The sequence below is a fragment of the Syngnathoides biaculeatus genome, chromosome 3 (assembly GCF_019802595.1).
Source record: "Syngnathoides biaculeatus isolate LvHL_M chromosome 3, ASM1980259v1, whole genome shotgun sequence".
NCBI classification, from domain to species: Eukaryota; Metazoa; Chordata; class Actinopteri; order Syngnathiformes; family Syngnathidae; genus Syngnathoides; species Syngnathoides biaculeatus.
In genome coordinates, this window is record NC_084642.1 from 14629294 (window position 1) to 14907727 (window position 278434).

A 278434-nucleotide genomic window follows, 5' to 3' on the forward strand; every position below is an offset into this window, starting at 1 on the left:
AATCTTTACAGTGCTGGAGTTAGTTGATATTTCTGACTTTTGCCCGCAGGTTCCCCATGCCCTGTCTTTGCTCAGTGGACCCAAATTAACAAGGAACCTGCAAAGTCAGCGTGACTGACGTGCGCCAATTTTATTGGGCTCTGGGGCACAAGTGAGTGTCGTGATTTTTAAGTGGCTGTGGAAAAGTGTAACATGACCAGGCACAGAAACAGAGTGCCGCATTTCCAAATATCACCTGCGGATTGGTCAGAGGACTCATGAAAGGATGAGGCCTTTATTTGTAGTATAATATGTATATAGATTTGGATTACGTTCAGAACAAAATTATGTAGAAATGAAAGAAAACAGCAAAAACCAATGCAGACTGGGCAGAACAAACAAGTCATGTAGCTCCCCAAAACATAAACATCGATCCACACAACCTTTTGAATGGAGGAGCCACTTGTCGGAATGTTCTGGAATTTACACATTTAAAAAGAAGAAAAAGTACAAGTAATAGAGGTCATACAGTAATTATGAAAATGTTCAGCGTTGCATTAGTTGCTCTGACATCATTCCTTGACCAAATCCAACCTGCCTGCTTTTGCCACCGTTGAGCAATCCCCGTGTGTCCCACTTCACAAAAGGTTTGGACATCAATAAAAAAGGATCAATTCCAGAAGGGATCAGTTGACAAAAAAAAGTGTGATGGGCAAAGAAAAGTCAGTCTAGTTGTTGATCCACAAAGTAAAATGTGGTCATAGCCTCGGGACGCTCGAGAACAGACACACAGAGGACATCTAATCATACGGCAGGCCCAAAAGACAATATCTATTTAATGACAGACCATTGGCCTGGCTGACCAGCAACTAGATTAGAGGCAAAGTCGTCGAGCCGCAGACCAAAGACAAGCGAGGTGGACCGGGTGAGACGGGAAGAGACGAATGACACGGCCCAACCAGTTGTATCCCATGATTAGCCCTTTGTGTCCGAGCCTTCTTGGACCTAATCAAAAGACTGGGACAGGTCTAATGGGTAGAAATGATGGCTCAGTAAAAGGGGGACCAGGGTCAGTGGGTGGGCCAGACAAGTTCTTTGCGCTGCCCTTTCCTCACCCCACTAATTAGCTGACATGGAGGGTGCAGGATGGAGCGGAGGAGAGGGAGGGGTGGCGGGGAGGAAGGCTAGCCTGCGTGGAGGAGGAGAAACGGGAGAACAGAGGTGAAGATTTGAGGCAACAGATGGACAACAACTGTGCAAGGCGAAGTGTGTGTGTGTGTGTGTGGGTGGGGGGGGGGGTGTCACTGCTACTGTTACAACACACTCGACACAAGAAAACCAAGGGAGATGGAAAGTGACACATAGTCTCAGGCAGCTCAACATAACTCAACAAATGGTTAGTTGCGCTGCGGTGAACGCCCTTGGGTTCTAATGTTGCATTCACAATAACCAAAATTATTGAATGGACCTGAAACCATCATTGCTGCATCCACATGATTACGCGCAATGGGTAATTTCAATGAGTTGATGAAGATCATAAAATGTTTTATTCATTAAGTGTATTATTACCATAATTTCCGGCCTACGAGTTGCGACTTTTTTCACATGCTTTCAACCCTGCGTTTACGCAGTAATGCGGCTAATTTGTCCATTTTTTCTAATGGCCACAAGGGTGCACTCGAGCGGAAAAGGTAAGAACCAAACTGGTGGAATATATGTGCCGAGGAAGTGACTTTGACCAGCGGTTAGGGTTAGCGCTGTGCTAGCATGTTGCTGATGTGTTACTGGCATGTCTCAGTGATATTTACCGGTAAGTTTTATTTTAACTGGCCCTGTTAGCGTTAGCTCTGCGCTATTGCCGCGCTATTGCTCAACTTTCTGTGTACCGTCTTTCTTTGCGCACATGCAGCTTTTACACAGCTGTGGCGTATGTATGTACCAAATGGCATTTCCTTTCCAAATGTACTTGGTGAGGCTTGCAACTAGGTGCGCTCTTGTAGGCCGGGAATTATGGAAAATAGAACCTGAAAAATCTTGGAACACGTGCATGATGAAGCATTTTTTCTTCACATCCCTTGTTGAGGCTGTGTCTTCTTTTGGAGTGTCACCAGGAAAACAGACAAATAACAAAAGGCAACGATAACTGAAAACACACAATCCATTGTTATGTTGACTGAATCAGTGAAAGGGGCCTGAACTAAGATATTTTAGTTTAGATGGTTTAGTTTTGGGATCAAAATGTGAATTGTGCAACCTTATCTACGCGATAAATTTAGAGTGGCGTGTCCGTATTTTTCCAATAGATTGGTTTATGTAAGAATAGCACATATGAAGAAAAAAAAAGCACTGAAAATGATCTGCAACTGGATTCAACACGCTGACAGCAGCAGTGAAATATGATTGACAATCAGCACCACAAACTATCAGCATTCACTCTTTCATGTTAATTGGGCGGTTTCAAAATGCACCAAATTCTCTGAAACACAGCCTTGCGCCACTTTCAGAGCGGCCATGCCCAGCAAACGAGCAAATATTTGACTTAATTGGAAACAAATGTCATCACATTTATTTACAGATACAAATCCAGCCCCGTGGCCTCCGCTTCTAATTTACAAATCAGTGCGAAGAAAAAGCTTCCATTTTCATGGAACCCGAACAAATGGTGTTGGATAAAACCTTCTAGTTTAAATGCCTTTCATCAATTGTTTTCAACAAAAAATAGAAGTCATGCAGTGAGAGTGAACTGCCCCAAGGTCAGCAAGGACGAAGAAGGGAGTCAAAATCGCCTTGGAACACCATCCCAGCGGACACCGGGCAGCTCCCAGCATCCAGTAAACACTGTCCATCTTGGCTACCTTTTATTTGAAAGGTGTGACAAACAAAGGCAGACCAGCATTGTAAACACGTGACCTCATGGCAGTCTCCAGTTCCACAGCGACGGTTGAATTTGTCCAGAAAAAAAAAAAAAAAAAAGAGCTGAGGGGAACCAAAATGCACTTTGACACAAAATAAACCATTAGCGGTCACCGGGGGAGCTCCACCGCCAGGTCAGACACTCGGGTCGAACTAGTAGACGCCGTGAGGCTGGGGGAGGCTTGGAGTTTGCTGCGGCAATGAAATTTACCTAGTGAGTTGACATTTAACCTCAGCTACCTCCAACGAGTGGTGTCAGATTGTATTCAAAATCAATAATTTGGATTCTTGGCTTTTGCTTTGACATAAAGCAATAACCCCTGATGGTTTGATGACGATTGGTTTTAAACTTTTACCGGTACAGAGATGTGAAAGGACATTGCAGTTTTAAAATGGTCTTGTCTAAGGTGTGTTGAATAGAATGTTATTCAAAATGAGCAGGGTTCCTGTTTGACACTGAAAATTGTGTGGTTACAATTATTGGTTAAGGAAATGAGCAATGTTGGGGAGCCAAGAGATGGGCGGTGTCCATGTTGGCAAATTTTGAGTAGGAATGTATTAGGAGATCAGATAATCCGGAGAAAACAAACATAATCCAGGGTGGCTCCGGGACTCGGGACGGCGGCGAGCTCGATTTGCTGATTTGACCTCACGTTAACGCAGTCAGGAGTTTGCTTCATTCAGGAGTGAACATTTTAAGTGTGTAAGTACATTTTATGCTATAAAACCAACATTTGAAGCCTTTAAAAGCAAAGATGCTGCATCTTCTTCTGAAGTTGAATCAATAGTAAAAAGGAGACATATCCTCTGGGTTTGCAACAGTGACAGCAGCCAGTTTATTGACTGGAGTGGATATGTGATCTGAGTGCTCGGCAGGGGGAACGCCTCGCCCTTTGACCCCACCCCCCGCCCTGCGGCATGGCCCTTATGCCCATTGGCAGATGTGACTTACTGGAGCAGACGTTCCTGTAGGGTGACAGCTTGTTAGCCACCCCCTCCCCTTTTTTATGGAAGACCTCTCATGCAGCCTTGACTGTGAGGGGGCAAGTAATATTATTATTTTTTTGCTTTATTATCTTTAATAATCCAACAAAAACCTGTAGATTGGTCTAACGGCTATTGTGGCAACAGTTAGTTTACGTTGTAGAAATATTTCTACCTTGTTGGACATTTACATGGAAGTCATGTTACTAGTTTAGGCACACATGCTGTAATCTACTTTCAAACGCAAAAATTGGGAGATTTTAACATTTTTACAATGTGGCCATACATCAATGTTTTATTAAAATACAATATCAGCTACAAATTCTACATGAATTTTGACGCTATACAGTGTGAGCCTGTGAAGGTTTGGTGGTTTTCCTTTTGTTACCAATGTTGTACGTAAAAGAGTTCAATGAACTAGTATGGACTGAATGTGTTGCAACAATTGGACAATTAAATGCAAAAGTTTTAAGGGAAATGGCCTGTCATCACCATATTAAGAAAAAACAAAAACTACAAGCTAGGTCATTTTTGGAATGGTGGATTTAGATGAACAATTTTAACCATGAACAGATAACTCAAACACGCCTTTCTGCTGTTGCTGCTCCGCCCCTTCACTCACGCTCCTCCATTTCAGTCCCTGGGGAGCTTCAATGATGGTCTACCTCCTCTCCGCCCTCCCCAATGATTGGCACCATCAAGGACCGATCCACTCCGCCCAGCACAGCAATGATGGTTCTGTGACGCTCGTTTCTTGTGAGCTCGTCAGCAAACGCCAAAGACTGTAACTTCTGTCTTTACACTTGAGCGTCTTATGCCATTGAAAATGTTTGATATGAGAGCCCAAACAAAGTAAAACGAAAATGTATCAGTCAGAGGTTGGGCTAATACACAGAGTTCTGCCATAAGTGATATTTTTATTTTAGTCCATCCATCTACATTACGTGCAGTTGATATTCACATTGTCTTCCCAACTTCTTGTGACGCCCCCGCTTAGCTACGCCTCTGATCCTACCTCAGAAGACAAGGAAATCTGTAGCTCAAATTCAACCCACTGATTCTGTGTCTGTCTGTGTAACGTTCGCAAATAAATAAAATGTTGGAAAAAGACTAGTTTTATGAGTGGTTAGATTTGTTAGTGCCTGTAAAAATGGCATTTTCCGGCTTTTTTACTATGTGGCTATTCAGTAAAAACTGCACTCCCTTGAAATGTGGGTGGGATATCTGGGGGTGAGGGTGGGGGGTTGATCCAGTCTACAACCAAGAATCCTTGCAGATTAAACCACTGCTGCAAAAAGACATTTTGGACCATTGCGTGCAAGCAACTGTGGGAAGAGATCCCAGTGAATCCTTTTCAGTTCTTACTGTATTCAGGTCCTTAAAGGCACAGTTGGATGAGTTTGTGGGAAAGATCACATCAAGCCGCTTAAGGACATATTCCTACAAAATATCAAAACACTGTATTGGGCCATTTTATTGCGCTCATAAATTTTGAGAATGAAAAACGGCCACAATAGCTCCACACCCCTGCCAACCACGGCATCCAAGTGGAAGGGAAACAGCGAGAGAGGTGTCACTTGTTCTCAGTATTAGCGCTGGAGCAGATAAGAAAACAGATGGGACAGGGCAGGTCAGAGGGCCATGCTACGGCTGACAGCTTTGTTTATTTGGCCTGTCTCTGATATCCTGCTTCCAACCCCCCCATTCGTGCACACTCCTCACGCCCGACCTGGAAGTGACCACGCGGGGTGGATCAAGGCCGCTTTTCACCCGAGAGTCAACACTACCTGGCCCACTCAGCACTCAGGCCAACTCAAAACACATGGGGCAAGTGTGGGCTTATTACTCCGCTTTGACAAGAACAACAATTGGCAAATTTGTTCTGGCTCGGTTGGGGGGCGTTAAAATACTGTAGGGTGGAATGTCAGCCAGAATAAACATAGCTGACCTCGACAAATAGATCAGATAAACGTGATGGCGATATTTGTGCGACGGAGATTGTTCAACTGCAGCTTCGTGACAATGCGTGAGGTCCGAGGTGGAGCAGAAATGATAACCTCGCCTGGACAGCAGCAGATAAAAATGCTCACAGGCATCCCAGTCGCACTAAACTAAAGGGGCTCCTCGGGCGAGTGGAAGATAGTGAACACAACATCAGATCTCAGGCGCTGCAACTCATTTCCTGCAATGACACATGGCAAAAGAGAAAAGAAAATGATGAAGGATTTGACCAGCAAAACAAATGCTTTATATAAACTGTATGGCAAATTAACTTCAGTTTGACAAAATTACGGGTCTCTCTCTGAGCCATGTTTCCAACTATATCTTAATTGATTAAAAGGTAAAAGTGAAACCCAACCTATCAATAAGCAGTTGTTGCTAAAATTTAGTATGGGGGGGGACGTAAATTGTGTATTATGAAGTACTGATGCAGCTCGACACATTGTGGGGAATCAAAACGGGTTGGAAAAAGTGGGGTAAAAAAAAAAATGAAAAGGATTGGGTGACCGGATAGGTGTGTCACACCCACTAGAGGTCAATCTGATGCCCTTATAGTCCCAGCATTTGGAATTCGACATTATTAAAAAAAAAAAAAAAAAAAAAATCCAAAGTCAGGGTTCATTGGTTCAACCACCATTGGACGTGATTAATGGAACTCTCATACTTTGGTTTTCCTTTGCATTTTGGAAAAAAATATTTTGCTGCTGCTACCACATCATGGTTCCCAAGATGATTAAGGCAAAGCTGATGAACACATTGCGACTTCAGAAAGCAGTACGGGAATATTTGTCTGGGCTGCGCATTACAACATATTTTACGTTTCAATTAAATACAAATTAAAAAGAAGTTGAAAAAGCAATACCTACAGTCTTAAGTTTTAGTGGAAAAATAAAATTGCAAGTCAAAGCTGTGTTTGGTCACATCATCAATCACTCCTTGGTCTGCAATTAGAGAAGGTGAAATTCCCACAGACTCTTGTGCAAAGAAATAGCTACATGGTACAGATCTCGCAGACAACTTTTTAAGGTTTTAAAGTAAAATCAACTCAGGATTGCGTGACAATAGTACGATGCAAAGTGGAATGACAGACTATTTCATAACAGGGTAACAACACGAGACTTAATACACTCCTTCAAGCGTCCCGTGGCAGACAATTTGTAATCCCCGCACCTCTAAACACACCAGGGAAACCCAAAAACAAAGCGGCGCCTAAAAACAACCAAAACATTTGCAGGGCACTGGAGCCGCTCCACACACACAAACACACACTCACATGCACACACACATACACACTTTCAAGCCAAGCAGATGGTTTGTCTCCACCATCACCCTCACACACAAGTACACAAGGATCCCTCCGCAGAGCCGCCAAGTTGTCAGGAAAGGGGGTGCTAGCGGAGATCCTGGGTTGAAAAATTTCAAAAAAAAAAAAATAAAATCACACGTGAACATCCGTGGTTTATGTATGCCTGCTGTATGGGGGAGGAGTGTGTGGGTGAGTGCGCATGAGTCTGGACTTCTTCTCTGTCTCAGTGCGAAGCAGACCTGTTGAGACAGCGAGGGCCGACTCCTGTTTAGACTGGGCCGGCGCCAGTCGTCCCCTCGCGTCGCCCTCAGCAGCGACAGGTGAGACGCTTCAGTCGGCCATCATCACACTCTTCGCTGACAACGCCGTGACAAACCACAGTCAATCCATCACTCCTCTCGCAAGCTAAAAACTCCCTATCTACCATTTAGTGTTGAGGAATTTGCTTTGTTTTTCCTTTCATTGATGTAGGAACATCACTTAAATTTTTGTGACTCAAGATGAAGATGGCAGGTATCACATATGGACCACAGCGTACAAAGAAATAAACAAAAAACAATGTGTATCACCGAACTTTGGCTAGTTACCTCCAACAAAGTATTTTTCAAATTTAATCATACTCGAAATGATTTTCTTCATTCCCATAACTATTTAAATTTCTGAAGTCAAACCTGCCTAAACAAATTCACTAAAAACGCACCCCAAAAAATAAAAAAATCACACGATTTCAAACCGCTGCCATGGATGATGTCATGTGCATGACCTAAGCAAGACTTCCAAAGCTCCAATATGGAATGGATACTGAAATGTTCAGAAAAAAATAAGTCAGTCTCAGGAACTAGAGTTCGACATCCAGTCATGCATGATCTTGTAAAAACAACATATTGTGCCAAAACCACAATCAGGTAGTTTTATTATTTCTAAACAGTGATGTACTTATGGGTAATAATGATTTTAGGTGACAGTTTGACATTGAAAACGTGTCTATTATATCCACGTACTCAAAGTCTCAACCCAACGGGCTTATATTAGTATTTCTGGGATGTATTTGACCTACAAAGTTCCACTGAATTTTATTTACTGAAAAATGAAGGACAATATCACAAAACATTTTGATGTAAATCCATCTTAATTTCCCCCCCTTTGTTATTTCTTTTACATTTGCGTTGGCTTTCTATTCAGAATTAGGGGTGAATAAGCTTTGAAGGGGGGGGGGGCTGCACACTACTGACTGCTATTCAAATTTCATACATCAACTAAAGAGGCAAACAGTAATCAAGCAACATAATAATTTGTCATCAAAATGTGAAACTCTTCAGTCACCTATAGAGTTGGAGGTCATACAGGAAGAAGTAGGATGTTGTCTATGTACTGCATAACAACATTAATCAAGCCAACAGAGATCTTTCTCTAAGTAATGATTACACCCAAGAATCGGCACTGAAAATTAAGTTCAAGTTTTCGGGACTACCCACCCTTTTCAACATGGGGAAAATATATATTTTGTGAAAATTAAAACATTCGTCATACCTGGTTACTTTTGATGCGTTTTGTATCATCCGGTGTGAATCAACAGAATTTAAAACAGAGGTTTTTTACGATCCTACGGCTGTTTTGTGAACTCAAATTTGCAGATATGAATTCCCCAGTGCTGTACTATAATTTGCCCCCTCGTGAAGGTGAATATTACACTATTCCCTTACGACAGCTTTACAATCCTCAAGGTTAAATGAGGACCAATTGCTAAGCAATATATTACCGCTAGGTCGTTCCGAGTTAAATGGGCTGACGGTTATAAATATTAGTAATCATTCGGGGGAAAACACAAGGCTTCTGAGCTCAACTAATGATCAATGAATCAAAACTGTCCCTACGTTCACCCCTGTGTGGGATTTGACGCACACAAGCCTTGTCATAAAACGAGATCACTGAGGAATTTGCTATTTATTGCTGCTTACCAAGCACTGACGGGGGACATCTGTTTAAAATGCGGGATGAGGAAATGTGTACTGTGGAAAACATTCCTCACGGTTTGGTGACCCCGGTGTGCAACACCCAACATTTGAATTTTCAGGATTGAAAAAAAAACAAGTACGGCAGATTGAATAAGCCTCCGAACATTCAGCCCTAACAAAGACGGGAGGTGACACACACACACACACACGCACACACAAACACACACACACACACACGTAAAGATCGTATCATGGATGGAAAACCCTAACATCACGTTACTACAAAAAAAATGAAAAGGAAAATCCAGAGATCTGAACAGTTTGATATTAGAGATAGAGATTTAAGACATGACTGCAGTCCATCTGCATTTCTCCCATGTGCACGATTTTACTAGGTAGTTCCAAGGCTACTCTATCTCCATTGTGAGAAAATAAGTTTGCCAAAACCTCCCAAACAAAAATCTTAAAAGAACCACTTCAGAGCAACATCATGAGATTATAGACGACAAGTTGTTTGGTTTACTGCATTATGATAGTATCCGTTAGCAAGGGATGTTAGTTACTTCTAATAATCTACAGTTTTATTGATATGGATTTCTTGATATAGTACATCATTCTTGTGTAATAATAAGTTTGTCAAAAACCCTAATAACAATGACTTATGTTTAGATTTAGCATCAGAAACCTAAATTAAGCTTTTCACTGTCATTGTTATTATTATGTCATATGTGTACATATATCATCTTTTACTTTAATAATCAATTTTGCCAAATGAGATTTACCTTTATGCATAAATTCAACTCAGTTCAGTGAAAATACAGTTGAAACCAGAAGTTAACATCCATTGTGCAAATACACACGTTTCATTTTTTGTTTTACTGAAGTCATATCAGACCAAACCTTTCCTGTTTCAGGTCAGGATCAGCCAAATTATTTAATTTTGTTAAATGCCACAATACTGAGAGAGAGAATTTCTTGGATGATTTTATTATATTTTCTTCAAGGTCAAAAGTTTCAATACATTTCCATAGTATCGAGTAGCATTTCCTTTGAGTTGCATGACTTGGGTCAAATGTTTTATGTAACCTTCCACAAGCTTCTGACAGTACTCTGCTGGAATCCTGGCCTATTTCTCTTGACAGAACTGCTGTAACTGAGTCAGGTTTGTCAGTTGCAGCTAAACACCCCCATAACATGATGCTGCCACCCCCACGCTTCACATTTGGTACGGTGTACTCAGGTCTACAACCTTCCCCCTTTTTCTTCCAAGTGTAATGTTGGTCATTATCATTTTATTATGCCTAAACAAATCCACTTTAGTTTCATCTGGCCACAGGACATGCCTCCAGAAGTTAGCATCCTTGTCTTGATGTCTTTTTGCAAACTGTAATCTGGCCTTTTCATGTTTCTTTAGGAGTAATGGCTTCATTCTTGGCGAGTGGCCTTCCAGTCAATGCCAGGATTCGGTTCACTGTGGATAATGACACTTTCATACCAGTTTCATCCAGCAACTTCACAAGGTTTTTAGCTTTTGTTCTGGGATTGATTCGCACATTTTAGACCAAAACATGTTCATTTCTGGGGCACAGAGCATCTCTACTTTCTGAGCGATGTGATGGCTGGACATTTAAATGGGGTTTATACTTCCGTGTAATTGTTTTAACAAATAAACTTGGAACCTTCAAGCAACTGGAAATTATACCCAAGGATGAATTGGACTTATGAAAAGGCACGATTCTTTCTTTGATTTCCCGTCTGATTCCTATTGATTTTCCCATGATTTCAAACAAGGAAGCAGTTTTTGAGGTGTGACCTTAAAGGTATGCTCTCAATTGACTTACATGTTGTCAGTTAACCTATCAGGAGCTTCCAAAGTCATGACTTCATCATCTGGGCTTCCTTATTTTATATATAGTCTTTAATACATAGTCCTTTTTGTGTATGTAAACTTATTTCCTCATAGAAAATAAAATTCTCTTAAAATTCTGTATCATTTTTGTGGCATTTAACAAAATTACATAATTTTAGTGACACTGACTGACCTGAAACAGGAGAGGTCTGGTTTGACTTCAGACACAGAGACAAAAAATAAAATCAATTTATATAGGAACGAAAATGAACTAATGCCAAGCCGGTAACTCCTAGAGTTACATCAAAATTTGTTATAATTTCTTTTCAAATTGAGAGGAAACTAAGCATGCTAATACCTGCCCAAGACAGCAGATTTTATTATTTTCTGTATCTAATTTCCCGCACTCCATTTGAGTACAAAAAAAAAAAAAAGTATTATCATTTACAGAAGCCACCAGATGCGCGCACACAACAAAATACAATACCGCACGCTGAAATGTCCACTGTGGCCAGCCTCCCTCTCCGCTTGCAGTGCTCATTCATAACCTTTAAAAGCCTCTTCCATTTAACAGTCGGCCCGAGGCTGTGAGTGACAGCCAACAGAATGGACCTTATGTTGTCACGTTCTCAGCCTGGAGGGAGGCCTGGCGCAGCACTCAGGAAGAAGGGAGGAGGTCTGGGCATGTGCCACAGACCAGCAAACTGGACCAGAGTTTCAAATATCCATGGAGAGGAGTTGCCGTCGCCTGCAGGCAGAGTGGCACAGGCGGCTGCCCTTTTGTGTTCAAAGTGAATGAAGATTTGATGAGATTTGATCACCATTTGACCAAAGAGCATCTCCCCCTCATGAGAACATTGTCCAGATGTTGTTTGATCCACTCTTGTGTTTCCAGTCAAGAAAAACATGCTTTACAACATAAAAACTACTTGACCTCCTATTGAACTGGAGAAGACAGAAGTGAATGTGATCCAGTTTACACAATGTACTGACTGACAGCACGGAGCAAAATATACTGTGATGTTTAAGCAGGTTTCTGTCGAGGAGACTGTTCCATCAGAACTTACTGAAAACTCACTTTTATCAGGTACTCCTGCACAAAGTAATGAGGCCCCACACAAGAGCTGCATCAAAATATTTTGCCTCTGTGACCAAAAGTGCATTATTCAGCATTCAATTAGAATAGGCAAGAACAGTGTACAGAAAAACATGGGAAATAAATCATCAGAAATTAAAAATGCAATTTTAAAAATTTATGAAATTTAAATAATTAAACAAATCATACATAAAAAATAGCATGAAGAAATCATAATTGATTATGATGATGAAATATAGCAGGAAAAAAATATAATTTCCATGAAGAAATTAATTTATATTTTATTTTAACATTATTTATTCATTTATTTATTACAATCAAAATTGGAAACAAATGAATCAAGTAAGCATTTTTTTTTAATGGGATGGGAGAATCTCTGATTGTTTTGAAACAGTTTCCACGCCCGAAAGAGTCATTTTAGTAGAAATATGAAGATGGAGCCTTGAGTAGTGCCTCTGTTTCTTGACATGATCACTTAACAGAATTCTTAATGATCAAATAATTGATTGATTGATTGATGATTTCCATCCCAAACTCTTGCTAGGACAGCCTAAGAGGATTCTAACAAAAAATATTCAGCATTAGTATTTTATTTTTGAGTCAATGTGTGCAATCTTCTTTAATTGTTGGTAGAATCCAGGGAACTTAAATGTGTGTGTTAACCTGGGAATATTCAATAGCCATGAACTTGAAAGAACTGGACTTGTGAAAGCAAAGTGTCAACATAGAAACTGTAGTAGTATTAAAATAAATGTTTAACCCTAAAAGGCATTTAGAAAGAGGAATCAAAGAACTAAGATGTGAAATTGATACCTTGTCCATTGTCTGGCCCCCATGTGCCACTACCTTGAACCCATCCAAAAAAAAAAAAAAATTGCCCCACAATCAGAGTCTTTGAATGGGTCTTTGGAGAAGCCAAACGGGGGGCCAAGGCTGGCCTATCACGTTCAGGTATGCAAGCGAGAAAGGCGACGTTGAGCGATGGCGAGGTGTTGACAGTGAGTGGCAGGTGGAACGACTGTTTCACAGTTCACTTGGAGATTCATTAAGCATTTTGGACAGCCTCCTTTGCGATTGCGATGGCGTTGGCTCCGTAACGTGATACCCGGCCCGAGGGATACTGTAATGTTCTTACACGAATCGCCCCAAAGCAAACGATAGGCTGCGTAGCCCCCTGGTGACAAATGACACATCCTTCCCCATTGTCTATCTGCTTTCGATACGGAACAGCTTTTCAACTTTGTTTTGCATGCTCGTGTTGTGACAGGCCTCTAAACTGATTAAGTCGTGCCCCAGGATCTGACACTACAGTGTGTTGCCTTCTATTTGTTGATTACTATTGATTTTCTTTGATACTTCATTTAAAAATCAATGGCAGGAGCAGAAGAAAAATAGCCACCGTTTACACGTACTTTAACATACTATTGTGCGGGGGAGAAGGGCCACACTTTTGGCAGTCGCCATGATGGAGGCAGCCAATTAGGGGGAATGCTCTTAACAGGTGAACGAGAGAGGCCTCGGATCGATGGCGCGCTTTCTTCTCCAATCACAGAAAGTGGCAATAAATTACAGCGCATCTGTTTTGTTTCTGAGACGGCCACGAAGCAGGGTTGCAACTTTTTTTTTATTTGTTATTTCTTGGTATCGCTCACTCTGTCCAGGAGTCCCACTTGTGAGCCATCTTCCATCATTACATGACATACGGAGAGGACAAGTGGCAAATAACAGTGCTGCTACTGCGTGATATATGTCTGGGAAATCTAACCTGTCTCACTAAATGTTGACTTCCAATAAAAGTGTTTGCCTATTTGCTCTAAGTTATGCCTGCTTCCACACACAAGCCACTCAAACGGTATTAGGGACACATGCATGTGAACACATTTTATATACGTTTTGACCTTTCGTCAACACACTAACTGCCTTTTGGATGACATCAGAAGGTGTTGCCTTACCTACTTAGGTGGGTCATTTCACATTTTGTATTTCCATATGGAGATGCATATTGCCTTTTACCATAATTTGTTCTGGCGGTGTCTGTTTGGGTTCAATGGTGTTATGATTACATTACTTCTTGGTGTGGCATGCGCTTATGTATGTTTTAGGGCACAGTTGTTTTCCTCCATGGATTGCCTATTGTAAATATTTTTTTTTTCCACTTTGGGAAGAAACGCTAAGGGATTACGGAGCCATGTCGGTTAGCCCGGCTGCTACAATGTGCTTCTTAGTACATCTGCAAGATATGTCTCTGTGGTGCAAAAGTGGTTCCGGTTCTTCAAGGCAGAAACTTTGAGTCAACCTGCTTTTGGAGTCAACCTATCTGAGTTATTTGCGTTTTTTTTTCCCCTCACGCTGGTGCTATTATTCAACTTACATTATACAGCACATTAAAATGTTATGAAAAGGTCATTGTGCAAGACCCCATTTGGATTGGAAAATAAACCTCTTGCGAGACATCAGGAGACTTTAGTTTACTTTTCAATTGAAGTCTTTTTATTTTTTTTTTACAATTCTGGCAACAAATTGGAGGTCGAGCATCTTACTGGACGGAATTGTGTTTAGCCTCGAAGCCTGCGCTGTACTCCACCTTATCATTCTATCCTCTCATATAACCATCTCCATAGCAACAAGTGGGATGACTTTGACCCTTCACTCTGTAGAGACAACTTGACTCTGTTTTATTAATAATCAAAATCAGTTTATTACCATTGTCAGTGAAAGGTAAGTTCACAACTATGATTTTATTCTAACTTCACTGGTCTAACAAGAAACTTTGATGTTACTAATAAAAATACAAATTCAAATATCAACAGACTAAGCTGATGAAGTGTGCGCATTTGTGGCACTAATCTTTTCCTCTTTCCTTGGCACTTCCCTCTCACCACCCTCTTTAGACCAAAGTCAAGCATGCAGAAAGGAGTAGGCAGGTCGTCTCCAGCAGACCCGAACGCTCTGTTCTCAGAGTACTCACCTTTCACCCGGCGTGAATGTGACGCGGCATCACTCGGGCCCCTCGAGCCCCGTGGAGACCAGAACACAACACTCGCCAAACAAACGAGCGGGGCCTGTGTGAGGAGATCCAGTGGTCTGCTGAAAGACACAAGGTGGCATAAAGAAAAGCAGGCAGCGCAAACAAACCAGCGACATTGTAGAAGAGACACAGAGATGACACTGAGGTTACATGCGGAGAAGTTGAGGCGCCTTCTTACATGTGGAGACAGTCATCTTTGTCTGCAGCCCAAAGCTGATAGTGTGTAGCATCTCTCTGGTGAAACACAATTCACGCATATTTTTATTAATATTAGTCTTCAGAAAAACTAGCTATACAGTCACTTGTACAGTGGAACCCCCAAAGTTGAATTTGGAGTTTGAAAACAATTTTCTGTGAATATGAAACAGCACTTGAACTTTGAGATTTCAGTTCAGTACGCATCAAATATATTAACTCCACAAGTCGTAAGCGTTTTACTGTATATTGTTTTTGTTATGCCAGAACAGAAGTGTATCAGTAATGGTCATGGAAGGAGACACTGAATCACACAGGAAAAGGTATGGAGGCTAAGTACAACACAATAGTACATTATCCCCCAAATACCGTATTTTCCGTACCATAAGGCGCACCTTCAACGAATGACCTATTTTAAAACTTTTTTCATATATAAGGCGCACCGCATTATAAGGTGCATAGAATAGACGCTACAGTTGAGGCTGGGGTTCCGTTATGCATCCATTAGATGGAGCTGCACATTGCCTTTAAATTTAAGGGTACATGGTGGTAATGATGATGAAAAAACAACTTTGAAGTTACAAATACTTGAAAGTCAACTAGTTTCACAGAACGGATTGTTTCACTCTGGATGTTTCCTCACTACGGATTATTATGAAAATTAAAGGTCAATGAATCGTTTATTTTGCTTTTCTTCTGTAGCATATACAGTATTTTATCATACAGAGTAAACCAACTTCAACAAGGTTTTCCTTTGTGAATGGAATGTTTTATGGTTGTCATAAATTCACCTGGTACTATATACAGTATATTGTAATTCCTCAAACTGGTGGCAGTTCCAAACAGATGCTATGTCACAGTTAGTTGCCAGGTGCGTCATCCATTTAGGACAATAAACTCCTAACCTCAAATAGACCGAATCTGAGTGCAAACAAAGGCCTCATTAAAATGTCATCAGTCTAGGTTAAAATTGATCTTAGGTTAAAATAAAATGGATGCCCGCTCCAGCTGCACAAATGTAATTTGGATGAGAACCAAATTAGACATCCCCATAATACCACCACCGTTGTGCAACTTTATAATATTGCTCCCATTCATTTGTAAATGTCATGTGATGTGGGTGCATGACTTCTTGCGGGCCTGCTCGCGTGCACCCCCTCCAGCAAAAGTGACAGATGCCCAGTAATCTGTGTGAAAGGCGATCCGCCACTTAGCGGGATTGTTTCTGTTACACCTTGAAGAAGAGGCGGCCGGCAGGCTCGCGCGACGCAGCCAACCCCTGTAACTGCTGTCCTGGGACCTCAGGTGGACTCAGCGGGTGATGGGCCACCACGTGTGGAATGAGGAAGGGGAGAAAGAGGAGAGTATTCACACCTCACAGTCATAAACCAGTGGCGAGCCCCCTCCCCGCGGAGTGTATTGTCTTTAAACAGATGGCTGACATATTGACAAGGGGTTGTGAGATGATATGGTTGCCAAGAGCTTTAAAAGTGTGAAGACCCTACAACATATGGGAGCCTGATTATTGTCGCTAATGAATAAGTTGTCAGGTGCTGTCAAACAGCTGCCTCAGTGGACAGCATGAAATGAACGCTTCTGGGATCGACTGATGGAACGGTTTTACAACTTACTTGTCTCCTTAAATTTGCACATCAACAGTGGACAGGGGGCGGGAGTTTGTTCCAATCCAAGACTACTGAGCTTTTTATTATTTAGCTCGGGTGATTCCACAATTGGGATGATGGGGTTCGGCCGCAATACTTGCATGTAAGGTCAAATATCTATGACGAACAATGGGCCTAATAATCAGTCACTCAAGTCATTAACAATCCTGTCAGTTGTGTGGAATTGATAGTTGATGACCAAAAACTGGCTACAAACTACATTTTCCCCTCACAGCGTTAACCCCTGCAGTTTACACAGAAATTCTGCTTATTTCTGGGTTCTACCGATCCCAGAAGTCTCACAGTGTCATCTAGTCTTAGCTTCTCTTTCAGTCACGAAAATCATTTTTAATGGTGATGATTTTTTTCAATGATCTCCATATTCAAGTGTTAAGTCTTCATGACCATAAATCCTATCTGCAGATACTGAAGCATTGGGATTGGTACTCACATGTGCTCTGCTCAAGCACCCACCATCTACATGCTTCAAGATGACATAATGCGATACAGCCTTCATGTCGAAGGTGTCCTTCCGTGACAATGAGAGTACGAATGGTTGTTTTTTTTATTTGTGCCCAGCGATTGGTTGGCGGTGACTTTTCCAGGTTGTACCCCACCTCTCACTCAAAGTCGGATGGGATTTGTTCCTCTGACTCGTGCAAAGAGGACAATCCGCATAGAAAATACCGAGATGGATGGTTGGATTAATAAATTTCTGCTGTACACCCCACATCATCATCATCATCATCATCATCGGCACAGTGGTGGAAAATCACTGGATTAAAGCATCCATCCATCTACTTTTTATAAAAATGGAGTGCAATACTCAATAGCAACCAGCAGAGGTGCTGTTGATTCTGTAAAAGCTAGTTTTCCGGTCGCATCTACATGTGGCCCAGTTCAGTGCAACATGAGAAGCGGTTTCCTTCCTCCCTTCTACCAATAGCGTCAGTAAAACCATCTGTGTCATAACGCCCAAACGTGTCAAAATGATATGTTAAACCACGGCTTGCCTATTATGAGGTACAATAGCCACCCGGCATGGGTTTCCTCCCAGTGTGAAATGACAGATTCCCCCGTTTTCTTGGTGAGTGGCCGCTCGGCTCGCTGCTCCTCTTCAAAGGCCGGCGACTGTGTCACCTGTGTGGAACGCAAAGATGTGAAATATAGAGTTTCACCGCGAGCTTTCTTTCATCCGTATGAATTCTTTGTTTCCTGGACAGATTTCCATAAGGGACGGCAAGGTGGGGACCCCAGCTTTATAAATGAGCTGCTGCTTTGTCAACACAGGAGTGCGGCTATCTCAACCAGTAGCTGAAAGATTGATGGGGTGAGATCATAATCAGTATAGTGACATATACTGTAGACACTGTACCTATGGCGGAATGTATTATGTTTCACCGGGCTGTTGTACCATTCACTTACGACTATGGTAATTTCCCACTGTCAGCCTCTCGTGTTTCATAAATGAACCTATTTTTTCTTCAATTCAGCTAGATTTTCGACATTTTGTCATTCTCACACATTGTTTTAAGACATTTTTTGGGGTTAGCTCCAGAGGCTAACTCAAACAGTTGACATGATCATACAAGTAAAATGATAATTAAACCCCTCAATAAAATTCAAGTAAAACTGCTCCTCATTTGAAGATGCCTGACTGTCACGTAACAGACGAGGAACAAGATGCAGCATGTTGGCAAGCACCTTTGGAATTTTTTATGTTACCCTTTTAATTTCAGTAATTTCTTTTTTAATATTTTCTTGGGCCTTCAGGCAAGATTAAGCATCAGTTTGAGCTGTCATCTAATCTTACAAAAGATAATGCATGTAGCCCTTTTTTCGTCCATAAGAATGATTCACGTGTTTTTTTGCGAAAATATGCAGTACAGTGTAATTACAGAACAGGACATGATATTTATCATATATGATATACACATGATGACAAATGTTAGTTAATATTTTAAGATGAGGTGGTGGACAAGCTGAATCCCTAGTTCGGCATCATAAGTGATTAATATTATATTAGTATAATACTTGATTAATATTGTTGGAATGTGATAAGTTATATGGAAAGAAGCATTATGGGTAATGATTACGACTACGCGCATGTGCATTTTGATTTAAATAATTACTCAATGATTCTTTTCAAGAAACGCAAATATTTGTCAAATAAACAGCATACCAGAGCAGTTGGACATAGAGCAAAACATATTTTTAGGATGCTCTTGATTAGTTTTTTTTTTTTTTTTAAATAAAAATTGGTTAGCACACCCACCTCACAGTTTGATTAAAATTCGGGCTGCGGCCTTCTTGTGTGGAGGTGGTTGGTATGTTTTGCATGGGGTCTGTGTGGATTTTGTCCCAAGTACTTTGGTTCACTCCCACTTTCCAAAATAATGCCTGCGAGGTTCACTGGAGGTTAAATTGCACATACATTAATTTCCCCTCATAAAAGTGATGAAGTACAGTGAAACCTCTAAAGTTGAACAAAATATGCTGTTTATATTTTTCCCCTAGAAAACAACATAAATGTGTGTAATAGAGTGAACTAATCAGTTCTAGGGTCAATCTGTCACCCTCATAAAACTTTTATTAACTGTTTTGGGCAGAGACAGAAGAGCGAAGGTATGGTGTGGGGGTGGGGGGGTTGCTGAAAGTCTTTGAAGTGTAAAAATAACTTAAATGTGTATCTTAAATTTTAAAGTCTCCTTAAAAGTTGTAGTTAGGAGATGTTTAATGATGACTATCTATTTGTCAGTGGGGTTGTGTAGGGAATTGGCATCCCCCAAAAAAGTCCAAGACAGAAGCAGATTTTTTTGTTGTTGTTGGTTCCTCAAATTGTACAACTTGAAATCACTATGGTAATGATTTTAACACATCCTTTGACAGCTCATCCCACGACTACATAACGTAGCGTCAATAGGTCATTTCCTATTCTCGTCTACTGTTGGAAAATAAGTACCGTACACTGTATGTGAAGGCATACGCCAACTTTCCCTCCGACAAATGGTGAGACAGATGCGGCGTGTGATGAGTGAAGGCCCAGAGGTCGCAAGGGAGGAGCGCAGGGCCTCAGATCACAGGGTCCCATTCCTTCTCCAGCCTTTTCAATTAAGCCCCGGCTCACAGGCAACAATTTATGAACCTGACCTTCCAACTCTCCAGCTCCTGCTCTCAGCCCTGGAAGACCTCCACCACCCCAAAACTACATCAAACCAACCCCCTAATACCCTCGCTGTGACTCTTTGACCCTCCCATCTTGACAATACAAATCGAGGGTCGTGCGCATGCAAAAAGCATATGCGTATTATGTATGAACTCAGAGAGGCGCAAACAGATGCGGGTCCCCGGTGTTCACATTGAAGGGTCAGTGGTTATTCTTCAACAGAGGCTCAAAGGTGAGTCATAAAAAAATCCAATACAGTAAATGCACAGGGTCAGCAGCATATCAATATATAATACAGAAAGGGGAAAAATGACACGCCATAAGCCGATGGAGAGCGATTGAATTCTCTGTTTCTCGCTATCTGTGGATGCATCAATCTGCGGCTGTTGATAATTGAATTAAGAAGACGACGTGATTAACAAGTTCTTCAAACAAGCCGGAATTGCCTGCAATCTGACGCCCCGAGACCTTGACGGGCAAAACTATTTGTGACGTCTCCACAGTTCAGCCAGCTGTCTTCATTTTAATTAAAAATCTTTCAAGGCTCCAAGAGTTATGGAAGGCGCCACTCGGGCCTCTGGCAGCCGCCGAATGAAATACCACATAACAAATGATGTGTAAGCAACGGCTACAGCCATCGGGTGTGACAGTGGATGCGATTGGCCCTAGTGGGGGCCGTCCAAGTTAGCCACTGTGCAGTAAATGCCTGCAACTTTATTGAAACTATGAAACTTGATGTGAAATTATGGGGCATGCTGTCATTGACCAGAGCTCATTGCATTACCAAAACTTTACAGCTTAGCCATTTGACTTTGGCAAGCTTGACTTTTATTTCACCTGAAAAACATCAACTGGAGCTTCAACTTGAGTTTTACGGTATAAGGTTGGGCAATGTTTTACTGCGTTATACCTTTTAATATTTCTATGAAACCTCTGCATTCAACAGCCTTTCAGTTTAAATAATTGGTTTGTTTGTGCAGTTTTGGCCTTATAGTACTGATTGACTCTTTCCTACTGAAACAAAACATCCATCAAACACATTGCTCCAGCTTTCCAAATTTCAGGATATCTGATTAAATGAGCCAGTCACAGTTTCAAAGACTTGAATGACTCAACATTTGAGACACTCAACTCTTAACTCTGTTTATGGAGCACATTGAAAAACAATCACAGCTGTAACAAAGTATTGTACATGAAGATTGATATAGTATATTGTATATTGATTATAGTGCAGATACAATGAAATGCAAAACAACAGTTGATGGGATGCTTGGCAGAGAGGCCAATGCCTGTCAACAATCAGTAGGTGGAACCTCCCTCATGTCCGACTCTTGTGAATGGACACTGGCGTCGCTGCCAGCAGTCCTGGTGACTGCTAATGTGTGTTCCAAAAGAACAATACCATTCATATTTTATCCTGGGCCTTTAATTTGAGCATAAATAGTTGTTTATTCCATGCCAACTCAGGCTAGTTCATCCTAACTAAACCTTGTTGCATGAACAGATAAAAGCCTGCTCGGATGAGAGGTGAAACGTCTTCTAATCTAACAAAGGCAGAATAGTCCAGTTGCTATTGATTCAATGCCCTGACAACGGTGTAGTAGTGCTAGTCCAACCTCAGCTGCGATAGCTTCCAGCTCTGAGAACAAATGGGTTATGAAGCGTATCGGTCGATTGAATCATATTCATGTTTGTTTTCTTGACAAAGAAATTGGGCTACTTATATGTTTAGTGGGGGGAGGACTTGTAGTAGTAGTAGTAGTAGTAGTAGTAGTAGTAGTAGTAGTAAAGAAGTAGGCAACCACAAAGCACACAAGCAGTGATGAAGTTATCAGAAATGTAAATTTAAATTAACCTGTTTTGACTTTGTTGTTTTTTTTAATGTCAAGTCCATGTTTTCCTTTAAACGTTGCGATGATGGAGATGCTCCAAAATTTGCAGCAATTAACTAACCAAACCAGACTACTTTACCATGGTTTATAAAGTCACAAATGTCCAGTAAATTTATGGTCCGCTCTTTAGCTTTTTTTCCTTCCAATTTTGGAGGTCTAATGTCACAATGACAATGTCTGAATTCCTGATAAAATCCACATCATACTTTTACGATCACAAGTAACAGTCCTTTGGCGGCATAATGACCAAATAACATCATTAATCTCCAAATTAATTAAGAACTGATCTCATTTCTTATTATGTCATGTCTGTGCTTACCGTTAACAAAAAGAAAAGAAAATCCACATATCCACAATATATGGCTGTGCCTATTCCTTATACATGACTTTAATCCAAAACATCATCATGACTATGTATTTGGGGGAGGGCTATATTTGCAAATCACTCTAAGATTTTGAGACAAAACAGGCTGACCTGGCTATAAGTCTGCTAACAATTACACCTTATCTCCCCACAGGTGACATCACCGAGCACAACAAAGAGATTTAAGGTCTCCAATGCATACGTTACACATGGACATAAAAAGAAAAGTGACTGTTACTTTTTATAGTAGCTTTTAACTATGCAAAACATCCGTTCCGATCTTAACCAAACACTTGCACTTTGTCATCTTATTCAAGTTCACTCCCCTCAGACATCCCCCGCACTCCCCGCTTCTACCGAATAGACCGAGGGGCCATCTATGACATCATAACTCACACGTCTTGACTACAGCCCATTGTTATCTTCAGTTTTATCGCCACCATCGACAGAACTCTTCACCATCTATCCTGCAGTGGCGAGTCCAATATGCCGTGATACATAGGCAAAGCTGAACCCCAATAAATGAGTGCAGGAACAATCTTGTTATTTGGAATTGAACCAAAATTTTCAAGAAAAATGTGCCCAAAGAGGTGATCATGAAATTGGGGTGACGTGAAACAACAATTGAGTAAAAATATCAATTACATACATTAATTAATCCCAGCAGATGTTGCCTACAAATACACTTATAACACATTTACCAATTTAATCAGTACCTACAAAAAGCAACTAGGCGACACAATGAACAACATTCTATCCAGCCATCCATTTTCTGAGTCGCTCATCCTCACAAGGGTTGTGGGCGTGCTGGAGCTTATCACAGCTATCTTTGAGCAGTAGGTGGGGTATACGCTGGACTGGTTTCCAGCCAATCACAGGGCACATATAAACAACCATTTGCACGTACATCCGTACTAATGGGGAATTGAGAGTCTTCAAATAACATACCTTGCAAGTTTTTTGGGGGATGTGGGAGGAAACCGAAGTTCCTGTAGAAAACCCACTCACTGTGAAGCAGATGCTCTAATCAGTCTTTAACTGTGTCACCACAAAAAAAAAAAAAGACAATTATAAATTATCTGAAGTGTTGACATCTAAAACAAGCTTGATAAAATGGTATTTGACATTGTTCACTCAAAAGTACACAAAAGATAAATAAAAAAACCACTAAATATACACTTTTCATATTATGGTTCAAATCACTTCTGGGGGCACTACTTTGTCATGCAGAATCTGAGTATGATGTCGCTAGCGTGGTGACCAGCGGAAGACGGCCTCCAATAAAGAGTTGCTTACTTATCGAATTTGTTGTTATTAATATTTAGAGACTCCTTTAAGTACTCTGGTGAATATTTTTTTCAAAAACAAAGTGATGAGCTGCAAATCTCATGACTTTTTTTGGTTTTACTGAAGATGTCTGAAGACTGGGACTCCTTCCAGAACAAGAGATGACACCTCCCCTCCCCCCACGACAGGACTGTAAAATAATACCACATGCCCAAAGCAACCACTGACTAATTTAAACAGTTATGTAAAAATGAATTCACAGACACATTTTCATAAATAGGCAAATAAAAAAATGAGATTGTTTTCACATTTGACTAGTGGGTTGGCACTTGCGAGACTATTTATATACAAGAAATTAAAAATTATATTTCTTCGTACGATGCCTTTTTTAAAATACCATTTCCAAAACAATTATTGAGATGATTGTAAGTGTGGGAAATCATTTCATTTTCAATTTTTTTCCGATGGGGAAAAAAGTGTTCTAAAATGAGACCAAATTGGAAATCAATACGCTTCAAAGAACAGACTGTTTTACTTTTTTTATTGAGATCCATTTTGCATGCTTACCAGCAATGAGTCTTCGTTAGATCAAACCTAGGCCGGGCTCGTAACAGGGTCCAGAGTGGTCACGACCTGGTAGGGAAAGCGACGGAAGGAAGTAATGAATTACAGTGAAGGTCAGAAGACATAAGAGATTAGGCAGTGGAGAGGGCACTACGCCGAGGAGCGCTTGTCAGGCATATACCAGCGAAGATTGTCAGGCAAGCTCAGCATGTTCGTTCAGCGAGACATAAGATTTGCTTACCACACGGATGCATCGAGAAGAAATGAAGCGGGTTTTACTGCAAAGCCAATAGCCTGTCCACTTACAAATGTTGCTTGTCTTCCAAAGATGCAATCAATCACTTCTAAGTCCAAGTGGGCCTGTGCGTTTACTGGCCATAAGATTAGGTACACGGGCGCAATCTCATGGGCTGATCCAAGACAGTGGCTTGAACCAAACTTCTTTCAAAAAACAGTGTGTTGACACTGTCAAGCCACTGTTTCTCCGGATAAAGAGGTGGCTAGGGCATCTGGTAAGGAACCCCCTGGTCGCCTCTCTGGTGAAGTGTTCCAGGGACCTCCCAACAACAGGTGGCCCTGGGGTTGACCCAGGAGGACACACTGGAGAAACTACGTCTCCCGACTGGCCTGGAAACACCTTAGGATCCTTTCTGAAGAGGTCGACAAAGCGGATGGAGAGAGGAAATGCTGCGCTCCCTTGCTTAAGATGCTGCTCCCGTAACCCAATCCCAGATAAACTAAAGTAAATGGATGTATGGATATTTCAGGATAAGATTAATAAAAATCCAGTTCAAGCAATCTTCCAAATTCTTACCTCTATCATGTTTGTAAAGCTGTCCAATACTGGCAACAGCATGACATAATCTTAAGTGATTGGACTGCAGATTTGATCTAGGTTTTAACTCTTACACTGAATGTAGTTTCTACACATGGCCTCGTGCTTGCCCCAAGATAAGTCAGTTCCTATAAATGTTAAAGATGTTGAGCTTCCAGGAATCTTAGCCGCAGACTCTGATCAGAGAGACAAACAGCGTCCTGACTCACATTCCGTCAATAACAAAAGACCTTCACCGACAGTCCACTTTGTTGCACTGACACATCCACAGTCTTAGTCATACCGTGAAACATTAGCCTGCAAAAACCGCACGACAAAGTCATAAATAACACTTGTGGCGTTTGAGTAAACTTTCAAGATCAGGCACACTTGTTGTGATGTAATTTCTTTCGACAATGACCATTGCTGATGACATATTTAAAGTCAATCACTTCATCTCCCCTCTCTGTGGAAGTCTTATTTTTGATATTTCACGAATTACTAAGACAGATATAAGAGGTCTTATTTTCATGAAGATTCACAAGATCATGAAGACATTCACAAAGAGTCCTCACTTTAAGATAGAGTTCAGCTCAGAATTTGTACATAAATCATCCATCCATTTTATCCATCAGGATAAAAACACCGGTAGTAACAGTAATGACTTCAGTTTAACAACATTGTTCTTCTCCAACATGAAATAGTACTGCTGAGGCCATTTGAACTCTGATGCTAACAAAAACAGCAGCACCTGCTGAGGCATGTAAACAGTTTATCAAATTAATTAAATTGCATAGACTGACCAAATAGTATAAACAATTTTCCTGAGCACTATTACAGATGGTGTTATATTCACTGGAAAGGGACATCATAAACGCCGATTAACATTCCACTGTGTGTCAAATGTTCTGTGTGTTCATATTCACGCTCCGAAAGCTACACGGCAAGGATAGATTATGTTCAGCCACGGAGCTTTTGTTGTATTTTTTCAAATACATTTTTCATTTTTGTAGTGTTTTTCTGGCGTCAAGGTGGTAGAGAATTTAGGATGTCTACCTTACAATTCTGAGATTGGGCGTCCAATCTTGGAGTTCATGCATGGAGTTTGAACGTTCTCCCCTGGTACATGTTTATTGAGACTCTAAATTCTATGCCGTGATTGGCTGGCAACCATTCCAGTTTGTACTCCAAATCTCCAGTTTAACCATGCCCCAATGACCATTAGTTCAATCGAAAACGGATTGATGGAAATTAGCTTTCTGCACTGATCAGCTGGGAGACATCCAGTAATGGTAGGATACTGCCTCATTGTGAAGCATGCAGCATTCATTTTTAACATCTACGTAAGTAAAGTCCAGATATTACCCAAAATAAAGATGAAGGCCTAACCGAATCTATGCACATGGCTTGTTTGCCAGCCTTTTGTTCTCCGGTAGCAATTTTTCAAAAATTCAAGTCAAGAAGGTGGACATCCACATCACGAGCAGAGTGACCCCTTTCCAAAGTAGCGGCTAATATCAATTAAACAGAGTGGCTCGGTGCCTGTGACCCTGGGATGATCTCCGGTGTCGGCTGCAGGCCAAGGTCGTGCCACAGTGTTAACAAGATTTGATCCTCCGAGCTTTTTCTATTGCACTCTCCTCGCCTCTCTTGGCTTATCCTATCCAACAATATTTCACTGTCAGGTGTTTTTTTTTTTAAAGCATACAGTCTCTCCTCTGCCTCTCTTTGTCTCCCCATCTCCATCCTCTGTGTCGAGGATGGCTTTAATCAACAAAATGCCCAGTGACATTCATTGTATCGCCCATTCAATTTTACAGGCTCACATGTTTTGATTTGTAGCCCCTTGTCTCTCCGCCATACTTGTAAACGTCAAATCATTTATCATTCTGACCGCTTCACGTTGTCTGAAATGTATTCAAATACTCATTTAAATATGCGTTTGCCAAAATCCAATATATATTTAACTACACATCACATGTGCTCCACAACGGATTATTATGTAACTAAAAATGTTTACATGGAATGCATTTGACTCATTAAATTGGTCCAAACCCATTTCACATGGAATTTACCGTCCAATCACATTATTAACGCTTAATTATGCTACTTTATTAAAAGGATAGTTCTCTTTGCGTATGTTGCACAAAAATGTCACACTACACAGTTAAGCAAATTGCCAACATTGAGTTTTCAACACAGTACAAGATGATAATCATCATCTCTTTGGCATTTTGCTATATAAAAAATATAGTGAACCCCGTGGCGAACAGCGAGTATTTGGGGTTCCACTGTATTGTTATTATTCCGTATTTTCAGTACTTACACACAATCAGGCGACGTCTCTGGTAGTTTTAGGTCAACAAGTGAACTCCTCCGTCGTGGCTGTAAATTAGACTCATAATTAGTCACAATCTAGCTAACTCAAATAACTGACTTTTTTTTTTTTTTTTTAAATGGACAAATTCGGGGGAAAATTCAGCAAATCGTGTATTTGCCTAACCTACTTCCGCATTCGACAAAACGGGTAAACGCACTTCCTCCTCGCTTGGATGGATGGCAAAGAGGACCGAGTCATCGCGTCCCGTGGGAATTCTAAACGTCTATAATGTATTATTGTATTTTAATTTTTTTAAAACACAAGATGTCACTACAGCGCCACTAAAAATGACTAGAGTGGATGATTTAGCCTTCGTTCGTGTTAACATAAATCATATATATATATATACACACACACATATCTATTCAACTTTTGTCCAAAGACACCAGCCATAAAGAAAATGGAAATTTAAGCAAGCCCGGCTTCAAACCATCATATTATCAAAGCCAATTTATGCTGCTAACTTTATTTGGGAAAAATGATATTCATGTGCCAGAACATTGTGTACAAAACCAAAAAGTAATTGTAATGAATGTTCATTATTATTTGGGTGACTTTTGGATTAGTTTTTTTCAAAGTTGTCCTTTTTGTTAAAAAAAAAAAGAGAAATTAGTTGAATGGATGGATAATTTCTTAATGGAAAATGATAATCATGCCATTCGGTTTCAGGCAGGTTTTCAGAAATGTTGACATTTGCCCTCGCCCTCCTCACCCATACAAAATAATTATAATGCTAATTTTTTTCGGAGCTCAAAATGAATACATCCACAACAATTTTCACTGAAATTTTTTTTATTTGATCTTAGTAAATCAAGGACAGTACTACCTGCAGTTACTGATCCACCGTTACAGAATTGATTTTAACCAGATCTACCTCAGTAAGTGACGCTGAGGTCATCACTCAAGCTCAATATAATGATTACTCCGTTCAATAAAGACATTTTTAATACGACGGGAGGGGATGAAAACATCTTTGCGGATAAAGCTGCAACCTGACAAAGACGCCAGCATATTCTGTACATACACGAGGGATCATTTACATTCTGTGATTACGCGCACAGTTTATGCATAATACACAAACCCGCAGAGGGAGCATGAAAACATTGACGCCCGTGAAAAAATACTGTCCATAGTGTACATGATGGCACAATTCGTACTCTGTGGGCCGAAGTACGTATAGTAGTGGCCTTATCAACAACATCAGCATCAGAGGCTGTGCAGGTCTCACTCACATGATGTGATTATCTGCTCCACTGGCCTCGCTCTCCTGACTGGAACGCATTAGCAACCTAGATATTTCTGCCTGGCAGAGCCTCTGTGTGTGCGTATGAATCAATTATTGTGAAAATGTCTACATTTGTTTACTTCAGGCATCTGTCGTGCGGTTATGAGAAGATTTAGAGGCGGGTGGTACGAGCATAAAAATTGGGTTATTAGTAGTAAAGTGCACAGAGGTGTGCCTAATGGGAGTATCCAGTGAATGAGCATCAAAACAAGAAACCTTTCGAGCAGACGTGTGCAACCCGTGGCTCCGGAGCAGCATGTGGCTCTTTTATCATTCTGGTGTGGCCTCGTTGTTGAATATGGAAAATAAATCAGGGTTGTCGAATGGATTTATTTTTTCATTTTGGTTTGTTCATTTTTTGAATGTAATACAATCCATTTTCTTTGCTGCTTATCCTCACAGGGGTCGCAGGGAGTGCTGGAGCTTATCCCAGCTGTCCACTGGCAGGAGGCGGGGTACACCATGAACTGGTTGCCAGCCAAACACAGGGCACATAGAGACAACAGCCACACTCACAATCACACATTTTTATGTGTCCAATTAGAGTGTCCAATTAATGTTGAATGTTTTTGGGATGTGGGAGGAAAGCGGAATGCCCAGAGAAAACTCACGCAGGCACGGGGGAGAACATGAAAACTTCACAAAAGCGGGGCCGGGATCAAACCTGGGTCCTCAGAACTGTGAGGCCAACGCTTTACAAGATGATCCACTGTGTCCCCCGAATGTAATACTAAATTTCAATTTTATGGTGCTTTTGTATTATTAAAATATGATGGCTTTGCTTTTTTGTCTCTCAAAATATGCATCACAACTGGCAATTGCCAATTTGCAACACCAGCTGCCAAGGTTGGTAGGTAAAACATGGATAACGAAAGTACCGTAATTTGCAGCCTATAAGCCGTGACTGCTTTCACACGCTTTCAACCCTGCGGTTTATGCAGTGATGCGGCTAATTTGCGCATTTTTTCTAACAGCCACAAGGGGGCATTCGAGCGTGAAAGGTAAGAGTGAGACCGGTGGACTATATGTGCCGAGAAAGTGACTTTTACCGGTCCAGCCCAGTTAGCGCTGCGCTAGCATGTTACTGCAGTGTCTCAGTGATTTTTACCGGTATGTTTTTTTTTTTTTTTTTTAAACAGCCCTGTTAGTGCGGCGGTAGTGTTAGCATTAGTGCGGCGTAGCGTTAAACTCTCTGTTTACCGTCTTTGTAAATATCTCATGTTTCAATGTGGTTTTCAATGTGGGCACTTGCGGCTTTTACAAAGCTGCGGCGTATGTAAGTACCAAATGGGATTTCCTTTACAAATGTTCTGGGTGAGGCTTATAACCAGGTAGGCCACTCTAGGCCAGGAATTATGGTAAGTAAAGCTGATGAAAGTAGACATTTTACATGCTATGAGCTACACTACGTGAATAGTACTTAAAAAAAAAAAAAAAAAAAACATTGCTTGGTTCTCAGAGATGACACCTCACAATCGTGTGTGAAAATGAAGGTGACGTTAAACCAACGATGCGCCGACACTGTACGCTGAGAATCGGAAGCAAAACACACATGAAATAAGTCAAATAAACGTTTTATTTGGCTGTTATTTTACAAATATACATCATACATTATAAAGTGAAATAGGTCTTTTTATTTTAAGTTGACAGCTGTTTATGTCATTGGACACACCTTCTGTATCTGATTGGCTGTTTTTCCTCAGGCGCGGTGATTTCTTAAAACTCTCATTAGAGTACCGAGCTGGAGACAAAAACAGATTGAAAAACATAAAAGTGATCATTTTACTAAATATACTACTGGTGGTTTTATGTTGTCAATTTTAACAAATGACAACAAAATATTTTGGGGAAAATTGCGAACCTCTCTTTAACATCCTTTATTTCTTTCAGAAGTGTGCCACCTGAAAATTGTATTTGGAGAACTTTGCTCGAGAATTATTATTATTAGTCTCGTAAAAATTCCTGATGTTGGGTCCCTAAGAAAAAGAAAGCCTGCATGGCTCCGAATAGTGGCAACCCGAGGGTCCACAAGAGCCAGCTGACTATTGAATGAAGTCTGTGTGAGCCTCTCCCGCCAATTATCCGCCACTCAGGCTTCTGGATGGCCTCTGCTTCACCGCCGCTCTCCCGCTCCCCACGCCAGTGCGGCCCGTCAGTCAGCCTCTCCGCTGCACCCTGTGCTGCTTGTTCTCTTAAATTTATGAAACCGCTCCTCTGAGAACCTTTGAGCCCTGAGTCTGTCGAGTGATTGCCAACCAGCTCATTGCCGAAGGTGAAAAGTCCATACGGTCATCTTTTTGTCTCTCTTGGTTCTTTACACACTTTGGCATTGGATGATTTGAACCACCTCCTCAACGTTCTGAGGTGGCGGGTTGAATCCGGGCTCTGACGCTCCTGTGTGATCCTTACATTTTCTACATGTGCTTGTGTAGGTTTTGTACAGGTTTCCCAAAACATGCACGTTTGGATCATTAGGTATAGATTTTTATTGGAGTGGGTCGCAACCAAGTCTGAAACCGCTTGGATGAGAATCAGCACCATCAAATCTGAGACCAAGGTACTCAGTTGAAAAAGTGTGAAGTGGCCTCTCCAGGTCAGGGATGAGATCGTGCCCCAAGTGAAGGACTTCAAGTATCTTGGCGTCTTGTTTACCAGTGAGGGAAAAATGGAACGGGAGTTCGACAGGCGGACCGGCACAAAGCCTGCAGTCCTGTGGACTCTAAGTTGAAGAAGGACCTGAGCTAATCTCCGTTCCTACCTTCAGCAAGTGTGAATTGGACCGCGAATGGCCTCCTGGTTGTTGTTCGGACACCCATCCTTTATAGTGTTAAAAAGCACACATACGCTCAAATATAACAACATATCCCAGTGCTTCAATTATGTCTTCATATGATACCACACCAGCCAATACTCTGGAAGCTAGCATATGTTTGAAGGCAGAAGGTATGAATTATTTCCCAGAGTTTTATTCAAGCTTTCTTGACATCTTTTTTTAGGTGAAATATTTATGCCATTGCAGGCCAGACACAGACCAAACAGTGTTCGTGTGTGCGGAAATGGAGCTAGACCACAAATTCAAGGGAGCGGGTCTCTCCTCTAGTTGGGCTCTGACTGCTCCCTCACGGGGCTATCAGCCTTGACGTGTCAGTTATGGTTATGTTACATGTCACAATGCTTTGGATCGGGTCCTGCGTGCACATCGGGGGTAAGAGATAGGCCGCCTCCTCATGCTGCAGGCCTCGTATCATCACTGCTGCTGGGGGAAACCTTAGAGCTACATCAAAGTGGTTTAGGAGTGCGGAAGTGGCTCAGTCACTAGGGGCGACAGTCTTGAGTGAGGACTGGATGGTTGCAGGTTTTAGACGTGCTTCGGACTTCTATGGACCAAAAATGGACATTGGGACTCAAGAACTACCAGCAAACCAATCTGGGATTAAAAAAAATAAAAACAAAACATTGTGTCATTTATTTAATGGGTCAGCATTTAAAAATGGAGGACTCCTGAATGGACGTATTATAGGATAGAATTTATGAGTAGTATATATAAATAATTGAAATTGATATTGCATTTAGTCATTATTCCATGCATAGTGTAAATGAAAAGAGTATGTTAATAATGCTACTACAGTCATGTGTTGGAAATAGAGTAATGAATAATAATTTATTGTAATATTGTTGTAGACTGCGTACCAAGAACTCTTTCCTTTTGGCCACAATACACTTTGACTCTTTCTTCCAGACATTTTCTTTTCTGGTATCATATCATCTTACAAAACCACAAATGTACAATTCCATCATATTAGAATGAAATGCTTCCCTCTCCCCACATTTGAGAAACGAGCTAAACCAACATTTTCCAAGTTGTGATCTGTAATGAAATGGAGGGGAAAAAAAGACTTTTTAAACATATATTAACTTTTCTATGTACTTTTGTGGTTATTAAAAGTTCCAGAGGTGTTTTAGAGTCTTGCTGTCTGAGCAGCGTCAACTTTGGTTTTGAAACGCTTATCCTTGTGTTGACAGAGGAGACTTGCGTTGATGCGGTGAGAAACCCAAATTTTCGACCCCCCTCAGACACCAATATTCCTCTGGTCTGCTGTCTGCCAACACGCTACGACAAGAACTAATGAGAAGAGGCGGGCCTCCTTCGGCGCCATGACTTTTGAGGGCATGAATGTTTGTGTTTAATGACAACATCCAGCCTGTGCAATATTTTAAAATGAATATGATTCTTGCTATGCTACAGAGGCAATAGTTTTTGAAAGCTTGATGAAGATTGATTCCAAATTGTGACCCACTATGGAACCTGGTTGGATTATTTGAAATTTGATCTCTTAATTTACGTATCATGAATCAGATGTCTTTGAAATTCTGTAGGGGTCTTGAGTCCTCATGCTATCGTACCTCAATCTGTTTGGAGTAAACATTTTGTTCCCCCTTTAAGAGTACTATGCTTGGGTGGTACTTATGAAACAGAAAGTACTTGACTGAAGACCAGTGGTGGGCCTGGACACCAGATTGGGTGTCCAAGCCCACACTGATCGCAAAGAGGCACAGCAGGCTCCTTAGATTAGCATCAATCCCTGAAGGCTATTAAAAAGCCATTTGTCTCAATACAAATGACAGCCAGTCATACACAGCCCAAGTGTCTGGTTTTTCTTTTAACCCTCAAGATTCTTCTCCTGAAAACAGAAGGCACAAACAGTTCTGTCAGTGTCTGTGAATCTTACCAACCTGACTACTGACAGTACCTACACATCTGTCTGCCTTTGCATCCCTCTTTCTAGAGGTCCTACATGACTAAAAGTGTCTCTACTAATGATAGCTGTCTTGATTTTTTTTATTCATTCAGTCTAATTCCCTCCTTTTCTGTTTCTCCCACATATTACTTATTGACCTTTTTTTTTTTTGTCAGACTTACCTATCCTTTGGTCTTTTGCCCATCTGTAGATTGGAACAAGCGACCCTCTGGTCTGACTATGTCTCCCTGTACTTGTTTGTCTTATTTAACCAGACGTCTTTCTATTGGGCGTGTGGTTGGGGTCTCTTTTCATCCATTTTTCTCTTCTGCTGAACTGGTTGTGTGTTTGTCTATCTTTTCTTCATACCTACCATTCTGTTGATTGCTGGTATCATCAAGACTCTGACTTGTTTTCAGTTCGATGGGTAAATTCGCATGATCTCCCCTGCCCTCCAAAACTTTTGGGACTTGTCCATGAGTCCTTCCTGCATGCCTACTTTATTCATTTTGTCGTTCTGACCATATGACCAAGTGGCTATTTGTCTTCACACCTGTCCTACATCCCTACCTTCCTTTCATTCCACTGTCGTTGGGTTTTACTTGGATACCTTACTTCATGTCTCTCGGTACCAAATACCCCAGGTGTCTTTGGTCCATCTTTCCGATGGACCACGCTACATCCCTATCTATCTATCTATCTAGAATTCAGGGAGGAGTGTGAGACGGATGGGGAGAGCAGAGGGAGAGAGTGATGGATCAGATCAGTTAGAGGAGAAGAAAAGGAGATAAGGAGAAAGACAAAGGAATGGCGAGAGTATCAGAGAGCGAGCGGGCTGGAGCGTGCTGGACAGGCCCCAGCGGAGTCATCGATCCAGGCTGGTCTTACATCAGAGACAGGAAACCTGAGTCGCATGCTTCATCACCTTCCCAACGGGGTCCGCGTTTCTTTTTTTCTCTCTCACTCTCTCTCTCTCTATTTCTTCATGCCTTCCGGCGACCATCTTTTCGCTGTTGTACCCTGCCCAGGTTTCTCTGCTGCCGTCCAGAACCTGTCAGCTGCTGTCAATTCATCATCTGTGGCGACTCAGGCCGAAGACCGGCTGCACCCCTGTGTTAAGTGCACACTGCCATCCATTCACAACCACTCATTCATTTATGCTGCATGTATGTGCACTTGTGGCTTTCTCTGTACATACATCAGCGTGTCTATTATGCACAAGCTGCCCTCATACAGAGGGTAACGTGTGGGGGGTTAGTATGGAAGCTAGTGCCATGAGACTTAGGGGTAACAAGGTTAGCTTATCAAATTTGTTTAGGCGTCACCGTCTCCTGTGGGAGACAGTACAACCCGTCACCCCTCCTACTCTCACTTGCTCGACCCTCATCTCTCACCCAACTCAGTCTAAAATATCTCTGTGTCAAGAAACCCAGCAGTGGAGCAGGTGGGGGTGTTTGCTTATAAATGTTTCGCTGTAAGACTCCATTTACTATACACATTAAAAGATGCTATCGTTTACAGGTTGTAATTGGCCTCAGCAAAACAGTGGAAGGCTAAAGCAGTGCTTTTCAGTGTATTAAATTTCACCATTGGGTTATTGTTTAAAAACAAATTATGCTGTTTACTTAAAAAAAAAAAAAACAGATTCAACTTGAGCATGTTAGACAGTTTTAATGGTTGTTTAGCAGTGGCTCCTAGTTTTAAGTTAGTTGGCGATAATACATTTGCTTATGAAATGAGGCAAAGCAAACTTATTACATATGTACTGTGTCAATGGTTTTACTCCAAATATTCCAGTGAGTTTGATTTCAAACAGATTTTACAACACTACCAGAAAACACATTTGATAGTTTAAGACCATAGCTTACTAGATGCATATGTGCCCTGCTACATACATAAAATGGGACAAACTTAAAGATAGCACATTAATAAGTTAGCATGGTAGTAAACGTTAAATGTTCCCAGTTAGGTCATAATCTAGACAATGCTTAAATAATAATAATAATAATAATAATGCTTAAAATGTGGAAATTCAAGATTTTCATCTTGAGAGAGAGAATTAAGTAAATTCATTTTTCGCCATGCTAATGTGGGTGTTTAGCAATGCTAGGAGCAATTAGCTTCTTTTTTTTTTTTAAGCATAAAATGAGTTTCGGTGCAAAACGCTTTGCCTTTTCCCGTTCGGTATCTATGAAAACATAAAATCATATCAATAGGAATCTTGGCATTTTTCAAACACATAGAATGTATTAATGACCTCATTCTAGTCACGGTTTGCGATTACAAATTCAGCTATTTGGATTGTTTCCTGTGGAACCTACGCTCAGCTTTTCACTAAAAAACCCATTTAAAGCCAAAGCCCTGGTGAAGCAAAATTAGTAAGTAGTATCAAGGAAGTATTGTGGTAACGGTTGACTGACAGACTAAGATAGTTGTATGTCAGAGGAGCTAAATTTAGCCTGGGATGTAAAGTGGAAGTCCAGTGTATGCATTTTTTTTTCAAACCAAATCATCTGCAAGCTATTTATTTTTATGGGTGTTGGTGTAACATGAGTTTGGAGAGGTATTAAACTGATTTAATATAATAGTCTTTCATATATCTATTGTTTGAACCATTAATGTACTGTACAGTATACAAAATTGAAAATATTTAGGTTCTGCAGCTATAATTGCGGCAGCGGTAAGAGGCCAAACCCTGCCGTGTTGATTTAGTGTATTTGTTGGATTCAATCATACCTCCATTGACCCCAACAACATTTTGATCGTCATTGTGAATATTTTGATATCGTTGTGTACGCAGTAAGTCTGATATCAGTCTAGCCAATTTGGTCTCCAATGGGCTGAAAGTAATTTCTCCTTTTAAATACCCTGGGAAACCCCCATTCTGATCCATTCTTGTCTTCCATGGCGACTCTCAGACCACACACAGACACTCTCAGCTTTCAAGAGGAGACGTGAGCCAAACGAAGAACCCAAACAGGACAAATACCCCGCACCCCCACCAGCCTCCAAACACACACACTTTATTGATTCACAATGTTGATATCATACGCTCACATGGATGCACTTTCTGACTCGCATATCACCGCATCAGGTCTTCAAATCTAAACGTTTTACGGTCTTAACTGAGACAAATCCTCTAGAATTCCCCGCTTTGTTCTTGGTTCCCTGGACATCATGCATGTTTGCTATCCAGATCAATGCTGGATGAAATTCCCTAAACGAGATAGTATGAACTGCATAATGACATCAGCGTTTCAGAGTAGGTTGGTCAGGTCAAGGCTGTACTGGTTTAACGGGAAATATATTTGTCATGTTTGTTTTAACGGCCAGTCACTTAGAAATAATTCATGTTAGAAGACTATGACAACACTCGAGCTGGGTTGACAATTTGAGTTTGTCCGCACTTTACAGGCCAATTCCTAGTTCGTAAAACAACATAAGAAGAGATGCCCTCATAAATTTGGGTGACGTTTGAATGAGGTTTTGTGACGACACCTTCACAGAAACTCCTTGCCGACCTGGCCAGCTTCCAGAAAACTCCAGAAGATGTCGCTGAGACTCGAGTCACCATCATGTCGCCAACCAGTCTCCAGCCCAGTGAGATAGGGGCCTTAGCAGGTGACTCTGGTTTATAGAGGATTATGTAACACAATGGGGCGATGTAATACTATTTGTGACTCCAAGGATGTGAGAATAGGTCCCTTGTGATGGAACCAAGAAAAAGAGAAACGACTAAAATGGGTTTTTAATCTCTCTGTTAGCTGGCTAACTCGGGTTAGACAACAAGAACCTACCATTCTGAGGTAGGGACATATGTCTAATGGGGACACAAACAACTGAGATTACAGATTCCATTCCACAACTTTTTTTTTTTTTTTTTTTTTAAACTAGTAGCCCTGACATTTTTGTGCAAGGTTCCCCAGAACTGGTGAAAACATAAATTCTTAGCCCAAAATGTGTTTCTTTTTGTTTGTCGGCAAGTTACTTCCTGGTTTGTGGCAGATATTAGATGTGTGACATTTTTCATTCTGGAACACCAGAAATGCAATATTTTGAGCTTTGTTTTTTTTTTTTTTTTTTTTAACATGTATGAATTGCAATCGAACTGCCGCATGACACAATCCTAGTGAATCTAACAATCAATGTATTGGCACACCCCAAGTTGGCATAGCTATTTTGCAGTCATTATTTTCAATTGTGGATAATGTATTCAGAAATAAATCTCTGAATTCACTTTACAGTGTCTTTCTGAACAAATATGAGTGAATGTCTACAATGTGTTATATTACCAGACTGGTATATATAATTGTGGCCCCTTTGCTTATCTCAGCATCTTCATAGAAGATCTTGCTTAGCCACCACACGCCACCAGAGAGTGAGTAAATGCTCATCATGGTCAATATCTATTTCCTGTGGTGTCAGGTTTCAGAATAATGTCTATATTGAACCAAGGTTTCAGCAGACTCCCATCACACTTTTTCCTCCTGCCCGATCGTCCAGTGTTTCCGAAGGAGAGAAAATCCCTACAAATGCGATTAAACAAACGGTTTTTGGCCAAGCCATCCATCATCCATCTAACTCTGGCGGCCTAACTGGGAGATCCTAACAGCGCAGGCGGGGCATCTGAGAAGGGAATGTGCGTTTAATCTGGTTTGTGATTCCTGTTTATCCTGCACAGATCAGCAGTGTTAACTTAATAGGTGGAGCTCAACAAAATGCACTCTGACACCAGAGTCATTGATGTGCTTGCTAATTTTGTGATTTTTTTTTACAAAAAGGTCTCTCAAGCACTGCGAGTCCAGAAGGCTTCACAATTAATGTTTCCATAAACGGGGGAAATTCAGATACATCAACCTTGTTGTTTTGAGGGTGACGCTCCATTTCCAAAGAATTCAATCCCATCAAGCGCAAAAGGTAAATCCATTTGCGGGCAGCATAGTTAGCGCCGTGCCGTGTTGTGTGCGTGTGCGCGAGTTCCCGCTTTTTACCCTAAGGGATTCTCAGCATTACTACACAGTAGCTCATGTAAAATACATTTTACATCTGTAAACTGAGTTATTGCTCTTTTGGGAAACAAAAAGGCCATATGTGATGCCAAGCGCTTGTGAGCGGAATCAATGTTTGGTTTGTGCTAAAAGCACCAATTGGGGGAGGGGCTACCTACTTAAAAGCTTGCACTTTTATGACTTAATCAATTTATTGGTGTACTGCTCATTCTGTTTCGGACGATAAACCACAGAATTACTTTGTACTACCATTTGGCATGTTGAGTAGTCCTGTTTATGAAGCAAGTACAAAATAGTCACCGGATTTGGGGTTCTGTGTACGGACTGCACAAGAGATACACTGTCTACTGCCAAATATGTACAGTATGATTTTGAACCCAGTCGGTCAGGCATTCTAAAAACATAAATTACAATTATTTCTAAAGGCTAACGTAATCAGGATCAGTAGGAGTGTTACACAAGGGGCAGGTAGGATAGTGCCACACAAAATTCACCCAATGGTGATATGATTGCAAAAAGTACTTTTAATTTGAATCATATTAAATTCTAATGAATGTGTAGAGCAGGCAGCAGAGTGGACTAATGGTAAACACAGAGTCTTCATACTTGTATGGGGTTTCTCTCAAATTCCCCAGAACATGCATGTTAGGGTCAGTGAAGACTAAACTGTCCTTAGGTGTGATTGGACCAGAACGAAATCCCCCAAATCTGAGAAATTGCGTTTTGGGCCAATCACCACCAAGGCTGACCCTTTGGGCCATAATTCTAGAAGGCAAAGGCAAGGCAAATGTATTTACTGTATGAGTGCTTTTGCTTGGAGGGTTCAACAATCGTTGGCCGGGCCAACCAGTTCTGGCGCGCTGAGCCCATCGTTGTGGGAAATGTCCCCATCGCAATGGAAGAAGCTCCAGACTCAGCAGTCACCACCAGCTGCCTGGCCATGGCTAACGAGGGCCACCTGCATCCTGAGACCAAAATCCTACTGGTGAAGCAACACAACGAACTACTCACCCGGTAGTATCTGCTGCGCTTCCAGATACCCGGGCATCCATGCCATCAGGTGTCAAACGAACCACCTCAACCACGCTTATTTCGCCATGACATCTGCAAATATGGTCAAGACATCGGCGAAGACATTTCCACCGATATGGCGTTCGACGAACAAGCCTACTGAGACGGGCTGCATAGGCTCCATTGAACGGCGGTTGAAGACGCGGTGGCCGGCTGCAAACCGGTAGTCATCCTTGGTGGCTACCCTACTCCCGAGGTGGACAAAACCGAAATCGATCTTCTGCGGGCCACAAGATCCAAACTATCGCAACTCCGCTCCGGACGAAGCCGCATGATCAATGACTATATGGCTCGTATCCACAATACTATCGTCAACCTCTGGCCGAAATGCGGACAGGGCCCTCAGAACACGCAGCACATCTTCAACTGCGCAGTGGTTCCCACTACACTGACCGTAATGGACCCGTGGAAACGCCTGGAGGAACTGGCTGCCTTCCTGGAACTAGAAGTTGACTGAACAATGTGATGGCCTGGCAGGAACAACAACTGTATGAAGCATATTTCATACACATGGTAACGCAATGTGCTTTACATGATTGAAAGCATTTTAAAACAAGGAGCAAGAAAGAAAAGGTATACACAACGCCGCTCATCACCAAAAGAACAGAATACATCAGCTGGTTTTCTTCAGCTAAAACTGGGGCCTTAGTCAAGGTGGATGGAATTCATGAACAGTTCCAAAAACATCATTGTTGGCACAAAATCTTCAGACTTCTGCTAGAAAGCAAAAAATATCATACAAAGCTTGCCGGAACATCTGAAATTGATAGTTATCGGAGACACTTTATGTATACAATGAAGAAAATAAGTATTTGAACCCCCTGCTATATTGCAAGTTCTTCCACTTAGAAATCAGGGAGAGGTTTGACATTTTTATTGTAGGTGCATGTCCACTGTGAGAGAGATAATCTAAAAAGAAAAATCCAGAAATCATAATGTATGATTTTTTAATGATTTATTTGTGTGATACAGCTGCAAATAAGTATTTGAACACCTGAGAAAACCAACGTTAATATTTAGTACAGTTGCCTTTGTTTGCAATTACAGAGGTTAGGGTTTTTAGGTTTTCTGTAGTTGTTCACCAGGTTTGCCCTACCTGCAGGAGGGATTTTGACCCATTCCGTCACACAGATCTTCTCTAGATCAGACAGGTTTCTGGGCTGTCGCTTAGAAACACGGAGTACAGCCCCCTACAAAGATTTGCTTCTGGATTTAGGTCTGGAGACTGGCTAGGCCATGCCAGAACCTTCATATCCTTCTTACGGGGCCACTCCTTGGTTTTCCTGGCTGTGTGCTTGGGGTCATTGTCATGTTGAAAGACCCAGCCACGACCCATCTTCAATGCCCTGACTGAGGGAAAGAGGTTGTTCCCCAAAATCTCACAATACATGGCCGCGGTCATCCTCTCCTTAATACAGTGCAGTCGCCCTGTCCCATGTGCAGAAAAACACCCCCAACGCATGATGCTACCACCCCCATGCTTCACAGTAGGGATGGTGTTCTCGGGATGGAACTCATCATTTGTCTTCCTCCAAACACAATTAGTGGAATTATGACCAAAAACTTCAATTTTGGTCTCATCTGACCGCAAACCTCTCTCATGACTCCTCTGTATCATCCTAATGGTCAGTGGCAAACTTATGACGGGACTTGACATGTGCTGGTTTAAGCAGGGGAACCTTACATGCCATGTATGATTTCAAACCATGACGTCTTAGTGTATGACCAACAGTCACCTTGGAAACGGTGGTCCCAGCTCTTTTCAGGTCATTGACCAAGTCCTGTCGTGTAGTCCTGTGCTGATTCCTCCCCTCTCTAAGGATCACTGAGACCCCTTCAGGTGATATCTTGCATGGGGCTCCACTCCGATTGAGATTGACCATCGGGTTTAGCTTCTTCCATTTTCTAATGATTGCTCCAACAGAGGACCTTATTTCACCAAACAGCTTGGCAATTTCTCCGTAGCCCTTTCCAGCCGTGTGGAGTGGTACAATTTTGTCTCTGGTGTCTTTGGACAGCTCTTTGGCCTTGGCCATGTTACAAGTTTGAGTCTTACTGATTATATGGGTTGGAGAGGTGTCTTTATGCAGCCAACGACCTCACACAGGTACATCTGCATGGAATGGAGGTGGACTTTGAAAGGCGGACTAACAGGTCTTTGAGGGTCAGAATTCTAGCTGATAGACAGGTGTTCAAATACTTATTTGCAGGTGAATCACACAAACAAATCATTAAAAAAATCCTACATTGTGATTTCTGGATTTTTCTTTTTAGATTAGCTCTCTCACAGTGAACATGCACCTACGATGAAAATTTCAGAGCTGGTTAGACCCATGTTGGAAATTTCGTTGATTGCAGATCAGATAGTGGAAGAGCACCGCCACTTTAGGTGTACTTACAGGTGACTTAATTTGCAGCCAATCAACGTGACTCTTGACTTTCCCTTTAATTGTGGCACAATGACAATCTCGCTGGAGACTCTTTGAGGAAGAAGACAATGTGTAATCACAGTGATCCACGTGTGAGAAAAGCATTTACACTACTCTTATCTGCTGTGGCAACAGACAATCTAAGTAGGTATCATTAAATACACAATGAGCTGGTGATAACCGCTGACTGCACATACAATTTCTCCAAGTCTTAGCTTGTACACATTATCTGATGAAGTTATATAGTATTTGCTGAAATCCAGTGTTTTGAAGGCTCATTCTGGGGTGTGCATTTTTAATTTTCCTTAAATGGGTTATTACAACATACATGTCAAGTTAATGTAAATCAAGGGTGTCAAACAAATTTTTGTCACAGGCCACATTGTAGTTACGGTTTCCCTCGGAGGGTTGTTAAACCAAAAAAATATTTAATCTCCTTTTAATTTACATATAAAATGTATGCGCTCGTTATGCAATCAGAAATCGAGGTAATGAGTTTTTAACTATCCATCCATCCAATTTCTTTGCGCTTATCCTCACCAGGGTCACGGGATTGCTGGAGCCTATCCCGGCTGTAAAAGGGCAGGAGGCGGGGTACACCCAGCCAATTGCATGGCACAAAGAGACAAACACTCACAATCACACTTAGGGGCAATTTAGAGTGTCCAATTAATGTTGCATGTTTTTGGGATGTGGGAGAAACCGGAGTGCCCGGAGAAAATCCACGCAGGCACGGGGAGAACATGCAAACTCCACACAGGCGGGGCCATGAGTTTTTCAATTATTCATGCACAAAAATGCTTGTATTATCACAACTTTATCATTCGTGAAAAATGTATATGACAATTGGAAATTTTGATACAGATTTTCGCAAGGATCACGTAAGTTGACACTAGACAATTTGCCTTCACGGGCCACATAAAATCATTGGGCGGGCTGGATGTGGCCCCCGGGCCTTGAGTTTGACATCTGTGATCTAAGTGTTATTAAGGAAGATACTGGGGAAAAAAAACAAAAACACTTGGTCATTTAGGTTCCCACTGTATGTTTTTTGACATGTTGCCCATACAACAATTTCCCCTTCATAAATCACAACCTCTGTGTGTGTTAAACGCCTCCTCTCAAGCGCACACCCACGCACAGACACGCAACGCAAATACCTTCGGTGGGTTTCGTTTTCACCTTTTTACACTCATCCTGATCCTTGTATCTTGAAACATAGGGAGTGTCAGGTGAGGCCTGGTTATTTCAGGCATAATTGAGAGATTGATGCCCTCCAGAAACCTGGCACCTTGACAGGCCTCTCAGCCTTCCGCACACACTTCCTCCCAAACAGGCGCGAGCGAGACATGTTGACGGCTGGCTGAAACAGAGAGAACCACTTGTCGTTTTCAGGAAGACGAGGATGACATCGGGGAGGTCGTAAGGAGGCGAAAGGTTACCTGTTACCTTCCTGAAGCTACCAAAGAAAGAACGCATCCTCGATTGGCCTGGAAGAATGGGGGGCCATCAATACGAGCTAATGGGCCTATTTGTGGAGAATGTCTGGAGGAGAGTGGTGGGAGGCTCACAGCCGTAACCTGAACCTCACTTCCAGACACTTCTTACAACATCAGAAACAAGCGCAAAAGCCAGTCAAGCATGAACGGCTCTGCGCCTTTTGCCATTATGTCATTTTCCCACGCTGAGGTCAAAGGAGGATTCAGTGACACCTTTTCCCTTCACAAATGCAAAAGACTCGACATAAGGTTCTACATAACATCCATTTCGTGTGCATGTCACCCAATACATACAGTATTTTTTTTTTTTTTGCATATAGACAAACTGAACTGCACCACATGATACATACAGTAATTTTTTTTGCATATAGACAAACTGAACTGCTACACATGATTACATTTGAGAGATGATTCAGAATCTATTTAACTCATTTTATTATTTATTATTATTTTGTTTTCAGTGATAGCCTACATAAATTCCCAATTTACTTGAATTTTTTGTAATTCCTTGTAAATGCCTACGTAATTTAAAGATGAAAAATGTAAAAGGAGAAAATAATAAAAATGTAAATAAAAAGTGAAGAAAAAATAAAACAAAAAAAATTTATATTTTTTACTTAAAAAAAAAACTTGAATACTCCACTTTACAATAAGTAAAATTGGCCTGTGACATAACACGAGGATTCAATATAAAAAGAAAGCCTGTTGCGAAGAATTGTCTCCCCTCCCCCCCCCAAAAAAATACAAGTCTGTGTGGGGTCTTGAAACTGTAACAGTTTGAGGAATGGGCATTGAAGGATGGACCAATAAAAACTTTTTTGATTTTCAAGGTCCAGGTATACTGTAGATCGGGTGATGAGACCTACAATTATTTTTAAAACAACCAGGATTTCTCTATATGTTAACTTGAAAGAATTAATGATGTGAAATTCTAATAAATGGAAGGTTGAGGGTCCACACCTTACACCTCGTTTTCTACAAAGGAATGTTCAGGCTACACTAAAAACTTCAACGATTAATTGATACATTTTAATTGAATCATTATTGCAGTATAGTTTCTGTATTTATATTTTCCTATATTTTATCACAGCGTTAATGTTCAGGCCACGTAACGTTACATTGGCTTACAATACAATCAAATGTACTTTTTTTAGAAATAATACCTCTGCGATATTTTTGAAGATCATTTTGTCATCATGATGATACGTTGGAAAAAAAAAATTGATCACCAACTTTGAAGCATTTTTTCTTAAAAATTGGAGAAATTTGTTTATTTTGTGACAAAATTATTGGGGTCTTCGATAATTTAAGAATGTGACTTATTTGTTCAAAAATGTATGACCTGTTGAAAATATTATTTTTCGTGTAAAGAATGTACACCTAGTGGCACGGTGGATAAGGTGGTAAAGCATCGGCGGATTAGGTGGTAAAGCATCGGCCTCACAGTTCTGAGGACCCGGGTTTGATCCTGGCCCCGACTGTGTGGAGTTTCCATGTTCTCCCCGTGCCTACGTGGGTTTTCTCCGGGCACTCTGGTTTCCTCCCACATCCGCAAAACATGTAACATTAATTGGACACTCTAAATTGCCCCGAGGTGTGATTGTGAGTGTGGCTGTTTGTCTCTATGTGCCCCGCGATTGGCTGGCAACCATTTCAGGGTGTACACCGCCTCCTGCCCGTTGACAGCTGGGATAGGCTCCAGCACTTCCCGCGACCCTCGTGAGGATGAGTGGCAAAGAAAATGGATGGATGGATGGAACGTACACCATTATATTCATAAGTTACAGCTATTTCTTTCGAAAAAAAAATCTTCTCCTTTGGGAATTGTTGTATTATACATTTGACATTCACTATCCATATTGCCAAATGTATAACTATTCAGTCAGCTAATTAAACTTTAATCCCATCTACACCCTGCACTGTATTCACCCCTCCATTTTCCAAGCCCGCTCATCCTCACAAGGGGCTTCACCAATTCCTGTTTCAAAAAAATTTTTATATATATATATATATATATATATATATATACACACACACACACACACACACACACACACACACACATTTATATATATGTATATATACTCAGCTTTTAGATGACAACAAAGCACCATGTGACGACTTTTCTCCCACAACCACATCACTCGAGTCCACAGCAAGATATCCATCGGTGACTAGATGGGCAGCTGAAATTACCAATTAGTTTGCCAATTGGCTGCAGCCGATTCGATTGGTTTGTAATTAATTCTAGTTACTGGCCCGTGGAGCAGGACGGATGGCGCCATGTCTTTGTCCTACTGACACACTATCCCGCCGATCTGGGCCTCGAGGGGGAGGCAGTGCACATCAATCCATGGCCCCGCAGTTACTGAGCTCTGTGCACGGAGGCGCACACACACGCACACAAACAAAAGAGAAACAGCCTTCTCCCTGTCACACACACACACACACTCCGATACACAATATCTTAGAACGCTCGGACACACAAACCCTCACAGACTGACTGCTAGCAGCAGAGCTGATTTACTGTAGCCGAAACCTCCATAGTGTGAGATGGTACTGACCGCAAAGAGGAATCCTGCTTGCGCGTGTGCAAAGTATGTACAGGAAGGTTATCACAGTACTGAACTGGTGACTTAAAGGGGAAATCCAGTGCTTTGCATGAATTGTGTATCCAATAGGCCATGTAAGATGTACCCTATTTTGACAATGTGATGTTAAATCTTCTCTCATTTAATAGTGTTTTGAGAAGATTTTTAGCCACAATTACGAATTTTCAGGGGCGCTGCCATTTTCGCAAGTCACATGAGCTACGTGGGCGTGTGTGACGTGTACCGTGCCGTTCCAAACACTGGATTACATGGGACATCGTGATGCCCAGCGCAGATTTCTCGGGTTTATCCTCATCTGATGAAGAAATAGCAGTATCAATTGATCAGGAAGATGGAGGAATACTTCCATAAAGATTTGAACCTGTGACTGTAATTAATGTTGAATATTCAGATGGTTCTTCGGGCGTAATGACGCGGAGTCTGACTACTCGGAGGCCTACGCACGACATAAATGGGAAAACAAAGGCCCCCGGGCGCTCCGGGCCGGCACCCGCGGATGTTTCTTTGGAGGGGAATGACGCGGAGTCTGACCAGCGAGCTGCGTCGGCGGCTGAAGAGCCAAGCTTCCAGGCGGCGGAGGCTGTTAGCCCTGGATGCCGAAGCTAAGCTAAAGGCCCCCGCCACCACCGAAGCTCGGCTAAAGGCCTCCGCTACCACCAAAGCTCGGCTAAAGGCCTCCGCTACCACCAAAGCTCGGCTAAAGGCCTCCGCTACCACCAAAGCTCGGCTAAAGGCCTCCGCTACCACCAAAGCTCGGCTAAAGGCCTCCGCTACCACCAAAGCTCGGCTAGAGGCCTCCGCCCCCTGAAAGTTCGGCTAGAGGCCTCCGCCCCCTGAAAGTTCGGCTAGAGGCCTCCGCCCCCTGAAAGCTCGGCTAGAGGCCTCCGCCCCCTGAAAGCTCGGCTTGAGGCCTCCGCCCCCTGAAAGCTCGGCTTGCGGCCTCCGCCCCCTGAAAGCTCGGCTTGCGGCCCGCCGCCTGAAAGCTCGGCTTGCGGCCCGCCGCCTGAAAGCTCGGCTTGCGGCCCGCCGCCTGAAAGCTCGGCTTGCGGCCCGCCGCCTGAAAGCTCGGCTTGCGGCCCGCCGCCTGAAAGCTCGGCATCCGCGGCTGCCGGCCCTGAGCTCCCGGGGGCCTTTGTTTTCGCACTCATGTCGTGCGTAGACCGAGTAGTCAAGACTCTGCGTCATTCCGTCCAAAGAACCATCTGAATATTCAACATTAATTAGAGCCACAGGTTCAAATCTGTATGGAAGTATTCCTCCGTCTTCCCGATCAACCGATACTGCTATTTCTCCATCAGATGAGGATAAATCCGAGAAATCAGCATTGGGCATCATGGTGTCCCATGTAATCGAACCGCACGGTACACGTCACATACGCCCACGTAGACCATGTGACTCGCAAAAATGGCAACACCCCTGAAAATTCGTAATTGTCGATAAAAATATTCTCTAAACAGTATTAAATGAGAGGATTTAACATCACATTGTCAAAAAAAGGGTACATGTTATATGGCCTATTGGTTACACTTTTCATGCAAAGCACTGGATTTTCTCTTTAAACAAAGTGGAACCACCAAGTATGAGCACCAAATTTTCAGAGCGCTGGCAAATATTGATTTTTTGGGATTTCTAATGAAACTTTTCAGTGTTCATAATAGAAATGAGTAAAAAAAATATTGTCATAGCACATTTATTTAATGATGTAGAATTGTGTGTTGTGTATCCACTTATCTGCTTCAGGCTCACGGGTGAGGTAAATTTGAGAGAGCGTAAGCAAAACAAAGCAAAGTATATTTATTTGTATAGTGCATTTCATACAAGGTAACTTAATGCACTTTACATCATTAAGATCATTCAAATACATAAAACATTTGAGAAAGCACAATTAAAAAAGCTTTTAGTGCAAAAAAAAAAAATCACTGAAAATGGAAGTGAAAGAAAAGAGTTTTTAGTCTGGATTTGAAAGCACTCACAATTGGGGCTGATGTCATCCCGGTTGGCAGTTTATTACACTGGTGTGCAGCAGAACAACTAGATGCTGTTTCACCATGTTTGCTTTGGACTCTGCATACCACGATTTCACCTGAGTCAATGGATCTCAGAGTCCTACTGGGCATTTATTAGCATGTCTTTCATGTATTCAGGGCCTAAATGATTTAGTGATTTATAGACCAGTATCAAAACTTTAAAATCTATTCTAAAGCTGACTGGACACCAGTATAATGACTTTATAATTGGAATGATATGCTGTAACGACTTTGTTCTGTTCACAACCTGAGTTGCACCATTCTGAACAAGCTGCAGCTGTTTAATACTCTTTTGGGGGTCAGAAGACCATTACAACAGTCAAGTCTACTTGAGATAAAACCACGGATGCGCTTCTCCTGATCTGGTTGACACATGCAAGCCTTCACTCTAGATGGTAAAAGGCAGGGGTACACCCTGGACTGGTCGCCAATTGACCCCTCCGTGGATATTGCGCAATCCGCGTCACTGACCAATGAGAGGCCAGAGATCTGCATAAACCAAAGCCCCTTTTTGCTCCTGCCATTTTCTCAGACAACATTGCATGGTCCAGTATAGGTTTTGTTAGCGTTTTATCGCGTATTTGGGTTATTTAACAAAAAATATGGTTAAGAGGTGTAGTCACGGACTTTGTAATAGTGACGACAGGTATCCTGAAAGGCTGGTTGGTGGAGTTCGATTCATACCCTTTCCAAAACCGAAGACCCAGTACGAAAAATGCCTTCGATGGATCAAACTTTGTGGAAGACCGCATCATCAACTAAATCCATCTAATATCAACCGGAACAGATATGCTTGCACAAAGGTACGCCTTATATTTGATTTTCAATATATGTCTCGTATAAATGAATTCAAAGTTCTTCGCTAGCATAACATTGCTATGTGTGAACGATTGACACACTTATTCTTTGTTGAGCGATATTTAGCGATGATCGGACTGCACAAACGTATTGATTTCTTGCTGGCTCGCGGCCAGAAGCTTAACCAGACTGTGTTTGCACGAAGATATGCCCTATATTTGATGTTTAATACACGTCTCGTATAAATGAATGAGACATTCTTCGCTAGCATAACATTGCTACGTGTGAACGATTGACACACTTATTCTTTGTTGAGCGATATTTAGCGATGATCGGACTGCACAAACGTGTCGCTCTCTTGCCGGCTCACAGCTGAAGCTTAACCAGACTGTGTTTGCACGAAGATATGCCCTATATTTGATTTTCAATACACGTCTCGTATAAATGAATGAGACGTTCTTCGCTAGCATAACATTGCTTCGTGTGAATGATTGAATGAAATCAGAAGCATGGCATCTCTCTCAGTTAAGAATGTATTGTATTTAGAATCTATAATATATTGTTGATTTGAATGAAATCAGAAGCATGGAGTCTCAGTTAAGAATGTAATGTATTGTATTTGCCATTTTTACTAATTGTTTGTCTTACGTCAGCGCACGTGGCGTGACGTCACTTCAGGAGGCGTGGTTAAGTGCCCTGTACAGAGGGGTCAATTGGAGGGTACATAAACTGTGCAACTTCATACCTAGAAATTAGAAATATAAATTGGAAATTTTTGAGTATTCATTAAACTTCACAAATTAGAGCTCAGATTTATTAGTTACATATCTTATGGACAGTCATCAAGTTTTGCTACGCTCTATCCACACACAAAGACAAAAGCTATTTTTTTGTTGCAGTGTAATGTCACCCATCTCTCTACTACAGTGGTGCCTTGAATTATGAATTTAATTTGTTCTCCACTCGCAACTAAAACAGTCGTAGTTCAAATCCTCTGCTACCATTATGATGAATGGAAATAACAAATTGCTTCAATCACTTATATTAACAACAGGGCTGCTCCTTCTGGTGCGGGTGTCTTGGCCACAAAGGGGCAGTATAATAAAAACAGAATACATAAAGAAGACTGTCCTAACTGTTCATTTGCAGTAATAAAGAACTAATTGTTTTTCACAGAAAACAAAGAATACATGCCTGTGAGTATTGTTACATTGTCTACAAATGGTCTCCAGGTGATGCTGCACCATTTGTGTTCAAATATTGCTTAGGATTTAGAAGGTGATAAGTACCTGAACATTGAAGCTATGACTTTTTTTTTTTTTTTTAATTGTGTTTTAGGATGGTGGACTTTTGTAGGGTAACGTTAGGTGGTTTGGTTATATACTCTTGTTGTAATAGATTTAACTTTATGTATTGTATGATTGCCGATTAGCAGGTTAAAGTAAGCACTTAGCCTCTTTTTTGAAGAATTGTTCATGATCTGCCAAACTGCTGCCTGAAGAAACATTTGCTGATGCCATCTAGCACAAAATTGTCCAAATGGCAGCTTGTATCTCAAAAACTTGCAAGTTTAAGTCCCACTGTATATGAATTTCAAACATGGTAGCATTTGGATAAAATCTCAGGACCTCATCTTCAAAGGCCCTGGAAATAGTCCAATTGGGCACAAATTATCTTATTCGAACCCAAATGGCAGACCATACCTTCTTTTGACTTCTTTGGGGGGTTTACTTGCGATGTTAAATGTCATGGTCGAATGTGAAAATGGCATTGAGAGCTGAATATTCCCAAGATTATGTGGCGCACCGCTGGAGCTCATGTGTATGATTTTTTATCCATGCAAAATGACCACGTCTGCACAATGTGGTGAATTTTTGAGCTCAAGAAAGACCTCAAAATCGTCAAGAGGAACAAATTATTCATGATAAGTGAAAATAGCGGTTACCTTCACATGCTATATATTCCTCTTCTTACATTCATACTGGAAGGATTGCATAAAAAGGCACAGTTAGCCAAAACAATGCAAGAAGTCAAGACCATGAACATCGTTAGACAACAGATTTTCTGTTATTATACCAGAGTTGTATGTTTAAATACTGCATGGAGGTGTTGTTCTTTGCTATTGTGTATGTATTTGTGTGTGCAAGTGCGTGTATGTCTGAGTGCTACCTCCCACACTGAAGGTCACAGCTTCCACAGCTAGAAAAGCAAGAGGTGGAGGGGATGAAACAGATCGATGTGCCAGATAAAAATACACTGCACCTCAGCCCAGTGTCTTTTAGAAACACACAGGCGCTCAGCAAATGACTCGCCCGCCACTGCGAGCCATCCGCCTTTTAATGAAAACGATATGAAAGGTTAGGCCACAACGGTGGCTGCCGGGTTTTAGGCTATAACGACGGTATAATGGAAGACCATTAAAAGATCATAACATCTTCAAACGAGGGGCTCGCTATTGTTGCTCCGACTTCAACTTCCCGCAATCAAGGCGCCGACTACGCTCGATATAAAAACAGGGCAGGTTTGGAGGTAAAGTTACTCCCCTTTCTGCTGGAGGACCGGCGGGCACCAATTCGTAAATCAAGTGTGACGACAATATTCATGTCAGTGTTCACGGGGGCTAGATTGATGCTGGTGATTTTTTTTTTAAAGTGGGTGAATGATATTCCATGATATTCTAAATTATGAAGTTCACCAGTATATAGTAGAGAAGAATTCCATAATGTTAAAATCTTGCTTCAAATAATACCGCTGCAATTGTAAAAGATTAATGACGTGGGCAATTGGACTCTGAAGGATATTTATTTCCATTTCCATTGTTTCCTACAGGAGAAAGTTGGGAAATTTGAAAAAAAAAAAAAAAAAAAAAAAAAAAAAAAAAAATCAGACCACTGGAAATACTTTTGGCCATTACAGTTTAAACTGAGGTTCCCCTGGCTGTAGCGCATAATATCAGTAAATCCCAAATCTGAAACAAGCTGAGTTGATCTCGATACCATAAACTAGCAAAGCTTAGCATTCTGTGCGTGCTCCATAGCAATAAAAGGCAAAAGAATCAATAGCGTCATGTCCTGACAAGAGACAAGCGCAGCTGAGGTTAAATACATTGCATCAAACACTCCACTTGATGTCGAAAGCGATCTCCTTGTTCCATGGTACAATAAAGCAGTGGAGCTTGCCAAACGCAGTGGGAGAGGGCACAGGCAGGAGGAGGTTCAGGGCGCTCGGGGGCATGCCTGCGGCAAAACCTCCGTCAGATATTGTTTGTCTTTAGTAGCTAGGGTCCATGAAGAATTGATGAAGGCTCTCAGGAAGGCTTCTATCGTCAGGGAAGGGGAGGGAATGAGAGGAATCAGAGCATGGCAAAAGTGCATCTCGGCATCGCAAAAGCGTTTACGAGGAGGCTTCCATTAGCTCCAGACGCTCCTCCATGTGGTGGCTATGCAGGTGGACGCTAACAGAGGCGCAATCAAACAATATAGAGGAAGAAGCGAAGGAATCATACCAACGTCCAAAAAATCTCACTGCACACTTGACAAGTGTTGTCTCTCATGCAGCAAAGCTATTAGCACTCGGGTAAACCTAAGGTGCTTCTAAAAAAAAAAAAATAAATAAGTGTCAAGGGACGGGACACATCAGGACACTTTGGCCATGACATCCCCAGTAGAGGTGGCATCCTTTTTATATTCTGGGGTCATTTGAGAGGGCCAGACTAAATTTCTGAAAAAATACACTGCAATGATTCATAATGGGTAGCACGGTGAAACAGTGGATTCCACTATTTATACAAAATTTCTATCTATGCCACTCAATTTATACTGTAGTTTCCAGAATAGACCACAAGATGGAGGCAAAGAACTACTTTTGTCTAAATGAAGCGCCTCAATTCACTGTAATACCAAGATGCATCCAGATGGTGCTAAATGAATACAGTTATTGATTTGGCCTGACCACTAAAACAGCAAATACTATATAGCCACTTTTCCACTAACCAGCCCTGGAACTTGGGCTTGCGGCTCTCCCAGTTAGCCGGTCCGGCCATTAGCGAGATCAAGCCTCATACACTGGTGCCTTGAAATATGAATTTAATAGGTTCCCTGCTCAAAACTCAAAACACTCATCACTTATTATTGTTTCCCATTGAATTTGATGGAAAGGCCATTAATCTGTTTCAGCCCCCACCCCACCAAAAAATGTTTTTTTGAAATGACAAAAGTAGCACCCGGCAATATTGTCCATCCATCCATTTTTTGTGCCGCCTACCCTCACAAGGGTCGCGGGGGTGTTGGAGCCTATCACAGCTATCTTTGAGCGGGAGGCGGGGTACACCCTGAACTGGTCACCAGCCAATCACGGTTCGTAATAATGACGTGAATAGTTTTAGACACATTTTTTACTTCAGTTCAATGGACATAGTGCTGCTCCTTCCAATGTGCACACCTTGACCGCCAAGAGGCAGTATAATAAAGACAAGTGTCATGTTCTGTCATGCAGTTACATTTTTTTAACCTGGGGGACTCGTCTCTCTCTCCCCCTCCATTCTTTGTTCGCAGCACCAATCATAAATTACCTCATTACCTCCAGTGCATCAGCCTGCCTGTTTCCTGAGATGCTCACCAAAGTATTGCAGACTGTCCCAGCGGTACCACGGCCCACCTTACTCCAGTAAATTTTTCAACTCTTCGTTCCCTCATTAACTCTTGTGTCTCCTTGTTCCTAGTGCTCCCCAGTGTTCCTGACCCATGTGATTACTGTCACCAAGCCAGTCACCTGTTCTGTCCACTGCTTGCCAATACATCCAGAACAACCTCCATTACCTTCTATCAATAAACTGTTCATCATATTACATCTGCCTCCACTTGCTCTTGGTTCCACCATCTCTCATTTTATAAAAATAACCTGTGGAGACAGTCATTGTTACAAAACAAACCACAGTAATATTAATTGTTCTTCACAGAGGATAAAGAATATGTGCCTGGGAGTATTTTTACATTTGTTTTTATTTTTATCCATGTCTGTGGTGTCTCTGAGATGCACCAGCATTTGTGTTCAAATAGCCAATCTTTAAAGACAACAGAGAGAGAGAAAACACCACATGCTATTCGTTAGCGTGTGTGTGGCATTTTGCAATGTTTGATCATCTTGACCAAAATTAACTTTTGTAAGGTAAAGCAATGTGCAATTTTCTTTATTTTATATTTAGTCTGACAGTAAACTTCAACTGGGAGTGGTGATAAACTTTATAAGTTGAATAATTATTTACAAACTGCTGCTAGTTGAGAAGTGTGTTGAACTCGCAACCACTGGACAGACTTTTTAAAAATTTTTCTTGAAAGTCAAATTAAAAAAAAAAAAAAAAAAAAAGCCAAACAACAACGAAAAACTTATATCACCAACAAGACACCACTGCATACACCAATCAGCCCATGGTCAGGCCCAAAGTCATTTGGGGTCGACTTCAGCTCTCCAATGGCCCTTGTGAGGACAAGCATTTTGATGGGCGGTTATCAAGTGGTTAGCTTGTTTTTACACTTGTATGGCTATTAATAATGAGACAAAACCATCCCTGTGCCCAAATAAAGGTTTTATGATAGCAGCAGTCTAATCTTGGAACAGATAAGTTCTATTTCATTTAATTCCTGCAGGGGTTTGCTTTGTATCCTAACAAACTGAAAGGTGTCCTGTAACAGACTGTGCTCAACCTTTAACCTTCCACTGTAATTGATCAGAGAGTTGCCTCCGAGAACAACGAAATGAAGACAATGTGCAGGCAGACAGTCTACACACATGCAGACTCACACAAACACACACACAAATGAACACACATACAGTAGACTCAGCTGCGCTCCATCCACATCCTGGGCTGTGTGGAGTCTAACCACAATACTACCTCCCTGCAGCGTTGACCGCAAAGCAGTCAACAGAGGCACAGTAGGCCTTATCCTGCATGACACGCCGGTCGATAATCATGCACGCCGCCACGCAGCCCAACACCAATGTAACACCGATACCTGGGGGCCGGCAGCGCCTGCATAAACAAACACGCCTGCCTGGAGCCACATGCACACTTATAGTAATTAATTGTCAGGAAATAGAGATTAGGTGGAGTTTTGGAGTATTTACTTCCTTCTGACTATAGGGTTCAAGTGACTCGTTTGGTGGATGTTTAGAGGACCATGGGGGTAGGGGGGGTTGTGTTCTCAGGAAAATAGCATTTGACTTAATCATCCTAACAATAGCTTTTTTCTGTGACATTGACATCACATGGCGTTAGATTTTAAGGTTCACCCTACAAGAAGAAAACAGTTTATGTGACTACCAAACAAACCCAAACATTTTTGTCCTTCTTTTAGTACAGTGAAGAAAATAAGTATTTGAACACCCTGCTATATTGCAAGTTCTCCCACTTAGAAATCATGGAGGGTCTGAAATTTTCATCGTAGGTGCATGTCTACTGTGAGAGAGATAATCGAAGAACAAAAATCCAGAAATCACAGTGTATGATTTTTTTTTAAATGTGACACAGTAAGTGGGCAGCACGGTGGATCAGCTAGCTGGTAAAGCATTGGCCTCACAGTACTGAGGTCCCGGGTTCAATGCCGGACCCGCCTGTGTGGAGTTGGCATGTCCCTGTGCCTGCGTGTGTTTCCTCCAGGCACTCCAGTTTCCTCCCACATCCCAAAAACATGCAACATTAATTGGACACTCTGAATTGCCCCTAGGTGTGATTGTGAGTGCGGCTGTTTGTCTCTATGTGCCCTGCGATTGGCTGGCAACCAGTTCAGGGTGTACCCCACCTCCTGCCCATTGACAGCTGGGATAGGCTCCAGCACTCCCCGCATCCCTTTGGAAGAAGACGAAGAATGATGAGTTCCATCTCAAGAACACCATCCCTAGTTTGAAGCATGAGGGTGGTAGCATCATACTTTGAGGTTGTTTTTCTGCACATGTGACAGGAAGACTGCACTGTATTAAGGAGCTGATGACCACGGCCATGTATTGTGATGTTTTGGGGAACAACCTCTTTCCCTCAGTCAGGGCATTGAAGATGGGTCGTGGCTGGGTCTTTCAACATGACAATGACCCAAAGCACACAGCCAGGAAGACCAAAGATTGGCTCAGTAAGAGGCATATCAAGGTTCTGGCGTGGCCTATCCAGTCTCCAGACTTAAACCCAATAGAAAATCTTTGGAGGGAGCTGAAACTCTGTGTTTCTCAGCGACAGCCCAGAAACCGGTCTGATCTAGTGAAGATCTGTGTGGAGGAGTGGGCCAAAATTCCTCCTGTCGTGTGTGCAAACCTGGTGAACAACTACAGGAAACGCTTGACCTCTGTAATTGCAAACAAAAGCTACTGTACCAAATATTAACATTGGTTTTCTCTGGTGTTCAAATAATTATTTGCAGCTGTATCACACAAAGTCATTAAAAAAAATCATACATTGTGATTTCTGGATTTTTCTTTTTAGATTCTCTCTCTCACAGTGGACATGCACCTACGATGAAAATTTCGGACCCCTTCATGATTTCTAAGAGGGAGAACTTGCAATATAGCAGGGTGTTCAAATACTTTTTTTCTTCACTGTAGTTACACTTAAGTTCCACGTCTATTTCATGAGCTTAATGTTCATTGCTTTTCCTGACTGTCTGTCTTTCAATTACAGTGTGCTTTCAACAATTTAACATTTCAAACAGTAATAACAAATCCAGTTTTCTATTGTGTTTGTCTTCATTCAGGCCATGGACAGGTTGGACTCTAAGAGGTGGGACACACCTTGGACTTGTCACAAGTCAGTAGCAGGACTCACGCAGACAACTATTCACATTCTAAGTGACACCTATACAAAATTTAAAGCAATTAATTAATCAAAACTATGTTTTGGGAATGTGCAAGAAAGCCAGAGTACCCGCAGAAAGAACATTTATATTCATGTCTATTTTATCAAAGAGTGTTTTAGGTTTGACTTTCAGTTTTGGCAATCAGTTCAGGGTGGACCCTGCCTCCTGCCTGAAGATAGCTGGTATAGGCTCTAGCACCCCCACGACCCTTGTAAGGAAAAGCGACTCAGAAAATGGATGGATGTTTAAGTTTGATGAAGCATAGAGAAGTCCATATTTAACATGGCAAAACCTGAGCCGTCCTAAATTTCAATACGGCAGTAAAATGTTAGAGGAATTGCCAAAAAGTAACCACGGCAAAAACAACATCAAAGACACACTGCTACATAAAGCATGCGTCCACACCACTAAATTACATCAGCCCCACAGGTTCAGTCTCAGTTGAAGGCTTTGGTGCAAAAACATTGATAGATGGGCCTTTATTGGTAGACAGGGAGCGAGAGAAAACATATGTACATGCAGGTTCGATGGTCTGAGATAAGGAACGTCAGTAAACCACTAACTTGGACAAAAATCCATCCGTGTTTTTTTCTGTAGTGCTTCTCATCGGGGCGGCGGGGGAGCTGGACTCGATCCCAGCTGACTGAGCAATTCAGAAGCAGCTGGTCACCGGCCAAACAGAGCATGTACACAAACAACCATTCACACTCGTTATCACACAAATGGACAATATTCGAGTTCTCAATTAAGGGTTAGGTTCTAGAAAAAAAGTGATGCAAGCAGGAATCTTCATTTAATTATTTTTAAGCACCTCATTTTGGCTTTGAACGTGCTCTGCAATTGACTGTTGACCAGCCCGGGGTGTGCACTGCCTCTCCCCGAAACACCACTGGGAACGGCTCCAGTTCACCTGTGACCCCGACTGGGAAAAGCTATAGAATACGGTGTGTGCATGGTGATAATTCTGTCACAAGCCCTCATCAAGTTGGAGTGAGACTGAACAGAAAACAACAAGAATGTGCATAGTGAGTAAAAGAGAGGTGGGGAAGGATAAGCCACCGGAGAACACTTTTAGACATTCAACAGCACCACCTGCACTTGGATTAGAGGAGTGCAGCGGTCTGGATGGATGATGCTGCAAGTGGCAAATTCAGACACCTGCCACTTCAAGGTGAGGCGGGTACACCCTGGGTTGGTTATTGCTTGTATGTATGAATGTGATTGTAAATGGCTCTTTGTCAAAAAACACCCCTGCGATCGACTGGTGAACAGTTCTGCCAGTATACTGCCTGGCACTCAAAATCAACTGGGATGGGCTCCAGTTCACCCGTGACCCAAATGAGGACAAGTGCACTCGACAATGGATGGAGATGAAGTATTAATTTTGACATTGATGTCTTAATAATTGTAATGGGTAAACATAGTGCAACCAAATGAAAATATGATGCACTGCTATTTTACACCAATGGAAACTACAAACCGTATGAAAAAAAGAAAATTTCTCTCAATATTTGACTAATTTTTGTGAAAGATGTTCTTTTTGTATTACACATCAAATACAGTAGGTGTATCTATTGTGGTGGCCGGTGAGAATAAATCACAAGTGCATTCTTTGTGATTTAGTTGAAGCTTTAAATCGTCAATAATGTCTTTCAAGGATATTTTTTTGGCATGAGTATGATACAACAGTCATATAAGATGTAACTTTCTATTTGGAGGATGCAGAAATTTCCTTTTTTTAACTACAAAAGAAAAAAATTATATAGTCTTTTTTTTTTTCAAGCTCAAAATAATTTCTTAAATGCTACAGTTGCTTGTTTCAGGTGCAAAGTTGAATCAAGTAAATCAATATGAAGGCTTATCAACTTTAAATCACAGGCCACATTTCAAGTGACACATGCGTGTGCACACAAACAACATCTTAAAGAAATCAATAGGAACACTTTTTGAAGCGAAACAACAAAGCAAATGTGTGTGTGTGTGTGTGTGTGTGTGTGTGTGTGTGTGTGTGTGTGTGTGTGCGCACCACGTCTGGTGACCCTCAACTGGGCCCATTCGGACTCCCCTCGTGGGCCGGATCACAGGTGGGAAGCCAAGCAGAATCTTTCTCCTCTGTCAGATGGATGACTCCATTTAGAAAATTAGCAAGCTTTCCCATGCTGCCCTTGTGACACACTCACAGACACACAAATTGTGCATACAGGCACACTAACAAGCTGCATGAGGCTACGTGAGGTGGTAAAGGCCAGGTCACCAGAGACTTTCACAGCCACAAACACAAAGATGCTGTAAAGCACCAGTTATGCCTGAATCAGACTACAAGACAAAGTTGCTCTTTCACAATTGCAATATGTCAGACAATTGCCATAAAATCTTGCCATCTTGTCTGCATGACGTTTCTTCCAGTTAGACCACTTCTGGTCCGGCAAGTATGTTGACAATGGCGAGAACAGAAGACGATGCGGCGGTGACAAGACACAATCCTATTGGCTGACATCAAGGTGCGCTGTCGGACAGATGTCATTGATATGTTAGACTACACAGAAGATATTAAAAAAGAAAGGGAAAAAAAAAAAAAAAAAAAAAAAAAAAATCAAACATGCTAGACTTTTCATTTTGGCCTTGGAGGGCTTTGTTTTGTTGTTCTCACCAAAATATGGAAGCAATCTGGGAACTCGCCTGTGGTAGCTAATCGGCAAATTTATCACTGCTAAAATTCTGGAGAGTGATCTCGGCATTAGATGAAAAGAGACACCTGGAAGCAAAAGCGATTTGTGAACGCCTCATCATATTTTAGTCGAAGACGATCAAGAGCAAAAATTGACATAACCAACTCGCCAACAAATAGTCACAAGAGTAATTTCTGTACTGAAATGCAAACTACCAGCTATCCGTACACAGCAGCAAATTCTCTTTTAACTTTAGTTATGCACAGGCCATTTCTGCTATGACGGCAGCGTTTTGATGTAAAGACGTCTACTGTGACACACAGTGCCGTGAATTAAAAAAAAAAAAATGTACTCACAGCCATATATTGGGAGAAAAAGAGGAACATCTATTTGAAGTGTGGCATTTATTTTTTCAAGTGGATGGCGCACCCACTGATTAATTGGGCCATGGATTCAATTACAATGCAGGCCACAATGTAGTATAGGAAACATCAGTACTGTGGAATGTATTTATGCAAAAGGTTGACTTATTCTGTGATTAATTGGGGATTGCCTTCTATTAGTGCTGAGGCTGCTTCTAGAGGATATGCTGTAAAAGCCGTACCAGTGTCACAATCCAGGAAACAGAGAGCAGCATTTAATTAAGTGGACAACACACCCACTGATTAAACCTGACCGGGGCATGTTTTTGAGTGGGGACCACTATTTGAGGGATTACGATTTATCCCACACCAATTCCTGAATAAAGGAAATGTCTTCGGGGTGCGGCATTTATTTAAGTGGCAACACACCCAAGAATTTTGAATGTCTCTCTTGGAAACCATTACTTGAGAAAATGGCAACCGATAAAAACCTCTTTGTGTTGGAAATCATGTATTTAAATCAAAAATGCAAAACGAAATTAAGAAACCTTAAACATATGCCACACCAATTGTAACAATACAGAAAACTCCTTTGGGGTGAGGAATTTTGTTTATTCAAGTGGACAATGCTCCCATCGATAAATTGGAGCATGGCCTCTATTATAGCATAGGCTGGGATTTGGGGAAATATGGTATAAATCACAACAAGTACCAATAAATATTAGGTTTTACAGGTGTCAGATTTAAATTGTGCGGCACACTTGGAGATTAGGGACAGTGTCCATTAAGAGTCCACGATATGAGGAAATATTGTATATGCCATGCCATTGTCACAATAAAGGAAGCTTATTTGGATTATGGAATTTATTTATTCAAGTGACTTGTGGAAATAAGGTACAGAATTTACCACACCACTCTGACAAAACAGAAACTTCTTAGAAGTGCAGCATTTATTTATTCAATTAGACATCGTACCTGGTGTTGAATTGAGGCCTGGCTTCTAATGGAGTAGGAGACACTATGTGAGGAAATACTGCATATGCCACATCAATATCACAACAGGGTGCAGACAATCTCCATTAGAGACCACTGTTTGAAGGAAGAGAGTTTTCGCATATTAATGAAATTGATTAACTCTCCTCTCAGTACTAATACTGAGGATTAAGGCTAATAAGTATTTCATTTGCGGCTAGTCCTGGATCAAACGTGAGAAACCCGCCCCCAGCTTGCTCTCTTTTTTTCTGCTTCAGCTGTTGCCTTTTAGCTATATTATGACAGTGAGTACAGATGGCCTCAGGAGCAAGTACACATCATTAAATGGCCATCTTTCAGCTTTCGAGCAGGTTCTCATTAATACGCCCAAGGTCGCTTTTCACTTGCATTCTTATCAGATTTGTAAAGGGTTATTTTGTTCAAATGAACCCTTCCGCTGCCATTATTTAGCCACTCTGTCAACCCCTTCTTAAACTCTCAAAAACAGACGTGTTCCTTTAAAACGTGGTGAGATTTGTGCTGTGCTCTGCAGGGGATTTGCGGCACTTGACAATATAAGAGCTGTGAAAAACACAGAAGCTTACGCACACAACACAAAAACGTACAGAAAATTCCGCATTCAACAGGGTTTGGCACACACGTCTCCTCCATCACGATTAACTAACTAAACTCACAAAGATTCTGTCTACTGAGTGCTGTATGGAAATTATCCATCCATTTTCTTAGCTGCTTATCCTCACAAGGGTTGCGGGATGTATAGAAATAGTTTTTTTTAAAAAAAACAACAACAATAGGACTGCATGAGATGTGCAGGCTAATATGCAAAATAACTCAAATAAGTCAAAGTGGTGGAAGAAATGACAGCAGTTTTGACACCGGGCATGATAAATGGGCAAGTGTGTGTGTGTGTGTGTGTGGGGGGGTAACTCTATCTGGGGAAGGCTTTGGCAGCGGTGGTGTGTATGCGTTTGTGTCGGAGGCGGGGGTTCCATACAGCAGTGTTTGGGAAATGGAAAGGTCATTTAGTCAATTCTCCAGGTGGGGTGTGTGTATGTGTGTGTGTGTGTGTGTGTGTGTGTGTGTGTGTGTGTGTGTGTGTGTGTGTGTGTGCTGCTCTGACACGGCTCGTTTGTCACAGTTCAATAACTGCCACTCCAGGGAGTGTGAGTGGGGATACAACCGCGAAATGTGTGTGCGTCCGTTGCACACTAAGGCCCTGCTTGGGTGCACAGCTGATTCCCAAAGCTTGTCCTTCCATTAGAAGCCTCAAACGGGGTCACGGCGACGGCCAACACATCACACCACAACTTTCCAAAGGGAAGACTGTTAGGCCACAGCACAATACGGTGGACGTGTGCTTTGAATATAATGTTTGTGGACAAAAAGTGCTTTTTCTTTGGCTTATTTGGGATACCACTTACAGAAGGCCAGCACCAGCCCTACCCACTGTGGCGCCCTAGGTGAGATTTTATATGGTGCCCCCCCCCCATCAAGGACCTTCCATAAGCTTTCAAAAATGTTGAATACCAACAGTTTTTAACATTGCCTTTAATTTATATGATAAAACGCCACACAATTTAAAATATAACATTTTCTTCCTTTGATTACTCTATCATTACTGCCAAGCAAATCATGGAAGTAGTGGCTGTTATGACAGGTAATGGGACAAAGCAAAAATTAAACAACTTGAGCTGTCATTCTCCAATTCCCCCCTTTTTTTCTTCTTCTTCCCTGTGATTTGGACAGTTTTGGTCGTTTGTTGACTTCTCTGGGATGACATCAATAAATTTGTCCATACCCCAATGGGGAAGGAGCAGTATATAAATAAATAAATAAATAAATGGATATATCAGCCAAAGGAGGGAATATTCACTATTATTATTATTTAGGATCATCATATTAAATGATAACTGGGCTAGGATCCAGAATGCCCGCGACCCTGATGAGGGTAAGTTGACCAGAAAATGTAGGTTGGGCATTTATTGACATTTGAATCTATGAAGTCCATGTTTTGCGTGTTAAAAGTTAGCTGTCAATTTATTGCAAATAAGTGCCGCTTGTTCACTTGAAAGATGTTGATTCACCGACGGAAAATGTCATTTGGATTTTACTCAACGGCCAAGAAACAATTTCCGTTTATTTCATTTTAATGCTGAATTGAGTAGATCGACAGTTTCTCAAGAAACTTCATTTCTTACTAGTAGTAATTAGTCCTTCAAGGTTAGATTGAAATTTCGCCCAGAGATATTTGTCGATCTCATAAAAGGCTAAGAAGAGGACGTCTTGTCACCCGACATCAGCGTGTAAAGCTAATGCTTACTTTATTGCAAGCAAGCGAAAACGTTCTTTACACAAAACCATGCAGTATTTTTTAAAAATATGTCGACACCGTTACCTTCTTATTTTGACTTCTTTTCTTCCTCCATTTTTCTTCTTTGGCGGAACTGTGCACCCGAGGGCTCAGGTGTTCTTTTCGTGTTGAAAAAACCTGTAAATAAAAAAAAACACCTGTCGAGTTCTGACTGGTCGCTCGTTCGCTGACGTGACATACGCCTCCACGTCATGTGACCTGACTTCCCCAAAACAGTTACTCTAATTTATTTTGTAATTATATTTAATTTCAAGACAGAAGCGTGAAGGGTTGGGCGGAGGACAGTGTCCGTCACAAATTATTTCCTAATTTTATTTCACTAATTTTCCCCGAGTGTGAGGGCGTACTGCGGTGCCCGAGGCGGCCGCCCAGGGCGAGCTCGCCAACGGCTGCCATCCGTGACGGAGCGAGTGTCATCCCTCAGACTTTCACACAAGTCCATCGAGCGGCCGCCGCTGGGAGACTCTCTTCTCCTCCATTTGAAAATCAATAGGACTCTTCAGCGTGCTGTGTGAGGTGTCAACATGTTCTCCCACAGAGACGCCTCAGGCGCATGGCGCTGCTCGTCCCAATTTGGGCGCACTGATTTGGGCTTGAAGCTCCCAAGCGTACATCGCTCACTCACACCACTGAGGTGGTTGACTTGGCAGGTGATCGTGACAGTTCATATTCAAGTCTGTGCCTCCCTCTTGCGGCCATTGCCGAAACTCGTGGCAAGTAGGCCAAGTTCAGCTTTTAGCTTCATCGCTGCTTCCTTGTAACTGTCATGATCCACTGCGAATTGTGGTTTGTTTTTCCCGTCATTAGACTCTTCCTTGTGTTTTCTTTCTTCCCTCCGAGCAGGGAGATGCACACCATGGTAATCAGCTCCAATGCAGTCTTCAATTCTGCAGCCACACCAAGAAGATGCCAGATTGGCCCTTTGTCTTTGCTATTTGCTGTGTTGTATTTTGTCTCACTTTCCTAGGTGAACATTTTTTGTACACTTGCATTTTCCTAGTAATCCTCCTTGTTTTACTTCTTTTTGTTTATTTGTTTAATAGCCCTTAGAGTGAGTATATTGGTGGAAGGGTGCTGAGGATGGAGGTGGCAGGCAAAAGAGCGAGAGGAAGACCAAAGAGAAGGTTTATGGATGTGGTGAGGGAAGACATGAGGGCAGTTGGGGTTACAGAGGAAGATGCAGAAGATAGGCTAAGATGGAAAAAAATGACACGCTGTAGCGACCCCTAACGGGACAAGCCGAAAGGAAAAGAGGAAGTTTAATAGCCCTTCGCACTTTAAACTTTATTTGATTGCAATTGTCATCACTCGTAAGCAGAGTTTATTAGTCTTTTAGATTTGTACTTTATTTTTAGGTACTCCTTAGTCGAAAATGTTGTTTGAAATTTGTTTGAATTCAGACTTTGTTTTGCTCTCATATGTCTGATTTGGGGTTGGACTAGCAGAGCCTCAACACAGTAAAATTTAAGGCTGCACAGCCACAAATCATACAAATGAACACACACGCTAACTCTGCTGCTCTTGATGCTGTGGTGTCATATTCGTGCAGAGATTCTAACCCAGAACCCCAGACTGTGAGGCAGATGGGCTAACTGTGAGTCGACCGAGCTACCCGGATGCTTTCAATGACTGCAAAAATGACTGCATCTTGCAGCTGCTACCAAACTGCCCATTGTTGTGATGTTCACTGGTCAGCACACCCATTTTCAGGGTCAGTACTATCTTAATGTTAATGTTTGCACAAACTGCAAACTCTCCTCCCAGTGGGCACTGAAAGAGGACAAACATGCCCGGCACGTGGTCAGTGACATCATGGGACTGGAGCTCTTCCTCATTCAAAATGACTCACTGTTCGTCGGCGAACTGAGTCGACCGAGAGCCCAGTGACCTTCGCTTATCAAAACTTGTGGCAACATGTTAGATTATTTCATTATTTGGAAGAAAAACTTCATGGGAAAAGCTTTCACACTTCTTTAGGAATCTCAAGATGACACAGTTAATGTTCAGAGATGCTTTCTGGGTAAGTCACTTGGCGTGGTGTCATGCTTGAACCGCTTCACATGGTAAGAAGAAACAATATCCTTTATTGATAATTACATTATTTAGAGCTAAGGTGAGTAAAATGTTGCGCTCAGGGACTCTATAATTCTTCTTTAAATCAGACAAAGATGTAGATGAGGCAATGACGGAAAAAAAGTTAAACATGTGTAAAATAGTTTTTTATAATGAAATAATGTCAATTTTCATTTTAGTCTTCAAAATTAATTTCATGATAAAAAGATGACCAATTATAGTAATTTATTTTTCCCATATTTTTACTTTCTTTAAAATCAATCAATTCAATTATTTAATGAGACCCTATACATCATTAATATAAAAAATCATTTGAATTAGCACAAATTAGGAAATTAACTCACAAATACAACAAAAATCATTCCATATTTTCTTATTCTTTAAATTTACTTCTAATTACTCATAATTGATTACCTAATATTCAATAAAACATGTCACTGAGGATTAGAATGTATTATTTTCCCAATATTGTATTATTATTTACAACAGGTAAAATTATCTCATCATTTTAATATGGAAAAAAAATGGATATTTTTTTTAAACATTTTGAGAATGCAAAACAGATGAATGAATGCAATAAAAATTTCTGAATTTGAAATCTTGATAATGTAAGAGCCAACATTGCCCTTATGGGGCCATTCTAAAATATAGCTCATCAGTGAGGGGACATTGTGATTTTCTAGGTATGTTGTAGAAGGGATTATTTGACAATATAAACACTTGTGGAGCTTTATAGAAATAGTGTTGGACATTAATTTGTATCTGTTTCTTACATTGTTAAATCATTGTTGATAATCCCTGAGAAGGGTTGCGTCAGGAAGGGCATCCGGCGTAAAAATTGTGCCAAACATATATATGCGTTCATCTGAGATGACACGCTGTGGCGACCCCGAAAGGGACAAGCCGAAAGAAACTTGCTATTGTGAGAAAGAACATGATCAGCCTCGTCATAGATCAAGATTATGCATTAACAATAACAACATAAATTGAAGATAATTTGAGGAAATTTGCCATTTTAGAAGTGGTAGCCCTTCCGATAATTCATCAGCACCCCAAAAGTAGCTCTCTATTTCAAAAAAGGTTCAGTCGGTGGACCGCGGGCCATATTTTGCCTACCCCTGCTTTTAAGTAACTTTGATTGTTCAAGAAGTTAAAAACAATTACTGAAGCTGCACTGTCCCCAACAGTTACTCTATAAGGCAAGTTCTGCTTTTCCACCCAATGGAGGGTGTAGAGTTAGAATTACCACAAGGACATGTGGCAATAGCTGCTGAGCAATGCTTGTCATTGCGCTGTTTTTTTCTTTTCTTTTTTTTTAACGCAACTGTACCCGTCATCTGCTCCTCACAGGGGTCCAATTTTACCTGCCATGCTGGCTACGAAGCCCTGATGCAACGCTTGCGAGATGGAAGACAAATGTGCAAAGATGTGGAAGAGCTGTTGAGAATGAAGTAGGAATTGTGTTTGCTGAAAGTGAATTCTGACACACAGTGACTTGTCCAGCTGGGGGCGGAGCTCCACATTTTGGGCCTCCATGGAGGACCTACAAAGATGGATTCTGACTCTTTCAGCAATTTAGAGTCGTTTGAAATGGTCAATAAAACAAGAGTCTGTAATCTTGACCGTTGTAAAAAAGAGATTGTGCAGTTCAAAGAGACTAATAGTGCAATAATCCGGAACAATGTCAATTGTGCAAATGGTGCAGATACTTCTTAGAGCATGAGTGGTAGGTATTGGTCAAGAACAGATAAGCAAGTAGTGCAGAGTGGCAACACTACTATACTGAGTGCACGAATAATATATAATTGGAGATGTGACTACAATCTTGTGACAAATTTGGCATATGTTACAATGGGATTTTAATTTAACTGTTTAAGACGTTAATGGAAAGGAGGAAGAACCTGTTGGAACATCTGCTAGTTCTAGCTTGACAACCTGGCCGGACAACTGCACAAACTTGTATGATATTATTTATATATATATATATATATAAATGTCTGAAGAATGATGTCATATTAATTTCTAGAAGAGAATTATCACATGCATCGTTTTTGGTACAGCTCTTGTTTTGGATCTGAAGGTGTGATTGTACAAATATACCAAAATGAGTACGTGTCATAAGCATTTACTTTTGCACGGTTTCATGTACAGGGCGGCAGCAGAGGATAAGTACGGGAGGGAACTGGTGACAATAGCCCGCAAAGCTGGAGGATACGCTGAAATCAGGTGGACATCTACTTCACTCATTAATCGTCTACCTGAAATTCACGCCAGACCAGGACAATAATGAAATCATCTTTTTATAATACTTCCATGCAGCACTCTGAAAAATTCCTTCGAGCAGCTAAAAACACGTAAGTACATCCAGTGTAGGAATACTGTATATCCACTGCTTATTTGACTCAAAGTATTCATTTCATTTTATTTACTTTGTTTTATAATATGGGATTTATCCTGTGAGTGTTGTCATGTTGCAATGACATGTTGAACTCAAAACTCTTAAAAGTGTTCGAGTCAACTTTGTGTTTTGATTAATATAATACATTGTTATCAAAATTACAAGATGTAATGCCACTCCTGGGTTTTGGTACTCGGTAGTAGCAAGCACTTAATTTGAAGTACTTACACTAGCTCATACTCATGTACAACAGGTTGGATACGAAAGAAGGAGAAAAGAATCTCTACAGGTTGGCCAGACAGAGGGATAGCGATGGGAAAGATGTGCAGCAAGTAAAGGTGATTAAGGATAGCGATGGAAATATGTCAACTGCTGCCAGTAGTGTGCTAGGTAGATGGAAGGAGTACTTTGAAAAGTTAATGAATGCAGAAAATGGGAGAGAAGGTAGAGTAGAAGAAGCAAGCGTGACTAACCAGGAAGTGGCAATGATTAGTAAGGTGGAAGTTAGAAAGGCACTTAACAGAATGAAAAATGGAAAGACAGTTGGTCCTGATGACATACCCGTGGAAGAAATTTGGAGAGGTGGCTGTGGAGTTTTGACCAACTTATTCAATAGAATACTAGCAGGAGAGAAGAATGGAGGGAAAGTGTGCTAGCCCCCATTTTCAAGAACAAAGGCAATGTTCAGAGCTGTGATAGAAATAGACAATAGATATAGAACTACAGAGGAATAAAGATGATGAGCCACACAATGAAGTTATGGGAAAGAGTAGTGGAGGCTAGACCCAGAACAGAAGCAAGTATCTGTGAGCAACAGTATGGTTTTATGCCTAGAAAGAGTACCACAGATGCATTATTTGCCTTGAGGATGCTCGTGGAAAAGTACAGAGAAGGTCAGAAGGAGCTACATTGTGTCTTTGTAGACCTACAGAAAGGCTTTGACAGAGTACCAAGAGAGGAACCGTGGTACTGCATGTGCAAGTCTGGTGTGGCAGAGAAGTATGTTGGAATAGTACAGGACATGTATGAGGACAGCAGAATAGCGGTGAGATGTGCCGTACATGTGTTCGAAGAATTTAAGGTGGAGGTGGAACTGCATCAGGGATCCATACTGAGCCCCTTCCTGTTTGCAGTAGTAATGGCTAGGGTGACAGATGAGGTTAGAAAGCAAGGAGCAGACGGAGGAACAATTAGAAAGATGGAGGCACGCACTGGAAAGGAGAGGAATGAAGGTTAGCTGAAGTAAAACACAATATATGTGCATGAATGAGAGGGGCGGAGGGGGAAAAGTGAAGCTCCATAGAGAAGAGATAGCGAGGGTGGACGACTCCAAATACTTGGGGTCAACAATACAGAGCAATGGAGAGTCTCGTCCAAGTGGGGTGGAACAGTTGGCGGAAGGTGTTCTATGTGACAGAAAGGTCTCCGCTAGGATGAAGGGCAAAGTCTATAAAAGAGTGGTGAGGCCGGCCATGATGTACAGATTAGAGACGGTGGCACTGAAGAAATAACAGGAAGCAGAACTGGAGGTGGCAGAAATGAAGATGTTGAGGTTCTCACTTGGAGTGAACAGGTTTGGATAGGATTATGATCTCATTAGAGGGACAAGCCGAAAGGAAAAGACGAAGAAGACACTAGCTCATACTAGGTCTTAACAGTACTTTAAAATGGAAGGTGGTAAAAATAAAAGACAATGAGACACATGCTGCTTTGCTAAGCCTAAACGTATTCATATCTGTGTAATGAGTTTCAATTTGAACAGAAGCATCTTCACGTAGATGCGTAATCTTTAGGAAGAATTAGTTGTACCTAAAACTGCACTGCACTGTTAACAGGAAACAATACGACAGGGACACACAAACAGAAACCATCTCACGGGAGTCGTTGACATATTTGAGACATAAATCCCTTTCAACCAATGACATATCTAGCTCGGCCACAGGACAATAAAATGTTTGAAGAAATTGTCTAATATAAAGGACCAGAGTGCTTTACTACATATTTTATTCCGCTTGTGGTATTTTTGGTTGCAGAGATGGAGAACATGGGAAACTTTCACATCCAACTGTCAGAAGCACTGAAAGAGGAGGTGAAAAAGGTGGAGGCCTTCAGGGAACGGCAGAAAGAACAGAGGAAGAAGGTACTTGCCCAATTGCTGTGAAGGATTTTTAATCATATCACGTGCAAAGGTGGGAGTGCTCCTCACAATCTTTTCCCGCACAGTTTGAAAGCATCATGGAGAAAGTGCAGAAAAAAAAGGTGTCCCTGTTCAGGAAAACCATGGAGGTAATGACACCATGGGTGGTGCCCACAGCCTGCTTCACATCTGTTAGATATACGGAAATAATTTATTTACATTTTGTCACATTTAAGGAAGTGAACTCAAAATATTGAGAAGAAAGTTGCCATTTTTCAAGTAAAAAGACTTAACACTTGCTAAAAAAAATTTCACGTATCATATCATATAGTATTCTAATACAAAATTTATATTTTAATAATAGAGAATAAAATATAGAACATAATACTGTATATAGACTGTTATTCAGAAACATATTGTGAGTGTTAATTTATGTCTATGTACCTATATATATATATATATCCATCCTTTTTTTTTTTCCGCCGCTTATCCACACAAGGTTCACGGGGAGTGCTGGAGCCTAGGGGCAATTTAGAGTGTCCTATTAATGTTGCATGTTTTGGGGATGTGGGAGGAAACCGGAGCGCCCAGAGAAAACCCACCCAGGCACAGGGAGAACATGCAAGCTCCACACAGGCGGGCCCGGGATTCAAACCCCTGTCCTCAGAACTGTGAACCTAACGTTCTAGCCAGATACTCCACTCTGCTGCTTGTGTGTGCCCGCCATACAATTCTAAATAACAAATGAAACCTCAGAGAAACTCCAAATCATTCAAGCTTCAAACACTCATAACATGTGATTAATAGGATAAAGTGTGAGCTCGTAGTCATGCCCAATTCTTCTCATCCGCCTTCTTGACCCACAGTCAAAGAAGAACTACGAGGTGAGATGCAAGGAGGCGGACGAGGCCGAGCAAACGTCAGAGAAGAATGTCGTTGCACTCAAAAATGGGGATAAGGTATGACACGTCAGTGTACCAATGCGCTGCTACTTGAAGGATTCAAATTTGAACTAAGTGATAAAATGACACAATTTGCATTTATGAACTTGCAGAATTCCCAAGTAGGATGGGCTGGCACAAAAAAATATCAGCAAAATGCACGAGTTCAATTAATACTGTAGATTGACGAACATTTTCATTACAACACTAATTAAGCAACACTAAGTAATATATCCACGTCAAGATTCCTCAATTCGATTCTGAAGCTACACTTACTGTTGCTTTTTCTGTTGACATGGCAACCTCATATCAGCCTTCTTAGTGGTCTATGATTTTGGTGACCCCACCAGGATGCTTGTCATGTTGTGATAGCAACAGGGACGGCTCTTTGGCTACATTTTTTCACTGACTCTCTCGGGAAAGAAAACAATCATGTCATGTCATTACCCAAGCCGCTTATCCTCACAAGCGTTGCGGGAAAGCTGGAGCCTATCCCAGCTAGCTTTGGGCAAAAGGCGGACTACACCCTGAACTGGTCGCCAGTCAGTCGCAGGGCAGATATCGACACCATCACTGGGCGGGAATCGATCCGATCCTGCTGCCCGCACCAAAGGCAGGCTTGTGTACCACTATACCCTCAGTGACCAAGAAAATAAATAATAAATTAGAATACATTTAAATATTGAAATAAGACATTGTTCTGAACTGAATATATATTTTTTAAACAATATTTAAATTTCTTGACATGTACCTGTATATGCACAGTGAAACGTTTCCTCTTTTTTGTCGAACATTTCCGACAGGCACGCCACAGGGCCAAGCAATGCAGACAGGCAGCGGGTGAAGCAGGTACAGTACCGAGGCATCTCCCCTAACTTTGATTTTTTTTTGTTGATGCTTTTTTGGATGACCCGAAAAGTCCACCCAGCATGTGTCCACCTCCCGAGGTAGTATCAGAGCCAAAACAGAGGTGATATCTGTGATAGCAGAGGTGCTACTTACTTCCCCCGTCTTGGGTGTGTAGAAAGTGCAATCGTTACACTGCAATCATGACTTAAAGGGGTGGCTTGCAAATTAAAAACAAAACACTTGATATTATCATTATTATTTGACAGTTGTGGATGACACCCCTGCAGCCTCGCCCTCATCTGTTAGCTTGTTACCCAAGAAAAGCACATTCTTCATAATTGTGTGTAACTATAACAGTAAATCAATTTATTTATTTTTCCATTTTTTTTGCATGGCTGCTGGGGTGAGACGTGTGCCCACAAGCGTGTGACAAATGATTGACACCTTGTAAATCACGCCTTCTGTGGCTGATTGGTTGATTTTCTTTAGGTGTGGTGGTTTCTTGAATATCAAATTAGAGGCACTACATGAGGCTGATGGCTAATTTTTCTGCTTTTTTTTTACAGATCATATTTAACGCGTACTATTGTCAGGCCATATTGACTGCTGTAACAAATCTGACAAAAAGTAATTTGGGGAGAAATTTTCCAACTCCCCCGTTATTTCCAATTTCAGGTCTGGGGCTACTTGCATCCCACAACATAAAAATCACACCTGGCACACATTGAGAGGTTACAGTACCGTTAAAATCTTGAAAACTAGCACACCATTTTTTTCAAAGTGAAAATTGAAATAGCACTGCAACATAATATTAAATATAGAGAAAAACAGGAATGTTCACCTAGATTTGTAAATGCATTAAAACATAAATATAAATGTATTTTACATATTTGAAAATGTGACGGTAACAAGATTTTTCAGTACTTTTTTTTTTTTTTACATATTTAAATGTTGCAAGCTAAGTCATGACACCTGTTACGATAAAATCTCCCCATATGCCCAAGCTATCTAAGTGATTTCCTGACTTCTTGACAGAGAAGTTGTACTTGACCAGTGTGGAGCAGCTAGAAAGCGTCCGCCAAGATTGGGAGGAAACGCACCGAAGCACGTGCGAGGTAACTTGAGCAGTTTGACACACAGCCACAAGGAGGAAGTTCAAACAGGTTCCTGATTCTCAACGCCACTCTGCCTTCGTGTTGTGAAACGCGGGTCGTGTGCAGTGAATCAGCTAAAAGTGGAACACATCCTGATGCTGAAAAATGTGGACGTGGTCTCATAGGTGTTTCAGCAAATGGAGGCCGATCGCATCGGTGTGCTCAGGTGCGCCTTGTGGGACCATTGCAATCACATCTCCATGCAGTGTGTCAAAGATGACGAGGCAAGTGCACACTATTTGGTGACGTTTGTGTGTAAGGTTCACCTTCAGAGCTGGGTCAAGCCTCCGTGGGGTCCCTCAGCAAAATTAGATTTTGGGGTCAGCCTTTTCTACCAATAATCCTACTTATTGATCATTCTTACAGTAGTTACCCTGTTGGAATGTTTCAGGTCTGGTAATGTTGTTTATATGATCCAATTCCAGACATGTGTTTATGGCGTCAAGTCGTTTTCAATAAAACAAGAGATCAAGCTAAATAGAGACGAGAGTAAAAACTGAAGAGGTAAAACTAATAAGGTGGGGCGTAAAATTATTATAGTGGGCACATAAAAAAAAGTGCGAGGGTGCACACAATTAAAATGCTCGTTCACTTTTGCAAAATAATCTCTTGACTTTCTGATTTCTGACTTTTGACACTATCTGAGTTTTACTTTCACTTCTCTTATTTTTTTCACTAAGCTACATTTCTTCCAGTTTGATCAGGGATGACATCACCTATTAAGAGTCGACTAGTACTGATGAAGCTAAATCAAAAGGCGAAGCTCTCAATTTACCAGTCAATCTACGTTCCTACCCTCACCTATGGGCACGAGGTGTGGGTCGTGACCGAAAGAACAAGACCCCGGACACGAGCGGCCGAAATGAGATTCCTCCGCAGGGTGTCCGGGCTCTCCCTTAGAGATAGGGTGAGAAGCTCGGTCATCGGGGAGGGGCTCAGTCTCGAACCGCTGCTCCACCGCATTAAGAGGAGCCAGATGAGATGACTGGGGCATCTGTTTCGGATGCCTCCTGGACGCTTCCCTGGTGAGGTGTTTCTGGCATGTCCCACCAGAAAGAGACCCCGAGGATGACCCAGGACACGGTGAAGAGACGATGTCTCTCGCCTGGCTTGGGAACACCTCGGGATCCCTCCGGAAGAGCTGGAAGAAATGGCTGGGGAAGGTGAAGTCTGGGTATCCTTGCTGAAGCTACTTCCCCCGCGAAACAACCTGGAAAAGCTGTGGATAATAGATGGATGGATGGATGGATGGATAACACTGATGGCTATCTGGACCCTGGCTTCAATTGTGCATCTGGCTTGCAGCAAAAATGGAGGCGACCCTTGTGTCATGTTCATCAAACAAAAGCATCAATATTTGCAAGTTGATGAAAAAAAACATTTTCTCGGGATGCCACGACTACACAAAGCATAAAGATTGGCTGTTGAACCTAACGCCCAGGGAGGTAGTGAGAGGTGAGAGTATTAATAGGTTACGTCATCCCCGACATAACTGGAAGCGAGCGAAGCTCAGTTGGAAGAAAGACGAGAGCAAAGCGAAAGTAAGAGCAAAAATTAGAATTGAGAGCAAAGAGAAGTGAGAATGGAAGTCAGAATGTGAGAGGTCATTTTGCTAAAGTGAGCGAGCATTTTAATTGTGTGTGCCCTCGCTATTTTATGTGCCTTCAATAACAATTTTATACCCCACAATATTATTTTTTCCATTTCTGTTTCAGTTTTTATCCTGGTTTCTACGTAGCTTGAGCTCTCATTTTATTGATAATCACCTGACGCCATGTCTTCAGCATATACTATATGTATTTTAAGAATCATTTAGGTCAAATAAAACTAAAACAAACAAAAAAAACTATTAGGTGCTATCTTGACTTAGAGGTTTAAATTGTTCCATGGTGACACTTGTAACTCAAAGCACTTGGATCTCAAATCATCTTTCCCCAATGAGATGAATGGAAATACCATTAAGCTGTTGCAGCCACCTCATAAAATACCAGCAAATATTTTTATAACAACCTTTTAATAAAAAAAAAAACAGTATTTTTTTTTCATAAAACTGTCATAACATGCATTGTTTATATGTTAAGAATGAATGCAACAGCAATGCTATTTTCATCAGCCCATCTAACAGTGTTTTACCTGGTGTGTTAACATTAAGCTAGCTGCCTTTCATTATTTGATCTGATTAATACCCAACTTTTAATTTTCTGTTAAATGTTGTAACTTGGGAGAGACAATAAACAGCTTGAAGCAAACATTGCTGCTTGTTGTGAAACTCGCTTCCACTATTTGCCGCTCATAACTCAAATTTTACTTGCATCGCAAAAAAAAAATAAAACAATAAAAAAAAAAATAGTACAACAGAAGGTTTGGATCTCCCCAAACTCTTGGGTCAGGTTACAACTTCAAGATGCATTTCTCGTCAAATGTTGGTGGTTGTTTTTAATGCAACCTGCAAAACCAGTTTGTTGTGCATGAAAAAGTCCAACAAATTTTTAGCATAACTTTTTCCTGCCCTCTGCATACAGAATGTTCCAAGGATTTATCATGTCATTTCAGCTGTTCGAGGAGGTAAGGAAGCACCTGGAGCACTGCGACATCACAACAGACAACAACGCTTTCATTGAGATGAAAAGGACAGGGTGGCACCCACCAGGTGATTCTTCCCATCCATAAACAGCACCCAGTATAGACAAAACCGCCATTGACACTCACATTTACGCCACGAAATCTATTATGGATGTTTTGGTTACATGGGAAGAAGCCAAGTACCCAGAGAACATTCATGTAAGGCACGGATAGAACATGCAAATGCCATCAAGATTCAAAACCTTAACCTAAGAAGTGTGAGGCAGATGGGTGAACCACAAAGACCACTCAGTTACATTATATTGAGCTGAATTCTTTTGGTTGTATTAATGACATCCAAGAAATACCTTAAGACAGCAAGGTTCTTTTTTTTTTTTTTTTTTATTAAATATCTCAGTTCTCTCTACTGGATCTGGTGCGTCATTGCCTCATCAAATGTAAGTGGATTTTTAGATAAAAGTAGTGCTTATCCTCCGTCTTGTAAACCTTTTTAGAAGGGCTGACAATTACTCACAGAATTTTTGGCATGCTCCGTCCACATTGCACTGTATCTCCCATTCATACCATATAAATGGTAAACAACCAATTATTGTAACTCCAAGTATTACCCTGATGTGCACAAAAGCAAACTTCTCGTTTTTGTTGTCACAGAGCCCATCGTGTTTGAAAGCTATTACGAGGGGGACACCGCCACCAGGGACGGAAACGGCCTCGCCCACTTCACCAGGGGCAGGGAAGACGTCACGAGGAGGACCTCGGATCCTCTACTGGGAGCTTCTGTGGAAATTGTTGCCGGGAACCCCTCAACAGCGCCCCCTCCTAGTGGGGAAGGTATATCTTCTGTTGTTTATATTTACAGAATTGATGCACTAAAAGACAATTTATCAGGATGTTCACTCGCTACTTCTCTCTGCTTCATGTGAAACCTTCAGACGGGTCACACACGTCTTTGTTGGGCCTCCAGCAGCCGACAGTGGACGAGTACGCCTACATCGCGCTTTACAACTACACTGCACAGGTCTGTAGGAAGCCATTAGAGCACATATAGAATTTCAGATTAATCATTCCATAAAGTCCATGTATGAGTAATATTTTTTCTCTCTATTAGTAAGACAATTATGCGCACAACTTTTTTTTGCCACTTTTGTCTTAGTAGGACAAAAATTAGGACAAGTAGGACACAATTAAACCTTATGAATAATCTACAGTACTAATAGGCCCAGCGAGGAGGCATAGGTCACACATTAGTAGCCTACTGAACCCTACTAGGAGCACCAAAATGCCCTGTAGTAGTTTTGCCTCACTAGCAGCAATATTTAGTTGTCACCAAAGTGCAGAAATGTCATGCAGTAGTGGAAAAAAAACATGGCTTGTATGACACAATTTTACTAGTGAAAACACTGTATGAGTACATGGACTTTAATGGTCAAGTGTCATGTCTATAAACATTCTAAAATAGATATTGTAATGAAAAATACATATAACATTATTCACTTCAATGTCCTTACGAAAAAATAAATATGAGCAGAGAGCGCGTCATCCATGCGCAAACTTGCAGAAGTCTCATTCGACATCCAAGTGGTAGCCATATTGCCTGCATCGTCTGTTCATGATGTCACACCGTGACGTTCGCCATTGAAAACACGCTTTTCTACCTACTATGGGACACAGAAGCGCTTTTCAAAGAAGGGAACATCTCACAATCGAGTGAAGAGACCGGGGCAATATTACCCTATCGTTTCGAACCATATTTAGATGATATGTGGATCACTTCCAGACAGTAAGTATGAGCCAATCTGACTGAAGACGAGGCACAGCTTCGGTGGCGGCTCGTCCAAAGCCATGCTCAGCGCCGACTGATACATCGACATATTTAGTACCCATGACTTACGTGCACGGATCTTTTGTTACATTCTGAGGATTACGTCCGCCCCCAAACTATTATTTTTTTCAATAGCTGTATACACACCTACCTGTCATTTGGAACCCACGACGCTCTCGTCCTTTGCACCCGTGCAATCCATTTTTCACGATGAACCGAGTCTTTTTGAAAAGTATGAAGAATGAATCCATCCTCCCGAGCGTTCGAACAATATCCAGCAATACAACGAGCCGGCATTTTGGCTAACACGAAGGAACAAAGAGCTACCTTTCAGCAGGTAAAACTAGTATAAACAGACGAGAACGCTCGTCACTTGCTGTTTCTTCTCAAAAACAAATCCCTCGAGAGGATTTTCATGGCGGGAGTGACAAAAAGCTATACGTCAAAATCATGTGTGGTGAAAAAACAGAGGGGTCCATTCCGGCTGGCTTTTTTTCATTAATAACATACTAAAAATCATGCATTTAACGACAGTGACACTTTAAGATGGACTTTATGGAAAGACACTTGAGAATTTATCCCAAAGCCTTGATAACCATCTTGAGGTTCTTGCATTAGTTGACTATTTGTCCTCAATAGAAGGACAACTTCAGCATACTAGTAGGACAACATGTTACTTGTAAGGCAAAACTGTCTGCTAGTTGACAACTGTGTGGTACTGGTCCTACTAGTGACAAAATTCTATTAGTAAACGTCTAGCTCTTCACAGGTAGTGCTAGTAGTGGGCAGACATCAGTGCAGAGTTTTGCCTCCTTAGTAACATGTAGTTGTTGTAATAGTTTTCTAATGTTGTCTATCTTGTGCAGAATTTTCATACAGTAGTGGCAAAAAATGTTATCAGTAAAACTGTTGCTGCAGTAGTCAGTAGTTAGCAGAACTGTTTTCATAGTGAAGACAAAGAGCATACTAGTATATGGAGCATTAAGGTGGATATCAAGCATTTCGCATCACTACTCAAACAGCTTTCCTTACAGGTCCTCTCCCGAAAACACGGTCGTATTAAAACTTGTTGGGTTTGTCTTTGTTGTATGATCTAATCAGATGGAAGACGAGCTGACGGTCAAAAGAGGTGACGTGGTTCAGGTCCTGGAGCGCAGCGAGGACGGCTGGTGGACCGTGGAGAGAAACGGCCGGGAGGGACTCGTGCCCGGGAACTATTTGGGCAAACTCTGAATAGACTCGGTCTAGGAAATGGTCAGATGAAACTAAAACATGAGTGTGTGACATTCCTAAACAAGCAAATCAACATACAGTATAAGGGCTCTAATTTCATGGACTGCACAACTCTGTCTGAGAGCAAAAACAGGCCTTTTCGATTGTCAAGCAAGACTCGCGGTCATCAGTTTGCCAGACCGGGATGTGCCAGGCTGAGCATATCGGCGCAGTGAAGGTGGGATTTTCTCTGTAATCTTAAATGTACAGGACAACTCCAAATATTCCTTCAAATTTGACATAGTGTTTTTGAAGTGAGGTAACACGGTCAACAGGACACGGTGGACAAAGAACTTCAATATTTTCTTTTTTAAGATGATACAAGTTCAAAATAGTGACCATATTTCAATCTTGAAAATGAAAGATTCCCCTCCACCCCCGGCTGCTTCGTATGCACATGAAAGTTATCCACTGCTGAAAGCATGACTTGGCACATACTTGACGTCACTCCCCCAAACGAAAGGGTAAAGTTGAAGCATCTCAGAACACTGCACGGCTCAGGTTATAAATATTTCCACTATTACATGTGTTCCATAATGTACCGTTCTTCATCAAGTCTCTTTGAGTTGGGAATAGTTTCATCCACTTCCTTTATTTTATTATTCATTAACTATTCATTTTGATACATAAGTGAATTTTGTCGTGTTTATTGACCTGCCTCATGTTTATGAATGTCAACAAATCCCTTATTTGAATTAAAACCCTTCTTTGGCAATTCTAATGTCCATCCTTCTCATCCTTGTAAGTTTTTTCTTTTATTTAAAATATTTCAATGGATTTTCGCATGTGTTAAAAATAACATTTTTCCACCGTTTCAACTCAGAAGTAAATCAGAATAAATGAGGAGCAGTCACACTGAAATGTATGACTTTATTTGTTTCCTGTTCAATGCTATACACAATTTTGTTCTTTTTTTTTGTTCACAGCTGCAGCAAAATATTTTTTGGGGTCTAATGTAAGTAACAGCTCCAATAAAAGGAAAACATCACAATTCCACATAAAAATAATATAGAAAATAGATCATTCCTACTAGGGGGTGCATGACGAAGTAACTAAACACAAACAAAACAAACAAACCAACAAACACAAGGGTATGCTTATTAATTGCCACACTCCCACTTACAACACTGAGGATTCAACTGGCTCACAGTATGTATATTCACAGTGCTTCAACAGTGAAGCAAATTCTGAATTAAAGTCACAGCATGAAAATAAATCGGTAAAAATAAACTGCTTCGCTGCTAATTTTAAATTTTTGGGAGGTGGCAAGAAAAAAAAAAAAAAAAAGAGCCTTTTTTTTTTTTAAAACCACAAAATGTTTCTAAAGCTCCAATCCTCATACAAAGTAGCACAAAAAAAGATCCCACATACAGACTGCTGTGTTTTCACTCAAATTTAGTAGGATTTTACACAACATGCTGCAATTATTTTGCGGTAACTTCTATGTAACTGTTTGTCTGCCTTAACCACTTGAGCAATTTGGAAGTTGGGATAGGTTTTTTTCCCGCTTCTTGTTCAAATCATATGCCCCTACTATTGCACAAACTGCCATTTGCGACATCAACGAATCTCACAGGAGTTTATCTCCACCAGCTTTAACCTCTTCCATGCCAAAAGAAAGGACAAGCCTCAACAAGAGTTAAAAAGTAGAACAAAGGATTGTTCGAAGCATGAGTGAAGATGTAGAGCTGGAAAATATGATCAAGTTCAGGCAGCGGGGTCAACAGCTAACATTAGCTAAAAGTGCTAGCGGCGGCTGATTGACTGGCTAAGAACTGTACGTTGTACAAAAATATTGTTTTATTTTAAATGTTCCATGTCTTACCAAACAAACCTTTCTGGTATTTGGTTTGTTATATTGGCCCAATAATGCCTCATTAAACATGAATATAGGAATTAAAACGCCCATGCATTACTGAGTTCTAGACATTTTTCTGTTCAGAGTCCAAAAAAAATATCACGTCATTCAATCGTATTCAAACTTGAGCTTATCGACATCGTTACCTTAATGCTCCCGGGCCAGCACTCTCACAAGTGTGTCTTCTACACAGAGGCAACGAAGCAAGGGAAAGGTCTTCGCCAAAGATGGACAAAAGGGATATAAAACTGGGTCGAAATGAAGTAGTAGTAGTCTGGATACTTCGATACTAAGTCCTTGTCAGAGAGTCACTTTATGAAGGTCTTAATACCCAAAATATGGGACCCTCGGCCCTTGCAATCAGCTTTCCTGCTTCGGGCCAGCAACGCACCCAATTGCTGCTCGGCCTGTGACTTTGTACACGTTACCTTCCCTGATATATTGAACAAAACATCCATTCTCACGATAAGCATCCCATTGGCTTTTGGCTCCATATCTGCAGCACTAAAGACATCCGGAACACAAACCGTCTATTCTCTTAATTTTGTAACATCTTCTTGGCTCCAATGCTTCCTTCCAGTACATGTATGTGGATAATACATTCAGCCTCTATGTGCTCCTTTGTCAAGCTAATCTTCACAGGCACTTCACAATCAGTGTTGCTGGCAGATGTAACTTAAACTAAATTATCAATGAGACTGTTCCTTTAGCCAATCAGATTTAAAATTCCTCTTGCAGGTCCAACAAGATATGAGTCAGTATTTCTCCACTCTCTGATTGGTTGGAAAGAGCAAACACACAATGTCCGGTTAATATCATCCATCCATCTATCTATCCATCATCTTCCGCTTTTCAAGGCTTGGGTCGCAGGTGCAGCACCCAGACTTCCTTTTCTCCGGCCACATTGTCCAGCTCTTCTGTGGGATACCGAGGCGTTCACAAGCCAAGTGGGAGACATCAACTCTCCAGCCTGTCCTGGGGTCATTCCCGGACCTGCCTCCTGGTGGGACACTTACCTAGAACACCTCACAAGTGAGGCATCCAGAGGCGTAACCTAACCATCTGGCTCCTCTCGATGCGGAAGAGCAGCTGCTCAACTTTGAGCCTCTCACAGATGACCAAGCATCTCCTCCTTAGTCATTATCATGTTGTCATCTTATATAAATAAGATCCCGAACTCCTTTAGGTGATGTGGCAGAGTTGTGTGCTACGAAATTGCATTTTAAAAAAAAGTACTTATGGTTTCAATAACTGCAGTATGATTGTGGTAGTATTAAAAGGTGAATTAAGTTGGTTAAGTCCCTACTGAAGGCCCAGGTTGCACAGCACCTCAATGATTTTTAATGCTGGGCTTCATGTGCATTTAACCACAATGAAGACATTTTTTGTTCAATTTCCTACTAAATTCTCATGAGTGCACATTTGCCTGACACACATTCAACCATAACATAACACTTTTTTTTTCTTTGCCATTCTGACTGAATGAGCTCGGTTTTATATTTCAAAGACAAAATAATGCCGTTTGCCATTATTTACATGCTGGCTTAGTGTCGGGAAAAGAACATTAATACAAATAAATACGTGGTTCCATGTGTAGGGACAGGGTCGCCAGTGTTTGCTACTTCATTGGATTGTGCAATGTGTGCTTGAGCTTATACAATTGAGTTTAAATATATAACTACTGCTGAAATCTACCGTGACGTGGTGGCGCTCGCCTTCCGATGCCGCCCATGTGAGTCCTTCAAGCGTAACTGTTGGTAGTGACCAGCAGCTCATACGCCGGGTCGTGACTCCGCCTACAGAGCACCACACAAGCGCACAGCATGCCCAGCATCTGGAGACACACAGTGCAGATTTGTACAACTTTGCGGTAAACAGTATTTGTAGAGTAAAACAAAAAGGTAAACAAACCCAAAAACTACTCTTGCAGCCACAAAATAATGATTCAAAGCACAGTAAAACCACAGTATAAGAAATTAATTTTAATTTAATTTACCATAATTCCCAACCTACAGAGCGCACTTGGTTATAAGCCTCACCCAGTACATTTGTAAAGGAAATACCATTTGGTACATACATACGCCGCAGCTGTGTAAAAGCTGCAAGTGCCCACATTGAAACCCACATTCAAACAAGATATTTAGAAAGATGGTACACAGAGATTTGAATGCTAACGCTAACACTAATGCTAGCGCCGCGCTAACAGGACCGGTTAAAAAAAAACATACCGATAAAAATCACTGAGACACAGCAGTAACATGCTAGCGCAGCGCTAACAGGGCCGGACCGGTAAAAGTCCCTTCCTTGGCACATATATTCCACCGGTCTCACTCTTACCTTTTCCGCACGAGTACCCCTTGCAGCCGTTAGAAAAAATGCACAAATTAGCCGCATGACTTCAACTGCAGGGTTGAAAGCATGTGAAAAAAGTTGCGGCTTATAGGCTGGAAATTATGGTAAATTAATTAGTATTTAATTGATAAATTAGTTTAAAAAAAAAAGTCAAATTTTTCCAATTTTAATGTCATAATTTCAAAAGAATCAAGTTGCAATAAAATGAGAAAACCTACTTTATGAGAATATATAATATAGAATATAATTTAAGAAAGGAAAAGTCTTAATTCGTTTCAATGACGATTGCTAGGAATCAAGTTATGCTTTAAGATGCACAATGAAATTGTCAATATTTTTGTCACACGAGCACTCCACCACATAAAGTTCAACATACAATTAGTCATTTACAAAAGACAATATATACATTAAACAGTAGCAGTAAATTGCACTCTATTTTGTTCAAACTAAATTCAGATTTCAACTTGTTTCCCCTTACCTGTATCGATGCAAAAGTTAATGCAGCCCAAATGACATACATCATTATCTCCTTTAACTTCTTCACAACCAGAGCTTCACAACCCTAAAACAACAACAACAACAAAACAGGCAAGTTCAAATAAAATGAAGGGATCTAAACCACAACAAACAGACAGTTGTCGTGCGCGTGTGGACCTCTTGGTAGAGGTCTGCCGGTCTGGCCAGGGTGCCGGTGCAGTTGCTGATGTTGGGCTGGCAGCAGCTGATGGGAACGCTGTTGTTTTTGGACTCTTTGAACCAGTGAGTGTTCCTCCAGTCCGAGTAGTTGTGGATACCGCAGCAGTGCAGCTAAATCAACAGAGGAAATATTTACACAGGTCAGTAATGCAGTTAAGAAGTGCTAAGTATAAGTTCATAGATGATGTTGTGGATAATGAAGTGACCTACGAAACCTTGTGGAAGTACCGTAATTTCTGGCCTATAAGGCGCGACTTTTTTTCCCCCCCCACACGCTTTCAACCCTGCGGTTTATGCGGTGATGCAGCTAATTTGTGCATTTTTTTTTTTTTCAAATGGCCGCAAGGGGGCACTCGAGCGGAAAAGGTAACAGTGAGACCGGTGCAATTATATGTGCCGAGGAAGTGACTTTTCCGGTCCAGCCCTATAAGCGCTGCTCTAGCATGTTACTGCCGTGTCTCAGTGATTCTTACCAGCATGTTCTTTTTTTAACCGGCACTGTTAGCGCTAGCGTTAGCATATGTATGTACCAGATGGTATTTCCTTTACAAATGTACTGGGTAAGGCTTATAACCAGGTGTGCTCTGTAAAATGGGAATTATGGTATGTTGCTAACCAAAACACCACCATCTGAGGTACATCGTAGGCTCTTCAGATAATTTCAATTGCATCATCTTGTAGATTTTGAGATGCTTTCGCTTCACAATAGTGAAAGCGGCCATAATATTATTCCAGGGAAATACGAGCCAGTTTCATCTTCAGTTTTTTTTTTTTTTTTTTTTAAATCATAATTGGCATTTCATATTCTGTTAAAACTTCAGTTACAAATGGCACATTGACAAATTTTGTAAATACTGAGGAGTGGTCCCCTGTCCCCACCCCGCAGTTTGCAATTTCTAAATCCAACTATTGGAAATATTTCTTCTCTTTTTCTGGTAATTCCTCAAAAGTCCCACAGAAATAATCTGACAGCACTGAAACTATTGTACTACCATCTCAATACGTCAGGTTGTTCGTGAAGGAAACAGAGAATGTACATAAGCACTTCTGGTGCTCTTTTTATTTTCTAAATAAAATCATCAAAAAGCTCTTTGTTTTTAAGGATAATGTGAAGTGAGTTTGAAATGATCTTGAAGTATTTTGGTATGTTAGTTTATGGTACATTAATTAAAACTATTATTACAGGCAATTCTAAACAGCTTGGGTTCTGTCCCTATCCACCTGTGAATACTGGGGGTTTATTCTCATCAACATTTGTGTTTATAGAATTGAACGCCTCCCTACAACAGATGCATAGTATTAACTCTTGAGTACAATACATACAGGAGAAAAAGGGAGATTGAAATACCATTTTTCCACTGAGACTGTGACAAGAGAGAATGATGAGTACTTGTAATATTTTCCCCCCTCACCTGCCTCTGCACATAATCGATAGCACGACTAGGAGCATCCGTGTTGGTGCCATTGTACTCATTGTAAACCTTTTGAATGGAGTGGTTCACCTCGTCTTCCACCTGGGGAAAAAAGTAATTATCAATGTGTCAGCCCGTCAGGATCTCATCACGTTTGAGAAACATTATCGTGGAAGGACATTTACGGATTTTCACTTTTTGCAGCAGTTTGGGGAACTTAATCCATCTATAAAGCATCTTACTTTTGCTCTGTAGATATAGCCCAGCACCACCACCACACACTCTGTTACAAAGACCAGGAGCAAGATGGCAGCAAACTGAACGGAGGAAAAAAAGTTCAGCAATAATCACAGCAATTGCCCTCTTAACCGACATGGCGGACGGGAGCGCACTCACGGTGGCCAGGCCGCAGGAGCTCTCACGTATGGTGGCGCAACAGCCGATCAGGCCAATGACGAAGAGGACCGTGCCCACGGCGATGATGACGATGGCCGGGATTAGCGTGTACACGTCCTCGAAGAAGTGGTCGTAGTCATCGTAGGTGATGAACACGTAGGCGCCGATGTAGCACAAAATGCCCGCCGCCGCCTTCACAAAAAATATAGAGTGACGTTTAGTTCAACGTACTCTCACTCATTACAGTAGACTAGATAACCTATATTACACATTCCAGTTGTACCTTGACCTAATGATTGGAGATTCGAGTCATCGCATGATTGCTTTTATGTCTTGAGTTGCAAGCAAACATTTGAGTTATGAGTGCTAGAAATAGCAGCGTGGCACATACTAAGCAGTTGCTTGCCACTCCCAGTTGAAGTTTATTGGAAAAAACAGGGAGACACATTTTGCGTATTTAACAAAAAACACTAACTTTCTTACAAAATCTTAAAGCTCAGTACTAACACACAACTTCAAATACCATAGAGACCAATGAATGTAGCATCAATAAACAGTTATTAAAAACCTTTCAACAGCAATTCTTAATCCATCCATCCATCCATTTTCTTCCCCCCTTATCCTCATGAGGGTCGTGGAGAGTGCTGGAGCCTATCCCAGCTGTCAACAGGCAGGAGGTGGGGTACACACTGAACTGGTTGCCAGCCAATCGCAGGGCACATAAAGACTAACAGTCCCACTCACGCGCACACCTAGGGGCAATTTAGAGTTTCCAATTAATGTTGCATGTTTCTGGAATGTGAGAGGAAACTGGAGTGCCCAGTGGAAACCCACGCAGGCGCGGGGAGAACATGCAAACTCCACACAGACGGGCCCGGGCTTGAACCTGGGACCTCAGAACTATGAGGCCAACGCTTTGCCAGCTGATCCACCATGCCGCCCCAATTCCTTATCTTTTGTGGAAAATGACTAATATTATTACAATTTATTTCTGACTATTTTTCTGTTTCATTATCAAATCTACGTATAGTATCTCAGTATGTCTTATACTGCCTCCCGGTGCTCAAGGCGTATACATCAAAATTAGCATGAAATGACAATTGCAAATTGTTGACTTTATTTGTATTATTAACCCATCCATGGGCAGGGTGGCAATTTTTTGCCTTATTGAGATAAAAGTCTCTTAACAGGCCACAATCAAGGAAATAATGCTTTTTCATTTATGGTTAAGTTATATGATAATTTTACTCATTTATAATCTCATCCCAAAAATGGGACGCTGCCTGTGAGAGGGTACTTGGGTTTTCTTAGTAGATTATCACAAAAAACAGAATTAGAATCACATTAAAACACTTAAATATTTTGATATACTGAAGGATATAATTTGTGAAAATCATGATGTCCCCCGCTGCCCACAAATGCATGTTTTTAAAAAGTGTCACACTGTAAAAATGCAAATTTCGTTGTTAAAAAAAAAAATCCAAAATTTGTTGGTGGTGGTGGTTTTGGGAGCGTTGGGATGTTTTATTGTCATTTCCATTCATTTTAATGCAAAAAGGTGGTTTGACATAAAAGAGTTTTGAGTTACAAGTGTGGTCACCGATTGAAGTCAACTCATAAGTCAAGGATTGGTGATACAGTTGAATGATCAAAACCTATCTGTACAAATACGATCTAGTAGAAATCATTCATTGTCAGAATGTTAGAAATAAATTGATAGAAATGTTATATATATAATAGCAAAGAAATGTTATACATATAGGATATATACAAAACAGTATATTAGCATTAATATATCAGAACAGAAAAAATATACCGAAACCTCATATGTCTAAAATTGGTTAGTATGATATTTTTTCAATCAATACTAATGGGCAATCCCCACCTGGGGATGTTATTTTTACACATAAATGTCCCAACTTAAGTGTTGAAAATGGCTTGTTCTCTTTGGCGATGCAATGTCACTGGTTAAATAAAAAAAAATCTTTCCTGAAAAGTGATGTTCGGGAGATGTGAGGTTCTCCCTATGCCAGTTATGATAAAATAAATAAGCATTCCTCACATCAACAAATCTGACATTTATAGTGTTGATTATATATTATAAGGCATTATTCATATGAATCCTGTTCCATTACATTCAAACGTCAACGACATCTCAAGTTACGAACGCTGCGTAGCCCAAGAATACTTACTATTATCCCTTTAAAACATACGGTTAAATAAACTCTGCGGTCCTTGAGCTGAGTATTGTTCATATTTTAAAGGTAGTCTGGATTTAAATTCCCGTGGATGCCCTTATGGGATGTAGCATCGTGCTAGCTTGAACAGCAAAGCATCCTAAGCAGGTGCTGCGGACGTCACCGCGGTACTGAATGAAGCCAAATTCACTTTGTCGATATTAGGTTTTTTTTTATTACGATACAGTTTATTTCGCTTAATAATAACCCAAAATGCGGCTGGTCCACAAAGGAAATGTGAGAACGCACATCTCTGTCGCATTGCGCTAGCATGCTAATAACATCGGCTGCTACACCGTCAAGCTTGATGCCGCACCGCCAGTCAACAATGCTCATATTTACTTACCCAAAAAATAAGATTAAGAAAAACCAGGACAGTTTTGGATGACGTAATCCCGCATTGGCCCATCGTTCACGCAAGACAAATATTAATATAATATAAATAGATGTCTCCGCGTGCTGAGACGGGGAAAAAAAACGCTGCACCTGCTGCCCTTTTTTTCCTTATGTTATGATAAGAAAATGGCTTCGATGTCCCCGCCCCACAGTGCAGATTCTCAAGGGATGGACCAATGAAAACGTGGCAGGGGTGAGAAACAATGGTCACGTGGTGAGTGATGTCACACCAAAACTCACAAGCCATTGTTAGTGCTGTAGTTAGAATATTCAATGGTACATTGACAAAGATGCTTGAATGATAATATGATTGAATCAATTTTGTGAAAAAAAAAATAGTAATTGTAATGTGAAATTTAATGGATCATTATGGCGAAGTTATTGGGGATCTCCCCAACATTATTTATTTATTAATTTACGACATAAATCCTACAAATCATTGATTAAAAATAGAAAGAATATAAAAATATGCAAAATTTTGTGAAGGTAGTTAGTGTAATCATAATATTTATTTATTCATTTGTTCATTTCTTTCTTTCTTTGAAATTAAAGTGTTATTTGTGTATTTTATTAAGATATCCCAAATATGTTTCTTTAATGTCTCATTGCATTGTCAGACCTGTAAGTATGACACAAATCCTTCATTAAAAATAGAGAAATGTGAAATAAATGTTAATTTATCGGTTCTATTTACCCCCAATGTATATTTTAATTTTCTAAATTAACTTCAATCCATCCATTACTTTTTCTTGCACTTATCCAGGTTCGGAGAAGCCCAGATTTCCCTCCCCCCAGTTATTTTGTTCAGCTCTTCCTGGAGGTTCTTCCACTTGTAGTGACGATCTTGTTTTTCAAAGAATTTACTATCCTTTTATGCCATTTTTTAACTTTTTATAGGTCTCGTGTAACGTGTCACATTATTGTTTTGTTATACATCATTTGCTCGTAAAAAATGTATGTATCAAAAAAAAAATCATAATAATTGAGGAAATGTGAATTGTTGTTGTCTGTCTCCAGGTATCCTGCGTTTGGCTGGCAACCACTTCCGATGACAGCTGAGATCGGCTCCAGCACTCCTGCAACCCTCGTGAGGATAAGCGGTTCAGAAAATGGGTGGATGCATGGATGAGCTTACTGTAACTCGCTTTAAAACCCCACAATCAAATCCAAAAAAAGTGGTGTAATGTGTTTGGTCAGAAGGTGGTAGTATATCACCACAAGCACTAGACTGGTCCTTAAATCATTGAACGTTCAGTTTTTTTATAATATGATAAGAAACCCCCAACATCATCATAGCTAATACATATTTAACAATTATCAGATGTAACCCTTTTTTCAGATGCACAGGCTGACTAAAATGTTCACTCACGCAGTAACTTGGCAGAGGATTTTTTTTTTTTTTTTTTAACTGGGACATTAGCACCCTTTGCTTGCTCCATCATTGATGTGTCACACTATTACCGGCAGCACTTTAACTGAGTTAAAAGTTTCTGGATCGGTGTCATCATTTGGAAATATGTTGATAAAATAACGTTCAAATGTGTAGCCCAGTTAGCATGAGCGCTTCAAATTTGAATGATCTTTCCTAGCGCACTGAGTAGAAAGTGTTGTCTGTCCCCTTGAATAGCAGAACGAAACACAAGCTGACCCAGTTTTGCAAGCTTAGCATCTTAGTATTCGGACGCTTTTTGGAACTAACAACTACCAATTTGTTCTATGGAATTATTGTAAAACCTTGAGACTCCCCACTTCGATGCTTTCAGAACACAGATGTTGATGCTGATTTGAGCCTCACCATGTAGTGATTTGTGTGCATGTCCCAAATAAACAACAAAGAAAGTTGACTCTACGAAGAAAACCAGTTGGAGTGCGTCCGCACTCTTCTGCAGTGGAGAGAAACTGAGCAATTATCCCTCAGGTGCAGGACTCCTGACTACAGCCTAGAATAGAAACAGAGCTTTCCTACAGTATGAAGGCTCAAAAGCGCTTTACAAGAAAGGTATTTTAGAAGCTCAAGTCGTGCCAACTACAATTTAGGCGTTAGGACAATGTGGCTTGAAATTGGAGTCCCTCGGAGTGGATCTTTTTAGTAGTTGCACTACTCTGAAGTGGCTTGATGGATAATCATTATCTTTGTTGGAATTGTGTTGTTTATGTTCAGAAATCCAGTATGTCTATGGATTGGTCAAAATCTTTTCGAATTTAAAAAGAAGATTTTGCAGAGGTGTGAGCAGGTCAGTGATTACAATCGGTCTCAATTATCTTTCTTCAAAGTCCCAAGTCAAGTCATAAACCTAAAACTTTGAACTCAAAGTCAATTTCAAATTATGACTTGACTCAGGCTTGGCTGTCTCTACTTGGGAATTGACTCAGGACTTACCTGACTTGACTTGGGACTTGACCTGGGACGAGAGGGTAAAGACTTGAAACTGAGTTGTGACTTAGAAGGGAATGACTTGGTCCCACCTATGTAATTATGTTAAAAAATGCTATCTATTTCATCCATCCATCCATTTTCTTTTGCCGCCTAACCCAGCTGTCAATGGGCAGGAGATGAACTGTCTGCCAGCCAATCACAGGACACACGGAGGCAAACAACCGCACTCACAATCACACCTAGGGGCAATTTAGAGTGTCCAATTAATGTTGCACGTCTTTGGGATGTGGGAGGAAACCGAAGTGCCTGGAGGAAACCCACGCAGGCGCGGGGAGAACATGCAAATTCCACACAGGGAGGTCTGGGACCTCAGAACTGTGACGTCGACGCTTTACCAGCGTAACCACTGTGTAGGTATCTATTTCTATTTTAAATACATTTTGTGGGTTCTCCACTAGTTTTTGATGTTTATAATTTCTAATGTCAAGAAGTACATACAGTTGCTCATTTTGTGTTCTGTAATCAAAATGAAAATGGAAATGGCAATTTCATTTTTCAAATTTTTTTTGTCTGTTTATATTTCTTCTAGAAATATGATTGTACTGATCATTGCGACCTTTATGGTCATGTTAAGAGTGCTATGACATTTTCAATTTGACTTAGTCATCACAGTCAAAATGAGAGCAGAATGACGAGTTTGCAGGAATATCATATTCCATCGTTTAATTAGAACTTTCACAGCACCCACTGTGCTGTGAATATAAAGAGCTCCTGACGTGTTCTTTTACCACGTTTGATTTGCAGATCCTGAGATTAACATACTGTACAATTTGAGAGGAAGACGGCTCCTTACGGCTAATCAAGTAAATGCAAAGTCACCAGACTGCATTGAAGTAATTTTAACACCCTTTCCCACTCTCCCTCAGGGGTGTGTTGGTTTGTGGTGCACTGGCTAAGGAAGTGCACGTAATGCGAGTTATGATGAGAAGTATTTAACATATATGTAACATGGTGGAAATGACATCTTTGTGTATGTCATTGGAGGACACTGATAATTGTCCATGCAGCCACTTAAATGAATTAATGCAAGTACTTTAACACAACACATTAGGACAACAAGATTACCAAACACCCATCCATCCATGCTTGGCCTCATTAGGTTTACAGGTGAACTATGGACCAATAAAATAATGCATTATTAAGGTAAGGCATTAATTCTACGCTAAATAATTTTAGCAACTCATTGCTTACAGACTAAAAGACACTCATACCAATGAAGCACATTGAAGTATGTAATGTATACAAAATAAGCATATTTCAGAATGATGTGGGCGGCACGGTGGATCAGCTGTTAAAGCGATGGGTTAACAGTTCTGAGGACCAGGTTTCAAATCCCTTCCCCACCTGTGTGGACTTTGCATGTTCTCCCCGTGGCTGCGTGGGTTTTCTCCGGGCACTCCAGTTTTTTCCCACATCCCAAAAACATGCAACATTAATTGGACACTCTAAATAGCCCCTAGGTGTGATTGTCAGGGCGGCTGTTTGTCTCGATGTGGCCTGCGATTGGCTGGCAACCAGTGTACCCTGTCTCCTCCCTGTTGACAGCTGGGATAGGGCTCCAGCACTACTGTGATCCTTGTGAGGATAAGCGGCAAAGAAATGGATGGATGGATAGAATGATGTGTGAGAGGATTTTTAATGGTATACTGATTGAGAGCATTTCGGTAGTTTTGCTGAGAGCCTCTCAGTTGTGAATGTTCAGTGTTTGAGTAGTATTGGTGAAAGTATTTCACTAGTGTGTTTGAGTGTTTCAGTTCTATATGTGCTCCAGTAGTGATTGTTTTTCAATTGGGTGTGTGAGTGTTTAGTAGTGTATTTGACTTTTTCAGTACTGTGCGTGGGCGTTTCAGAAGTGCGTATGAGAGGATTATAGTAGAGTGTGAGAGCATTTCAGCAGTTCGTAATTATTGTTTCAGGAGAAATGTAGGAAAATGGTTCTGTGCTGTGAGAGTGTTTCAGTCGTGTGTGAGCATTTCATAGTCATAGTATGTGAGAGCATTTCCATTATGCATGAGTGACAGCAATTCTCTATATGAATGTATTTCAGAAGCACGTGTGAGAGAATTTATCAGTGAATCTCAGCGGACAAGGAGAGAACCAACTTTTCACATTCACAGCGTTGCATAAGCTACTTTGAGTCTTCAATGAATCCAGTTAGCATCCTTTTGGAATGCGGGAGGAAACTGGAGTAACTTGAGAAAACCTGGCCCATTACAAATGATCCCATCCCATCTTCAACCCTGCTTATCCTGGTTAGGGTCATGGTGCGCTGGCGCTGATCCCAGCTGAGTCTGAGTGAAAGGCAGACTACACCATGGACTGGTTGCCAGTCAGTTGCGGGGCACATTTAGACACCTTGGATGAGTTTGAACTGGACCCACGTTGCCTGCAACCAAAGTCAGTTGAGTCTACCACTACGCCATCAGTGACTACTCCATTACAAAATAAAAGTCTAAAAAAAAATCGATTAAATAGACTGCCTCCTCTCTCCGTACAGGAACTCAAAATCAAGCCATTTGTTCTCAACATGGAGCTGAATTTATATTAGCAGGAATTAAATGAGGCTTGAATTTTCTGAAGCTGCCATGCCCGAGGGGCTCACATGTGGGTGCAGCTGCTTAACCTCCTCTAGTCCTTGCAATGTCTTTTGCCTAGAAGCATGTAGATTTATAGAAAGACTGCAAAAAAAAAAAAAATATATACAATATTTTTTATCCATCTGTGTGCTTTTATTGTCAACATTTGTATTTTATCACAGTGCCATCACATTATATATACAATATATATGAGATGAACATAGATGCAATATGCAGTTGAATGGGAACTAAAGCCCCAAAAATGAACATGCTATTGACAGTGGGTACAAAAATGATTCAGACCCCCTTAAATTTTTATTTTGTAGGCATTTGCTAAAATCATTTAAATTCATTTACTTCCTACATATAGGGTGCTCTGTGTACTGTATATTGTACACAGAGCACCCTATATAGACAGAATTGTTGAGATTTTTGCAGATTTATTAAAAAAAAGCAAAACTGCCTGCGATTGGCTGGCAATAAGTTCAGGGTGTACCCTGCCTCCTGCTGCCTGCCTGCCCATTGAAAGCTGGGTTAGGCTCCAGCACCCCCGCGACCCTTGTGAGGATGAGCGGCTAAGAAAATGGATGGATGGATGGATGGATGGATGGATGGATGGATGGATGGATGGATGGATGGATGGATGGATGGATGGATGGATGGATGGATGACTGGTTGCATTCGAAGAAAAGATTGATGGGGCCAAGTATAGGGATGAGCTGGACAGAAACCTCCATAGCGCTCAGGACCTTCCAACAAGACAATGACCCATAGCGCATAGCTAAAGTAACATAGGCTTGGCTTTAGAACAACTGCTTGACTCCTCTTGACTTAAACTCAATTGAGCATCTCCGGAGGGACCTGAATATGGCTGTCCACCAACATTCACCGTCCAACCTGACAGAACTGAAGAGATCTGCATGGAGGACTGGCAGATGATCCCCAAATCCAGGTGTGAAAAACTTGTTGCATCGTTCCCAAAAATAAATCGTGGCTGTATTAGCTCAAAAAGGTGCTTCTACTAAATACTGAGCAAAGGGTCTCTTTGTATCCTAATGGCTGTGTGTCATTTCAGTTTTTTAAATAAATCTCCAATAATGTCAACAATTCTGTTCAATATAAGGTGGTGCCTTGTACATTTAATGAGGGGAAGGAGATCTTGAATGATTTTAGCAAATGCTGGAATATAACTGAAACTGTTCAGGGGGTCTGTTTACCAAAGTAATTACTAGGTAATAGATGATGTAGCAATCCTTTGAGGTCTTATTTTTCCTGCATATCAGCACAGAATGATAGCAGTGGAACTGATGACCGACTATAAATAAACAAACAAGATCAAATAATGTAGTATTTGGAAAAATAAAGCAAAAAAAGAAATCCAGTATTGCAAATGGCACAAAATGAGAGTAAATGACAATCATTGTGAGCGGTGGACTGTTCATAATGGCCATGTTGGTGCATCACTTTCTCTGTGTGTAGATTTCCAAAATCCTCATCAGCAACTCTGCCTCCTGTCACACAAATGTGGGGGCAAACACATACAAATTAAAATTCAAAAGTATAATCCTAAAAACACTGCAAAATTCAAATGAAAAAAAAAAACAACAAAACTAGTGATGGAATGGATACAGTACACACACACACACAAAAAAAAATATCAGAGGGGAAAAAAGAAAAAAAATGCCGGGGGAAAAGGTACTGAAAGCAAGAGAAGTACCAAAAATACAAGAATAAAACACACAAATATCATGGGAAAATACATGATTAAGTACAAAATACAAAACATATTACATCAATAGACACAAAAATGTTTGAGAAGAAAGTTAAAAGAAAAACATAACCAGAAGCAGAAAAATGAAAACAAATATTAGGAAAAAAGAAGCCAAAAGAAAGTAAATGTATTAAAAATACATTTCAAGAGTGAGAGAGAGCGAGAGAGCAATTATTGGTTAGAAACTGAATGTTTTAGTAAAAATAAAAGAAAATTGGTAATAAATATTTAGAAAAAAAATATCTGAAAAAACTCCAGATTTTAGCAAAATTTAAAAAAATGTGTAATGAATATTTGGAATACTGATTAAAAAAAACGTAATTATGAGGCAAAATACAAAAACTTTCAGATAATAATATCAAAAATTTGGTTAACAACCTTTTACAATTTCACTTAAAACAGCCAAACCTAACCTGAGTTTTTAAGCGGCTCTCTTGTGATTCAATCTGTGCTTGCATGGCCACCCGCAGGAAGTCCTGGAAAATCTCACTGAGGCTATTGGGTCCCTGCGGTTGGGAGACCTCCAAGCCCCCCACACCCTGGTCCTCACTGGAGGAGAGCAGCGGGGTATCCACCACACTCTTCTTGCCCATGAAATGCCCTTGAGAAAATAAGAATAATCAATCAATAGACTATAATAGAGGCCCTGTAGCTCAGTGGTTAGAGCACTGGTTTGATAAACCAGGGGTTGTGGGTTCGTATCCCACTGGGGCCTCCACGCCCTGAGAAGGGTTGTGTCAGGAAGGGCATCCGGCGTAAAAATTGTGCCAAACATATGTGCGTTCATCTGAGATGACACGCTGTGGCGACCCCGAAAGGGACAAGCCGAAAGAAACTTACTTACTTACTTACTTACTTTTTAATCAATAGACTATAATCAAAACAGTCATTTGTTTGGTGTAGTATTGCCCTCATTTGGGTCACAGGTGAGCTGGAGCCTATCCTGAGTTGGACCAAGAGGTGTGCTACACTCTGGACTCATCACCAGTTAATCACAGGGCAGATTTAATTCTGACCTATGCCAAAAGTTCAATTTAGGAACGTGTCAATAACAAAATGCATGCTACTTTTCTCTGTTACAATAACAAAATCATAAGCCATCCATCCATTTTCTGAACCGGCTTGCGGGACTGCTGGAGCCTATCCCAGCTGTCTATGGGCAGGAGGCGGGGTACACCCTGAACTGGTTACCAGCTAATCGCCGGGCACATGAAAACAACCATTCATACTCACATTCACAAGCAATTTAGACTCTCAAATGAATGCGCTTTTTTGGGATCCCTGGAAAAAATCCACCCAGGCACAAGGAAAACATGCAAACTCCACACAGGTGAGGCAGGGATTTGAACCGCGGTCCTCAGAACTGTGAGGCTGATGTTCTAATCCGTGATCACCATTCCACCCACCATAAGGTATTTTTTTTCCATCATTTACAATAGTAATAAGTAGATAGTACAATAGTAATAAATTTAGCATGAGGTATTTTTTTTAGGAATGAATGTTTTATTTTTATTACTATAAGCTTACTATAATAGCTGAACGGAATTTTTTTTTGTCCATCAGTATCCTGACACCTGTTTCTTTAATAATAAATTATCCAATATTTTTTAAAAATCAACTGCAAACTGTGTAATGTTAAAGTAAAATGAATAGTAATGCAAAACACGTTTCATTTATTAAAACAAAAAAGATCTTGACACCAATAGTAAATGTTATAGTCCAGGACATGAGTTTTTTGTAGGGAAAGTATGTTGATTTATCTAAATAATACATCTGGGACCAAATGATATAATAACACCTAAATGATTAATTAAAAAATACACAAAATTCAAATTTCAATGTGAGCGTTTTTCTCAATATTGCCAGTAAACATTACAGTACAGGACATGAGTTTAAAAAAAAGAAAGCAAACTACAAAAGTAATTGACCTAATATTACATTCACATTAATCACCATGAACTTTACATTAACTTGGCTCCTATTAAAAAAAAAAAAAAACAACAAAAAAAAACTTCCTCTTTAATGAAAACCTTACCTGTTGCCCAAAGGTTCCCTCTGGGATTCAGTTTAATTTTGGCCACTTTGTTCCTCAGCTCGGTGAGGTCAAAGCTCACTGCTGTGCTGATCGAAGCCAGAGAGAAGAAGACGAGGCAAGTGAATACGCCACAGCGGCACATGGTCTTCCCCGTCAGAGCCTTCATGGTGCGTGCAGCGACTGTGAGCCTTCAAAGATGGAGCGGCCATCCTACTTTTATAAGCGGATCCTGGCCTGGCCCCACCCCCTCCTCTTATGTTGATGTTTTACTCACCGTGACGTGAATGAATTTTACAAACAATATCATTACCTTACAAGCCACCCTTGTACAACCATCAACAGCACCACAAGAGGCAAGCGAGGACAACCACTGATTTGTGGACAAGTTCATTGAAAAGTGACTTTTTAGTGTTTGTAAACACATAGTTGGGACCCCTGAGTGTATCTGCCAATCAATAAGTAAAAGCAAATGGTTTTTTTTTCCTGCCTCATTTTGACAATTTGCCTCTAGTTAACTGACCGTGCTCCGATGATAGAGCGTGTTCTGATCCTTGTACCACATTTCACATTTGACAAGGCCCTAACTGTCCATTTTGAATCATCACATTACATCTAATAATGGACTATTTGGTTTTCAGTGAACCTGACAAGGCGGAGCGGTGGTTCAGCTGGAAAAGCGTTGGCCTCATAGTTCTGAGGTCCCGGGTTCAATCCCGGACCTACCTGTGTGGAGTTTGCATGTTCTTCCTGTGCCTGCGTGCGTTTTCTCTGGGCACTCCGGTTTCCTCCTACATCCCAAAAACATACAACATTAATTGGACACTCTGAATTGCCCCTAGGTGTGATTGTGAGTGCAGCTGTTTGTCCCTATGTGCCCTGCGATTGGCTGGCAACCAGTTCAGGGTGTATCCCGCCTCCTGCCCGTTGAAAACTGGGATAGGCTCCAGCACTTATGTGACCATCGTGAGGATAAGCGGCTAAGAAAATGGATGGATGAACCTGACATGTTAGTTTTTTTAGATGGCAAAAAAGGAAGCGGGGATGCTGGTGAAAAGCTACAGGAACACAGGGAGAACATGAGAGCCAAGATTTGAACCGAGAATCTTTCTGCTGTCAGGCAGAAATGTACTGTGCTCCTGCTATGAAATAAATTAGACTGCATTTATCCATCCATCCATTTTATTTGCCACTTATCCTCACAAGGGTCATAGGGAGTGCTGGAGCCTATCCCAGCTATCAACGGGCAGGAGGCAGGGTACACCCTGAACTGGTTGCCAGCCAATCGCAGGGCACATAGAGAGAAACAGCCGCACTCACAATCACACCTAAGGGAAATTTAGAGTGTCCTATTAATGTTGCATTTTTTGGAATGTGGGAGGAAATCAGAGTGCCCGGAGGAAACCCACGCAGGCACGGCGAGAACATGCAAACTCCACACAGGGAGGCCTGTGGTCGAACCCGGGTCCTCAGAACTGTGAGGCCAATGCTTTACCAGCTGATCCAGCGTGCCACCACACTACATTTAAAAAATTATATATTTATATGAGATACAAAAAAAAAGCACTGTACATGAAATAAAATCATGCAAACACTGAGACCGCATGCAAACTGCATGTAGATTAAAACCACAAACCTCACAACTTTGAAGGGGAACTGCCAACCACTTACACACACATACAGATAAGGCACCATAGACCTGGGACATGCATATTTAAAACACCACGATATCACTCCAAACTACAATAATAAACATGTTGAAAGTGCCCAGTTATGTCCACTAATGGGTGGCATCCATGGCTAATTTGTGCCCTCCCTTCATGAGCGTTGGAGGCCAGGATCTCTGACTGGTCGTGACAATGAGCCGCATGACATTCGAGTGGTCGCAACACGCCGCTCTCATCGGCGCGCTGGTGTTCTGAGGACACGAGAAGTCGCGGAGACACACACCGAGCGACTCTTTGTGTTGCATTGGCATGCTTCAGCCGTGTGTATCTTGCTCTTTTAATAACCTTTGCTATTTTCACACAAAAACACACACACACACACACACACAGTGATGAATGTCAGCCCATTTAAAAGACTGTGAAAATCCATCTGGTCATCTTTGCCGACAGGTTCACAGTTTCAATGAACAGCTTATCTTCATTTATTTTTGAAAGTGTGATGATGCTGTTGATATATATATATTAAAAAAAAAAAAAAAAAAAAATATATATATATATATATTTTTTTTAAGGGGGCCCACGAGAAAGTATCTCTCGACGAAAGTGTAAAGGTCACTTGAGATGTTGGCCCCTGGGGTTATTTGACATCACACTATTACTCTGGGGAACGTAGATAAAAAGGAAAACACAAACAATAGAAAACAGTGTAGGAGGACATCTGCTAATCAATTTAACCGCAATCACAAGGGCTTCAAATCATTGGGAGTGGATCTCGGCCATTTGAGAAAATGGTCTCATGTCAACACTTGAAGTTGACACGTACAGTATTCTGATTCGCGCCGAAGCAAAAACCAAGTTGAGCCATAATCAACACGTAAGATTTACTTAAAATATGTTCATGATAACTTACGTTAGTGGATCAAAACCTTTTATTATCCCCATAAGACACTCATTTGAAGTACCTCAAGCACAATATTTATAAGCTATTGTTTAAAAAAGTTCAGTTGGCTACGATGTAATACACTATATTTTTTAATGCATTTAGCAAATTTTAAAATCACTTACACCTCATGATGACAAAAATGCTGCAGTTTAAGCAAAATCCATCCATCCATTTTCTTCACCGCGTATCCTCACGACGGTCGCAGGGAGTGCCGGAGCCTATCCCGGCTGTCAATGGGCATGAGGTGGGGTACACCCTGAACTAGTTGCCAGCCAATCGCAAGGCACATAGAGACAAACAGCCGCACTTACAATCACACCTAGGGGCAATTTTGAGTATCCAATTAATATTGTATGTTTTTGGGATGTGGGAAGAAACCGGAGTGCCCAGAGAAAACCCACGCAAGGCACAGGGAGAACATGTAAACTCCACACAGGCGGGGTCGGGATCGAACCCGGTTCCTCAGAACTATGAGGCCAATGCTTTACGATGGCGCACCGTGACGCCTAGTTTAAGCTAAATATTTTTTAAAAAATATTGTTTTAAAAAGTATTTTCAGTAAAAACCAACGCTCTATACCGATTTCCGAAGATTGTTTTGTCGGTAACTATGAGGGACATACGCAAGTTCAAAATTTATTCTCCAGCAACATGAGTTTCACCGTTTAAAAACTCTTCATACCACAAATGATATGATGGAATGAATGTGAGATATTTTGAAACAAAATAAAATAGAGCTACCAGAAATTAAAAAAAATACATTCGATTTTAAACCGTTTCCAATTAGGACAAACGATTTTTTTATTTTTACAAATTACAGGATTCTACTCAAAGCTCCCGAGAAAAGGATTTTTTTTTTTTTTGTCAAGCTCTTCCATAAAATGACATTGACAGTCTTTCATAATGCTTTATCAGGTTCATAACTATTTTTTAGCAACATACACAGAGCAAAAATATAAATGCAACACTTTTGGTTTTTGCTCCCATTCTTTGTGAGCTGGATTTCCTTTACAGGGTTGATCAGGTTGTTGATTGTGGCCTGTGGAACATTGGGCCTCTCCTCTTCAGTGGCTGTGCAAAATTGTTGGATATTGGCAGGACCCTTAACACTGTGTGGGATATGCTGATCCAGAGCATCACAAATACGCTCAATGAGTGACATGTGCGCGGAGTATGTTGGCCATGTAAGAACTGGGATGTGTTCAGCTTCCAGGAATTGCATAGATCCTTGCAACGTGGGGCCGTGCATTATCATGCTCCAATATAAGGTGATGGTCACGGCTCAACGGGCATCAGGATCTCGTGACGGTATCTCTGTCCATTCCGATTGCCATCAATAAAATGCACCTGTTTGTTGCTCATATCATACAGCTGCCCAAAGCATCACACCACCGCCACCATAGGCCACTCGATCCACAATTTTGACATGAGCAAACCACTCACCCATAGTGTGAACAGTGAAAACCGGGTATTCATCTATGAAGAAAACACCTCCACGACGAACCACAGAAACCCCGGACGACGAGCGTTCAGATGAGCTTCCCTGAGAGGGACAGTTTCTGACAGCTTGTGAAGAAATTCTTTGGTTATGCAAACTGATTATTGGAAATGGTCCGGGTGGTTGTCTGAGACGATCTTGGAGGTGAAAATGTTGGATGTGGAGGTCCTGGAAATGGTGTGGTTAGATGTGGTCTGCGTTTGTGAGGCTGGTTGGATGAAGTGCCAAATTGTGGACATTCCTGCAGTTAACATGCCAATTCTGCTGTGTGATAAAACTGCACATTTCAGATGGGCCTTTTATTGTGGCCAGCCTACGGTACACGGTAAACAAAAATTATGCTGTCCAATCAGCATCTTGATATGCCACACTTGTGATCTGGGATGGATTATCTCAACAAAGGAGAAATGCTCTGTAAACCATATTTTAGGGAAATGGCCTTCTGTGTATGTAGAAAAGTTTTAGTTTTTGGAGTCTAGCTCACAAAAAAATGGGAGCAAAGACAAATATTTATATTTTTGTTCAGTGAATTACATTCAGCGCAAGCTTAATTCACAACTATTTCCCAAAAACTTGGAAAAAAAAACTTCATCTTGGGTGGTAACCAGATTCCATATTTAATATTCATATTTATACAGTGCCACCAGAAAGTATTCTCATCCATTCACATTTTTGTATGTTAGACCAATTGTAGCCGATTTTTTTCTTTAAAAAAAAATCTACATAAAATACCCTATGACTGAAATATTTACAGTTGTGCAAATTTATTGAAAATGTAACCATAACAGGTATATGAGTAAACACCCTCAGATTAACATTTCATTGAAGCACCTTTGGCCGAAATCACGGCCTCAAGTCTTCTCGGGTATGCTTCTATGAACTTGTCACACAAGTTTTGGGGCATTTTCTCATATTCCTGCCTGCAGATCTGCTCAAGATCACTCATGTCAGATGGGCAGCGGCGGTGGACATTCATTTTTTGGTCTTTCCAGAAATGCTGGGATTGGATTATATTTAGCAGATCTCATTTTAGTCCATGTGGACATGCACAGTGCCTGCAGCAGATAAACAACTACACAACATGCTGCTGCCACCATCATGCTTCACAGTAGTGCTGGTTACCCAGTGCCCCTTCTCTCGATAGGACTCTTGCCATTCGGGCCAAAAAGTTCTATTTTGGTCTGACAGACAGATCTTGGAAGGTGGTAAACAACTTCAAACACCGTTCTTTTCTAGACCTTCAATGCTGCTGAACTTCTAATTATATTCAAATCACCAGAAAAGGTGTGAAAGCAAAATACGAAAAAGGTGTGGGGTGTGAAGTTTCTGGTGGTGCTGTCGTTGTAAAATACTTAAAAATACTTCACCTGTTTTTTTTTTTTCAGACAATAAGTAGACAAGAAAAACAGTGCTTAAACCACGTTTAAGAATGCGCCACTTGAAAATAATATAATAGCCTTGTTCCCTCACAAAAATATTTTTAAAGCTATTCCCATTTCTACAAAATGCCTTAACAAATGGTACAAAAAGAAAAGTTGGACAGAGTGTAACTTCATTGCTGTGTTGAAGGCGTCATGACTTGAGGTTTGGATTTTTTTGTCCCGGCTTTCCTGTACGCAGATTTCACTCCCGGTGGACCAGCACGAACAAACCCAACATGAAGAGAACGGCATACTGCGCAAGGACACGAGAGACACATTAGAAGGTTGCACTGATACATTAAATTGGCGAATAAATGGTAAAGCCTACTTTGAACTTCGGGTAGTCGTTCATGAGGATGGTGACGATTCCAATATATGGCACAAACCTGGACAAAAGACAACAGACTAGTCAGCTCCACAGTCCAGTACCATAATTCCTGGCCTCCAGAGCGCACCTGGTTATAATTCTCACCGTCATTTGTAAAGGAAATACCATTTGGTACATACATACAGAGTTTAACGCTAACACAGCGCTAGCGCCGCGCTAAATCTAGTGCTAACACTAGCACCGCGCAGCGCTAACAAGCCCGGTAAAAGTCACTTCTTTGGCACATATATTCATTCCACCGGTCTCATTCTTACCTTTACCGCTCGATTGCCCCCCTTGCGGCCGTTAGAAAAAAAAAAATGCACAAATTAGCCGCTTCACCGCATAAACCGGAGGGTTGAAAGTATGTGAAAAACGTTGTAGCTTGTAGTCTGGAAATTAAGGTACATTCATTCATTTGTAATACATTTATGTCGTCTTTTGTCAGGTCAAATTGGGGGAAAAAACTAAGTTTGACTTATTTCACTTGTTAATGAACAATAAGTTACTTGGCATCTTGAAAAAAAAAAAAAACAAAAAAGGTCGTGACTTGTTCTATATCAGTGGTGAAAACTCCACTTGAGATGAAAGCCTTTCAGCCTTTTATGGTGTACTAGGCTTTAGGGAATTCTTAAGAGGCTGAAAAAAATGGGAAAGCAAGGTCAGTCAGGCTCGTGGGGAGGTGAACGCGTGACGTGAAGCAAACCTTCAGTGTCAGCGACTCTTGATTTGCCTCCCGCGTATGAGGGAAAACATGCATGAAGAGGATGAATCTATCCTTAATCCACATCTTGTTTGATGGAAACATCTGAGGATACGGACGCTTAATCCCCAAATCGAGTGAAGGACTCAAATTGACACTTTGTGATGTTGACCTTGCAATGAATTGCTGCTACAGTGGAAGCATCGACACATGATACGGAATATGAACAAAATGCAGAGATTTACTTCCTTTTCACAAAATGAAATGTTATGGTCAGTGATTGCAACAAATGAATATGCCCAGGAAGTTAAATGGCACATATTAGCATTAGTATAACAAGCATCAAGCAGAGGTGCCAGATGTTATGTAACATTGGTATTTTAAGGAAATCCCTGAATGCTGATTTGCTGTGAAGAAATCAATTTTGGGAGCAAACATTAGAATGGAAGACATTCAAGACCACAGATAATGTCTCTCGATCTGTCTCCCCCTACTTAATCCAGGACATGTACACGCCCATCTGAAGTTTGCTATAGAGCATTTTGATGGTCCAGAGGAGGACTGCGAAATGACAAATGGTCAGATGAAAGCAATTTGGTAAAAACCCAACTTGCTTGGAGGAGGAAGAATGCTGACTTGCAGCTCCAAAAAACATCATACAGACTGAAGCACGAGGGTGGAAGCATCATGCTTTAGGACTCCTTTTCTGCAAAGGGAATGGGATGACTGATCCGTTTAGAGGAAAGAATGAATGGGGCCATGTATCATGATATTTGCAAACCTCCATCCATCAGTTAGCGCATTGAAGATGAAACGTAGCTGGGTCTTTCAACAACAATAATCCCAAACATAGGAATGAGTGGTTTCTTAAGAACCATTTCAAGGTCCTGGTGTGGCCCAGCCAGTCTCTCGATCAAAACCCCACAGAAAATCTTTGGAGGGAATTGAAAGCCTGTGTTGCCCAAAGGCAGCCTCAAAACATCACTGCTCTCGAGGAGCTCTGCAAAGGGCAAAATATCAGCAACAGCGAGTGGAAAATCTTGTTAAAGACAGGAAAGGTTTGACCTCTGTAATTGCCAACAAATGGTACATAAAGTATTGAGGTGAACTTTTGTTATTTACAAACTAACTACTTTTTTGCCCCATTGTAGGTCTGTCTGGAACCACATTATCGAGAGTAACCGACTTTGAACAACAAATAAGCCAATTAATACGTATCTGAGCATATCAAAATAATTCATGGCCTTACAAGACGCTCTCTGAACTGGAAATGAACCAATACGTCACTGGAGACGTCATCTGAGAACAGGGCCGGGGTAAAAGTGTTATTAATAGTGCAATAAGTCTGCGGTACATTTTTTTTTATTCATTTTCCATTCTGCTTATCCTCACTACCGTTGCGGGGGTGTTGGAGCCTATCCTAGCAGATTTTGGGTGAGAGGTGGGGAACATCCTGAACTTCTCACCAGCCAATTGCAGGTGGGAGTACAATAGTCATGCACAAATGAGCAAAGAAGAATCAACTACGGTGAGTGACTGTAGTATTGTACGACTTCCCAGTGGAGAAAATATGCAAACCTAAAGGAGTACCAAAATGAATTGAATTGTAGCATTACATCATGATCCACAAACTGATTCTTTACATTGTATTCAATTATGTTGTTGCTCTACGTTTCTAAGATGATCATTTTCCTTGCTAAAAAATTGTGGAACCAGAAGAGTGAAACTTCATTGTGATTCATTTCAATGGGGAAATATGGTTTGAGACAAGTTTAGAGTAACAGCCATGGTCATGCAACAAATTAAACTCTTACCTAAAGGCACCACACAATTTGCATTATTTTAGACAGTAAATACCCTTGTGGTGCCACTGTCCTGTATTTTTACTTTCATATTTATGAGTAGTATTAATCTCATTTTAGTACCACATTTCCTTAAATTTTGGTTAAGAGTAAACAATACTATGTGATTTAATAATTGATTGACTCAAAGTCTATATAATAGACATGTTAAAATCTATGCTTTGTGGTGGAAAACGACTTAAAATACTGTACGTAAAAATGTGAAAAAAACATGTAAAATTTTGTTACCCCCGCGCTCGTCCCACGACGTCCTTCTTTTCGAGCCAATGTTGTCCCTGCTTGTACAGACCTCGGTCATCCACAGCGTTATTGTCCCCTTTGGTCAAAAACTTAATGTCTCCATTTTCCCTAGAAAGACAAATGCTCAGTTTAAGTCCCTTGACTTTAGCAAGAGTCATCAGCAGTCGTCATTTAGTCTTACTTTTCGTGAACCTTTAAAACTCTGTGAACAATTGGGATCTCTCGGCCTTCTATCCTGAAGACAACGATCTCGCCCACTCGGATGGGGTCCTCAACACGGTTGGTGAGAAAGAGGAGGTCTCCTCTGTGGAAAGCTGGCTCCATGCTACCACTGAAATTAGGTGAAAAAATGCCCTTCGTCACCAATTATGTTCATTATCTGCATGGAGAGAATTTCTAAGCACAGTCAAGGTGTTGACGGGATCCGGATTAGTGGCCCCAACACAGCATCACTGCTTTTTACAGATGACGTGGTTAAAAACCATGAAATTCAACTCTCACACAGACACACCTGAGAACAACAACGATGGGACTCTCACTGCCTGTGACCACCATGAGACCCTTCCAGATCATCAGAGCCGAGGAAACTATCATGCCAAAGTTCAGCACCTGGTAATAGAGCTGCAACAGAAATGCACAGTTAGTATTTTTGGGGGTATTATAAACAACTATGAAAAACATTACACATTTTGGTGCATTCAGATTGGTGCACTACATGCCCTATGAGCTCCATGAGCTGTAATGTGTGTGTGTGTGGGGGGGGGTTCCACCACAATGTAATTTCATATTATGTCTCAGAAGATCATACCAAAATATTGGGCCCAGTATGTCAAATTAAACAACCAAAGGGGCTCCCTATCTTAGTGTTGGCAAAGTTCAAAGCGCTGATAGGACTGTTACATGAATGTGACTGCAAACGTGCAGCATTTCTAGGTCTGTTTTCTCATGCAGCTTGGGACCATATACCTTGAGTCTAACGTTTCCATAAATTCACTGGTTTTGCAACATTTTCCTTTCCCGTCATATGAAAGTTAATGCGAAAATGTTTCTCAGTGGGAATTCACTTAGTAGGCGCTATTTTTGTGGTCGCTGAAGCAGTCGCCAAACACAGCGACCAAATCACTAGGTTGTCGCCACTGTGTGTATTTTCATAAAATAACTCACTAAAATAGCATAAATGTGCCGCCCATCAGTATGATTCAGTACACGCTCCCCAGTTTTGTTTACCTTTGTGTGTTTTTCGGTCATCTCTAGACTCAAGTACACAAGAAATGACTAGCTAACCATGAGAGAGTCTTCTCTGTATTTTTTTTTTTGACAACTCTAATCAATTCGCTGAATCTTTTACCCCAGTTACTCATCGGCACTTTCTACGGCCTCAAAGACGGTGGAGAGCCTTGTGAGCCGGTACACAAGTTCAACATCAACTGGTGCTTCCGTCGATTCATCTCGCGAACCTACACTCCCTAGGCAACAAAATGGATGAACTTCAACTTCTTCAGGTCCCCAGTTGATGCACTGCAGTTTGCCTATGCAGATAACAGGTCTGTGGAAGATGCCGTCAACATGGGTCTGCACTTCATCCTTGAACATCTCGACAGTGAGGGAACCTATGCGAGGATCCTGTTCTTGCGTTTAACACCATCATCCCTGAACTCCTCTCCTCCAAGCTTCTCCAGCTCAGCATCTCGCCTGCCATCTGCCAGTGTATCTAACCGTTCCTGACGGGCAGAACACAGCAGGTAAGGTTTGGGGGGCACCTCATCTACGTGCACTATCAGCACCGGGGCACCCCAAGATTTTGTCCTCTCCACGTTATTAAAATCTGAATATTTTTTCCCCTAAATTACTCTTGCATTTTTTTTAAAATACAATGATAAATGTAATTGTGTATGTGTAAATACTCATTTGTTGCGGTGACAACATTTCCTTAATCGCACGAATAAAGCTACCAACTGGAAATCTTAAAGATAAACATGTTAAACATGCATAATTCCCATGGCATTTAGGATTGCGCTTGATACGAATGTTTGATTACGAAGGGTGTTAGAATGGGGGTGGGTTTTCCTGAATAACTCGAAAATAGTTGCCAACCTCATGGTACTCTCCATTTAAACGATTCAATTGTGGTCCGAACAACTTCTGCTCCCAGTAGTGCAGTAAGTGACAAGCTAGCTGGTGCACTAACCGGCTCTGCAACTCCACGTAAGTTTCACGGCAGTATTGTACATTTCACTTGCTATAAAAGCACCGAGATTTGTGTGTAGTTTTGTTTGTTTAACGTGTTGTGCCGCGGCTAGCGACCGTTAGCCCGGACTGTGCTCCCTAACCCTGCACAAAGTATGAAAGTGACGCCGTTCCACCCACCTGCCGCTTGTTCATGCGACGCACGTCGTCAAGGAAATCAAATGATAACATCTTGGGAAATTTTGCGAGCGTAAAAAACACCGAAATTCACATAAAAACGTGTTGAGAAGGCGAGCATATGGATGCAGCGACAGGCGGTCGAAAAGCTCGCATCCTGTCTTCGTCTTCCGGGTGCGGGTTACAACCGGAAGTCCCGCCTACTCGCGCACCCTGCGTTGAGTTGTCACTTCAGGATACGAGGATGCTCGACAGACGCTGTTACCGCCAAACGCGCAACAGTCAAACGTTCACGTGTATTCAAATTTAGCTTTCTTGTCATTATTATTCTAAATATAAGTCAAATCTCGGACCCATTTATTTCATTTGTATGCTTTTTGAATCTTTTACTGCATACAGTTTGTAACTTAACATCTCTTGTCATGAGTATAAATTGCTATTCATTTTCATTTTTTTACCCTTCCCAGGTTGTAAAGCAACCATAAAATGGCTTTTTAATATATTCTCAGGAAAATGATACAGAGGTCCCTGACTATTCTCCTTCATCCAGTTTTCCAGTGTTTGTCTTAGAAGATGTTTCGCCTCTCGTCCGAGCAGGCTTCATCAGTTCATGCAACAAGACGTAGTTCGGATGCACTCGCCGGTGTTCGTGTGGAAGACTCAACTATGACTCAACTGTTGTCTCACAGTATCACAAACACTCACCTTTCGTCTCGTCGGTGGGTAAGTAAAGGAACCAATGTTATTTGGTTCCATTTATGACTCTTTTTCTTGCCATCTATAGATTTACTTGCATTTTCAAAATTCACCCGTGTCTTGTGAAGTTACGTTCCCTAAGAAAATGCTGAGTTCTGGTGACTATCCTTCAAAATAAATGGCTCCAAGATTAAAATTGGAAGCTAAGTTAAAACTTGCACATATAAACCCTTTGACGAGATAAAACTATTTTAATCATGGTATATTTAACTTTTAGCAGAAACATTAGTTAATAAAGATGAAGTCATTTGGGTTACTTTCACACACGTTGACATTGTGATACTGGTTATAAAGTAAAATGTTCATTTTAGTCTATGCTGCAGGCTGCTAAGAAAGTGGATGTTCACAATTTTGGCACCCTTTATTCAAACCATGCAAGATTTTTTGACCCAGGAGTGGCTATGTGCAAGGTAAGCTGAGCTGCACTGAGGTTTGTCGGATGCACAGATCAGCAACAGTTCAGCATTAGCTTTTGATAAGCGGTACTGACTCCAAAGAAGAAAGTTTAATGAAATCTAATAAGTGATATAAAAAATTACAATTTAAGCAAAAATAACAATAATTATTGAGATATATATATATGACAATAAAACATTTTCAATCCGAAGATAGAATCATGAAGACTGTAGTGTGTGGTTATCATGAGCCAGCAGTGTCATAGAGGAAATCTACTGCCCAAGTCAGTTTAATAAAGTGGGTAATGGAATACAGATCATAAATCTTCCTTTATTGAAATATGTCATGACAAAAGGAAAACAAATGTAGTGTCACGTTTATGTTCATTTGTGACACGGTCTAATTTCCTGGGTGGACTCCAGTGAGGTGACTATACTGATATCATTATTTATAATCAAGCTGCTGCTCTGTTTCATTGTTTGTCAAATATGTCATGTGGTGCATTTTCGTTTAATATGACTCGTGCTTCTCCGCCAAAATGGGACTGTTTTTTCCTCTGATGCGCTGATATGAATCAGCATCTTTTTGTTTGCTTTTCTATTGGCACGTGTGCATGTAATGCAGTATCCAATGAAAAGAATATCCGTATTTTTAAAAAGCCTTCAATACCTAATTATTTGCATAATTCATTTGGAAAAATATTAATGAGAAGTCTAAAAGTTCAATGGAAATTTTTCCACTCACATCTTTTCGTTTTTAATTTTTGAAATGGTAGTGCAATAGATGTTCTCCCCATGCTTGTGTGACTTTTCTCTGGGTATTCAGACGTTCCTCCACATTCCAAAAAGACGCATGTTAGGTTTATTGAACACTTCATATTGTCAATAAGAGTGAATGTGTGTGCAAGTGGTTGTTTATTTGTTTTGTGCCTTGCGATCACAGCAACCGGCACAGGCTGTGCCTCGACCTTTCACCTTTGGAAAATGTATGTGTGGATGGAAGGAAGGGCAAACAAGTGAATGGCTATTCTAAATCATTCAGGCGGCGCCATTAAATCAACATTATGTTCCCTGCTCTGTTTACGGCTGTCTTATTAAAGCTGTTTTTGGTAATTATATGTTCTGGAGAGGGTGCGTGACTGCTAATATGACACATTTTCAATTAATATGACTCATATGAGGTTCCTCCTCCTGCTCCCACCACATATAGGGTTACAAGATTACCTTTAATTTGTGATCATAGCTTGTAAAAATGTTTTTAGCATCTGTAGTCTATTGTGCATTTCAAATTCATTATGTTTAAATTGAACTTGATTGCGTTTACTATAAGGTAGGTCTGAAAGTTTATGCATCATTACAGTCTTATTACAACTCAAAGGAGTTTTGTATTTGTCATTCTTTTGTAGCTTTTGTTGTCTTGCTAACCATTAAATGTGGTGCAGAACTGGATACATTTGACCAAGTGATTCAGAATGTTTTTTAAAAAATACTTCTTAATTACACGACTTCAGCTTCATGATTTAATTTTTCATTTTGTGTAAATAAAGCATGAATGATCATTTTAACTTGCTTTTCCACATATGTGTTGGATTTAAGGCCAGCATACTCTGATGAGTGCATTTCTATGGCATGTGCTCAAACATTTTGGAAAAGCAGTTACGGCATTATCAAAATGTTAATACAATGTAGTAACGTAACTTATGCCAAAGAAGTTATGTTTTCATTATTTATTGCTAGTAAGCAGGAATCTGCAAAAACTACTTAAATGATGACTTGGCAGGGGGCCGAGAAACACTAGACCTTTTTTGTTGTGGCTTTTGATAAAATTGCAGATCGATTTCATACATTCTCCATTTTGTGGAATAATATATGAATGAAAAATATTTTATAAGTGGAACGAATGTATTGCCAAAGGTATAGTGTAAAAATTCTTTCACTTCCAAATTAGAACTGTTTAACCTTGTTATGAATACATGTGAATGGCTAAAATCAGACATATCCACAAATGTCCCGGTCGTGCATCTTCGAGCATTAATTGCAGCTAATTTCATGTATGCCTATGACGTAACCCATGTTAAGTCAGGAAATGGGCTGCCGCATGTGAATGTGCGAACATGACAACACAAACGTAATTTCACAGTCGGTTTGGGACAACTTTACACACCATTAAAATTGCCGTCATGTTTCATTAAATCACTTGCGCTCCATGTCTCATCTACAGTATGTTATGTTAGCTGCTCCTCTAGCATCCAACCACAAGCCTCCCTTGAGTGCTTACCAAAGTGTTTTGTCACTGTCTAGCAAAAAAAAAAAAAAAAAAAAAAGCCGAGTTCAGGGTGTACCACGCCTCTTGCCTGAAGATAGTTGGTAGAGGCTCCAGCATGCCTGTAACCCGAGTGAAGATAATAGGTTGGGTAGATCGGCTCAGGACTGTTTTTTAGCTAACCGCTGTGATATGTTGCCAATGACTCTGACATGCATGTTTTTAAATTGTTGGAGGAAGCCATAGGGAGAACTCATAGAAAGAAAAAAAAAAACTCCACCAAAACACAACCAGACTCGGTAACCACCACAGAGGAAGGTCTGAGTCCAAATCTGAAGCTTGAGGCTCAGAATTCTCAGGCAGACATGCAGAAGTACTGAACTGCCATGTCAGTCAATTGCATAATGTTACTATAATATTTTTATTTTGAATATGTGTGTGTGTGTGTGTGTGTGTGTGTGTGTGTGTGTGTGTATGCGTGCGTGTGTGTGTGTTTGAACAGATTGCAAATGTAGTGGTGTAACCAATGTGAAAACCACGCAAATGGAAGCAAGCAATTAGGAAAAGAAGACGTATAAGCAATCATAGTCATAACACAAACATTGGTATTAGCCATGGCTCACTGACCAAATATGTTTGGAAGGGAAGTATAAATCTCAAAAAATAATCCCAAAATGGTTATATTCCTGCGGCACAGTGGCTCAGCTCACAGTGGCAAAGCACGATCCCGGCCCCGCCTGTGTGGAGTTTTCATATTCTCCCTGTGCTTGCGTGGGTTTTCCCCAGGCACTCCGGTTTCCTCCCACATCCCAAAAACATGCAACATTCATTGGACACTCTAAATTGCCCCTAGGTGTGATTGTGAGTGTGGCTGTTTGTCTCTATGTGCCCTGCGATTGGCTGGCAACCACTTCAGGGTGTACCCCGCCTCATGCCCGTTGACAGCTGGGATAGGCTCCAGCACTCCCCCGACCCTCGTGAGGATAAGCAGCAAAAGAAAATGGATGGATGGGTGATACATTTTGATTTGTGATACCCGTGTAATCCATTAGTGTGAGAAGTAGAAGTAAATGACTGTTGCCTAAAGGAGGTTCATCACACACATACACACTTGCGTGTGCACGGAGTGATTATGTGCGCCATTTAATGCAATGATGTGCGATTACGCATCAAGGTTGGCATGTATTCACCATGGACAAAAGCCACGTTTTGCAGATAAAACTTTGCTGAAATGCCAGCTCGTCTGTGGCATTTGGCGCTTGTGATACTTTTCATCCCGTCCGCCTAAACGCTCACGCCTATCGTTGATTGAGGTCAGGCAGATGGCAACAATGTGAGGCCGGGCCGAAGGAGAGGTCTCTCGTTACAGCACGCTGGTCATCTTGTGGACAGAACGTCGGGTTCCTCCTTCCTTTCGGAGAGGCTTCCTGCATCTATTGCTGCTCTTATCTGGTTTAAAAAGAAAAAAAGTGTCCAAATGACATGCAAATAAACTCAGGGTCTTTTCAACACCTCGTAACTTGGTGTGTCGCAAATGATGTGCTCAGAATGGTCAAGTCCACATTAGGCCTTGTTAAACATTGAATTTCTTCAGTTGACGACTGGCAATTCATTCATTTGCTGCTCTTATAATAGACACTTAATGCTCAGATTATCCCGAGTGATGCCTTTATTGCATTCCTCCAGTGCTGCTTGTGCCACTGCAACTTTTTCCCTTTAATTTCCTCCACTTGACTTACAACGTCCTACTTAATGGCGTGTGTGAAAATTATTCCGGATGTCTCATAGTTTGACGACGTTCCACTCGGACTAATGGGACTTGTTTAAACAAGACACTGACAATGTGAATAAATCTTGTGAATGGAGTGAGTAGCAAACACTTGGGGAAAAAGTAAGTAAGAAAACATATAAAATATGTCTGCAGTTTTGATTGCTACTCAGAGAGGTATTGATTTAACGAGCTCTCGTGCATGCAAAATGGATTACGTACTTCCACATCTGTGGCCAATAATCGTCTAATCTAGTGTCGTCCTGCTCTCAAAGATGGAGCGATTGGTCAGGTCATACAAGGCATTATTGATGGATATCAATATCTAATCATACACAATAGGATTTAGTGCCATTGTATAGTTTGTGCTGTATTTTTCTTTTCTCTTCATCCAGTAACCAAAATAGCAGAATTTAATTTAGATATTTATATTATAATTTAAAAAAGAGAGAGAGAAAAAAAAGAGAAGGGATAATAAACATATTGTTGAATGGCTGTCAATCAAATTAACCCATTCGTGGGCAGCGTCCTATTTTTGGGACATGATGATTTTCACACATTACATCCTTCAGTTTATCAAAACATTTAAGTGTTTTAATCTGAAGCCATAATTTGGTATCAGGAAAGGATAACTCGTCGGTCAAAGTTAGCACGGTGTTATTTCCCTTTCCTTCCTGCCTCAAGTTATCATATAACTTAACCATAAACGAAAAAGAAGTTATTTCCTTGATTATGGCCTGTTAGAAGACTTTTAGCTCAATAAGGCAAAACATTGCCATCCTGCCCATGAATGGGTTAGGTATATATATAGCCATCCATCCATTTTCTGAGCCGCTTATCCTCACAAGGAATGCAGGCGTGCTGGAGCCTATCAACAGCTATCTTTGGGCAGGAGGCGGGGTACACCCTCAACTGGTTGGTAGCCAATCGTAGAGCTCATAGACACAAACGAACATTTGCACACACATTCACGCTTATGAGCAATTTAGAGTCTCTAATTAGTACATGTTTTTGGGATGTGGGATGAGGAAACCGGAGTGCCCGGAGAAAATTCACACAGGCACGTGGAGAACATGCAAATTCCGCAGAGGTGGGGCTAGGATTTGAACAACAGTCCAAACGTTTACATAATAAAGATATTTTGCATTAATTTTAAAAATAACAGTTGTTTTTTTGCTGGGCTTTTTTTCCATAAAATTAATTCACTCTAAACTCTTTTTTTTTTCAATTTGTTGGTTGACTGAACAAACAGTAGGTGGCAGGAGTGTTTTACGGCGTCTCAGTCACATTATAATACAGTAGTGTATAGGCTTTGATGCACAGATTCATCTTATAGTAGATAACGACTCAGTTAAAACCTGAGCAACTTTGACGAAAAAAAGACAAAAAGAACAAAAAGTTGTTGTTGTTGTGTTTAAAAGATGTAACACATGTGCGCCTGGACATCATCATAAATGACAACAAGTGAACTTTTTTTTTTTTTGGTGAAGATAGCATTATGTGGTCACTCTGAAGCTCTTACATAAAGGATGACTCACTAATGCCCAACAAATCACTGATAATTATCATGATGAGGTTAGCCTTTTGCATTGTAAACACACTGGAGCCAACACGCCACTATCCAAATTTAGAATGCCGCTGGCACGATATCGCTGCATCTTCATCATCTGGATCCCAGCAAAATATTTCCTTCTGACCTATTCATTACAATAAAATATTTTTTTCAGGGCACTCTGGTTTCTTCCCACATCCCAAAAACATTCAACATTAATTGGACACTCTAAAATGCCCCTAGGTGTTATTGCGAGTGCCGCCGTTTGTGTCTATGTGCCCTACAATTGGCTGGCAACCCGTTCAGGGTGTACCCCGCCTTCTGCTAGTTGACAGCTGAGATAGGCTCCGGTACTCCCGTGACCCTCGTGAGGATAAGCATCCTAAAAATGGATTGATGGATGGATGAATTGACCCTATTATTAACAACAGACACTTATGTTAAAATTCAAAAACTACTGAAAACCAAAAGAACCGGATGTTAGTAGCCCTGCTCCCACAACCTTAGCCAAGTTGTCACTTGCTGTGGTTTGGTACAAAAAGTTTTTGGATCTTGTTGTCAGATTACCTTCCTGTGGTTTTTAAACTAATATAATTAGAAATTTTAATCTCTGCAGCAATTTTTGTAAATATCTGTCATTTAACAATGTAACATCTAATATGATAAATGGTGATGAGTTCAAGCAAAATACAAAGAAACATGTTTTTGATAAATGTTATGGAACGATGTGGAAAGCACTCACTCAGACTTTATAAATCATCTATGACTTGTTGGTTGTGTTCCAAATTAATTTAAAATTATACAGAAGCAAATAAATACAGTATACTGGAATATTATGGAAAACACTTGTAAATAGTATGGTTTTAAGAGCGTGATTTTTTTTAGATCCACCCATATCTACAGTATAGAATTGTATATATATATATATATATATATATATATATATATATATATATATATATATATATAATTTTTAAAAAATGGGGCAGGTTTAACACAACGTTAGGACTGGAGGAGTCCTTTTTCGCACATATTGAACCATCCATCCATTTTCTTAGCCGCTTATCCTCACGAGGGTTGCGGGAGTGCTGGAGCCTATAACAGCTGTCAACGGGCAGGACATGGGGTACACCCTGAACTGGTTGCCAGCCAATCGCAGGGCACATGGAGACAGACAACAGCCACACTCACAATCACACCTCGGGGCAATTTAGAGTGTCCAATTAATGTTGCATGTATTTGGGATGTGGGAGGAAACTGAAGTGCCCGGAGAAAACCAATGCAGACACGGGAAGAACATGCAAAGTCCACACAGGCGGGTCTGGGATCGAACCCGGGACCTCAGAATTGTGAGGCTAACGCTTTCCAGCTGAGCCACCATGCAACCTTATATATACATATATCCACAAAATGACAATGAATGAATCCAAAATATGCTCATTTCTTTACTTAAAATACATGACACTCACTCTCAAAATAACTCTTTATACATGCAGCTTATTTTATTTCACAACCTGTCACATTTACAATGATGTGGTTACAATATGAATATGTATCACTATACATCTCTGTCATGTGACCATATTTACATTTCCACTTGGTTTGCTTCTTGCAGTTAAAAAGTTCACTTTATGTTAATGTTACAAACATGTTCAGCATTTATGAAAATATCCATTTTCTCCCGATTTCCGGGTTGGGTCACAGGGGAAGTAGCTTCAGCAGGTTTACCCAGACTTCCCTTTCCCCAGCTACTTCTTCCAGCTCTTCCTTTTTTTTTTCATCCAAAGAAAATACACCAACGGACTATTACTTTAATGGACCTGGAACTCAAAATGACCTTTTGTTACGGACAAAGTGTGTTAGTTCCAGAATTGACCACTTTTGTTCACTGACACAATCGACAGGGAGAAATTAGTAACTCACCTGTATTTATGGATTGTGTTGCTTTTGCCACAAAAATGAAGACTAGATACACGGCCAGGTTAACGGACATACCTATGTATCTAACATGTGGACAGGGGCCACCTTCCCATCAAAAGCAACGCGTGGACATTAGCTTAATGTCCCATATCTATTTATTCATATGTACAGTATCCATGGCTCAGGCGCTTATTGTGTGCGGATTACTGGAAAATGCTATCCTAATTTTGATACATCATACAGTTGCTTTTTGTCAAGTCTGTCTTAATTCCATGGAGTCGTTACAGGGCTGGGAAAAGAAGCTTATCAAGCTTTTTAAAAATTTTATTTACAATAATTTTATACTGTGTTTGGTGTTTGTAGACAACAAAAAAGTACAAAACAAGAATTTTGTACGGTACTGGGTGTTCTGTCACAAACAAGTGCTCAAAAAAATCACAGATCAAGACTTTTAACTGATGATCATTACCTCCACTTAGTCAATTAATTTGAGGTTCCACTATACAAGCTATTTAAGCCATTGTGTGTTTGTCACGTGGAACGCAACACTAGCCAATCGATAGCAAGAAGAATCAAGAAGCCAGAAGCATATGACAAACAAACAATGGCAACTAGCAACTGCGTTAAGTTGAAAGAGTGATGGACAAGTATTTTTCAAATGTGTCTTACCAAAGCAGAAATGTCCAGAGACATTGCCGCTGCATTTACCAGATAAGCTAGCAGCTAGGTAGCTTCATCTACCCCTACAGCTACCATTACTACTATTAACACTACTACTTGTACAATGAGTAATTGAAGTGATTTTTCTTTGTGACTTCAAGCTGTTTGGATTCCTGCATGAAACTCAAACGTTATATAATAGGATTGGCAATTTAAACAGAATGTTACCCCGCTTAAGCCGACAGGACACTTGTACATAAAGGAAGTGAAAATATGACCTTCTTTCCACAAGATGTTTCAAATCTCTGAGCTAGTATATTATTGTTGGAGGGTTTGAGGTCAGGTTCTTCCACATTAAACTCATCCATCCTTGCTTTGTCCACTGCAGACAGAAAAGGACTTCCCTCAAACAGTTTGCAAAAAGCTACAATCATGTCGCGGTAAGATGAAAATTCATGTTGGATAAAAGGGTCTAGTAAGTTGATTAACTAATTCAATAAGGAAAATCCCTTGAAATGGCGGACATGTGCACTGGAAAAAACAAAAAACAAGGCGTCAATCTATACAAAGACAAGGAATGGTTACTGGTAAATTCATGGAAAGCCTTAAAATGAGACTTCAACAGCCTCCTTCAGGTTCTTTGGGGCATCTTGCTCGGCCTTCCTGGGCGCCCGGGGGCTGTTGGCTGCTCTCCTGCTAGTCTGCGGGCTGCAGGATTCAGGAACCTGACTCTTGCGCTGGATTAGTGGGCTCCTAGATCCTTTTGTCTTGGGCGTTGCCGTTAAAGAATCCAAAAGTTTGAGTGACCTCAGTCCCAAGAGACCGCAGAAGTAGTTACACTGGTGCTGTGAGACAAAAGCCTCCAACACTTCAGGCTTGCCTTCCATTTGGAGACCTTGATGTCTGCATTAATGACAACAAAATATTCTGATGAGTACAAAAGATAAAGTACCTGTAAAATTATTTTTACAGTATCATTTATTGAAACAACTTAATATTCTAATAATATACTAACCCAGTAGATTTGACTGTAATTCCAATGTTGGTGATCTTTGTATCAACCCCTGGAACAAAAACAACAGCGCAAGGTACTTTTATTCCAAAGCGACAGTCTTTCTTTGATATTCTAAATATCAGTGCAATTTATTGTGCAAAACAATATTCAAACTCTAATGAAAATGTTGATAAAAGCTGTTTAATGTCCACTTTTATCTGTCACCGCAGCAATAGTTTCTACATTACTGTTATAAAACTGGGAAACTCAGAAAGCTTTGTTTTGAGTTGATTTCTTGCAAGAAATTGTATAGTGAAGATGCATACCTGGCTAACACAGTAGCTAACAGTACTAATGGATTATACTAAAAATTGATGCTCCTTGTGATTATAACATTTTGTGTATTTGCTTGAAGTTACTTACAACAGAACATTCAAAAATAACCTTGGTTAAGGAGCCACATGTGCCATACCAGGTATAAAAACAGATATCATGTGATCACATGTAGCACCCCGATTTGTGGTGTGAAATCCATTCATGCAAGAGCTGATAGAAGCAGTATGGATGAGGACAGCCACTTTGGAAACTGATTGGATGACGACTGAGCCAATAATGAGGATAATTCACACAGCTCGCTTTTTGGTGCTCAATCTTCTTCATTAACTGTGGTAGACTTCTATATCAATCTCACTGAGCAGTTACGACAGAGATGTACAGTATGGATCACTATTCTGCATCACAATTCTTAATTTGGTGATGTATTGACTACATTTCATTTTTCCTCTTTGCCAGCATTGGTAGATGTGGTGTTATTTGGACACTTGTCTACAGTATTTCTGACTTCGGAACTGGATTCGTATTGGCAAAATTCCAAAATAGTTGAGCTATTCAAAATATATTTGTATTTGTGGATTAAAAAGTCCCAGTTTACCTTCTAACTGAGTGATGAGCAGATTTCCGTTGGTCCACTGAAAGACCCAGTGCTGAAGTGCACAACACTTGAGCTGGACCTCAGAGGCCATTCTCATCTCGATCCTCCCCATATGGTCCATCTCTAGATATTTCTGATAGACTCCTATCAGGTCAGCCTCCACTGTGGCGTAGGGGATGGTGTTTGCTGGCCGGTACATCAAGTAGACCGGGATGACCCTGATTTGTGAAAGATTAGCGTTAAGAGAATGACATTCCAAACCCAAAATAATGAGTGAAGACAAGTAGCATTTCCACCAATGTCGCAATGGAACAGATTTTCTATTGTCGAGGGTGTCCAAATCAATAAATGTTACTGTACTAGTTTGTTGAGGTAACAGACACGTGTCTAAGGTGATGCTGAATATACTGTTTTGCATTGATCACAGTAGCTGACAGAGATGTGCCCCATAGCTCAGTGGTTAGAGCACTGGTTTGGTACCCAGGGGTTGTGGGTTCGTATCCCACTGGGGCCTCCACTCCCTGAGAAGGGTTGCGTCAGGAAGGGCATCCGGCGTAAAAATTGTGCCAAACATATATGTGCGTTCATCTGAGATGACACGCTGTGGCGACCCCGAAAGGGACAAGCCGAAACAAAACAGTAGCTGACAGAGAATGTTACAATAGAATGTACAAGTGCAATCCATCCCGTCCACTTTCCGCTAATCTGCTAATCTCATCGGGTCACGGGGCCAGCATCTGAAAGAGGGAAGCCCAGATCTCAAGATCCCAGGCCACTTCATCCAACAATTCTATGAGGATCCCAAGGTGTTACTTGACCCACTGGGAGACACGGTCTCTGCAGGGCGTTCCCCAGGCCCTCCTTCCGGGGAGACGTGCCCAGAACACATCACCAGAGAGGCATCCAGGAGACACCCTAAAAAGATACCTGAGACACCTAATCTGGCTACTCTCGGTGCAGAAGAGAGCCCGCTGTACACTGAGCCCCTCCCGGATGACCAAGATTCTCACCTTATCTCTAAGAGAGAGCCATGAAACCCTGCGGTGGAAACCCATTTCAACAGTTTAGCTTGCATCTGCAATTTTGTTCTTTGGTAAATTTATTACTCTTTATTCCATTTTCAAATGGTTGGTAATACCATAAAGCTTGCTAAATACAAAAACACAGAATAGATAATAATCATGTTAATAATTTTTTTAATTAATTCTGAATTTAAATTTAGAGGATGTGGAACAAAGTATACACGTACACAAAAAATATTAAGAGTTGAGAATGAACTGCATACACTGTTAAAATTAATTGTAAGGAATCAATATAGCATAGCTATAAGGAATTTATAGTTTATAGAATTCATGAAATTAGTCTTGGAAGTGTTATAAAAATAGATTCCCATATCACAGGAGTTCAAGAACTTCTCTGATACGCTTGGTTGAACTATTTACACTCACATTCGTGGCTATAGATAATTTTGAGTCTTTAATCAATCTAAAATGCATGATTTGGGAATGTGGTAGGAAAGCAGAGTACCATGAGAAGACTCAAGCAGGCACTGGGAGAACTCGCAAATGCAACACAGGAAAGCCTGAGCTGAAATTTGGACCGAGCAAATCTCAAATATGAAGCACTTCTGCCCCACTGCAGAGACAAGACACATTGAGACTGTTCCATGACTAAAGCACCTGTGGAGACTCCATAGTCAAACTCACTCGAGAGGAGGCCCAAAGTTCTCGATAACTCTTGTCTCCGCAGAGAAGATTTTGCAGTATTCACGGGCCAGATTCTGAACCTTACAGTTCTGTGTGCAGAACAGTGTAATAATATCCAGTTAGGATTACTTACGACACCAAACATTCCATTTGTAATTGAACCAAACCTCCTTGACGAAGTCCAAGTTCTTGTCTGTGAGGCAGTGTTCCTCCTTGCCGCCATAAGCGCTGTGACGTTGTGCTTTGATGATACACGTGTGACCAGACTCAAACACGGGCTCCAGGCCATAGATGACTCTAGCCCTCCAGACTTTGTGGACATAGCCTTCGCTGATACAGGATTTGTGCACCATTACACGCCCGAACAGTTTGTTGCCCCAGATGCCGCTCTCAGCCACGCCCTTGCTAAAAACCATGGGCGCCATTTCTATCTCTTCGCCAGCTTGATGACAGGACAAAACAGTTGGAAATGCATTAAAATTGTGGCAGTATTACATATTAACATTTCACCTTACCAGCATGGTCCTCACGGAGAGAAATCCCTGCTAAAACTGTAAAACATTGGTAGGAAAAACGGAATTGTTTCAGGTAAACTGTTCTAATACAATATTGACGTGCTAAGCGAGTACATACTCTCTGGACCAAGCAGAAAGTCAGTTGAGTCGCTTCCATAGTCATTTGTGATGGTGCATTTGTAAACACCAGAGTCTTTGCTTGATGCTTGAATCATGGCCAGATTAACCTGGCTTTCATCTCCCGCGCTAATTGACAAATGAGAAAAACTGAATCGACAGCACGGTTTATTAATTAAAATGTATCCGTGTTTAGAACTTACCTTCTCTTAATCTGGGCGATCTCCAGTTCATTTCTGTACCAAACAATGGTCGAGTCGCTGAGAATATTAAAGAACTGGCACCACAATTTTAGGTGTCCCAAGCCATCCACAAAGCTTTCACAGCGGAGTTTACGGATAACTTGAGGAGCTAAAAGTGGAGGGACGATATAGTAAGAATCGTGTTTGTATCTTCAATATGGGTGGTAATTACAGAGTCATTAATGACACAACCCTACTATCATAATATTTTGCCAGTATTTGTGCAGTAACGTAACCATGTACATTGGAATAATCAATACAGCCATCCATTATCTGAGCCGCTTGTTCTCATATGGGTCACGGGAGTGCTGGAACCTATTCCAACTATCTACGGGCAGGTGTCGGGGTTGGGATTATCTGATTGGGATGAAGGATAACTAAAGATTACATTATGTGTTGATTGTCCTGACACAGCGATCAAATAGAACAGAATTACCTTAGCAATTGTGAGGTTGGTCTGGAGCATAACCCTTGCAGTAAAGACGGATTCTTGGATACAAAACTGAATGAAAATGTAGGACTTGCACCCAGGATATTAGAAGTTATTTTCAAACCATCAGTCAACAATTCTGCTATTGGGTTTCATTTCTGTGACCTGGTAGTGGACAGTACAATGGAGTAGTCGTTACATTATATCTCACGGTCTATAGGTTGTTTACTCAAGGTACTCAGGCCTCCTCCTTTTGTCTGAAAAAACTATGTTAGATTCATTAGAGACTCTAAATTCTCAATCGGCATGACTGGTTGTTTGTCTTTGCGATATGTGCCCTGCTATCGACTGAAGGTCAGTTCAGGGTAAACGCCACGTTTCGCCCCAAGCCAGCTGCCGCTCGCCCATAACCTTAATGAGGGCAAGAGCTATAGAAAATGGATGGAGGGAAAATAGTTTGGATGTTAAATGCATTTTACCTTTGCATGGGTCCAATCTGTCCTTCTCACTTTTCTCACTTTGTTTGTTCTCATCTGGCAGTTGACCTGATGCTTTTGTCACAGCGGTTATTTTTTTTCTTCCCAGTATTGGTGATCGCTTTTCTACATGAGAATTTCTTTCGTCATTGGGCTGAAGAAGAACAGGTGACCGTCGTGAACACTTTGGAGATGATATGATTGACACAGGACTGGTGGAAAGTGTATTGTCTGGTGAAGAAACCTCTTCCTTCTGAGGATGGGGATAAGGTAGTAATTTGCTCTCCTCAGGTTTGTCCTTTGAAGAAAGGATCTTACGACGGGCCCCTGAGGCCAATTCTTGAGGAGTTGCAGACGAAAGAGGAGAATCAAAGTCTCCTTTCTGCATTAATGGAGTTGCTTTGGGATTTAAATTTGGTAATGTAGGTAAATCATTCGCTTGAATGTCTTCAACCATTGATTGCCCTTGGAAACGAGCAGTGTTTTCTTGGGCATCTGCACCAAGGACACTGGGAAATCTCTGGTCCTCCAGTGACGAACTGGGAAGGTTGTGTTCAACTGCAAGTGTTTGGGAAATGTTTCCGGGAGTTCCCTGTTGAGTTTCAGTGTTTAATTTAATATCAGGTGTGATTTTTTCCAGAAGTCCCAAGTCTTTGCCTTGAATACAATCAGTTTTGGTTCTTGATGTATGTATTTGGATTACTTCCTCCGTAGGAATAACAGGAATGGAAGAGTAGTTATTTGGAGAACCTGCAAGGGGAATTATCTTTAGATCTTGATTGCATTCTATGCTAAGGGGATCAACAACAGATGGGGTATGAGGGCGAGAATCTTCTTGAAAAGTCTGACTTTGCTTAATAAGCTGTTTCTCGGGAGAGCTTCGATGAACACAATTCTTAGGAATGCTATTAGGGAATGATTTCCTCCCTTGAGTTACTTTCTCTTCAGGATCCATGGGAACAGAAGTATAGTTATTTGAAGAACCTGGATGAGGAATGTCTGTGACATCTTGACTGCCTCGTGTGCCAAGAGGATCAATGACACGGGAAGGACAAGGACTAGGATCTTCTTGAAAAGTCCTGTTCTCTCTGAGATGACTTTGCTTTCTCAGACGTTCCTTTGGAAAAGTTTGATCAACATAATTCTTAGCTGTGCTATTGGGTACTGACTTCCTACCTTGAGCTGACTCCTCCTTAGGATTCACCGCAACAAAAGTGAAGTTATTTGAAGAACCTGCATTGGTAAGGGCAGTGACATCTTGATGGCATTCTATGCTGAGGGGATCAATAGCTGATGAAAGACAGGGACTAAGTGTCTTTTCAGAAGTCTTATTATTTCTCAGATTTTGCTGTACAAGAGGTTCCTTTGGAGAGGGTCTACCAACACTATTTTTTAGTGTATTATCAGGCGTTGACTTCTCTCCTTGAGCTCTATGTTTACCTTCATCATTGCTAAGGTTTTGGGATTTGTCTGCAGCAGCAGGACATGCTGACAAGTCTACAGGGATTTCTTTTGTGGGACTTGTTACTGCACAGTCAAGAGCCTTTATTTGGGCTCTCATAAGTTCTGCCACAGATATGACCCTGGACTCAGGTTTGGAGGGTTCTTGGAAGTTTGTGTACTGCTGCTCATTTAAACTGGGATTTTTTTTGGAATGCTGGCCAGCAGTTTCTACTTTGATCTGTTTATTAGTCTGGAACTGCGTGTTGGTCTTTACACCACACACTTTCTTATCATTACTAGAAACAACACGGTAATTAGTGACTTTAGGTACTTTACCTCTGGTGTGCTCTAGTTGTTGAACCTTTGGCATAACAGGGGTTTCAGTCACTCTTTTAATAATCTTTTCATTTGGTGCATTTGGCTTACTAAGCTCCCTGTCATCTGCCTTTTTATTACCTTGTACTTCTATCCCTCCAACAGACTTTACCACTAAACCGGCTTGGCTTTGCTCATCCACAGATGAAACGAGTTGTGACTTTTGCGGGGCCATGTGTTTTTCCTTTGATGCCTTGGAATGATGCTGTCTGTATTGCGACGATTCATGTGCTGTGACGAAAAGAGATCGGGCATCTCCTATTGTAGCCGCTTCTTTCAGGGGAGTTTTCCGCTGTGGTTGTGTAACCGCCACTGCCAAACGCTGGTCAGGTGTAGATTTTGGGTTAAGAGGTTCATGATTCCCAGTCATCCATGTTGAGGCTTGTGTAACCTAGGGAGACAACACAAGAAAATGTTTCCAGGCTGTAAATAATAATGATACTTTATCCCTGGCTGTACCATGGCCATGGGTAAATGTATAATGACAACAACAGCAATGGTGTAACCAGCAAAAAATAGAAAGACCTGGAAATACCTTTGACTACAGACACCCGTGTACATTCTTAATAGTGACTAGGGCTGTTTTTTTACTGAACAGTAAACCACAAGACATGTGTGCTCCAGTTCACTAGCAACCCTATTGAGGATAAGCTGAATGGAAAATGGATGGATGGATGCCATTTGAGGAGGTTTTTTTTCTTTTTTCAAACAGTGTTGCATCTAAAGGGCAGTTCAAAAGTTGCCACACGTTATAAAGTTGAAGGGCTTTGGTGGTATAAAAACTTCTTGTTGTACAATTTCCACAAAACCGCATTTATGAAGGCTCCCATTGGGTTTTTATTTTTTAATTTTAAAATGAAATTTGGCTCCCATCAGTCCTGGAAATGCTGTTTCTTCCAATTTATCTATCTTGGTAGCTGAGCTCTGACGTGTGACCCAGTATAATCGGTCTCCCAGGAAATCATCCACTGACAAAGATTTCCCCCCAACTACCCCTAATTCATTTTAAAAGCACTATTTCTCTTTCAGCACTGTTCTCAGGGTTTGACACTATTATACTCTGACTGTCATTCCGCTTTTCATCCTTCACACCCCCTGATGGGTGCTTGTGCGCCCCCAACCCTTTTTTAGACGCCACATATGAACTAGTGTCAGAATCAACTCATGCAAACACTGTGTTGGAAACAGACTCCTTTTGACTAGGCCGAACAGTTGGGTTCTATTGATGCCAAAGTAAAAGGAGAACATGTAGACGGTCCACAAATGTAATTTGTGTATCTAATAGCGTAGCATTGGTATCATGATAAAAGATCATGGGTTTTATATTATAGTATTGAGCAAGGAAATACATAAAACACTCCTCTTTTGACCTATTATCACAAAACATATTGTTTATGCAACATTTTAAACACATTCTGGTCAAGTTACAACAGGGTGGGGAGTTCAGTGTATCAGGTCACTGATTTGTGGCGCAGACAGCGTCAAATCCACTTCACGGCTGAGCATGAGCTGTACCCCCTTTTATAATTAGCAAGAGATGTTCCCTAAGTCATATGACATTCCATAATAGATAAGATATACTGGGGTACATGTGTTTGCTTTGCCCATTTTCTGTTGCAAAAGCTGACCTCAAAAGTTTTTAAAAACACTAATTTTGCATTCATTCATTCCTTCATCTTCATGTTCCGGATCTCCTCAGCAGGGCCGCGGGTTCATTTTGCATGTTCCATTTTATGCTTTCCCTCCTTCAACTGTAATCTGGCCAGACGAAATTCTGCTCACGAGCTGTGCAGCTATTTTGTGTTGAAGTGTGATCACAAAGGAATGTCAGTAATTTTGAGAGGAGGCACTTCAGTCGAGTTGGGTCTTGTCATTGTGATGCCAGGACCCTTGCACACGGTTGCATAAGCCCTTGTCTCTAAAGACCATTCTTGAGCCCACATAAAAAAAAAAAAAAAAAAAAAAAACTTTGGCCAATAATTGCAAGGTAACGTGTTTTCAGAACATCTATTGTATTTATATTTGGAATGTGTGTGACCTAAACCACTTCTTAATATTACAAAATAATATTTTTTAAAAATGGGATAACTGCAGCATTAGAGAAAGAAAGAGGTATTTTGTTCATTTTGGATGAGTACCACTATTACTACAACAAGATATGCAGTTAATCGTTAACCCCCCCCCAAAAAAAAATTATCTAATTTTCCCATGATGTAGTATTGTGTGTTCTGTCAACAGTATCAAAATATGCACAGTTTTGACTGAGGCTGTCATACCCAAATAAGCTAAGAATCATAACAGCTCTTCGAATGATGCAATACACGCTACAATTTTTGGTCCCTGAGTTCTTATTTTCACAGAAAGCACTGAGGCTCATTTATTAACAAAAACTATGATGGGATTTTTCAAACCATTACCAGGCTGTTGCATGTGTAAACACGAGTGCCTCATGCAGCTCCAGTGGCACTGCAGTGGGCTGACGTTGTTAATAATAGCAGGTTACTCATGTTGGCTGGCACGATGCCTCCCCATGAGATCATGGGAGAAGAAAACAAAAGCTCACCTCACTTTGAGCGAACGGATTCCTTTGCCTCACTTGCGTTTCCTGTTGTGGTGACTGATCTGAGGTCTTCTCAGGTAACGCAGCCCTGCTCCGGCGGATCCCATCCGCTGATCCAGAGTCAGCCATCTGCTGGATCACTCGGCTTGAAGCCCTTTGAGTTGCTGGGGCACTCCGCAGTCTGGCGGACACGCGAGGATTCTTCTCAAACACTTTCTCATCACCTTCGCGGTTATTTTCCTTGTCTTTTCTCACTCCCTCTGGAGAACGAAGCGCCTCTGAACTTTTTGTCCTTAACAATTTTCCGCAAGCTTCTCGGTTTTGACGTTCTGCCATGTTTCTGTGGCGTACCACTTCCATGAACTCCTCCGAACTGACCTCTCTCGTCTCCTCAGGTGTCCTTTCACCCCTGGAGCAAATCTTGATCTTTTTCTTGACAAAGGGAGTCTTGGCAATGCCGCCTCCAACTCCACTCTCATTATTGTTTTTTGCAGAAGTCTTGGTCAATGGGGCCGGCCTCTCCTCAACCAGGTCCTCTGCAGGTTCCTCCAACCTCACCTTTGAATCCTCACCAACAAATGGAATTAACTCCTCAGTGGCCTCATCCTCCGTGGAGCTGGGCACACGCAGGAAGGCCTCCACGGTGGAGCGCCGCTTCCTCTGCGAGCGTTCCGGGCTGACGACACGAAACGGCACCTGGTTCTCCTTGCCGTCAGCATCTTTGCCATGGTCCTCTGGTTTTTGCTTGAGCTTGGAAAAGTAGCGCTGGTGGATCTTGAACTCGTTCATTCCGCCCACCTCCAGAACCGCTGAGCACGACACGATGCCTTTGCTGTTACTGGCTGATGCCTGGTAGATGGCTGCGTCCTCCAGCGTGCAACTATGAAAAGAAGATGATTCAACTTTTTGACAAGATTGTAATTGGGAAATGGGCCTCAAATCAGATAAACCCAATAGATGACTTATATCTGTTTTTAATATCTTATTTAGTAGTTCAAGTGTACAGTACACATACTTGTAAATATGCAGGGAATGGTTTTGCCCATTGCGAAATATTTCATATTTAGGAAGTCCACAGAATCTGTCCAACTGTTTATCATCCTTATACCAAGTAATTAGAGGGATAGGATAACCTGAAAGACACAAAAAAATATTAAAAATAAAACAACAACACATTTAGGTGGAACAGTGGGGCAACTGGTTAAAGCGTCAGCCTCACAGTTCTGAGGACCGGGATTCAAATCCTGGCCCTGCCTGTGTAGAGTTTGCATGTTTTGTGCCTGCATGGGTTTCCTCCCACATCCCAAAAACGTGCAACATTAATTGGACACTCTAAATTGCCCGTAGGTGTGATTGTGAATGTGACTGTTGTCTGTCTCTGTGTGTGCTGCGATTGGCTGGAGACCAGTTTAGGGTGTACCCTGCCTCCTAGCTGATGATGGCTGGGATAGGCTACAACACCCACGCCACCCATGTCATGGCTCAGAAAATGGATGGATGGCTGGATGGATGAATGGATGGATGGATGGATGGATGGATGGAGGATGGATGGATGGATGGATGGATAGTTGGATGGATGGATGGATGGACAACAACACATTTATTTGCAGTTTGTAAAATTTAAGGTAGATCACCTTATTATTTGAAAATAATTCCAAAAATCTAGAGACACATTACTGCAACAAGAAGTCAATAAAACAATAGACATTAAGTTCAAGTAAGTTTTATTTTAGTTTGTTATTTTAATGATTAAAAAATGAATTTTCAGCCTTTTATTTCTGCAATTTTTTTTTTTATCCATCGTACTAATGTCTTTGTAAAAATGAAGTGCATTTACTTGTATGTATATTTAGCGGTTTATTTAGAACAATTACCAGTATATGTAGCCTCAGTTGAGTGCAACTGTTCAGGCATTCTAAAATTTGTGCCTTTTTTCTGTGGAATGCAAATATATAACAAGTATTAACTCATTCATAAAGTATATTCAAATCAGTAGATGGACAGAAAATGGATGGAAGGATCACTTTAATACAGTCTATGTTCATTGAAAAATATGTGCACAGCTACAAATAGCACATAAATGGTGTTGGGAGTAAAATATCAAGTAGTCTGGTCTAAAGTAAAACAATAAGGTCATCGAAAACAGTTTGGACATGTAGATAATATCAAAAACCTACCAATTTTTGTCCCAAGATGTAACACCTGACAAATAGACAGAGATGCTCACCAGTCACCACACAGACGAACTTGACGTTGCAGTTCTCTGACACAGCGCTGGACTTGAGAGTGCTCACGAAGGCGGGCTGTGTTTCTTGTGTCAGTTGAGCTATCATGCTGCACAGTGTGCTCCTGTACAGAGAAATGGACTGTAAAATTTGAAATACATTCACGACTGTCCCACTGAGACGTCCAACAATGCTGAGCCACCCTCGACATCCCCAATTAACATGTTTGATGAGAATATATGATGAGAAGACGCCTGCTAATACTCTATTCTGTGAGTGACAGTACAAATCTACACGATGGCATTTTTTCCCCTACTGCAGTATCATCTGCTTCATCTTCTGGGTCACAGTCTCACTTGGTCCAAATGCAAGTGGACCAGGCAAATTCCTCATTCTTTTATGTTTATGCTTGATATCATTTCACTCTAGTTCTGTACAATGTGTAGATGCAAGAAAGATTGTTGTTTGTTTGTACTGCATAATCTTCAGGACCTGCTCCATTTTTTAAAACGTTTTTGTTGTGTATATATATATATGGTGTATACACAGTATACACAGTACTGTCCACATGTGTCACGCTGGTGTTGGTCTCCTCTTCAGAAGTTGGGTCAGTGAACACTTTCACACCCAAACACACCACTCATGAGTGAGCAAATCCAACATGACACAAATTATTTCCAAGAGTACAATTTCACATACCTTTGGCCTCTAGGCACCACTTTATATTGCTGTTTGAATACGCAATGATTACACAGAAACGGCTAATTGGCTTTAATGACCAACGTTTTGAAGCATAAACATCTTTTTTCTTGATGTTTATTTTTAGCACTTGCTGTTGGGGAACTAATAATGTGCATATATTTTCTAATTTTGTCACACATGACTGCCAAAATATCGTGATTTCCAGTGAAAACATTTGATCTCAATTTGTCTTTTCAATCAAGTCCAGTAAAAACTACATGTACCCAAATGCTGTTCTTTTTTTAAATAAAAAGACATTTGATGAAAACCACGTATTCCTTATTCATCAACAAACTCCAATGAAAACCATGTATCTTATTTTTCCGGCTATTTTAATCCAAAATAAAAACTATGCATCTCCATTTATTCCTTAACGATCAACAAAGTCGAATGAAAGCAACTCATGTCCATTTTTTTTGGTACTGCTCATCCTCACTAGGGTCGCAGGACCTGACGCTTATCCTAGCTGACTTTTGGCAAGCGATCGTGCATACAACCGAAACTATAGGCAGCCAACTGCAGCGCACCAATGGACACCATTCATCTCCAAACATTTCTTGCAATTTTTAATCAATAGAAAGTCCAATGAAAACAGGAATCTCCTAATATGTTTCCTTCATCAATAAAAACAAACTCCAATGAAAACCACTTTTCTCCATATGAATCCAATTACACGCCCAAATGAAAATTCTGTGCAGTATCGCCAATTCCACTCACCCCATCCCCGTTAGCTCTCATTAGTTATGTGTGTTTAGCTAAAATTGTGGCCCATCAGTTTATATAATATAAAATATGCTCATTTAAAGGTCATCCATCCATTTTCTTCACCGCTTATCCTCACAAGGGTCGCGGGGAGTACTGGAGCATATCCCAACTTTGAGGCAACGCTTTACCAGCTGAGCCACCGTGCCGCCCATTTAAAGGTCAAGTGTGTGATAATATATGTACTGTATATATATGATATAAAATGCACATACTGTATATGTTAAACCTTTAAAAACATACCACCAAGGCTGTCAGTAATTATTTTTTTTTACTCATTATATACTAGCCTTTGTCACTTTTTAGTTTCCTATTTATTATTATTATCATTGTTTTGAGCAGCACAGCGGCGCCTCTGCAACATCTTGACCTCACAGTTCTGAGGTCCAGGGGTCGATCCCGGCCCCGCCTGTGTGGAGTTTGCATGTTCTCCCCGTGCCTGCGTGGGTTTTCTCCGGGCACTCCGGTTTCCTCCCACATCCCAAAAACATCCAACATTAATAGGACACTCTAAATTGCCCCTAGGTGTGATTGTGAGTGCGGCTGTTTGTCTTGATGTGCCCTGCGCTTGGCTGGGAACCAATTCAGGGTGTACCCCGCCTCCTGCCGGTTGACAGCTGGGATAGGGTCCAGCACCCCCCGTGACCCTCGTGAGGATAAGTAGCTCAGAAAATGGATGGATGGATTATTCTTTTGCATAGTTTCTTGAATGTATATTTTGCAAATTATATTTTCAATATGCTATTTTACCTGCAATCACTTGATTCGGTCCCTATTATGCCAAAATGTGGTGTTGCAATGCTAAATTAAGTTTTCAGAACCTCAACTTGCTCTCTCAGGACATAGCACTGATGTTTGTTGGTGGTAATGTGCAGGACGAGTAAGTGGCCTACGTAAAGTAAAGTGCACAACGTGTACCTGTTCTCCGGCCTGACGTTGGAAATGTAGCTGCAGCCACCAGGCCGGCTATTTCCTTGCCCGAATCTTCCATTGGCCGAATGGGAGCGTGACATCGTCCGCCGTGAACCTATTTGAAAGTTTGCAAAAGTTCTCATAAAAAAAAATAAAAAAAATATTTAAATTCCTTCAAGGTACGCTAGATGGCAGCTGCAAGGGAATAACACACACAAACTGAGGCCATCATAATATGATAAAACATAAAATATGTGCATATGCCCTGAATGCGGTGGTCTCACCGTTGGACGAGGTCTCGTCCGCCTTTGACAGATGCCCCACAGCTCTGACTTGAGGCGCTGTGATTTCCCATCAAACAAGAGCATGCGTACACACAGGCTGATACTGCACTATTTTTAGTGAGCCCTCAAATAGGCACAAGAGAGCCCCCCCCCCCCCAACCCCAAACAAGTCTGCACACCGATTGTGTATAATAGGATGTACTAGGCGGCCAAACAGCACGTCACCACCGAAGTAAGACACGCTGGAGATCTGAAGAGGAAAGATTGATTTTAGGGTGGAAGTCAAGTCAAGGTCAAGGGCACATTTGTCAGCTTCCAAAATAGAAAAATAGCATTTGTAAGCATTCCGTTTTTATTGTATGTCTTGTATGTCTGTATTGTGAGGTATGGAACCATATTTGGTTGCTTAAAACGGATGCTACATATCTCACTATAAGGCCATAAATTCTCTTACACAATACGCAAATATTATGCTAATGTTTCATTAATAGTAAACTCATTGTAGCGGTAGAATATCAGCTTGGATAAGTTTTGGCATACACGCAATCTGGAAGATGGAAGTTGGATAGTTTTTTGTTGTGGATACCAGGTTTTTATTCAAAATATTTTTTTTTCTTTAGAATTTGGAGATGCATTTTCATTCATTGTGGTTTAATATTTTTATTAAAAATTATGAAATTTTGAGAGACAAATTTTTTTCTTATTAAAAAGGAAATTCAACAGAGAAATTGAGAACAATTTAAACTGAGAAATTGATAAATTATCGAGTGCATGAAATTACATTATAAGAGAATGATTTCATCAAAAAGTTATGATGATTTAAAAAACATTATTAATACAGTAACAACAGGATTCAAACATAATGGTCAGTAATGAATTTAAAAAAAATCATTTCTTTTTTTAAAAAGTGCAAATCTAAGATGTATTTGATTCTGGGATTGATTATCATGCATGGGTCCAAAGATTTTAAACAATGTAAGATGGACTTTTATTTAGTTATTGGTTTCCACAAGGGCATTCCGCGCAGTATTGTATACAAATGTGTACTTATCATCATGGGCAAGGCCACTGAGAAGGTTTCATTGTCCACCGGCAATCATTTTGTATCCCAAAGGGGGAAATGTGGAAATAGAACAGCCCTTCATGGGCACAACTCACTAATGACTGCATGCTTCTCATCTTGACACATACACTCTTTTTGGACATGCACACACTACGTGAAGAATCAAAGTCTCTCTCTCTTTCTCTCTCTCTCTCTCCCCCTTGGTCACTCGTGTGTGTGTGCACACGTGTGTGTGTACTCAATGAAGTTGCGTGACATCTATGTAAACTTTGTCACATGACACATGCCAGCGTGAATTCTGTTCACCCATTTTCATTTTTGGGGAGTTAACAATATCGTAGTTAGTGGACAGAAGCTCTCAGAATTTGACACTCACTCGAGTGTGACTATTTTAAAATCCATCCATCCATTTCCTGAGCCGCTTATCCTCACAAGGGAGTGCTGGACCCTATCCCAGCTACCATCGGGCAGGAGGCCGATTACACCCTGAATGGGTTCCTATTTTAAAATAATCAGTAAAATGATGCACTTTGAAGCAATGCCCACAAGATGGCACAGGACATATTTAAATTCATTTTCTGGATCTAAATGACAATATCTCATTACTACAATATAATGAGTGACATTAAAATGACAGTGAGTACACAATGTGACAAACAGCTGCCACTTTATTTTGTCAGCACAGTCACCTCATCATGGTTAGGATATTTCGGACAGGGTGTGTACTGATAGGTCGAAGTCCCCAGAGTGTGGAAACATTACAGATGCAACGTGACACCCCCCGTTTCGCGTACTACGATCCATCCCATGGGATATCATCTGGATTTTTTTGCAACAATACATGGCAATGTCCAGATACCGAGCAGATATGGTTCCTTGAAAGATTTTGGGGAATTTTGAGTTACTGCTGAGGTTGATTTTTTTTTCTCCAATAGTTTAAAAAAATTGTGAGTGAAAAAGATACATGTACTTTTTGTTTATTTTTTTAAAAATGCATACAGAGAAGAACACAGTCAATGTTGCCCAGACAACATGACTGAAATTTGAAATGACAAGAAAAGAGCCCGTTAGAAGGCAATAACGGTCAATCGGGGTGAACATTGCCAAAGACTTGGTGCTCATTTATATATTGCACAAGCCTTGGTTTATCAACATGTTGATTTTTGTTTTTGTTTTTTTTTTTACTTAGGATATGCATTTCCAAGTAACAAATATTTCATGATCTTGCCTCACCTGTACAACTCAAAATGAGGAAAGACTGTAAAAGACCAGGACAGTGCATGATAGCAGATATATGTGTGGCTCATTGTACGTTAAATAGGTGAACATTTTAAATATTGATGGAATAGGGATTGTGTTTCCATATCTCATATTTATATGGCGCTTGTTCTCACCAGGGTTGGGGGTGTGCAGGAGCCGACCCCAGCTGACTTGAGGTGAGAGGTAGTGTGTACCCTCAAGTTACCGCCAGACTACATCAAGGCCGCATATAGACAATTATCCACACTCACAATAACGCCTCAGGGCAATTCTAAGCACAGGTGTCCAACCCAAGGCCTGTGGGCTACATCCAGCCCGCCACATCATTTTATGTGGCCCACAGAGGTTAATAATTTGCGTCAGCTTCCATCACTCTGGCTAAAAGCTGTATTGAAATTTTTCATCCATTTTCTTAGCCCCTTATCCTCACAAAGGTCACGGGGAGTGCTGAAGCATTTCCCAGCTGTCAATGAGCAGGAGTACACCCTGAACTGGTTGCCAGCCAGGGCACAACAAGACAAGCAACCAGACCTACGGGCAATTGAGAGTGTCCGACTAATGTTTCACGTTTTTGGGATGTGGGAGGAAACCAGAGTGCCCGGAGAAAGCCCATGCAGGCATGGGGAGAACATGCAAACTCCACATAGACAGGTCTGGGATTGAACCCGGTACCTCAGAACTCTGAGGCAAACGCTGTACCAGCTGAACCACCATGCCGCCTCAAATTAACCAATGTAATAAATGGGAATGTTGAGGTATTGCAAGATTTTATTACAAATTGTTACAAACCCCCTTTTACAGTACTATGACAAATAGTTGAAGAAATTATTATGCTTTTCTAAATTTCAATACTAGTAATAGATCTTCCGTGCATTGTGATATGATACTATGATGAGGTGATAAAAAATGTACATGGTTTTGCAGTCATAAAGGCCCTACCAACAATGTGGCACAGAAGAAAAATGACTTTGACAAGCCTGATGGACTCTTTAATTTACCTAACATGGATAGGATTTATTTATTTTTTTAAGTGAGAGGAAATCGAACCACAAAAAAAAAAAAAAAATTAAAATGGGTCTTTGCTCAAAGTTTGGGAAACACTGGCTCAGTACTAATCACACTAATCATCATTATAGCGACCCGCCAGATACCCAAGTCGAAGTATATTTTTCCATGTTTTTCTCTCAATGGAGCTCACAATTTCTATATCACATGGTTGTTGCCTCATGATGTACTATGTATAGCCCCCCACCTCCCACCCCAAATCCCACTGTGGCTTAGCGGAACAAATTTAAAGGGGAGATGACAGACGAGCCCACATTTGCAGGGACTGTTGTGTGGGATGTGTGCATCATCTCTACATTTCGGTGGCCACTTTATGAGATACACGTACCTGCACAATATAAATATGACTCTTTTACAACTGACTCTAAGTAAAATCAATTTACATTAAACTGCATAGAGCCACGGCTTATATTAAAGCCCTTGACACGGGTTTTTGAGATGTTATCAATCATATGGTCAGTTAATCATTAGAAAATATTACTTGTAACAATGTCAAGAATCAGTTTGCAACAACGCACACAAAAATCATACCTCGTATTAAAGTCTATGACGAGGGCTTTCCAGATCTTATATTATACTGTTATAAATCATGTAATTATATGATTACACAACTATACAAGAGCAGGTTTTTCTTATTCAAATGTGTCACTTGTTGTTATAAGGTCGAAAATCAGCAACAAAGCACATGTACATTGTGATACTTCATATCAAAGGCCTTGACGGGCACTTTCGAGATCTGTAAAAATGTTACCCATTTAGCAGATGTTCACAACACAATGAAACAAGAAGAACTGTGTACATCAAGTCTCACCCTCCAGCAAACTAAACTCTTTTGACCTTGAAACGTCAGCCAGAACCAACGTCAGCGTGGTTTCAGTTTTCTGGATGATTTAGCGGTCCAGTTTCTCCCTCTATTCAACAACTGACCCACCTCCCACTCCATCTAAATTCAACTTTAACTGAATCAGTGTGATGGACTATCTTGTTTGCAAATCCATTCATTCACTTTCATTCACAATACACTTGAATGAAATTATTGTTTTGTAATAACTCATTAATTACACTTTATTCAATAAGCCCGTGCTTTAAAATAATGGTTGCTAACACGGATTTGGGTTTCTTTCCCCTATGAGCAATGAAGTTGAGAAAGCACAGGGGGCCGCTAATCCCAAATGTCTGCCATACATGAAACAGCAGCTGCCCGCGGACACGCCGTCCCGCTGATCCGGGCTGTTTCGACGTTACTGTCCCAAATGTTTGCAATTGTGAGGTGTCGACGCAGATAAGCAGGGAGGGCAAAAAGGAGGAAGAGGAAAGCGGCCGCTCGCGTGTCCCCACAGTGTTTGGGTGTTTGATGAGTCGCTATGGTAATGGAGCTCAGCTTTGTGCATGCGCCAAGGCTGCTACATCATCTTCTGGAAATTCACACCCGTGTCAGGTCCAAGGAAGCGGCAACGGGAGAACGCTTGACTTGGCAGACCAGCTGACGCAAACACACAAACACACGAACACAAGGGAGGCCGGCAGAGTCCCGATGATTGCCTCACTGTAGTTAAATAAAGCAGTAAGGTCCTAAACACTTTCTAGACCATTGCACCTACTGTAGCTTTCTGACACTGGTACAACTTGTTAGGCTTGTAAATTGTAATCTAATTTTACAGCCAGTGGGTGGGAAAAGCCCTTTACAAATTATCAATAAAGTATAGCTACTGTGTACTGCACGTGGCTGCTCACTCAACCCATAAAGGTCTGAATAGTATGAGGTTTTTTTTCACCCCTGCTATTCATGGAGGGGAGGGACTGGTCCAAACTGGGGGAAAAAATATGATTATGTTTTTGAACTGAGAAAAAAATGGAAATACATTTAAAAAATAAATCCTGAAGAGGTGAATCAGCACATGACAAACTGCAAGTATGCAAGGATTTTTTGGAGCTGTGGGAGGCTCCACCTCCCCTTGACCCAATTGAGGACAAGGCATGAAGGAGTCATTTTTGTTCCGTGCCACATTGCTGGAGGCATGAATGGATATATTTAACATATGGTGGCTGTTTACAGAAAAGCGTGTATCGTTACATTTTTCTCCATTTTTTCTCCTGCTTTTCAGCACTTTTCCCCTGACTAAGGACACTGTTGAAGATTTTGTCGGTTGAATTTTCACCCGATGGCAGGCTGGTTGGGACATTTTCCTCACAGTGGAATTAGCATGCTCCGTGTAAGTTTTCTCTGGGTTGATAAGTGGAGTACCCCACCCAATCCTTGCCTGGGAACAACTAAGGCTTTTCTGGATGCTCCATTTTTACTCAAACATCAATTTTCTGAACCGCTTTTCCTCACAAGGGTCACAGGAGTGCTGGAGCCTATCCCAGCTATTTTCAGGCAAGAGGCAGGGCGCACCCTGAACTGGTCTCCAGCCAATCCCAAAGCACAAATAATCATGACACTCAAATTTCCACTTAAGCTTTTCAAGCCTTCCTCTACTTTTGCAGTATTTTGTTGCCCCAGTACCAGTTTTGTGAACATGTTGCAGGCATCAAGTATTTTACACAACATCCCAACTTCACTGGAATTGGTTTAGATTGATTTACTGGGGAGGAAGATGTCAGGGATGATTAAAAACCGGATTTTCCCCAGGTGCACTTTTAAAGAAAACTTCAACTTTGTAAAGCTAGGTCAGCTTAAATACTTGCTGTCCTCCATTTTTTTTTAACCCACTAAAGGATTTTTGGGCACTTCCAGTGTAGCATGTGTGATCATGACAGTATTAGATGAATATTGATCATGAACTGCTACAACCTTTATTGATTTCTTTTTGGAAGATATAGGTATCTGTTTGTTGCTGAAGTAATCGTAGTATTTATCCTCAAATACATGAAATGTATCTACCGTGTGTCTTCTTTAATAACACACGTAGCTATATAATGTTCTTGTACATTAATGTGCAAGCTGATTGTTTTTTTTTAAGAGGTTGATTCGGTCACTGAAGGCCCAGGTCCAAAATTCACCACCAGCCACTGATTTTCAGTGAATTGAGATTTCAGTTCACCCAGTTGAGTTATGGTGCTCTCTAGTGGTAATTTTGAGTAGCTCTTAAATGCCCGCGACAAGGCATTCAGCTCGTTATTGAACATGTTTAAAAGTATATAAATGTTTTAATACAAATGTGGATACAAAGAGAGTATGAAGAGAATAAAACAAATGATATTCCCAAAGTATGGAAGAAAAAAAAACGTCCTTCTCCTCCTTCCCCCCCTCCAAGCGGTTGAAAATACATTACGAGGCAGTTCACCAAATCACTGCTCGCGCTCCAAACAATCGATAACCCAGGATGGTTAAAGATGGATTATCTTGACTTATTTCTTCCTTTTCTTCGTTAACATGTCGACAACAGAGGGCACCTTTCGCTTCACGCCTGTGAGACAAAACACCAGGGGAAAAAAAGAAGGAACAGAAAATAATTACATACTTCATTTGGTACACTGCCACAATCTCATCACAGCTCCAAACCACCACCCCCCACATTGGAAATTATGAACATAGAAATTATTTTCAATCATTGTATTTTGTTTACCATTATTTATTGTACAATATATATTTTCACGCTGAAATCCCCAATTGTTCTTTGTAAAATTTAAAAAAAAAAAGAAAATCACTTGTTAATTTTAGAGGAGCAATTTTTCTGTATTTATTCATTTTTTAATATAGTAAATCCCCCATTGATTTCCCCTGCTGTAGGTGGTGTACCGATAATGAAGTAGAAGAAAATGACGGCAGAGAAACGACGCATTTTGCCAAGCAATGGGCATGGCGTAGTTGTAAAAAGCTCACTAGAAATATTATTTTGTATTTGTGTAGCACAGTTATAAAATAATTACTGACAACAATCATAGACATTGCTGCAAATGAGGACATCTACCTCTTTTCGAAGAGCTGATGGCAGCCAGCAGTGATGTGAGATGTCATGACCTCGCACTCCTCTCATCCTTACTGATCTCTTTTATTGCTTTTGTTCATCTCGTTTGTTTTAACGTGGGCATACGTTACTTTGTGAGTAATCTAGTAATGTGATTAGTGAGAACTTTGACCCACGTGATATGACTTGACTATGTTTAACACTGCCACCGCTTCAGCAGCTACAATTTCCTGAATCTGCCTTCGAACATCGATCACTGGTAACATACGGCTGAGGTCCGGGGAGACGAGACACAAAAATCATGATCGAGATGGGAAAAATTGAGGAAGAACAGAAAAACAGGCAAAAAACATCTTTCATGTCTGCTAAGCGGTCCCTCCTCCCTGCCCCACATGGAACCACTAGATATGTTGAAGCACATTTGACGCTCCACAAACTGCGAGATACTTAATCATATTTAATGGACCATGAAAAGATACACTAATACTTGGAAAAAGTGGGTTCTTCCAACTGAGAGGGAAAGAATTGTCGGTGTACCTAATGTTTTGCCCTGTTGTTTGTACTATAAATGTGTTTTGAGCACCTTGCTTCTTGCTGGGCGAGTCGCCGGCGACAGCGGACCTCTTAGCGTACGCCAACTTCATCCTCTGTATATTCTTCTTGCTGATCACTTCGTGCTCCACAATGGGACGCGGGTAGTCTTTACCCACAATGCACCCTGCTGCCTTCTGCACACTGCCTGGCGCTTTCCATGGCTCGTAGATGTACTGAGCTGGAAACTTCTTCAGGATGGGAAGGTACTTCCTGTGAAGATGGCAGAGGTAAGAGAAACTAGCAAGTTGTAGCGCCGGTATGCTTCAGTATACCCGCAACCCAAGCGCAACAGAGAATGGAAGGATGGATGATAGTCATACTTGATATAGTCGCCATTTTTGTCAGTTTTCTTGCCAAAGGCCACGGGAGAGTAGACCCTGAAGTACTGGTGGAAGAAGGTGCTGGCAGAGAGCCACTGCCAGTTGCCCGCGTTGAGAGCCCAGTCGCCGTCTAGCAGCAGCTCCTCAAACACCTTTCGTAAGGAACAGAAACACACGAAAACCGCAGTTTTCAGAGTACTGCTAACCTCTTCCAAAGCCGAAATAACACCGAGCCTATAAAATTCCCACCAGAATTTGAATCATATCTGGACCCAACTCAAGTTGATATGTTTACCTTCTGCCCTTCCTCCCAGCTGATCCACAGGTCACCTCTGGTGAGGAAGCAGGCCACAGCGTGTCTGGCCAGGTGATGGATCCATCCTTCTTGCCTCAGCTGGGTCATGATGGCGTCGATGAAGGGGAAACCCGTCCGAGCCTTTTCAAAGTAAAAGCCACAATGGTGACCTACAAGAAAATGATTGTGTGGTGACCGACATTTCACGTTTATCAAACCTCTCTCCATGCGCTCAGGTAGTCGTGGTTTGTGTCCCAGTCCACTTGAGTGCAAACGGGGTTCCCCACCATCTTGTTAAAGTTGGGGACACCAACACTGGCTGTGTAGAAGAACTCTCGCCACAATAGCTGCCCGTGCAGGGACACGGGCGGGTCGGAATGCTTTTTCTGTGGAAAGTGCAGGGTGAGATGGTGTATAATGTTAAAATTCCACATTGGCGCAGCCTGATCGAGGATGAAAGCACAGACAATACAGTGCCCAAAAAGCCAATTCTGTATTTTAAAAATAGGAGACCTCATAACATTAACCTTAAAACTGTTTGGGAGCATCATTCAGCTTTCAACGTACATTGCTAAAGATATTCTGCAAGCAATAATTCAGGTTTACACCAAGAAAAACAGAGATATCATTGTGGGTTAAAGAAAAATGAAACAAAGTTGGATGCGACATTTCAAATTTACAGTTCATAGCTGGCTTGGTTTGGTTAGCAATGTATTTTTTTATTTGTTGACATTTGACACACATCTGATGTTGCTCATGGGGGTCAAAGGGGGCGCTCACGGCCTTAGTGTGTTTGCTCAGACAGGTAAAAAATTAAAGGGAACGTTGTGTCTGACACCAACTTGTCACGGTACTTTAATCCCACTTGATGAGGCCAGGCTTGGCAGGCTGCTCATGTTTAATACTCACCCCCCGGTAGACTTCAGTCAGCCTCCACCAGAAGGTGCGCGCAGACAAACAGCCGAAGGTGACGTACGGGCTGAGGACCGTCGTGCTCGGGCTCAAAGAGTTGGGTGATGTCTGGGGTTTCTCAAAGCCGCACACCCATCCCTGTAGACAAAAAAAAAATAAACAAATAAATAAAAGATGAGACTTTCCATTGTTAACATGCAACGCAACACACAATGTGTGAACACGCAAAACAATCAATTTGAGATTACAGTTTTTTTCATATTTTCCTCCAGTCGCCTCAAAGCTTCTCGTTCTCCTCCTGGGAAAGGCTCATCTCCGAGTTGTGATACATCGTGACCGAGCTCGTCCAACGATGGAATCGCGTAATTATTCTCATCTTCTTCTGAATAAGGGGTCGTCACACCTTTGAGAGTAAATTTTAATGACGTAGTTACGTTTAATGCATGAAACAATATGGTCACTAAAAGTAGTCACGTACCTTCCATGTCCTCCACGGAGGGTGCAGGGATTGGTCTCTTCGGGGGCCCGAGGGTCTTCACTATTGCCTGCATGCGGTTGTATGTGAGGGGAGCTTTCCCGTTATTCTCTTCGATGAGCCTGTAAAACAAAACGGGTAGGAACTATCCGTTATTACGACATAATAGCAGTAATTTTGTAGACACCGAGCCTATGACAAGGCAGAAACATCCAGTACATGTGATTTAACACGGGAAAATTGTTTTCGTAAGGTCAATCCGTTCCTAATTTTTATATTCATCATCATCTTCATTGTTTCTCATGTAATACAATACAGTACAGTACAGTACATTACAGTACAGGACATTGTATTGTTTTTATTTCTCTGGGTGATGAATGTTGGGAATTTGTTAGCTGTAAAAAGATAATGCTTCCTTTCCAGACTAGGGTCTTGGAAAAATGGATTTAAAATCAATATAATTCTCTCTGTTAGATTAAGAGGAGGCGGCATAGTGGATCAGCTGGTAAAGTATTGGCCTCACAGTTCTGAGGACCCAGGTTCGATCTCGGCCACGCCTGTGTGGCGTTTGCATGTTCTCCCCGTGACTGGGTAGGTTTCCTCCGGGCACTCCGGTTTCCTCCCACATCCCAAAAACATGCAACATTAATTGGACACTCTAAATTGCCCCTAGGTGTGATTGTAAGTGGGGCTGTTTGTCTGTCTTTATGTGCCCTGTGATTGGCTGGTAACCAGTTCAGGGTATACCTCACCTCCTGCCCGCTGACAGCTGGGATAAGCTCCAGCACTCCCCGCGACCCTTGTGAAGATAAGCGGCAAAAGAAAATGGATGGATGGATGATTAAGAGGAGGGAAAAAAAAGAAATGTTACCTGTCTATGTCATAAAGCGTGTGGGAGACTTTATAGAGGACTTCCACATCATGCTCTTTGGCTAAAGCTGCCACCTTCTGGTCTCGGGACACGCTGTCAGGCTCTGTGTCAAACTCGTACGACAGCTTGGTTATTTTCCACTTGCGGAACAGTTTAGGGAAAATGTCTTCTGGCTTTCCTCTCACAACAAACAGCCTAAAAGAAAAGCAAAAAAAGCACATTTAGTGACTATATTGGACTTTTGCGTGATCATAATATTTATGCTATGAGTATCAACCTGGAGTTGAATTTTCTGAGGCTACAATCCAAGTCTTTGAGCGACCCCAGGAGGAACCTCCATCGGTTAACGGCTACCCGAGTCTTGTCATGGAGATGTGGATCCAGAATGAACACCGGGTAGAGTTCCTTGCAGTCCGTCAGGGCGGCCATCAGTGCCGGGTTGTCGTGCAGCCGCAGACCCTTACGAAACCAGTGAATGCACCTCTGACCCATGTCTGCTGTCACAGGACGCAAAAGATGCATTAATAATTCTTGAATAATGACAGTCTATTGGAGCGTTGTATTTTCATTTCCATAAAATTAGCTAGGCTACAACTGCACAAGATAATAAGCTCCGAAGCAAACCAATGCTGCATTACAGTTGACCCCAACGTAGAAATTGCGTCATCCGCGTCGCTGACCAATCAAAGGCCAGAGATCTGCATAAATGTTGGCGTCCGCCATTACCTCTGACAAAGTCGCATGGTCCAGTATAGCTTTTGTTAGCGTTTTATCATGTATTTGGGTTCCTTAACAATAGATATGATTAAGAGGTGCTAGTTGGTGGAGTTCAATTCGTACCCTTTCCAAAACCGAAGACCGAGTACGAAAAATGTCTTTGATGGATCAAACTTTGTGGAAGACGGCATGATCAACTGAACCCATCTAAAATCAACCGGAACAGATATGTTTGCATGAAGGTAAGCCCTCTATTTGATTTTCAATACATGTCTCATATAAATGAATTAGCAGTTCTTCGCTTGCATAACATAGCTACGTGTGAATGATTGACACACTTGATCTGTGTTGAGCGATATTTTGCGATGATCTGACTGCACAAACGTGTCTCTGTTCGGCGGCTACCGAGCTACGCTAAACCGTACTAGCGAGTCCTAAAAGCCTTCGACGTGCACCGTGACACCAAGACTGAAGGAAGGATGTCTGAGGACACTAAAGTAGTGATTGTCGTACTCGGTCGGGACTTGCGTAGGTTCGGCACTAATTCAAGAATAATTATTGAGTGGAACGTGCGACGTTACACAAAGAAAACGACAGAAACAACTCGTAAATCAAGCCTCGCCTTCTTTTCCTTCATACGGCGGTTCACAAACGGCTATACAGATACACATACAGATTCTGCACACAAGTTTGATATGTAACACGAAAATAGGAAACTGTCAATGACGAATTCATCTTTGGGTTATAATATATTATATTATGTGGCTTCTCGGTCTTCCTCTGACTCCGGAAAGATCTCGCGCTAATATCGATGGTTTCTCCGTCGATATGCATGTAAATACCATTGAAATACCCCTCGCTGAAATACTTGAAGCCCTGCTGTCTGCTTTTCAATGATATTTCACTGTTAGCTAAGAATGCGAGTGAGAAATCAGCTGGTAATTTGGACCGTTTTTCTCTATTCTTTTCTTGCTGCGCCGCCCTTTTTGCTAATTGTTTGTCTGACGTAAGCGCACGTGGCGGGACGTCACTTCAGGAGGCGTGGTTAAGTGCCCTGTACGGAGGAGTCAATTGACCCTCCGTGGATATTGTGCAATCCGCGTCACTGACCAATCAGAGGCCAGAGATCTGCATAAACCACGCCCCTTTTGCTCCCGCCATTTTCTCAGACAACATTGCATGGTCCAGTATACGTTTTGTTAGCGTTTTATCGCGTATTTGGGTTATTTAACAAAAAATATGGTTATTGTAATAGTGATGACAGGTATTCTGAAAGGCTAGTTGGTGGAGTTCGATTCGTACCCTTTCCGAAAACGGAGACCCAGTACGAAAAATGCCTTCGATGGATCAAACTTTGTGGAAGACCGCATCATCAACTAAATCCATCTAATATCAACTGGAACACATATGTTTGCAGGAAGGTATGCCCTATATTTGATTTTCAATACATGTCTCGTATAAATGAATTCGAAGTTCTTCGCTAGCATAACATTGCTACGTGTGAACGATTGACACATTTATTCTTTGTTGAGCGATATTCAGTGATAATCGGACTGCACAAACGTATTGATTTCTTGCTGGCTCGCGGCCGAAGCTTAACCAGACTGTGTTTGCACGAAGATATGCCATAAATTTGATTTTTAATACACGTCTCGTATAAATGAATGAGACGTTCTCCGCTAGCATAACATTGCTACGTGTGAACGATTGACACACTTATTCTTTGTTGAGCGATATTTAGCGATGATCGGACTGCACAAACGTATTGATTTCTTGCTGGCTCGCGGCCGAAGCTTAACCAGACTGTGTTTGCACGAAGATATGCCCTAAATTTGATTTTTAATCCACGTCTCGTATAAATGAATGAGACGTTCTCCGCTAGCATAACATTGCTACGTGTGAATGATTGAATGAAATCAGAAGCATGGCGTCTCTCTCAGTTAAGAATGTATTGTATTTAGAATCTATAATATATCGTTGATTTGAATGAAATGAGAAGCATGGAGTCTGTCTCAGTTCAGAATGTATTGTATTGTATTTGCCATTTTTACTGTTTGTCTTACGAGAGGCCCTGTAGCTCAGTGGTTAGAGCACTAGTTTGGTAAACCAGGGGTTGTGGGCTCATATCCCACTGGGGCCTCCACTCCCTGAGAAGGGTTGCGTCAGGAAGGGCATCTGGTGTAAAAATTGTGCCAAACATATGTGCGTTCATCTGAGATGACACGCTGTGGCGACCCCGAAAGGGACAAGCCGAAAGAAACACACACTGTTTGTCTTACGTGGGCGCACGTGGCGTGACGTCACTTCAGGAGGCGTGGTTAAGTGCCCTGTACGGAGGGGTCAATTGCATGAATGTCTAGTAATGCTCAGTTTTTATTGACAGGGTCATTGAAATGGTAATGCCACATGTAATATGGTTATTATCGTGGGTGCGGGTAGTTTGAAGTGCTGTAGAACTACTTATTGCTGATTTTTTAGTTACATTATTTAGTTGGATTTAAAACGAGTAAAAATGCAAGAATAAAGATGTTCTTATAGTAACGAAAATGTTTTTTTTTTAAATCAAAAGGAAAACATCCCGATGTTTTTCTTACCTTTTCTATAATCCAGCCCCAAAATATACTATATACTATGCCCACATTCTTACATTGTCGTAGTTTGTGTACGTTTAACAGAGCAGAACGTCAAAATTTAAAATAGAACGAATTGTCGTTTGTTTGGATGGCAATAAACGAAATACAAACTGGAGGAATTTACCTTAACGCCGTCTTTTAAAGCGCTCAAATGAAGCTTGTTAGTTGCTGGATTTGGGTTTGGTAACAAACACGTTAAAAAGAGTTACAAAACAGGAACTGTGCCAGCCAATCGGATTGCGACAAAGGCGGGGCGTCAGAGAAAAACACACAGTGCAGCATTGCTATGTAGTTAATGACCGCTAGGTGTCGCCACAATGTAATAATACACGCGAGGTTAGCCTCGACGTGATTTACATTTACTCACATTAAATTCCACCAGAGGGGGGCAGGGAACACTTGAAAGAAAACGCACCCTACACATTCCTTGTTTAATGTAACTTAAGAAATAATAAGATGAGATAATTTGGGGGATTTTTTGGGGCTAAAATTATTTTTGTGATTTTTGCAGTTGAGCTCGTCAAACGTATATCAGATCATGTATATTGATTATGTTTCTGTCGAAATATATTTCATTCGGAAAGATTGTGGTCATGTGCAGTCTGTTTGCTGTAACTATGTACATCCATCCATCCATCCAAGTTTTTTTCAACGCTTATCCTCGTGAGAGTCACGGGAGTGCTGGAGCCTATCCCAGCTGTCAACGGGCAGGGTACACCCTGGACTGGTTGCCAGCCAATCACTGGGCACATGGAGACAGACGGTAACACTCACAATCACACCTAGGGGCAATTTAGAGTGTCGTACGAGTTTGACACAGAGCCTGACAGCGTGTCCTGAGACCAGAAGGTGGCAGCTCTATCCAAAGAGCATGATGTGGAAGTCCTCTATAAAGTCTCCCACATGCCTTATAACATGAACAGGTAACATTTCTTTTTTTTCCCCTCCTCTTAATCATCCATCCATCCATTTTCTTTTGATGCTTGTCCTCATAAGGGCCGCGGGGAGTGCTGGAGCCTCGCCCAGCTCTCAACGGGCAGGAGGTGGGATACACCCTGAACTGGTTGCCAGCCAATCACAGGGCACATAGAGACAGACAACTGTCGCACTCGCAATCACACCTAGGGGCAATTTAGAGTGTCCAATTAATGTTGCATGTTTTTGGGACGTGGGAGGAAACTGGAGTGCCCGGAGAAAACCGGCGGAGGCACGGGGAGAACACGCAAACTACACACAGGCGGGGCCGGGATCGAACCCGGGTCCTCAGAACTGTGAGGCCAACGCTTTACCAGCTGATCCACCGTGCTACGCAACTAGGTTCATATGTTCTGAAATTAGATTACCAACCATCATTTTCTTGAAAAGTTTGATTTGGCAGAGGTCCACCAAAATTGAGTTTCTCGTTGTTTCGCTCAAGGTTATCCTTTTCTACTGCCAGTGACATTGTTGGGAAATGCTTTTCCCACTTTGTTATTTTATTTTATTTTCAATTCAGATGAGATTTCCTGATGCGCTGACAAAGATGGAAAATGTTTTATGTCCAAAAACACACATTCATTGCATTTTGACACGATGAAATGGCTCATCGATATGGTTTGTCCTGCTTTCTGTGAAGTTTGATGTAGATCTCCTGATTAGCTTATTCTAATCATGGTCCAGAATAACATATTGATCGCACAAATTACACAAATCTTTACGTCAGTCATTAATTAGCACTTTATGAGGTCCATCTGCCTGCAATGTGGTACAATTTTACAAAGGACACACATATAAATGAACAACTACGACTACTATTAGGCATGTTGACAAGAGTGTTTTCAAAATCAATATTTTATGGTTCAAACTTGCACTCGTGGTGCAAGTGAGAATGAAACATATACTTATCAAACAATTTACTGTATGATAGTCAACACATTATTAGTAGGTGTGCACCAGTATCTGTATCGGTGTCAATACTGTACATTTACAAGGTTCTCGGTACTCGTAAAAATGGTCCGATAACACACTGAGAGCATAAGGAGGACCGCACTTTTAGCCAACTCCAAATTGGGAAATAAACTCCACAGAGGTGATAGCAGAGATGGACGCTGACCGGCAGCGGGCCCAGTTGCCCCAGTTGCACCCAGTACCCCCCCCCCCTTTTTTTTATACACTTTATTTTCTACTCAACACACAGAAGTAACACGGTATTCACATTCTATTGGACATTCTTTATCTCTTATCAATTGTATGCACTTCTTTTACATAGCGTACTGTGGTGTTCAGGCTTAAACACCACAAACCATTTCAGCCTTTTGTCACAAGTTGCATTCAAGGGAAATATGTGGCAAGACTTTGGGCGAAAACCAAATGTAATTGGATTTTAAAATATCATTAATGGCAAGTTGTGACTCCGTTAAAGCATTATATTTGAACGAATGTGGGATTTTCAAGAAAAAAATTGAATACAAAATTTAATCCAACACATTTTAATCACTGCAAGATGTAACGGATTAGCAAATATCCGTACTCTGGATCGGTGAGTCCTCAAAGAAAAGTACTTGTACTTGTACTCGGCCTGAAAAGAAAATGGTATGAGGAATCCCTATGCAGCAAACTTGAATTAAGGGCAATGCGTTCAATGTTATTGTTTAATGGCTCACTCAAATAACTAATAACTAAGACGTCACGTGGGCATCTACACGTTTGGGTGTCGGCTAACTCCTGAATGTTGTGTTGTTATTGTTATGACTGCCATGCATGTGGCTTTAGTCACGACTGCTTTCTCCTCGGAATCTCTCCGATTGGCCGCCGCAAAGGCGCCATTCACTCGCATCGCGGTGGGGAGGAGGGGGAAGGTGTGGTACAAAAAAAAGGGGGGGGGGGAGCGGAGGGGGGTGCACTCGAAAGTGGATTCAATCTCCAGTGGTCCTCAGCCAGTCGGAGATGCTCCATCTGCGGCGTTCGCGGTCGCCTCCGCCGACCAGGTGTTGCAGCACGGTGCGGGCGCGTCGTTAACTCGCATGCATGCGCCTCGCGTCCTCCTCCCCGGTCGGGTTCGCAGACCGCTGGGAAGATGCTGAGCAGACTGATGAGTAGCAGCATCCGGAGTCTGGACCGGGAGTGCAACTGCACCGTGCGGCTGCTGGACGACTCCGAGTACACCTGCACCATCCAGGTCAGTGCAGTCATCAGGCAGCAACACGTCCTTGACTTCAACGAGGCAGGGGCAGCACTTGACGCGTTTCATTGCCTTGAATGGGATTTATATATATATATATATATATTATATATATATATATATATATATATATATATATATATATATATATATATATATATTTTTTTTTTTTAAATGGGGCTCAGAGTGTCAGCCAGAGGATGGCTGGGGATGGGTGCTCAATGACATCACCGGTGTGGGGATCCCATCAGCAGTTCTGCAGCAATGTTTTGCAAAGCTGTCAAGCGCATGCAACAAAACCGTTTCAATCTTAATTGGAACGTGTCCGTGCTGCTCAAACGGGATGAGACAAACGGACTTTTTATAAACGGGATTATCATGCAGGATTAAGGGGATTATTTCCTTTTTTTTTAAAAGATGTTTTTGTGTGTGATTGGACTGCAAAACATACGGCCCTCCGCAAAGATGAGTTTCAGTACAGTAAGATCAAATTCGATTGCAATTGATCACCACTAACTGAGGTGTAGTTATATGAATCACGTTTGCTTACTTTTATATGACTTGTAATGGCTGTCACATGACCAGCATGTGGATGCCGTGGTGAGCACATCTGCCTCGCAGTTTGAAGGTTTGGGGTTCAAATCTAAAATGGGTGCTGTTGGCATGTTGTCCCTGCGCCTGCGAGCGCAATCAATTCGCACTCACTCTTAATTTAGTCCTCGATCAACCTAACATGCGTGTTGTGTGAGAAGAATTTGAAGCATCTGGAAAAAAATCCACACAAGCACAAGGGAAAGGTGGGCATGCAACCGGCCTGGGCCCAAAACAAACAAAAAATAAATAACAACAACTGGGGGGTGGGGGGGGTAGATCTGTTAAGCACACATACAGCGTCGTGCTGGGGAAAAATGAAAATCTCACTTTGAAATGAATAAAGTTATGATTATACCATGATTAAATGATATTGCTCAATTCATACATGGGTGCTCTCCCAATGTTGTGATCACTTGTTAAAAAGACCACTTTGTTATCGCATTAAGATAATAACATCTTGCTTGAAAATCTGATTTTCCTTTCTCATATAACAGTACTCATTTTAAGGTAATGACTTTATTTCCATAACATTATTATTACATTGTCATTTGTTTTTTGACATTGTTTTGACTTGACGTTGCTGCCCAATGAACGAATTCACTCACTGAACGTTGGCAGTGTTGACTGGACAACTCTTTTTGGTTCCTAATATAGTATAATTTATTGTTGTGTGCCGTTGACGTAAGACGGTTGTAGGTAAATCGAAAAGGTGGTCAACATGTGCGCCTGGGACCACAAGGTAGCCCCCAAGGAGTACGCAAGTGGCCCGCGGACCTGTTCTGAAATATAGCACATTAGTGATGGTACATTGTATAAGTGATCATTTGAAAAGAGGTTTTTTTTTATAGTATTGGGTATTTTCATTCATGTTTCTTACTTATATGATTAGTTAGTGTTAATAAGATCTACTTAAATGTAATTTGAGCAAAATTGCTCTTTGAGATGTAGTATGTCTCAAACTGGGAGATCTTTGTGTTAATGCATAAATTCCAAAAAGGATGGCGACCCTTGCTGTAGATTATATCGTACTTCGCTGTGACGTGTCGCTTGAGCCAGTTAGTACGGTGGCCTGGAAGCCAGCGTAAATTAGATTGTTGCGTCTGCATTTTCCTCCCCTTTTTTAACATTTCTAAAGCAGCTTCTGCGTTTTGTTAGCAGCGACTAATGGCACAACAGTGACACCAGCGCAAATGCGCTCACTTATTCAGGCCTTGGGTATAAAGCGTTCCTCCTTGCTCCTCGCGCTTGACACATCAGAGGAAATCAATAGCACATCGACGTGAATGAAGACGCGACGCGCGTTTGTAAGTGGTAAAGACGCAAAGCAGCGAGGTGAAGTCCTTAGAGTGTATTATCTGCCGAGCGTTGAAGGTCACGTGACGTTCACGGGGCCTCATCATGGATGCGTTTGGAGCTTCCTCGCTTGTTTAGGGATTCCGCTTCTATGCTGACTTAGAGACAATGACAGCGCACAAGACCACGGCTATAGGCTTATTTGTAACATCTAATGTGACGGCAAAAAAACGCCTTTCAGTCACTGACAACTTCAAGTGCCTGCTACTCCAGGGACTCTTGAAAGGCTGATTTGAAGTCACCTTGAGTTATTTTCCTACTCATCGCTCAATTTATCAACAAGTATGAAGAAAATAATTGTTGTACATCAAATTCCATGCAAAGAAAACAAAAAACATTCACTTTGGAAAATAATGTAAAGATATATGATACATTCCACTCCGGCAGAACGGTTGTGAGCACAACGCTCTGTATCGGAGGTAGTACTCCAATATATTGTGTCTTTACATACTGCGCTTCAGCATTTGTTCATAGTGACAATTTGTTTTGAGAACCAATAGTACAAGACTTGAAAAAAACCCATTCTTCCATTATCCTCACAAGGGTCACAGGGAGGGCTGGAGCGTATCCCAGCTGTCAATGGGCAGGAGGCGGGGTACACCCTGAACTGGTTGCCAGCCAATCGTAGGGCACATGGAGACAAACAGCCGCACTCACAATCATACAAAGGGGAAATTTAGAGTGTCCAATCAATGTTGCAGGTTTTTGGGATGTGGGAGAAAACCGGAGTGCCCGGAGAAACCCCAAGCAGGCACAGGGGGAACATGTAAACTCCACACTAGCGGGTCCGGGATTGAACCCGGGACCTCAAAACTGTGAGGCCAACACTTTCCAGCTGATCCACTGTGCCCCCTTGAAAATAACCATTTAGTAGAAAACTAGGATTTCGAGAAGAGTTACCAACGTGGGCAGGCGGGCACATGGTTGTCAGTGAGGACCACTGGAGGTAGCACAGGTCACAAATTGTTCGTATTATTATTATTTGGGCTTTGAATTTTGAATCTGACTTGCTTAGCTTCATTTAATTTGACAATAATTTTGTATAATATAAAAACATATTTTATGTGTAATGAATTCTTTGGGGCAGCACAGTGGTGCAGCTGTAAAATGTTGGCCTCACAGTTCTGAGGACCCAGGTTCAATCCCAGCCCTCTCTGTGTGGAGTTTGAATGTTCTCCCCATGCCTGCGTGGTCTTTCCTCCCACATCCCCAAAACATGCAACATTAATTGAACACTTTAAATTGCCCATAGGCGTGATTGTGAGTGCGACTGTTTGTCTCCATGTGCCCTGCGATTGGCTGGCAACCAGTTCAGGGTGTACCCTGCCTCCTGCCCGTTGACAGCTGAGATAGGCTCCAGCACTCCCGCGACCCTTGTGAGGATAAGCATCAAAGAAAGAAAGAACTCTTTACCACAAACATACAATCAGTACCCACGAAGTAGCTCTCAGCCTCAAAAAGATCGCTGACCCCTGATTCCAAGGCTGCTTCGCTCAATCAAGATGTTCAGTTTGAACATTAAAAACATAAAACTTGCTGATTCCACACTTTCAACAGGACACAGCGCAGCAGGGAAGACATATTTAATTTCTCTCTGCATATTCAGATATTCCCACCGTGGGAAACAATGGGAATAAAAGTATAATTTTACACAGTGGGCATCATTACCTAATCAAACTTGTTTACTAAGGCTGCAGCATTTCCATAAAAGGCTTCATCTGGTCATTGTGTGATAGTTTAAAACGGTGTTAACATGTTTTCGCTGCTCTGATGAAATATGTGACTTCCGCTGTTCACCTTGGAGATGTGGCCCAGAATAAAATGTGCTAATTGTGGCCCATTTAGTTCAATTAGCGCCCATGTGGCCGACACAGGATTCTCATCATCGGGGAATAATGACGGGTTGAAACCGTGACGAATGGAACCGCATTAAGTGGTGAAGTGCCAAAATGTCACAAGCGTGCATTACATGCAGCAATTGCAGTAATTAGTGACAGATCTCATTTCTCCTCCAACAGGAATATTATGAATAATATATACCATTGGTTCTCTCTAAATGCCACCTTTATGACCATTGCACTGTTTTGAACATGATCATAATTAAATCATTACTTCATAATCCATTGCACATAATTGCATTTTGAAACGGTCACTTGACACGTGTTTAAAAAAATAAATAAATATACATTTTAATGAAGAAACTGTCACTGATGGTGCCCTGCGACTGACTGGCGACCAGTTCAGGGTGTATTCCTCCTTTTGCCAAGAAGGTGATACACTTTTCCGTCTTGTGGAAGCGTCCTGGATGAAGTGTTTATTTTTAAATCCTCTTTCTTTTGCGGTAAGATTTTTTTTTTTTTTTTGGGGGGGGGGGGGGTTGGGTGGGGGGTGTTCCCACAGGCAATAGTCTGCTCACTTTTCCTGAGCCGCCTTCACCTCGGCACTAAATTAATGATAATGCCTAAATTTAGCATAAAGTTGCTTCTAAAATCCTCCAGTCAGGCAAGGATTGGCGTCCAAGCCGAAGCTCAGAGGTCACGCAAGAGCATTCGGAGAGTGACAGTGATGTCGTTTGCGCTTCGTCGGAATCGTTTCTGATGGGTCATTGATGGATGCATCATTTTAAGATCAGCATATGTATGCTTACATGTAACATGCAAACAGATTTCTGAAATGTGACATATCCCATGCACAATGAGGGGAGAAAAATAGCAAGTGTGTGCTTAGTGCTTTTACAGCACTCTTGAGTATGCATTGCATCTCAAGCTTTAAATTTAACTTGAGTGTTTTGTTTTTACAGATTAATATTCATGTTAACTGTTAACTTTAAAATCTTAAAATGCTACTTAAAATTCTACCTACCTCATACTGGGACACATTACGCTGGTTTCCTGAAATATGAGGGCCCCATGAGCCTTCAAAAAGGAGGCTTCAAGCGCTTGAAGTTTATTGCCAGAACTAAAATACACATTACTATAAAACAATGAGAATTACACGCCATGTATTTCAGACAACCACATAGCCTTGCCAAATGTCTGCTTATCTTAACGGCAGCAAACAATGCAAGACGCGATTGCGTTGCTGTTATGGTCTCATCAACCTTTAAAAATCTAATACAGAGGTCTTGCTGAAATTCGACTACGGCGGTGTGTGCTCTCAAGTGTTCGGTGCATTATTTAAATTACGGGCTAAATCTTTAAACGCAGAACGATACCGACGGTTTCGATTTTTGTTATACGTCGACTCAGTCGCTAGTACAACAACAACAAATGACTCATTGTTAAGTGCAAGCCGCACCAGACGTTTAAACGTGTTTGAATGAGATTATTTCGTCAACGAGGTGTACGTAGATTTCTTGAGCCCTCTTCCTGTCTGTGTTTTGGGTGCGAAGTTCCACGTGAACTTCGTCAGGTCTCGCCGAATCCTGTGCTTGTGTTGGATTCATCAACTCAGGTTCGAACCTATACGGTTGAATTACACTTGCATGGGATGTTTTTAGAACATGGGAAGAATTGGAAAATTCCTCTTCTTCAGTTCTTTATCTCTTCCACATAGCATTCCATAAAAATTTCTTCATCACTTCTGTCTATCTCCTCAAGATCCCACTCACAGCGTGTATGATTGTCTGTGTAGGAAGCCATTTTGTTTACTGGGGTTGTCTTGGTGTGACGTCACGCGGAAGGAGCTTCAACAAGGCCTCGGTTTGAAACAGACAACGGAGGCATTCGAATTACAAAGAAAATGTGCACTTTAGCGCTAATTTAGTTCATTTCTGTTGTGTTGAGAATTTTTAAAATATTCTTTATGAAAAATTACCTATGTTTGTGTGATATATAAATAAAATATAGGTCCTCTGGATTAGACCTTTAAACAGCAAATATTTGAACTCTAATTGTGGGCAATATACACATAATGTAGTAATACACACTAACATATATTGTTTATTTGCTGCCAAAAACAAATCATATTACCGCGTCTTGCTGAGGACCTGAAAAGTTTACACCAGGGGTGTCAAACTCAAATTTACAGTGGGCCAAAATTCAAAATTGAACAAAGTCGCGAGCCAAGGTTGAACAAATTAACCTTTTAATATGGAACCACACAAGTGTGTAATACTTGTAATACCGGCAAGCCAGCTCTAATATTAATTTGAAATTGGCTCACGGGCCAAGGTTTATTTGCCCCGCGGGCCAGAGTTTGACACCTCTGGTCTACACGTATAGCTGTATAGCTTTGTTGTGCTGCCCCCAGGTGGCCAAAGTGACTATAAGGAGCAGCACAATCTCCATTGGATTGAAACACAATTTAATTGTGTATTAGATAGTATTTTTCCCTCTTAAAAACTATAAATATGAGGTTTGTTTTGGGAGGGGAGGGCTGAAATGGATTAAAAGCATTTCCATATACAGTATTTCCGCAAGGGAGGAGGATTTTAGATGTCATGCATTACACTCATATCTACAGGATAGCTTCAACTTTCATATTTTGTGTTTGAAAACATTCTTTAATGGTTTATGGCACACTTCTTACCATTGAGACTCGGAGGGTTTCAGTGCGAAACATAACCTGTCATATTTGTGAGGGCATCATGAAATTATGGTTTCATGTGTGAACTAAATCGCCCTGCTGAACGTCCAGCATGGGAGCGCTTACGTTTGTTTGTGTGATGATGGTTTTGTGGGAGCGCTCCGAAATGAGTCCACAAATGGATGCCCCCCAGCCCTCCGCTGATATGTTGCTATTCAAAACACGACCGTTCACCTCTTGAAAATGCACAGCCGCTTTTCACCAGGATGGGGAAATATGTCCGCTTGTCCGCAATCTCTTGACTTGAAAGGTTTGATAAGGCGAGAAGAGCTGCAAGGAGTTTGTGTGTGTGCGTGTGCAACAAAGGCGTCACAAGAGGATCTGAGGTGCTGCTGGCTAGTGGTTCTCTGCCACGTGTGACGTGTATTTGGAAAAGGGCAGTGTTGAACTCGCAGCTCGGGGACGGTCCTCATGTGTTATTCATGATCCCCGCCGGGTTGTGCAACTGATATTTAATCACTAAACTGAAGGTGTTTTCACACAGGTGAGCCGATTCGCTGGCGTGTACTGTGAGGCTCTCCTCTCACCATTGTTGTGTGTTTTATAGACCAAAATGTCACAAATGGATACAGGTTTATTTTTTTCCCCCCGTGGTGTCGATTGGTTGTTATTGCTTTGTTGGGACAGACTTCTTTTTAACAAGTAAGAGGTCTTGTGGTGTGGGGAGCAAAAACGGGGAGGCCATAACGGAAAGCTCGTAATGTGAATCTAGGAATATGCTGAAGCTACTTTTTTATTTTTTTTTTCATTCAAGTCTGTTTACATGGAAACATTTTCGACACCTCCTGTTATGTGGGGACTGGAAATCAAAATGCAAGAGCCATTTTGATGGTATCTGTCACATTTTTATGCAATGGACATGTTTTTTTCATCATTATGTGTGTGTTGTGGTTCGCGTCCCTCGGTAAGGACAAATTCTGTTCACCAAGTCGTGTTTTGGTGATGTCTTATGGCATTTCCCATAATGGAAATCCCACGATAGAAAAACAGAGCAATTATGATGTCAATTTGTGTGTGTGTGTGTGTGTGTGTGTGTGTTTTGCTTTTCATTGCTTTGTGGGTATGAAAGTCTATTTACACAGACACCTCATGGGGGCAAAAAAATGAAGACTACATAAGAAAAACAATATGGGAGCTATCAGAGTCATATTTGTTCACATTAGGCATGGTTTTCCTTCAGAATATGTTGTGATATTTCTTGATTTGTGGAGTCAAAATTCACTTAACAGTGTTCACGTCTTGTTGTGTGGGGACCAAAGAACCGGTCCCCAAATGCAGACCTTCGTGATAATTGGTGGAGATCGATAGTTGGGCAAAGAATTCATCACTATTTTCAAGCTATGTGTATTTTTTTTTTTTTTTTTTGCATTGGAAATGTTTTTCCAGTAGTGTGTGTTCAGGTTTTCATTGCCTTGTGATGACAAAAGTCTGTTTACACAGTAATATAAGTTTTGGGGATCCTGCTTGTTTTTGGGGGAGCAAAAATTAGGCTCCCACAAGGGAATTCCCATGAATGCACGAAGTATTCTGAAGGGATCTAAAGTGTTGTTGTTTTTTGGGATGTTGAGCATCTTTGCGTGTGTGTGTGTGTGTGTGTGTGTGCGCGTGTGTGTCCGTGTGCGTGCATGCAGTGGAAATGAGTAGAAAAGGGAATATTACGCCATAAAAGTGCTAATTAGGTTGCGGCAGTGACAAAATGCAAATGCACTAATGATGTCACCAGAGACCTTCTGGTACATTAGTGCAATGCCACTGTCTATGCAAAAATGCAGTGTGCATGTACGCGTGTGTCTGTGTGTGCATCGAGCATTTTTGCAACTCAGCAGTTATTGTTGGGCTTCATGAAACCAACTCAATTGAGGTTGTTGTTATCGAGGTCAATTGATGCATCATTTCCTGCAAGACGTGAAATGAGAAGATTGTGGAGTGTTTTGAATCTATATAAACAGTTATTCACTGTAATTAGTTGATTTAAAAACAATTATAAAGCCCTACTGGTAAATAATCCACTTTGAAAAGAATATAGTGCTGTCGTCAACAATTTAACCAAAACGTTCACTGCTAATAAGACACCCATGTGATCTTATTTACTGTCTAATTGGAATTAAACGCTTCCCACTGCCATATGCTGTTCATGCAAAGAAGTTCTGGCATGAAATTCAAAGCTGCAATATGACATGAAGGACACATCCACAATCTATTGAGATCCACGAGGTGTAAAATATGAAGACGAGCATTGATGATTGAGTGATGTTGGACAAAAATAGAGCCACGCCTGCTGGCAGACTGACGATTACGGCATTGCTTGCTTCCATATTTCCAAAATCTGCGCAACATAACAACTGCTGTTGAAAAACCTGTCACCAAAGAGAGGAAATCGCCGCGTAATAAAGAAGAGAATCTGGATATTTGAGATGCTGTCGGCAATTATCATTTTTGCGATAGAGATGCTATGCCCTTCACTTTATTGCCACAAGTGCAAAGAAAATTATAAATATGTTTTTTTATTATTATCCATCCATCCATGCATCCATTCATTATTCTCATGAGGGTCGTGGGGAGTGCTGGAGCCTATCACAGCTGTCAACGGGCAGGAGGCAGGATATACCCTGAAATGGTTGCCAGCCAATCGTAGGGCACATGGACACAGACAACAGTCATACTCACAATTACACCTAGGGGCAATTTAGAACGTCCAATTAATGTTGCATGTTTTTGTGATGTGGGAGGAAACCAGAGTGCCCGGAGAAAACCCACCCAGACACGGGGAGAGCATGGAAACTCCACACAGGCGGGGCCGGGATTGAACTCCAACTGTGAGGCCAGCGCTTTACAGCTGCATCAACGTGTGTATATAATCAAATCTACACGGACCATATTGGAAAAAATATTCGTAATACAACATGGCCTTTTTTTCATTGGCTGTTACATTTGCAACATTGCAACAGCGTTCACCTGCAATTCGAGTTTCACTAGTGGCCAATGGTGGCCCACTCGTGGAAACTTGCTGTACCGCCCGGCCACCGTTTAACAGTTCCATCATGCTAGGTTGCGTCGCACCGTGTGTAACCGACCTGTGTCCCGATATTTTTTCAAACCTTGCGTGACGCGTTCTTTTGTGTTCTGCATGATTTGCAGTTTTCTGTCGGGTTTTCTTCTGAAGCTTCTGATTAGTGTTCTTTTCAAATACATGTACAACGTCACGTTTTTAACTAACCAATGTCAAAACCACAAAGCTCATTTTCCAGTCCCGTCTGCCCTCCCAAAACACCGGTCCTATTAGCTCAGTGCACCGCAGTCTATTTTTAAACTCTTCCTATAGTGGAGCAATTGTATGCGCATGGAATATTAAGCGCTCCTCAATAAACCGAGCGTCGTCTTTCCCGTAGCAGCCAACTGGGCTCTTCATCGTTTCATTTGCAGTTCTCATACGTCCACTTTTCTTTATGTGAAGTGTCTGTAAAATAAAAGGGGGGAAAGGAGGTGCCCTGTGGGAGCTCTTTGTTCCTCTTGCCATTTTTTTTTCTTTTTACATCTCAGAAGTGAGACTGCATGCTAATGACTGATATGCTCGCAGGAAATCGACATCAAAAAGCTGTCGGAGGTTCTCTCGTTCTTAACCGGCGTACACGCGGACAACGCGCCGAAGGGAGGGGATTGAGAGATTTCATTTCGATGGATTTCAATTAAATCTGCCAATTGTGTGCTTATCTGCACACATATGGCAGGATCAGAAAAATGTCTTGTTAATACATGAATAAAATTCAGATAGAAGGTTAAACACAGTTATGAAATCACACAAATCATGAAAATCTAAATATGTCCTAAAGTCATCTTAAAACCTTTATCTCCACCTGCAATAGCTAAACTTGCGATATTCAAAATTATAAAGACAAAACAAAAGAAACGAATTTTGGGAGGTCAATTATTTGTTCACTAAAATTAAGTCATATCTCATATCTCATATCTTGCAAGTAGTGCTCAGATTTTGAAAGGATTTTCTCAAGTTTCAAAAGGTTTGTTAAAGACTCGTGAGGTTTTTTGAAGTCTTGAAGTTTGCTGACTTGTCAGATTTCTTGAATTTTGCATGATTTTCTCAAGTTTCAAAAGGTTTGTTGAAATCTCATGAGATTCACTGGAGTCAAAAAACAAAGATTCGCTGAAGTCTTGTGAGATTTGATACAGTTTCAGAAGTTTGGTTGAAGTCACAGGAGGTTTGCACAAGATTTTCAAAAGTTTTGTCGAGGCCTCATGATATTTGTAGAAGTACCTCAAAAAGATCTGTTGAAGACATGAAAGATTTGTTGAGGTTTCACAAGATTTTTCTTTTTTGAGTCTCATGAGATTTTCTGAAGTCTCACGACAAGGTTTATCATAACTTGCTGAAAGAAGCTTCTCAACATTTTTCTGAACTCTTGCTGACTTTTGAGCAACATTTGAGGCAGATTTTTCACAAACATTTTGGTTTTCATGAGGCACAATATTTCGAGAGTTTGGGTTTTGAGGAACCACAATATAGAAAGCTACTGGTACTTGCACCGTGTTGATCGAGTTCATCGGCACTTCCCACAAAGCTTGTATCGTGGCTAGAAAATATTCGACTTTGAGCCTAACATAAGACTCATTTTTGTGCAATCTTGTGGCAGTCATGCTGGTCGCTTTGCTTTGGGCATCCATCCATCCATCCATCCATCCATTTTCTTAGTCACGAGGGTTGCAGAAGTAATGGAGCCTATCCCAGCTGTCAACGGGCAGGAGAGATGGTTACACCCTGAACTGGTTGCCAGCCACTCGCAGGGCACATTGGGACAAACAGCCACACTCACAATCACACCTAGAGGCAATTTACTCTGTCCAATTAATGTTGCATCTTTTTGGGAAAAAAAAACCCACGCAGGCACGGGTCAACCATGCAAACTCCACACAGGCTGGTCCAGGATTGAACCCGGGACATTGCTTTGGGCAATCAATCCATAACCACCAACGCGTAACAAGTAAATATGAACGTAATGAATGTAAGGCATTCAATGCTAATTCCAAGCGTCTGACTAACATGCACAATCTGTTTAGCTTTGTACTTCACAAAGAATTTCCTATATAAAAAATGCATTCGACAGATGTAACAGTGCTGCGGAAAAGCAGCTTGTCAGACATGTTTACGCGAGTTGGCTGCGCCTCATCTCCGCTCTGCGTCCCAGCCAGCCGAGCACGGTGACTTTCCACCGCCCTTGGTTTTTTGGGAACCTCAGGTCTCCATGGTAACAAGATTATTGCATCACTACTCTCCGGCTGCTGTCGTCAGGCCGCTGTTTGGCCGAGTTCTGCAGCAGCCGGGGAGGCGCAACCGCACGCGCGAGCTTCCGTGCATGCTAATAACCTCCCTCTGAACTCTTTCTTATTAGAAGGAGCGACCGTCCCTCGTCGGTTTCTTGTGGCCCACTTTCGTGTTCGCCCCTGGGTTGGTGGCTTCTTAAAGCATTTGGCACTTTTTAAATTGGGGTTAATGGCCCTTTTGGAGAGGGAGAGGTGGCCACCTGAGATGGATGAGCACTCAAAAACACCTCAGTTGTCCTGTGCTTAAATGCGCATGGTGTTTTATGTTTTAACTGTTACTAAAATGGACCCCCTCCTCGCTGTCATTCATCTTCACACAGATAGGGGGGGGGGGTATCTCCTCCTGCAAGGTCTTGTGCACTTGCTGCTTCACATGAGGTCAAGGTGACCTTGTTGCCTGCCTGGCTGTACCTCACTCAGTTTTCTGAGTGCCTTTCCTCAGGCAGTAACAAGCTTTAACTTGTGTGTGTGTGTGTGTGTGTTGTGTGTGTGTGTGTGTGTGTGTGTGGTGTGTGTGTGTGTGTGTGTGTGTGCGTGCGTGCGTGTGCGTGTGTGCGTGTGTCTGTGTGTGTGGTATACTGGATGATGGTTGCACTGAGAGGGGGAAGGAAGGAAGAGACCAAGGGGAGGAGTGTGCCTGTAGCTTGATGGAAAGCTCCATGCAATGCACTTAACTGGAGTTTAACGGCATTAATCTAAGAGGTACGAGTGATTTGAAGAAGTGAAGTGAAGAAGCCATTTTGGCTTTTATAAAGTCCTCTGAGGGCCATAGAAAATTGCCCCCCTCCCCAAAAAAAAAAAAAAAAAATGTAGACAAGCACATCTCAATAAATTGGAATATGTTGGAAACTTGTAATTATACTGTAGTTCCCTTCAAAGCAATGTACTGCTATATTACTGTTACATACTGTAGATTCTCTAAGAGTAAAATATGACGTGGTTTCGAGGGTGGATGACTTCAAATACTTGGGGTCAACAATAATAAGAGCAATGGAGAGTGTGGTGAGGAAGTGAAGAAACGGGTCCAAGCGAGGTCAAACAGTTGGCGGAAGGTGTCTGGTGTTCTATGTGACAAAAGAGTCTCCGCTAGGATGAAGGGGAAAGTTTATAAAACAGTGGTGAGGCCGACCATGATGTACGGATTAGAGACGTTGGCACTGAAGAAACAAGAGGAAGCAGAACTGGATAGCAGAAATGATGATGCTGAGGAGTGAACAGGTTGGATAGGATTAGAAACAAGCTCATTCGAGGGCCAGCCAAAGTTGAATGTTTTGGAGACAAGGTTAGAGAGAGCAGACTTTGATGGTTTGGACATGTTCAAAGGCGAGAGAATGAGTATATTGAGGATGGAGCTGCCTGGCAAAGGAACGAGAGGAAGACCAAAGAAAAGGTTGATGGATGTTGTGAGGGAGCACATGAGGACAGTGGGTGTTAGAGAGGAAGATGCACAAGATAGGCTAAGATGGCAAAAGATGACACGCTGTGGCGACCTCTAACGGGACAAGCCGAAAGGAAAAGAAGAAGATTTTGTTGAGGGCACAGCATGGTAAAGAATGTCACAATTTGCCAAGTATGGCAGTGATGGTGATCATCATGCTGGTCGTCATGGCTAGCACGTCTCCTGATCCATACAAAACCCTCAGACAAAAAGCTGACTCACCCCAAGGGGGAAATCCCGAGAAGCAAACTCAGCAATGTTCCTTATGCACTGCGCTGTATAGTGAGTGCCACACCGAAGAGACTAAGCAACACATGGCACAACATAGGAGAATAGTTTGTTCTGATCCGCAGTCAGCAGAGGACAACAAAATCCAAATTCTTGACACAAAAGACCGCTGGTGTGAAACAGATGAAAGAAGCCTCGTATGTCAAATCGGAAAGGGCTTCTCTCAAAGTTGAAGAGGGTTGCCTTTTGTCTGCTTACAACGATCTCCCGACGTCTCTCGCTCTAAGATTTTGGAATTCAGCAAAAAGAGTGAACGCGGGATATATTTTACCACCAGGGAGTCATTCACCAGTCACGCCTGACAGCAAAATAACCCCCCTAAGGACAATCCAGAACAGTCCAGTTGCCCGCACCCTTTGCAAATTTCATTAGATGGCATAACTAAATAAGTGTGCCATTCAGGTACATTTCAGGTAAAAAGTGGAATATCAAAACATAATCCTATGCATCAGTGAAGCTAAAATTAATGTGAATTGATGTAATCATCAACTATTGTGAAAATGGACGTTTATGTCGCAGTTCAGTCCAATTATGGCTTTGCAATTACCTCCCCAATAAAGAAGCAGGACTAAAAAGGTGTTTCGAGCTGATGGCTTTACAAAAGGTACTTGCTTGCGCATCATTGTGGTGCCCCCCCCCCCCATTCCTCCAGTCCCGTGTACAAATAAGTCAGCTCATTAATTAGTCCCTGGCTTTAGTATCTGATCTGACTTTGCACAAATATTTAAACACACTCCCTTCGTCAGTTGTGTGTATGTACATATTGCGCTGCTGCGTTTTCTAGGTCACGCTTCAAAACGGCGGAAGCCGACAGACAAAAACAGTCTAGTCGCAAAGATTCTCGTTAAACTGTTTGGCGTCATTAAAATCTTTGTGATGCAGTGTTCCTTCGCTCATTCAATCAATGGCTAGCTACCCATTCTGTTCGGTACGCAGAGTGTCAATTCAGTCTGAGCTAGTTTTCTCTTTAAAAAAAAGTACAACGTGACGTCAGCTGTGTGCAATTCAGCTATACTAACGCAGATTTAAATTAATACAGGGCTCAACTTGTTCAGCTCCTGGCCATAAGAAAATGAACAAAGTAAATAAAGACGTAGTAATGCAATTTGGTGCCAAGCTATCGCAATAGGAAGAAAAAAAAAGAATATTCATTCCAAAAATGACACTGGGTCTCACAAAATTTTTCAGACAAGACCCGCCCTTGATGAGAAAAAGTGATCCTAAATTTAAATCATACGACAACATCAATGTCAAAAGTCATATCGTAAAATCTTAATTGATAATCGGGAGCTCGATTCAAAAGTTGAAACTCAGGAATGGTCACCGAATTTTTTATTAAAAATAATGTTGACTGCTTATGTAATATTCATATTTGTGAAGCTAGTGATTTTTGGGTTGTCATTCGTTGTATGTTGTTTAAGAATACGAAATCATTAAATATTTCATTCCGAGAGTAGGGAATCAAAATGATGTATTAGTTATACTTTTTGAATTGAACTACTGAAATAAATTACTAATGAGAGGATGAGAATATTTAAATAATTTTTCTCTGGTATTCAGTAATATATCACCGTAATTTCCGGCCTACACAGCGCACCGGATTATAAGTACATTTCTAAAGCAAATACCATTTGGTACAAACATAAGCCGCACCTGTGGAAAAGCCGCATGTACCCACATTGAAACCCACATTGGAACACGAGATATTTACAAAGAAAGATGGTAAAGAGAAAGAGTTTTCAAAGTTTCATTACCTTATCTTAGCTTAACATAGCAACAACATGGAATCACGCACAGGGCTGGTTAAAAAAAAAAAACATACCAATAAAAATCACTGAGACACAGCAGTAACACAGCTGCAACACGCTAGCACAGTGCTCAGGCTAGCACAGCGCTAACAGGGCTGGTTAAAAAGAAAAGATACCGGTAAAAATCCCCTCCTCAGCACATATATTTCACTGGTCTCACTCTTACTTTTTCCGCTCGAGTGCCCCCTTGCGGCCAGTTGAAAAGAATGTACAAATTAGCCGCATCATCGCATAAGCTGCATGGTTGAAACCGTGTGAATAAAGTCGTGGCTTATAGCCTGGAAATTATGGAAAATTAAAAGCTTTGCACTACATAAAATCATGGGAAAGAATACGACGTGCATGAACATACTATAACATACAATCAAAATGTCTTTTTGAAAGTGTAAGTGTACCTGCTTGGTAATCAAAAATAGTTTGAAGTATGTAAATTGTGACTTTGCTTGTCACTGAAGCACTTTAATTGTACACAATTTAATTTGAACGTTATTTCATTAAGGTGACAGACAACAGCGCTATCATCTTAGCCAGTTTTTCAATAAAAATCGCTGATCTTATGGTGTGTGTGTGTGTGTGTGCGTGTGTGTGTGTGTGCGTGTGTGTGTGTGTGTGTGTGTGTGTGTGGTGTGTGTGTGTGTGTCTACACCAAATGACTAATACACTGCAAATACATAATGATATTTACACACCACGCACCAGCGAACTAGCGTAGTACCTAGAGTGACCTGTGAGAGGCAGCATGTTGCCACAGGGCATCCAGGCTGCCAAAATCCAAGAAGAAGAAAGACAACAATTCCTCACACCACAGGATAATCAACTAAGAATTAAGATTTTGCAGACTTTGATAGCAAAGGAGTATAAAAGCTCCACTGGCCAGCAGTTTTCCACAATTTAGTGTACTCAATGAAGTTTAGAATGTTTGTCTTAGACAGAGGAAAAGCATGTTGACTCGTCTTTTCACCGCTGAGGTTGTGCGTGAGCAGCGTGTTGTGCGACAGGAATGAAAAGGACTGGCGGATTGTGCTCTCGGGGGAGCTCGGTGAACCTCCGCAACTAATTGTCTGCGCCGCTGCGTTGGAATGTTGCGGCAACCTTATTAATGTCACTGGCTTGCTGTTCGCCTGCCGGCGCCACCGGACGAGACGGCCCCACCTCACCTACCAAGATTAAAATTGCATTTCATGTTTTTATAATGACAGCGGACGAGTGTACTTGGAGACTCTGCTGCGGCTAAATAATCAGAGTCACAGAAACTTTTATATTCATATCCAGGCAACGTAGGCTGGGCGTGCGCTGGGCCTCGGAGACATCCGATAATCAGGCCTTCGCTGACTTTAATTACAAGGATGGAATCAGACTCATACTAAGCTCGTTAATGGTATGGCTATTCTCCAGTTTCACTTTTGGAATCAAACTAAAGAATAAAAATGTAATTTCGAAAGAAGCCATCATGCCAAAACCAAGCATTAATACTTTTCTTTTTTGTTGTTGTTAAACTTGATTTTCAAAAACAGGCTCACAGATTTCGTCTTTTTTTTTTTAAATGATGTTTACTGAAAAAAATGAAGAGCTGCTATCCTTCCGTTTTCTTTACCGCTTATCCTCACAAGGGTCGTACATGGAGACAGACAACAGTCACGCCAAGAGACAATTTAGAGTGTTCAATTAATGTTGCATGTTTTTGGGATCTGGGAGGAAACCAGAGTGCCTGGAAGAAACCCACAAAGGCATGGGGAGAACATGCAAACTCCACACAGTGAGGCCAACGCTTTACAGCTGCGCCACTGTGCTGCTGAACAGCTGCCTTTACTGGTAAATGTTATGATGTGCTTTTAAAGACCAAATTGTATCCTGTTCATGTGGCATTTTCCAACAGTACGTGATACTGATATGTACATTAAAAGTTTCCAAGAACTGTTGTCACTATTGTCATTAACACACTAAATGGAAATGGGATTCAACTTGTGTTGTGCCTAAAATATCCCCGAGGTGGCGGATAGATGACAATGGATCCCGATTCTTCCCCCGACGTACGATAGGGTGAGCTAAGCCTTACAGACCAGGCCGCGGATTTTTGGGATAAGATGTTATGACTTTCTTTGATTTTCTTTGAGCGGCGGCTCAAGGATTGTACCACCAACTGTTCATCAAAAATGAGGCAGAAGCTGTATTCCTAAAAATTAGCAACCATGCAAAGTTTGAACATTAGCACAGCAATTACAAACAGGAGCTTGTTTTTTAAAAACTGTACTTAAACTGTACTTTATTTACAATGCATTGTACAGAAAAGTTAAATGAAATCATACCTAAATTCAGTTCGTCAAGATTAAATGCAAATGTACTGAAATTAAAAGCTAAATGTAGCGTAATTATACTACGCACCACTGGTGGTACTCATATCACACTTTGAGAATCACACAGATAAAATTTACTCATGCTCAAAAATAATAAATAAGTCATATTTTTAGCATGGGACAGTGACACAGCTGAAGAGCGTTGGCCTCGCAGTTCTGAGGACCAGGGTTCAAATCCCTGCCCCGCATGTGTGGAGTTTGCATGTTCTCCCCGTGCCTGTTTGGGTTTTCTCTGGGCACTCTGGTTTCATGCAACATTAATTGGACACTCTAAATTGCCCCAAGGTGTGATTGTGAGTGCGACTGTTGTCGGTCTGGATGTGCCCTGCGATTGGCTGGCAACCAGTTCAGGGTGTACCCCGCTTCCTGCCCGTTGACAGCTGGAATAGGCTTCAGCACTCCCATGACCCTCGTGAGGATAAGCGGCTCAGAAAATGGATGGATGGATGTTTTCACCATGTCCGGAAAAGATCGATTAAGGAATGTGATTATTATGTGCTGTCAACTCATTTCTTCGTTCAAATGATTTATAAAGCCATTCTTCCGATCTGATCAGTGTTGAAACAGTTGTTATGTTCTTTCCGTTTTATTAGTTTTCTCTGGACCAGTGAATTCCTTGTCAACGCGCACAGGGGATCAGTATTGAACAAGCAATGTTTCCAAGTGTTTGTTGTGTGTGTTTGTGCAGTATTAAAGGTCCTGAGTGGGTGCTTAATCACTGTTCATGTGAGGTGAATACCAAAGTGCAGAAAAGAAAGGGCACCACGTCATAGCAGAAAACAATATAATAAAAAAAAAAAATACAACAGCTATGATATATTTTTCTTAGTGCACAGTTTTTAATACACATTCCACAGGCAATATTCGAAGTGAGTTAACATTGTCATGAAACTGGTACACTGTGATGACAAGTGACGCACACGGTAGTGAACATTTTACCTGTGAGGTGAGTCTCTTCACCTAAGACAAGTCACGTGTCTTTGGTGTCTCCTTTGTCCATTTCCACGTCACTTACCAGGTCCAGCCCCGCCTATTAAAGCCACGCAGGCTCACGGTCGAGGTCACAGCTACTACAGTGTTGAAAGTGACCGCAGCGACTTGCAAGAGGTTGAAAATAATGGTATTAATCGGTATTGACGTGTAATAATAATAATAACCAATTTTCATCCCATTATTAGACCTTTTTATCTGAAAAAAATATCCAACAGCCCCAGCCATAGTCGACATGTTTGTTGCTAAATTGATTTGCTTTGATTCTGCCAGAAAATCGGGAAAAAAAAAAATATATATATATATATATATATATCTCCATCAATCCATCCATTATCGAAATAACTACAACAATAAATAATATATGTACTGCTTATGACTTCAATTTGTTGTTAAAAATATCCATCCGTTTTCTTAGCCACTTATCCTCACAAGGGTCGCAGGGAGTGCTGGAGCCTTTCCCAGCTGTCAATGGGCAGGAGGCGGGGTACACCCTGAACTGGTTGCCAGCCAATTGCAGGGCACATCGAGACAAACAATCACACCTACGGGCAATTTAGAGTGTCCAATTAATGTTGCGTGTTTTTGGGATGTGGGAGGAAACCGGAGTGCCCGGAGAAAACCCAGGCAGGCATGGGGAGAACATGCAAACTTCACACAGGCGGGTCCAGGATCAAACCCAGGTCCTCAGAACTGTGAGGCCAACCCTTTCCAGCTGAGTCAGCATGCCGCTGTTAAAAATATGTAGAATAAAAATCAAACCTTGGGGCAGTTCTGTATATGTAATAATATGATGACCTGATTCATATCAAAGTGATATCAAATGCAATTTTATTTATGTAGCTCATTTTATGTAAAAAATGCAACACAAAGAGATACAGAGATACTACACAGATAAAAACAGACAATGGTAATCATAAAACGTGCAAAAACCCACCCCTCCCATCCCCACATATAAACATAAAAACACTCACATGAATAAATATAGCCGCATTTACAAACACAGGCACACACACACACACACACACACGGGAAAGCGCTCTGGTTTTCACAGTCACGCCCCCCTGAGGCAAACCATAACTACGACGTCAACGAGTGAACATTTTTGGGGTTCTAATGATGCTCCGGATCTAGTGCCTTGTCCTCTTGTTTCAACGCACGAGGACGACAACCGGAAAGACGTACCGATAATGAAGTATCGTTTTCCCGAGGAGGAAATATCGTGCGAGATTTCATCCGTGGGAGTGTGAATACCAATCGGGACCGGCTGATGAAATCCGATCATGTTAACCCCCGTGGCCAGGATGGGAGAACGAGGACTTTTTGATTTGAAACTTCACATTGCCTTTCGTGAAATACTCATCGTCGTCATGCAAACGCAGGAGACGTTGGGCTCCGTCCGGCATCGCCGGGCTTGATCAGTAGCACGTTTCGCCCGCTTAATACTCGGTCAGGGCGACAGTATCAGCTGTTGGCGCTTTTCACCACGCAAAGTTGTGTTTGTGGTGTCGCAGGTCAATGCTCGAGTCAAGGCCCCTCGATGAAAAGGCCTTCATGTGTCTCATACGTCACGTTTACACAGACACAGTACAATACTTCACTGTACTGTGTTGTCTATACATCAAGTTTCTGTAGAGCTTGCACACATTAGGGAAATGCTTCCCATATTCCAAATACTTGCATCTTTCAAGACTATTAATCAGCAGTGTCAAACTCATTTTTGCCGTGGGCCACATTGTAGTTACCCTCAGAGGGTCGTTATGACTGTGAGATCGTAAAAATCTTTAATGGCCTCACCATATTAACGCACAAAATTCATGAACTACTTTAAGAATCAGAAATCAAAGATAATGGCTTTTTCACCTGGTGTTCATGTTTGGTCACACAAAAATGCTTAGAATATTGCAATGTTATCATTGATGATATATGACAATTAGAAATTTAGCGGTGGCACGGTGGCGCAGCCGTAGAGGATTGGCCACACAGTTCTGAGGACCGTGGTTCAAATCCCACCCCCTCCTGTGTGGAGTTTGCATGTTCTCCCCGTGCCTCCTTAGGTCTTCTCCGGGTTCTCCAGTTTCCTTCCGTATCCCAAAAAATGCATTCATTGGAGACTCGAAATTGCCCCGAGGTGTGATTGTGAGTGCGGCTGTTGTCTGTCTCTATGCGCCCTGTGATTGGCTGGCAACCAGTTCAGGGTGTCCCCTCCCTCCTGCCCAATGACTGTTCGGACAGGCTCCAGCACTCCAGCGACCCTCGTGAGGATAAGCGGCTCAAAAAATGGATGGAGGGATTTTCAAATGATTCTTAGAATTCCAGACACATGATTTGAGAGTCACTGATGGTGTAATGGTACACACGCCTGCCTTTGGTGTGGGGAGCGTGGGATCGATTCCCGCTCAGTGATGGTGTCGATATCTGCCCTGCGACTGACTGGCGACCAGTTCAGGGTGTAGTCTGCCCCGAATAGGCTCCAGCTTTCCCGCCACGCTTGGATAATGACATGACATAACACAGGATTTGCTTTCGCGGGCCACATAAAATCATGTGTTGGCCCGGCTCTGGCCCCCAGACCTTGAGTTTGTAACAATTGCTCTAAATTACCGTAGCTATATGTGAATGCTTGTCTTCACGTGTATTGCAGTGGGCTACGACCAGTCCTGGGTTTACCACACCTCTTACCCACAGTCATCTGAGATAAGATCCTCTTACCAGCAACTCATCAGGAAAGGCAACGTCCAAAATGGATGGATTAGAAGCAATAATGCCGAACAGAACAATTTTTTTGTGTGTGCGTGTCTGTTTCATGGTTGAACCGAGTAGATTAATTCTGTTTAAGATTAAGTCAGATGAGAGCTCTGTGTGAATGTAGCACAACTACCCACGGCGATGTCATGTTGCTCTTCATTCGACAAAAAAAAAAAAAAAAAACAGCTGAGACTGAATCAACAACAACAAATGAATTGTACACAGTCATCTAAATTCCTCACCATCAAGTCAAAATGCATACAATGACATAATTAATAAGTGCGAGTCAGGTAGACAATGACTTTTTCAATTGTGGAAAGTCTCTGAAAACGGGGAGCAGCGGTCCAGATTTTTGGCACTGATTAGTGGACCCAGTTAAGAGAATCCTCATTTCTTAATGAGGCCCGTTTTGGAGAAGTGAACATTTTCACGAGCGTGACTAATTATTTATAGAGCCGCGAATATTCTCGCCTGAAAATGACACACAGGAATAACGAGGACGGTGTAGCTTTGACAGTATGACAGTATAAAGTCGATTAAATGGTTCCAGGCTCCAAAGGTCGCCATCGTAAAACCAATTTATAATAAACCTGAAATGAAATAAAGATATGGACTCGTCTTAAAATGCCGGACGAGGAAATTGTTTGCAGAGCAGTATGAAGACCGGGTGACGTTTCATTCGGGTACGGCTCAATAAATTTGAAGACTGTGAGGTGGAAAAAAATCATTTCAGTACTTTTTACTGATTTGTAGCTGCAAAAATTGACACAGTCATATGAAGAAATTGGAATATCACATGAATATTACCCATTTTGAGTTGAACTACTGTAAGCAAATTTCCTTTGTTTTTTTACAATCTAATTAATTGAGCTGTACATCTAACTACACATTATCTTTAATATATTTGCGCAACATATATTGAATTATTTGTATTACTCATGTTGAGCAGCGAGACCTTTTCCTATGTTACAATGTCCTCTTCACCATTACTGGTCACATTACAAAAAATAAATAAACAAATGAATAAAAATTGAAGAAAATAAATGTAAAAAATGGGTTGAACTTGGAGTGTACTTGCTAGCCCGATCGAGAGATGTAACTTTCTTTGGAGACTGACTGAGAGAGACGCCTAAACCAAGATAAAAATGTGTTAGAATGGTTTGGAGACAGTGCAGCTTCACAGCAATTTTATTTATTTATTTTTTTTAAATGGTTGGCAGGGAGCAATTCAAGAGCTGGCATTTTATTGTCATCCAAGTAAAAAGTGATTCAGGGACATCATGGCACAGGGGAACGGCAATAACGGAAAGAATTGAGAGGAGGGTAAAAAAAAAAAAGCCTGGAGAGTAAATAGCCATCAACTCCTGCAACCCTTGTGAGGATAAGCCGCTTGTAAAATGCTCGGATGGATGGATGGAGTCCAAGCAGCCATAAGTATGAGAAGTCGGAGTACAGAATAGCCAGAAAGGATCATTTGCTTTGTTTTTGCAATTTCCAGCCTGCTGCTTAAAAAAAATGACAGCATCATTTATTGATGTGGTGTTTCCCAAGCTGTTATTGAACCCCTCTCAATAATTAAACTGGCACGAGGGCTCACTGGGAGGAGAGAGTGGTGGTGGGAGTGGGTGTGGGGGGGGGGGGGGAAAAAAAAAAGAAAATACCCAACAACAACAACAAAATAAGCATTTGGCCTGTTTCGAGTTTGTTTTCATCTCATGGTTAATATGACTTTTATTTATGACTGTAATAAAAATGCAGTACCTAATGGGCCCATATTTATTGAAAAGATGTTTCTCTCTGTTCTGTTTTCATATATTTTTAGACTTTGGTGAATAAAACAGTGCAGCTGGTAAAGCATTGGCCTCGCAGTTCTGAGGTCCCGGGTTTGATCCCAGCCCCGCCTGTGTGGAGTTTGCATGTTCTCCCCGTGTCTGCGAGGGTTTTCTCTGGGCACCCCGGTTTGGTCCCACCTCCCAAAAACATGCAACATTAATTGGACGCTCTAAATTGCCCCTAGGTGATTGTGAGTGCGACTGTTTGTCTCCATGTACCCTGCGATTGGCTGGCAACCAGTTAAGGGTGTAACCGCCTCCTGCCCGTTGACAGCTGGGATAGGCTCCAACATTTTCCATGGCCCTCGTGAGGATAAGTGGGAAAGAAAATGGATGGATGGATGGATGGATGGTGAGTAAAACAGCACACAGGAAGTATTCATTTACTTCTTTTTTTTTTTGCCCATTGCCCATAGGTTGGATTCTGCATTTTCTGAGTTATGGAGCCAACATCCACGTGGTAGTCATTTTTTAAAGTTTATTAATTCATCTTCCTGACCCTGTGTCGCTTTTGATGGTTAAAAACCATTTAGAGAGTGACACAGCTGATACGTCCCCAACAGGACAATATCGACAAACAGGTAGTCACATCCATAAATCCGGAGATTTATTTTACTGGAGTCTGCTGAGACCTAAAAGTCTTTTTTATTTTTATATATTTCCTGTGCAAAGAAATGTTTTTTTAAACGATGCTATATCTTCTGGAAATTTGCCTTTTTAATTGCTTGGCTGTATGCAAATAGTTGGGTCTCTGGAGTGCCTGCCCAACTCTCAAGTGTGAAAGTACAAAACTATGTAAATTAATTCTGGATTATTGTGTTGCAAGGTGGCTAATATGCATTTTCATAAATATATTGAAGTGATATGTATGTCTTGTTCAAGAAAAATTGCTTTGTTATATCTGTTGAAAAGAAAGCACCAGCCGCAGTACCACCACAAAGCCCAGTCGCCCGATTTGCTCGCATGAATCGTGTTTTGTACTTTACGGTGTCAAAACACTGGTAATCGTTTGTCTTCAAGAGAGAGAGGTTTTGATCGCCTGCCGCTTGTTCTCGTTAATACTTGATTACACTTCTTTCCATTCGAGGGAGAGACAGCGAGTAGCCTGGACCGGTCGCCTTCGCCATTCCTTTGTGACGGAAGCGCCACAATCCACACTCTGGGTTCTGCTCGTGCAAGCAGAAAAGCTGAAGTCTCATGAGATTTGCCAAATTCTCACGTGACAATTCAAATGAGAACAGTTTAAACTCTTGAGTTTTATTTGACTTATGAGGTATGTTGCCGTCGAACCATTCCCCAAGATGTGACAATTTCTGTCACTGCACAAATCACTTTTTATTTGAATTAAAGGGAGTGGGGAGTAAAGATGCACGCACACACACACACACACACACATCCTTATATACACAGTAATAGTAGCACTCAGAGGAGGCAGCCAGTAGCACTGATGATGAACTGAGAAGGAATGTGTTGGTGTCAAGTGTAAACAGCAGATGGGGAAGGAGATTAATGCAGAAGAAATGTTGCGGATCAGGAGTTTTGTTGAGAGCAGAATATATTACGACTGTGTGAGCGTGTGTGTGTGAGTGTGTGTTTATGCACACTTCTATTTTTGCTGCTGGGCGAGTCAGCAGGTCTGTCCTGGAGAATAAGGATGCCATGACAATGACAAAGGGATCCGCTGACGGAGTCGCCGTCGTCCTTCGTCCTTCGTTTTTGCAATAAAGTGCTGCTTGGCAAGGTTACACCTTGAGAGAAGAGAAGTGGAAAGACTTTTTGGATCGTGCTTGGTGCAAAATCCCAAGGGATTACAGTGGAACCTCCAAAGTCCAATGGCCCTGAGGTCGGACAAATCTGATATGAAATTGTAGGGATGATTTGACTTCGAAAGTAACATGAAAATTCAAGGTTCAAACACCATCATAGGCACCACGGTGGGGCAACTGGTTAGAGCATTTGCCACACAGTTCTGAGGACCAGGGTTCGATCCTGGCCCTGCCTGTGTGGAGTTTGCATGTTCTCCGCGTACCTGTGTGGGTTTTCATCGGGCACTCCGGTTTATTCCCAAATCCACAAAACATCCATTAATTGGACACTCCAAATTGCCCGTAGATGTGATTGTGAGTGCGACTGTTGTCTGTCTGCATGTGCCCCACTTCTCTCTTTCTATCACCTTCCTTGCTTGCGCACCTGTCACCAAAAGCCCTCGTTACCACCTGCATAAAAGTCTACCAGATTGGAGAAACTCTTGCCAGAGTTTTTTGGGTTACTCCGGGGTACAATGGATCTGTAGTGTCCACGTAAGCGATGTTATTTCTTGTTCCCTTTCTGACCTTTGTCTCTCTCCTTGTCCTCGTTGTTCTCTCCGTGTTTGTTGCCAAGCCAGCCTCCGGCCCTCGTCACCGCCTGCCACGCCTTCCTTGTGTCCGCAACCTGCCAGCACACCTCACGGCCCATATACAACTTTAACCATAACCCCAACCCTACATTTCCCTTTTTCGAGAAGCTCTTCATCACAACCTCTTAGCGTCTGGTTGCTTCTGAGTCTAGTCTTTATTAGCTCATGACTTAAAATTTTAATTGCATCGGGAGGGTTAACTGTTTCTTACTTTATGTTTGCCTCAATTGGTTGCATTATTTTTAATTGTCCATAAATTCAATGTTTTATCAGTGCCCGATGCTGCTGTTTGACTTCGGCGTGAGTCGTCGTACCCTCATTTTATGAAACCTTGAATGGTTTTGCTCGGATCAGGGGTTATCTGGATCAATCGTGATGTTCTGTTGCCTACACCCCAAAATACATCTTTTCTTCAGGTTGCCTGCTGACATTGTTGCTTTAGAGTGCCTCGTTGGCAGTTGTGAGTGCACGCATATCATTTTGCGAAAGATAGGAGAGTAAAGAGGGGGAAAATTTATAATGAGACTTGACTGTCAGCCTGTGGACTGGAAGACCGAGGCTTCCGAGAGGTGTGGACATTTTAGAGCTCCTCATTGTCGGCTGTGAGTGCATGCACAGCACGCAAAAGAAAGTGAAAGGTTCAAGGAGTGGGGAATGTTTTTTTTGTTTTTGTTTTAATGTTGGCCTTTTTCATGATCTTTAAATTAAAATGAATGGACTGCTCCAGGCTAGCGGGATTACATTAATTAATTATCTGAGCAGTGTATTTTTCCAGCTCATCATAAATAAATGTGCATTTTTCCACTTCCCAACGCAAAAATCAGTCAAAGAATGTGATTCCAGAGCAGCATTTTCCCGGTGAAAATTCCTCATTTATCTGCACCTTGACTTTGTTTCTTCCTCACTTTGGTGCAGCCGAGCCGTCACAGATGGCTGCTGCTTCAATATGAATATTTGATCGCCTTCATATTCCTCCCTAGAAGGAGGTGAAATATTTAAACAATGTCTGGTGGCCGTTTTTTTTCCCCTTAAAAAAAAAACTATTGAACAGAATGACAATCAAATTTACCTTGTGATTCTGCTCTCTATTTATTGATTGCTTATGTTGATGCTATATTAAATGTGGACTTGCTGAATTGGAGTCAGTGTTGTGGTGGGAGGAGCGAGAGCCGGTAAAGACAAAATCATTTCACTTGTGAAGGCAACAGTTCATACTGTATGTTTTGTGTACGTGGCACATGGACGTGCCTGTATTGCTAAATGGAAAATATTCCCACATCCACCACATCAACAACCTCAAAGAGCGCTTTAGTGCATGCCCCTTATTTTAAGCTAACGCTGTTGGCTAGCGCTAACCTGTGCATCCAACAAAGCCTGACTCTGCTTACCATTTAGCAGTCACATGATAGAAAGGGCATCGTACCAGTAGGAAATATTGGTGTTTGCGCACGAAGATAGTATTTCAGACAGTTGTCACTTCAAAGTGGCTTTGGCTCTTAACCAAGCCTACAATTAGCAAGTTATGAATAGAGAAACTCTCCATTTAGGGTGGCTGTTATGTATATTTTAAATTTTGAGATCTTTTGAAAGTTTCATAATAAATGGCTGGGACTTCAGAGGCAAAACCATTTGTATACAAACCACTAAAAAAAAATATTTTAGCATATATGTTACACTCTCATTGCATAAAAGTGCACGGAAGTAATAATGTCAATGTCTTCCTTTTGTAGCGGGACTCAAAGGGACAGTACCTGTTTGACCTCATCTGCCATCACCTCAACCTACTAGAGAAAGACTACTTCGGCATCAGATATGTGGATCCAGATAAGCAGCGGGTGAATAATAATGATATTGTATTTATTGATTTTCTGCAGTTACTCTTCAAAGTATTTGACTGGCTTCTTAATTTGAATGGAAAATCTACCTCTGAGATTTGGAAGCAATGACAAGCAGAGTGATGACACTGAACGTAGCACACAGCTTCCAAAATGTTACAGATATGATGCTTTTGGGTGGCATTTCATCTTGCCTGGACATTGGCAACCGAGGGCCCCCCTTGGAGCCAGGCCTTGAGTTGGGGCTTGAAGGCCTGCACACTTGGAGCCCGGCCGAGGACAGCCGGAAAGGGTGAAGTAGGTCCCACTTCCCATGGCCTCACCACCTGTGGGAGGTCCCATACGGGTCAGTGTCTGAAGGCAAAGAACTTGGTGGTCCAAACCCTGGATATACAAGATGGTTCTAGGGATGTGGCAGGGGAGGTGGTAAAGAGGTTCTGACTAGATGTAGTCGGGCTTGCCACCACACACAGCTTGGGCTCTGCTATCAGTCATTTTGAGAGTGGTTGGGCTCTCTTCCATGATAGAGTTGTTTGTGCCTGTGCACCACGTAGTTCAGAGGACCTACCCGTTTTGGAAACCTGGGAGGGAGTCCCGCTAGGGACTCAATCGTTCAGCTGGCATCGTCCTGAAATACATTTCGTGTGCATGTAGGCATGTTCATGACAAAATACAGTAGGTGATTCTTCTTCTTCTACACTTTGAGCTGTGAGTTGCCCACCACATGATGGTGTGTTGGCTCGGATCATGGGGAAGATGCCAGCGTGAGCTGGCAGGCCCAAACGTATTGTAAGGTTCTGCTGGGAATGTCTAGAAGAATCCCCCTGTCAGAAAGATTTTCAACCCCACCTTCGACAGAACTATGCTCAAATCCGGGGGCTGCGGGCAACACTGAGTCAAGAACCTCTGTTGCTGAGGTAGCCTACCAAAGGTATGGCCACAAGGTGGTCAGTGCCTGTCGTGGCAGCAACAGCTGAGGCATCGAATGATTCCGGTGTGGAAGCCTCAGTATTGCATCTCTGCATTTTGCAAATGATCTCCAACTCTCACTGGAGAGGTTCAGAGCAGATTGTGAAGGAATTTGTTATGAAAATCAGCACCCCATATCTGAGACCATTGTGTCTGTCGAAAAAGATTGGCGTGCCCTCTCCAGGTCGGGATGAGATCCTGCTGTAAGTGGATGAGTTCAAGTATCTGGGTGTCTTTTTCAGGAGAGAGGGAAGAATGGAACGTGAGATTGGCAAGCGAATCAGTGCACCATCTGGAGATGATGCTGACTTTGTATTGCTCTATTGATGTGAAGAGGGGAAAACCGAAGGGTGAAGCTCTCAATTTACCGGTCGATCTATGTTCCACTGTCACCTATGTTCACGAGCTGTGTGTCATGACCGAAAGAAAAAGATCCCGGATACAAGCGGCCGCCATGTGTTTCCTCTGCAAGGTGTCTGGGCTCTAGGGTAAGAAGCTCAGTCATCTGGGAGGGGCTCAGAGTAGAGCTGTTTCTCCTCCACATTGAGAGGAGCCTGATGAGGTGGCTGGGCCATGTGTTCAGATGCTTCCCAGAAGCCTCCCTAGTGAGATGTTCCAGGGACGTCCCACCGGGAAGAGACCCCGGGGACGACACAGAACACACTCGAGAGACTATGTCTCCTGGTTGGCCTAGGAATGTTTCTGGGTCTCCCTCGAAGAGTTGAATGGAGTGGCTGGGAGAGGCAAGTCTGGGCTTCCCTGCTGAAGCTCCTGCCTCACGACCTGACCTCGGATGAGTGGGGGACAAAATAGATGGATGAATGGTTGGTTGCATGGATGTATATTGTCGGCAGAAGTGAAGGTGAGTGTGAATGGTCGTTTGTCTATGTGTGCCCTGAGATGGCATGATGTCCAGGGTGTACATTACCTCTGTGAGACTAGTGACCCTAGTATGTCAGTTTTTACAAGTCAGTGCCTCACTTGCTTTCATTTTGACACACATTATCTGTTGGCTGTCATCATTTCGCCAACATACTCTCCTCCTGGCGCAGGAACTCTTTTCACTGAGTCCGAGAGTGACTCCAATGTGTTATTCTTTTTATTGATTCTAAGTCAGCGCGTTTACTTGCTGAGCAATCAGACTGCAGAATGAAAGGAGAGCAGTCTAATAGTCTCCATTTGACTTTCCTTTCTACCTTGCAGCACTGGTTGGAGTTTTCAAAGTCCATTGCCAAACAAATGAAATGTGAGTATTTGACGAATGGTGTCGCGCTCATTCATTCAGAAATTATGAAGGAGAATAGTGAGGGCCACAGAAAAGGAAAATAATAAATAGTAATATGCTCCTAAAAATCTTATATAAGACAAAACATATGACAATAAAGACATAAAAAAAAAGTTGGTGACATACATGTGTCATAGTATTGGTTTCATAAATATTGAAATTTGAACCTTTGTGTTCTTACTATACTGTATATTTAATTATTACTTCATCCTATTGTATCAAATATTGTACATCACATGTGTTGTGTCACACTCGTGGAGCTTATAATGCAATGTTTGTGGTCCGGTTACTAATTCCAGCATTAATGGCTGCTAAATGCACTAAAAATAAGACTCTGGCAAAAGTTAAAAGTATGCGTTTATGCTGCTTCCCAGCTCAACCTCCTTTCACTATGTGCTTGCGTGTCAAGTTCTACCCACCTGACCCCGCCGCCCTCCGAGAGGAAATCACCAGGTAGGACATGACGAGATGACACGTCTTCCTCGCATGCCGGCCCGCTTTTTCCTCGCGCGAATGCACATTTGAACCAGAGCGATGTGACATGTTCGCGCCTCGCTGGTTCCATTAGCAGTGGAGCATTGCTCAAATACACTTTAAAAAATAAAAAAAAGTGTCTTTATAATATGATGTTGGTGAGCAATGACTTTTTAATTTACATGTTTTTTTTTTGGGGTGTAGCTAGCGTTAAGATGTTTCTTTTCCATAAAACTGTGACTGCAGCTCACGCTGGGTTGCTTTTTTGTCTGGAGTTTGCATGCTGCCCGTGGGGGTTTTCTTTATTGGGTGTTCCTCCCACTTTTCAAAAGTAAGCTCATTACATTTGTTGAAGAATCTTCTCTATCCATAAATGTGGATAGTTGTTTATTTATAGTGTATGTGACATGTGATTGGCTGGTGAACAGTCTAGGATGTACCTTACTTCTCAGAATCAGCTTTATTGGCTAACTGTAAAAAGAGCTGCCCTAGTAAGACGGACATGTTGAGCACAAAAAACAATGGACCAGCTTATCCACGACATTAATGAGGACAGAAAATGAATTGAGAGGTATGACTTAAGGGAAGAAAACTAGGGCTGAATAACAACTCTGTGTTTTCTTCCATGCTGCAGATATCTGGTCTTCCTGCAGGTGAAGAGGGACCTCTACCATGGCCGCCTGCTGTGCAAGACCTCGGACGCCGCTCTCTTGGCTGCTTATATCTTGCAAGGTATCAAGTATAGGGTTTATAAATTCAAAATTATAAATTCAACCAAAACTTGGAGGGCAAAACTTCAGTGATTGCACAGTGATGAAATGAGTGCACATAACAGTAGAACCTTCACATTTCAATCCATCCTGACGATTAAATTATTTTAATGTCAAAACCACCTTCAGGCATATCTATCTATCTATCTATCTATCTATCTATCTATCTATCTATCTATCTATCTATCTATCTATCTATCTATCTATCTATCTATCTATCTATCTATCTATCTATCTATCTATCTATCTATCTATCTATCTATCTATCTATCTATCTATCTATCTATCTACACACCATTTTTACTGCCAAAGTTTTGTCTAATATTGTTTTGGCACCATCTTGGGGAATCTCGTGACAAGGAACTATGTGTGTTATATAATAATATTTATGGTAATTCTAAACCTTTTTGGGGTGGTGTGAAATTCTTTGAGGGTGTTATTTCCTATGGTGGCACTACTTTCTATTAGACCGTGCTGAGGCCAGACAAAATGAAGCTCCTCCCTTCACTTTAACTTTTAATTATTCTGAATCCGGATGGCACGAGATGTTGCCAAAGCATTACCTTTGTGAAACGGGCTTTGGTATGAGCACAAAAAGAGTAAAATTAATATTTTTCGCCAAACAAAGATAGGGACACACACCCCTCCCAAAAATTCTGATTATCATAAAAACAAAAACCTTGTGTACCTAGTAGAGTGGCAATTGATTATTTATCCTCCATGTTTCCACGTCTCCAATTGCCAGCTGAAATCGGTGACTATGACCCCGGAAAACACCCCGAAGGCTACAGCTCAAAGTTCCAGTTCTTCCCCAAACACTCAGAGAAGCTGGAGAGGCGGATCGCCGACATCCACAAGACAGAGCTGATGTAAGTGGACTTCGCTAATGTTTTGGCAGCCAGCGCGCGGCGTGTGTCGTCCTGCCGTGTTTCCGGAGACGTGGCGTGATATATGGAGAAGGCCAAGGCAGCAGCCGTACGCCCGATGTTAACTTTAACCTTGTCATCACAGCGCGGCTTTGGCTGTCAACCTTTACGGATGACGCATCAGGTTACAGACGACGTGTTTGCTCAACTGGACACACACTGAACCAGCACTTTGTACAGCGCTGGGGTTGAAATCAGTACAGTGTGAATGATTATTTGCAAATGTTAAAAATGTATCCACTGGATGTAACAATGGAAGCTTAAGTTAATCACATGGGTGGAAACTGAGGAAATCACTGTATAAGTTAGTATTACTCATCTCAGTAATGAAAAATATTATAAATATTGAGTACAGTGGAGAGGAGTAGTTCACAGACCAGTAGGGACAAGAATCAATACTTGTTAATCTGAGACCATAGTACTCAGTTGGAAAGGGTGCGCCCTCTCGAGGTCTTGAGTGCAGTGATGCAGACTCTGCATTGATCTGTCGTGATGAAGGACGGGCTTAGCCCAAAGGTTGAGCTACATTCCCGGTTTCAAGCATTGTCACAAGCTTCGGGTCGTGACAGAAAGAACACGATCGGGAATGCAAGCGACCTCTGTAGGGTCTCTGGGCTCTCCCCTCGAGAGGTGTTCTGGCTACGTCGCACAGAACACATCACCAGGATGGCATGGGAACAGCTCAGGATCCCCGCGGAAGAGATGAATGAAGTGGCTGGGGAGAGTGAAGTCTGGGCTTCTTTGTCAAAACTGCTGCCTACCCCAACGTCCGGGCCTTGGATAAGCAGACGTAATGGAGTCAAAGTTAAAAAATGACATTCAAAACTACTTTTACTTTGGTTTTAGATCATCCACTGTCATTCCTTTGAAATTAAGGCCGTGGTCTTTCAAGTGTGGACTGACAGACGCTGCCTTTTATTGTTTTTTCCAGAGGCCAAAGTCCTGAAACATCAGAGCTTAACTTCCTCCAGAAGGCTCAGATGTTGGAAACGTACGGAGTGGACCCGCATCCATGCAAGGTGTGTATCTTTTTCAGTATCGATCGTGGAAGTCAAAAGCAACATGACATTTTATTTCATTAGGACCAAGGAAAAATGGATCTGAATTCCGGTGCGGCTTCCTAACGATCTGTTATCGAAGGTGTTCTGTTGCTTTTCTTCTTTTTGGTGTCAGGACGTGTCAGGAAATCCAGCTTTCCTGGCTTTCACTCCGTTTGGATTCACCGTGCTGCAAGGCAATAGGAGGATTCACATCCTTACGTGGTGAGCGGCACGACTGCACGACAACGGATGATGACTCTCTAGTGCCAAATACAAACTTACAGTTTTGTGTGTTTTCCTGCGTCGCACTCTTGTCAGGGATGAGGTGACCAAGCTGAAGTTCGAGGCCAAGACATTCCACATATATGCAAATCAGACTGAGGTATTGATAGTCGAACAACGTCGAACTATTTAAAGTACCGTAGTACATGTGTGTGTTCTAGGATCAGAAGATCATACTGACTTATTTTGCGCCCACACCTGAGGCCTGTAAGCACCTGTGGAAGTGCGGTGTGGAGAATCAAGCCTTCTACAAGTCAGTCACGGGACTTAAACAAATTGTACACTCCGTGTGTTTACGACATAGTAAGCGATATTGTTTGTTTTTCCTCCATCAGGTTGGAGAAGTCCAGTCAAGTTCGCACAGTGTCCAGTAGCAATCTCTTCTTCAAGGGTAGTCGCTTTAGATACAGGTATCACTTGTATGGGGATACTTCATGGATTTATAGTTGTAAATATGACAATGATGTGAAATCGTGTTTTCTCAGTGGAAAAGTTGCGAAAGAGGTGATGGAACAAAGCGCCAAAATTAAGAGGGACCCGCCTGAAATCCACAGGTCAGAACTGCTAACTGTTTGGAATATGTATGTCACGTTCATAGATATAAAGATAGATACGATATTTTGACATTGTACAAAAGCAGGAGCAACTAAGTTTTCACATGTAAACATTTTTGGGGCTTTTTTCAATGTTATGTATTGACACTTTTTGTGAGTAGTGTGTGTTTTGGTTTGTTAGATTCTACACGTGTAATTCAAGTTGCGGCTAGTAATGTGCGTGTGTGTGCTTACATATTCTGCATGTGTTGTGTTTGTGGAGGGCGGGGATGGTGCCAAGCAGGAGCTGCCCATCCATCACGCACGGCCCTCGTTTGACGAGCGTCCCGAGGACACGACGGAGAGCAGTACACATCTCCATCATGGAGGGTAAAGCACGCATGCACGCACACGCGAAAACGTGCTCGGCGGTGTGGTGACTCAAAAAGGGTTCTAAACGTTTGGGGATCACAAAGCCATTTAAACGGGAAGTCCGGTGGTTTGCATTAACAATGTATCCAGTAGTTCATGTCATATGCACTCTATCTTGACAATGTGATGTTAAATCCTTTCTCGTTTAATAGTGTTTTGAGAAGATTTTTATCGACAATTACGAATTTTCAGGGGTGCTGCCATTTTCACGAGTCACATGAACTACGTGAGCGTATGCGACGTGTCATGTGCCGTTCCAAACGCTCGAGTACATGGGACACCATTATGCCCAACGGTGATTTCTCGAATGTATCCTCATCTGATGAGGAAATAGCAGTATCGGTTGATCGGGAAGACGGAGGAATACTTCCATACAGAGCAGCGGAGCCGTGAGCTCGCTCGGCCGGGGATCTCCCTCCACTGAGCAGCAGAGGCAAGAGCTCACTTCCCGCCAAACCGGAACCGTGAGCTCGTTTCCCGCTGAGCCAGGAGCTCGCTCGGCCGGGTAGCGAGCTCACGGCTCCACCGCTCGGCGGCATTATTTACAGCCACAGGTTCAAATCTGTATGGAAGTTTTCCTCCGTCTTCCCGATCAACCGAGCGGTCGAGCCGCTCAGGGCTGTGCCACTCACGGCTGTGTATGGAAGTATTCTTCCGTCTTCCTGATCAACTGATACTGCTATTTCTTCATCAGATGAGGATAAATCAGAGAAATCAGCGCTGGGCATAAATGGTGTCCCATGTAATCGAGCCCTTGCACAGTACACGTCACATCAGCGTACGTAGGTCATGTGACAAATGGCGTAATTATCGATAAAAATCTTCTCAAAACACTATTAAATGAGCGAGGATTTAACATCATATTGTCAAAATACAGTAAATATTACATGACCTAGACCAGTGGATTTCCCCTTCAAGATGCGAACAATTTCAAAAGGCAATGTGAACTCCAGGCCTCTAGGTGGCAGTAGTGCTCATTACCATCCAATGACAATAACGCAAAACCTTGAACATGAGCACAGTTGAACTCACAGTATTGATTACTTACAAACTTGAGCATTTACTTAACGTGGATGTTTTTTTTTTTTTTTAATGGGCACCAAAAAAAAACTTCATTGTTTAATTTTCCATTTGGTATTTTGGCAAGTACTGCAGAGACCTAACTATGAGTAAAAAAAAAAAAAAAAGTCAAAATCAATTTTCCCTATTACGTCCCGCCTGAATTAAACAGGACCATCTGCTGGCACTGCGTTATCAGGACGAGAAGTCCTGACCTTGAACTGAATCCGATCCTGGCCTCGTGTGTTGTCATGTTGCTCTGTCTGGGCTGGTATTTATTTTCACTGGCAAAAATGAAGGTCCCAAAATAGCTTCCTACCATGAGAGGGCTGATCCCAGCGTGCCATAGTCGACATGAGAATTGGGGGCGGGCAGGGGGTGGACCACATTGCCAGACCATCAGGCCGGCTCTCGACCTGTTAGTGAGAACCCGAGTAGACGGTGGCTCAGCAACATAGTCGTGACACGGGACATTAGAGGCCAAGTCAGCGGGAACCCTCAAGGTCTTAACTGACATCGCTCCCCTTTGAACCATGGTCAAGTGTCTGATCCGCATCGAGACCAAGGTGAACGTTCACTTGCGCATGGTCAACCACTGCTATCGGGACGTGAAGGTGCGGATCTTGTCCCTGGGACCGCGACTGCTGGGGAAGGCTCTGGGGGCCCTTCCGCTCTTCCCTTCCCTCACAGAAGGTCCCGCTTCGGGACAGAGGTCCCGCGGTCCTTCCCGGCTAGCCGGCCCCCCAAATGGCCATCCAGGTAACCCCCAAGGCTCATTTATCAGCCTCTTGTAGATCTTCTCGCGGTCCCGAAATGTGTTTTTTTTTTTTTTTATGTACAGTACTGTAGTGTGAAAAAGGTGTTTGGCCCCTTCCTGATTTCTTAATCTTTTGCATGCTTGTCACATTTAACTAAATGCGTCTTTTCCCATAATTTTTTGAGCCTTTTGGAGTCTGACATTTCATTGACTCTTGGAACTGTTGCTGGCCCGTATGCCCAAGGGTATCCGACCTAAAAATGACCATCAAAAACTAATCGTGCTTCTCCTCCGTCCCGATGGGAATTAAATCAACACGTGCATCGTGACGCGAGGCCTACAAATCCCACCGCTGCGCAGGCACAGTTTACTTTTCATCATTATGTCTATTAGATTATTCAAACGTACAGAGCAGACAAGAACAATCTATCAGGAGGACAAAATGAGCTCCCTAAAGTAACTGCACGGAACAATCGTGTTTTTCTTTTTTGTGCAAGGGCTCCCTCTGTATCATTTCATAATTGTATGGTATTGCATACTGTGGACTACGGTATATATTTAGGGAATGAGCGCGACCAAAAATAATTTAAAAAAAAAAAACATGAATAATTACCGCTCCATGTAATTGCTAGTGAAATATGTAGTCCCCCCCCCTCAAAAAAAAAGGGTGGGGGGGGATCGGTTACACACAAAAATGCAAGTAAGCACATTATGTATGTATGTATGTATGTGTGTGTGTATATATTTTTTTTTTCTGCCAATGGTTGTGTGCAAATGTCAAGGGTCCACTAATATTTCTGTACAGAAAAGTGTGTACAAAAACTTCACACAACTTCAACGGTATTTTTAATTCATGTCAGTGCTCTTCTTAAAACGTTTTCATAGACTTTTTCAAGTTGGTTTTATAGATTAAAAATGGAAATGTATTTTAGTACCAAGAAAAATTTGACATAATTTTTGACATTGAAACATTCTGCTTGAAATGTTTTTATGAAAATGATTTTTTTCAAAATTCTGAAGAATTTTGTCATTTAAAATAAAATGTCCAACATTGAAATTTGCCATTAATGTTGCTATTTTTCAATTTTTTTTATATTTTCATAAATTTCATTGTTTAAGAATTGTATTTTTAAACTAATCAGATTAGTTCTTTTCAAAATATTTTTAAGTTTTTGAATTTGAAATAGAAGTGATTCTAAAACAGATATTAAATCATTATTTGGGTTCATTAATTTTATCATTTCAAATAATTTGTTTTGAAAATGTTAAGCTTCAAATTTAAAGACCGTTTTTTGGGTCTCGATTTCTCATTTATCATCTCATTGTGTCCTGCCCATCTTTTGCATCCTATTTCGCACGTCGTCAGGTCTGGAGTCCCTCCGCGACAGCGCCCACTCCACGCCGGTGCGCTCCGTCTCCCACGGCGACTCCTTCCTGCCCTCCCGAGGCCGCACGGTGGACAGCAGCGAGGCGAGCGCGTCGGCGGTCATCTCCGACGAGGCCTACAGCCCCTCGGACAGCGTCCTGCCTACGCCCGTGGCTGAACGCGGGTTGGAGACCCACCTCAACGGCGCCCCCTGCAGCGTGGACGAGGACGAGCGCGGCGCATCGCTAGAGGCCGAGGACAAAAGATCCGGGAGGAGAGCACAGCGGGCGCTTAAATGCCGAGCGTCACCCCCTAGCGACATGGAGGAGCTGCACAAGTTCATCCTGAGCGTTCTGCGCTTGTTCCTGGTCACCATCGGACTGCTCTTCGCCCTCCTGCTGCTCCTCATCGTGCTGACAGAGTCCGACCTTGACGTTGCCTTCCTGAGAGACATCCGCACGACGCCCGAATTCCAGCAGTTCCACTTTGAGTACTTCTGTCCGCTGCGGCGCTGGTTTGCCTGTAAGCTCAGATGGATGGGAGGGCTGCTCATAAGCAAGTAAACATGGAGGAGAAAAGTTGAAACCAAGATGGCTTCACCCAGTCAGTCAGAAGCCACGGATTGTCCCATGCAAGATCCCTCTTTATTCGTTTTGTCAGTTTGACTGGGGTAGCACTTGTTTTACTTCATAGAGAGTTTGTGAAATATTTTTTTCAAATCCATCCATCTTCCAGATCTTCTAGCCTAATGCTTTTCCAGGTCGGGTTGCGGGAACAGTAACTTTAGCAGTGTTGCCCGGACTTTCCTTTCCCCAGCCACTTCATCCCGAGGTGTCACAGGCGTGTTGGAGCCAATCCCAGCTCTCATCGGGCAGGAGGCGGGGTTACACCCTGAACTGGTTGCCAGCCAATCGCAGGGCACATAGTGACAGACAATAGCCACACCCACAATCACACCTATGGGCAATTTAGAGTGTCCATTTTTGGGGGGATGTGGGAGGAAACCGGAGTGCCCGGAGAAAACCCACGCAGGCACGGGGAGAACATGCAAACTCAACACAGACGGGGGCCGGGATTTGAATCACGGGCCTCAGAACCGTGAGGCCAACGCTCTAACCAGTTGCGCCAACGTGTCACCAAATCCTAATCTAGTGACAAACCAATTCAAGTGCTGTTTGGAAATTTAAGAATAGATTCAAATGCCACTTTTGATGGGCCGCTGAAGAGAAGTAACAATGAAGGCAGGGATTTGTCCAAGTGTGGGGCCTTTTGTTTCCCCTAAAAGTTTTTTGGTTGTTTACTTTTTGTTCCCCCCCAAATGCATTATTCTATAATCAAAATCAAAAGACGACCTGGATCAAAACATCAACAGGAGGATTAGGACCACACTGAAATGATTTTTTTTTTTTCAATCAAATGAATCTACCTGCTTTATTCTGAGAACTATTCCTAATATTTTGATCATCTGCGTAGCTCCAAAATAATAGGAACAGCTCTCAATATGATGCAGTACAGTTCCACACAATCGATTACTACAATTAGCATATTGATAAATGAATCCCTGTGAGAGTGTCAAACAAACCTGCGCATTATCTTTTTTTTTTTTTTTTTTTTTTTAACAGCTTGTACTCAGATTGTGCAGATGTACCTAATGTTGTGGCCAACAAGCATAGTATGTTGACAGATTGTTGAAGTTTATTTACTGAGCTATTACAAGTTGATGCGAAAGCCAAAATAAGTAATGCTGCAGGCAATTAGGAGGGTGAGAGAGAGTGTGACATGAAGGGTGTTTTGGAAATAGCAAGTATAATATGATGCAGTTTATACTATATTGCTGTCTGGAGGGTTTTAGGTGCCACAATAGTATAAACTCAAATTTCAAATAAATCTGACTGAATTAATCAGTAGGAATAATCAACATTTCAAAAGCTATTCCTTACCTCCTACGATGTGAAATTAGTTTGCCCATTTGTTTATTTTATAAGCAGTCTATATACATCCATATATAATGAGTACATAAAATGTCACATTTTGATTCATTAAACTGAATTAATTACAAAGAACTTCACATTTCACGATTGTAACAAAGCTGCATTTGAATCATTACCGTAATTTCCGGCCGACAAGCTGCGACTTTTTTCACATGCTTTCAACCCTGCGGTTTATGCGGTGATGCGGCTAATTGGTGTATTTTTTTTTTTCTTCTAACGGCCGCACTGGGGCACTCAAGCAGAAAAGGTCAGAGTGAGACCGGTGGAATATATGTGCCGAGGAACTGACTTTTACCAGCCCGGCCATGTTAATGCTGCGGTAGCGTGTTACTGCCGTGCCGTGTGATTTTTACCAATGTTTTTTTGACTGGCCCTGTTAGCGCAGCATCGCTAGCGTTGCTGGGCGCTATCATTAGCGTTAGCATTAGCGCGGCGGCCCCACCGTTAAACTCTCTGTGTACCGTCTTTGAAAATATTCAGTGTTTCAATGTGGGCACTTGCAGCTTTTACACAGCTGGAGCCTATGTATGTACCAAATGGAATTTCCTTTACAAATAGTACTGGGTGAGGCTTATAACCAGGTGCGCTCTGTAAGATGGGAGTTACGGTAATTACCATACATTTTATTTTGTAATTTTGGCACTAAAAACCCTCCAAAATGGCAGGACAAGGACGGTCATAAATACATTTAGCACTTCAGTTCAAGCCTGTCAACTTGGCTTATTTGAATGTTAGTGTTTTTTGTGTACTTCTTGCCAACAACGTTTATTATCCAAAGGCTTTGATGAAGGTTGTCGATGAATACGTTTTTCTGTTTTGTTTTGTTTTTTAACTAGCAGCCAAATAATGCTCACAAATGCCACATACAATCACCAACGTGAGCTAAAGCTAGTTGTGCTAGTCAAGTGACTTGTCTGATGTTATCTTATCTTGTCTTTGACTTATCTCAATGTGCAATATAGACTAATTTGACGTTGCAATGTGCACAGGTGAGTAGAAGAGCAGCCTTTTGTTTGTATTATGTGAAGTTTTTTTTTTTTTTTTCTCCTCTTTTCGATGTGTTCGCTACAGTGATTTTGATTGGACTTTGCAACCGAGCCTGACATAAATCCTGTTGACTGTACTGCTACCTTCGTCACCGCACCGACCAAAGAAATTCGAGTTGTGTTGCTTTAGCCTTATAGCCTGCTGTGTCTTGAACTGAAAATACGGTAGTTTGTGACGACTGTCTTTTTTTTTTGCTCCTCAAATTAAGCGACGGTGGCAACATCATTGTAGATTGTGTCTTTTACGCAGCAATAGGAACGGCCCATGATGCACCATGTGGAATATGGAATAAGACACTCCTCTTATGCACCTTTATATCAATACTATGTATGCTTCCAACTTTTCATTTCGCACAGGCATATTCATAAAAGCTTGCAAATGGTAAATGTGTGCGACTGAAACACACACAAACACATGCCACCGTACATGAGTAAGACCTGCCAGACTACGATAGCGACTCCATATTTGGCACTTCCTTTGAACTGGCCAGGTGTCCCACTGCTTTTGTCCATTGGGTACATGCTCAAGATGTCGTGGGTCAAAGTAGAGCAAGCATCGTACAAACTCCCAAATCGCTACCCTCCGTTTTTGGCCTCTTCGAGGTGAACAAGTATGTTTTCATTTCGTCAAGTCAAATAAGTGTCTGAGACAAATGAACACGCTCGAGTGCGACTATAAAATGAAACATTTTCATTTTGATTTGCAAGACTTAATTAGCAGGATACTGCAGCAGGTTCACCAAGGGGAGCAAAAAAGGCTATGGTTATGGTTTTGCATCTCAATGGTTGTATTTCTATGAAAAAACAGAGCAATAATTAAAGCGGGTTATGTCATAAATATGAAGGCTATTCTTCAGATTGGAGGGTAGTTTTTTTTTTTTGTGGTTGCTGTATTATTCTCAGAAGGTCTGAGGATGTGTACCGTAATTTCCGGCTTATAACTGCGCTAGCATGTTACTGCTCTGTCAGAGTGATTTTTACTGGTATGTTTTTTTTTTAACCGGCCCCCTTAGCATGGCGCTAGTGTTCGCGCGGCGGCGCTAGCGTTAAACTTTCTCTGTACCGTCTTTCTTTATAAATGTCTTGGGTTTCAATGTGGGCACTTGTGGCTTTTACACAGCTGCGGCGTATGTATGTACCAAACGGCATTTCCTTTACAAATAGTACTCGGTACTGGGTGATGTTTATAAGCAGGTGACCTTTGTAGGCCGGGAATTACGGTAACTGCAGTGTAGTGTTATATCCTGAAGAAAATGGAACTCATATTTGCTTGTTGACATATCATTGACTTGCTTTGGCTGCAAACTTAGAACTGGACCGAGAGAAAAAAATGGACCTGCTCCTATGAGAACGAGTTGCAAATCAACTCCAGGACATCTTTCTTGAATGCAGTTGTTTCATTGGTGTTGACATCACCGTGGAGACCAGATACTATGATTGATGGGTTGGGGTTAGATGATCTTTTAGTGCGTGCTTCCTCCTATCCATCACGGCGCTGCACAGCGATCACACACTGTCTGCAAACACGTCTTCTGCATTTTTTGCCTCCTGACCAGACCCGTTGACTCAACTGAAGACTGGTGTGCTGTGTTTATGAATAAATATATATTCTTGACATGTGTCAACTACTGTAGCCTCCATCTTAAATCACACACGAGAAGAACGCTGCAATGAAAAACAAGCAGTGAGGAAGAGCTGCTGATTACAAAAGTGGCTTTTTTTTTTTGTGCCAATTTTTTTCGGAGCAGATGGTTTCTCATGTGTTGTGATGTGCAGAATTATTCCCGAGGAAAATAGATGAAAAACAGATCGGAGTGCTAGTTAGATAGACAAAAATACTGTACACAGCAATCACGAAGGAGATAATAGTGTCAAAAAATGAGCCAAACAGAGGATTGACTCAATCCTGTTTGGCTCATCTTCTGCCCGACGTTCTTCAGTCGTAAAAGACAACAACGGCCACATGTGCAATCCTATCTGGCCTGATTAGGAAATTACACCTGAAAATTCATAGATGGATGAAAATACTGGCCAAAGAGGAAGCGATACAGGTGACAAAATGAATTAATAGTTCTAGCCAATCATTGGACCGATTTGTTTTCCAGATAAAACAATTATTAATCATGCGACTGTATGAGTAAATTTTCTCCTGAAATATTGATCCGTAAATGGATCAATAGATGAAAAAAAAAATCAAAGTTTACTAAAAAGACAAGGCTTATCATGTATTAATGCAAAAAAAAAAAGTTTGTTTATGAATGGTGAGCATTATCTTTGAAATGTTTGAAACTGTTTTCATGATGGCGTAGCTGCAATATTATGCGGGTGAGTACGTATTCATACAGCGCCATCTTTAGGCTGTCACTTGCAATGAAGGCCACTGACAACATTTTACTCCCAACATTTATTTGACCACTTTCAAAAGGAAAGACTTAGAAACATGCAAATGCAACGCAGCAAACATAAATATTTCTTGACCCTGTTAAAAATGTAACAAAAAAAGTATTAGGTTTATCTTAATATTCTTAACATCAAATTATTTATCCTTGAACGACTTCCCACCATTGTGATTGCACGCAACGCGAAGAGGTTCAGTCTGAGAAGACGTGCAGGCGTCCGGAAGCGTTACCACCCAGAATGGCGTTTCGGGCGGGGTGGAAGGCCGTGACGGACAGTACGGTGGTGAGGCGCTCGTCGTCTGTGAACGTGTGCAGCCTCCGGCCGCTCTCGTGGAACACTTGCACGTTGCGTGGCCTCGACATGCTGCCTATTGAAATGCAGTCCTCCTTTTTGGGGTCCCACACGGCGGAAAATTTGGACAGCCAGCGGCCGGTCCTCATGTCGTGACTGCAAAAAGATGGGGGGGAAAAAAAAAAAAAAAAAAAGCGTAATTTCCAGCCTATAACCCGCAACTTTTTTCCTCCCACACGCTCTCAACCCTGCGATTTATGCAGTGATGCGGCTAATTGTGCATTTTTTTTCTCCAACAACCACAAGGGGGCACTCGAGTGAGACCGGTGGAATATATGTTCCAAGGAAGTCGTCTTGCTCGAGCTGCTCTAGAAATCGAGAAAATCCTTTTGTGTACTAAATACAGGAAGGCCTCCCCTTTCCATTAATGTTTGTCATATAGTTTTTGTAAACAGTGTCTTCTTACATACTAGCTCTCCAGTCAATGTCAGACAACTCAGTTTTTTGTTTAATTATGTGTCCATATGTCATTTATAGACAGTGCAGTGAGTGAAGTCCTCCCTCGGGGATTCAAAATTATTTGAGAGTATTAACTTGGGTACCAGCCCTTTCTCAACACTCTGGGCTCGACTGTAGCAAAAGCAGGACTCACCATTGGACAAGCATAATATGAAGCAGCATATAGTTGCTTACTTGCTCCTTTCCTAAAGGCAGGCTTATTTCAGCGAGGCAAGAAACCGTAATTGGAAAGTATCTTGGAGTTGTTGATTTGGGGGTTATTTTGACACTTTCATGACACGACAGAACTGCTTTGAAGTTCCACTGTCATGAAATGCATGATTTTTAGTTTGTTATTAGGAGCCCAGTAGAGCAGTCTTGTCTGTTTATACTAGTTTACCTGCTGGTAGCTTGTTGTTTCTTGGTGTTAGCCAAAATGCTGGCTTGTTGTATTGCTGGATATTGCTCGAACACTTTTCCGAAAGATCCGGTTCGGCATGAAAAATGGATTGCACAGGTGCAAAGGACAAGAGCTTCATGGGTTCCAAATGACAGGTAGGTGTGTATAAAGCTACTAAAAAAAAACAACAAAAAAAAACAATAGTTCGGGGGGGCCCTAATCCGTAAGTAGGGATGCTAAATGCATCGATGTGTGCAACAGAAGGTTTTTGTGCAGCAGCCACTGAAGGACGGCCTCCGCAGGCCTTGTGGATCGCCGCCGGCGAGCATGTCGACAAGGCAGCAGCCGGTTCAGCCTTGTCGACATGCTCGCGTTGTTTTTAATCACCGCCGCGCGGAGGTTGATCAGGCTGGGAGGTAGTTTGGCTGTGAACCGCATATCCTCTACATATGGCTCGAAACAATAGGGTAATATTGCTCCGGTCACTTCACTCGGTTGTGAGAAGTTTTCTTCTTCGTAAAGAGCTTCCGTGTCAGAAGGGGCGTGTTCCTCTCCCATAGTAGGGGCCTCAGCGTATTTTCAATAGTGAATGTCCCAGTGTGACGTCACGGACGGAAGAAGCAGCCAATATGGCACCCACTTGGATGTCGAATGACACTTCGGCAACTTTGTGCATGTATGACGTCCTTTCCGCTCATATTTATTTTTTCGTATAGACATTTAAGTGAATAATGTTATATGTATTTTTCATGACAATATCTATTTTAGAATGTTTATAGGGATGACACTTGGGCTTTAAATTGTGATCGTAACGGTTCTGATGTACCTACCTAATGGATGTCAGCAGGGGCGCTTCAGTCCCCACGGTCGACGTGTCAAAGAACCTGAAAATTGCCATGACAAGAGTCATTCGCCATCAGAACAGCAGGATGGATGAATTTGCTGACGAGTGTGCACCTTATATAGTTGTCCATGCACGTAGTGACCACTCTGTTGCCAGTGCACGGGGAGAAGTAACAGCTGGATACAGATAAAGAGTGCCCTTGCAGCCGGGAAACGGGTCGGCTGTTGGACTTCAGACACCGCACGTCGTAAATGCTCACCTCCCTGCCGACCGATTGACTTGATGAGAGAAAGCAAACCCAAAGACGGAACGTACGCAAACGCGCAACATCGAGCGTCCGCACCTGCTCTCGGCCACGGCAAAGTATTGTTGTTGGAGAGGGTGAACGCCGACACAGCGCACAATCTTGGGGTCCAGCGAGTGGAGGGACACGTGTGAAGTTCTGCTCAGCCGAAAACATGTTTCTTTATAAATGACTGGCGCAGTACAATGGGTCGATTCCAGATCACTGCGATACAATACCCTGGAGTCCGCCGGTCTACGATTGCGATGTTTCCATAGCAGTCCCCCACCACTAGTGTCGAACAGTCATGTGACAGGAAGTCAAAGGTTTTCAGGCCCTCTTCAATGTTGTAAACCTAAAACAACAACAACTCTGTTATGCATGCTGTTATTGCCAATCAAGATTCATTCTTTTCATGGACACAGGGTGAGCTGGAGCTTATCTCAACTGACTTGGGTAGGAGGGAAAATAAACCCTGCTGTTACATATTAGAAAAGGAAAATCTTGACACCCACTCGCAATGGACTCGCCCATACAGTGGACCCGCTCTTTGTATTCATATTAGCTGGTGTCGCATCAATTTTGAGTTCGATAGCTACAAACGAATCAGTGACGACTCAGGAGACTGCCTGGAAAACAATTAAGATCCTCTACTACTTTATTCTTAAAAGAGCTGCAGTGTACGCACGCCATTTCACCGCCGCTTTTGTTTACAGCCGGCACCGCCATTTTGACACACATTTAGCCATACGCGCAGCTGTAAAGTGTCGATCCCATGAACCATAGCGCAGCCTCCCGAGACGAGAATCTCAATGGAAGTAGGCGTACGATGGCCGTGGCCCAAGACCTGCACGGATTTTCATGGCAGATAAAGTTGTGCAAGATTTATTCAGCACATCGTGACAGATGATCAACACTTGCTAGCCAGTTGCTGCAAACTAGCTTGCTAGTGCTTTGAAGTAAAGTCGGTGTCCATCAAGCAACACAACGACCATGAATACCAAAATTAATGTTAGCATTGTTAAATGTGAACTTCACGCACTTGTCACTCATTTGGAACATGTAAGCAGGGCTTCTTCGAGTTTTGTTGGATCTACAGATTAGCGGTGGAACCCAAAACGAAACCGGTATCCAACAACTTGAGCAACGTGGAACCCACAAACAACTTAAGTGGAGCGTCACTGCCTAAAATGTGTTGTAGTTCAATTTAAAAGGGACTAAAACACCCCACGTCTCACATCATCAAATGCACCCTTCTCCACATCGATGCAGCGCAGGGATCCGTCGTAGCTGAGACTCAGCAACTGAGCGGGGTCCGTCCTGGAAAAGGCTAAGCAGGGCACCGGGCGAGAGTGGGGCTCAAACATGAGAACGCCATCGTCGCCCCAGTCGTCATCCTGAGAGAAGAACCAATTGACGGGGGGATAAGAATAGACTTTAGTCAAAAACACACCACGGCTGACATTATGAACACAACTGTAAATGTCAATAAAAACAAAACCCACCACACTCCAGAGGCCCACATTCCCATACTTGTCTCCAGCAGCCATGAGGAGGCGAGCGGGGGCCGGGTGGAAGGCTGCGGAGAAAATGCGCCCTTTCACAACTTTGGCCACACGGTCTTCACTTATCGTCATATTCTTCAGCGAAGTGCAGTACCTTTGGAAAAGAAATCACTCCTCAGTATTTGCTTGATCAATGGTGCTATCAGAAGAGTTAAAAAAGAAGGAAAAAAAAGTGCTTACTCCTTCAAATCCAGTTCCACTCGTCTTTCTTTTGAAGACCCCTGAAGAAATAAAAGTACATTGTTGACTTTCCTTTATTTCAAATTCGTTTGAAAAAGGCGGCATTGTACTTTTTTTTTTTTTTTGCCAATGAACAAATAAATAGACAACATACGTACTGGAAATATTCCACCCATTCTAAAACCTTGCTTTGAAGCTTTACCTCCATGCAGAGTTGGAAAAATTGAGGCGGTATCTTGCTTCCTTCGGCCATGTTGACTGGCTCCAAAGGCAGCGGGCCTGCAGGCTTCTTGGGCTGGAAAAGCATACAAAACAAATGTAAGTCTGGGAGAGGGAAAAAAAAAAAATAAACACTGCAGAGGAGAAAGCGTTTTTTGCGGTGCTACCTTTTCTACGACATCCGTTTTATGTGGTTCGGGGGGAAGTATGAGGACCTGTGCTTCTTTGTTTTGGAGACGCAGCGACTTTCGAGATGGGAGGACTTCTTTTACCACTATTGACCTGCCGCCACAGAAGAGCGTGGCAGAGAGCTTAGCAAGGTCAAGCAAATTGATTGCAGTCATACATATCATACGCAAGGTAACTCAATGTGCTTTAAAAATGATTAAAAGAAGATCAAATTTGCTGAAAAGAGCAGAGTCAGCAATCGCACCTTGTCAGACCTCGCTGCGACGGCTGCCGCTTTGCTGAAGACTGCTTTAAGTCTTTTGACGCCTTCAGGGAACAAGAGCAAGGATTCAGATCAGGGGGTGTTCATGACAACGGATGCCAGTTGCTAGCGCCTGCCTCCCCCAACCTTTACAAAATAAGACCTTACTCCACAGTGGAGGCGGATATTCCCGTATAGTGAGCCGTCCCTCCACAAGTGATAATGTCGACGTGTCGTGCACTGATTTACCTGAAGTAGATTGATAGAGGAGAGGAAGGCTTGATTCTTCCTGATGTTCTCCAGCCGTTCCAGCTCGTACGCCGAGAGTCCGTGAACCTGTATTGTGACGACCACGACAAACACTTTGCCAAAGTCTGATTCCCCTCAAGACCATTTGATTTAGTTCCTTACATTTGGATCCTCTGCATCAGAGATTTCAGCATGTGATAAAGACTCCTCTTCTTCATGTTGGATGTTTTCTATGTCGTGCTTCTTGCGCTGTTTGGCAAGAACAAAAAAGTATTTTTGAACAACATGATGAATTATCTTTTTTGTCTAGACCTGCACACTTTCTATAGCACTCACCCTTGTTAGGGTTGTCCATAAGATGGAGACCAACCCACTTGACTTTTGGTGAGAGGTGGAGAACATCAAATCAATCGAACACACTTATTGAGAATGAAGCTGTTGAATCCGGCGAAAACCCACCAAAGTATCGAAAGCACTCAACAGGGGACCAGAGCCAGACACAAACAAACAACTACTGATGTATGGAAATGGAAATTATTGACCAAAACCGAAAAACAGACTTGGAGGAGTAATACCACAAACTGAAAGCCGAAACACCGGAAGAACTTCATCACACTGAATTCGTAAGCACTTTTCATCCCCCCCCCCTCCCGCCCGAAAAAAAATGCAACGTAAAGCACTTCAGATTGACTAAAATATAAAAATAAATTAACTATAAAACTATGCATATCATTAGTAAAACTGCATGCATGGCTATGGCTGCATAGCTGGCAACCTATCAAAATTCACCTCCACAACGATTTGTCTCAACTTCCATCTTTTTAAAATTATGTCAAGAACATTATGATGGCAGAGTTATTGCTGTATGCGAAGAAGTAGGATAAAAATAATAATTGTAATTGTGGCTTCAGTATTTGTCATTTTACTGTACTTATTGCATCAACCTTGTACTGGTAAATGCATCTGCAGGCAAGATTTCCTCTTTCCACTATTAATGCTGAAATGATGCATATTCCCCATTGTCGGACTAAAAAAGGTCATCTCATACATCTTTTAATACTTTCACGGTATTTTTACTTGAAACATGAGTGGCGCAGAAATTTCGGTGCAACTATGAACTTTGAGAGACATGCTAGCCAACGTGCTGCCTTTCTGGAAAGTCAGCCACAGAAATGGACCTAGAATGGCTTTGAATCATAAAAATAAAAAAATAAAAATCTCACAATCTCAAAAGAACTCGGTTTTGCTTTCTCTTTAGCTTTTTTTGCTTTATCTCTTTTGACAGGTCTGAGCACCGATTCATTGGACCCCGACACCTCTAGACTTTGAAGCAGTCTTGCCAACCGCTACCACACAAAGTGGCCCTGCACCATCTATCGGGAGCCAATACAGAATAAGATCTAAGAAACGATCCCTTTTAGGGTCCTTCATCCCCGTTTGTAATCGCTGAAGTCGACTCACCTTCCCCCAGTGTTGTGGTGCAGCGAGAGGAGGGGAGTACTGAAGGCGCTTGGGTACCATTTGAGATATTTTGAGGGCTCCTTCCATCTGGACCGGTGTCATGTCCTGCCAGGTGAACAAAAAGACATTCTGTCAATCAGCTTAGAGATGCTGTTCTGAAGACTGTTTGGCACCCTCTAACATCCTCCATCTCTTAAAAAAATGTATTAGACTAAAACGAGTACAAAACCATCAGTATAAAATATGCATCAATTATACAGTTTTGGCTAGCACAGTGGAGCAACTGGTTAGAGCGTTGGCTACACTGAGAACCGTGGTTTGAGTTCCGGCACTGCCTGTGTGGGGTTTGCATGTTCTCCCTTTGCTTGCGTGGGTTTTATCCGTGCTCTCCAGTTTCCTCCCACTTTCCAAAAACATGCATTCATTGGAGACTACAAATTGCCCTAAGGTCTGATTGTGAGTGCGGCTGTTGTCCGTCTCTATGTGCCCTGCGATTGGCTGGCAACCAGTTCAGGGTGTAGCCCGCCTAACTGCCTGTTGATAGCTGGGATGAGCTCCAGCACTCCCGCGACCCTCGTGAGGATAAGCGGCTGGGAAAATGGATGAATAATATAGTGTTACAAAACAGTAGCAGTGATAATAATAATTAAAAAAAATCTGTACAATGAAAACAGAAAAGCAATTGCAAACGTTCTCAAGACAATGAGGACTTTTTCGTTGCCTTTTAAGATTTTCCCTTTCATGTTTGTGACGCGCGCGCGCGCGCACGCACACACACACACACACACACACACAGTTGAAAGTAAAGCAAATTCATATTGGCTTACATGAAAGCTCTCTGAATTTATACTTTGGGGATAAGAAATTTCTCAAATACACATAAACCTTCTCCAGCATTCTCCGAGTCTTGCTGATAGTTTCCTTGCATTTCTCCTTCGATATGAAAGCTGTCGACTAGCAGACAGAAGACAAACACACGAAGCAGCCATTCAAACTAACCGCCACACATCGGTTACCTTCTCGGCAGCGTGGCGCTTTGAACGTCTCGTCGCCATGGTGGTTTTCGTGTAGGCACTTGACAGAAGAAACTGGACAAATATACGGGCGTGTGTGCTCCAAATTCCTCTGTTCGAAGCTCTCTTTCGGGATAGAAGCCGAACCTGGCGCGTTTTACCTTTCGTAACAAATTCCCGGTGCCCCCTCCCCTTATTACATTTCACACTCGGGTTCCTGCAGCGTGATTGGCTCCTGCGTCGCTGGAAGGGCGGATGGAGCAAGATGACCCTCCCAAACATGTTTCAGATTCATAGGAGAAATCAACAAATATATTTTTTATGGATATATTTATGGTGTAAACAGTTTAGGATGAGTCAGTGGTAAATTTAATCATATTCACGCCGCCACACTTATGTCGCATCTTTTTCTACCCGGAAGCAGTCTCTTCTCCCGCGGATGCAGCAGCCAATCATAGTGCAGCGTCGCATGTCCTGGAGCCAGTAATATTGGAGCAGGGCGTGCTCTTACCAGTAACTTGCGTGGTCGTCCTCATAACTGCCTGGTGCGGTGTTGTGAAACAGGATCCCGGTAGCTCATTGGTCAGTTTTCTGGTGTCGACTTAAAGAAAATCGGCCCTCTTGTTACATTCTAGCGAATGGACGTCTCGGAAATTAGGCATCACTTCCGCAGGCCTCACGTGGCTTCTGTTGTAAATGTTTGGGATAAAGAAAAGCGTAGTAGCGTAGATTATGAATTTACTGTGTATTTAAAAGAATGAAATAAACTACATATTACTGCATCTTGCAAATGTTGTCATAGATAGATAGATAGATAGATAGAGATAGATAGATAGATAGATAGATAGATAGATAGATAGATAGATAGATAGATAGATAGAGATAGATAGATAGATAGATAGATAGATAGATAGATAGATAGATAGATAGATAGATAGATAGATAGATATAGATAGATAGATAGATAGATAGATAGATAGATAGATAAACTGAATATTGCTTTTTTTAATTGCAAATCCTCATTTGTGGAACATACAGAAGGCTGGAATTTCTGTCACAAGGCCCATGGTCTGAATTCAATAATAATAATAGTAAACTAAAATAAGAGTAATGCAATCCTTTCTTCACCATTCATACACACTCTTTGTTGTTTGAAGTGGCGATACATGAAATATACCTAAAGATTTAGTGGTACAGGTTAAAAAAGATGAATTATCTGCAATATTGTAAAATATTACAATTATGCAATAAAATGTAGATATATAAATTGATATAGATAATACATATCAAATCAAACAATGTTTGGTTTTAATGCATTCGACATTTGTTAATTAAAACATCTTCTGATTACCCAATTTATCAGTCTTGATTTAAATTAAAATATAGTACTTCCAATGCTGTCAATAGTATGTATAGATGCTAGTGAGTGAATAGTTTATCTTCAAGTATATGGTGACTTTTAATGGAACAAAAGAAATACTTTTGATTCAGGGAATCCAGGCATATAACAGTGTTTTGAGATTAACATATTCTGCCTAAATGATGTACATTCCCAAACAATTGGGTTTAGTCATGATGGCGGGCCTGCTATCAAAACCTGTGTTAAATGCATTTTTTTGTTGTTGTTGCACATAATCCATTGCAGCAGCAATGTGTAGCCAAGATCTTGTGACTGTTTGCTGGCCTTGGCAACATTATATCCATATTTCCTTCTTCTCTTGCGTTGTTTATGATCCAGGAATTCCTGCACGTTAGTTCTCAAAGCAAAGGAAGTGGATACGAAGCGCAGGCTGCCAGTCCACACATGTTCTTTCCTCGCTCAATCAGAAAATATCTGGGGGGGTTGGGGAGGGTGGGGGATAAAATGACATAACAGACAGACCTGTGATGACAAAATCAAATAATGGAGCTAAACTACGCAACGCTTACCCGTCCGTTCCCCAGGTGGCACCCCAGGAGTTCTTCACGATCCAATAAGGCGTTGCACCGTCATCGACGCCGTAGCCCACGGCCAGGACGGCGTGATTGACCGACTCAGCGGTGTTCTTACAAAGAGTGCTTGAAAGACAGTATGCTTCATATGACTTCACGGGACAATGATTACACTAATATTACAATTTGCCATGTGAAATGTTGGGCAGCGCTACAAACAGCACCACTGTAGCAAATGAGGCATGAGACATGTGACAAGAAGACTGTGTGATGGAAACTGTTGGTAAACTTATACATTCATCTTCATGGAAAACAAATTATGCAGTAATAATGAAGTTGGTGCAGGTAAAAGCCATTTGGGTGTCTCTTTAATTCCACAATCCTTTTCCGTAACTTTTTGTTTTTATGTGCATTAATACTATTTTTACATATTAGTCCATACTGTGACTGTGTCTCATATGGATGGACAGTTGTGACTATATCCATTTTAGAATATCCATCCATCCATTATCCAAACCACTTATCCTCACAAGGGTCACTGGAGAGCCGGAGCCAATCCCAGGTAGCTTCGGGGGAAAGGCGGACTACACCGTGAACTGGTCGCTAGTCAGTCGCAGGGCAAATATCGACACCATCACTGAGGGGCCATTAATCCCACACCGCCCACACCAAAGTCAGGCATGTGTACCACTGCAACATCAGTGACTTTCATTTTAGAATACATGGATGAAAATACTACTGAGTAGTATGGACAGGGGCAGCACGGTGGATCAGCTGGTAAAGCATTGGCCTCACAGTTCTGAGGTCCCGGGTTCAATTCCAGACCCACCTGTGTGGAGTTTGCATGATCTCCCCGTGCCTGCGTGGGGTTTCTCCAGGCACTCCGGTTTCCTCCAACATCCCAAAAACATGCAACATTAATTGGGCACTCTAAATTGCAACTAGGTGTGATTGTGAGGGTTTGGGTTTGTTACGATGTGCCCTGCGATTGGCTGGCAACCAGTTCAGGGTGTACACCGCCTCCTGTCTGCAGACTGCTGGGATAGACTCCAGCGCTCCCCGTGACCCTTGTGAGGATAAGCGGCAAAGAAAATGGATGGATGAAACATTTGATACCCTCCCAACCTTATATAATCTAGTAAAAGAGCTGCATGTCTCAGTATGATTCTGCGCAGTTCTCCAACACTTCAAACTACATTCACATCATATTGTTAAATTAAAATCTCTGAGCCCGTTGGGTCAAAATCTTGTATTGTTAAAATATTGTATAGCTCCATCTAAATGAGCAGTCTAACCTGGTATAAACGCCGCTTTTATAGTGCATGAAGTCGTCAGTCACCTCGAAGGCAAACGTCACAGGGTTGAGCCGGGCCACGGCGTCCACCATGGCCTGTTCATCATACTGCAGACAGACAAAAAGCAGAACCTCGACTGACAAGTTCAATTCGTACCTACCGAGTTCGTGGCCTATATTAGTCAGATATGAAATCAGTTTTTCTTTTTGAAATGAATTTAAACACCATTCATGAGTTCCAGCCTGTAAAAAAGTGGAAGTTAGCGACTTTTGGCTTTTGCCATCTGGAAAAAACACTAACAGAAAGAAAGGGTAATTACTGGCTCTATGGTTGTATCGTGTGCCTTTAAGGGGCGTGGCCTTGTTAGTGACGCGCGAACACGGTTCCCAACTTGGCGACTGCCTTGCTAAATCTGGCCACTTTCCGTTGGTGACTTTTTTTTGGTTTTCCGTGAAACCCTCGGCTCATGCAAACACATAGATGAAAAAAATCAAAATATTAAAAGAAGAATCAGCTATCAATCGCTACTTATCCACAATCTGCCGTTCATGTTGAGAGACTGCTCAAAGTGGGGTGTGGGTTATGCAATGTTATATTTCGTAATTAATGTGCTGAGAAAACGGTCTGATCAACAATTGCAAATGTTAAAGTGGAAAAGTAGAATATAAATAAATATATCAACAATTTAGTGGGTACAGAAAGTATTCTTATCCCTTTAAATGTTTCACTCTTTGTTCCAATTGAGGGTGGAGTCCGCCTTTTGCCTGAAGTTTGCTGGGATAGGCTCCAGCACTGCCCTTGTGAGGATAAGTGGCTTGGATAATGGATGGATTTTTTTTTTTCATTGGGTTAGAGCACTGGTTTGGTAAACCAGGGGTTGTGGGTTCGTATCCCACTGGGGCCTCCACTCCCTGAGAAGGGTTGCGTCAGGAAGGGCATCCGGCGTAAAAATTGTGCCAAACATATATGTGCGTTCATCTGAGATGATATGCTGTGGCGACCCCGTAAGGGACAAGCCGAAAGAAACTTACTTTTTACACAGAGCAATCAAACTGACGGGAAAAAAAAATTGCACCTTTATTAAAAAGAAAAAAACTTAAATATTACACACCCAAATGTAATGTAAAGAAGCGCCCTTTTGTGCAAATACAGCCGGGGGTGTTTTAAGAAATGATGCATCATCTTTTTCATACCTGGATTTGCAGATTATCTGCCATTCCTTTTTGCAGAGCCTGTCCAGTTCCGCCAGGTTGAATGGTGAACTTTGGTGGACAGCTATTTTCGGGTCCCTTCACAGATGCTCAATTAGGTTTAAGTCAGGGCTCAGGGCCACTCTGCCATAAAGCCTCGACTGGTGGAAGCCTGCAGTGATTGTTGACTTTCTAGAACTTTCTCTGCATCTCTTGAGCTCAGCCACAGTGATCTTCAGGTTCTTCTTTACCTCTCTCACCAAGGCTCTTATAAGTTTGGCTGGACCGCCAGTCTAGGAAGAGCTTCGGTCATCCCAAACGTCTTCCACTTAAGGACTATAACGTCCACTGTGCTCTTGACAACCTTAAGTGCAAAATAATTTTTCTGTACCTTCGACTAGATCTGGGCCTTGCCATCATTCTGTCTGGTGAGCTCTTCAGGTAGTTCCTTTTGAGCTCATGATTCTCACTGTTGCTAACATGCACCGTGAGCTGCAAGGTCTTCTAAAGACAGCTGTGTGGCCTTCCTATTCAAGTCCAATCAGTATCATCAAAAACAGATGTAAAACCATCTCATTAATGATCAGAAGAAATGGACAGCACACAAAGTAAATATACGGTATGTCACAGCAAAGGGTCTGAATATTTATGGCTATGTGATATTTCACTTTTTCTTTTTCTCATAAATATGGGGGGCTGTGAATTAACTTAAAAGACGTTAGCAAATGGATCCAACATAACTAAGAGTGATCAATTTAAGGGGGTCAGAATACTTTCTGTACCTACTGTATATCAATCATGCCTGAAGTTAGCCTAGCTCATTTCAACTTTTTCTTCTTTGTATTTTCCTGCAGTTTGGATGCCCTGCGGCACTTTGCTTCCTTTCACAGGTCAGTCTTGGTATTATGACTGACGTCTGCTTTAGAAAGGACATGCGTCACACAAGTCGTATTAAGATATCCAAAATCCGCGCGTGTCAATTTCGCTTCGGCTGTAAGTTGGGAGCTTGTTGGAAAACTCACACTCGTAATGTTGACGACATCACGGACGAAAACGGCGGCAAGCGCGGGCTGGAAGTGGCAGACGTCATCCTGATGTATACAAGAAAAATAAATAACATTCAGAATTCAGAAAAGTTCTGCATCAGAAAATAGAGTGAAATAATACATGCCAATCATACATAGCCTTTATAGGGATAGTCCTCTTCTGTCATGAGACCCTTGCTGTACTTGATGTACTCAAACGCCTGACTTGGAAGCCCACTGAAACAAGTGTAATAAACACACCAGTATAAGGACCATCCATCCGTCCGTCCATCATCCATCCATCCATCCATCCATCCATCCATCCATCCATCCATCCATCCATCCATCCATCCATCCATCCATCCATCCATCCATCCATCCATTTTCTTTACCGCTTACTGAGGGTGGCGGGAGTGCATGAGCCTATCCCAGCTGTCAACGGGCAAGAGGCGGGGTACACCCTGAACTGGTTGCCAGCCGATCGCAGGGCACATCGAGACAAACAGCCGCACCCACAATCACACTTAGGGGCAATTTAGAGTGTCCAATTAATGTTGCATCTTTTTGGGATGTTGGAGGAAGCCGGAGTGGCACAGGCACGGGGAGAACATGCAAACTCTACACAGGCGGGGTCGGGATCGAACCCAGGTCCTCAGAACTGTGAGCCCAACGCTTTACCAGCACCATGCCGCCAGTATAAGGACCATTACAATTAATTTAGAATCAAAGATGAAAGAGAATTTGTACCCCATGCAGCCTTGATTGTTGAAGCCCCGTGCACAGTCGATCAGCTGCTGTTCCGACTGAAACAACAACACACCCCGGAGTTCATCTCTGTGTCAAACCTCTGACAAGATGTCACATCCCCGAGACAAACCAGAGAAACGCAATCATGAATTTGAAATCAAAGTCCGTGACAGACCAATGCTACAGAAAGAAGAAAAGGAGCTAAAGTCTTGAATGTTACATGAAGTCCCTTGGTATGCAGAACAAGGCATTTTGCGTGTGTGTGTGTGTGGGGGGGGGTGCTTAGGGGTATATTTATTTTGTATTTTGCTCGCAATTCCCCCCCACACTCTATACTCATGTATAAGTTCCAATAGTTACGTATAAGGAACAAAAGATGCAAGACTTTAAATAGTTGTGTTATAATCCAAACATTGTTGAAAGGGTTGAAAAAAAGACAACACATCGGAATCTTCCAAACTGATGAATAATGTAACGATGAAGGGAAGTATTTATTGAACAAAAGAAAAGGTTTTACCAGAGAAATGAGCTTTCCGGTGGCAATGGCGTTCACCGACTCCAAACATCCCGTTGCAGAGAAGGTCCAACAGCTACCACAGTGACCCTCAACAAGGAACGAAAATGAATTAGTTATCACCAGGTCCTCATCAAATGATATTTATTTATTATTTTTTATAGAGCTTTTCCTGTCATTTTTTTCCATTTTCTTTCGAAGAAGCCTGAAGGTTTTGTGATCACACTGACTGCCATTTGGAAAACCGTAGTGTGTTGCCGCCATCGCCATTGGCTCCATTTTGTGCTTTCGTGTTAGCGCCAAATTGATATTTGCATGATTTTGATCTTGGTTTCATGAACCATTCCATATTTTCCCACTTGTTTGTGATTCTTTAGTTGTTAGAAATAAAAATGGACTTGAACTTAGTTTATTTATTTTGTTCTGAAGCTGCTGATTACTGCTCCAGACGATTCACTTCTATTTTGTGGTACCTGATTCTTCACCGGTGTCACAAAGTCACCCTTGGTCCTCCAGTCCACAGATTTGGGATAAGGGCCAGTCCTGCTGACATGATTCCCCTTCGCGGCCGAGCAGTTCTGCAACACGTCACAATCCCTCGTAATGTTCTTTGGCTTCAAATCCTTCTGAGTAATAAGAGGAGCAAACCTGAGGCTCCTGCAAGAGGAAGAATTTCTTAAACTCTTCAAATGTCATGTCTGAGAACTGGTTCAGGCCCACTGGAATGCAAAGAAGAAGTGCAAATGTCTGGCTTTGAATAACTTGATCAAAGCCGTTGGTTTTCTTGACCCTACTCGTGAAGGAGCGAGTCTCGGCATTGCGGCCATCGATTTTCTTCTTGTTCTCAGAGAAGATGCGGAGGCGGCGGATGTACTCTTCGGCGTCATACGTTTTGTTGTGCTGCACGAATTAAAAGGGACACACAATGGCTAGAAAGATAAGACCAAGTCTCAATTCTGTACATGTTGTCGTATTTACAGTATTGTGCAAAAAGGTCACCACTAGAAAAGTGAATAACAGGACAGATGCTGTTACTGTGCCTGTTACTTTCACGTTACAGTAAACGAATATGGTAATTGTCCAAAATAAGAATCTTATTGTGACAATGAGACTTTTTGCACAGTACACATGGCGTGTATACGTACGTGTGACATCCACTGTTTGAAGTGATACTCCTCTGACGGAACAAGGAAGGAGGGTGTCAGTTAATTCTACTTGATACTCCCAATTTACCACAAAACATGGACATATACCATAATTTCCAGCCCATAAGCCGTGAATTTTTCCACACGCTTTCAACCCTGCGGGTGATGCGGTGATGTGGCTAATTTATGCATTTTTTTCTAAAAGCCGCAACTCGAGAGGAAAAGTTAAGAGTGAGACCGGTGGAATATATGTTCCGAGGAAGCGACTTTTACCGGTATGTTTTTTTTTTTTTTTTTTTTTTCACCGGCCCTGTTAGCGCTGCGCTAGCATTAGTGCTGTGCTAGGGTGTTGCTGCTATGTTACTGCCGTGTCGCCATGATTTTTACCAGTATGTTTTTTTTTAACCGGTCCTGTTAGCACCGCACAAGCGTTAGAGCCGCACTAGCGTGTTACTGCTGTGTTACTACCGCGTCTCAGTGATTTAGGCATGGCTTTTTTTAACCGGCCCTGTTAGTGCTGTGCTGCTGTGTTGCTACAGGTGTTGCTGCCGCTGTTTTTTTTTATGTTTTTTTTTTTTTTTTTTTACCAGCTCTGTTCGTGCTACCGTGATGTTGCTCTGTTAAGCTAAGCTAAGGTATTAAAACTTTGAAAACTCTTTCTGAGTACCGTCTTTCGTTGTAAATATCTTGTGTTTCAATGTGGGCACTTGCGGCTTTTACATAGCTGCGGTGTATGTATGTACCAAATGGTATTTCCTTTACAAATGTGCTGGGTGAGGCTTATAACCAGGTGCGCAGTGTAGGCCGGGAATTACGGTACTCTATGTACTGCCATCTTCACTATACTGTATTATAGCTACTTTTAACAGAAGTCTATGTACTGCAAAGTTCCAATTTAGAAATTTTTCCACAATTGTGACTCTGCTCCTTTTTAGGGCCAGGAAATCATATTTGGTCATTTTTAATTTGAAATGGATCTCACAGACCTCAGGGTACGCCGCGAGACCGATGTGACTTCTCCTTTGGCCAGTCAAAGGGAAAGGTACTGTTGTGATTAAGTTTTAATTAATACATAATGTGATATGATTATAGCATTTCAATGTAAATAACAATACAGGAATATATTAGTTTGGGACATAAAATTACACATTCCTCATTGATAATAGCTACATTTTATTATAAAATTTATTTTTTTAAATGTGAATGAACTAAAATCTTTCAAAAAGAGACAAAAGTGTCTTTTTTTTTTCCAAGTGTAGTACTATACCACAAGGAGGATTTCTGGTGTGTCGTGGACAGCTAGTGAAAAATACATTATGCATGAATCAAAAATATTGAATGTATATCAAGTACCTTTTTCAGTACAGCGGTGTGTAGGTCTTGTTTTTTTTTTTTGCACTTTTATACAGTTGTTATTCATCTTAGCTTGTACTCAGCGCAGAGGGATGAACAAGTGCAATATCTCATTACATTACATTATCACATTCTGTTCCAGAAGAATGTAGTGCAATCATTTTCAATCGTGATTTAAATTTAAAGGGTTAAAAATGCCAAGTTCTACAAGTGTCCTATCTTGAAGAGTAAAATGCAGAATTTTATATACAATTCAAAGAATTAAATTGGACAACTTACCTTCCAGTAAGGTTAATGGTTGTAAATATGAAAAAGCAACCAGGCTGGTGATGAACGACATTACCAGCATGAGCGTCATAATCTCCCTCAAAGCATCCGGGCGGCTTTGTGAGCGTCACATGACCAAGGCTTCGTTACAAATTCTCCATCCTCTGAACAGATCCTCCCCTTTGACCTCCCCCTGACTCTAGTGCGAGAAACACAAAACACTTTCGCCCCCTGAGAAAGAAGAAATTTATTAAAAAGAGGTAATCGGGAGAGAATACACATTTTTGTTTACCCACAAAAAAAAAAAAAAGCAAATATTGACTCAAGCTGTTGGCACACAATTGGTCGTCATAGCGCTGCGTATTGCAAATATCTCGTGTGCCTTTTTTGGAGGGCGACTGTGCTGCTGGATATAGATGTGGAACATGTGAAAAAGTGGTACATGCGTGCCACTTAAGCTTCAGGCGCTCGACTATACAAAGCCTGTAAAAATACATGTAGAAATATCCCAAGAATAAACACAATTTTAATACTTTATAGGTCCCGGTAAAATATGGCAATAATCAGGATGTGTTACACTTAGAAGTATTATACACAGAGGAGTTATTACATTATGCTGTACACAAGTACATAAGCTTCATTGGCAAAATAGTACAACAAAATATTTGACACACACATGTGGCACGTACATATAGAAATATATCAATTTGAATCATTAAGGCTTTGAAATATGATACACTGGCCAAAGAGGGTCATTTGCTGGGAGGCGCTGCGAATTAAACTTGCTACATACACTGAGTTCCGTCCAAAGTGGGGAAAAAGTAAAAGCCAAAGTGTGCTTTTCCACAGATAAAACCAATTCTACCGTTCGGCAGCTACATGAAACATCCCAACGTTGCATTTGGTAAGGAACCAAGAACATTGTACGGACCGTATTACCTCACGTAGTGGCTCTGAGTGTTAGGGTAAGGCATTCATTACTGGCCAGGACTTTGGCTAATACAAATATATTACAGTATATATTGCCACGATTCAATGAAAAGCGTTTCCGGAGCTAACGACGTTGCTCATGCTAATGTGTGTGTCCAACAAAATTCAGTGCAGCCCTGCTTACCTAGTGTTTTATCCCCTTGCCCCTACAATGAAATGAATGACCCTTGCGTGAATCCACCGCTGGTAAATTTATCCACACCATACTGAACAAAAAAATATTGGCTAAGAAGTACATGCTTTTCTTTGGTACAGTATATACAGGACTCGAAAAATGGATAAGTCATATTTTCTTAATGTTAAAATATAAGTATGTACCGGTAGTTATTTGTGAATTTTCAAACTCACAGTTAAAAAAAAAAAAAGAAACACAAATTAAGCATGTAATTATTTCTTGATTGAGATGTCAATTTTTAGTTGGAAAACTTTGTTTTTGTGTAAAGTTACACTTGTTTCATTTTTGGCTTCTCAGAAAATGCACTTCGTAATGATGGATGCTCTATTCTCATAATAGAGGTACGATATTACACTGTATATTGTCGTAGTATATCTCTCTGTCCACGTGAAAGCACATTACATGGCTAATCAATAACCTGTAGAATTGTTTATAAACACTGGAGTTATTGCACGACAAGAAATTGTGACGCAGAAGGCGATAGACATCTTTTCTTTCTTTTGCTAAGAAGCTCAAAATATATTTCAAATGACACAAGTCCCCAAAAATTTCAAACATTTGGATTTGTATGTGGATGAATGGCCAAACATAGAAAAATCAGCATTTTGGGAAAATATCTAAACCTGATGTTTACATACACTTTATTGAAAAAAAAAAAAATCCCCCTCACTGTCTAACACTAAACCAGACTTAATCTTTCCTGTTTTAGGTCAATTAGAATAACCACACTTATTTTTATTAGCTATATGCCAAAATAACAAGGGAAAGATTGTTTTGGGGACATTTTTTTTATTACTCTCTTCAAAGTCAGAGGTTTACCTCCAGTGAAATTATAATGTCTTTAAATAATTTTGGAAAATCAAGATAATAATTTCATGTCTTTGGAAGTTTACTGACAACGTTAATTAGAGACATAACTTGTGGATGTACTGTGTTTGAAGAAAAACTTGAAATAGACTGCTTCTTTGTGTAACACAATGGGAACTCACAAAGAAATTAGTTCACATATCATTAAGAATATTGTGGACAAGCACAAGACTGGCTCATCCTTGGGTGGAATTTCCAGATGCCTGAAGGTGCCACATTCATCTGTCCACACAATTATGTGTAAGTATAAACATATAAATCTCAAACCATCATCACGTTCTGGATGGAGATGGGTTATGCTTTGCTCCAAAGTGTACCCCAAAAGAAGAGAAAAGGAGCTTGTGAGGGTGTTGGCTGAAAGTGGTAAGAGTATGTCATGATCCACGATGAAACAAGTACTTAACAGAAATAAGATGAAAAGCCGATTCATTACTCTAAAAACAAACAAAATAAAAGGATTACAGTTCATACATGGACACTGAGAAAAGATTCTAATTTTGGGAAGGATGTCCTGTGGTCTGACAAAACTAAAATTCAGCTATAATCAAAATAGTTATGTTTGAAGCAAAAAGTGGGAAGCTCGCAAGCCTGAGGATATCATCCCAAACGGGGAAAATGAAGGTGGCAGCATTATCTTGTGGGGTTGTTTTCCCCCAAGAAAGGACTGGTGCATTTTGCAAAATAGATTGTCAAGAGCAAGGCAAAAGGGGTAGGATCCAAATGCAGGACTCCAGGGCAAGGACGTGGTTTAAGGGAGGTTTAATACCAGGCTGAGGTCAACGCAGAGGTAAGCAGTCCAAAAAGGAGCAAAATTGCAAGGCAAGGCAAGGTACAAAAACGATGAGACCAAGGTCAGATTACATCATGGCAAAATCATTGTACAAGAACAAAAACAAGAGTAGACTTGACTATGGGACACGTGGTAACGAGGAACATACGCTCATGAGAATCCGGTGTACTCACGCAAAATTCACACAATGAACTCGCAATCTTAGAGAAGACAAACCAAACTTAAATACATTTGAAATAATTAACAAACGAGGTGAGGATGAGGAGCCTGCTGCCAGGAGGCGACGCGTGCCGGGCAGTGGCGTGACATAAATGGCATCATGAGGAAAGAATGTGGAAATACTGAAGCGACATCTCAAGACACCAGCCAGAAAGTTCAAATTTGAGCGTAAAAGGGTCTTCCAAATGGATGATGACCTGACGTCTAACGCCAAACATTTTACAAAGTGGCTTCGGGACAACAAAGTCAATGTGTTGGGGCTGCCCTCACGAATCCCTGATCTCACTCCCATTGAAAATTTACTGGGAGACCTGAAAAGCAATATGAGAGAAAGGAACTAGAAACCTCCTAAAACTTCAGTTTTACCAGTTCTGTCAGGAGATATGGGTTAAAATTCTTCCCGACTTTAGTGAGAAGGATGTGGAAGCCATACAGTTTCATGGCAATGGGAACAAAGAAATTATTTTCGTAATCCTAATCAACCCAAAACAGCAACTGTGTAGTCTAATTTCATGTCCGAAACTGAAGGAAAAAACTTGGAAAAATAAAATAAAATAGTCTATGTAAGCACTAGATCTGGTTTCAACCGTATGTTCATTTAAACGTTTTACTGCACAGGCCACTGTAGATGTCAACAGATGCCAGTGTGTTATGGTAAAGATACATATTGTATTCTCACAATGGCGGTACCAAATGCCATAGCATCTAGTATCTGGGTCATACCCACTTTTTTCTGGGAATGGAAAAGGGCAACTCTAATTGGAGGTGCAGCAATCATGTATTCAAGCAAACTATTACTGTGTGATGGCGTCTACCAAAATGGAGACCACTATCTGAGGGAATACGGTCACTCCATTTTTGACATGCAGTCCATTTTCAGTCATTTCTTTTGTCAATATGATAAAAGGCTCATGCAATAATCGATACTGCGCTGGAATCGATCATTGATTTGATGATCACTTCAGGACGCCTCGTTAAAAAGGCAGCTGTACTTTTAAGGCAAAACTTTTATTCGGGGACGTAAAGGCGACTGACCAGGTTTTGGATTTACACTGCACGGTTCAAATGACAAAAAGTCCGATTTCTTTGTTCTCTCGTGTCGCAGAAACGCGGAGAAAAAGGTTATCTTCAGATTGGAATCAGGCCTATTCTAAATGTGGATCAAATCTGGTACGATTGGATGTCAGTACAGGGTAGTTGCATAAATTGTGTATCCGGTACCCAAATGCAACTGCCACATTATTCAAATGCATTGATCGTTGACATATACACACCCGCATCTGTTCAAACAACCACAAAAACATTAAAAACACTTGTTGGAAATCTAAACTACAGTAAATGCATAGACAGTTAAATAAAATCTTAAATACAGTATGCTACATTAGAGGAGATTAATTAAGCAAAACAGGTGTCAGTGGAGAAATGAGGAGATTATTTTAAATCAATGGGAAGAAGAGGCTCGGGCCAATAAAATGCTATGTCATGTTTACTTTTCTTATTATTAATGGAAGATTGCTTACTTCCATGTTGTCACTGCGAGTGTTGACGGTCGTAGGGTTATTTGAGTAAAATTTGGGCACATGCAGTTTTTTAAAAAATAACTCTATCACTGTAAATATAGCCACCTGAAATGTACAACAAGGAACTAAAACGTACAAAATAAAACTCAATAAATAAAATAAAACTAAATAAAATTAGATGTACTGTAGGCATTAAATCGGAATTGTACACTTGGACCTATCAGGCCAAGATATTTGAATTAATCACATTATTATACTCTTTCATCTGTTCAAATAATATTCAAAGTGGAAATAAATCCATAAATAAGATATAGATTATGTCAACTCTAGGAATAAAATCTCACGCGTGTCCACTTAGCCTCTATATTTGATATTGAGGAGAAAATACTAGGAGAGCACAGCCTATGTTGTCTAATACAAATGATTGCATATGTACAATATAACAGAAAATAATGATCCTGTACACTTCATATGAAAGTTGAACAAGCCTCTTCAAGATGACGTTTTGGGTTCGATTCTCAAGGACGCTTTGTACAGACTCTCCTCGTCCAGCACGGAGCTGTTGTCTAGCAAGTACCTTGCCACCTGTGACACCAACAACAAAATGTGGAATTATGTCTGTTAAACTGAGTACAAGAAGAACACCAACTGCACACCATACGTGATGCATCTTGAGGTACTATATGATGATATTAATATTTTGATGGCAGGACAAACGTACCGTTAGCTATACAGTAATAAGGCATTTTACAGTACAGCATTTTTATGATTTACTTTTGATAATTTTAATATTTACTTCTATTATTACTACAACTACTACTACAATATATATATATATATATATATATATATAAATTTTTAATTATTATTATTAGGTGGCATGATGGCTCAGCTGGAAAGAGTTGGCCTCACGGCTCTGAGGACCCGCACCCGCCTGTGTGGAGTTTGCATGTTGTCCCCGTGCCTGCGTGGGTTTTCTCTGGGCACTCTGGTTTCCTCCCACATCCCAAAAACATGCAACATTAATTGGAAACACTAAATTGCCCCTAGGTGCGTTTGTGAGTGCGGCTGTTTGTCTCTATGTGCCCTGTGATTGGGTGGCAACCAGTTCAGGGTGTACCCCGCCTCCTGCACGTTGATAGCTGGGATGAGCTCCAGGACTCCTCGCGACCCTCGTGTGGATAGGCGGCTAAGAAAATTGATGGATGGAATATTATTATTATTATTACTATATTCTGTGACCCTCGTGAGGATAAGTGGCTCAGTAAATGGATGGATGGAATAATAATAATAATAGCTATAGTAAAATACTACTAGTACTACTGTACTACTAATAATAGCGATAATAATTTTTATATTTTCAAACGATTTTTTAAAATTAGGCATTCCTGACACTGGAGATATTTTTACCACATTTAATTTTTATTTTACCCTGAATATACCATATATCTATGCCTATCCACCTATCTTCAATGTTGTTTGACTTTCATCCGTTTTTGTCAACCTAGCCCTGATACCGACTGACCTTGTCATACAAAGTGAAAGTGCATTCAATCTATTGTCAATGTGCTCCAGAGGGGAATCCCCCCCAATAGATTCACCTTTGGTTGATAATCAATCTTGTAGGCCGTCTGCTGGAACTGGCGAATTTCTCGGATGATGTGCGATATCTGAGGACAAACGGGAGATGATGATTAAATTAGGTTTGCCGTCATTCTTCGAGCACAAAGTAGATGGAAAACAACAAGATAATTCCATGAAGATGTCCTCTACCATTCTCATCTTTGAAAAGTTGACCAAGTTGTCCTCTGTATAGTTGGGTGTCCCTTCCTCAATGAACGCGAGGTCGGTCAAGTACATGCCCAGGTAGGGAACGCAAGGCGGGTCGCAGCTGAGGACACATGCAAGCACACGCAGTCGTGGCAAATAGTGATAAGTATGGAGTAGTCATTTGCAAAAAACAAATAAATTGTGGGCACAGTGAGAGTGACTCACTTCTTGAGCGCCTCCCTCAGGTTTTTGAAACGACCCTCTGATGACACCAACTTCTGCAACTTGTCAATCACCGTCTTAGTCTTGGGGGAAAAAAAAAATCGAAAACAGTTCTTGTGACCCAAAATACATAGAACTCGATTTAAAACAAGAAAGTCGTCCCTTTAAAAGCCCACCATGCATTTAACTGTGAGATAACAAAAGTAGGGCCTATTTCTCTTAAAAAATGTTGGATTATTACATTTTTAGCCACCAACAAGGGACAGCACAATACACATGGAAATGGTTGGCACGTCTGCCTCACAGGATTCGAATCCCAGCTGTGGTTCCCTTGTGTTGGACTTGCATCACTTTTTCTTTGTGCTTTGGTAGGTTTCCTTTCTGGACGCCTCCCACTTTCTAAAAACATGCTTATTGTGTTCATTTAAGATGCCCACAAATGTGACTGTGAATGTGTTTGTTAGAAAATAATGGATTACATGATTTTTAAAAAGTCAGTGAATTGAATTAATAAATGCCAACCTGTGAATAGGTTCACCTTAGTCATCTAATTATTATGCAAATGAGATAAAACAGCAAAAGTGGTCGGAGTGCCTTCAATTTACCAATTACAAGTGATGGACTTTCAAATGTGACTGGCCTACGATTTTTTATCACTATGAACCCAATCTGTCCCATTGATTTCTGAGTGAATCATTGCCAACTGAGCTTTGCGCCCTAACCTGCTTGGACACCTTGAGCCAAGTCCTCTTGAGGCGGAAGATGGCACTGCGGTTGAGCGAAGACGTGATCTCTAGCACGGCGTTGTAATTGTGCAGGCAGCGGCAAATGTCCGCCGCCGCCACCCACTTCTCAATGGCGGCCACCCGCATGTTGACGTCGTCCCATTGCAGGATCTCCGTGGCGATCCTGTCGCTGATCTGATTCAAATCAAGCATAGGGTGTGTGATCCCTCTTTTGAGCAACAAAGTTATTCTGCCCGTTATTGCTCTTTGTGTGGACGCACCTCATTGAAGTGCTTTGTCGTCTTCATGATGTACGGAGTTCTCTCATTCTTGTCGTTCTTCATCCAGCCTTGGCCAAAAAACTCCCTGGGTAAACAAGTACCGTATTTTCTGCACTATAAAGCGCACCTTCAATGCATGGAATATACTAAAACTTTTTTTCATATATAAGGTGCACCACATTACAAGGCACACAGAATAGACACTACAGTAGAGGCTGGGGTTACATTATGCATCCATTAGATGGAGCTGCACTAAAGGCTCAATATTGATCCATATATATGGCGCACCAGATTATAAGCGCACCATTGGCTTTTGAGAAAATGAAAGGCTTTTAGGTGTGCCTTTTGGTGCGGAATGTAAGTAAGTACAACTCAAAAACAACTGGTATTTCACTTCGGGAAAACACAAACAACAACTAACAATAACATGTAATATCAATAAAGGTATTTTATAAAATGGCATGCTGGGATTCCATGTCAACTACCTCAGTGCAAAAACAGGAGTTTAAGCTACACTTCCCAGCATCCCGAGTGGAATTTTGTAAAATTGTTAAAAGTAGCATTTATTGATATTGTAGTTTTTTTCCCCATAGCCATAGCAGTTAAATGCCTTTTACATACTTGAGCATTTATCATCATTTTGTTTGTCCTGTGAGTCAATTTGGTAGTCCCATTCTATTGAGTGCCCGCTTGTTTAGTTTTCATTGTTTGTTAGGGATTGGAACAGGTTTTCATTAACTCTGATGACTCACCAGTATCAGATTGTTATAAAAATCATTATAAAGATTGGCCTATGATTTATTGTTCGCACTTTATATCACATTCACTCATTGGACGTGCACATACTGAGACAATGTGTCTCGATACATCTGTCCACGTAGTCCAAAAAAGGACCCTTTTACATAGGGTTTTTTAAATTCCTGATACAAACGCCAATGTTTAACAATCGATGTCTTTACACAATAGAAATCCATTTCAGGCCGCATTTTATGGCTGTGTGTGTGTGTTGCAAATATCGCACATGCCAGAAATCTTCACTGGGCCCATGAAAGCCTTTAATTGGGTGCAACATGCATTCATTCATTTATCCAACTTCTGTCATATGAAAATAAAAGCACACACACAAATTTAAACTTAATTTGCATAAAATGACCAAAAACAACTATTAAAATATTCCAAATTGTATAGATTTGTTTTATCATCGCATCATATTTTTGTCAGGACCAACATAGACCACGAGTGTATTTTATAGCACTCACTCATACGGGATGACTTTGAAGACCAGATGATCGAGCAGAGTGAGCTGCTCGGCGATCTCCAGGGCAGAGTGGCTCTCAAACGGCTCATTCCTGCACTCCTCCATGGCCTAATGCGCAAGTACGAACATTACAACATAACAATGGCAAAGACACAAGCCACGGTGGCTCTTTCTTTCCTCTTACCGCGTGAATGATTTCTTCCAGGGTGACCTGGTTATCTCCAGGATCCTCCTGTGCTAGAGTCCTGCATACAAAGTGAGAAAAGTGCTTGAAACATGTCTGTGTTTTGATAAATGGCATGAACCTGCATCACCACTCCCACCCCCATAAAGCATCAGTGGTTATAGAGTCCTTGATTTATGATGTTAATATATGATGGTACATACAGTGGCAACATAACCCAAATTTGCACCTCAAAAATTTGTTTCAAAAATACTTAACACTTCAATATAATGTAAATCAAACAAATGAGGAGGAAAACTCAGCTTTTTTTGCCACGTAACGGCAAATTTTTATGCTGTTGTTTATTCTGCACCCTTCACAACCCCGAAACTCATGTCTGAGTGCTCATTGTCTGCTCATTCAGTGTGTAATCAAGTCTTTAAAGACAGAAACCCACCTAATAATGTTAGCAGCAGCCTTTCTTTCCTGTGTCAGGAGCTCTGGGTCATGCATCACCTCCTCGAGAAAGCCAATTACTCTCATTTTCAACTCAGAGTTCAGCTCAAAATCCTGCAGATCCACAACAAGTGTCATTTCAGAGTATATTTTTTTTGAAGGCGGAAATTGTGTGTGTGTGTGTGTGTGTGCGTGTGTGTGTGTGCGTGTGTGTGTGTACCTGGGAGTGTTTGGAAACCCAGTGCCGCAGCACATTTAGGACTCGGTTTGTGGCTGCTCTTCTGATGACAAACTCTTTGTCTCCATTCCGCTGGTCCGTAGGGAAACCTGCCAGTATGTTGAAAATACAGGGGTATCTCAAAAACTTACAATATTGTGGAAAGCTGAATTTGTTCAGTAGGTCATATCAAAAAATGAAATACAAATATTACATAGATTCGCGCAACACAAAGTGAAATATTTCACAACTACTGGTAGATGATTCATAATTTCGATGATTATAGTTTACAGCTAATGAAAACTCCAAATTCCCAAAAATTTAAGTATAACATGAGAAACAATCAAAATGAGTGTTAATAGTGAATTTAGGTAGGAAAAGGAAGGAAATCGGTGGAATCGAACATCACTCCTGGAAACTACAACCAATAACAAACACAACGTTAAAACAATAACTCTCGTGACATTTTTATTTTGCAAAGAGAGGATCTTTGACTACTGGATCTCGTTTGTTTGTAAATGTGGTTCTGATGCATTCTCCCACAGAAACAATGTTAAGAGAAGAAAACCTCCATCAGACCATGCATCACATATTGCATTTCTGTAGATTATTTGACCTGTGCTGGCGAGCGACATGCGGCGGTACTTCTCCTTGGTGGGCGTGCCCTCGTTGGCACCGGCTGTGGCGATGGCGAAGGCCGAGGCCGCCGAGAGGGCACTACGGTTATTGTCCAGCTCCCGACAAGATGAAACCACCATGCTGTTGTTGAAGGAGAACAGCGTAAACTCTGTGGGCGAAGAAGAAGTATTTTATTTTAAAAACTGGAAGTAAAGGTGTTTCATTCAAGTTACAGAGGAAGGCGGAGTACTAGATGGAGAGATTTAAACCCTTCACCTCAAAAATGCAAATCAATCATAAAATCTTTAGTAACTGCAGTCAATGTATAAGTAAATAAATATATTTTAACATTTTAATTCATATAACTACTGTTAACGATTGTTTTTCTCAAAGCCCTGCGACTGGCAGGCAACCAGCCCATGGTGTACCCCATAGCTTTCCCAAGTTAGTTTGGATAGCTTTAAGCTCACCTCTTGAGCATAATGAGAACAAGCACTACCACCACTATTGTGTCAATTTCAGAGACTAACTTGATACAAAGCAGTTGATAAATAACAGTCTTGCCCAATGGAGGGCAGCCTTGAGCGGCGGCCAACCGAGCTGTGTGAGTGTCCTGCAGCTTGTCTCAGTGAATGAGATGACTTTGTAAAAGCAGTGTTTGGCTGCGTGCCTCCCCCTCATACTTCCTCCCTGCCTTCCTCCATCGAACCGGGGGCGGTAATAGAAGAACACGCACATGGTTGCTAAGGTACAAGGTTTCCTTCCGCCCACAATCGCACATACTGGCTTCCCTTGTATCCAACACTGTGGGAGGAGAACACACTGGGGATTAATTGTGCCTGACTGCCAATGGGGTGGATGCTCCATCTCCACGTGGTAGCAGCAGGTCTGAGATGCTGTGGGTGTTTCTCTCTCTCTCTCTCTCTCTCTCTCTCTCTCTCTCTCTCTCTCTCTCTCTCTCTCTCTCCCAACAAGCCCTTGTTTGGTTTTTGAGGAACTTGATATTTTCCACATTAAAAAGTTGCTGCATGTGCACTGTTCCTGCAATTTTTTAATGCGCTCCTTAAACAGCTCACTCAGACTCTGCAGTGCTACTGCACGTTTCTGTATCAGTGATTACCAAACACAATAGCGTGTTCAGAGAGATCATCAGTTGAGCTGAAGGAAATGTTACTTGATTGGTCAGAAAATTATTTTGTATCCACGACATTTAATGTATCTTTGGACTCCTATATAGGCCAGTGACGTATAATGCAAAGCAAAACAATTAAGTACCGTAATTTCCAGCCTACAAGCCGTGATTTTTTTTCACACATTTTCAATCCTGCGGTTTATGTGGTGATCTGGCTAATTTGTGCATTTTTTCTAACAGCCACAAGGAGGCATTCAAGTGGAAAAAGTAAGAATGAGACTGTGGAATTTATGTGCCGAGGAAATGACTTTTATTGCCCTGTTAGCGCTGCGCTAGTGTTAGTGCTGTGCTAGCATGTTGCTGCTGTGTTACTGGTGTGTCTCAGTGATATGTACCGGTAAGTTTTATATGAACTGGCCCCGTTAGCGCTACCGTTAAACTCTTTCTGTGTATCTTCTTTCTTTGTAAATATCTGGTGTTTCAATGTGGGTTTCAATGTGGGCACTTGCAGCTTTTACACAGCTGCGGCGTATGTATGTACCAAATGGTATTTCCTCTACAAATGGACTCAGTGAGGCTTGTAACCAGGTGCGTTCTGTAGGCCGGGAGTTACGGTACTCTTCCACGAGATGGCGGATAGACAAATTCATGTATTCATTTATGTCCGCGACATTCAGACAACAGAATAATAGCTTTGGGCTCAACAAGACAGGCCCAAATTGAAGCAATATGATCATTAGTACATATATATACTTCCTCTGAAATTTTTGCTTAGTGGTGTGCCATGAGATTGTTTTTTTTTTTTTTTCATGTAAAATATGTGCTTCGGCTCAATAAACAGTTCTATATTGATTAGAGCTGAGCAAGTACATTAAAAAATGACATAGATCGTGGATTCCTAGTTGCAAAAATGTGACATGTTAGCTTAAGAAGCTTTTTTTTTTTTTTTTTTTTTTTTTTCAAAAAATACATTATATGTGTCCTCACTTGTAACACGGTATTTGGATTAATGTTGCATTTCCGAAATAAATATTAACAAGATTAATTCATCAATTGCAGCAATCGTAGAAGGTCGCCACATTAGGCGATATCACCTTCTGAAGTAGACCGAAATTAGCATCAAAACTACTCTCGTGTTGCAAAAGTCACGTGACCAAAGCCAGAAAATCTGTAGGGGACGTATGCAGCAACAACTAGCATAAACTATGGATTTCTAACATGATGATTTCAACCGAAACCTGCAAGAATTTTGTCCAACCCATCATTTCATCAACTTGAGACTTGTGTTACTGCGACACATACCACAGTTTTTCGACTTGACATTCTTGGGCGTTGACGGCGACTTGGGAGGCGACATCTCTGCTTCCGTCTCATCATTCTGGGATGGCTCTTCGTCACATTCCTCTCTCACTGACAGATCTGGATAGCGACAAAAGGAAAGATCTGTGCTCAGATGAAACTCTCTGAAAGGAAATTTGTATTTGCTGAAATGATGCCTTCCATACATCCATCCATTTTCTGAGCGTGAAAAGCTTGGGTTGAAAAAGCTTTGGGGGTTGGGCGGCACCATCGATATTCCCCTTGAGTGCAACACCAGCGACAACTACTATCACCACAAATACTACGTCTAACAATACATTGGTTTGCCACAGAGCTTTTCTGGAAGCAATGAAACAATTTACAACTAAAATAAACTTTCTATTCATGGGCTCCTTGTCAAGGTCTAATTTGTGAAAATATCACATCAATAAATCTTAACCAAGCCTGCTTTATATTGCTCAGCCTTTTATTTCTGAATCTGTTCTGTGCATGGGCAGATCAATTCTATAGAGCTCGTGCACCTACGTCACCGAAGTCACGTGACGTATCAGGTTTTCAAAATAACTATACGTTAAAAAGATGGATTGCTTGATGAATTTGTTTTGAAGTGGCTCTTGGATCCTTAAAATTTTCTGTATTTAGCCTCCAGAGGAAAATGTTTGGACACCCTTGATGTAACATAAATGCAAAACATCAGTTGCGTTCTAACCTTGCTTGTTAAGGACCGGTTCATCAGCCTTGCTCTCGGCTCTGGCTTCTCCCTCATCCGGAATCTTGGTGGGCATGGTGCTGGACACAAAGAGTTTGTTGATGTCCAGGGCGGCCTTCCCGAAGGGGGACATGGCGGTGTGCATGCTCGCGTAGCCATTGGGGGAGCAGCTGAGTGCGGCCAGGTCCAGCGCTTTGCCCCCAGTGATGATGGGAATGTTGAGTGAGAGCTTCCGGCGGCGGTTGGGCGACGACGTTTTGGTGATGGCGAGTGGCGGAGGGGAGGAGAATTTGCGACTGGCACGTGGCGATGTGGGCGGCTCGCCATACAGGAGTTTGTTATTCTGGCTGCTGGCGAAGAAAAGCTCCAAAGCACTGCAGGGAGGGAGATTTCATTACAATATGCATATCGTCTCAAATATTCAAATTTAGATTGCAAGGGAATGCCTTCTACAAGACATTTGTTTGTAGTATTTTTTCACCTTTATGAGGTTTGAGAGGTTTAAAATCTCTGTTTTAGTTCATCCCAGAATGTTTTTCCACAGGATTGAGGTCAACTTTGTCCACAATAAAGTCAAAGCCAAATCCAACTGCCTTTATGGGCCTGCCTTTGTGCATTGCCAGCTTGTCCAGACAAGGTTTTTTTCATTGTGTTAAGTTATCGAAATGGGTATTGCATGTAACTGACTGTAACAAAAAAAATGCATTTTTCATTTTTACTTTAGCACTGAAGTCAATTTCAATCTGTACTTTTTTTCACCTAAGTACTTCTACTAGAACTGTATTGTATACTAATACACTAAATACAGTGTGAGATTACTTTTACCCCCTCTTTTGAACACGTTGCCTGTAGAGTTAATTAAAGTTGTAATGAAGGTTGGAGATTTAGGAAAAGATGGAAATACACTTCAAGAGTCTGCATTTCCTGAAGGACACATGGAAAACATCCACCCATTCGCAATACCGCTTATCCTAGTTAGGGTCGTGGGGCGCTCGAGCCTATCCCAGCTGACTTCGGGCAAATGGCGGACTACAGCCTGAACTGGTGGTTGTGAGTCAGTCACAGGGCACATATAGGCAGGAACAACCATTTGCATGCACATTCCCACCGTCACTGAGTGGGAACTGAACTAACGCTGCCCACACCAAAGTCAGGCAAGTGTACTACTATAGCGTGCACTTATGGAAATGAGCATATGAGAATATCATAAATAAATACAATTACATTTAAAACACCATTGAAAATTTATGTTTATAATGCTTTAGAGATTATACACAGATAATATACTTGATGTTGGTGTGTGTGTGTGTGGTGTGTGTGTGTGTTCCGTACGCAGGGGAGCACATTTGGGAAATCCAGCCTCTTTTTTTTTTTTTTAATGGAACCGATATTGTTTGAGACAGCATCTTCCTTGCACTAAGAGCCACCCCCTCTGAAGACCTATAAATAGCCTGTCAAGTGACAGCACTGGAAGGCACGGGTGCTGCCAACAGCAACCAGCCCGGGGGAGGCCCACAGACATTTGGAAGCGAGCGAAGGAGGAGAGAGGGGGGGGGGGGGGTCAAGGTGGGTGAGGTAGGCTGGAGTCGGTGACATAGCGGGTATGCATGTGGATTCCTCCACAGTGAAGTCTGCGGATGTGTGGGGATGCTACCGCCACTCCTACAATGTGTGCCGTGTCCACTCGCCTCATTTGTTAAGAAAGTGAAAGAGGTATTTTGATCAATAAGGAGGATAAAACAGGAAGAGAATGGATGGAGTATGCGGATAAAAAAGGGGGAAAGGGGTGATGGGAGTACAAAACACCAACCATCAACATTTAACACTGCTGCAGATGAGAGGAGGGGGCAAGGGAGGCCCGCAGGGATGGAGGAAGAGGATGAGGAGAGGGTGGGGTCCTGCAGCAAAGGAAAAGGTTGTCATAGTGACAGTATAGCAGAGAGAGAGGGATGGTCATACTTGTGGAAAGAGGAATGAAAAGCAAGAGAGAGAGGAGGTTGGAAGAAGGTGGGTGGGCGTCAGCGGAGCGTGACGCCCTCTACACCTGGACGTTCACAGGATGGACAGTGCAAGGTAAAAATTTGGGTTGAGATGAATTCACTGCAGTAGAAAATTTTGTATGAAGTTTTAAAATATGACAACACCGCAGTCCTGGTTAGAACTTCCACCTCCCAGTTCTGGGGTTGAAATCTCAGCTCTTCCTCTGTGAAGTCTGGGTGTTCTCACCATGTTTGCATGGTTTTCTCTGGGTACTCTAGTTTCCCACATTCCAAAAATATTCAGGTTCATTTAATTGAAGACTAAGTTGTCCATGGGTGTGAAGCACTGTATGAGTTGGAGTTTTGAGTGGTTGGCAACACCGCCACACTCCCAAAGTATGCTGGGATAGGCTGTAGCCGAATGAAGATAAGCACTGTAAAAATTGGATCGATGGATGGATCCTTTTTTCTGGAGCATCTGCAGCATTAATACTCTTTTACAACAGTGGAACTTCTTTGGCTTGCCACAAACCGAGCGACGTCGCCAGACTGAACTGTCGCACAGTGTGCAGAGTATGGGAAGTCATTTTCATGAGTGACCGGCCGTCAGACACGAGTGTTGCTATGATTTAAAATTTGGAACGGCTAATCAAAAATGACACCTCATATCACATTAGCTTGCCCAACAAAAATATACCTTTCTGGGTCCAAACTATGTTCTGCGGGCTGCCAGCACAGTACAGTATATTTGTGTTTTGCAATAATATTCAACCATATTTATAATTTCATTTGTACCTGTGGATGGAAAAGCGTGGAGCGTCTTCGTTGTGGAAATACACGAGTGCAGTTACTGAATGGAACCAGCAGCCTCTCAAATATCCACACTTCCACCTATACTTTCACCTGTTTCCTTTCATTGTACAGTATTGTTATAATAAAGACAAATAAGGTCATTATGTGTCTCCTTGACAATCGTTCCATGTTGCTCTAATAATAATAGAGTACAATATATGGTGCAGGTCAAACAATTTTCCAATAAGAACACCTAGTGTAGCAGTTTTTCCATTGCAGTGAATTAATTCTAGTGTATGTGTGAGGGTCAATTGCCTGGTGCACGTATCTATTTTTGGAGGGTGGGGGGGAGTGCAGTTTATTTGATTTTCGCTTAGGTGGCACAAATTAGATTTCAATCAAAAAGCTGGTTGAACAACAACTCAGCAGTTCCGACCATTATTCTGTGTGATGTCGGCAAAACTTGCGAGACTTCAGTTCAGCTCAGTTTATAATGCATATTACTGCCTCTTTGAGCACTGGACCGGAAGATCATCACTCGCTGATGATGACAAAGCCATTGATAAATGTTTAAAGAATCAAATGAAACACAAACACAATCTTCACCGTGCAGGTATGGCGCTGATGGGCTTCTTATAGATGGTGATGAGCTTGTCCAGCACGACGTCTCCACTGGTGAAAACGCGGTAAGAGTGCAGGAATGTGTTCAGGAAGTCGATGGAAAGAAAGCGCAGGTCGGTCAGCCTCTCCAGCAAGCGCTCGACGCTGGCGTAGCGGATCTGCAGCACCTTGCAGGAGTTCATCATCTTGCTGAAGCGGATGTCGACATCGTCGCAGTACAAGCTGGTGTCGGACCTATAAGGAGAGTTCAGAATGAGGCTGACTTCCAGGGACGATGTTTGGAGTCACCGAGACGAACATAAAGGGCTGACTCATAAGATGGTTTGCAGTTATGATGAGAACCCGTGACTCTCAGTTTTTTTGTGAGCGCTCAGGTGTATTTTCGATTGGCTCTTACATTGGAGACGTTGAAACGGTGTTCATCAGTGATTCAAAAATATTGAATGGCAGCAAAACTAGTAGGCAGACAATCGGGCACTCATGAAAACTAGTTGCTGATCCCTGCACACGGGGTGACAGTTCAGTTGTGTCGCTCAGTGTGCGGCGGACATAGAGTAAGGAAAACAATATAGAGTCACAAGGAAAGTCATTGGAGCAAGATTGTTATCCCTGATATACGTATATTATTTTTGTGATACTGTGGCTTCAACTACTGGAGACAAATACTTTGTGTGATTTAACATATTAACATAAGATGACACAGATTCTAATGATTATTTTTACCATTTTATTTTCTGTCTACCATATGACATTTTTGTGATACTAGTACTATGTGTGACTAGTACGACTAGTGAAGTGCCGGATGTAGCACTGAATCGTTTCACTAATAGAAGTAGTCGCACACAGTTATGAACGACTGTGCATTTTTGCCTCACTTGTACAATTGTGTTGACTTACTAGTCGACCAAGGTTGCCTAATTAGTGTAAAAAAAGGTCATACGATAGTGGTAGGCAGTAATGTAGTGGACAATATGTTACGAGTAAAACAAAGTTATACTACTAGTGTGGCCTGGACATACTACTGCTGTGCTGATTTGAGAGAAAAAATGGACCGAACTGGCTAACAAGCATATTGAACAAATAACCCAACTGCTTTTGATGGAGTTAAAGTTAAAGAGTGTTTCCCATCACACTTTATTTCTAAAAAAATATATATATATGATGCAACAATTGAACAAATGTCTGTGGGTGGAATGTTTTTGGAGCTTTACATAAGACTTCCTCAGAGGTTTTATGTAGGAAAGCATGGTGAGTCGGATCAAATGCAGATGGGCGAAGGTTCCCCTCCAGTGTGTTAAGTATTCCTAAAACACTGCACATCTGGTAATCTGGAGTTATACGTACATGATTTGCATGTATAATGTATAGTGTGACTCTCACTTAATCATTTGTGGGACGGACACTTTACTGTTTTCCTCGAAGGCATTCATCATCAGGCCATTGCAGCGGATGTTGTCGATGCACTAGAGGGCGGATCGACAAAAGAGACCAAACGGAAGCAGCAGAGGGTTAGCGGGTTCACACTGTTGGAAATGAAGCCCGAGATGCTGTCGCTTTTTCTCTCAGTATACAAGTTTCCTGCCGCCAATAGGTTAACAACCCCCTACCTCACCTCACTGTAAAAAAAAAAACAACCAAATAACCACTTTACAATCTTGCAGTGACATTTACTGGTCTTTACCTGACTGATGTCGCTCGTCCACGCTGCTTTCTCTTGGCGCGATGATGCCACCAGGATGACAGTGTAAGGCTGCCCATCTTTAGGCTCCACTATCACTTTAAAGTCCAGGTGCTCAGTGTCCTGGCCACTCCGCTCCATTTTGGCTGCAGCGTACAAATTAATTGGATAAACTATTCAATCGTCCTTTCGGCTTCAGTAGTAGAAGCAATTAAAATACTTCATAATTCATACAGAATTCTTCACCTTGGAAATATAAAAGCTTGTAAATATGTATACATGAAAACGCCTCATAATTCTACAATACGTACAATATGTTATGTCATTATAGACGTTATCCGATTACCTATACAGGAAGAGTTTATTTCAAACCTCAACAACGTACAGACTATGAGTGCTCCTCCTTAATATGGACCACACAGTCAACCAGCATGTCTACAAAGAGATCCTGCCATGTTTGTTTTGTTCTGTGTGGGTGAAGAGGTGAGAGTTGTGGCTGGACAAATCGTGGCTCCTTCACTATGAAAATGTCTAATGGCAATGTTCTGACACAGATGACATAAAAATGGCCATGATGTCCGACTCAGTGGAATGTCTGAGAAATTGTGTTGGACATCAAACGGGAAACGTAGTTTGTAGCTTGGGTTCGAAAATAGCATTATGACGCCGGCACCTTGAACTCTTCTGACACACCTTGTGGAGTACTTTAGCGGTTATCTTATTGAGTGTTACAACTTACGCTCATCATCAGTGCCCTCTGGATCCTCCATCAGTGTGCAGTCAATGAGGGATACCACACCATTCTGTAACACAGTGTGAATATTATTCAAGATTTGAAAGAGAACCCATCAAACAATCTATCAATGTCCTCCAATATTAAAAATACTTTAAAATGACTTCCATGCAAAATACTAATATGCCAATTTTCTGTATGAACAAAATGTGGTGTGATTCTACTATTTATTCATTTTAACCTTTTTCTTTACCGTATCTCTGCAAATAGTAGTCTGGGTGTTGATCAGACAAGAGTAGCCTTCAATTATACAAACATGTTTTGGGAATACAGTATGTTTACTGCATCTACAATTGGCAATTCACAAATGGACGTTTTGCATTGGAACCTCTCCTCAGCTATTTTCTGAGAAACATTTTTAGTCGTGATTGGTGACAAGGAAGTATATGTTGGAGTAATACATCTCGATAGAGGGTCGAACTCATCTTTTTATGTCAGTAAGCAGCTCCCCTTTAGCCTAAGTTGAAAAGGAAGTTTAGGGAAATTCTGCCTCGCGTGCATGTACAGCTTAACTTCCTGTGCATTTTTTTCAATACAACTTTGTGCAAGGGATTTAATTTGAAGGGTAATGTGAAACAATTTTAAAATGTTTTGGGATTAGTGTTTGCGGTATGTTTATAGTTTGAACTTTATGTAGCTAGTCAATTATAAACAATTTAGAAGATGGGTGTCAGCTACTCACAGATTTTTGCTTTCTATTTCCTGTGAGCAACAAGTTTTACTGTAATATTAAAAATTGTCACCAGGTAAAAGTGGAGTGTAAAACAAAACAAAAAGGACTAGGATAGAAAATATGGAGCAGCAGTAACTGACTGGAACATCGTGTCACACAACATGATGATGTCAGTCTACTGGAATGCAAATACTATAGTTATGAGTTACATAATATGATGTAATATAATGTACAGAGAACTCACAATGTAGTCAATCGCCACACTACTTCATGAGATATTTTTGTGCTTCAGTATTGCTGTTTTTGTTTGCAACAGAGTTCAAATGGATGCAGGATGAACTATTTAATGTGTGTATATTAACAGTGACAATGAGATGCTTACAGTTATTACATTTTTTTTTTCCGAGGGGAAAAGAGAGATGTTTATTTGCCTGAACTGGAGGAGTCACCCACAGCGTCTACTAGCAGGGTGGACACAATTTGATCCACAGTATTAAACACATATAAAAATGTATGTTTCACACATTCCCATCATATCACAAGTTTATTATGGTTGTAGTAAAAAATATTCAGATTTTTTTCTATGGTGTATCAAACAGCGGCCATTCCTGATTAGGTTTGTCAACGTGGTGCTTTGCCTTGCTTTACCTTGGTGACGTGTAGTTTCCCCCCTGAGCCTCGAGTGCAGATGATAAGATGTTTGGAGAAAAGGAAGCATTGTCTCTCCCCTTCCTTCTTCAGAGACAAAGAACCCAGACGGCCCCTGGTGATCTTGCCTTTCTCGCTCATGGGCACCTGGATCAGAGAACCTGTGGAAGGTCGCTATTGTCAGAAACACGCAAACACCGGGTCGAGTCATTGTTTTGCTAAGTTTCAAGTCTTTGCTCTCAAATAACAAATCAAGTCTGAAGTTGAGAGACGCAAGTCTTGAGTCAAGTCTCGAGTCCTGATTCTTTCGAGTTCACAAACAAAAAAAAAATAGATTTTAGTATTTATAATATTTATATTTAATTATGATATATATATTATATACTGGGGGAGCACGGTGGCTCAGCTGGAAAGTGTTGCCTGGGTGGGTTTTCTCCGGGCACTCCGGTTTCCTCCCACATCCCCAAAACATGCAACATCAAGGCTAAGGCAAGGTTGTGAACAGAAATTTTATCTGTTGTCTGTCGAAGTCAGAAAGTTATAAAAGAAAATCTCTATGAGTGGTAATAAAACAAACCTACCTTGTCTGACAAAAGTTTGGCTAGTGTCCAGCAGTACTTCGCAGCCCTCGACAATCATTCGCTCAATAGCCAGATTTTTTCGTATATTCTCTGTCTCACTCACTTCGTCGTGCATTATTCTGAAAAAAATAAATCAGGATGAGCACCACGATCTGAAAAAGTACTGGATGCAAAAATCAAGGGCTAAATATGGTCAGACATTTCATGCGTAGATCAATTAGCACTGTCTTGTTTTCTAATGAACTACCGTACACACTTCAGATAGAAACAACAAGGAACTTATAAGTAATCAAAAGATCAATTTAGTGAGATAGTTCAATGAAAAAACTCATGTTACAGACATGCACAACACACATTTAGAGTGAATTACATGTTTTTTTCAATAAGCATGTATCTGTTTGATGATTATAGCTTTTCTTGGGAGAACGTTTCTGTATTGGAATGATTGAAAGTACAATGACGTACCGCGAAAGCTCCTCAAGTTTGGACTTGGCATAGTCCAAACTATTTCTCTCCACATGCTCATGAGGAGTGTGAGCCAGTAATTCATGGAGGGTCAGGATATAACGAGGGATCTGACAGAGAGAAACACAAACTGGTTTAAAAAAAAAAAGTATTACTTGGACAGATTGGTATCACTCTTGAGTTTGACTAAAATATACCCTGCAACTGACTAGCGACCAGTTCAGGGTATAGTCGGCCTTTCGCCTGAAGTTAGCTGGGATAGGCTCCAGCGCTCTGCGACACTTGTGAGGATAGGCGGCTTGGAAAATGAACTGATGGATAACCCATATAAATCTGGTGTTTGAACTACTAGGCTGCATCTATAGCCTCACATCTTTTTGATAACCAAAAAAAATAAATCCCCTTTCCCCTTAAATACTAGAGCTGTTGTTCAGCAACTGTTGCCACCTCACAAAAAGTTGAAACTCATTACCCAGCCTTGAGAACCACGGGCAAGCGAACGCAAATGACCTAATAGATACAACACATTAAGGGCCATAATTGCTTACTGATGCGATGATGATGATGATGATGATGATAAAAGTGAAATAGAGCGGCTGCCACCCTGCTGCAAGGGCTGTAATTACAATTTCTGCACTTGAAATCCATTTTTTAGGTCATACTAAAGCTGAAAGGGGAATGTCCAGATTTATGTTTGCACTACAAAATGGCAATTAAAAAAAAACTGCACTGCTGAAGCAATAACAACTGATGTTGTGTTATTCGAGGGGAAAATGGAAAGTCCATACTGCATTGCAGTTGTCGAGGTGCTGCTGTGCGCACCTGAAACATGGGGTAAGTTAGGAATGTCTCCAGCGTCCTTTCCTCGCAATCAGGCTTGGCCTCATACTGCTTCAGTAGCTTGTCAAAGTCCCGGTTCTGTTTGCAGTGGGCCAAGATCTGCAGGCTGTACTGGTGGTTCCGCACAAACTCTTGGTAGATGTTTAACATGGGCAGCAAAATGTCAAAGAGGTCCGCTGTTGAGAGAGACAAAAGCATACTTTGTGTGGTGACTGGGGAAAAACCTCACTTCTAAATTTTAGACATATGGTTTTAAACCTGGCGGCACGGTGGATCGGCTGGTAAAGCATTGGCCTCACAGTTCTGGGGACCCGGGTTCGATCCCAGCCCCACCTGTGTGGAGTTTGCATGTCCTCCCCTTGGCTGCGTGGGTTTTCTCTGGGCACTCCGGTTTCCTCCCACATCCCAAAAACATGCAACATTAATTGGACACTCTATAGTTGCCCCTAGGTGTGACTGTGAGTGCGGCTTTTTGTCTCGATGTGCCGATTGGCTGGCAACCAGTTCAGGGTGTACCCCGCCTCCCGCCCGTTGACAGCTGGGATAGGCTCCAGCTCTCCCCGTGGCCCTCGTGAGGATAAGCGGCAAAAGAAAGTGATGGTGGATAGTTTTAAACCTTGGCCCCGAAGGTGGGCATGAGACAAATTAATCACCTGCAATGTGAAATCAAAGTAATAAAACTGGCCATCATTCAAAACCGAGTGGGATGACTGTGAGCTGGGCTTGAAACGGGTTGCTTAACATTTTAGATTGAAAAGTTTTATGAATCAAAAACCATGAAACAATGATGCATTAGGCCCCTTTCCACCCATCCTACACTCAGTAATGCTGCTGAATGCAACTGACATGGACAACTGTCACATAAAAGGCGATTGAGCGACTGACATGCATGACGGTCATCTGTGGAGCCTTAACAAATTCTGTATCGTCTGACAGCTTTGCAAGGATACAACAATCGTGTTGAAAGACTGATTTAATAGTAACAATACCAATTCAATCGAAAGTAAACATCAGTATTCGGAAAAACAGTTTTACAGAATGGACTGGATGACCCAAGAGGCTGCGTGTCACAGACAGAAAAGCCTTCAAGGTAAAACCCAGTTGAAAGATAGAAGATGCCCACTCTCACCAGCAGCTCAAAGCTGGCAAAGACCAGCGTGACTCTACCACACTCATCTTCAGTTCTGAGAGCTTGATTAAAGTTTCAGTCAAAAAAAAAAAAAAAAAAAAAAAAAATTGGCTGCAACAGAAGAGCCAGATTCAAAGCCTGTCTACGAGCAACAGAGAAGCGCAGTGGAGATTCCTTACAATTTGTGGACTAGCACAACTCGAGACAGATTTACTGAACAAACAGTGTCAGGCCAGATGGCTTGCACTTCAGAAATGTTTTCTCAGAGCATTATTCAAGTGGACCGTTATGAAAGAAGGAGGAGAAAGCCTTAAATAACAAAATTACAGCACAACTTTCAGTGTGCGTACTATGAGCACTGTTGTCCACCAGCAGTTCACTCCAGTTTGTTTTTTATTCCACCATCTTGTATGAAGACTGTCAGATGAAAACTGAATGGAACTTATCCATCTATTTTATGTACCGCTTATCCTCACCTCACTAAGGTCGAGGGTATATTGGAGCCTATTCCCGCTAACTCTAGGTGAGAGGCTGGGTACACCCTGAACAGGTAGCCACCCAGTTGTACGCAGTCACGTACGCACCCATGGGAAATTTTGAGTCTTCAATCAACCCACAATGCATGTTTTTGGGGATGTAGGAGGAAAACGGAGTGCCCAGAGAAAACCCACGCAGCCACAGGGCTAAAATGCAAACTCCATACAGGTGAGGCCGGATTTGAAGCCAGGTCCTCAGAATTGCGAGTCAGATGTGCTAACCGGTCACCCAGCATGTCGCCCATGTAACTCTTTTAAGGAGCAATAGAATATGTGTAAGTGCTTTACAACAACATTGGTTGTTATGGTACATAATCATTACCGTTAATCCCTGCCTGTTAAAAGTTTGCTATTGATAAGATTCTGCAATTCATGGCAATTTTTTTTCTTTTTTGGAGCTTTTTATCAGCTATTTGTTGAAAATATTAATTGTTGGTTGTTTTAGGTTTGCCCTGGGATGGATTTGCTGGCGACCAGTTCAGGTCTTATATCTTAAATTAGCTGGAATGGAATGGAAATTTCATAAAGCCGTACCAACTTCCCACAAAACAACAACAGAAGTAATCTTTTTAATAGTAAAAATTGCACTCTATAATGTTGTACTTTATAAAAACATACAGTAATTACATATATAAATAAAAGACAAAGAAATGAGCCATTTTTACAACATGTTTTACTTCAATTCAATGGTCACTGTGCTACTTATTATATGTGTGACTTGGACCTCTAGGGGCAGTATAATATGGAAGTACTCGGTATACATGGAAACCTCTCAGCTCCCCATCAAGCCCCATTAATATTAGTTGTTCTTTGCAAGAGAGTAAAGAATATATTAATCTGAGTATTGGTGTATTATCTGTTTATGTGTGTTGCTCCACCGTTACTTAAAGGTTAATAACACTGCATTATTAGGCCATCTATGGCATTTCCAATTGAACTTCTTTTTCACTTTTTGCAGCTGGGGTCAGCCCCTATCCTCTGCAAAACAAGGGTTTACTGTACGGCAAAAAGTTAAAAATCATCAGGGAGTTGAGATACAGGATTTTCATTGGGCAGTGGCAACATGTTGTTGATTGACCATGGACTTTATCAAGACTAAAGGATTGTCGCCGTCTCGCTTACCGAGCACCAGTGTGGGCCAGCTAGCTATCCTGGCCTTTAGGCCCTGGTAGAAGATCTGGTGGAGGAACATGATGGTTTCGCTGAAAAAGCAAATAATCACAAACACAGTCATGAGATTTTCACAGCAAAAAGGTTGGGACAGGATTTCAGTTAGGATCCTTAAGCAAAGGATCCTCGAGCAGTCCCACTACCTGTTAAGGAAGATGCTGCTGACGTCGTCATGGGTGATGGGGGGCTTCTTGGAGCTTGCAGCCATGCGTAGCGGCCGCAGGAAGTTGTTGACCAGGATATGGAGTTGTTGGACGTACTCGGCCTCAGCCTCCAGCATGCTAAATACTACCTGGTTCCGCTTCCTCATGCTCTCCGCATGGGGTGAGCGTATATAGTCCTGAATGATGGTTTTCCACTTCCGGCGGCAAATCCAGCCTCGCAGGAAACTCTGGACCTGTGGTGGGAATCCATTAGGTGGGTTGTGTTGCGGACATTTGATTATTTTTAATGGCCAGCCAAATGTGTCCGTACAACGAGTTGCCCACCTTTTTGATCTTCTGGATCTCAGTGTCGTCATCGCTTGGAGGTACCTCTGGATTGGACTGGATCTTCTCGTTGTCTTTCAGCAGCAAAGCAATCTGACATTCAAGAAATTGTTTTTTTTAAAGCTTTCTAGAAATCCTCAAGTGATTGGCAGGTTATTGTATAGTCAAACGCTTGCCCAGTATGCTGGAAGACTGAATTTTAGACAAAAACTTTTTTTGCTAGATCGGGCAGAGCAGGTTACCTCTGATTTTAGCCGCTCTATCTCGATTTCCCCATCCTCTATTTGTTGTCGAAGTTGTTTGGCAACCGTTTTCTCCGTCTCCACTATTTGCAGTAGGTGTAGATACTTCTGCATGAGGGTCTCGTGCTCTGTCGCCAGGTTCCTGTAACTACAGTGACACACAAATAGACACATTAAGGGCCTATTGTTGTTACGTTTAATGGGTATTTGGTTAATTCAATGAAGAAACAGCAGATGATCCCTATTGTTTGGTTTACCTGCATACGCATATAAATCACAGCTTTGCCCAAATAATTCCTTTTCACAAGAACCTGCAGAAAAGACTGAATCCCCTCCATAATGCATGCTGTTTTGATGGCACTTTGTAAAGAAGAATAAACTGCATTTAGAATTAGTTTTTAAAGGCTATCTTTCCAAAGGAGATCATCCCGTCCTCAAGGTGTCACTACAGGATTTAGTTGTCCTGTATCTGAGTAGGAATCGCTTATTAATTTAGCGCAACTGTTTGAGGATCACAAATAGTTTGACTATTGTATGGGTTACAAGCAATCGTTTCAGTAATAACGTCACTAAACAATACATAGGAAAGTCAAATTGTGTTTTTTTAGCTCCTCTAGCATCACCTTGTTGCCTTTATATTTAGATTTGTCCACTATTTGAGGAATGATGTATGTAGTAGGAGTGACTTATATGTACACTTTTCTCAAGAAAACGCTTCAAGCACATATTGTAAATAGTATTGTGTTCAGACAACCATCTTTACTAATTAGATGATGGTTTGTACAAGATTTGTTTTCAAACGCCCGCATTTACAGGCTTCAGAAAGCCACTGTAATATACATATAAAGCCAATCATATTGCCAAACACAATTTTGTGATTTCTGCTATCTCTACATGAGCAATATTTCTGTTCATGAGATGTCCATGCTAAAAGGAGTGTGAAATCACTGCGGTGGACCCCTTCAAGCTCATGTAATCACGCCTCGGTCCGTTGTCAAAGCGTGATGTGAAATGATGCAGATATCCGGTCTGCCTGTCTGTGCTCTTTGGCTAACTTCCTGTACAGTAAGATTTGTTGCTATGAGAAAGCACTAATCAAAGTACTTTTCAGTGGGGCCAATCAATTGACCTTTCACCACACAAATGCACAGTGCTGACATTTCGAGTGATTGCAACGCTTGGCTTTCAGTGTCCTCATTTGCTTTATCTTGCTTATTAGATGGACTGATGCTGCAAATAGAAATTTAAAATTCCAGTGCTATTAATTGTCTAGTGGTTCACAATCAGGACTTGAAGCAGTTCGGTGGATTTAAACACTCGGATTGGACAATTTTCAAATTCAGTCTGAAACTGCATTCTATGCTAGTATGAAACCATTCAATAAATCTTCATTAAACTAGTGAGGATGAAAACCAAATGCAAAGCCCGGCACAGAAATGGATAGTGAGAAGTCTCAATTAAGTGTGAAGTTTAACCTGAGACTAGCTGCTCACATGACTTTACGTGGAAAGCAATTATCACTATGGATCTAATTATTGAAACATATTGAGCTGCTGGAGTTGTGTGAACATGCACAGACACGGGAATGTCTAAGTTCAGTTTGGTTACACTTCTGATGCTCCATTCCGGTCAATAAAGTCATGTTTAAGTGCCACCGAGTAGAGCTAAGTGTTACCTGGCCTGCGCGATGGCAGCGACCCACTCGTCGCAGTCCTTGACGTCCTCTGTCCGCAGCTCCAAAGCCTTCTGGTTGTCGTGGTTGAACGTCACTGTAAAGTAATACTAGAAAAACACATACGGAGAGAGACAGAAAGAGATCACATTTCCTAAATGTATTCCTCCCGCTACATCAACAGCAATGCCGAGAAACTGCTGGCATTAACTGTGCACCGTGTTCTTGCCAGAATTGTACATAAGGTTAAGAGGTGTATTATGCTCATAACTTCTCAGTAGTAGCTTTGTATGTGTTCATCTCCTTCCTCTGCGCACGCATCCCTCATGAGATTCTACTCACTATGGTGCGGCTCAAACATCTGGCACCTTGTAAATATCAATAAGTGACTCAACACTATCTATACGGTATCTGGAAGTTTCCTCCATTTTTTTCACAACAAATTAAAAACACTGTTGTCACTTCTGTCTATCTGAACAGAATGCGGTGATTTAAAAAAATAAAATATATTAGAAGTTACTCATCAGTTACTCAGTACTCGAGTATTTTTTTCACTGAACATTTACAGTTTATTTATGTGGAGGAATACTTTTTACTTTTGCTTGAATCATATTTTTCTAAATCACTCCTAATTGACTAAATTTTTATGGCTCATTGACCTCCGTCCAAGAGATTAAAATCATACTTTTCAGAAGGCTTCATCCATCCATTTTTTAGCCGCTTATTCTCACGAGGGTCGCGGGACTGCTGGAGCCTATCCCAGCTATCAACGGGCAGGAGGCGGTGTACACCCTGAACTGGTTGCCAGTCAATTGCAGGGCACATGGAGACAAACTGCTGCACTCACAATCACACCTATGGGCAATTTAGAGTGTGCAATGAATGTTGCATGTTTTTGGGATGTGGGAGGAAACCGGAGCGCCCAGAGAAAACCCACACAAGCACGGGGAAAACATGCAAACTCCACATAGGCGGGTCTGGGATTGAACACGGGACCTCTGAACTGTGAACGCCTTACCAACTGATCCACCGTGCCGCCAATAATCATTTTAAAAAATATACTATATATATCTATATATATATATATATATATATAGATATATATTCAAAATTCTTGAGTTTGGGGGGCTTTTCATTTGCTCTAGGATATTGTCATTATAAATGTAAAAATGTATAAAATCATGAAATACCTGCAACCCTAGTGAGGATAAGTGGGATAGAAAACAGTTGCATAGATGGACGAAAGGCAAGATGGATGAAAAATTTACAAAATATTTCACCAAGTGTGCAGTGACTCGATAAGAGATTCACTTTTTCAATTGAAAAATGGAAATAAATTAAGTTTGTCCACACTTATTTATTGAGATGCCCCTTTATGAACATTTTGCACATGTAAAATGGGATTGATAGCAGTTATCACTAATTGCAGTGAGTTATATTTCACATCAAATTCAACAAAACTCTAAACCTCCCTCTTTTAGTCAAAATCACGTGAAATTAATTTCTTAAAGGTTTCTCACCCCAAAGCCGTAACAATAGACTGTTCGAGACAGTCTATTTGTGGTGGAGGCGCAAATGTAAATGACCCCTTAAAAATCCACTATTGGTTTTTCATGCACCCTAAATGCCAAGCGTGAATCATTCATGGAGGGAGGCAATAACATTCCATATTTCCTGAAGATGATGAGGAGTCTGTCAATAACGCACTTTGTGCTCCTTCCATGTTAGCATGTCCTAACTTTCTCCAAATCCTTACCTTTTTCAAATGCTGTATAATATTAAACTGACATAATGACAATTAGCATGAGCACAGCGCCAATCAAAATATGTAATAAATGTTTTATTCGGAGTAACAATCCCTACACAGTCCCTAGTGAGGAGTAGTAGTTTGGGAAACGGATGCATGGATGGATGGATGGAATTTATAGTGAAACTGGTCCATCTTATGTATACTGGTTGCCTAGCAACTGCCTCCTGCTTTAAAAGTTTAGTGGGTGAAACCTTTTGGACTTTGTTTGATAGCTCATATTTTCTGGACATATTTGGACACCTATATACATTACTATTAATTTACCTCTATATATGTCATGAGCAAGGCTTGGCCACTGCCAAGAGGGGCGTGGCCATGACACTGCTCCGGGCAGTGACACCAGCTTTGGGACTGTAATTACACAGGCATTTAAGTTAGAGTTTTTGTTCGTTGCCTTGCGTTAGTGAGTTGCATTCACTGACAGTGGGACTCTCCGCTTCTACGCATAAGTGAGAGTAACCCTAGGCACAGCGATTCTGTGCCCTTTTGTTTGATCCTGTCTTGTTGAGTTAGTTAGTTTGCTTCAGAGTCATCGAACCCTTGCTGAATGTCTTTTGGATCCCGCCTAGCCTAGCGTTTCTGTACCTTTGCCTCGTCGGACTGCTACATCGTGTATGAGCCAGTTTCCAGAATAAACTGCATTGAACATTATGCCTCTGCATTGAAGACCTGCATTTGGGTCCGGCGCTGCATCGGAGGTTTGTGACAATATATAGTATCCATATCTATATATAAATAAATATAATGGCGTGACAAAGTAATTTCCCGCTTCTCAAATTATTATTATTTTTTGCATAGTTTCCCCACTTTAATCCATCCATCCATTTTCTTAGCCGCTTATCCTCACAAGGGTCGCGGGGAGTGCGGGAGCCTATCTAAGCTGTTCAGGGGCAGGAGGCAGGGTACACCCTGAACTGGTTGCCAGCCAATCACAGGGGACATGGACACAAACAACCACACTCACAATCACATCTAGGGGCAATTTAGAGGTCCAATTAATGTTGCATGTTTTTGGGATGTGAGAAAACCCACGCAGGCACGGGGAGAATATGCAAACTCCACACAGGCGGGTCTGGGATTGATCCCAGGACCTCAGAATTGTGTTGCCAACGCTTTCCAGCTGAACCACCGTACCGCCCCCCACTTTAATGTTTAAGATTATTAAACAAGTATAAATGTCAGACAATGATAACACTAATAAATATAAAATGCATGTTTAAATTGTGACATTTATTCAGAAAAAAAAATGAAACGATACCTGTGTGAAAAAGTAATTGAGCCAGACTACACCCTGAACTGGTCGGCAGTCAGTCGCAGGGCAGGTACAGGCATGGATAACCACTCACATTCACACCGTCTCACAGTGGGAACTAAACTGACGCTGACTGCACCGAAGTCAGGCGAATCCATCGCTACACCATCAGTGGATGTGGTTTAAAATGGGAAGATAAAAAAAAAGTGTGAAGGAAGGCTTTGGAGTGCCCGAGTCAAAGTTTGGACTTGAATCTGATTGAAATGCTGTATTATGATTTTAAAAATCTTCTAATGTTGCAGAGTTAGCCAAAAATACCTCCTCACCTGTTGAAGACTGCCAGTTATGGAAAATGTTTGCTTTCGGTTTCTGCTGCTGAGTGTGGCCCATCAATTTATTGGGTTTACTGGGCCAGGTGGCTTTGAATGTTTTTTTTGTCCTCTTAATAAATGAAATCAACATTTAAAAACTGATTCTCATATTTACTGGGTTATTTGTCTGATATACACGTTTGTCTGATGTTTTTCAACATTAAAGTAGGGAAACGGCGACAAAGGTTAAGAATTTGAGAAGAGGGCAAATACTTTTTCACAGAATATGTAGATTTAGACGCAAAAAGACAGACAGTTGGTCAAAATATTAGGAACACTGGACTCCTTAAGTTCCTAAAGAGCAAATTATTAATCAGTCAGTAAAATAATGTTATTTTGATGACGTGAAAACTTAGCTTTACATATTATCGTTCTTTTTTATGTGACCCACTTTTGCATTCCCACAATTCTCCGTCACACTCCTCTCATATTTGTCACATTTTTCTAGTCTCCAAGTGCGCAATAACAACTCATATTCTCACATTTTGGTGGCCCCTTCAAGTACATTTTTTTCTTACCGATGCAAATAGCGGTTGCCATAGTAACAGCGGTCTTAAACGTAGCTCGCGTCCTAAATTGGGAATATGAAAGTGGAACACTACAAAGACTACATTGAGAAAGGAGAGCTAATGGAGGGGAAAGATGCTTTTTGTTGTTGTTTGTCTTTTATTTGAGTGAGTGCGGCTATAAAAAGCACTGTTGGCCTGCAAGGTGGCAGCAGGCCTGGCATCGATTCGCTGCATTGTCCCTCTCCTGTCACACACTGATAAGATCCACTCACAAGGCCCTTCCTCCGGCAGCGTTTCACAAACACGCCACCACGCGCACACACGCTCACCAAGGCGCCGGCTGCGTTTGTATATGGAACAGGTTTTGTCACGTCACATGACCTCCAAAACTCGCTCATTGACTCAAGTCGCCATCTTTGTGGAGCTGGTCTACTGCTTTGTCCTCTTGTCCTCATTTCACCTGAGGTGGACGCATCAGCACGCATTTCAGCAGTGCGACAACGACGAGACGTGTATTGACTTCACGAGCACAGGTGACAGCTCCAGCAGACGGCGCTGTTTTGCTTACTTACTGACCTTTTTTTTTTTTTTTTAAATATTCATTACTGAAGACTAATTTGTCTAATGAATTAATTCACACAGTGTTTCCCTGCCGAATAGGGTAATCACTTTTTTGCATTTATAAGCTATCCTCCACTATTTGCTGAAAAACTGATGCCGCAACATGGCACCATTCTTCTTCTTCTTTTCCTTTCGGCTTGTCCCGTTAGGGGTCGCCAAAGCGTGTTATCTTTTTCCATCTCAGCCTATCTTGTGCATCTTCCTCTCTAACACCCACTGTCCTCATGTGCTCCCTCACAACATCCATCAACCTTTTCTTTGGTCTTCCTCTCGCTCTTTTGCCTGACAGCTCCATCCTCAGCACCCTTCTACCAATATACTCACTCTCTCGCCTCTGGACATGTCCAAACCATCGAAGTCTGCTCTCGCTAACCTTGTCTCCAAAACATCCAACTTTGGCTGTCCTTCTAATGAGCTCATTTCTAATCCTATCCAACCTGTTCACACCGAGCGAGAACCTCAACATCTTCATTTCTGCCATCTCTAGTTCTGCTTCCTGTTATTTTTTCAGTGCCACCATCTCTAATCCGTACATCATGGCCTTCCTCACCACTGTTTTATAAACTTTGTCTTTCACCCGAGAAGAGACTCTTCTGTCGCATAGAACACCAGACACCTTCCGCCAACTGTTCCACCCCGCTTGGACCCGTTTATTCACTTCCTTACCCCACTCACCATTGCTCCGTATTGTTGACCCCAAGTACAGTATTTGAAGTAGTACACCGTCGTTATCTCTTCTCTCTGGAGCTTCACTCTTGCTCCTCCGCCCCTCATATTCATCCACATACATTGTGTTTTACTTCGGCTAATCTTCATTGCTCTTCTTTCTAGTGCGTGCCTCCATCTTTCTAATTGTTCCTCCGCCTGCTCCCTGGTTTTACTGCAGATCACAATATCATCTGCGAACATCAAAGTCCAAGGGGATTCCATCTTAGTCGTGGTAACAATATACTTGTAAGTTAATAAACAGTAAAAAAAAACTTGTAAAATGTCGAACAGTGCATAGTGCACATACTAGGTCACTTTGTCCTCGTGAGTCAATTTTGGTATAATAGTAGGGTAAGATAAGTACATGTTACTAGTGAGCCAAAATTGTGTGGTAATTAGTTGTCGTTAGTAGTACAAGTGAAAAACTATACAATACTACGGTACTGTTAGACATTTCATAGGGTTTTTAAAATAATTTATTAATAACACTGTTGCAGGTCAGTTACTGTAAAAAGAGACACAAATAAAAACTATAAATGAAAGTGGCAGGTGAATTGCCTGAATTGGATACTGGAGTCTTGCGCCACTTGATCCAGGTGTGGTCACCATTATTGGCACCTGTATATTATCTTCAGAATAAATGTTTCAATATTTGGTTCCAAACCATTTGGCAGTGTGGATGGCCTCCAAATGTTTCTTGTATTCATCGATAAGCTTTTAACACTCATCCGGTGATATTTTCTCCCACTCTTTCTGTGCAATTTGTTCAAGCTCTTGAACATTTGCAGGGTTCTGTTCCCAAATTGAGGATTTTTAATTGGATTGCGATCAGGACTCATTGTTGGCCATTTTAAAACAGTCCATTGACATTTTTGTGTTCTTTTAGATGTGTGCTTCGTGTCTTTGTCTTATTGGAGGACCCGTGATCTTCACCTTAAATTATGTTTTCTTACACTGGGCAAGACATTTCACTCTCTTGATAATTTTCTGAATTCACGATACTTGTCACATAGTCAAACACTCCAGTAGCAAATGTAACAAACCACATCATTATGAATCATCCACCATGCAAGTTCTACATAGAAAATATTTTTTCACTAAATCACCAGTTAATCCTTATTTTAGCTTCACTTAGCATTTATCTGAACTGACCAGGATGTGGGATGGTCACTCCATAGCACACAAGCCACAACCAGGGTTTCATTAAAAGAAGGTGCAGTATAAATATAACACAAGAGTTAAATAAGATGCACGTTCAATGAACTACGGGTTACATAAACACACGTCATCCATGTTACATTAATCCCAATTGTTCAGGAATCATTAAGGAGTTTTTTCAACATTTCATGGTGCAATGCATGCTTGGAGCCATGTTGCTTCTCCTACAAAACACAGTAACTCTGTGGGACGTCTACCAAAATCCCATAATGCTGTGGAAACTGTGGTCAATGACTGTATAATTACTTTCAATTACTTTATTTTACTGTACAAAATGTGGTAAATGTCGAACAATGTAGTTGGATGAATTGACTTTTTTGAGAAGTCACTGGATGTCCACTGAACGGAATTGCCTTACTCGTGAGGACCAAACATGTACTAGTACAAGGACCTTAAATGGATCTCACTGACATAAAAAAAAAAAAAAATGCTCGAAAGGGTCGATATACGAGCTAGGCTAACTGTTTTCTCATCACTTCTACGTCCTTTTTAACTTGATGAATGATTTTTGAGACATGTTTTGAAACAATCGAACCACCTATTTGTTTCCAGCAATAGCCCAAGCTTCCAATCACTTGCTCCCTGGCTATTGTTCAGTTTGACGTCACCTGTCCCTTGCTCAACTGAAGTCAGTGTTGGCCATTTGGCATTGTAAATATGAAACAGGCTGACTATTTTGCATTTTCAGGCTGATTGTTTTTCATGTAGATCGGCAAGGCAAAATAAAACCTCTTAACACACTTCACAGAGGACAATAATCAAGATAATATTCAAGAAACGTCCAATAATCTGGATTTTGTTGATTTCTACCGGAATGGGATTAAAAGCTTGAATTCTGACCAATTGTCAGTACATGTGCACTATAGCTACGGGAGTATGCTAGGCCTACTTTACTTGGTATGAGGGCTTGTTGACCAAAGTCGTTATTGCTAATAGTGCCAAATCATTATCTCATAGAACAAACACCAGTGTGCACACACACACACACACACACACTCACTCATAAAACAGGAATCTTCACAGCACGCATGACACGAGACACGTGGTGAATCAGAAGACAGCGCGATGCTAATTGAAGCCTTTCAAATGCATTAAATCGCTGTTGAAATTAATGGAGTGCAGCAGCTCCCATGAGCAGCTGTCACCTTGCATGTCATCAGCTCATATTTTCTCCCCACTCCATCAAAACAGTCGAGTCCTGACACGCTGTGGGAGACACGTATACTTGACAGTGAACCAAGTTCGAAAGGGCCGTTGCAACAGAGTACTGATGTTATCAATATGCAAGCTGCATAAAAAAAAAAAACACAGTGTCAACAGGCTATGTGTTTTCACCCGTATTGACTGAGTTTGCTCCATACCTCCTCTTTCTTGTAATGATTATTTATTATGTATTACAGCATTTTGTCACAACAGGATATTGTTTTGCATATCAGCACTGTTGGGTGGAATCTCATATGTCCAAATTTGGTCAGTTCTATATCGCTGCCATTGGGCAAAACCATCACTTTTCAGGAAATAAAAACTAAAGCCATTAAAATTCTACTGTAGAAAGAAAGCCATGATGCTATGGTCAATAATTTGTGAAAAATAAAATACCCACATGGTGACTGACCAGTGGTATCAATTAATGACAAAATATGAACTTGACTAGATGAAGATATGAAGTTTCAGATGTATTTTTTCACAAATTGATTAGTCCCTATGTGGGTCTATTATTTACACATACTATTGATCATTCTCAAGTCTTGTAATGGCTTGTTCTCTTTGTCAGGACAAACGTCCATCCATCCATCCATCCATCCATTATCCAAGCCGCTTATCTCACAAGGGTCACGGGAAAGCTGGAGCCTATCCCAGCTAGTAGTTTCAGGTGAAAGGCGCACTACACCCTGAACCGGTCACCAGTAAATTGCAAGGCAGATAGCAACACCATCACCGAGCGGGAATCAATCCCACGTTGCCTGCACCAAAGGCAGGTGTGTGTGCCATTTCACCATCAGTGACTCCCTTCAAGGCAAACTTATTATTAGCATTCATTCAAAAGAGAATGTAAATCGGTAAACTGGTGTAATAAAGTGACATTACTACAGAGCTCGTGCACGTGACGTCACAGGTTGACCATTTTGCCGGTCAAAAAGAGCTGATCGACATTGTGGGAGACGGTGAACTGGAGGAGAGAATTTACAATACCCGAGACCTGTTGTGCTGTTGGTTGTCACAACAGACTAGACAGCTATTCAAAGAGAACATTCTATAGAATACCAGATGAAAAGACCAGAAAATATCAATGGATTTCGGCAATTAAATGTGATGGCTGGTGCCCAACCAAATACACACGACTGTGTAGTGATCACTTCATTCAGGTAGAAATTATTCTTAATCTCAAATTATGCCAAATGGACTCATTTGAGAACAATGCGTATTTAAATAAGAGAGGTTTCGAGGTGTGTGTGTGGGTGTGGCCGCAATACGCTTCAGTGTGGAGGAGCCGACTCCCTGTCCTCTTTTTTTCCCAATCATAGTTAATGAATGCGGTTTGTGTAAAACCAGGGGTCATTTATTTAAATATTGGTATTTGTATTGAATACTATCTGAAAAATTCGATGGATTCCGGCAAAGGTTAACGTGCAGCCGGACAGGCTTCCGTATTCACGAGTCGTCAACTCGTCACTCTGTCGGATTTATTCCAAAAAGTATTTGTATGCGTCCAGACTTTTATACACTTTCAAACTTTTCTGTGTACATCTCAATGACTTACTCACAGATCCATGTGTAGATCCAGTTGTCCAAGACAAGCAGAACCGAATTAACAGTCCAATTTCTTATTGGCAAAAACATCGACTTTGGCATTAAATATGGGTCCTCTATGCCAAGTGTCTCTCATTTTTCCACGTACCTTCATTTATTATCACCTTCTAAATGTTCAACGGTGTCGGACAACACTCCGGGCATCGTGCTATAAGACATATTTTGGTGTCGTCTCCTACTGGCTTAGCATTGAACAATGCTTTGTTCAACCGCCAATATGACGATGTAAACAAAAGTCACTTGATTTTATGACGTAGGTGCACGAGCTCTATACATACTGCAGAATTGATGCGTTAGGTGTGGCCATGTGAGTGGCATCACGAGCTGAAGTCAGAAGCCCCTTGCTAGTGTTCTCATTTTGTATTGACGTGTTTGACTTTTTGTGCCTGTCAACAAATGACTGAAAGTTCATGAGCAAGTCAACGTGGTTCTCCTTGTCCACGTATGAGGGTATTACAGTACCAGTAATTTATTTGCTCCATTCCGAGTGATCGAGTATCAAATTTTGGCTCATAGCAGTGCGAAAAATAATAATAATATTAATCAACTGAGTGACTACTCTTATATCTAAAAAAACATTGGAACATTCACAAACCAAGCTACAACTGCAGAGAAAAACAAAAGGTTCGGATTGTGATTAGCAGCTAGATAAAAGTGATGAGCATGTGAAGATTTCTGCTCAGACTTCTTCACGAGGCTGTGCCGCAGAAGGCTGCAGCTGGCAGGCGGCATTTACACAGGCCGCGTGCCGTCATCAGCTTGCTTTAAGACCCCCTCATCGCCGTCATCAACACTCCCCCAACCTCCAAAAGCATTTGCTTGCAACCAGCCATGTAGTTTCCCAACGGCATCTGCCTGAGAAGTGCTTTGCGTTCAACTTCGAATGGAGAAACGCGTTAAGAGTATTTTCCCAGCGCTTTGGTGGCAATGTGAGCTCCCTAGTCGCAGAATCATGCCGCCACGTAGCGGGGAGACGCAGTTGCCAAGGTAGGATGCTATTAATATCAAGACAAGGAGTTCAATCAATACGTCAAAACTGCAGGGGACGGGCAAGCCACTTCCACCAGGTGGCAGTCTACAAAAAGTTTGAATGCAAGTTTGTGTTCTTTTCCCTCAAATGTTTTGATTCAGCAAGGAAACAGAAAGACCACGAGTTGATTTTTGACACCAAAATGCTGCTCGCTATTTGAATGTATCCTATGCACACATTCCAAAGCCACCCACCTGCTTCTCCAGGCATTCCTTGGCGGAGGGTGGCAGCTTGGGTGAGGGCGCTCGGTCGCACGCGCATCCCTCCAGCAGGTAGAGTCCGGAGGGGCGCGAGCTGGAGTCGTTCTCAAAATAGAAGAGCATGTTCTGCAGCAAGCAGAACCACTTGGGGTGCCATTTGGTGTTGTCCGAGCTTTTCTTGCTAAGGCACCCGCGCCTGGTACCGTCCTTCCTGGCCAGCAGCGCCAGATAGGTGACATGGCCATCGTTGAGTCTCATGCCCTTCTGCATGTTGCAGCCCCCCGGGAGGATGCGCACTACCTGCCGCTTCTTACATCTTTCTCCTCCTGACACTCACACTTGGCAGGCAGTTGCGTGAGCTCCCCTTCTTTTTTAAGGAGAACCCCCCCCCCCCTCTCTCCCTCTGGCACCCTCCTTCTTAAATAAAAAAAAAAAGAAAAGAAAAGAAGACTCACTCAAAAAGAACCACGTGCGCATTAAAGGCTGAAATGAAACCAGAGCATATATGCGAGGAGAGCGCCCCTCTTTGTGAGGGTGGAAGTGCGTGTGCGCGCACTCGCTTCGACGCATACGTGCGCAAGGAAGCGCAGTCACGTGACCGGCCCCCCTGAGCGCCAGATCTCAGCACGTTGGACAGATGCTCCAACTCTGCATCTCATACACGCACACGCACACCTCTTGCACTTGAAATATTGATCATTACATGGCCCTGCTTTGATTTCATGCATTCCCGGGACATAATATTAGGCACACCTCTATATGGTAATGAAGTGTATCAAATATTCTGCCCAAAAGAAATGTTTTTACTGACCCTGTCTAAGAGGTGTTGGTTTAAATTGTAGTTTAAGTACATAACCAAAGTATTGGGAACAGTTGTCAGTATGGCGCAGTGCAGTATCGAAAACAACACAGTCCAGCATGCTGGTTGATAAGTCTGGTCATGTTTCAGTCTGGTCACGCCATTTTTCCACAAATGAAGAAACTAAACTAAAGGGGTCCTGTTGACAGTCCCAAGGTTTCGAAGTTTCGAGCAATTCGTTATGAATTTCCTATGTCGTTCCACACCCTTTTCTGGGGTAATCACGTGATTTTTTTTTCCCTTCCATTTGAAAATGTCCTTTTTTATGTGTTTGTATACAAATAGTTGGATCTCTTGAGGGCCTCCCCAGACACCCGGTTGGAAATTAAACGTAAGTGATTATACGGATAATTATCCAGACAGTATTATTGACATTAGAGCGATTATATGGGGGACAGAATTTTTAAGAGATAGTTTTAAGAATATTCTACTCATTCATACAGACAGTCTAAACATATATACAAGTGTTTGTTTTTTTTCTATTTTTACCATACAAACTCAACCTTTATATACATCTTTTCGTTATTAACTTGTGAAAAAAATTTATCTTGTGCTTACGTAACGGCGAGGCTAACCGAGTTTCACCGCCCACGGGATGGTCAGCCAGGTAGGAAGACGACCCAGAGTGACTTTGAAGTCCGTACACTGATTCACTGTCGTGCAAAATCCCCCATGTCCCTCATGGGTTCAACAACCCTGTTATCATATCAAAGATGAAGGTAAGCAGCACCGCATCAAATTCAGACAGATGCACAGATTAACATTAGCTAGCACCTAGCATTCTATCATTTGGTGAGCAGCACATACTGTACTTAATTGTTTGGTGACGTTGTCAAAGGGGTATTGGCAGGGTGGTGGGGGGGCTATGGTGGTGCCTTGAGATAAGCTTTTAATTCTTGTGACAGCTTTAAATCATCGTTCACCATTGAAATGACAGGAAATGTAATTAATCCGCTCCTGCTCCCACCCAAAACTACCTAAATTAGTTTTTTTTTTCACATTTGGTCTCCACCTAACCTGCAAAAACAGAAAATGAAAGCCCAAAACAGAAGTGGAATTATTGTATTTTTCTTCCTTGTTCTTCTTCTGTGTTTTAAATTGGCAGTTGGCAAGCCACCTTAACGGTACATTACCACCCTAAACTGATTTTTTTTTCTTTTTTTCTTTCACTGCAAGGGAACCATCGTGACTTGATGCCGGCAGGGTCCTGATAAATAAGGTGTTGGGTATCTGAATTGTTTACTTGTAACTCAAGACAACAGCAAAAAAAAAAAAAAAATCAGCCTGGAAAAACTCTCAAGTTTTAAGTTGAAGCCAGGGGTCGGGAACCTATGGCTCATGAGCCATACCTGAATCTTTTGGTGGTTGCATATGTCTCGCGGAGCCCTCATAACGACATACTGTACATGATTTCTGTCATGCGGGCAACGCAAATGACGCAGAGAAGGTTTGTCCCAGTGGGGTTGCCGTAGTTTTCTGTGGCTGTCGATGTCCACAAGTGCAGGGTCGAACGATGATCGTGTCAGAACAACTAATTATGGAAACGCTTTTGACAAAGGTCACTCAAAGAAAAAAATATGAGGCTTACCGAAGTTTTCAACAAGAATGGACAGACTTTTTGGAGAGACAGGGTTCTGTTGTGTGTCTACATTCACCGATGGGGAGTATGCCAAAGCATTCATACTTGATGTTGTTCATAGACATTTTTCCAGTTTCGGATAAAGACAGATAATCAAACGAGTAAAAGACATGCCTTTTTCGGCAAGAAGTGTTCACCATCATACCATCATGGTGGCAAATCAAAATGAATTACATTCACGATAAACGGACGGAAGTCTCCACGCCTGCGTAAAGCTTAATCTAACAACATATGAAGCACCACAAGTCGTATTACTTGTAAGAAGTACTTTTGTCATCATTGGTTAGCAACTCATGACAATGTTATTTAAAAGAATTCAAGAGACTTCTTGTACTCTAAAAGTGTTGTCTTACATCAATGCGCAACTACACCTGCATTTACTTTTTAAAATACTGTATGGCTCTTTTGAAATTACATTTTAAATTATTTGGCCTTTATGGCTCTCTCAGTCAAAAAGGTTCCCGACCCCTGGTCGAGGCCCTCGTAGTTTAAGACACCCCTGTATTTTCTTAGCTGACGTGTGCATGCTCCACATAAACAAAATATGTAAAGGAGGTTACAGGAGTCTAAAGGCTTTTATTGTCTTCACGGGCGCTCCCTTTACCCAACTCGCTTGTTTGCCCTTTTCAATCACCTAGTCCTAGCTCCACCTGGTTGTCATGGTAACAAAAACCATCCTCACCATTGGCCCAGCAGGCGCTGGTTGGCCAGTTCAAAGCCTGGCCAGTTGCTCATGAGTTATTTCCCTCTCAAATGGGCAATTTTCAGCATAACAGTAACGGGGATTAGTTAAATGCGTAATGTCTCCGTTAAAACTCTTATTTTTGTAATGTTCATGAATTTTTTAGACAAACACCCTGACAAGCCATAAAAGAGTACTTTTTGGTTTTGGTATTTTATTTGCTCCAATAGCATTGAGTGCGTTTAACCAGCAGTATTGTTTAGAAATATACTGTCCTCCAATTGCATTTTTTAATGACCATTCCAAAGGAAACTGTTTTTAGGAGCACAATTAACAACTTTGAATAATAACACAAAGCACATACTTTGAGAGCTACAGTGCAGGATACTTTACAAGAGGGCTACGGAATCTATGGCGGATGGACCGTATACAGGCCATCGAAACACCTGATGGAGCAAAATCGGGAAAGAAATTAAACCTCTGAACTGGTATAATAACCCACTTAGATCATTCCATCACATTTTTTTCCTAAAATTTACAGTAGTATGCTCCAAATTGTTCATCGCAACAGCTTCTCTATGACCAAAGGTATCCCTAAGCTGCACTTCCTGCGGCCCATATTTGCACTTCCTGTGCAATTATTTGGGCAAAAGACAATTCATCTGTCATGGTGTCAGGGAAACAGCTATCAACTGCTGTGATTAGTGTGACGTCAGTAATCTCGCAATAGCAATATTGAAACGGCTCTGGTTTGTGGGGCAGCTTTGATTTTAATTTCATTTTTTAATCATCTCCGTCGCTGGAATCCCCAAAGGTGAACTCAAATGCATGATTACATTTGCACACGTTTCTAGTTAGGGAGTGTACACGTAGCTTTATCATTTAAATGAATCTTCAATCTTAAATGATTATTGTGTGATGTCCTTTCACTCCGTCAAAGAACTGAAAGCAGACCAAAGCCCCTCTACCATATTGTTCACTGTTGGATGCATTTCCATATCTAAGAGAGCCCCTCATTAGGACCGGCCCATAATTAAAGATGGATTAGCATATTGGGGTGAGGACACACACAGTGATTTGTTTCATCACAGAAGGATCACAGCATTCTGCCAGGGCAGAATCATTAAAAGCACACAGCCAGGTCGCGGCACCAGAACAGATGCATTTGCTTGCTAGAACTGATCAGGTGCTAGAACTGATCAGCAATTTTCAGGTGTCTCCAGATATGGTAAGTTGCGTTTAGGTCAGGGCTCTGCTAGACCATTCAAGAACAGTCACAGAGTTGTACTGAAGTCACTCCTTTGTTATTTTCAGTGTGTGCTTAGGATCAATAGCTCGTTGGACGATCACCTTTTGGCCCAGTGTGAGGTCCTGAGCACTTTGGAGAAGGTTATCGTCCAGCAAGTCCCTGTGCGTTCCCTCAATTGCAACCACTTGTCCTGCCCCTGCATCAAAAAAACATCCCTACAAGGTGCTGTTGCTATCGCCATGCTTCTCTGTTGGGACTGATTTGGACTAGTGATGGGGGCTGACTGTTTTTCTCCACAAATACGGCTTAGAATAGTCCAAAAGGTTCTATGTTAGTCTCATGAGATCATTTGTCACTATCTTGGAGTCCTTCCTGTGTGTTTTTTTTTTTTTTTTTTTAGCAAACCCTACGTGTGTTTTCATGTGCCTTGCACTGAGGAGAGGCTTCCATTGGGCCACTCTGTTGGAGGGCTGCAGTGATGGTTAACTTTTTAGAATTTTCTCCTACCTCCCGATTGCATCGCAGGGGCTCAGCCACAGTGGGCTTTGGGTTCTTCTTGACCACATGTCTCACCACCAATGTCTTCTCTCCTTTTCTGTCAGTATGGAGTGTTGCGTGTACATTATTGATTATTGGTTACCTTTTATTATTTTGGCAAATGGATGGAATATAACAGAGTGAAAAGTTTAAAGATGCCTGAATACTTTCCGTACCCCCTGTAAGTGAATATGTGAAATTGTGTGTCATGAATAAAGTTTTCCTTGCAGCCCAATCTACAAATGGCAATGCCCAAACATTTTAATCATACTTTAACAAACAAATTCATGGACAAAGATTCTAAATGATTTTTTTTTCAGTTCGACATTGTCATATTATTGTCACCATGTGCCATTACTTCTGTCACATATCAATTGACCCCTCCGTGGATATTGCACAATCCGCGTCACTGACCAATCAGAGGCCAGAGATCTGCATAAACCACGCCCCTTTTTGCTCCCGCCATTTTCTCAGACAACATTGCATGGTCCAGTATACCTTTTGTTAGCGTTTTATCGCGTATTTGGGTTATTTAACAAAAAATATGGTTAAGAGGTGTAGTCACGGACTTTGTAATAGTGACGACAGGTATCCTGAAAGGCTAGTTGGTGGAGTTCGATTCGTACCCTTTCCAAAACCGAAGACCCAGTTCGAAAAATGCCTTCGATGGATCAAACTTTGTGGAAGACCGCATCATCAACTAAATCCATCTAATATCAACCGGAACAGATATGTTTGCACAGAGGTCTGCCTTATATTTGATTTTCAATACATGTCTCGTATAAATGAATTCGAAGTTCTTCGCTAGCATAACATTGCTACGTGTGAACGATTGACACACTTATTCTTTGTTGAGAGATATTTAGTGATGATCCGACTGCACAAACGTGTTGCTTTCTTGCCGGCTCGCGGCCGAAGCTTAACCAGACTGTGTTTGCACGAAGATATGCGCTAGATTTGATTTTTAATACACATCTCGTATAAATGAATGAGACGTTCTTCTCGAGCATAACATTGGTACGTGTGAATGATTGAATGAAATCAGAAGCATGGCGTCTCTCTCAGTTAAGAATGTATTGTATTTAGAATCTATAATATATCGTTGATTTGAATGAAATCAGAAGCACGGCGTCTGTCTCAGTTAAGAATGTATTGTATTGTATTGTATTTGCCATCTTTACTAATTGTTTGTCTTACGTCAGCGCACGTGGCGTGACGTCAATTCAGGAGGCGTGGTTAAGTGCCCTGTATGGAGGGGTCAATTGCATTCTACAAGACAGCCAATCTGTCAGCCAATCACGGTCTATAAGACAGCCAATCACATGCTTCTATCCAAAGTCAGTGACACGTCCCTATTTAAGGCCTTGTTGATGAGCTATTCGTGTAAGAGTATTTGTTCAAGCTACAAGCAGGATGCTACACCATGACAGTTCTGCCTTGTAATGTTTGACTACTCCAGTCTCCATGACTGTTGGGGATTCTGCTCGGACAGGAGTGTGAGTTCCTCATTCTGCTCTCTGTGAATCTTGGATTAAGATTTTATGTATGATTGAGTTAAATGAGCCTGATATGAGTAAATATGAGCATTTTGTGGATTACAAAATCTTGCATCATTTTGGAAGATTTTTAAAGGCCGACGCTCGTGACTGTGAAGCTTAATGTTGACTCTCCTTGGCGAAACTGTATGCTGGATTTAAGATGACCTGTCACAGTTGATCTCAAATTCATCATTCAAATCATTTCCAACGTTCCCAGTGTGACGTATTTGGGGTCCCAAGTCTCACGCCCCATCTCAGTACACCCTAACCAGTCATGTGCCCGGCACTCACCACTTGGGAGTTAATGAACATGTGGCAGAGGGACCAGACATTGGCAGACTTCGCCATTGACTTCCGTACCAGAGCTCATCAAAGCAATTGGAATTCCTCAGATCTCTGCAGATCTTTTGTCCATTGCCTGGCTAACTACCACATCAAGGATGAACTGGGGTCGCATGTTGTTCTGACCCCACTTTTCCAGTGTGCTACACTCAGCTCCTAAGTCACACTCCCCTCCTGTCAGAGATTTCTGTTTCGTATTTTGTCACTTGAGGAGGATTCATTACCCTGGCTCTAAAATCCATGTTAGGGTCTCATCCAGCCAAAGCCCTTGAAATCCTTGTTGAGTCAAATTAAAAATGTTGACAAAATTTGATGCGCCACAGAGTAGAGTGTTGAAGAGCAGTCTACTTTGCTCTAGCATTTAGACATGTAAGTTTAGACTGACTTTCTGCAACCAAATTGTCACACTGTATGATGCATACCATGGACACACCCTCGATGCCCTGTAACCTATTATTTAATTCTTTATTTTATCTATTTATGACACTCACTTCATCATTTGAGTCTCGGGGAAACTTTCCCAGGCTTCAAAATGCAAATTGTACAGTACTGTCTGCATAATTCCAATCTAGCTACTAAGGAAACAACCATATGTGTTCCATATCTGTTGGAAGAGTACGTTGATTTTTGGTATTTGCTGGAACACAATGGAAATATTTGCCCAGCCCCAAAAAATAAAAATAGCATTGTCCAGTTCCCTTTTATCAACCTCAAATAAACCAAGGATTCGTACGAAGAGACAAAAGGAGAAATACAATAGGTTTCATTTTTGTCCCTCCTTGCCGAAGTTGACATTTCAACCTTGGTTAAGGTCTGCTATTCTAGTTTTATTGTTAAAAGAAAAAAAACAGGGATAGAGGGGGGGGGGACAGAGAAGTGAAGCACCCATGTGTAAGAATGTGTAATTTAACCTTGCCTCTTTCTCAACAATGTGACGCCCCACAGGCTCCAGCTCCCAGCTTCCTCCATCCCATAATCATGCCCTCAAACAGTGATGGTAATGAGGTAGTGATTCTCCCCAATGACTGGCACTGATAGTAAAGCAGATTTTTTTTTTTTTTTTACGACTTCTTATAATAGACAGCGTGAAACGAGAGTGAGGCGGAAGATTGGAGAGACATTCTGCGGGTGACATTTGACAAAGGTCACGGATGAGATTCAAACGTGCGTAACAGAGACGGCGCCCCTGGCCCACAGGTGGAGGTAATTTTAGCCATATTATGGGAGAGGTTTTTTTTCAAGCATCTTTAATCTTTGTTTGAGTGGATGAAAAGGAAGCCAAGTTCACTTTGACTTATGACATATTGTGACATTAGCCATTTGGGGGGGGGGGCAAAAAAAATGTGCATGTCCAATAATTTCTTGCCAGACATGTTAAATTTCACACAGGAGAACATAGGTAAGCAATATGGATACAATTGTACATGAAAAATAAATACTATGTATGTACGGAAAATGAATGAGAACAGCAGTATGAACATTCAGCGTTATAATCAATTGCAAAAAAGAAAAATAATCAAGTATGTATAAATTAGCTCTGAATACTGAGTATTGCCATTCACAAATGTCACTTGCAAAACTGTACATGTAAAAACTCAATACAGCATGCAGAACAGTAATTGTTAAAAGCAGCAATAACTCAGCAGCAAAAAAAAAAAAAAAAAACTGCACCATTTATCAATCTATAGCAGGGGTCTCAAAGTCAATTTACCTTGGAATTGCTGGAGGCAGAATCTGGCTGAGGCTGGGCCGCAGATGCACATGCGCGCGATATAAATTAGAAATTTAAAAAAATCCAACCTTCTCAAATGTATTATTCTTTAACAAAAAATTTGATGAAAAATGATGCTGGAGTAAAAGAGTTGGGGCCACAAAATATGGTTTGGCGGTCTGTAAAGAGCCCCCGGGGTGCCAGTTTGAGGCTCCTGTTCTATCCTCTTTTGCCAGGAATAATAAAAGTATTTTTTACATTTACATTTAAATATTACAGCCAAAAGTGGCGAAACTGTACATTAATAGAAAAGGTATATGTAGAAGTTAAAGTGAACAGGAGCAATAATATTCAGCAGGATTGTGAATAGCAAATACTGTAAGTACTGTTTATGTGTATAAGTGTATAATAGTCTGTAGCAGTAGTTCTCAAAGTGTTCCACGAGTGCTACCAGTGGTGTGCGGGCTCCCTTGAGTGGTATGTCAATAAAAATGATAAAAATCACAGAATTGCTATAAATATTACTGTAAAATTCCCTAAAACTTTTAATCCAGTTCAGTACATTTGTTAATTATTTTTCAGTATTATTTGACTGAAGAACTGTACACGCACATTTAGTTCAGTCGTTTAGTATGGTTTACTTTTAAACACTTTAAACATTTGTAGAAGTAAAATTATTAAATTTATGTACTGTACATTTTAACAATTATTATCCATCCATCCATCCATCCATTTTCCACACCTCTTATCCTGGTCAGGGTCATTTTCAGTTATTATTAAAAGTGATTTTTGTTGTTGTTGTTTTCCTATATTTAAGCACATTGTTAATTTTCAAACTGTTAGAGTGACTTACAAAAATATTCAATAAAACCTCAGCCGCATTTTTGACAACTATTTCAACCTATCATGGTACAGTGTTGTAATGTTGGTCATGATGGTGGTACTTGGACAGCCACATATTTTTTTAGGTGGTACTTACAGTAATACCAAATGGCCGGTGCCCCCGTACAGCTCCCTATAGGCACTGCTATAGAGCATAAATCCTCATCCCGTGAGGTTCCACTACTTTGTTGGATTTACATTAACAGCTTTATGCTGCTACGAGTGGACAATAACTACTCACAATCTGAATCAATTGAGACGACATACACAGATTATAGTAGTACTGTACTTTATTTGGACTCATCAAAATGTACTTTTATTATTCCTAGCGAAATGTTTGCATCAGATTGTTTTGAGTGGGAAGCCCTCAGGCTGTGACTTTGACTGTCTTGCCAGGTTCTCTGCAGAGAGGCTGCTACCGCATGCCAGGTCACCACCTGGCTGCAGCATGCAAAGGCTGAGCCTCACCGGAACCCCCCACCCCCACACCACCCGTTAAACAACATAGTCTCGTCGCATAGCTGTCTGACCAGGCTTCCCCCAGCATAGAAAAAAGTATAAAGAGCGGATGGGAACGGTTAAATAATTATGTGCACCATTATGAGTCATAGGTAGATCATTTTTAAAGGTAGAGCCCCTAAAGAACCCTGACTGTTTTATCTCACCAGTCTATAATTTTTCTAGATCTTTAAAAAACATCAAAAACAAAAAAGAAATTGTTTCCTTCCCCTGACCAAAAAGAAAGCAAAGCTGAATAGTTTGAGCTTTAGTGGATAATTGTGATGGGGAGTCAGTGGTCAATTATTGTGAATAGTAGAGTGAAGAAAAGAAACATGCGCAGAGTTGTTTTGGGGTTTTTTTTTGCTCACAAAGAGAAGCAAAGCCTAAGAGTTTAAGGTTTAGTGGCTATTTCGGGCATGTACAGTCATGGTTCAATAACTGCCCTGAAAAGACATGTACAAAGTTGACATTTGACCTATATGGCTCATCTTGTAAGTTTTTGCAGTGTCATTCCAAAATAAATGTTTTTCTGTTCTCACAGAGGCAATATATACCTTACAATTTGAGATTTAGCAGATAATATGAGCGGTAGAGACTTTGGTAGCCAACTGTAAATGGTGGAGTCATTCGGTAGATGATTACGATTATTGAGAAAACTGTTAAGTCTGCTTTTGACTTCAGAGATCTTGTTCCTAGAAACTAAAGCTCCCCGCGGGATATTGACGATGGAAATTTGTAGCACCCTAAAAAAGGAATGTTTACTAACAAGTTACCCTTGGCTACCTCAGCAGGCTTTCTTCAAATAGTTTTCTCCACATAAATTGAGACCTCGCCTTCTTGTGCTGACAACAAAACATACCCTGATCACTTTAGAACTGAACCAGATAGAACACCATAACGCTAGCATGAACAGCATCATGCTAGCCTGTCTGGTACAAGGTCGGTCAGAACAGTACTGAAAATAGTTTTATGAAAAAAGTCCAGGAGGATTTTGTATTGTTTAAGCAGATCACACAAATGCCAAAAAATCTTCATTTCACAACAGGTTGTGTGACAATCTGACCGCATGTAATTGACATACCGGGAATAGTTGGCAACCGGTCCAGAGTGCACCCCGCCTCTTGCCCAAAGTTGACTGTCATGGACTTCAGCTCAACTGTAACCCCCAATAAGGACAAGCGCTATAGAAAATTGCTGAATGGGTAATGAACACACTCAATTAAAATCGATGCAGTATGAAACAATATAAAATGGCAACAGTTCACATTAAAGGTCTGATTCCCACAAGTTCGCCACCTTGCCGGCCGCCTATATGATGTATGCTAATGGTTCCGTAAATGCCATGCGGCCAATCTGGAGGTGATATATATTAATGATGAGTATCATCATCAGATATCAGGTAACTAAATGCCTCTCCTTCACGCGCATCTTTAAATGTTTCTCAAGGTGCTCCATGGTCACCTGAGACTTTTGAGGAAAATGTGCTGCTATCACACGTCGACATTCACACACTCACACAAAAACCCTGCGATGTGGCGTGCTGACGCGCAAAGGCACGTGTTCATTATGATAATCTAGTCAGTGTGGATGCACCAGTAGCGGATAATAATTTGTGGTTTTTGGGTCAACGTGTGTTCGAATTACAGAACAGACTGTACCAGGAAAACAAAAAACAGCAGGTCAAATCGTTAGAGGCTAAAGAGGTATGAAACAACCACTTCAGGATATCACCAAATTTTGACAATAAACTTTAACATTACCCGAATGTAAATGTTTATCCTGTTAAAAAAAATAGACCAACCTTTCCTTTTTTATAGCACTTGTCCACATTAGTTGCAAGTGAGATTCAAACCCCTAACCTGAGAACTGTGAGGCAGATGTGGTAACCACTTGCTCACAATGCCGTCCTTTTGAACCAATTAATCTGGTATATGCTCAATTTGCTTCATTTTTTTTTCAACACCTGGTCGAAGCACTTCCTTCCTGTTAGGGGGAATACTTAAAGACACATGGGACAATTTTATAGTCTTCAATGAACCCAACAGGCTTTTGATTATGGAAGGAAGCCAGAACATCCAGAGAACACCCAAACTCAGAACTATGAGGCAAACGTGCTAACCGCTAGACATTTACCAGATATGTACAGCTATTTGGGGGGGACATGGACCAAGCCCTGCCATGATAAGCAAAAGTTCGTGAGTACTCTTAAAAGGTCTATAATTGCCTATTGACACGGGTTTGGCTGAAGCATAAAGACAGTGAATTGGTGAGTTCTTCAGTGAATATCAGAAGCTAGGTAAATAAAAAAAAATCTACAAATGGGTAAATTCACAAGTACCAAAAATACAGGGGAATACTGTACTTAGACCCAGAATACAAGCCGTCGAGTTGCCAAGGAACTTTCAGTTCTGACTTCTCGTATTGGGTGATTTACTCATGCAGTGTGATTTGAAAAATGACATTTCTAAAATTGTAAACGGCGTGCCCACAAGCACGCCGACATTAGTACAAACACTAGTCGTACACGAGCACACTCCTGTGGAAAGTGTCATGATCCGTCGAGCTTCTATTTATTCGCGTTTCTTTTTATGGAAAATTCGACCGAGCGATTTTTCTCTCGACTGTGGCTCTCCACATTCGAGAGTCTATTTGTGTCTACCTCTCTCCGTCATTGCCTCCGCCATGGCCTGAAGAGTGCTGAGAATCATGCCTGAGTGGGCCTCGCTCACTTCCACAGTTTGCACCGCATGCGACGCATATAAGCACTCTTGCAAGTGGAGTTGAAGGTTGACATCCTGAAAGGGATCCTTGGGCCTCAACCTCAAATGAACTGTTTCAGTGTGAAAACAATATGGAGATGTGACCTTGGGCTGCTGCTGTACCTCTGACAAGGAGCTTGCTGGGCAGTTTAACAGAGCACCAACAAAGGACGAGCTCCTCTCCAGTGTCTTGTAACCGTCAGCCTCATTCAACAATCATTGGAATGCAAAAAACTATTTTCCTATTGAACAGAATACAAAAGTCATTAATCCGTTTCAGCAATTCCATCCCCCCAAAAAAGAAATTACCACTAATAAAAATAGCCATCTATCGATTATACTTTATAGATTTAAAGTAAAGACACAATTAAATAGAATATAAAGAAAGAAACATTTTTGCCTCAGATGTGTGTGCCGTGGCCACCTGGGGGCAGTAAAATGCAACTAAACGGTACTGTACATGAAGGAGACAGTCACAAACTCAGTTAACTACAGCAATAGTAGTTGTTCTTATAGATAATAAAGAAACCTGTACATGTCTGTGAGAATTGTTACATTGTCTATCTACATGTGTTGTTCCAATGTTTGTGTTCAAATATCTGTGGCTTAAAGGGTTATTCATTAACCTGTCCATGGCATTTTACATTTCTTGTTATCCATCCATCCATTTTCTTTGCCGCTTATCCGCATGAAGGTCGTGGTGAGTGCTGGAGCCTATCCCAGCTGTCAACAGGCAGGAGGCAGGGTACACACTGAACTTGTTGCCAGCCAATCGCAGGGGACATGGAGACAAACAGCCGCACTCACAATCACACCTAGGGGCAATATAGACTGTCCAATTATTGTTGCATGTTTTTGGGATGTTGGAGGAAACCAGAGTGCCCGGAGAAAACCCACGCAGGCACGGGGAGAACATGCAAACTCTACACAGGCAGTGCCGGGATTGAACTCGGGACCTGAGAATTGTGAGGCCAATGCTTTCCAGCTGATCCACCGTGCTGCCCATTTTTTGTTAGCTTTGAACTAAATAGACATTCCTAAGAAAACGCTATTTGACAGTTTGAATCCACAACATTTAATTCTCTTTATTTTGTGCCTTAATTTGACTGTAAACTTCAAATGGTAGCGACAATAAACTGTCAAACAATAAACAAAGGATTGTTCACCATCTGCCAAATTGCTGCTTTTAGTAAAGTAAGATGAGTTTACTGCCATCATAGAAGGCTATTATCGCACATTTTCTCGTAGGTCAAAGCAAAAAAAATCTGCCAAATAACGGAAAAACTTACTGTTACACATATACTTTCTCTGGTCCCTTTCAGTCATACAAGTTGTATTTTTAAGACACATCAGGGAACTAATTGTCATTGAAGTTGAAGTTAATGGCTCATATCATGTTGCTCTGAGGGATTTGAACGTGCCAAACGCAGCAATGTGGGTTAATTTTGTTTCATAGTCACACATGCCTTTAAACTTGGCAGAGGCATGTTTTCAAGATGCCTTGTGAACGAAATGTTCTTATGCTGCTCTGAAGAAAACCCTAACCCAATTTGTTATGTTTTATGTAATGATTTTTACCTTGAAGAAATAACAGAAATAGAAGAACTCATCTGTGTAGAATGGCGGGCCAGCACGTCCGCCTTCCGAGGTTGAGGGTTGGAATCCGGAGTAGTGTTTGCATGCTCTCCCTGTGTCTGCATGGGTTTTCTTCTGGTACTATGAATTTTTTCCTCTATAAATAAATAATAAAAAAAACATTAGGGTGATTGAAGACATTATCTATAGAGGTGTGAATGGTTTAATTACTAATCCATTCCAAGAACAAACCATCACCATCGTGGACCTGATTTTCTGGTTCAATTAGTATTCAAACTGTCTTTTGCCTCATGTTTTTCACATTTTCACATTGTAAGACAATACCATACAATTAATCTAAAGTATATCACAATTGCAAGGACTCAGAAAGGATGCTCACACAAATCTGAGGACTGGGGCCTGTGTGGAGTTTGCATGTTCTTCCCGTGCCTGCATGGGTTTTCCCCCAGCACACCGGTTTCCTCCCACATCCCAAAAACATGCGTTAATTGGACACTCTAAATTGCCCCTGGGTGTGATTGTGAGTGCAACTGTTCTCTGTCTCCATGTGTCCTGCGATTGGCTGGCAACCAGTTCAGGGTGTACCATGCCCCCTGTGTGATGACAGCTGCGATAGGCTCCAGCACTCCCACCACCCTTTTGAGGATTAGCGGCTAAGAAAATAAAATGGATGGGGAACTGTACTTGCAGTGTTAATCCGGCCTTTGAGCCAGAATTGGAGACTTCTTAGATTGTCTTCCTGTAAAAATAAATATGATGCAATTAGCTGGCAATAACATTCTAAGCAATTTGCTTATTTGTTTGACGTTATAAAACAAAACGTATTACACAATGTCAGCAAAAAATAGTCATGCTGACATTTTTACAGCATATTTTAGGCAAAGATGTGTGGAGCGTTGGTGATCACAAGGGAACAGATCATTAACAATATGGTCAACATCTCAATATTTGTGCTTTCCAATTAGGAGGCTTTATGTTTTGCCAACTTGAAAACTTATTGCTCATAATAAATTAACGTTGAGTTGACGTTCTTATGATCATTGTGGAGTGTATTTATACTCACGTCAATGACCCTAAAGATTAATAGGAAAGTGTCGCCCTCTGGTGCTGTGAAGCCTTCACTGACAGTTCAGTGAAGGTTGCCGTGTTGGCCATTTTTAGCGTCAGGTATCAGCCATTAATTTTCAGCTGAGATTAATTTGAATCTCGGTTGAGCTGGAAAGCACACCGAATGACATTGGGCGAGAGGCGAGGTACATTGTGGAGAGGTCACGCTGGGTAATTGAATAAACTATAAGAACAAGCTAAAGCTAGAAGGAAAATATATTAATTTAAAAAAGACACACAATAGCAAATAACTAAACGAGAAGATAAATCACTAATCACAAAGATGAATAACTAAACACAACAGCAAAGGGGGTCAGCAACATAAAACAAACAAAACAAAACACAAACAAGCAAAGAACTCAACCTACCGGAAGTGACAGTGACTGTGGAGAGACAAATCTGTCGCTGATTGGACGAGAGGGAAGAATTGATTGGCTGCTTTGACCGGGAAGTTATTTCGCGTCAGTATGGCGCCTTTTCTATCTATCTATCTATCTATCTATCTATCTATCTATCTATCTATCTATTATCTATCTATCTATCTATCTATCTATCTATCTATCTATCTATCTATCTATCTATCTATCTATCTATCTATCTATCTATCTATCTATCTATCTATCTATCTATCGAAGACTATTTTATTTTTATTGCACTTTCATTATTTGCTTAAATATGACCTTTTACATTTCATCAACAGATAAAGTGTTGTCCATTTGGTAATCAGACAAGGATGTGTTGTGGAGCCGGTGGTTGTCCTTGATCTTTGTATGCAGAAAAGCGGCTGGCGCCATCCTCCTTTCCCAAGCGTTGCCCTGGAGACGAACAACACCAGATAAGGACCGGAAAGTTACCATCCCGGCCCAGGACAAGACTGGGTGGGGGGCAGCAGCAGCCACTTTTACCATGGATCCATACATATAAAAACCTTGTGTTACTGGGCAGCTTTTGTCGTCTTCTTTGGCTATCCTGCCAGAGGACATACGTCTCGTGTGCGGCAGATACCTAGATGAGACCCGGACGTCTGTACTGCACATTCCTTTGTAATAAATCCATTTGCTGTTAACTCTTTCTTATCATTGGTCATATCATCCTCGACTCGTGAACACGTGTAGGGTCCAAACTTGCAAATCCCTACACTATCTATCTATCTATCTATCTATCTATCTATCTATCTATCTATCTATCTATCTATCTATCTATCTATCTATCTATATCTATCTATCTATCTATCTATCTATCTATCTATCTATCTATCTATCTATCTATCTATCTATCTATCTATTATGTTTATGGAGCGTTACCGGTGATTCGAACGTAGCTGCTGCTATCAAATAATTTGCTGTCAAAATTCATATGTAAAACGTCTGGATATGCAGCTCTGCTTTCCACATCTATAACAATACACAGTTGACCACACCGGGATTCAAAACCTCACTGCCCTCGCGTCAAGTATGGGCAGACAAGTAACCGGGCCGCTAACTCTGCAATGATTACTTATTTGCATTTGTTGTGTTGCATTTTTTTAAAATAGATATATTATTTCTGTTCCGTATTATTTGCTGCTGCACCACACCCATTCAAAATCTTATTTGCGTGATGAGTTGCACATTACTACACTAACTGACCACAATGTTACGACTACTACAAACCACAATAATAACTACATTGTTATTTTATTTCACGTGACAGCGTCAATGAATCAAAAGTGAGCATTGTTTACTTTTTAAAGGCAGATATTTTTTTTTTTTTTTTTTGAGCCCATCCTAGTGGCTGCAGGGGGAGAGGGGATACACCCCTGACGTGTCAAGGTCAGGGCTGACTCATGCAAAAAATTAATTTTGTTCATAAAAGGTAGGAAATTCAAAAAGCAAAGCTAATATTATAAAGATGCACTACAATGTAAATATTTCATGTTTTTTTATTTATATTTAGAATCTTGATAATATCTTACAGAGTATAAAAACCCCTCATTCACTGCAGTATCTCTAAAAACTATATAATTATTACACACCAATCAAGAATTCTTAAAAAAGTATTATGAGTGTAAAATTTGGGCAGGAATTTGCCCAGTGAAAATTATTTAATCTTCTTCTTCTTCTTTTCCTTTCGGCTTGTCCCGTTAGGGGTCGCCACAGCGTGTCATCTTTTGCCATCTTAGCCTATCTCCTGCATCTTCCTCTCTAACCCCAACTGCCCTCATGTCTTCCCTCACCACATCCATAAACCTTCTCTTTGGTCTTCCTCTCGCTCTTTTGCCTGGGAGCTCCATCCTCAGCATCCTTCTACCAATATACTCACTCTCTCGCCTCTGAACATGTCCAAACCATCGAAGTCTGCTCTCTCGAATCTTGTCTCCAAAACATCCAGCTTTGGCTGTCCCTCTAATGAGCTCATTTCTAATCCTATCCAACCTGGTCACTCCGAGCGAGAACCTCAACATCTTCATTTCTGCCACCTCCAGTTCAGATTCCTGTTGTTTCTTCAGTGCCACTGTCTCTAATCCGTACATCATGGCCGGCCTCACCACTGTTTTGTAAACTTTGCCCTCATCCTAGCAGACACTCTTCTGTCACATAACACACCAGACACCTTTCGCCAGCTGTTCCAACCTGCTTGGACCCGTTTCTTCACTTCCTTACCACACTCACCATTGCTCTGGATTGTTGACCCCAAGTATTTGAAGTCGTCCACCCTCGCTATCTCTTCTCCCTGTAGCCTCACTCTTCCCCCTCCACTTTTCTCATTCACGCACATATATTCTGTTTTACTTCGGCTAATCTTCATTCCTCTCCTTTCCAGTGCATGTCTCCATCTTTCCAATTGTTCCTCTGCATGCTCCCTGCTTTCACTGCATATGACAATATCATCTGCGAACATCATGGTCCAAGGGGATTCCAGTCTAACCTCATCTGTCAGCCTATCCATTACCACTGCAAATAGGAAGGGGCTCAGAGCTGATCCCTGATGCAGTCCCACCTCCACCTTAAATTCCTCTGTCACACCTAAGGCACACCTCACCATTGTTCTGCTGCCATCATACATGTCCTGTACTATTTTAACATACTTCTCTGCCACACCAGACTTACGCATGCAGTACCACAGTTCCTCTCTTGGTACTCTGTCATAGGCTTTCTCTAGGTCCACAAAGACGCAATGTAGCTCCTTCTGACCTTCTCTGTACTTTTCCACGAGCATCCTCAAGGCAAATAATGCATCTGTGGTACTCTTTCTAGGCATGAAACCATACTGTTGCTCGCAGATACTTACTTCTGTCCTGAGTCTACCCTCCACTACTCTTTCCCATAACTTCATTGTGTGGCTCATCAACTTTATTCCTCTATAGTTCCCACAGCTCTGAACATCCCCTTTGTTCTTAAAAATGGGAACTAGAACACTTTTCCTCCATTCTTCAGGCATCTTTTCGCCCGCTAGTATTCTGTTGAATAAGTTGGTCAAAAACTCCACAGCCATTCTCCAAATTGCTTCCATACCTCTACCGGTATGTCATCAGGACCAACTGCCTTCCAGTTTTCATCCTTTGTAGTGCCTTTCTGACTTCCCCCTTAGTAATCATTTCCACTTCCTGGTCCTTCACTCTTGCCTCTTCAACTCTTCCTTCTCTCTCATTTTCTTCATTCATCAACTTCTCAAAGTATTCTTTCCATCTATTTAGCACACTACCGGCACCAGTCAACAGATTTCCATCTCTATCCTTAATCAGCCTAACCTGCTGCACATCCTTCCCATCTCTATCCCTCTGTCTGGCCAACCTGTAGAGATCCTTTTCTCCTTCTTCGTGTCCAACCTGGTGTACATGTCTTCATATGCCTCTTGTTTAGCCTTTGCCACCTCTACCTTTGCCCTACGTCGCATCTCGATGTACTCCTTTCGCCTCTCCTCAGTCCTCTCAGTATCCCACTTCTTCTTCGCTAATCTCTTTCCTTGTATGACTCCCTGTATTATGGGGTTCCACCACCAAGTCTCCTTCTCCCCTTCCTACCAGATGACACACCAAGTACTCTCCTGCCTGTCTCTCTGATCACCTTGGCTGTCGTCGTCCAGTCTTCCGGGAGCTTCGGTTGTCCATCGAGAGCCTGTCTCACCTCTTTCCGGAAGGCTGCACAACATTCTTCCTTTTTCAGCTTCCACCACATGGTTCTCTGCTCTACCTTTGTCTTCTAATCTTCCTACCCACCACCAGGGTCATCCGACACACCACCATCCTTTGCTGTCGAGCTACACTCTCCCCTACCACTACTTTACAGTCAGTAACCTCCTTCAGATTACATCGTCTGCACAAAATATAATCTACCTGCGTGGTTCTACCGCCGCTCTTGTAGGTCACTATATGTTCCTCCCTCTTTTGGAAATAAGTGTTCACTACAGCCATCTCCATCCTTTTTGCAAAGTCCACCACCATCTGCCCTTCAAAGTTCCTTTCCTGGATGCTGTACTTACCCATCACTTCTTCATCGCCCCTGTTTCCTTTACCAATATGTCCATTACAATCTGCACCAATCACAACTCTCTCGCTGTCTGGGATGCTCAGAACTATTTCATCTAGTTCCTTCCAGAATTTCTCTTTCAACTCTTGGTCACATCCTACCTGTGGTGCATAGCCGCTAACCACATTATACATAACACCCTCAATTTCAAATTTTAGTCTCATCACTCGATCTGATACTCTTTTCACCTCCAAGACATTCTTAGCCAGCTCTTCCTTTAAAATAACCCCTACTCCATTTCTCTTCCCATCTACTCCGTGGTAGAATAATTTAAACCCTGCTCCCAAACTTCTAGCCTTACTACCTTTCCACCTGCTCTCTTGGATGCACAGAATATCAACCTGTCTCCTAATCATCATGTCAACCAACTCCTGTGCTTTTCCTGTCATAGTCCCAACATTCAAAGTCCCTACACTCAGTTGTAGGCTCTGTGCATTCCTCTTTTTCTTCTGACGCTGGATCCGGTTTCCTCCTCTTCTTTGTCTTCGACCCACAGTAGCTGAATTTCCACCGACGCCCTGCAGGTTAGCAGTGCCGGGGGCGGGCGTTGTTAACCCGGGCCACGACCGATCCGGTATGGGATTCTTTAGATGAACGCTCATATTTGTTTGGCACAGTTTTTACGCCGGATGCCCTTCCTGACGCAACCCTCTGCATTTATCCGGGCTTGGGACCGGCCTACAGATTGCACTGGTTTGTGCCCCCATAGGGCTGCATTCAGTGAAAATTATTTAATGAATCTGCTTTATATAATCTATCAATCTCTGTGAATATTATTAGACCCAGGTGGAAAACAAAAAATTGTCACAGATCATAAATGGTAACATTGAGCTATTCGAAGCATTTTTCTGTTGCCAAACATGAAAAATTGTCATTATATTTTTTTTTTACCTTTGATTTATGATTCCAAAACAAGTTCATAAATTTCATGTGTAAATGTAATGAGGTGATTTTTTTATATATATTATCCAATGGTTGTTTTTACAGTTGCATTGACAGTTAAGAATGTTAAAAAACAAAAAAAAAGTACTTTTAAATCAGATTTTATACTGGCAAGTTTGACTGTGTGACAGATTCTTATTGTTGTTAGCGGACCACTAAATTCTCCATCTGAGACACGACCAGCGACTGGAACGGTTGACTTTGGAGAGTCCATCCACTGTGTTGATTTTAGCATGAGAAAATTGGTTTTAATTGTGATCCGAGTTGGTTTTAGTCCATGATGGTTCACTTGCCTGACTTGGTGTGAATGTGAGTGTGAATGGGTTGTTTGTTTTTATATATCAGGGCTGCTGGATAGTGGAATAAAATGACGCTGCAATTTTCTTCAACCACGCGATACATATTACAATGTTTAAAAAAACACAAGATAACATACACATAAGGTGAAAACCAGCATACATTTCTTTTTCCTCTTTAGAAAAACTAGAAAAATTATGGCGTTGTTTGTATGGAGTCTATCTATATTTAAATGCTGTGTAGTTTTTATCAATAGTCCAGCCAGATGTTAAATTAAAAACATTTTTTTTTTCATGCCCAGTTATACTGTAGAGCAGGGGTGTCAAACTCAAATTCACAGTGGGCCAAAATTTAAAATTGAACAAAGCCGTGGGCCAAGTTTGAACAAATGAACCTTTTAATATGGAACCAAACAAGTTTTGATTTAAGAATGAATATTGAACATGTAAGGCTTATTTTCCTTAAAATACAGGCGTGCAAAATCGAGTTGCTAATAATACTACTTCTAATAACAATAGTTGTAATAATAATAATAGTAAAAACATATCAATGGGATATAAAATACATAAATAAATAAAATTAAAATTGAATGCCTCCTTTCTATTTGCAGCCTTCTGAGATGAATGTCAAAATTAGCTTCTTACACAGGCTAATACATTTAAAAATAAAAAATAGAACTATGAATATATAGACCATTCAGGGCTTAATTTGAAATTGTCTTGCCGGCCAAATATAATTGCACTGCAGGCCAAATTTGGCCCCCGGGCCATGAGTTTGTCATGAGAACACTATTCATTTGTTTTAATCAATCTGTTAGTTTACAACTATTTTTTTAACAGATGCATAAACATTTTCTATATTTGAGTGTGTTAGTCCCACTGAGACGAAAAGCATACTTTTTAGCATTTTTTTAATTAAAAGAAAAAGGCAGCCGGAATGGACCCACCCGTTTTTTTCACCACACAACATGATTTTGACATATATGGCTTTCTGTAACTTCCGCCATGAAAATCCTCTTGAGGGATTTGTTTTGGAGAAGAAGCAGGAAGTGACGTTATTAGCAGACACCCACTCGGCCGGGTTTGTGTGTTTATACCAATTTTACCAGCGGGAAAGTAACTGTTTTTTTTCTGCGTGTTAGCCAAAATGCCGTCTCGTTGTATTGCCTGACATTGTTCGAACTCTCGGAAGGATGGATTCACTCTTCATACTTTTCCAAAAGGCCCGGTTCGTCGTGAAAAATGCATTCCACATATGCAAAGGACGAGAGCTTCGTTGGTTCCAAATGACAGGTAGGTGTGTATAGAGCTATTTAAAAAAAAATTGTTTGGTGGGCACGACATAATCCTTCTTTCAGCGAGTGACGACAATGCTCGCGGTGCCGGGCCGCAGTGGCTTGTCGCGGCGCCGGGCTACGGTGGCTCGTCGTTGCGTTGTCGTTGCTCGCGGATGACTACGCTACATACTGTCATACATACTGTCGTGGAGTCTGTTGTTAGTTAGAAGTGATCCGCATATCATCTAAATATGACTCGAAACGATAGGGTAATATTGCCCCGGTCACTTCACTCCATTGTGAGATATTCTCTTCCGCATCAGAAGGGACATCATAAAAATCCGAATATCTCTGTTGTTCCTCTCCCATAGTAGGTGGCACAGCATGTTTTCAATGGCGAATGTCCAAGTGTGACATCAGCAAATGATGTTGCAGGCAATATGGCTACCACTTTGATGTCCAGTGAGACTTCCGCAACTTTGCGCATGGATGACACGCTCTCCGCTCATATTTAGTTTTGCGTATAGACATTGATGAGAATAACGTTACATGTATTTTTCATTACAATATCCCTTTTAAAATGTTTATAGGCATGTCAGTCACTTGAAGCAAAATGCATTGTTGTGTACACCTATATTTGTCTCTTCCATAATACCGTGTGTGTCGTCCCCCCCCCGTGTAATCTCTTGTGAAATGCATTCATTCATCACATTCTGATGTAAGATACAGCAAATTCAGTCATAAAATTATTTCTCTTGTCTTTATTATTCGTTATCATAAAAAAATATATATATAACGCTGTGTTGCTCCATGTGTGATTTCAAGGGTTAAACAGTTGAGGTTTACTATAACACGAGTACTAATATGATTAGCATGTCCAATCAGTTCCCTCTGCTGGTCACCTGAGTGCGTATGAAAGCAATATTCCGCAGGACTCTGCAATGTGACTATTGCACACATGTACATTATGATGACGACGCTCAAGCGATATGTTGTGCAGTTTTACTCTATAGCTAGCCTGTTGTTGACCGGCAGCCATTCTAGGGTGAATTCTGACCCACGACCCCGTGACCCAAGATGAGCAGGGTAGAAATGGATTCATGGATGGAAGCAGTACATCTTTTAACTTTGATTTAAATTTGTATTTGAGTTTTGTGTGTGTTTGTGTTTGCGTGAGGTCACTGCATAAACAACGTGCACACAGGGACGGGACGGCGAGTGCAACGTGACGCCCGAGTGGTGGGAGCCGCCGAGCAGAAGGGTCCCAGGAATGTATGCGCTCTAATCCCAGAAAGGGACACAAGATGTTTTAGCAGAGCTCCTCTGGTCCACATGAGCGGGTCCGGGATTCGACGCTCTCGCAAACTCCGGAACCGGATAAAGCGAGGCTGACGCCTGTTTGCATAGCGGGAGACTTTCACACTGTCGAGAGCAAGTCAACTAAATAATCGACAACAATGCCGGCAGAGGTGCTTACAGCCCTTCCTGTCCCGATGGCATGCTAAGACATCACTACAGGTTAAGAACACGCTGTCAAGCCATGTGGAAAGAGGGATGGATGCGCTTTCGACTCGCACTATTGGCTATAGGGAACATCTTTTTTTTTTTTTTTTTTTGGTACGTGTACATAACGTGTACATGCCAAAATATTAGGCGCACTTACACAATCACATGAAATCCAGCACAAAATTCCGCCTTTCAAAAAATAACAATACATTCACTCCCATAGATAGATAGATAGATAGATAGATAGATAGATAGATAGATAGATAGATAGATAGATAGATAGATAGATAGATAGATAGATAGATAGATATAGATAGATAGATAGATAGTAATCACATAATTAAATAGACTGTAAAGAACTGAACAATGTGCACACCATGATCAATTCATGGCGGCTCTTTCTTGTGTGCGCAAACTGGCTACAGGGTGTTGTAAGGGGTTGTCTCCATACTTTTTTACCCCAAGATCTACTTTTCAAGCAGCCAGCCTCTCGCGATCTACTGACTGGTAACGCGTGAAAGAGAGACCTTAAATAGGAGCCCAGCTTGCGAGAACGTGCCTTTATGTGCATGCGATCGACGTATCTGCCACACCTGAATCAAGCGACGAGATGGATGATATGCTGACGTCTTTTTTTGGTATTTTGGCACACCGTCACGTGATTAACCAAAACTGCCTTGCCGACACATTGAGCACCCCTGACAAACTGTCATAGAGAAACAAGAAAAGAAGAAAAGCATCACAACTACTGTATAAGACTCAGTTAGCTACAATAATAGCAGTCATCTTTCATTGAGGATAGAAAAATAAGAGTATTATACATTGCCTGTCTACATGGGCTGATGCGCCACTTGTGTTCAACACACGGCCACATCGAGTCTAGGTGCAACTGATTGAATGCCCTGAGAATAAATTGCCATGGATGAATGTGAAAATCCGCATGGACCTCGCTGAATTGTGGGGATTTGCTGTATGTAATGTTGTAGATGAACATTTAGATTAAAATACTTTTAAAGTTATGATTTAAGATGTATTTCAGTGACTCAAACGATTTAGATGAAACCAAGCATTTTCTAATTATAACGTCAACTAAGTTGGCAATAGGCGAAAACGCTACAGATTTATAAAATTCCTATCTATAAAAATTTTTTTTGTTTTTGTCTTTTATTACACATTCGTTTGCACTTTTGAAAACAGCAATTGAGACCCAGTTAGTTAAACAATTTAGAAAATTGGAAGTAATATTTTCACATATCAGATGTGCAAAAATGTTTTTGTCATTTGTATTAATTGATTAAAACGCTGAAAATGAGATATTTTTACTCTATCAAAAAGGTATGATCAATTTGATTATTATGCCTCCATAGTACTAACACATTTTGCACGTTTTGTCTAATTTCTGAATGTTGACTCTATTTTATGACTGCAGTAAAGGCAAACATGTCATCCGAAACGTCTTTTGGAAAGTGGAGCAGCTCTTACTTGAGGAGCCGGTGGGAAACATGCGGTGCGTGGTGACGGGGTGGGGACGCTCAGTGTAGCATGCGCTGAGTGGATGTGAAGGCAGTCTGACTCAGCAGCTCCTCTGCCGTCTGCGTGCTCGCTCCGCAGTGGTTTTATCGCCGGTGACGGGACACCGCCTCGGGGCCGCGTATCCACGTCGCAGCCAGCCCTAAATCCTCCCAGGCTGGGATCTGGATTTGTCTCATTGATCAGCGATGATCGCAAGTCCTTTTGTATATGCCACACCTAAAATGACTGATGGAAGACTCAGTTGGCTGCAGCAGCTTTTTCTAAAATTAAAGAAATAATGTTATAGAAATTTGCCATTCAATTTATACATTAAAACTATTTGAAGTGGTTGACAGGCATGTATCTAGACGACAAGATTAGTCACATGGAGTAGTAATTCACAACCACGGAGGATTCTGTGAGGTATCACCAAATGTGTGATTGCAGAAGGAACAATTAACCTGCGTATCCCACCTGTCGGATTTAATATAAAGTTGTAAGAAAAGGTTTGTGTTGAGTGAAATGGGCCCAGATTTCACTTTTTGGAGAAAATTGAGATGAGATTGTCATCATTTCAGTTCCATAAGTAAATACATAATACCGAAATTTAGCATACGTGACTTTTTCTGATATTTTTGTTTGATGGTGCGCTATTAGCTTTTCTAAAGTTAAAGAAAAAAGTGCCTTGGCCACTAAAGGTTGACATTAGAAAATGAATGGATGTATAATACATATTTAGAATATAAATGTTTGATTTTCATGTTTCATGGTGATTTCAAAAATAAATTAGGCTTCATCACCGGAGGGGGATGCAAGTGTTTGCTCAACTAACATTTCTGTCTTTTTGGAACTCACAATCTGATAATACTCTTGTATTCATATTGAAGTACACAAAACGTGCATTGGCCCATCACAGGAAACCTAATTTCTTTATATCATTGTTTTATTGTACTTAAACTCCTCCTCCTAGAAGGACTGAAAGTAACAGGTGGCAGTTTTCAGGATAGAATTAGCAAATACATACGGTGAACATTCTTGCTAATACCATTTTGACAATAAGCACATTACAGGGATTCCACATAAACTGTAGTTTTTAAAGTAAACAAATAGAATTAAAAAATAAAAGGTAACAGGACAGGGGTCAGATTTTAATCTCCCTCCCTAAAGAATTAAATGAATATATTTCAGCATAATATCATAGCTGGAGGCATGCAACAAATGCAATTTTTCCAGTTTTCAAAGTAGTATAAATGAATGATTTTCATTCTCTTAGGCTCTAATTGGCCTATGGAGCCAGGTGCTCAAGCCAAATATGGCCAATAAAACAACTATTAACAAAGGAGGTGAAGGGAAGCTATAGACAATATTAAAAGTCTGCACACCCATTGCTCAAATAGCATTTTAAACCTTTTTCCAAACTATTAGTTAACCTATTACCTGTACAACTCAATTGAAACAAATTGAGACAGGATGTAAAAATTAGTGGCACGGTGGAGCAACTGGTTAGAGCATTGGCTTCAGCGTTCTGAGGACCACGGTTCAATCCTGTCCCTACCCGTGTGGAGTTTGCGTGTTCTCCCAGTGCTTGCGTGGCTTTTCTGCGGGCACTCTGGTTTCCTCCGACATCCCAAAAACATACATTCATTGGACACTCTAAATTGCCCATCAGTATGAATGTGTGTGTGAATGGTTGTTTGTTTATGTGTGCCCTGCGACTGCCTAGCAACCAGTTCAGGGTGTACTTTGCCTCCTGCCCGATGATAGCTGGGATTGGCTGCAGCACTCTTGCGACCCTTGTGAGGTTAAGCGGCTCTTTAAAAAAATGGATGGATGGATATAAACATTAACAACTAAAATAACCTGTTTGCATAAGTGCACACAGCCTCTTATAAATGGGGATGTGGCTGTGTTCTGAATTAAGCAATCCCATTCAAATTCATGTTACCTAGGGCTCAGCACATACGTGACACCATTTAAAGTCCCTCTGATTATCCTAAATAAATGAAGGTGGGAATATACAGTATGTACAATTCTCCCAATAGGTAAGTTTCTTAAGGCTTGTCTCCCAATGATTCAAATAAATGCCCCTCATATATCAAAACACTTTAGGTGGAATCTGTTTTCTTTTTTTAGTACTGTACATGAGTGAAGGGGGGAAATGTGAGGTAGAGCAAAAAAGACCCAGGGTAAAAGGGCAGGTGCTGGAGCACCACCTGGGGCCTACATTATGCGTACATGTGCCTGGGCCCAAGGTTTCTGGTAGTGAGCCGAAGCACCAGGAGGAGATGTTGACCCTTCAGGAAAAGATCAAACTTATGGATATGCTTCAGGGAAGAAAGTCAGCGTTAAATAGTCGTTGTACTGAGGTTCACAGTAGATTCAATGTAAGCTGGAACCTGAATCCTTGTGAAAACAGCCCTGGTGCCAGACACTTGACAATCCAAACAACAATAAAGCACCAAGTGTAATGCGGTATGAGGGCGTGTTTGCGCTATTGGCGTTATAAGGCTAAGACGCACAAACAGGTTCTGAGAGCAGCGTGTTCTGCCACCCGCTCGCCTCCTTCGACTTAGTCACCAGAGCCGCTCCGATGGAGCTCCACGCATGCACAGGCTAGTCCCGCAGCCGAGATAACCGCGGCGCCGTCCCCCCCTCCGTCCTCCCGGGAGCCTGTGAATGCGGTTAATCTGCATTCCCGCACCTGCCTCGGGCACTCATTGCTATGCTCACAAGAGGGAGAAGGGCTGGGGAGGTTTTTGAGAGAGGAAACGGTGCAGGATCAACGACGGACTTCGCCCCCCCTCCACCTCCAAAAAAAAATGGACATAGTGAGGAAGGAGTGCATACCAGAAGGGCAGACAGGACAATCCTTGCCTTCACGCACATTCTCCTCCAAACTTTATGATCTGGACAGACGAGCTTATGTTGTTGTTGGAGAGTAAGGGGCACGCTGCCTGCACCTGTATACTACTGTACATGAAAATGAAAAGGAAATGTATCTACTGCAGTATACGTGCGCTTGCTTCATAGAGAAGGCTGATGTTGGGTGTATAAATTACACTTATTATACAACGCATACTCCAGGATAAAGTTACAATATGGGGAGACATGACATTTAAAAGATGTTGACAATGGCCTTTTAATATTTTAATAAGGATTTCATTGGTTACCTGATGGTAATGACGAGCAGTATACAGAATGCTTCTATACACATGATGTGTACACTTTGTTCCCACGGTTTGAATGCTCATTATATTTCAAAAAAATTGTCACAATAATCTGAATTAGAATTACTTTACTGTATATGATGGACACAAGGAATATGATGGTTTCCTGTTGGTATAATCTAGTATATACTGTACTTAAAATACGTATGATATATACACTATACATTAAGACATATCTTTGTGTTTATTGATTAAGTATTAGTGTTATTAACACACAGTTGGTTGACTGTTGGTGTCCTAGTGTTGTAGCAGTACTACGTATTTACTAGGGTGTCTACACTTATGTACAGAGTGTGAACATATAATCTGAAAGTATATAAGATGCAGCATTGTCATTCACTTTGGGACATTATGTTGTATAATTTTATACATAAAGTGTATGCAAAACACAACTCCACATTCAGTATCAGAACAACCTTTTCAAGACCCTGCAAAGAGAACTAATATCCCAACAAAAAAACCCCACCTTACACATTTAAAGATAATTGGTGAAAATGTGAAAATAAGAGAATTGTATAGAATGCATTTTTTGGCGTTCATTGTAAAAGTCGGAAACCAGTTCAGTTTTCCAATTTTTTTTTTTTTTCCCAAAATGCTGACCAGTAATGCCCCCCAACCTGATTGTACAAGGACTTGACCCTTCATGTGTATCCAGTCCAATTGCGGGTAACTTGGTTATTATCACTAGGACCACTTCTATCACTACACAGTCTAGTTAGCTAGCTAGCGATTCGTCCACCTGAAAAATGTAACTCCTTGGATGTCAGTTTTAAAAACAGCTCAGAGGAGATGTCACAGTCAAGCCCACCGCTCTCCTTGTCAAGACCGGGCCCGGAAGTCTGTAAACTCGCACGCTAGCTAGCTGCTAGCACCTTGAGATGGTTGAAGAGCATTTGTGAGCAGAGACAACGGCTTGGTCTTGGGGGGATTTCGAAGAATTCTTACAGACTTGATGATCTTTTTAAATAAATAAAACTAACCTGTATTCAGGCAGGGATTCTTTTGTGTACCATTAGTGGAAGCCAGTTTAGCACCCTAGCCTGTTTGGTTCCCTAACCACGATTTGAGAATCACTGGTTTAGTATGCCCCAAATGTAGTTGTGTATTTAAAAAGTAATAAGAATAATTAAATTTTTCTGGGCTCCTAATTTCCGACTGAAGCCCAGCCATAAAGACAATACGCATGCACAGATGTTCACAGCAACAGAACGTCTAAGCCAGCGTGGCTCGTGCACATAATGACAAAGAGACAAAGGGAAAATGACTCGCACGTGTTTACTCTTGGAAGCTGCCTTTGAGGCACAAAGCAAGCATTTCCCGTGACATCTTTTCCTGTGACGCCGAGCTCCGCCTTGCACTTGAGAGAAATAATGCAGACAACGTGGCCGTAATATTGCATATGCGTGCGACCGCTGCGGCCCGTGCCTCGGCGTGGGCCTAGCAAAGCAAAGAGGGGGACAAGTGTGAGAGGTCTCACTGTGGCGGAATACCGAAGGAGCTGACAGGTATGCGCATATTAGAATTTGCACGTCAACACACCCACTGAGCCTGTCCTCTCTCATCCCGCTGGCTCACATGCATCAGACTGACAATTACTGGGGAACTTTTTATTTATTTTTTTTGGGGGGGATAACATGTGGGAAGGTCGGGGGAGGCTTTGGACCAATGGCGTTCAGAAGACATCCCTCCATAGGAGCCAGGCGGGGCCACGCCGGAATAAAACTGCCGAGTGGGGTGTGTCTCCAAAAAGTTTGTCAGCAGTCAAGCTGTGAAGAGCAGCAGACTTTTTTTTGAAGGGACAAACCGCAGCCTCGAGGAGCTTCTCCACATGACTCCAAAGCCTGACCCGCGGGACCACTGACAGCAGGGATGGCGGCTCCGGGCGGGCCCCTGATTAAGAGGACCCTTTCACATTGTCATTAGGTTGTTGGTTTCTTGTCACATTGAGGGGCACGAATGCTGTTGTTTTGTAGTCGCTCACATCTCCTTATCACTTTTCCAGCCCAGCTATTGATTCTGTATCCGTTGGACGGAGAACTGATAAGGGCATGTGCATGACAATACCACCAGAGAGACAACATCAGGTCCGAATTGGTCACCAGAACCACTTTGCCCGAATAATTGTTTATAAGATGCAAAATTGTTTCGAAGAGTAATCTCATTGGGGGAGAACAGGGTTTTCCAAACTGAGGGTCGAGGCCTAAAAACTGGTTGGTGTTCGTGTTAAATGCTGTAAAAAAGCTTTTTTTTAGAATTGATCATCCAGCTAGCGCGTAGTGTCTTGAAAGGGCTTTTTGATGAATGTCTGTTTAGTTCTTAGTTAGATTTATGTACAGTATGTCAATAACTTAGTGTATTTTAGTATGTTTGGATGCCGTTGTACAACGCCTAGTTACTATGCCAGTATGGTCCGACTGGACCCCGTCACTGAAATTGCTTGCATTTCTGTTGTAAAATGAGTTGCAGAGGGAATATTAACTGAAGAAAAAAAAAAAAGATCCCTTCAGGCAGCTCCGGGCACACCTGGTGCTTTGCTCATATTTGTCCCAAAAATGCAAGCGAAACCAAAGCAGTTCCAGATGGGAACCATGCTCAGAATGGTCGTACACGTGCTTTTTATCCCCCCAGGTTTAATTTTGCAAATGTGCTTCTTTAGATATTAACACGTCACCGGCACCCACTGGCACCAAATGGGGCACGCTGACATGATAAAACACGACCACTCTGACCCCTTAACTAGAACCGTGCACCGGGGGCAGGTGACGCGGTGGGTAAATGGCGGTACAAGAATTAGGTGAGTCACGTTC

At 41.6% G+C, this 278434-nt stretch overlaps 10 protein-coding genes and 3 long non-coding RNA genes across 25 annotated transcripts; 4 read left to right on the plus strand and 9 right to left on the minus strand.

Moving 5' to 3' along the window:
- Nucleotides 1-3965: 3965 nt before the first annotated feature.
- Nucleotides 3966-63725, minus strand: LOC133498206 (uncharacterized). Of its 9 annotated transcripts, XR_009794232.1 has the most exons (12): nt 63164-63725; nt 60751-60864; nt 59395-59499; nt 58771-59250; nt 50852-50887; nt 27384-27442; nt 24247-24312; nt 23341-23430; nt 16541-18110; nt 15290-15345; nt 15052-15170; nt 3966-6058 (listed from the first exon to the last, which is right to left on the minus strand). It is a non-coding gene; the product is annotated as an uncharacterized LOC133498206 (long non-coding RNA). The 9 variants fall into 9 exon arrangements; XR_009794234.1 differs by lacking the exon at nt 16541-18110 and having other exon boundaries at nt 3983-6058; nt 15052-15167; nt 63164-63341; XR_009794230.1 differs by lacking the exon at nt 16541-18110 and having other exon boundaries at nt 3987-6058; nt 63164-63339.
- A 1179-nt stretch (nt 63726-64904) lies between these two features.
- LOC133498073 (proline-serine-threonine phosphatase-interacting protein 1-like) lies at nt 64905-79173 on the plus strand. Its single transcript, XM_061814488.1, has 14 exons — nt 64905-65159; nt 66563-66663; nt 67364-67438; nt 67532-67566; nt 69644-69750; nt 69834-69896; nt 70614-70706; nt 71492-71537; nt 72573-72652; nt 72817-72915; nt 75245-75341; nt 75926-76105; nt 76207-76292; nt 78198-79173. Exons 1-14 carry the CDS (start codon nt 65127-65129, stop codon nt 78327-78329), a joined length of 1227 nt encoding a protein of 408 aa, XP_061670472.1. The 5' UTR covers nt 64905-65126; the 3' UTR covers nt 78330-79173.
- Nucleotides 79174-79374: 201 nt separating this feature from the next.
- On the minus strand, nt 79375-87850 carry tspan3b (tetraspanin 3b). The gene is made up of 7 exons (XM_061814489.1): nt 87666-87850; nt 85083-85274; nt 84929-85003; nt 84687-84788; nt 83233-83385; nt 83057-83140; nt 79375-82060 (listed from the first exon to the last, which is right to left on the minus strand). Exons 1-7 carry the CDS (start codon nt 87726-87728, stop codon nt 81968-81970), a joined length of 762 nt encoding a protein of 253 aa, XP_061670473.1. The 5' UTR covers nt 87729-87850; the 3' UTR covers nt 79375-81967.
- A 6338-nt stretch (nt 87851-94188) lies between these two features.
- nmbb (neuromedin Bb) lies at nt 94189-96700 on the minus strand. Its single transcript, XM_061815322.1, has 3 exons — nt 96535-96700; nt 94913-95100; nt 94189-94239 (listed from the first exon to the last, which is right to left on the minus strand). Exons 1-3 carry the CDS (start codon nt 96698-96700, stop codon nt 94189-94191), a joined length of 405 nt encoding a protein of 134 aa, XP_061671306.1.
- Nucleotides 96701-102044: 5344 nt separating this feature from the next.
- sec11a (SEC11 homolog A, signal peptidase complex subunit) lies at nt 102045-107806 on the minus strand. The gene is made up of 6 exons (XM_061814492.1): nt 107599-107806; nt 105743-105852; nt 105413-105562; nt 105220-105339; nt 102388-102445; nt 102045-102312 (listed from the first exon to the last, which is right to left on the minus strand). Exons 1-6 carry the CDS (start codon nt 107647-107649, stop codon nt 102262-102264), a joined length of 540 nt encoding a protein of 179 aa, XP_061670476.1. The 5' UTR covers nt 107650-107806; the 3' UTR covers nt 102045-102261.
- LOC133498077 (uncharacterized) lies at nt 107283-137236 on the plus strand. The gene is made up of 4 exons (XR_009794181.1): nt 107283-107436; nt 108193-108318; nt 134083-134121; nt 137116-137236. It is a non-coding gene; the product is annotated as an uncharacterized LOC133498077 (long non-coding RNA).
- On the minus strand, nt 115832-131439 carry LOC133498355 (alpha-protein kinase 3-like). The gene is made up of 13 exons (XM_061815075.1): nt 131320-131439; nt 128926-129235; nt 127714-127831; nt 126702-127578; nt 122324-122702; nt 121376-121523; nt 121174-121301; nt 121056-121091; nt 120708-120982; nt 120541-120629; nt 118835-119052; nt 117925-117973; nt 115832-117812 (listed from the first exon to the last, which is right to left on the minus strand). Exons 1-13 carry the CDS (start codon nt 131437-131439, stop codon nt 117515-117517), a joined length of 3045 nt encoding a protein of 1014 aa, XP_061671059.1. The 3' UTR covers nt 115832-117514.
- A 785-nt stretch (nt 137237-138021) lies between the features above and the next one.
- cry5 (cryptochrome circadian regulator 5) lies at nt 138022-145965 on the minus strand. The gene is made up of 11 exons (XM_061814490.1): nt 145863-145965; nt 142666-142882; nt 142389-142583; nt 141521-141639; nt 141291-141445; nt 141040-141180; nt 140349-140516; nt 140131-140271; nt 139836-139987; nt 139505-139725; nt 138022-138420 (listed from the first exon to the last, which is right to left on the minus strand). The coding sequence occupies exons 2-11, from the start codon at nt 142878-142880 to the stop codon at nt 138362-138364; spliced, it is 1566 nt and encodes a 521-aa protein (XP_061670474.1). The 5' UTR covers nt 142881-142882; nt 145863-145965; the 3' UTR covers nt 138022-138361.
- Nucleotides 145966-174495: 28530 nt separating this feature from the next.
- Nucleotides 174496-187116, plus strand: LOC133497805 (FERM domain-containing protein 5-like). Of its 2 annotated transcripts, XM_061813980.1 has the most exons (14): nt 174496-174524; nt 176353-176457; nt 178630-178672; nt 179086-179164; nt 179820-179917; nt 180701-180824; nt 181813-181900; nt 182055-182143; nt 182240-182303; nt 182365-182456; nt 182539-182613; nt 182689-182757; nt 183020-183126; nt 186351-187116. In XM_061813980.1, exons 3-14 carry the CDS (start codon nt 178666-178668, stop codon nt 186911-186913), a joined length of 1455 nt encoding a protein of 484 aa, XP_061669964.1. In that variant the 5' UTR covers nt 174496-174524; nt 176353-176457; nt 178630-178665; the 3' UTR covers nt 186914-187116. The 2 variants fall into 2 exon arrangements, with proteins under 2 accessions (XP_061669964.1, XP_061669963.1); XM_061813979.1 differs by having other exon boundaries at nt 182539-182757.
- Nucleotides 187117-191772: 4656 nt separating this feature from the next.
- Nucleotides 191773-199431, minus strand: wdr76 (WD repeat domain 76). 3 transcript variants are annotated; one of them, XM_061815192.1, is made up of 17 exons: nt 199224-199431; nt 198208-198312; nt 197083-197124; nt 196909-196995; nt 196747-196833; nt 196501-196562; nt 196235-196349; nt 196051-196143; nt 195849-195889; nt 195609-195762; nt 195342-195500; nt 194343-194458; nt 194164-194262; nt 193934-194083; nt 193807-193860; nt 191950-192234; nt 191773-191866 (listed from the first exon to the last, which is right to left on the minus strand). In XM_061815192.1, the coding sequence occupies exons 1-16, from the start codon at nt 199260-199262 to the stop codon at nt 191979-191981; spliced, it is 1659 nt and encodes a 552-aa protein (XP_061671176.1). In that variant the 5' UTR covers nt 199263-199431; the 3' UTR covers nt 191773-191866; nt 191950-191978. The 3 variants fall into 3 exon arrangements, with proteins under 3 accessions (XP_061671176.1, XP_061671175.1, XP_061671177.1); XM_061815191.1 differs by having other exon boundaries at nt 191773-192234; XM_061815193.1 differs by lacking the exon at nt 197083-197124 and having other exon boundaries at nt 191773-192234; nt 199224-199430.
- Nucleotides 199432-200809: 1378 nt separating this feature from the next.
- On the minus strand, nt 200810-213270 carry ctsh (cathepsin H). Its single transcript, XM_061813910.1, has 12 exons — nt 210988-213270; nt 207069-207100; nt 206718-206823; nt 206572-206642; nt 206397-206501; nt 205927-206013; nt 205410-205465; nt 204818-204899; nt 204660-204728; nt 202448-202554; nt 201150-201278; nt 200810-201054 (listed from the first exon to the last, which is right to left on the minus strand). The coding sequence occupies exons 1-12, from the start codon at nt 211187-211189 to the stop codon at nt 200979-200981; spliced, it is 1122 nt and encodes a 373-aa protein (XP_061669894.1). The 5' UTR covers nt 211190-213270; the 3' UTR covers nt 200810-200978.
- A 338-nt stretch (nt 213271-213608) lies between these two features.
- LOC133498079 (ras-specific guanine nucleotide-releasing factor 1-like) lies at nt 213609-247227 on the minus strand. The gene is made up of 27 exons (XM_061814494.1): nt 246952-247227; nt 236431-236537; nt 234756-234903; nt 234514-234606; nt 234169-234422; nt 233978-234057; nt 231173-231366; nt 230351-230460; nt 229886-230004; nt 229305-229465; nt 227930-227993; nt 227194-227336; nt 226893-226975; nt 225498-225746; nt 222121-222494; nt 221394-221510; nt 218958-219128; nt 218345-218451; nt 218126-218238; nt 217690-217750; nt 217507-217613; nt 216248-216332; nt 215964-216161; nt 215245-215324; nt 215023-215140; nt 214851-214919; nt 213609-213834 (listed from the first exon to the last, which is right to left on the minus strand). The coding sequence occupies exons 1-27, from the start codon at nt 247225-247227 to the stop codon at nt 213742-213744; spliced, it is 3774 nt and encodes a 1257-aa protein (XP_061670478.1). The 3' UTR covers nt 213609-213741.
- A 6079-nt stretch (nt 247228-253306) lies between these two features.
- Nucleotides 253307-263439, plus strand: LOC133498083 (uncharacterized). Of its 2 annotated transcripts, none has more exons than XR_009794182.1 (4): nt 253307-253419; nt 254749-254800; nt 254884-255006; nt 263136-263439. It is a non-coding gene; the product is annotated as an uncharacterized LOC133498083 (long non-coding RNA). The 2 variants fall into 2 exon arrangements; XR_009794183.1 differs by lacking the exon at nt 263136-263439 and adding an exon at nt 256793-261766.
- The last annotated feature ends 14995 nt before the right edge of the window (nt 263440-278434 follow it).

Coding starts and splice junctions, on each gene's coding strand:
- LOC133498073 (XM_061814488.1), top strand. CDS start 65,127: ATGACACAGTTAATGTTCAGAGATGCTTTCTGG. Junction 71,538..72,572: donor ACAGGCAGCGGGTGAAGCAG/GTACAGTACCGA, acceptor ACTTCTTGACAG/AGAAGTTGTACTTGACCAGT. Junction 72,653..72,816: donor CGCACCGAAGCACGTGCGAG/GTAACTTGAGCA, acceptor GTGGTCTCATAG/GTGTTTCAGCAAATGGAGGC.
- tspan3b (XM_061814489.1), bottom strand. CDS start 87,728: ATGGGCCAATGCGGGATTACGTCATCCAAAACTGTCCTGGTTTTTCTT. Junction 85,275..87,665: donor TTCTTAATCTTATTTTTTGG/GTAAGTAAATAT, acceptor TTTTTTGTGAAG/GCGGCGGCGGGCATTTTGTG. Junction 83,386..84,686: donor TCGATTATGTGCAGAGGCAG/GTGAGGGGGGAA, acceptor CTGTTGATTTAG/CTGCACTGCTGCGGTATCCA.
- nmbb (XM_061815322.1), bottom strand. CDS start 96,700: ATGAAGGCTCTGACGGGGAAGACCATGTGCCGCTGTGGCGTATTCACT. Junction 95,101..96,534: donor AGGGAACCTTTGGGCAACAG/GTAAGGTTTTCA, acceptor TATTTTCTCAAG/GGCATTTCATGGGCAAGAAG. Junction 94,240..94,912: donor AGAGCCGCTTAAAAACTCAG/GTTAGGTTTGGC, acceptor TTTGTGTGACAG/GAGGCAGAGTTGCTGATGAG.
- sec11a (XM_061814492.1), bottom strand. CDS start 107,649: ATGTTATCATTTGATTTCCTTGACGACGTGCGTCGCATGAACAAGCGG. Junction 105,563..105,742: donor CCCATCGTTGTTGTTCTCAG/GTGTGTCTGTGT, acceptor ACCTAATTTCAG/TGGTAGCATGGAGCCAGCTT. Junction 105,340..105,412: donor GTTTTAAAGGTTCACGAAAA/GTAAGACTAAAT, acceptor TTGTCTTTCTAG/GGAAAATGGAGACATTAAGT.
- LOC133498355 (XM_061815075.1), bottom strand. CDS start 131,439: ATGTCACGCTCCCATTCGGCCAATGGAAGATTCGGGCAAGGAAATAGC. Junction 129,236..131,319: donor CGTTGTGCACTTTACTTTAC/GTAGGCCACTTA, acceptor ATACTGCAGTAG/GGGAAAAAATGCCATCGTGT. Junction 117,813..117,924: donor ATTACAGTCAAATCTACTGG/GTTAGTATATTA, acceptor TCATTAATGCAG/ACATCAAGGTCTCCAAATGG.
- cry5 (XM_061814490.1), bottom strand. CDS start 142,880: ATGGGTCAGAGGTGCATTCACTGGTTTCGTAAGGGTCTGCGGCTGCAC. Junction 140,517..141,039: donor TGACTGAAGTCTACCGGGGG/GTGAGTATTAAA, acceptor CACTTTCCACAG/AAAAAGCATTCCGACCCGCC. Junction 140,272..140,348: donor ACCTGAGCGCATGGAGAGAG/GTTTGATAAACG, acceptor TACTTTGAAAAG/GCTCGGACGGGTTTCCCCTT.
- LOC133497805 (XM_061813979.1), top strand. Junction 179,165..179,819: donor CTCCGAGAGGAAATCACCAG/GTAGGACATGAC, acceptor TCCATGCTGCAG/ATATCTGGTCTTCCTGCAGG. Junction 179,918..180,700: donor GGCTGCTTATATCTTGCAAG/GTATCAAGTATA, acceptor TCCAATTGCCAG/CTGAAATCGGTGACTATGAC.
- wdr76 (XM_061815192.1), bottom strand. CDS start 199,262: ATGGCGACGAGACGTTCAAAGCGCCACGCTGCCGAGAAG. Junction 195,501..195,608: donor ATGTGGGCCTCTGGAGTGTG/GTGGGTTTTGTT, acceptor TTCTTCTCTCAG/GATGACGACTGGGGCGACGA. Junction 193,861..193,933: donor TGCATGGACAACTATATAAG/GTGCACACTCGT, acceptor GGCAATTTTCAG/GTTCTTTGACACGTCGACCG.
- ctsh (XM_061813910.1), bottom strand. CDS start 211,189: ATGAACTGTAATCCTTTTATTTTGTTTGTTTTTAGAGTAATGAATCGG. Junction 207,101..210,987: donor CCATCCAGAACGTGATGATG/GTTTGAGATTTA, acceptor TTGTTCCGTCAG/AGGAGTATCACTTCAAACAG. Junction 201,279..202,447: donor AAAAGCGGCGTTTATACCAG/GTTAGACTGCTC, acceptor CTGTCTTTCAAG/CACTCTTTGTAAGAACACCG.
- LOC133498079 (XM_061814494.1), bottom strand. CDS start 247,227: ATGCAGAAGGGCATGAGACTCAACGATGGCCATGTCACCTATCTGGCG. Junction 234,423..234,513: donor AGATCCAGAAGATCAAAAAG/GTGGGCAACTCG, acceptor TTCCCACCACAG/GTCCAGAGTTTCCTGCGAGG. Junction 229,466..229,885: donor CCAAACTTTTGTCAGACAAG/GTAGGTTTGTTT, acceptor GACCTTCCACAG/GTTCTCTGATCCAGGTGCCC.